Source organism: Mobula hypostoma, chromosome 19, assembly GCF_963921235.1.
Source record: "Mobula hypostoma chromosome 19, sMobHyp1.1, whole genome shotgun sequence".
NCBI lineage: Eukaryota > Metazoa > Chordata > Chondrichthyes > Myliobatiformes > Myliobatidae > Mobula > Mobula hypostoma.
The window spans coordinates 51,030,864-51,308,046 of NC_086115.1; the positions used below are offsets into that span (position 1 = coordinate 51,030,864).

Below are 277,183 nucleotides of genomic sequence, written 5' to 3' on the forward strand. Positions count from 1 at the left end.
GGTGTATGGGGTTGAGTCGGATTTGGGATCAGCCATAATAGAATGGAGGAACAGACTCGATGGGCTGAATGGCCTAATTCTGCTCCTCTGTCTTATGGCCTTCTGGAAGGGCTGCAAAAGCCTGTTCCGAGCTGCATGTCTATAAATAAATATAAAGGGATGATGATAGAGGACTATGAAGCCGGGAAGACAAGAGTTAGAATCCCTCTGATTCACAGTTCTGTTCATGTTCATATTTTGACTATCTAGGTTCCCTGCACACATAGCTGTCATTCCCTGCACACATAATTGTCATTCCCTGGTTAAGCTATTGCTTGATATAAATGATGTTGAGATATCTCAAAGCCATGAAAAATCTTAAATAAATACATTTTCACTTTTATTGCTGAATTATTGCTGCACTGGTTTTTATTGGGATAATGGAGCTCTCCCACACTACATCTGAAAAGTACTATATTGGCATTCGAAGTATCAAAAGACAATGCATTATCTGAAGGACTAATAGCACATGGTTTATTTCGAACATGCAGAAATGACACAGGGTGTATTGTGTGGGAAGGGCCAGAATTCTTAATTATTTTCAGCATAAAGTTGGAGCTTTAGTTCACAAGAAGTGCAGCCTGCCTCGGATAGCAGACTTTGTGGCTTGAAATTGGAAACATAACAAGGTGTCTTTATGCAAGTCACCACACGCCCCACTGCCTGGTGGAGGGCAGGAAGTTATAGCTTGTGGAAGCCGGGACAACCTTTTAGACATAAATCAAAGAAAATTATTGCCCCTCCCAATCTGAGCTCTGCTTCTACTCCAGGATGTACAGAGCTGTGCAGAAGTCTTAGGCACATATACTGTATAGAGCTAAGGTGCCTAAGACTTTTGCACAGCACTGAGTTGGTTCATGTGGAGCAGAGAGCGAGTTTGTAAATCTGGCAGGAGCAATGGGAGTGATGCAGTACAGCACCGCGGAAGTGGGGTGGGACAGGTGGCGGAGAAGGGGCAGGTGTCGCAAGTGCAAACGCACCCAGCTCTGAGAAACCAGGCAAGGTTATTTGATTCCAAACAATTGGTTTATTGATCATTACAGAATGTCTCCCTGGTGCTTCCTGCTCCCTCTGCTCTCCCTTCCCCTTTTCCCAACCACGATTCCCCACTCCCTGCTCCCTTCCCACACTTAGTCCACAATGGAGACCCATATCAGAATCTGGTTTATAATCACTCACATATGCCATGAAACTTGTTTTTTTTTGGTGGCAGCAGCACAGTGCGATACATAAAATTACTTATTTAGGCACACTGGCTTCTGTGTATATATATATGTGCCAATGGCTTTTGCACAGTACTGTAGAATCTGATGTTGGCCATGTTGATAGTTATCTGCAGCAGTTGAGGAAAGACAGCTGAATATTTGGATCAGAATGCTGGATATCATAACATCAACATTGAGCCCATTGACTTCATGCTGTTTGTTATGCATCCTTTTACTATAATCCTGCATCAATCCCAATGAATCTACCCCCCATTTCTATAATCAACTATTCACAATTGATAGCTGCCGATTAAACTACCCACTCATCTTTAGCGCCTTGTAAGGCATGAAAATGCCTGACACTGGCCTCTCAGGCCGGAGCTGACGTCGTCATCATCATCTTTAGGATGTGGGAGGAAACCAGAGCACCCAGAAGAAACAGAACAGGAAGAACATGCAAAATCCACGTATCAGCAACGAGGGTACGATTGAATCCAAATCACTGGAGCTCAACGGCAGAGGTTCTACCAGCTTTACTACCACATAAAACAAAAAGCATCATTAAGGCAGATGACCGATCACTTGGACAAAGATGTAGGCTTTGAGGAACATCTTAACAATGAGAGCATTAACAACATTTATAAGATAGAAAAGGTTTGGTAAGATATGAACCAAATGTGCGCAAATTAGACTAACTTAGGTCAACATCAGCATGGTTTCCTTAAGGGGAGATCTTGCCTGACAAATCTGTTGGAATTCTTTGAGGGAATAACAGGTAGGATATACAATGGAGAGAAGCTGGATGCGTTTACTTGTATTTTCAGAAGGCCTTTAACAGGGAGCACACATGAGACTACTAAACAAGAGCTCATGATATTACAGGAACAAAACTATCATGGGTAGAAGCTTCGCAGACTGGCAGTGGGAATAAAGGGGGCCTTCTCCAGTTGGCTGCTATTGACTTAGTGCTGTTCTGCAGGGGTCAATGTTGGGACTGCTTCTTTTCATGTTATATGTCAATAATTTGGATAATGGAATTGATGGCTTTGTGGTATACAGTAAGTTGCAGATGATATAAAGATAGATGGAGAGGCAGGCAGTGCTGAGGAATCAGGGAGTCCACACAGAAAGACTGAGACAGATTAGGAGAATGAGCAAAGCAGTGGCAGATGAAATACTTCACAGGAAAGCATCTGGTCTTACATTTTGGTAGAAGGAATTAAAGCACAGACTACTTTCTAAATGGGAAGCAAATTCAGAAACCAGAGGTGCAAAGGGACTTGGGAACCCTCATGCAGGATTTCCCAAAGGTCAACTTGTAGGTTGAGTTGGTGTTAAGGAAGGCATGTGCAATGTTAGCATTCATTTTGAGAGGACTAGAATGTGTAAACAAGGATGTAATGCTAAGACTTTATAAGGCATTGGCCAGACAACATTTGGAGTACTATGAGCAGTTTTGGGCTGCATATCTAAGACGAACTGGCATTAAAAAGGATTCAGAGGAGGTAAATGAGAATGATTCCAGGAAAGCAGGAGTTAATATATGAGGACTGTTTGATTGCTCTGGGCCCATACTCTTTGGAGTTTAGAAGAAGAAGTGGGGAATCTCATTGAAACCTACTGAATATTGAAAGGTCTAGGTACAAGGGACATAGAGAGGATATTTCCATTAGTGAGGGAGTCTAGGACTGGAGGCACAGCCTCTGAAAAGCAAGGCATCACTTTGCAGCTGATACAAGAAGTAAATTCTTTGGCCAGAGAGTGGTGCATCTGTGGAATTCATTGTTGCAAACCATTGGGTATATTTAAAGCGGAGGTTGATAGATTTTTGATCAGTAAGGGTATCAAAGGTTACAGGGAGAATGCAGAACAGGGTTATGAGGGATAATAAATCAGCTATGATAGAATGGTGGAGTAAACTCAATGGGCTGAATGGCCAAATTGTGATCCTTTGTTTATGGTCTAGGGTGAGCGTTTTGGTCAGCAAGGGTTGTGTGGAAGGATCTGTTTCTGTGCTGTAGGACTATGACTCTATGAGGCAATATAGGAACTCAGACCCTAGGTAACACGGCCATGAATGGTAGAACAATTAAAGTCAAGAATGCACAAGAGGCCAAGTGCAGCTATCATAGACCATTGTAGGGGAGAAGAGCAACTATCATAGACCACTGTAGGGGAGCCAGATAGTAAACACACGGGGTGGTACAAGAGACTGGAGGGATTGGAAATACAGGATAAGGCTTTTAAGCACGCGTCATTGCTCAACCGAGAACCAAAGAAGGTCAGTATATAAATTCATATCAAGAATTTTTAATACAGTAATCTCTACTCAGGCAACCTGGTAGCCAGCAGAATACCATTCTAAATCTGCTGGTAACATTTTAAGCAGATGAAGATATTCAGTTCCAAGAATTTTCTTGTCATTAAACAGATAAAGATTGAAAGAAAATGCTCAGTACAACACAAAGAATATTTTCTGGTAGCAGACACCCGCAAAATCATAATAGGGTTCTGTTCTATCTTAATGTGTATCTACCATTCGAATCATGTGAGAGAAGCAGCTGAAATAAGAGCTTGTTTTTCTCAAAATTGTTCTGTTAGCCATTTTCCAAATGAATCAACAGATGGAAGGACTGTAAGAGAGGTACAAAGTGATGGTAATAGTTTGCACACATCAGCACAATTCATGATAGACAAACACTCTTGTAAAGTAGAACCATCCAGGACTGAAAAGTATTGATTTGGATCCCACGGGCTCAGTTTTCTGGTAGAACATCTGTATGTGATAATCATGCTGGTGAGGCTAGGATACAGAAGTAAACTGCAATAGCCAATGGTGTCTGCATGTGATTTACTATGAATCATCTCACTGCCTCATCTTGTCTTAAGAAGAGATCTCGCTTGTGGGAACATGGTTTTAAGCAAACATCCAACCACCAATGCAACCAATCTGATGCCAGGCCCAGTTTCCCAAATGAGCTGAAGTGCTTTCTGTACAAAATCATGAACTTCTATTTTGTCCCGCAGTGAATAATTCCAGCCTCCAGAATTATGTTTACTCTTAAAGTATAATGCTTTTCAAAATAAGATATTTGCTTTGCGATTGCTGTTCCGCTGCTGGCCATTGCTGGATAGGGCTTTCAGTCATTCGTTATGAGCTGTGCTATATGACGTCCGTGATCACAGTCTTTCCACGACCATGATTGCTCTAGGCAAATTATTCTGCAGAAGTGGTTTGCCACTGCCTTCTTCGGGACAGTGTCTTTACAAGTCAGGTGATCCCAGTCATTATCAATACTCCTCAGAGATTGTGTGTCTGGTGCCAGTGGTCACATAACCAGGACTTGTGATGTGCACCAGATACTCATACGACCAGCCGCCGCCTGGTCCCGTGGCTTCACGTGACACTGATCTGGGGGCTAAACAGGTGCTACACCTTGTCCTAGGGTCAGTGGAGGGAAGAAGAGCCTTACACCTTGTTTGGTAAAGACATATCTCCACCTAGCCACCTGGATATAGCTTTACTGTGCATTGAATAAAGGCTACCATAAACTTACAGAAATTTTGCTTTGTTCATGTTCATGAAATGTGTCTGCCATTTGTTGCCAATTTCCAACTGATTCTGAACGAGTGGCTTGCCAAGGTTATTTCAGGGAGCGAAGAACCTGGAGGACAAACTGGAAAGAAAAGCCAGAGAACTAAAGCTCAACATCGCATGAGTGAACCGAATGTGGGTTCACTGCAATTTGAAAAAAATGTAGATGCTGTAAGGCCGAACTAAAAAAAGAGAAAAAGCTGGAAATACTTAACTGTTCCGGCTGCATCTGTGGAAAGAAAAATAAAGAGACTTTTCAGGTAGAAAACTTTATCTTTTATGGTAATCTGGAGATACATGTTCACCACTATTAATTTTTGAAATGTATTTCAGATTCATTTAATTAACTGATTTCTCAGTTGTCAGCGAGGAATTTGAATTTTTGCCTCAGGGTAATTAGGACAGGCTTCTGGATAGTAAGCCCAGAGTCTGAACAATTATCTGGCCACATCCCACAATGTGACCGTAATTAATATCACAATTAGATACAGTACACCCTTAGAGCAGGATCCATTTCATGAGCAAAAGCTGTTCCAGAAAAAGATGGTGAGGAAATTAATCTCTGGAGACTGCTGCTTTCCAAATGTTAACTGCAAGATATATAAAATAGTAACTTTGTATACACCGCCGATCTACCATTTCGAAAGCAAAATCGATTTCGTCAACTGGGCACTTTGTGAATATGCGCAGAATAGAAAATCCAATTCAAAAGATAGTTCAGATATGCAGTATTGAGACCACCCTTCCTATTTCAAATAATTGTTTTTGTGTGACAATGTGTGTTTTACAGGGCAGCGCCGCACTCGCTACGTTTAAACCTGCCCTCAGTTTATCTGTCGCAGAGAGAAAGTGCGAGGGTGTTCTAGCTCCCTACAACTCCCACCGATCAGCGAACACTCACCCCCTTCGCTCGCTGTCTCTACATTCGTGCGAGCTGAGTCAATCTGAACAATTCGCGTTCCCTCTCAGGCCACAGTTTCGGAAGCCGCTGGGTGCGGGTGCTGCAGGAATCTCGGTTTGAAACTGCCGCTACCTCTGAAAAAAATCGCGCAAAACTGCCCTGAAAGTGAGATATCTTTTTTTTTCAAATTTTAATTGCGCCCATTCTTTTTTTTCTCGCGCTTGTTTCTGGATTTGATACTTTTAGGAGCCACGTTGGCAAGGATCGCACTAAATTAAAAACAAAAGATGTTTTATCAGCCTTATGAAACGCACACATGGACCAACAAAGCAAATTGTTTTATCGGAGGTTTGAGAAGATGAAGAGGTGGTGCCGGCTGCCAAACCTCTTCTAAGGCAATATGCGTTCTGGTACTGCGTAAACAGATATGGTTCTGATTACTGTGTTTTCACGGAAACTGTGCAGCTCTCCGCAAAGCTCTGAGATCCCACTGTTGAAGTCACCTGCCAATACCCAGCCGAAACTCTCTGCTGGTTGCGTCAAGTCACATGGAGCTACTAAGTCCAAGTTCTGCGTATCGCCCGGCATGGAAAGTTTGTGAAAGTAAATGAGCAGGAGGGGATCGGTAGGCTGCCGGAGGATTGTGCTTGCCCACGTTTGTTTCGGTGGAGTCGGTGGTGAGTGGGTTGCCCCCTGCTACAAACAATGTTCCCTCTGACCAGTGGCTATTGCGTCGCAGTTCTGGGGATTTGCTCCTGGGGGTTAGTAACCTTCTCGGATGTTACCTGTGGGAACCCCGTGGAGGACCATGATTATTACCTGCAAGAGATCCTTTCCCGGGAACGACTGTACCGCCCCGAGGAGCGTGGAATCCCGGAGGTTCCCGTGGGAAGACACCCTAAGCCCAAGGGAAGGGTGAAGAAAGGAAAAGAGAAACCTGCAGTGGCGTTAGGTAAGGGGCGGCTCCTAACACAAATACAACGGGTTCGATTCCTGAACATTATGGTTTAGTGACTACATACATTCAGTACAATATGTGATTAAGAATGCTCAAATTTTAGAACTGCAATGCAGTATTTGAGAATTTTCATGTGAACATTAGAAAGTAAATGTGAGTGATTTAGTCATGATATAAAACCACGTGCAGAACCCGTTCAACGTATGGGGGGAAAAAGTTTTGTAAACAATGCCGATGGCTTTATCGAAGTTTCCAAGTGTTTCTGTTCGGTTCATTTAGTGTACAGGGCAATAAAACCAAAATATAGGATATAAAAACAAGTTTCTCTGTTTACTGCGCTCAAGACAAGTAGATATTTGTATTCATACAGCGGAAAAAACTCTAGTGCATCTTAGCTGAAATATAGTGTAGTTCTTGAAGGCTTTCACACGGTCATTTGGATTAGTAAATTTGGAGGGAGAGGTCGTGTGAATTTTTTATTGGAATGTTCGAACACTATGCAAGGTGTTGAATTCGCGCGGTTAAACTATCCCCTAAAACTATAGTAACTTTGAAAATTGCCATTTAATGTTTTATCATTCATTTACTGTCTTCATTTTCCAGTTAAAAATGGAAATAAAAAAACTGTGAAAGAGAAAAAGTCTAACGGCAAAACACCAAACAGCAGTCAGGAAAACTACAAGGTGTCGGGAAAAAAGATTGAGAGTAAGTACGAAGTCTTGAATATTACACTCTCTTAGCCAGCAACTTTACCAATGGAAGAAATTTCTTAATTTCTATCCACTTCCCAAAGCAGAGTTTTGAATATTTATTAGTTTGTCCGGTCTCATTTCCACTGAGCATGCGCAGCAAATTATCCGTCAACGCTCAGGAAGAATTTGCAAAGAATCTTTCTATTCACTTCCCAAAGCAGTATTTTGAATATTTATTAATTTGTTCTAGTCTCATTTCAATTGAGTATTTGCAGCAACTTATAGTCTACACTGAGGAAGAACTTGGAATTAATAAATGTTTGATTCGTGCCGGTGTAAGATCGCAGATCCTGCACTGGCTACTTGGGCAGAAAGGGAATTATTTAATGAAATGGTGCGTGGAAGAGGCCCTTCCGCCCTTGGAGCCGCGCCGCCCAGCAATCCCCCAGTTTAATGCTACCCTAATCACAGGACTCTTTACAATGACCAATTATCCACCGATGGTATTTGTTTGGACTGTGGGAGGAAACACAGTTTGCTACATGGAGAATGTACAGACTCCTTACAGACAGTGGCAGGATTTGAACTGGGGTCACCTGTGCTCTAAAGCATTGTACTAACTACTGAGGTAGATACCTCAGATCTCATACTGTATGTTATATAGGCATCCGTTAGTCTCAGGAGACCATGGATTTGTGCCTTGGAAGGTTTCCAGGGTGCAGGCCTGGGCAAAGTTGTATGGAAGACCAGCAGTTGCCCATGCTGCAAGTCTCCCCTCTCCACGCCACCGATGTTGTCCAAGGGAAGGGCATTAGTACCCATACAGCATGGCAACGGTGTGGTTGCAGAGCAATATGTGGTTAGATGCCTTGCTTAAGGACCCACACACGCTGACTCAGCCAAGGTTTGAACTAGCGACTCTCAAATCACTAGACGAATGCCTTAACCACTTGGCCACGTGCCAACACTGTGTATATTTTCTGTGAAATAGACTTCCCGACTTTATTACTGTATGTGATACTACTAGGTTACCGGATGATTTAAGTGTTTGCCATCATTAAAGTGGTACGCAGCATATAGATTTTCAATGCACCAAAATAGAGTAGGAAGCACTTTTGTGGCAGTTGATCACTGAATGCCCGCCCCTGGCCTATGCTGTTTATTCGACAGAGTTCCAACATGCCATGTGCGGATGGCTACCAGGCCCACTGCAGTACAATGCCTCTTCCTGTGCAAGTAGCCGGCCACTCTGACAAAATAGTTTTGACAGCCGGGAAGTCCTGTCCCCAGGCTCCTCAGCTGTCAGGGCTGTCATTGTAATTGTATCGTAGTGAATGATTTTGACATTTGCAAATATACAAGATCACTTTAGATTTGTAAAGACAATATTTTAAATATGTTACAGTTCTATAATGACAAAATTAAAAGTAAAATAACTAAACCAGACACACACTAAACAGTAAAATATTTAGATAATTTTTAATTAAAATAAAGAAAATGATCTTCTACTTCTCTGCAACATATTTTTCCCACTTGTGATTATGAGACCACTGTACTTGTGCCAACTTAATCTGGAGCAAGTACAGAGGACAGATTCCCCAGCTGGAGTGCTGAGACATCTCTGTAAGATGATATTGTTCTGGTGGGACTCCCTACACACTGGCATATGTTCAGGAAGAGCTCATCGACAAGCTTAAGCACAAGAAATTATGCAGATGCCCTTCCTCCTTCCCTCTCTCCCATGGTCTGCTCCACTTTCCTATCAGATTCCGTCTTCTTCAGCCCTTTCCAGCTTTCACCTCCCAACTTCTCACTTTATCACCTACCCACCTTCCCCTGGCTTCATCTGACACCTGCCAGCTTTAACTTCTTTCCCCCCCCCCCCCACTTCTTATTCTGGCTTCTTTCCCTGTCCTTTCCAGCCCTGATGAAGGGTGTCAGCCCGAAACATCGACTGTATTCCTCTTCAAAGATGCTGTTTGACCTGCTGGTCTACTCCAGCATTTTGTGTGTGTTGCTCATTGACAATCTGAACTGGTGGTAAATTCAGGTGGATCACTGAAGAAACTGTGCCCAATGGCCTGGTAGCATAGTGAATAGCACAACACATTATAGGTGACCTGGGTTCAATTCCCACTGTTGGTGTAAAGGAGTTTGTATGTTCCTCCTACAGTCCAAAGACATAGGTGCTTTTTTTAAATTAGTCATTGTAAAGTTGTCCCATAATTAGGGTAGTGATAAAAAATTGGGCAATTGCTGGGTGTTGTGGCTTGCGGGGCTGGATGCTACACGATGTATCTCAATCAATCAATAAGTAAATAACAGAACAGAAGTATTCTTTCTACTGCAGATCCTTAATTATTTTGCCATGTTGCATATATAATCATTAATTGTACGGTGCAATTTTTTATGTGATCAGTTTTGGTTTTAAATGAAGGAAAGCAATGCAGTAAATTCATGATTGAAATTTGCTATGATGTGTACCAGCATTGTTGGTTCATCTCACAGAAGCAAATAAATAACTTTGGCTTTACATTATCAGAAGTGTAATTAAACCCAGTTTCAGCAAACTTAGCAAAAATGTCCATGCGGATATTTCACCTCTAGACAACCTCTTAAGTTGTTTATTGTCGAAAAGGAACCAATTGTTCTATCAGCTGTTTACTGAAGTTAGTTTATTTGTAGATGCCAATGTGCAGAATTTCTTGATTATGTGTTTGCTTGGTGAGAGTGGAGCTGGCATATGGCCTTAAACCGCAGCATTGTTTAACTTAATAAAGTTATAATAGTGAATTTAAAACAACTGTCCAAGCCTTGAGCCTGCTGTACACTGAAAAAATTGTCAGCTTCATAATAAAATTCTTTGTCGCTCATTTTACCTGAAATTTGCAAAGGTTGGAAACAATTTTTGTGGCTGACTAGAATTTGACCAAAATGTTCATGAGAAGAATCTCAAAATTATTAATTATTAAGTGCATCAGTGCAAGTTTTACTTTGATTGAGCGTTACCTGGAAACAACCTATTTCTATCATGCATATGAACAGAATATTGTAACACTATATGCAGTGCCAGTATTAGGAACTTGGCTGCTCAAGATGAAGAATACATTCCCTATGGTTTTCACTATTCAAGTTCTCATTGCTCATGGGATTACTTTTTAACAATTATCATCACTGTTTCCTCTAAGTCGAGTGGACGTGTAGCCATGCAGTAACTGAAATGCTCCCACACACATAGCCTTCGTTGCCATGCAGCTGGAGTAAAGACAAATGAGAAAAAATTTACAAAATATGAAAGATTTTCATTGTTGTACTTATTTCATTCATCATCACATCATCATTAAGTGATATGTCATATGATGTGGGCGATCATAATTTTCTATCTGTCTTAACCATGATTGTTTTTGGCAGCTTATTTCATTATACCCTTCAATTAATAAATAAAGTTGAAAAAATGTGATTTTTTTCAATCTTCATTCTAAATTTTCATTGTATGCATATTACAAAAGAAAAATATAAAGTGCCACACAGTTTTCAAGCCCCATAAAAATTTCCTGCTCAGAACAAAGATTGATCCACACAGCTTTAAGTAAAATTAGAGGGAATGCTGGTTACAATTGCCTAATTTGTGATACAGCTAATTTATGTGAAATTAAGTTAGCTTAGTTCCAGTGTTCCACATTGTGGATAGAAGAAGTGATTTTTGCACATTGACCTCAAGTTTTTACCATTTGTGATTCAATGGCATGGAAAATGCAGCAGCTTTCCATATTGGGTAAAGCTATGGCTCAGTGGTTTTTGAACCAGTAAAAGCTTTGAGCCAGGCAGCCTGCTATTGGGAAGAGCCCAAGGTTTTGGTAAGCATTTTGAGTGAAGAAATGCAATCACATTGCAACACCCATCAAAGCTGCTGGTGAACGCAGCAGGCCAGGCAGCATCTCTAGGAAGAGGTACAGTCGACGTTTCGGGCCGAGACCCTTCGTCAGGACTAACTGAAGGAAGAGCTAGTAAGAGATTTGAAAGTGGGAAGGGGAGGGGGAGATCCAGAATGATAGGAGAAGACAGGAGGGGGAGGGATGGAGCCAAGAGCTGGGCAAGTGATTGGCAAAGGGGATATGAGAGGATCACGGGACAGGAGGCCCAGGGCGAAAGACAAGGGGGGGGGACCCAGAGGATGGGCAAGGGGTATAGTCAGAGGGACAGAGGGAGAAAAAAAAGGAGAGTGAGAAAATAAATAACGGATGGGGTATGGGGGGAGGTGGGGTTGTCCAGCTCTTGGCTCCATCCCTCCCCCTCCTGTCTTCTCCTATCATTTTGGACCGCTAATGCCCCACCTCCCCCTCGTATCCCATCCGGTATTTACTTTTATACACACATTCTTTCTCTCACTCTCCTTTTTCTCCCTCTGTCCCTCTGACTATACCCCTTGCCCATCCTCTGGGTCCCCCCTCCTTGTCTTTCGCCCTGGGCCTCCTGTCCCATGATCCTCTCATATCCCCTTTGCCAATCACCTGTCCAGCTCTTGGCTTCATCCCTCCCCCTCCTGTCTTCTCCTATCATTTTGGATCTCCCCCTCCCCCTCCCACTTTCAAACCTCTTACTAACTCTTCCTTCAGTTAGTCCTGACGAAGGGTCTCAGCCTGAAACATCGACTGCACCACTTCCTAGAGATGCTGCCTGGCCTCCTGTGTTCACCAGCAACTTTGATGTGTGTTGCTTGAATTTCCAGCATCTGCAGAATTCCTGTTGTTTGCAATCACGTTGCATTTGTCTGAGTAGTTTATTGGCAAGTTTTGTTTTCACATATGTGATGATAAATTTCTTGGTCTGGTGAGATGATAATGGAAACAAAACAAAGTATGGTACTTTCATGTCTCCATTCTGAACTTCAAAATTCAACTATCCTAATTAATTCTGGTATAAACCTCCTTTGGGTGGCGGGTGGAGATACATCTCTACCAAAGGAAGTGTAAGGTGCTGCTTCTCTCTGCTGGCCTGCAGGTTACCCTTAGGCAAGGTGTAGCACCTGCTTAGCCCCCGATCAGAGTCATGTGAAGCCATGAGATCAGGTGGATGAGCAATTGGTGCATATCACATATCCTGGTTATGTGGCAACTGACACCAGGCAGACAAACTCTGAAGAGTATTGATAATGGCTGGGATCACCCGTCTTGTAAGGATAATGCCTAGAAGAAGGCAATGGCAAACCACTTCTGTAGAAAATTTGACAAGAACAATCATGGTCAAAAAGACCATAACCACCCATGTCATTTGCCACGGCACATAATGATGATGATGATTAAGCTCCGTCCTCACTTTACCACTGTTCCTCGTGATTTAATTCTGGTGTTAGTCGGGGTTATCTATGTAGGTATGTTCTCTTAGGTAAATGACAAGATCTGGAAGCAATGTAGGATTTGGAATGGGCAAATATTGCTGATGTAAATATTAAAATTGGTGACATTTTGTTTAACACCTTACTTTTTAAATATTTGTTGTCCCAGTTAGTGCCAGGTAGATTGAAAAGGTGAGTTGTTTTGAATGACTCGTGCTCTCCAAGTTCATGGTCAGTGGTGAGATGCCCTTGCGCATGATGGCCAATGAGAAATGACAGTAATCAGTTTCCGTGGATCGCTTAAGGGCAGCTACTAAATCTTCTTGGAAATTCCATACTAGTTGGCATCTACAGAGGAAAATATTGGCGGTTAATGCAGAGCTGACTACACTTCTTCTCAAATTGTGGCCCATCTATTTCACCAGGCTCTGATGGCAAGCTGTTAACGTGTTTCTTTGGGACTTTTCCATGATAAATATTAACTGCTGGCACAGAAAGCAGGGCTTAGAGTTGTGCTGTGCAAGTAAGACTTGTGGTCTTGAGCTGAATGAAGATCATAATGAGTACGGCTGTGTGACTACGTGTGGAGATGTGAATGTGCATGCATTAACTGAAACCCTTTGTAACTTTTGTGGTTAAAAAATGTTATTTTTTTAGCAGAGTCCCATTTTACTACTGAGTTGATTTTGGATTTGAATCATTTAAAAAAATGCACTTTCATATTGACATATAAATCATTTGGTATGCATTCAACATCACTGACTAAACGTTAATATTTTTCATTTAATTGCTCATCACAGATCTTCACAATCAATGCAAAACTAAAAATCCAGTCTCGGGATATGGCTGTTACTAGAAAAGCTGTTTCCCAAACCCCAGTTGACAGGAGGTATTGGGTCTTTCCTTTGAACCTTGGTTTGAAAAAATTAAAACTATCAATACTCTCTTCAGAGGGCAGTTAAGAGTTAACATTTAGGAGAAGATGCTGGAGTTAAATTTAAGTCAAATATATCTTCTACTGTTATCAGAACTTCTGTCGGGGTGAACAAAAACGAAAGTGCTTGAAAGTTAATTATATAAAGTTCCCCATCTTATATTTTATTAATTAATTTACTGCATGCAACATAGGCTGATAGGGCCAATACTTAATCTTATTAGAGGGTTGGTTACATTAGCACATCATTAATCCAAAAGGCCTGCTTTAATAATTAGGAGTGTGATTTCACATTTCATGCCAGTTGTGTAATTTAAATTCAGTTAATTAAATAATATAACAATTTAGAAAATCTGGCCTTAGTAACAGTAACCATGAGACTATCAGACTGTTCAGAGAACCCAATTGGTTCACTAATGCCCTTCAGGGTATAAAGTGTGGTACCCTAAAATAATTTGGATCATCTGTGTCTTCAGTGCAACAACAATGTGGTTGAATGGCCAATAAAGCACCAAACCAGCCTGTTACACAATCTTCTTCTTCATGTGCCTTGTGCGTTACACGCTTGGGTGATCATGGCTTTCCACATTGAATGATCCCATGCAGCGTCAATGATGTCTCGCACACTTAGATCTGTTAGTTCTTTCACAGTGTCCATATATTTTCTTCTTTGCCTTCCTCTTCCGTGTTTCCCAGGCATACGGCCGTGTAAGGCATTCTATTTCTCCCTTTCTGATGACATGTCCCAGGAATTTAAGTTTCCTGTAATTTAATGTTCTCATTAAAGATCTTTTTGTATGGGGACGTTGGAGTACTGTCTCATTAAGTTACCCTATCTCTATATGATATTTTCAGCATTCTTCTAAGAAACCACATTTCTGTTGCTTCAAGTTTCTTTGAAATTCTGGTGTTACAGTCTGTGTTTCAGAAGCGTACAGCAAGATTGACCAGATGTAACGTTTTAGTAGCCTAAGCCTTGTTGTCATAGAAATGTATCTGTTGGTAAAAATGGGTTTCATTTTTTGGAAGTTGGTTTTGGCAATGGCAATTTTTCTTTTTATTTCTACTTTAATTCTAGCGTCTTGTGATATAAAGCTACCAAGGTAATTAAAGCTGGTCTTTTGTTCAATCTCTTGGTTACCGATGTACAATTGGCAGTTGGGAGTATCCTGCTGTTTTGATATTACCATACATTTGGTTTTTTTACAGTTGACAGTTAGACTAAAATCTGCACTTGTTTGTACTACTTTGTCTAGGAGGATTTGTAGGTCTTCTGCAGCACTTGCTATTAGGGTGGTATCGTCTGCATATCTTACATTGTTGATGTTAACACCTCCAATTTTTATCCCATCTAGGTCTTCTATTTCTCTGAGAATCATTTCACTATAGATATTAAATAATTCCGGTGAGGCAACGCATCCCTGTCTAACTCCTCTTTGAATTTTAGTCCAACTGCTTATATTATCATCAATTTTTACCCACCGTTGTTTGTTTCCAATATAAATTTTGAAGCAGTTGTTGGTCCCTTCCATCAATGTTTAGTTTAGCGAGAATTTGAAATAATTTTTCATGTTGCACTTTGTCGAATGCTTTAGGGAAATCAATAAAACATAAAAAGACATCATTTTGATATTCAATTGCCCTTTCTGAAAGCATTCGTAGTATGAAAATTGCGTTCCTAGTTCCTCTATCCTAATAAATCCATATTGTAGTTTAGAAGTTTCTGGCCTTAACTTGTTTTTAATTCGACTCAACAATTCTCAACAAAATCTTTATTATGTGACTCATAAGTCTGATTGTTCTTTAATTTTCGCAGTCAATATTTCCAGGGATTTTTGGCAGAGTTATAAATACTGATTTCAAGAGATCGTCAGGCAATACACCAGACTTATATATGCCATTAAACAATTCAAAAAGAATATCTATGCCCAGATCTTCTAGGGCTTGTATCACTTCCACTGAAATTTCATCAGGTCCAATGGCTTTACTACTTTTCATACTTTTCATTGTTTTAGTTATTTCTTCTTTGGTAACAGGAGGGCCAGAATCAGGGTATTTAATATCTGGGGGTTCCCCTCTATTATCCTCAAACAGCTGCTCTATATACTGAATCCACCTCTCACATACTTTATCTGGATCTGTTAGTATGGATCCATCTGCTGATTTTATGCATCCTGTAGAGGAGGTTTTCTTAATTCCAGTAAATTCCTTAATTTTCTTGTGCATTTCTTTGCTATTGTTAATATGGCCTTCTACTTCATTGCATCTTTGATTCAGCCACTCTTCCTTTGCAATATTGCACAATTGTCTGGTCTGTCTGTCCGGCTCTCTGTATTGTACTTCGTTATTCTTCACTAACCTTCTTTGTTCCATCAGATCTAGAATTTCCTGGGTTACCCACCCCTAGCTGGTGTGTTGGATTTCTTGTACTGGGATTATCTCTCTGCTGATTGCTGTATAGCATATTTAAATCTGTCCCAAATAGGTGTTGTTACGTTTACATTGAGGTGTTCTTCTACAGCTGTCTTGAATTGTTGCTTAAGTATGTTATCTTTTTTATGTTCTGCCAACAAATACTTCTTTCTCATTTTTCCATGTTTCAGTTTCTTTAATTTTGGTTTAATGGTAGCTATTACTGGATGGTGATCTGAACCACAGTTTGCTCCTGGGTAGGCTTTAGAATTTGTGATATTAATTCTAAAGCATTTATTGATGGTAATGAAATCTATTTGATTCCTTGTTCTATCTCCAGGGCTAATCTAAGTACGCAATCTACGTGGATGGTTTTTATACCAAGTATTGGTGATCACTTGGTAGTTTCTGACACACTTCGGTGTCCAACTTTGGTGTTAAGATCTCCCATGACTAGTTTTATATCCTGAGATTTACATTGCTCATAAGCACTGTCGAGATCTTCATAGAACTTGTTGATATCCTCTTCATCTGCATCTAAGCCCTACGTGAAGGCAGACTTGTCTTGGGTGGTAGAAGCTATATAATTGCTATTGGTATTTCCAGATATTTAGTCAGGACCTAACCACCCACCCCATACACCTTTGCTACACAATAACGTAACATTTAAACAGAAAAACAATGGAACTGGACAAATCAACTAGCATTGATCTATGCAATGATTTGTACATATTAAAACGACAACAGGCCGTGCTTACAAAGTTCTACTCATTGAAACTCATGTCTAAGTTAGTAGAACTGTTCCACAGATTAGACAGCAGCATGTTTTACGCACAAAATCATAACTTACAGATAACATGCCAAAAGCCTGCAACATCTGCCCGGGGTATGTCCTGTCTGACATGTAGGACAGACTCACCAGAAGCAATTGCACAGAAGGATGTGGGTAGGAGGGAGTAGCCATGTGTCCCTCAACATTATTTCCATAATCAATAAGTCTAATAAAATGCCGGGAAGGAACTCAACTCCAGATTATCCCCTGATATTTTCCTCAGCTGATGAATTAATGCTGCTATAAATTCAGAATCAGAATCAGGTTTAATATCACTGGCATATGTCGTGAAATTTGTGTTGCGGTGGCAGTACAGTACAATACATAAAAAATCTATAACTTAAAATATATATAAATTACATAAGTAGTGCAAAAAGCAAAAATAATCAGATTGTGTTCATAAACATGAGAAATTCTGCAGATACTGGAAATCCAAACAACAAATACAAAGTAATGGAGGAAATTAGCAGGTCAGGCAGCATCAATGGATGACAGATGAGAGGAGAAGATGGTGGCGTGATGCAGCTCGCAGCGGCCACTCCGGTGGTGATGTCTGTTATCTGTCAAGTAGGGTGCCGTGCACAATCCTGTTTTGATGGAGGCAGATGTGAGAGCATGGAGGAACATCTGGTGAAACTTCTGACATGCCTGCTTCGCTGCTGCTGCTACTGTGTGGTTCGAAATCTCCGGAGGGGAAGGCCCCGAGTCCTCGGCTTTGCTTGTTGCTCGGCCGCTGGGGTGGGGTCGAAGCGCTCAGCAGAGGATGGTGCTTGGAGAGGCTGTGTCGAAGGGCTGGTCGGAGGCTTGAAGTTTTCGGACGGACTCAGAGTCCGCTGCAGTCGGGTGCTTCCAATGGTGCTGCGTCGGCAAGTTTGCGGCGCTTGGAGGTTCATAGCAGGGAGAGTTTCTCCCTTCTACCGTCTGCGTGAGATGATGAGGTTATCGGGACTTTGAGACTTTTTCTTACAGTGTCCATGGTCTGCTCTTTATCAAATTACTGTATTGCTTTGCGCTGTTGTAACTATATGTTATAATTATATGGTTTTGTCAATTTTAGTCTTGGTTTGTCCTGTGTTTCTTGTGATATTATTCTGGAGGAACATTGTATCATTTTTTAATGCATGCATTTCTAAATGACAATAAATGAGGACTGAGTGTCCTCATAATCTAATCTAATCTAAAGAAGGGTCTCAGTTTGAAACATTGACTGTTTACTCTTTTCCATTTTGTGTGTGTTGCCAGGTAGTATTCATGTTGTTTTGCGGCAGCAGTGCAATGCAATGCAATATATAATAATAAAAAATTTATAGGTTACAATAAGGAATACGGTGGATTCTGGTTAACTGGGACACAGTACACTTTGGTTTAATTAAGTGGCTGCCTCAATTAGTTGAAATTCCATGGAAATAGTTAAAAGGTATAAAAATGACAGCTATCATTTAATGGAGTAATAATGAAATACAGAACAAATTAGAACACTATCAATACTTCCACAGTATTATAAAGCTGTGTATTAGTTTCTAATAGTTATTGATGGAGGAATTCACTTGCCATGTTCTTTTGATTGGCTTTTAATGAACAAAGTCATCACAGACATCTTGTGCCGATAACGGACTGCCTTCATATACAATGTTGTCGACCATTGCATCCTCCATTTTCATTGTAATGTTCAAGATGAAAATTGATACCTTCATAATTCCTAACTTGTTCAAGGAGTGAAATCATTTGATTTTCACTCCTGGCCGTTTCTGGCATCTCTAAGCCTGAGTGCTTGAAACTGCAGTGAGCAAAACAGCCCTGAATTGTCTTAGTGCTTAATTCTCGTCTGCTATCACTGTGAAAAATCACCGCTTTTTAAACACAAATACACACAAGTGATATTATTTGAAAACTGATCGCTCGAAGCACGGTGCACTGTCTAACGGCCACACAAGTGCATGTGACTGACGCTAGTTAGAAATTGAGTGGCAACAGTCTCCTGCCCCACTGCCCCAATTAAAGGACATACTGGCCCAAATAAACAAAGCGAAGCCAGGCTATTTTTTTGATTTAGTTTTTGTTCTTTAAGAAAACAGCTGCCTCAATTAACTGATGGCCCAATTAACCAGAATATATATATAATTAAATTAAATCTGTAGCGCACGAAGAAAGCAAAAGTGGAAAATAAAATAGTGAGGCATTGTAAATGGGTTCAATATCTTATTAGAAATCTGATGGCAGAAGGGAAGAAGCTGTTCCTAAAATGTAGAGTATGTCTTCAGGCTCATGTACCTCCTTCTTTAATGGTTGTAATAAGAAGAGAGCATGTCTTGGGTGACAACATCTGTGAGTAACAAGGACACAGAATGTACTTGAATGGGGAACATCAAGGTCTATGACAGAGATTTGCAGTAATAGCAAAACAAACCTAATCCTGCGTGATCGAGTTGCCAGTTCAGCTCTGCATCAGATGGTAAGCAAACCAATACAAGAAACCAGCTAGATGTTGATCTCACCTTCTGCAAATACCTATGTTCAAGACAGCATGAATTGCAGTGACCACTGCACACTCCTCATGAAGACACCGTCTATCGTGTAGTGCAGCATTATGATTGTCCTAAATGGGATCGGTAGAACAGTTGTGCTGCTCAGAACTAGGGCTACTTGGGTATCTGTAGAACACACCTTTGTTTCACTTTCCCCAATGATAGTCAGACAGACTTTGCAGAGAAAGGGGAGCTTCTGTCATGTCTGATTCTAAACCTTTGCACAATGCCTGCAGGTTTTCCCCACTTTACACGTGTTACAAATTAACTGTCTTTGAATTTCCTACATGCATTACTGAACTCTGAACTCACATTGCTGTGTGATTAGCCAAGCTGAGAGAAGAATGTTTTTTTCTGCCCTGTTATTCCACTATTTCTGCTGAGTTTTGTAACTCAAATAGAAAAGTGACATTAGTTACTTGATCTTTGGGTCTTGCATTGTACAGTGACCGTGACAGTACACCATGAGTCACTAGATGTCTCCAATTAAGGTACGAATGATTTAATGTTAAGACTGCTTGCCCTTTGCAGATGATTACATATAATAGGTCCTCATGACACAGCACTAAAATGTCCAGAATGATTCCAAATATTCAATTGCTTTTTAACTAAATGCTGCTAATACAAAAGATATACAGTGATGAGAGATTTACAGATGGTAATGGATTACTGCAAGTAAAGATGTATACAAACCAAGGTAAAAATTTCAAGAGTATATAATGGCAAACAAATCTGAAGCCTGTGCCAACAGAAGGGTTGTTTATAACATTTAAATGCTGGACAAATTCCTCCTGTTTTGATGGAAGACAAGTAAAGAGTGGAAACAATTCAGTTTGATGCTTCACAGAGCTGATTCTTTTAGCTGCTAGCATGAATATTACTGTTGGACTGTTTTAATCTAGCCTCGACACTCCAGTTTGGCTTTCTGTGCCTTTCTTGCATTTGGCTGAGCACCTTTGGAGGTCTGAGATACACCTTGGGCAAGGTGTAGCACCTGTTTAGCGCCTCCTCACCAAACAGGGCTACCTAAAGCAATAGGAGGAGGTGGTGAATGATCGATGAGCAAATGGTGCTGTTACGTACCCCGTAACTGGGTTGCCAAACCAGCAGAAATGGACCACTTAGTTGGAGTCTGGATTACTGGAACTAAGGAAGTTTTATTAAAGAAATAAGTAACACAGTACTCTAATAGTAAGGATATAAATGCAACAGGTTAGCAATGATAAAACACGTACACAGAACTAGGATAACAGGATCAATCAAGCTCTATCACAGTCTAGGGGTAAAATGATCAGTCTCAAGTGACGCAGAGTTCAGTTCAGCTGAGTACAGTTCGCAGTAATCGCTGTTGTGCCGTTGGGGGGGGGGGAGAGAGAGAAAGAGAGAGAGACAGAGAGAGAGAGAGAGAGAGAGAGAGAGAGAGAGAGAGCGAATGATGATATTCAAGTTGGATTCAAACAGACCTTTGATATTCCTCGCAGTTAGCTTTCGGGCGAGCCCTTTGTAATGTCTTCTGAGGTCACCGACTGTGACCCCTCTGTTCCGGATACGATCGTTCTTCTGCGGTGAACCCGGCACCCAGGCAAGGGCGGACACACACACCAGGTTCCCGCCGATCGTACCTTTCCACCCTGTGCGTCTATGGTGGGTCCTGCGACCAGACCTCCAAAACTCCCACCAACTTGTGGGGGGGGGGGGGCACAACGCACTTCCAGGGTCTTGTTATCTCGTGGTGTCGTGGTGTGTCGCTTGCCTTAGCGAACCTGTTCCTTTTATCCCCCTGCTGGGGTATCGCCTGTCCATCAAACTTCAAACAGTTCAGGTTCAAAGCAACCGGTCTGACAATACTCGGAACTGTGTCTCTTTTCGTTAATCTCTCTCGTCTCTCATATTAGCATTTTGAATATTTCCCCATTGTCTCTCTTATCGGCATCAATCTTCTGATAACTTGGTCTTTTGTCACACCCCTACCCTTCAAAGGATTTTTACCGGGGTAAAAATTATAGGCATGAATACACTATTAGATACACACAAATATACATGTTCATCAGCTATTTGGCTAATACAGAGAACTTTATGTTGTCAACCCTTGACAGACAGTCAGCAATCACATTTTCCGTTCCTTTATATGTGTTATTTTAATACTCCTCTAAGACCAGGCTCCAACTTAGCAGGCTTCATAGTGGCCAAAAACACTAATGAGTTGTGATCAGTGTAACTTCTCAGTGGTTTTCGTCCCAGACACAGATAACAAGGGTCGTCCCACACCAACTTAGCATTCTTTGGTAAGGGCTTAGTAAGAGGGTGGGTAATATCCGCAAAGTTTTTGTTTTGCAAAACTTCCGATAGTACCCCACCATCTCCAAGAACCTTCTCAGGGCTCTCTTGTCTGTCGGGGTGGGGACTTCAGAGATAGCCCACACCTTAGCTTGCATTGGAGCCAGCTGCCCCTGTCCTACCACAAATCCCAGATAAGTGTCCTTCGCGTGGCCGAATTCACATTTTGCGAGATTCACTGTCAGGCTGGCTTCAAACAGCCGCTTAAACAGTGCCACACTGTGCTCCTCCCACGTGTCACTCCAGACCACTACATCGCCAATATACGCTTCTGGGTTCTTTAGACCTTTTGTCACTGAATTAATCATCTTCTGGAAGGTCTGTGGGGCATTTTTCATGCCAAAAGGTAAAACATTATACTCGTATAAACCGGAGGGAGTGACAAATGCTGAGATTTCTCTAGCTCGGTCGGTTAAAGGAACACACCAGTACCCTTTCAGCAAATCGATCTTTGTGATGTACTTAGCTCTCCCCACTTTATCGATGCAATTGTCTACCCTTGGGATGGGGTAAGCATCAGTTTTTGAGATGGTGTTCACCTTTCTGTAATCTGTACAGAATCGGATGCTCCCATCAGCCTTCGGGACAACCACACAGGGGACGCCCATTCTGACTTGGATGGCCTAATAATATCTGTGGCTAGCATGTGCTCAATCTCTTTCTCCACTAGCTTGCCTTTCTCCAAGTTCATCCTGTAGGGGTGCTGTTTAATAGGCTGATCTGATGTAACAACAACATCATGCACCGTCCCTTTGCATCGCCTCGGGACATCGGGACATACATCTGCGTGCCGGTTAATTAGCTTTATCAATGGCCCGCTTCGTTCGGGGGTTAGGTGAGAGACCTTATCAGCAAAATTAGCCAAAACAATAGAGATCTCCAGTCGGGTCGGCACCATATTCATCTTTTCAAGATGGGTTTTCCCCGTATCATTCGACACCCCAGTCTCATTAATTTTCGTGATAACACCAACCAGATTTGCTTTCTGATCGTGGTAAGCTTTTAACATGTTAATGTGTACCAACTGTGTGGGTTTACGCCTGTCCGGCGTTTTGATAACATAATTCAAAGGGTCTATCTTTTTAATTACCTTGTACGGACTGTGGAATCTTGCCTGGAGGGGGTTGGCTACCATTGGGAACAGAACTAAGACCCGATCGCCCACTTGGAACACTTGTTTGTGGGCACGCCTATCATACCATGGTTTCATTTTAGTTTGGGTGTGTCGCAGATTTTCTTTGGCAAGGTCACAGATCCTTTCAAGCCTCTCACGAAATTTTAAAACATAATCAATCACATTAACTTGGAGTGCCGGACTGGACCATTGCTCTTTCAGTAAGGTCAGGGGTCCTCTGGGCCGATGACCGAAGACGAGCTCGAATGGGCTGAACCCCAATGACTCTTGAACCATGTCCCTCATGGCAAATAACAAGAGGGGCAAAGCATCATCCCAGCCCCGAGCATTCTCTTGACAGTAAATTTTAATCATGGTCTTTAATGTGGCGTGGAATTGTTCCAACGCCCCTTGGGACTCCGGGTGGTACACGGAGGCCAAAATCTGCTTTGCTCCCATCTCATCCAACATCCGTTGGAATGTGTGAGATGTGAAGACACTCCCCTGATCTGACTGGATTTCCCTGGGCAGCCCCACCGTAGTGAAAAATTTCACAAGCGCCTTTACCACTGCGGGAGCCTTCACGCTTTCCAGGGGCACAGCCTCCGGAAACCTGGTGGCGGCGCACATCATAGTCATCACATACTCCTGCCCACTCGCAGTTCTGGGCAGGGGACCGACAAAATCCACAATTATTCGGGAGAAAGGTTCCCCGAAAGCGGGTATCGGTCGAAGAGGCGCTTTAGGCAGGAGCTGACTTGGCTTCCCTACTACCTGACATAAATAACATCGCCTACAATATTCAACAATATCTTTCCTCATGTTCGGCCAGTAAAACTCTTTCATAATTCTGTCGACTGTCTTCCTCACCCCAAAATGTCCACCGAGGGGTACCTTGTGGGCCAGGTTAAAAATCTCGCCCCTATAAATTTTTGGCACTACCACCTGGTGTACAACTCCCCATTCCTCATCTGCGGACACGGTACGTGGTCTCCATTTCCTCATTAGCACTCCCTCCTTCACATAATAGCCTACTGGCTCCCTTTTTAATTCTGCTTCAGAGAGAGCTGTCTCTGCCAAAACCATCAGCTCCTCGTCTCACTCCTGTGCCTGTGTCAAGTCCTTCCTTGCTAATGCTAAGTCTGTCTCAACTCCCTCACTTCCTCCTGTTTCACTATGCTCCTTCTTTTCACTTTCTAACCCCCCCGGTACAAGGCTGGTAGAAACATCTCAGCAAAATCTATATCAGCTTCGGCAGCCTTTCTGGACGTACGCCGAGTCACTGCGCAAATGGGATAAACCTGTGAGTCCATGGGCGGAGCCTCAGTGCTGGCAGGCTGGCTTGTCAATCTTACTGCTGGGTACACCTCTCCGCCGGCAAGGTCATTACCGAGTAAGACCTCCACATCTTTCATCGGTAGTTCGGGCCTCACCCCGATCATGACCGGTCCGGAGACCAAGTCGCTTTGTAGGTGTATCTGGTGCAAAGGTACTGCTTCAGTCCCTTTCCCAATGCTTTTTATCACACTGACCTCCATAGTCTGAGTCTCTGAACTGAAGTCTAAAACACACCTTAAGATCAGTGACTGACAAGCTCCCGTGTCTCTCCAGATCTGTACTGGAACTGGGTTTAACCCCTCCTTCACCGACACCAATCCGGCCGAGATAAACCTCTTGCGCCCTTCCTGAACTTTATCAGACCTCTTCTCCCCTAGCGGTTTGTTACCAGCTCAATACAGCCAGACGGAACCGCCGTTTTTCCTTTCCTCGTCTCCTTCTCTTGGGCAAAGCACCTTGACGCAAAGTGTCGGGCTTTCCCACAATTATAGCATACGACCCCAGGAGACTTCCTACCAAATTGCTCCCGGTCTACCTTATCCTTCTCACTAGTCCCCGGCTTACTTTCTGACTTTTCAGGGCGGACTCTCCCCGCCGTCCTGACTACCCTTCTGGTAGCCTTTACTCGGGGTAAACTTCGTTTTATGTGTCAACGCATACTCATCCGCTAACTTAGCAGTTGCGGCTTAAGTGTTTGCCTCTTTCTCATCTGGGTAGGGTCTCATACCTTCAGGGACACAACCTTTAAACTGCTCAATCAGGATGGGCTGCAGCAGTCTGTCATAATCCCCATTGACCCCTTTCGAGGCGCACCAATGCTCACAATATGTCTGCAGCTCACGGGCAAACACTAAATACGTGCGGCCCCACTGCTTCCTCGCATTCCGGAACCTCTGCCGGTATGCCTCCGGGACCAACTCATAAATCCTGAGTATGGCTTCTTTCACCACCTCATACCTCTGGGCATCTTCCGCGGACAAAGCCGAGTAAGCTTGTTGGGCTTTTCCTTTAAGTACACTCTGAAGCAAAACAGCCCACTTATCCCTCGGCCAGTCCTGACTTGCAGCAACTTTTTCAAAATGGAGAAAGTACCGATCAACATCGGTCTCGTCAAATGGGGAAACCAGCCTAACCTCCTGGGTCGCCCGGAACCCTCCACCTTCGGCATGGGCCCCTGCGCTGCCGTCATCTTTAACCTCTCCAGCTCAAATTCCCTTTCCCTCTGTTTCTCTCTCGCTTCTCGTTCTAACTGCTTGTCACTCTCTTCTCGCTCCAACTGCCTGTTCCTCTCTTCTCGCTACAACTGTTTGTCCCTCTCTTCTCATTCCAACTGATTGTCCCTCTCTTCTCGCTCCAACTGCCTCTCTCTCTCTTGCCGTTCTAACTGCTTCTCTCTCTCTTGCCATTCTAACTGTTTCTCTTCGTGTTCTAGCTGCCATACCTGGAACTCGTGCTTGAGTCTCAATTTTTCAATCCGCACTTGTACTGCGTCTCCACCAGGTTTTCCAATAGATATCACCTCCAGCTCCCCTTGGGGAAACACACCTTTAGACACATAATGCTCTATGATAGCTCTGTGCGTCTCCTCTCTCCTCATTGTCGACTTCCCCTTAAGAAGATTCAACCGTTTGGCCACAGCTGACAGTTCTGCTTTCCTGGCATCCTCTAATGCCTCCAAGGTCGGTGCCTTTAGAAATTCCTCAATCTCCATTTCTGCTGTTTGCCTTTTCTTTCTTTCGGGAATTTTAACCCAATCAATTTACCCCGTCCCAAATTTAGCGTTCAAAATCCCGGATGAGAACCCCACTTATGTTACGTACCCCGTAACTGGGTTGCCAAACCAGCAGAAATGGACACTTAGTTGGAGTCTAGATTACTGGAACTAAGAAAGTTTTATTAAAGAAATAAGTAACACAGTACTCTAATAGTAAGGATATAAATGCAACAGGTTAGCAAGGATAAAACACACATGTACACAGAACTAGGATAATAGGATCAATCAAGCTCTATCGCAGTCTAAGGGTAAAATGATCAGTCTCAAGTGACGCAGAGTTCAGTTCAGTTTAGTTCAGTTTGCAGTAATTGCTGTTGTGCCATTGGGGAGAGAGAGAGCGCGCGAATGATGATATGCAAATCGGATTCAAACAGACCTTTGATATTCCTGGCAGTTAGCTTTCGGGCGAGCCCTTGTAATGTCTTCTGAGGTCACCGACTGTGTCCCCTCTGTTCCGGATACGATCGTTCTTCTGCGGTGAATCCGGCACCCAGGCAAGGGCGGACACACACACCAGGTTCCCGCTGATCGTACCTTTCCACCCTGTGCGTCTATGGTCAGTCCCGCGACCAGACCTCCAAAACTTCCACCAACTTGTTGGGGGGGGCACAACGCACTTCCAGGGTCTTGTTATCTCGTGGTGTCGTGGTGTGTCGTGGTGTGTATCTTGCCTTAGTGAACCTGTTCCTTTTATCCCCCTGCTGGGGTATCGCCTGTCCATCAAACTTCAAACAGTTCAGGTTCAAAGCAACCAGTCTGACAATACTCGGAACTGTGTCTCTTTTCGTTAATCTCTCTCGTCTCTCATATTAGCATTTTGAATGTTTCCCCATTGTCTCTCTTATCGGCATCAATCTTCTGATAACTTGGTCTTTTGTCACAGTGCATATCACAAGTCCTGGTTATGTGACCTCTGACACCAGGTGGATAATCTCTGAAGAGTATTGATAATGGCTGGGCTTACCCATCTTGTAAAGACACTGGCTAGATGAAGATAATGCCAAACCACTTATGTAGAAAAAATTGCTAAGAAAATTAATGGACCAAGACAATGATCACCCATGTCATACAACATGGCACATAATGATGGTGACAATGATCATAGAAGCAATAGAAGCAGAGAAGCAATGATTTGGCTGCAGTTCCATCGGTATAGGAGGCATAAACTTGATGGACTGAATAGCCTAATTGGTCGGGAAATTCAGAACATGTTAATATGACGATTATGTTATTAAAGCAGTTATGACACAAGTATATTGCAAGAAATTTTGGGTCTGACTTGTACTGGTGCTCCACCTCAACCATCCATACTTCTCCAACTCCTCTTCAGCCCCCAGTTTGTTAGGACATTAGAACTGAATATTCATCTTTTAGAAATAAGACCAGAATTTTTTTTTACTGTTCCCTGTGCAGTACACTCAGCAGGCTAAACAGTTCTTTTTCACCACACTGGTAGGCGTAGAATACTTGAAATCTATTCCTTGGGGTAAATTGAAAAAGAAAGCACATTGTTGTGTTTTGAATCAAAGCCAACAAAATAGATGCACTCAGATCCTCACAAAACTCAGTGTTAGCAAGTTTGATATGTTTATTCATGTGGCAACAATGGTCCCTTAACATGATGCAAATAAATATTTGACATACTTAACTGAGAATCTCTGCTCTTTAGTGTGCAACAACTTGAGATGTCTTCTGATTTTCAGTAGAAATCATGGCTGAATATTCCTGGGTTAGTGAATGTGGTTGAACCCTCATGCCCTATTGAACTTTGCAATTAAGGCTCAAACTTAGGTGCAAATCTAGGCATCTATTGCTAACTTCCGTTATGGCCTCGACTGAGTGGATGTGGTGAGGATGTTTCCTATGTTTGGAGAGTCTAAGACCAGAGGACACAGCCTCAGAATAGATGGGCGTCCTCTTAGAAAGGAGATGAGGAGGAATTTATTTAGCCAGAGAGTGGTGAATCTGTGGAATTCGTTACCACAGGCGGCTGTGGAGGCCGAGTATATTTAAGGCAGAGGTTGATAGAATTTTGATTAGTCGGGGCATGAAAGGATACAGGGAGAAGGCAGGAGGTTGGGGCTGAGGGGGAAAATGGATCAAGCATGATGAAATGGTGGAGTAGACTCGATGGGCCAAATTGTCTATTTCTAGTACTATATCTTACAGCCTTCTGGTTGTACTTATGACAACAAATTATTTAGTATAAGTACCTCTTGTATCAGAATGGAAGGACTTCTTTTGGAATCATTTGGTAACAGGCGTGGGATAATTCCCTGTAATTGTGAAGTAAACCATTAATATCGAAGGGAATCTTCAAACTTGTTTCTTGTACTTTCAGCAAGAGTCTCACTGGTTGGGAGTGCATATCTACTGGTACTGCACAAATAATTGGCAGTTATGCACATCAATTTTCTAATAAAAAGCTCTAGAGAGGAAAATTAATTGGCAACAGCATATATCCTCGCTGGCTTTAGGTTGCATCCGGAAATTCCAGTTGGCGGAAAATATCCCTCCACGCCGCTCTGACATATTGGGTAATCATGTACTCAGCAGTGGTTTGCCTTTGCCTACTGCTGGGTGAGCTTAAAGAGATCACCACCTCTTGCGGTGGATGACCAGGATGTTCAAGTGCCTTGCCGTGCTCTTAGCGTTCCACCAACACTTGCTGGCCTGCCTTCTTGACTGTTGGACCATTAATTGGTCTCCTCCGCTCAGTCTGCCAGGGCCAGACTTCACACGCCGGGACAGACAGATCCCCTACCTCACCGAGGGTCGAAGACCCGTCGGCTACCCTCACCTGGTTTGGCCCGTCTGCCGAGACGGTTTACCAGGGGTGTGGCCACTGTGCGTGTTCCAGCTACTTGGAGCCACAGGTGAGAGCTGAGCGCCAGGTGGTGACCAAAGGTGGATGAGCTGCCCTGATAAAGGGCACGGCAGGCCCCCCCACCAGAGGTGCTACCCTTCCCTAGACACCCCAATCACCCCAACAGCATATTGGCAGACAATATTAAGGTTCACACATACAGAATAACCGTTCAGATATGATATTGGAGAGTTTCAAACCCAAACAAGATTCATTGATTCCAGACCTGATTGGGAAACTGGATGTTATGATTTCCTTTAAGTAGAAAAGGTTGAATACAAAACTTTCCTGTTATGTACTGAGTAACACACTCAAAATGCTGGAGGAACTCAACAGGTCAGGCAGCATCAATGGAAATGAATAAACAGTCAACATTTTGAGCTGAGACCCTTCGTTAGGATGGAAAAGTAAGAGGAAAGATAGTAGGTGGGGGAAGGGGAAAAGGAACAAGGTAGAAGGTGATAGGTGAAACCACGTAGATAGGAAAGTTGAAGGGCTGGAGATGAAGTAATCTGATAGAAGAAAAGAGTGGACCATAGGAGAAAGGGAAGGAGGAGGGGCACCAGGGGGCAGTGATAGACAGGTGAGAAGATGTAAGAGGCCATAGTATGGAATGGAAGGGGGGGGGGTGGAAATTGTTTTCTACAGGAAGGAGAAATCGATGTTCATGCCATCAGGTTGGAGGGTGCCCAGATGGAAAGGAAGGTGTTGCTCTTCCACCCTGAGGGTGACGTATGTCAGTGATAACAAATCTGATTCTGATTCTGAGAAGCTTGCTCTTTAGATAGTTGTTGGAAACGAGTGCCCTGATGTGGAGAGAAAAGGAAGAAAGATTTTTACTTACGTAATGCTTTTCTCAACTTCAGTATGTCTCAAAGAACTTTATTATTCAGTATGAATACTGTTATAATGTCAAAATTGTAAACTCCTAGTTGTGTACAACAATATCCAATAAACATCATTGTGAAAATGACCAATTATTCTCTTTTTATTAGCTGATGGATACATGTGGAAAGCATACTGAACTTGGACCAGAAGCATATTGGGGCAGATTTCTTGCAGGGTGTCTTTGAGTTTCTTTCTTCTCCCTGCCCCTTCTCTCTTCTTCCATTCCCAATTCTGGCTCCTCTCACACCTCTTCTCTTCTCCTTACCTACCTATCACCCTCCCCCTAGCGCCCCTCCTCTTGCCCTTTCCCCCATGGTCCACTCTCCCCTCCTATCAGATTCCTTCTTCTTCAGCCCTTTACTTTTTCCACCTATCACCTCTCAGCATCTCAAATCACCCTCCTCCCCCACCCACAAACTCTTTTCTTCACAATGCTTTATCTGTCACCTTCTGGCTTAAACTCCTCACCCCCCCCCCTTCTTATTCTGGCTTCTTCCCCCTTTCCAGTCCTGATGAAGAGTCTCAGTCTGAAAAGCTATCGCTTTTTTCCCTTCCCATAGATGCTACCTGACCTGCTGAGTTCCTTCAGCATTTTGTGTGTGTTACTTTGAGTTGCTTGGTGTTTCTGGGCTCTATGCATGTGTGACAGTAGCCTTGGAACACCGAACACCAATCCTTAACAGGAAGTCACTAAAATCCAAAATTCAAACAGGACAAATGGCAGAAAATGGGTTGTGCTTTCCTCTTTCCACTACTTTTTCATCAGCCCATCACCATAAGTGTGCACATTTTATCCTGCCTCTGGAATGGACAAAGGCCACGACAGTGGCTGGGTGAGTGCCTGGGCTTGTTCCAGCCTCATATGCAGAAGTCTGCAGCAATGGGGCTAGAAAGCCAAGGACAGTTCATTATCCAATGGAGAATTTCCTTTCCGAACAGTGCTTGAGGTTTGTGGAAATTTACTTTTGATCTTTATTTTGATGGTCATAGTCCAAGTTAAACATTTGCTTACTTTGCATGCTTCAATATAATGCATAGTTTCCATTATTTTGAGGGCCATTATTATGGCTTCGACCAGCGGTTTTTTGATTCAATGAAAATAACTTAAGCTGCTTAAAACCTTCCTTCATAACCAACCCTGCCAAAGCCTGGAATCCACCCAGCACTTTTCTCTGAAATATTTCCAAAGCACCTATTTCCTTTCCTGTATTAGGGTGACCAGTATTGTGGAACTAACCCCGTTATTGTTCTCATCTAGCGCTCTGAAGACTGAGCCTGATTTGCCTCAATTATAAAAACAAATCTGACTGTGAACTTTGTCCGTGGTATCTTTAATTTCCTGCATGTTTGTCTGTGTTATCTGTTTTTATATGAAGGATTAACATTCCCTTTTCACCTCCTTTTCCCTCATTCTTCTGTTTTAATATGTTTTAAAAAATATTTTTGCATGTGTTTTTAATTCCTGATTTTGAGAAGTCAACAGCTCAGATCAGGACTGGATATAGTCAACCAATGCCGCACTGTTTGTTCCTGCCACATAATGGCTCTACATCTGGCCACTCCTTTGCTTGCTTGAAACTGCAGGATTCTGCAAGGAATGACTTTGGAGCAAGTTATTCAAGGACACGCCACCATATGGTAAAATGCATCTGACTGTCAACCAGAATGACATTATTTGTGCTGCAAAAATTAGATGATCTTACTCAGGAGATGCTGAACAGCCAGCATACAAATGTTAGTGCAGGTCGCCTTTAACTTTTTCTTAAAACCAAATGCATGGTTATGATCAGTTATTGAGACATCTCAGTGGTCAGCTGTGCTGCTGGAGTAGAAAGATGATGGCTTACTTAAACAGTGGACTGAACTATTAGCAGGCTAATAGTGGTGCTGCTGACCTGTTCACTGGTGCTGTTGCTGCCTTGCCCCCGTTATTGACCTCATCTTCTGCTGAGCCTGATAAACAATTGAACCACTTTGAGATAGAATAGTATATCAGTAAATTATAGGAGAGAAAGAACACTTGGAAAGTTAGCATGATAGAGAAATATTTCCATTATTTTCTATCATCAGCTTCATAAAAGAGGTCCCACACTGTAACAATAAATATTTTAAATGGTTCCAACACCATTCATTAACTTTGGTATGCCACTTGCATTTGAATTAATTTCGCAGAGCTGCATGAAAGAGCAAACCAGCCTGGACTTTACAAGCAATGAGCATCTGATTGGAAGCCATGGATGTGCTTTGTTCTTTTAGCCATGGGGAACTTTGCTGGTAGAAGTCAGGCAGATGAGCTCCTGACATTGTGGCGTTTGTCTATCGTGTCAGATGATGACAGGAAACCTATGTGAGAGAGTTTTTAAAGCGGAAGAGCCATTACACTGGTTGCAGTTCCACTCTCTCAACCTCAGAAGTCCAGGTCTAGTGGTACGAACAAGCATCTCAAACTGGGGTCTTCCTTGGTTGCAGTGGATGACTATGATGTGTTCTGTGCCTTATTCACTCTCCACAGAGTGTTGCAGTACTGTCTTCCTGGCTGTTGGATCTCACTGTAGATCTCATCTGTCCAGTCTGCCAGAGCTGACTTCACATGCTAGGATAGGCATGTCCCTATTTCACTGGTGTATGAGGTTGCCACCTACCCTCATCTGGTTTAGCCCATCTGTCGAAGTGGTGTACCAGAATGTGGCCACTTTTGCATAGTTGGAGCCACAAGTGAGAGCTGAGTGTCCAGTGGGGACCAGTGGTGAGTCAACTGCCCTGGAACGAACACAGCAAGCCCCTTCACCAGAGGGCCTAACACAAAAACAAGTTATACTTTCTCAGACACAATTGCACAAGTAGAAATGGAATGTGAAGGAGGTTTGGAAAAACCATCTGGCTAATCGACTCTATCACATGTAGAAAGTGTCATCACAGCCACTATTAACGCACTCATTGGCCCAGGCAGCCTCATGGGAAAGAAGGAAAGTGAGGGAAAATATATACCTGCAGTAGATTCCAAAAACTTTTTTGGAAATTCCCTTCTGATGACCGTGACAATGAAACTAAGATCCAGGAGACTAAGCCAATTATTAAACCTAACTAAAAATTTACTTTTTATAAAATGTTCAATTGAATCTTTGTAGTGAATGAAAGCCATTAGGCTACTCTATAGGACAAGGATAAATATTTTCTGGCATTCCTATCCCAATCTTCACATTAAGACTTTGTACACGTGCTATTCAAGGGTTCAAAGGTTCAAAGGTTCATTTTATTATCAAAGTATGTCTGCAGGATCTAATTCAATTCAAACAGCCTGCTTTATCCTTGAATTTAATACCCTCTGTTACATCTCTCCTAAAACTTTACTCTGTGTCTCTATTGAAAATAGCCAGCATCTTATTTAATTCCAATCAAAAGCCCAAAGGTTTCATATTTTACTTTTTTTGCACATTTCCTAAGACATTTTGGTATAATCTGTGCTTGTTCCATTCCCAATAGAAGCACAAAGGCAGGCTACATTCTTAATAGAACTCTGCTTCCAATCTATATTGATATTCGTGAGGCCTTACCTTAATGCCGAAAATAAGATTAGATCACCTGATTATGTAAATTAAGGGCACAACACTTGTTGTGAAGGTCCCCGTTAAGAAACTTGTTGCCAAGATACCTGGCAAAAGTAGCACTTAGTACTAGTGAACTGTTTTACTGTGTTCCAGTTACCCACACTGCATTTTGAGAGTCACAGATAAATATAGTACATTCAAAGCAGTGGGGTTCGTACTGCTTTCTGTTGACTCAATGGAGGCACTGAGCATAGCGGGCAATAGGCACATGGTGCTCAGGCACTCTCAGGCAGTGGTAGCTGTGATCATCATTGAAAGGTGATGGCAACTTAAGCAGCTCAAACCGTTTTTCCTAGCAGAGCCCACCAAAGTCTGGGATCAGTGAATTTATGGTGTTTCCGTGTCCTGAGAATGGAAGTTCACGTGTATGTTCCTATCAACGTCAATATATAGTCCTTTTGAATTAAGTTCAATGAAAATTTATTATCAAAGTACATGTATGTTACCATATACAACCCTGAGATTCATTTTCTTGTGAGCATTCTCAATAATTCCATAGAATAATAACTATAACAGAGTCAATGGGTCTTCAATCAGTGTGCAAAAGACAATAAACTGTGCAAACATAAAACAAAGAATTAATAACAATAAATAAATATTAAAAACATGAGATGAAGAGTCCTTGAAAGTGAGCCCATAGTTTGTGGGAACATTTAAATGACGGGGCAAGTGAAACTGAGTGAAGTCATCCCCTTTGGTTCAAGAGCCTGATGGTTGAGGAGTAATAACTATTCATGAACCTGGTGGTGTGAGTCCTGAAGCTCCAGTATCTTCTTCCTGATGGCAGCAGTGAGAAGAGAGCTTGTCCTGGGTGGTGAGGGTGCCTGATGATGGATGCTGATTTCCTGTGACAACGCTCTGTGTAGATGTGCTCAATAGTGGGGCGGGCTTTACCCATGATGGACTGGGCTGTATCCATTAACTTTGTAGGATTTTCCACTCAAAGGCATCGGTGTTTCCATTCCAGGCTCTGATGCAGCCAGTCAGTATATTCTCCATCATACATCTCTCGAAGTTTGTCAAAGTTTTAGATGTCATGTCAAATCTGGCAAACTTTTAAGGAAGCAGAGGTGCAGCTGTCCTTCGTAATTGCACTTCAGTGAGGGCCCAGGACAAGTGCTCTGAAATAATAGCATTAAGGAATTTAAAGCTGATGACCCTCTTAACCAGAAATGTATTGACCGGAAATGTAGTTGAACCAACCTCATAAATACTATGGTTGCAACAGTAGTTCTGAGACTGCTCTTGCACCTTAACTCTCCCCAATATTTTTCCTTTTAACTAGCTATGCCAGGAGAGTTTACTGGACTACTATCCATTTATTCTCATGATTACAACTCAGGCAGATTAACGCAATGCAAGACAAAGCTCCTTTCCTTAACACCCCATTCACCAGTTTAATTGGTTACTCCTTCTAACATCATTGGTGGCTGCAGAAGCATGATGTGTAAGATCCAATTCAGCAAAATGCCAGATCTCCTTCATCAGCACTTACAATCTCGGTCATGCACAAGGATAAGGGTAGCATGATTAGAAAAGTTTTTCTTCGCTGAAATCTTCTGTCAAAACAAAATGAAGTATTTACTATCATCGTAACTCTGCTCAATGTTACATTGATTATGTTTACCTTTCTACACTCAGTGGACATTTCACTAGCTGTCTCCTGTGCCTGATAAAGCAGCACTGAATGTGTGTTCATGGTTTTCTACTGCTGTAACCCATCCACTACAAGGTTCAAAGTGTTGTGCGTTCAGAGATGCTCTTCTGCACATCACTGTTGTTACACATGGTTATTTGAGTTACAAAAGCCTTCCTGTCAGCTTGAACCAGTCTGGCCGTTCTCCTCTGACCTCTTTCATTAACGACGTGTTTTTGCCTACAGAACTGGTGCTCAATGAATGCTTTCGTTTTTTGCACCATTCTCTGTAAACTCTAGAGGCTGTTGTGTGTGAAAATCCCAGGAGATCAGCAGTTTCTGAGATACAGGTGTCTCCCGCTTTTCGAACGTTCGCTTTACGAAACCTCACTGTTACAAAAGACCTACATTAGTTCCCTGTTTTCGCTAACGGAAGGTGTTTTCAGTGCTATGAAGAAAGGCAGCGCGTGAAAAAAGCAGCACGCGAAAAAAGCAGCACCCGATAAAAGGCAGCACGCACCCCGAGCAGCCGCTCTCCCCCCGGATTCGGAACGGCATCCTCTGGCATTGCTTAAACACGTGCCTGTGAGTAGCCCTTTGCAAGATGAGTTCGAAGGTATCGGAAAAGCCTAAAAGAGCTCGTAGGGGTGTTACACTTAGCGTAAAACTAGACATAATTAAGCGTTTCAATTGTGGTGAACGAGGTAAGGACAAAGTGAGTTTGGCTTGTGGAAGCTGATGAACATGATGTTGAAGAGGTTTTGGCATCCCATCACCAAGAACTGATAGATGAAGAGCTGATGCAATTGGAAGAGGAAAGGATAACAATGGAAACCGAATTCAGTAGCGAAAGTGAAGTCGTCCAGGAACTGAACGTGAAGCAACGGCATGAGATTTTCACTGCAATGATAAAGTACGACTTTAATTTTGAAAGGGTATGTCGGTTTAGGGCATACAGTATTTGCAAGATGGTTTGAGTGCTTACAAAGAACTGTATGATAGAAAAATGCGCGAGGCTAAGCAGTCAAGCATACTGTCGTTTTTCAAACCTTCCACATCAGTCACAGCAGACGACGATCCTCGACCTTTGACATCGAGGCGGGCAGTCATAGGAGAAGATGAGCTGCCTGACGACGATGAGATGACACCTTAGTGTCCCACCACCCCAACCCCCAGGCCACGGACAGATACTGATTCGCGGAGAATGCAACGGTAGCCGGGAGGCACACAGCACATCTTTAAGAAAAAAGCCGAAATAAACATGCTAATTAATTAGGTGCTGCCCGGCACGTAATTGTTGGCCTAGATCAGAGACGATTGCTGATTGCTGATTGCAACATTTAGCATTGAGTTGCTTCCATGTAATTGGCTGATTAGATATTTACATTAACGAGCAGGTGTATCAAATAAAGTGGCCACTGAAGGAGCATTTTAATTTGTTAGCAGTTTTTGACTTTCATTTGGCATGGACCATTCCCTAGCTAAAAATGTTGTAAGCTGATTTATTTCACAGTCTTTATAAATAACTGATAAGTCTAAGATGCTCAAGGAAGTTTCATGGACAGAGTTTCTTGGAGGAGCATTTCACTCTAGCCGAACAATATCCTATGGTTATTTGGATAATGTTGGAGGAAGGATAGGAAAATCTTTTAAACATATGGCTGCATATTTTTAACACAGCATTCATAAATCACAGAAATATTTTACTGTTATTCAAGTTTCCAGTGGAGATTATGCTCGCCTCCAACCACAATATTTTTTCTTTTTGCAAAACTGCCCTTTGTTGCTTAAAACACTAAGCCAAGTAAATTTAATAGTAAGGAAAATAAGTAAAATAAAAGTGCAGTTGATGGAAATCGGAAATAAAAGCAGAAAGTACTAAAAATACTCGGTTCATCAAGTGGCATCTGTGTAAAGAAACAGAATTTATGTTGCATAGTACTACTGCTGTAAAACAACAAATTTCAGAACATATATCAATGATAATAAAGCTGATTCTGACTTTCAGTCAAAGGTGTGAGAGAGGGTTTTTGACTGGAAATGTTCGAAAGTACATCATCAAGTTCGCCGATGACACGACCGTGGTGGGTCTCATCAGCAAGAATAATGAGTCAGCATACAGAGAGGAGGTGCAGCAGCTAACGGACTGGTGCAGAGCTAACAACCTGTCTCTGAATGTGAACAAAACAAAAGAGATGGTTGTTGACTTCAGGAGGACACGGAGCGACCACTCTCCGCTGAACATTGACGGCTCCTCTGTCGAGATTGTTAAGAGCACCAAATTTCTTGGTCTTCACCTGGCAGAGAATCTCACCTGGTCCCTCAACGCCAGCTCCATAGCCAAGAAAGCCCATCAGCGTCTCTACTTTCTGCAAAGGCTGAGAAAAGTCCATCTCCCACCCCCCTCCATCCTCACCACATTCTATAGAGGTTGTATTGAGAGCATCCTGAGCAACTGTAACACTGCCTGGTTCGGGAATTGCACTGTCTCGGATTGCGGGACCCTGCAGCAGATAGTGAGGTCAGCTGAGAAGATCATCGGCGTCTCTCTTCCTGCCATTACAGACATTTGCACCACACGCTGCACCTGTAAAGCCAACAGCATTGTGAAGGACCCCACACACCCCTCATACAAACTCTTCTCCCTCCTGCCATCTGGCAAAAGGTACCAAAACATTCGGGCTCTCATGACCAGACTGTGCAATAGTTTCTTCCCCCAAGCCATCAGACTCCTTAATACCCAGAGTCTAGACTGACATCTGCATCATCTACATTTATTTTTGTATTGTAATTTGTCCTCTACTGTGCCTATTGTCTTGTTTATTATTTATTGTACTGCCCTGCACTGTTTTGTGCACTTTATGTAGTCCTGTGTAAGTCTGCTGTCTAGTGTAGTTTTTATGTTGTTTTACGTAGTCTAGTGTAGCCTTCTGTTGTCTCACTTAGTCTAGTGTAGTTTTGTGTTGTTTTATGTATCACCATGGTCCTGGAGGAACGTTGTTTCGTTTTTACTGTGTACTGTACCTGCAGCTTATGGTTGAAATGACAATAAAAAGCGACTTGACTTGACTTGACTTAATTCTATTTCTCTTTCCACAGGTGCTACCTGTAAGTAATTTGACTTTTCAATTATCTTTTTTACAAGAGATGTGATGAGAATACACATAGATGAAGATGTAGCTGTCCTGTGCTGGCACCAGTGGAATCAGCAGTTGGTCCCCTGTCTTCAGGAGAGAGAGAGATAAGGATAACAATGGAGCAGCATTTGGAGATGTGTAATGAAGGGATGGGAGAGAGAGTAACAGAAGGAGAGAACTGTCAAGATTGGCTCCCCCTTTGAACCCTGAACTGTTTGAAGTGATGGACAGGTGATACCCCAGCAGGGGGATAAAAAGGGACAGGTTCACTAAGGCAAGACACACACGACACCCGAGGTAACGAGACCCTGGAAGCGGTGCGTCTCTCACAAGTCGGTGGGAAGTTTTGGAAGGCCGGTTGCGGGACCAGGCCATAGACGCACAGGGTGGAAAGGCACGATCGGTGGGAACCTGGTGTGTGTCCACCCTTGCCTGGGTGCCGGGTTCACCGCAGAGAAACGATCGTATCTGGAAATGGAGGGGGGGTTACGGTCGGTGACCTCAGATGACATCACAAAGGACTCGCCCGAAAGCTGACTGCGAAGGTCTGTGTGGAAGCCTTGAATATTCATTCATTTTGCTCTCTCTCTCCTTCCCCCACACTGTCCATCTCCCACGGCAGCGATTACTGCGAACTGAACTGAACTAAATTGAACTGAACTTTGCGTCACTTTGAAACTGGTCATTTACCCCTAGACAACGATAGAGCTTGATTGATCCTGTTATCTTAATTCTGTGCACGTGTGTTTATCATTGCTGAACTGTTGCATTTATTATCCTTTTGATTAGAGTACTGTGTTGCTTGTTTCTTTAACAAAACTTTCTTAGTTCTAGTAATCCAGACTCCAACTGAGTGATCCATTTCTGCTGGTTTGGCAACCCAGTTACGGGGTACGTAATATAAGTGGGTTTCTCGTCCGCGATTTTGAATGCTAAATTTGGGACGGAGTAAATTGATTGGGTCAAAATTCCCGAAAGAAAGAAAAGACAAACAGCAGAAATGGAGGCTGAGGAAATTATAAAGGCGCCGACCTTGGAGGGATTAGAGGATGCCAGGAAATTGGAACTGGTAGCTGTGGCCAAACGGTTGAATCTTGCTAAGGGGAAGTCGACAATGAGGAGAAAGGAGATACACAGAGCTATCATAGAGCACTATGTATCTAAAGGTGTGTTTCCCCAAGGCGAGCTGGAGGTGGTGTCTATTGAAAAACCTTGAAAAACGCGGTACAGGTGCAGCTTGAAAAACTGAGACTCGAGCACGAGTTCCGGGTACGGCAGTTGGAGCGAGAAGAGAAAGAGAGGGATAGACAGTTGGAGCGAGAAGAGAAGGAGAGAGAGTTAGAAAGACAAGAGAAAGAGAGAGAGTTAGAAAGGCAAGAGAAAGAGAGAGAGTTAGAAAGGCAAGAGAGAGAGTTAGAAAGGCAGGAGAGAGAGAGAGAGAGACAGTTGGAGCGAGAGGAGAAACAGAGGGAAAGGGAATTCGAGCTGGAGAAGTTAAAGATAAGGGCAGAGCAGGGGCCTGTGCCGAACCAAGGTGGAGAGTTCCGGGCGACCCAGGAGGTTAGGCTGGTTCCCCCATTTGACGATACCGACGTGGATCAGTACTTTCTCCATTTCGAAAAAGTTGCTACCAGTCAGGACAGGCCGAGGGATAAGTGGGCTGTTTTGCCTCAGAGTGTACTGAAAGGGAAAGCCCAACAAGCTTACTCAGCTTTGTCCGCAGAAGATGCCCAGAGGTATGAGGTGGTGAAAGAGGCCATCCTCAGGATTTATGAGTTGGTCCCGGAGGCATACCGGCAGAGGTTCCGGAATGCGAGGAAGCAGTGAGACCGCATGTATTTAGAGTTTACCCGTGAGATGCAGACATATTGTGAGCGTTGGTGCGCTTCGAAGGGGGTAGAGGGAGATTATGACAGACTGCTACAGCTGATCCTGATTGAGCAGTTTAAAGGTTGTGTCCCTGAGGGTATGAGGCCCTACCTAGATGAGAAAGAGGTAGCCACGTTAGCCGCAACTGCTAAGTTAGCGGATGAGTATGCATTGATGCATAAAATCAAGTTTGCCTCGAGTAAAGGCTACCAGAAGGGTAGTCAGGACGGCGGGGAGAGTCCGCCAGAAAAGTCAGAAAGTAAGCCGGGGACTAACGAGAAGGATAAAATAGACCGGGAGCAGTCTGGTAGGAAGTCTCCTGGGGTCGTCTGTTATAATTGCGGGAAAGTCGGACACTTTGCGTCCAGGTGCTTTGCCCCAAAGAAGGAGACGGGAAAAGGAAAAACGGCGATTGTGACTGGCTGTATCGAGCTGGTAAACGAACCGCTAGGAGGGGACAGGTCTGCCAAGGTTCAGGAAGGGCACGAGAAGTTTATCTCGGCTGGATTGGTGTCAGTGAAGGAGGGGTTAAAACCATTTCCAGTGCAGATCTGGAGAGACACAGGAGCGTGTCAGTCACTGATACTGAAGAGTGTATTAGAGTTTAGCTCAGAGACCCAGACTGGGGAGGTCAAGGTCAAAGGTGTTGGGGAAGGGACAGAGGCTGTCCCTTTGCACCAGATACACTTACAAAGCAACCTGGTCTCTGGACTAGTCACGATCGGGGTGAGGTCCGAATTACCGATGAAAGGCGTGGAAGTCTTGCTCGGTAATGACCTCGCCGGGGGAATCGTGTTCCCAGCAGTGAGACTGACAGGTCAGCCTGCCAGCATTGAGGCCCCGCCCATGGACTCACAGGTTCATCACGGGACTGCGGTAGTAAATTTAGCTGAGACGTTTCTGCCAGCCTTGTACGAGAAGGGGGTAGAAAGTGAAAAGAAGGAGTGTAGTGAAACAAGAGGTAGTGAGGGAGCTGAGACAGACTTAGCATTAGCCAGGAAAGAATTTGTGCAGATGCAGGAGCGAGACGAGGGGCTGATGGTTTTGGCAGAGACAGCTCTCTCTGACACAGAATTAACAAGGGAACTAGTAGGCTATTGTGTGGAGGAGGAAGTGCTAAAGAAGAAAGGGAGACCAAGTACTGTACCCGCAGATGAGGAATGGGGGGTGGTGCAAAAGAGTTATGGGGATGAGATTTTTAACCTGGCCCACAAGGTACCCCCCGGTGGACATTTTGCGGTGCTGGAGGAAACAGTTGGTGGAATCATGAAAGAGGTTTACCGGCTGCACGGGAGGAAGGATGTTATTGATTATGGCTGACACGAACTGAGACGGTCACAGGCTTTTGATATGCTAACGAACCTAGTCGGTGTTAGCGCGGAAATCAATGAAGCTAGGGGCACCCTGATAAGAGAAAAAAACCATTTTGAAAAGATGAGTATGGTATCGACCAGATGGGAGAAGGCTATTGTTTTGGCCAGCTCTGCTGATAAGGTCTCTCCCTTATTCCCCAAACAAAGTGACTCTTTAGGAGAAGTAATTAAACGACTCGCACACGTGTGTTTGATTGTCCCGAGGTGATGCAAAGAACTGGGACATTGGGTGGTGTCTGTTACACTAGGTTAGCCCAGCGAGCAACATTTATATAGAATGAGTAATTCAGTGACTAAAGGGCTGACGAACACAGAGGTGTGTATTGGCAATGTAATACGGCTGTCTGAAGCCAGCTTGATAGTGAACCTTGAAAAAAATGAATTCGGCCACACGAAGGTCACTTACCTGGGAATTGTGGTGACACAGGGGCAGCTGGCAGTGATGCAAGCTAAAGTGCGGGCTATCTCTGACATCCCAACCCCGACAGACAAGAGGACCCTCAGAAGGCTCTTGGAGATGGTGGAGTACTGTAGGAAGTTTTGCAATAACTCCGCGGTTACTACCCCTCCCCCTCCTACTAAGCCCTTGTGAGAGAAAACTAAGTCGGAATGGGATGACCCTTTTTATTGTGGTCCAGGACAAAACCAAATGAGAGGTTACATTGATCGCAATTCATCAGTGTTTTTGGCCACTATGAAGTTTGCTAAATTGGAGCCTGGTCTAAGGGATTATTAATAACATATAAAAGGAACAGGAAATGTGATGGCTGACTGTCTGTCAGGTGTTGACAACTTCAACTCGCTGTATTAGCTAAATAGCTGATAAAGATGTGTATTTGTGTGTATCAAATAATGTATTCATGTTTGTAATTTTTACCCCCCGTTAAAAATCCTTAAAGGGGGGAAGTGTGACGAGAATACACATAGATGAAGATGTAGCTGTCCTGTGATGGCACCAGTGGGATCAGCAGTTGGTCTGCCACCTGTCCTCAGGAGAGAGAGAGAGATAAGGAAAACAATGGAGCAGCATTTGGAGATGTGTAATGAAGGGATGGGAGAAAGAGTAGCAGAAGGAGAGAGCTGTCAAGATCGGCTCCCCCTTTGAACCCTGAACTGGTTGAAGTGATAGACAGGCGATACCCCAGCAGGGGGATAAAAAGGGACAGGTTCGCTAAGGCAAGACACACACGAAACCCGAAGTAACGAGACCCTGGAAGCGGTGCGTCTCTCACAAGTCGGTGGGAAGTTTTGGAAGGCCGGTTGCGGGACCAGGCCATAGACGCACAGGGTGGAAAGGCACGATCGGCGGGGACCTGCTGTGTGTCCACCCTTGCCTGGGTCCCGGGTTCACCGCAGAGAAACGATCGTATCTAGAAACGGAGGGGTCATGGTCAGTGACCTCAGATGACATCACAAAGGACTCGCCCGAAAGCTGACTGTGAAGGTCTGTGTGGAAGCCGTTTTGAATATTCATTCATTTTGCTCTCTCTCTCCTTCCCCCCACTGTCCATCGCCACGGCAGCGATTCCTGCGAACTGAACTGAACTAAATTGAACTGAACTTTGCGTCACTTTGAAACTGGTCATTTACCCCTAGACAACGATAGAGCTTGATTGATCCTGTTATCTTAATTCTGTGCACATGTGTGTTTATCATTGCTGAACTGTTGCATTTATTATCCTTTTGATTAGAGTACTGTGTTGCTTGTTTCTTTAATAAAACTTTCTTAGTTCTAGTAATCCAGACTCCAACTAAGTGATCCATTTCTGCTGGTTTGGCAACCCAGTTACGGGGTACGTAACAGAGAAAACAAATTCAAGTGGGGTGTGAAATGAGCAATTTATTTACATTGATGAATGTTAATATGATCCAAGGATATACAGTAGATTTTGGTTAATTGGGCCATCAGTTAATCGGGGCAGCCGCTTATTTGGGACAACTCTTAAAGATCAAGAAATAATCGAGAAAATAGCCAGGACTTCCTTCATTTATTTGGGACACTATGCCACTTAATTGGGACAAGAGATTGTTGCCAAACCATTTCTGACTAGTGTCAGATGCATGCATGTGTGGCTGTTAGACACTGTACTGTGCTTCGAGCAAATAGTTTCTAAATAGCATCAGTTGTGTGTGCTTGTGTTAAAAAGCCGTGATTTTTGTCACTGATAGTTGTTGAGCAATGAGAAGCAAGACAATTCGGAATTGTTTTGCTCACTGCAGTTTCAGTCATTCAGGCCTGGCTATGCCAGCAACAGTCAGAATTGTAAATGAAGCAATTTCACTACTTTAACAAGTTAGGAACTACAAAGAATTTGAAGATATCAGCAATCATCTTGAATGTTACAATGCAAATAAAGATTTGGAGGATGCGATCGTCAATAACATTATATAAAGGGAATCCATTACCTGCACTAGGTGTCTGTGCTGATTTTGTCCATTTACAGTTAATCAAAAATCTGTCAATAACTGTTTGTATTTGGTATTAATACATAGTTTTATAGTACTGTAGTAGTACCAACAGTGTTCTAATTTGTTCTGTATTTCACTTAAATGCATAATGTATTGCTCAGTTAAGCAGTAGATAACTTTTTTTATAGCTTTTTAACTATTTCTATGAAACTTTTGGCTAATTGGAGCAGCTGTTTAATTAGGTCAAAATGCCCGAAGTGTCCCGGTTAATCAGGATCCTCTGTATATTAGAAGTACCAATGAAGATGTGATTGCATAGTTAAATGGGAAAGTATAGGAATTGGAAAAGAGTGAATATTCAGTTGATTTCTCAGCAAATGTTTCTCTATTATCAGGAACAAGAGAAAATCTACAGATGCTGGAAATCCAAACAACACACATAAAATGCTGGAGGAACTTAGCGGGCCAGGGAGCAGCTATGGAAAAGCGTACAGTCGAAGTGTTGGACCTTGGCCCGAAATGATGACTGTACTCTTTTCCATAGATGCTGCCTAGCCTGCTGAGTTCCTCCAGCACTTTGTGCCGTTATCAGGCATTGCTTTCTAATTCGTGTATCACAATGCTTGCCCAGATCCATGTAAAGTTGCCATTCGATATTGCAACCTATGAGCTTGTTTCACCTCTCCCATTTTAATGGCAAGAGGTGCTCTTAAATGGTATTGTGGACTTCTTGTTTGATGGCTCCTTTCTGTTAAAGCTGCAAAATTCTACAGGGAGTGACAAGGGATATATTGGAGGACATTTTGTAAGTTTGAAGTCTTCCATGGAAACAAGATGTTGCCGTGCACGAGTGTGTAAGTAAGCAGTCCCCTTTGGAACACAGCATGACTGGGAGATTGAGCAAAGACCATGGACGTTGATACTAGCTGCTGCTAGGAGGAGGGGTAAGGGGCAGACACATCAGCCTGTGACAACATCTCCTGAAGATGTTCAAAGAGCAATGGTGAGCAATGCAGAAATATTTATTAAAGACATTACGGTGGGACAAGTGAAAATAATCAAATTAATCGGGGAAAGTTAACATAGAGTTTTGCAAGGACCTTATTTGCAGAAATAACTGGCACTGTGAATGAAGGGAACCAGTTTATTTTTTACTAATCTTCGATTTCCCGAAAACATATGTTAAAAGATCCCAAGAATATTTATTGCAATATGTAAAAGTTTATGGGGTAAGAAGCAAGAATAAAAAGGCTGGCTAGCTGACAAAAAACAGAGTAGTACAAATAAATCTTTTTTCTATTGGCAAGATGTGATGAGTGGTTTGTCACAGATCAGTGCTGAGTTCTGAACTCCTTACAATTGATATAAATAACAACTTAAAGAACCAAACTAATGGTTTCTAAATTTGCTAATAACACAAAGGTAGATAGAAAGTAAGTTGTGAAGAGGGCAGAATAAGGCAAAAAAAAAGATAGGTTAAGTGACTTGGTGAAGACCTGCAAATGGAGTATAATAAGTTAAAATGTGAAATTGTCCATTTGATCAGATCGGAGTAAAAATAAGCATTTGTAATGGTGAGATACAGTATCATCAAACTCTGAGGTGCAGAGGGGTCTGGGTATCCTTGATTCAAACATTAAAAGAATATTCAGTTACAGTATATAGTGTAAGACTACATTTGAAATACTATATGCAGTATTGATTTCCTTACTTAAGGAAGGATGTCTCTGCATTGGGGGCGGTAGGCAGTAGGCTGCCTCAGCTAATACCTGGACTGGGCAGATTGTCTTTTGAGGAAAGAATGGAATAGCTAGACATATTTCGTGATAATTTGAAAATTGGTAAGTGTGTTGGATTGAAATGTATAAGTGCTTTTGGAGAATGTATATCTTAAGGTTTCTATAATTTCTCTTTGCAAGCTCTCTTCCTGTTCTTCCACCTTGCAAAGAAATGGGTTAATTACCCAGTCCAGAATTTCCAGAATGTTCAAATCTTTGAATTGATTTTGAAAATCCTTCTTCGGTGACTGCAGGTGTAAGCAGTACTCTTGCAAATCACTGTTTGTGAAAGAGTATGCCATACTTTCCATGCAGGGGAACTGTGAGAACATTTTGCCCCCAGTGTTTTGCTTATATATTTCCAATTTTCCGATAAAAGTGGACATTGCGCTTTTTGCCTGGATTAAGTTGAAATTTTCACCCTGCAGTGTCATATTTAGAATGTTCATTTTGTCATACAGATCAGCTAGGTATGCCATACCTCCACAAGTTCAATCTTGTTTCCCAAGCTCTTGTTGACTTTGAGCAAAAATTCAACCACAGTGTCAGAAACATTTTAAGCAACAGCCTTTTGACAACCAACACACTTCAGTATGAAGAAGCTGGTGTTCAAACTCTTCAACCTTATCTTGGCATAACTGGCAAAATATTCTGCTATTTAATGGATGAACTTTAATGTTGTCGATAACAAATATTAGAAGAGTGATGCTTGAAAAAAGTCACTGGCTGAGGTTTGTGGCTATCAGATGTTGACGATGAGTTACACAAAGGATTGCAAACAGACTTGAAATTTCTTTTTTCATAAATCCCACTAAACTAGCATGGTGTTCCATTTGTTGCACAAGCAATCATGTTCCTAACCAGAACACTTTTATTCTCAATGTATATTTTGAGCTCATTGTAGATTCATTCTCTGTTGATATTTGTTTTTAACTTTTTACAGAAGAGAATCTCTTCTTAAACTTTTCCATTTTTGATAAACCATACAAATGCCATTAGCAATCCCTCATGTCTCAGACAGTTGACTCAACCAGTTGTATCCCAAACTACGTTTTTGGCAGCTCTGTTCATAATCAGTTCTCAAGGTCTTCACTCATTTCACCAATACGATGAGCTACAGAGTTATTACTCAGAGGAATTGATTTTAAAATACACATATCCATTTTGGGAACAGTTGTGAGCATTTTTGATACAGCAGGCATTATTAATCTTTCATCAATTGTATGAGATTTTCCACACATGGCTATTATTTTGGAAATGTTATAAGAGGCAATGAGACCACCATCAGGGTCATTTTTGCTTTCTTGGCAAATGACTTGAGCTTGCAATGCTTTTCAAATGCTTCTTTCATCTTCTGGAACTGAGTAATACCATAAGTATTCTTTTACAGAAGTGTTCCTGCAATCCTGATGGTTTCAAGGCTTCATTAGACAGTATAGTATTACAAATAGGACACATGGGGCATCGTTGATCTGACGGGAATGGAATAAAATCGTACCTCAGATATGTAACATCGTATTGAAGCACTTCCTGTAGTTCCTGTTTCTTAACAGGAATAGATTTCAAGGCTTCACTGCCTTCAGACTAAATAGAGATCTCACTGTACATATTTATCCATCATTAATGGGGCTAAATTAAAATGAACAATCAACACAAACTGGGAATGCCTATTGGAAACAACAGGAATTCTGCAGATGCTGGAAATTCAAGCAACACACATCAAAGTTGCTGGTGAACGCAGCAGGCCAAGCAGCATCTGTAGGAAGAGGTGCAGTCGACATTTCAGGCCGAGACCCTTCGTCAGGACTAACTGAAGGAAGAGTGAGTAAGGGATTTGAAAGTTGGAGGGGGAGGGGGAGATCCAAAATGATAGGAGAAGACAGGAGGAGGAGGAGGGATGGAGCCAAGAGCTGGACAGGTGATTGGCAAAAGGGATACGAGAGGATCATGGGACAGGAGGTCCGGGAAGAAAGACGGGGGGGGGCAGGGGGGACCCAGAGGATGAGCAAGAGGTATATTCAGAGGGACAGAGGGAGAAAAAGGAGAGTGAGAGAAAGAATGTGTGTATAAAAATAAGTAACAGATGGGGTACGAGGGGAAGGTGGGGCCTAGCGGAAGTTAGAGAAGTCGATGTTCATGCCTATCGGATGCTGACAACAGCTGCAAGTTGACATAGTCGATCGGCTCTCATGTCTCAAGTTTGGGTGCTGCTTATCGTCCCCTCAAGAATCTTGAATGCCCACCCCCCCATGACTTCTATTTCCCCTAACACCCCCTTAGGACACGTAACCGACCCCTGTTGGGAATCAATGACTGACACCCTCTTTGTTAATAGGAAATAATCACGTAGGTCTTTCACCAGAGGCCATTGTGATCAAGTGAGATACTGAGATTTCAGGGTTTATTTGGTGCAGGGTAGCCGTGCTTTATGTCAGTGTTCTGTTGATCCTGAACCGGAGGGACGGAAGTCGCAGGGTAATGTGGTGCTTAGCACACGGATTCACAGAACCAGCAGTCTGGGTTCAATTCCTGCCACTGCCTGTAAGGAGCTTGTACGTTCTCCTTGTGACAGCGTGGGTTTCCTCCGGGTGAATCAGTTTCCTCCCACGTTCAGAAGGTGTACCACTTGGTAGGTTAGTAGGTTATTGTAAATCGATTAGGCTGGGATTAAATTGGGGGATTGCTGGGCAGCACGGGTTGAAGGGCCAGAAGGGTCTGTTCCATGCTGTATCTCAATCAATCAATCTATTAATAAGTAAATAGATAGATAAATAAATAAATAGAAGTTCAACCAGAACCTTCACTGTCCAGCTGGTGTGTGGTGCTGGTTGTGTAGCGTAGTGTTCAGTGTTTTGGCAGCAGCTGTGATGTCTTGGTGATAATCTGTGATATCAGCAGCTTTTGACATGTCACAGAATCCTCATGATGGCTACTTGGCATCAAGGGCTGTCCTCTGAATTATTGGCTCATCCGCCATTCAGAATCAGAATCAGGTATATTATCACCGGCATGTGTCGTGAAATTTGTTAACTAAGCAGCAGCAGTACAATGCAATACATGATATAGAAGAAGAGGAAAATAATAATAAAATAACAATAATAATAATAATAAATAAATAAATCAATTACGGTATACATATATCGAATAGATTAAAAGTCATGCAAAAACCAGAAATAATATATATTAAAAATGTGAGGTAGTGTCCAAGGGTTCTATGTCCATTTAGGGGGAATCAGTTGGCAGAGGGGAAGAAGCTGTTCTTGAATCATTGAGTGTGAGCCTTCAGGCTTCTGTACCTTCTACCTGATGGTAACAGTGAGGAAACAGCATGCCCTGGGTGCTGGAGGTCTTTAATAATGGATGCTGTCTTTCTGAGACATCGCTCCTTGAAGATAGAAACGTAGAAAACATAGAAAATAGGTGCAGGAGTAGGCCATTTGGCCCTTCGAGCCTGCACCGCCATTTATTATGATCATGGCTGATCATCCAACTCAGAACCCCGCCCCAGCCTTCCCTCCATACCCCCTGATCCCCGTAGCCACAAGGGCCATATCTAACTCCCTCTTAAATATAGCCAATGAACTGGCCTCAACTGTTTCCTGTGGCAGAGAATTCCACAGATTCACCACTCTCTGTGTGAAGAAGTTTTTCCTAATCTCAGTCCTAAAAGGCTTCCCCTTTATCCTCAAACTGTGACCCCTTGTTCTGGACTTCCCCAACATCGAGAACAATCTTCCTGCATCTAGCCTGTCCAATCCCTTTAGGATTTTATACGTTTCAATCAGATCCCCCCTCAATCTTCTAAATTCCAATGAGTACAAGCCCAGTTCATCCAGTCTTTCTTCATATGAAAGTCCTGCCATCCCAGGAATCAATCTGTTGAACCTTCTTTGTACTCCCTCTATGGCAAGGATGTCTTTCCTCAGATTAGGGGACCAAAACTGCACACAATACTCCAGGTGTGGTCTCACCAAGGCCTTGTACAACTGCAGTAGTACCTCCCGGCTCCTGTACTCGAATCCTCTCACTATAAATGCCAGCATACCATTCGCCTTTTTCACCGCCTGCTGTACCTGCATGCCCACTTTCAATGACTGGTGTATAATGACACCCAGGTCTTGTTGCACCTCCCCTTTTCCTAATCGGCCACCATTCAGATAATAATCTGTTTTCCTATTTTTGCCACCAAAGTGGATAACTTCACATTTATCCACATTAAATTGCATCTGCCATGAATTTGCCCACTCACCCAACCTATCCAAGTCACTCTGCATCCTCTTAGCATCCTCCTCACAGCTAACACTGCCACCCAGCTTCGTGTCATCCGCAAACTTGGAGATGCTGCATTTAATTCCCTCATCCAAGTCATTAATATATATTGTAAACAACTGGGGTCCCAGCACTGAGCCTTGCGGTGCCCCACTAGTCACCGCCTGCCATTCTGAAAAGGTCCCGTTTATTCCCACTCTTTGCTTCCTGTCTGCTAACCAATTCTCCATCCACATCAATACCTTACCCCCAATACCGTGTGCTTTAAGTTTGCACACTAATCTCCTGTGTGGGACCTTGTCAAAAGCCTTTTGAAAATCCAAGTATACCACATCCACTGGTTCTCCCCTATCCACTCCACTAGTTACATCCTCAAAAAATTCTATGAGATTCGTCAGACATGATTTTCCTTTCACAAATCCATGCTGACTTTGTCCGATGATTTCACCGCTTTCCAAATGTGCTGTTATCACATCTTTGATAACTGACTCCAGCAGCTTCCCCACCACCGACGTTAGGCTAACCGGTCTATAATTCCCCGGTTTCTCTCTCCCTCCTTTTTTAAAAAGTGGGGTTACATTAGCCACCCTCCAATCCTCAGGAACTAGTCCAGAATCTAACGAGTTTTGAAAAATTATCACTAATGCATCCACTATTTCTTGGGCTACTTCCTTAAGCACTCTAGGATGCAGACCATCTGGCCCTGGGGATTTATCTGCTTTCAATCCCTTCAATTTACCTAACACCACTTCCCTACTAACATGTATTTCGCTCAGTTCCTCCATCTCACTGGACCCTCTGTCCCCTACTATTTCTGGAAGATTATTTATGTCCTCCTTAGTGAAGACAGAACCAAAGTAATTATTCAATTGATCTGCCATGTCCTTGCTCCCCATAATCAATTCACCTGTTTCTGTCTGTAGGGGACCTACATTTGACTTTACCAGTCTTTTCCTTCTTACATATCTATAAAAGCTTTTACAGTCAGTTTTTATGTTCCCTGCCCGTTTTCTCTCATAATCTTTTTTCCCCTTCCTAATTAAGCCCTTTGTCCTCCTCTGCTGAACTCTGAATTTCTCCCAGTCCTCAGGTGAGCCACTTTCTCTGGCTAATTTGTATGCTTCTTCTTTGGAATTGATACTATCCCTAATTTCTCTTGTCAGTCACGGGTGCACTACCTTCCTTGATTCATTCTTTTGCCAAACTGGAATGAACAATTGTTGTAGTTCATCCATGCAACCTTTAAATGCTTGCCATTGCATATCCACCGTCAATCCTTTAAGTGTCATTTGCCAGTCTATCTTAGCTAATTCACGTCTCATACCTTCAAAGTTACCCCTCTTTAAGTTCAGAACCTTTGTTTCTGAATTAACTATGTCACTCTCCATCTTAATGAAGAATTCCACCATATTATGGTCACTCTTACCCAAGGGGCCTCTCACGACAAGATTGCTAATTAACCCTTTCTCATTGCTCAAAACCCAGTCCAGAATAGCCTGCTCTCTAGTTGGTTCCTCGACATGTTGGTTCAAAAAATCATCCCGCATACATTCCAAGAAATCCTCTTCCTCAGCACCTTTACCAATTTGGTTCATCCAATCTACATGTAGATTGAAGTCACCCATTATAACTGCTGTTCCTTTATTGCACACATTTCTACTTTCCTGTTTAATACCATCTCCGACCTCACTACTACTGTTAGGTGGCCTGTACACAACTCCCACCAGCGTCTTCTGCCCCTTAGTGTTACGCAGCTCTACCCATATCGATTCCACATCTTCCCGGCTTGGGTCTTGGATGTCTTGTAGGCTAGTACCCAAGATGGAGCTGACTAAATTTATGACCCTCTGCAGCTTCTTTCGGTCCTGTGCTGTAGCCCCTCCGTACCAGACAGTGATGCAGCCTGTCAGAATGCTCTCCACGGTGCAACTATAGAAGTTTTTGAGTGTATTTGTTGTCATACCAAATCTCTTCAAACTCCTAACGAACTATAGTTGCTGTCTTACCTTCTTTATAACAGCATTGATACGTTGGGACCAGATTAGGTCCTCAGAGATCTTGACACCCAGGAACTTGAAACTGCTCACTCTCTCCACTTCTGATCCCTCTATGAGGATTGGTATGTGTTCCTTCGTTGTACCCTTCCCGACATTCAGCTCTTCCGTCTTACTGATGTTGAGTGCAAGTTTGCTATTGTAACACCACTCCGCTAGTTGGCATATCTCACTCCTGTACGCCCTCTCGTCACCATCTGAGATTCTACCAACAATGGTTGTATCATCAGCAAATTTATAGGTGGCATTTGAGCTATGCCTAGCCACAAATACACTCATGACTATAACAAAGATGATACAAAATGCTTTTGGCATTAAGCTACTCTGGAGGAACCTGGCAGCACTTCTCACATCTGGTTGTCTCTTCTGTCGCCTGTTGTGTGATGCTCAGCTATACCATCAGTCTTGCTGCATGCCTCATGTTGGTAGGAAGATGAGGAGGTGTTGGTTAACAGTGATGACAGCAGAATCAGTGTTGCTTATGCACCATCAGAGTTGCCAAAGAACTAGTCTGAATGTGATACCAGCGTCTGTTTCTCCCTTCCCATACCACTAATCATTTACATGTGGACTTGTTCTCAAAGCAAAAGTTTTAAAAATTTCAGATATTCTAAACCAGATCTATAACTGAATTCATGCTTTTCTTTTAACAACTACTTCAACCTCATCATTCGGATACCCATCTCAACGTCTTGAGGAACAGCTTTTTCCCTTCCAACATCAGATTTGCAAATGGTTCATGAAACCATGAACACTACGTCACTATTCCTCTTTTGTACTGTTCGTTAATCCATCTAACTATTCATTGTAATTTATGATAAGTTTTGATGTCTTGCACTGTACCGCTGCCACAAAGAAATAAGGGCCACGGTACTCTGTACGTCAGTGATAATAAAACTGATACCAATTTGGAAGCCAGTTATTTGTCTGCCTTCCTCTGTGCCTTCTTGTGCCTTTGGTTATGGGTAGACTCATGAGGTACTTCCCCAGTGAGTGGTTGCACCAGGTCCCTGGGCTGCACTCCTGGCATTCACCTATCTGCTCCCCTTCCCAGTCTTACTATCAGCCATCTTAATCAAGGCCACCGATTCACCATCCCGACATTTTGGAGGCCACTCTTTTTCAGGTAACCCAATAGCTTTTGGATCCGATTTCTGACTGATTCCCTGCGGGCTGCTGCTCCAGACAGAAAGCGTCTCTTTAAGATAAGGAGGATGATTATCTTCAGGAATCTGGGTCAGTCATAACTGCTGTTGGCAATTCATGATATTGGCTGTATTGTTGACATATGATGCCAATTATGATGGCTGTTTGTGCTGCCTTTCTGCAGCAATCATTGTAATTCTTATGCAGCACAAACTTAGTAAATTACCCATATTACAATCAATGAACATTATAATTACTGAATCATTTTTATGGCTACCTAATAAGATCTGCAACGTCTGTGCAATTTGGTCTGTATTCCTTAGTTTTGCTTTCCTTATACATATTGTTGAGTTGTCCTTGGTCAGAGGTAATCAGGTGTAAGACAGTCTAATTGTGTGGCAGACCTGAGTTGGTCTACAGTTCCTATGGTCCCTCTTATAGTGTCCTCCTCTATCCCATTTGGTTATCACATCCACTGCCTCCCAGTTGTTCATATTAGTTCAGTAGAAAGCAAACAGAAGTCTGTTTTAAAGTAATTCTTGGAGGCAACAAAGGAGCATTAAAGATGTCCTGGGTACTTTATAGGCCTGTAAGCCGACAAAATTTACGACCCTCTGCAGCTTCTTTCAGTCTTGTGCCATAGTCCCCCCCCACCCACCATACCAGACAGTGATGCAGCCTGTCAGAATGCTCTCCACGGTGCATCTATAGAAGTGTTTGAGTGTTTTTGTTGACATACCAAATCTCTTCAAACTCCTAATGAAGTATAGTCACTGTCTTGCCTTCTTTATAGCTGCATCGACATGTTGGGGCCAGGTTAGGTCCTCAGAGATCTTTGACACCCAGGAACCTGAAACTGCTCACTCTCTCCATTTCTGATCTCTCTTTGAGGACTGGTATGTGTTCCTTCGTCATACCCTTCCTGAAGTCCACAATCAGCTCGTATACAACCAACTATGTATCTTTTTAGCCTGCTTTTTGAAGCTCTTAACTCTCTCTTTCACAGCATCCTTGATACAGATAGAGGTGTGTACTCCACCCCACTCCCTGAAGACAATGACCAGCTCCTTTGTTTAGCTGACACTGAGAGAGGGGTGGTTATCTGGATCGCATTCCACTCCGCTCTCTATCTACCTCCTGTGCTCTGTCTTGTCTTTCTGTCTCGTCGTTGTTTGACATCTGACCAACTATGGTGATGTCATCTGCAAACTTCTAAATGGAGATGGAACACAATTGGCTATATAGTTGTGAGTGCACAGTTTATGGAGGCTGAGAATGCTGCCCTACAGGGCATCGGTATTAGGGACAATAGAGGAGCTGTTGTTGCCTACCCTTAACGATTGCAGCCTATTGGTCAGAAAGTCAAGGATCCAGTTGTGGAGACCCGAGGTCTAGGAATTTGAAAGTGGGTGTATGAAAACCTGCCATATCCTGTCATCTACAAAATTACGAGAGGTGATTGATAAGTTCGTGACCTAAGGTAGAAGGAGTCAATTTTAGAAAACCTAGCATATTTATTTTTTAACATAGTCCCCTCCTACAATTACACACTTAGTTCAGCGGTCGTGGAGCATATGGATCTTGGACCTCCATAAAGTGTCCACAGCAGGGGTGATTGATAATTTCGTGGCCTAAGGTAGAGGGAGATGAGTTATACAGCTCTCTTTACATGCACATGCAGTTCAGCTCTTTGAGTGATTGTGCAGAAAGTTTGAAGTTAATAACATCTCCTTCTACCTTAGGCCACAAACTTATCAATTACCCCTGATGAGTTATTAACCTCAAATTTTCTGTATAATCACTCAGAGATTTGAACTGCATGTTTATGATATTGAAGAAGGTTGTTTTATAGTCTGCTTGATTTTCTAATATGTTGACTAGCTATTATCAGAGAATGTATAAAGTATACAACCTGAAATTCTTACTCTTCATAGACACATTCATGAAACAGGAATGAATGATAGTCACATCAGAACCCCAAAGCCTCCCCCATACACAAGCAACAGCAGGAGCATTAATGCTCCCCTTCCCACCATGCAATCAATACCAAAAACACCGCCCAAAGTGTCCTTGATCTACAGTCCATTACAAACTACCCAGGGACCGACAGTCAGTCAGTCAGTCAGTCTGTCTGTCTGTCTGTCTGTCTGTCTCTCTCTCTCTCTCTCTCTCTTCATCTGCTCTTGTACTTACTTCTCCTAATGTAACAAAACTGCTTAAATATAGGCATGTGTTATACGTCAAACAATTATGTTTACTATTAAATTAAAATTAATAACCTACAATGAAGCTTAATAATTGAAAAATCTGATAATAAATCTTGGCAAATACACTTCCCAAAATTTCTTTTCACGGACTTTGGAAGTTTATCAAATGATAACTAGAGCATTCAGTAACAAAATGATCTATTAAGTACTGAAAGAGATTTCTCACGTAGATCTAATATTTGCAAAACTGAGATAACAAGGACCACATTTAGTGTCAGATCTTTTATCTCGATTAAAGATTAATAATGTTGCATATTTCACATTTTTATTGAACATGGCATTTCTCAGCTTCACATGAAAGCATTATAATACCTAATCCCTTGCTTCAATATCTACTTGTGTAATTTGCTTCTCTGTATGACTGATGTTCTATCACACAGTTCGAAGCTGTGACAATTTTTGAAAGAGTGTAAATCCCTTAGATCAATATTGTTGCCTTTTGAAGTACGCTGTGATCTAGACGTAATCATCACTGGATGTGACCTCTTCTTTGCATGCCTGGCAGTTAGTACTTGCATTATTACATTATAATGACAAAATAGGTTGCACAATATTATAGACACAATTCTCATGCACATTTATTACAGCTATGGTATTTGTCTGGAAGCTAATTAACATTCTGTTTAAAATATTGCAATAGACATCCAATAGGACAAATTTACGTAACTTAAATTAAGTTCAGTTGTTAAATAACATCATACTGTAAGGAGACTTGTTATATCCCAGCAGGTTTTCTTTTACAAATTTCAATTGAAACCATGATTTATGCTGTTGGGATGACTGCAGCGAGCAAGAGCATTATTAAACATTTTGGAAGAGCAACAACTTGTCATTACCTATGAGAAACTAGAGATGAGTTATTGTGTATATTATAATCAAATGTGTGCATATGATATGTGCGTTACCTATGAGAAATTCAGATTCAGAATTAGGTTTAATATCACTGGCCTATGTTGTGAAATTTGTTGTCTTTGCAGCAGCAGTACAATGCAATATGTAATAATTAAAAAAGAGAAATTGAATCACATATACGTATATAAGACTATATAGATACTTAAATAAGTAATGCAAAAGTAAAACAAAATAAGTGAGGTAGTATTCATGGGTTCAATGTCCATTCAGAAATTGATGGCAAGGGGAAGAAGCTGTTCCTGAATTATTTGAGTGTGGTAAACCATATATACATATAAGTTGTAACTGGGTTACCTGTCTGGACATGCCCCTCTGCTGACTGCTCCTATGGCTCCTCCCACAGACCCCTGAATAAAGGCGATTGTGTCATTGCTCCTCCTCTCAGTCCAGGGCAGATACTCAGCATGGACGAGGTCCCATTTTACTGTTAATAAAAGCCTTTCAGTATTTACTCTACTTCCAGTCTTTTGGAGTAATTGATAGTGCATCACTGAGTGTCTGCCTTCAGGCTCCTGTACCTCCTTCCTGATGGTAGCAATGGGCAGAGGACACTTCCTGGGTGATGGGGATCCTTAATGATGGATGCTACCTTCTTGAGTCATTCAAACTAGAGATGCCTCAGGTGGGAAACTGGAATATTCATGAGAGGTGATTAATTATTAATGTACTGGAGAAGAAACAACAGAGGATTAGCTGATGATTTTGATAAGGTTCATGCAGGATTTGCCTGCACTAATTATTGACAATTTACATGCAGAAAGCTGAAAACTGCTAATCTTAGATTAGATGGGGCTTTTTTAATCAGACAGAGCTCTTATGCCCATGTAGAATCTTGGTCCTAATGTAAGGTTTCAATGTAAAACATCAACAATTTCTTTCCCATCACAGGTGCTACTTGATCCACTGAGTTCCTCCAGCAGATTGTTTCCTGCTTCATATTTCAGAATCTGCAAGTGTCTTGGATCTCCCCTGATGTGGTTGACTAAAACCTACATTTTCTGTTCTGATTTGGGTGTGAAAAATCACAGGGTACACTGGTTTAGACCCATAGATTACATGTTAGTTGTATCATTCCTCAATGGGCCAAACCCACATTTTGTAGCAAGAATATATCTCTTTTGCAGAAAGATGGAATCTTAGAATATTTACCAGTCAGAAGGAAATTAGTTGGCCCACTGCACTAATACTGTTTATAAAGGAATGCAGACTAGTGTCCCTGCTAGTTCTAAGTCTGTACCATGCAGGAAACTTTTCCACTAAAATGCATCTTAATATGAGCAGCTGGTGCTCATCACAAGTACTGTTACTGATGCCGCACAGACAAGCTCTGAAGAGCATTGATAATGGCTGGGGATATCTGTCATGTGAAGACACTGCCCAGAAAAGGGCAATAGCAAACCACTTCTGTTGGAAAAAAATTGCCCAAGAACAATTATGGTCGTGGAAAGTCCATGATCGTCAAGTCATACAACACGGCACATAACGAACGGAGGAGCATCATTGTCATTTGTTACATGCTACATGAACACAGTGTCATGAGAATATGACCTTTGCTTAATACCGCAGCAGGAGGAAGAGGAGGAAAATGACAGGGTGCAATAGAGAAACCATCTCTCAGTGTTCCTCCGGTACGTGTCTCACAGCTGAGATTGATTTGATGTCCCCACTCCACCAGCTCAGAGCACAGAGAGACAGTTAATATCCATTGACAGGAAGGACATCGATTTGGTTGTGGAATGATATGCAGCAGACAATAACGTCTGTAATGGGGAAATTTATTATGTTTGGTGCCTCCTATGGATCACAGCTGTAAATGTGGAACATCATGAAGTAATTGCACTGGGACAAACTGGAATTGGCCCACCTGCACAGAACCATTTTAATGTGTGCCTATGCACTTCTAGTTTAACTCTTTCTGATGGTACTACCCCCTCTGCACTGAAGTGTGAGCTTTGATTATATGCTTGTCTTATTTTGGGATCCTCATCCTCTTCGTCAGGTAGGAGTCACCTTCACAAATAGAAATAAACAGTATACTTTTGAATATATTTTACATTTAAAAATGGTTGGAAGAAAGTTTACCCAATTTTTTACATCTTTCCAAAATTTAGTCACATAGTAGCATAGGGAGACCATGGTAAATGATTAGTTTTGATATCCCACAGGTCTGAACTATATCTTTTTGTTCTTCTACAGAATGTCCACCTCTGGGCTTGGAGACATTACGTGTAAATGATGTTCAGCTTCATGCATCCTCCATCAAGCGTTATGGTTTGGGGGCTCACAGAGGACGATTGAATATCCAGGTACGTACGTAAAGAGAACATTATTGCAGAGAGAGGATATTGGGAGGTTCACAATTTGGGGGAGGGGTGTCAGGTTTCTCTTCAGTTTTATCAAATGCTAAATACATAAGAAAGCAGAGAATCAGAATCAAGTTTAATATCACCAGCACGTCGTGAAATTTGTTGTCTTTGCAATGTAGTAGTACAATGCTGTACGTAATAGTGGAAAAAAACATGAATTACAGGAAATTTTTATTAGTTAAATAAGAAGTGCAAAAGTAAAAATTTAAAAAATTAGTGAGGCCGTGTTCATGGATTCAATTTCTATTCAGAAATTGGATGGCAGAGAGGAAGAAACTGTTCCTGAGTTGTTGAGTTTGTGCCTTCAGGCTTTTGTACTTCATTCCTGATGGTAGCAATGAGAGCAAGGCATCACCAGGGTGATGGAGATCCTTAATGCTGCTTTTTTGAAGCATCACTTCTTGACGATGTCCTGGATACTACAGAGCTAGTGCCCATGATGGAGCCAACTAAGTTTACAACCCTCTGCTGCTTACTTCAATCCTGCGCTCCTGCACCCATATAAGATGGTGATGCAGCCAGTTAGAATGCTCTCCATGGTACATCTGTAGAAGCAATGTCATTTGGCTCCGTTGTGTGTAGGGTTGTTGAACAGTGAAAGTGAACGTGAATAATCGTCATATTGAGATAAAAATAATTGTACTTAATAGGCTACATGGATAGTTCATTATTATGTTTATTCTGGATGAGCGGATGCATTAAAATGCTGAAGGCAATGGTTGCATTATGCCTTTATAGCAAAGCAGAGAAGATATGTAGTTAATTGGCCTCTTGCATGTCATTCTTGGGTTTTTCCATCTGCAAACTCACAAGTACAGCAGTAACAGGAGAAATAAGATAGTAAGGAAATTGTGGTCTGTCGCCAATCCATAAGCAATCAGTTTAGGCCCTGTGAAGCAGTCTTCCCTTTCCAATGTCCTGAAGCAATCATTCGTAAGATAGGAGAGCATGTAATTGCAGTTACAGTGTATATTCAGTGCAACAGAATGAGCACAGCAAATCTCTATCCTGTTATTTATTGGAGATATATATATATATATTTATATCGCATATTTCATGCATTGAATTAGATTCAAAGTTCAAAATGAATTTATTATCCAAGGAAATATATGTCACCATATATTACCTAGAGATTCATTTTCTTGCAGGCATTCAGAGTAAAAGCAAAGAAATTTAATTGAATCTATGAAAAACACATAAAGACTGACAAACAATGTGGAAAAGAAGACTGCTGCACAAATAAAATTATTTTAAAAAGAAATAAAGAATACTGAGAACAGGAGTTGTAGAGTCTTTGAAAGTGAGTCTATAGGTTGTGGAATCAGTTCAGACTTCAGGTGAGTGAAGTTATCCATTTTGATCCAGGAGCCTGATTGTTGAAGGGTAATAATTGTTCCTAAACTGGTGGTGTGGCACCTAATGTCACAGCATGCACTCGCAAGAAGAGAGCTAACTAAAGACACCTTTAAATAATCATCGAATGCGGGAAGCACGTGCCAGTCACAATTACCTTGTTAAGGTTAAACCGAAAGCACAAGGCTTAATGGCAGTAGTTAAGATAACAGCTAATAAATACAAGTGATTGAGAAATCTAGAAGATCAATGTTCTTCAGCAAGCTGGAGAGGTCTGCAGGGCTCATGACACCTAAGGCTCCCGTACCTGTTTCCGGTATGCATTAGTGAGAAAAGAACTTGGCCTGGATGGTGGGATTCGTTGATCATGGCTGCAGTATGTCCAACATTTACCCAGAGGAATTTACTTGGATTTTATCAACACTATTTCAGCAAAGGCATTAATCTGTTCAAGTAAATATACAATGCTTAAAGCATTATGGATTTTACATACAGTATGAGGTGAGGACCTCCGTCGGTCAGTGTTGGCCTTGGATATCGTGTCTAGATTCACAAGTTCAGCAGTACAATATGGAAGCTGTTACCCATGGAGCTAGCTTCCCTTCTCCACAAAACTGATGTACCCAAAGGAATGGCAGAGACTGATACAGTCTGGTGTCATCAGCATTGCAGGAGTTGCCAGTCGGCGTTGAACTCAATGTAGAACTGCCTCAGGGACTCCAGCTCTGGATTTTTCCCTCGGGGTTTACTCCTGAAGACTGCCCCATGAGTGGGTATAGCCACAAGACAGCTGAGGTTTGAGATCAGAGTTTTCCTTCTCCTAGAGAAGCTACCAAACTGAAGAACCTTCAATTACTCCAAAAGACTGAGGTTTGGTAAAATACTGAAAGGCTTTTCTTCGCTGTACAATATGACCTCCACAGTGAGTGTCTGCTCCCGGACTGAGGGGGAGGGGCAAGGCGAACACCTTTATATAGGGCTCTGTGGGAGGAGCCACAGGGGCAGTCAGCAGAGGGGTGTGTCCAGACAGGTAACCGAGTTACAACATATATACATGGTTTACCACATTCACCCCTCCTTTTTTAAAAAGAGTCCCGCGGGGTGAAGTGACTGACAATATTTACAAGAAGTATATTTACAGGTTAAGTCTATCAGGCGGTCGAGTCCGTCGCTGTGATCTACGTAGCACCGGCGATGGCGGTTGTGCTGACTCCGGCCTGACTTCAGGCGCCAGCATGTTAGGCATCAGTAATCCCTCGTGCGTGTGCGTCACGCCCGGTATGGGAGCGTCATGTGGTGTCTGTATAGGGTTTGGGGTGCACGGTGTCTCGTAGGTACATACATTGGTGGGTACGGGGTCAATAGTCACCATGGAGTGTTCAGGGTAGGGGCCCGGAGCTCCTGCGGGCGCCAGGTTGCGGGTGGAGACCGTGTCCTCCCGCCCATCAGGTAAAACCACGTAGGCATACTGGGGGTTCGCATGAATTAAGTGAACCCTCTCGACTATCGGGGAGTATTTATTGCTCCTCCCATGTTTCCAAAGCAGCACTGGCCCCGGGGACGTCAGCCAAGTTGGTAGGGTGGTTCCTGTGGTCGATTTTTTGGGAAAAGAAAAGAGCCGCTCATGAGGGGTGGCATTGGTGGCCGTGCATAACAGGGAGCGGATGGAGTGGAGTGCCTCGGGAAGGACCTCCTGCCAGCGGGAGACCGGCAGTCCCTTTGACTTGAGGGCTAAGAGTGTGGCTTTCCACACCATGGCATTCTCCTTCTCTACCTGTCCATTCCCCCGGGGATTATAGCTCGTGGTCCTACTGGTTGCAATTCCCCTAGCCAGTAGATATTAGCGCAGCTCGTCACTCATAAACGAGGACCCTCTGTCACTGTGGATATAGCATGGGTATCCGAACAGAGTGAAGAGCTTGCGCAGGGCTTTTATAACTGACGTGGTAGTGGTGTCAGGGCAGGGGATGGCGAAGGGGAACCGCGAGTACTCGTCAATTACATTAAGAAAGTACACATTGCGGTCGATGGAGGGAAGGGGGCCCTTAAAGTCAACACTCAGTCGCTCAAAGAGGCGGGTGGCCTTGATGAGTGGTGCCTTTTCGGCTCGGTAGAAGTGCGGTTTGCACTCTGTGCAGACTTGGCAGTCCCTGGTCATCATCCTGATCTCCTCAAGGGAGTAAGGCAGGTTCCGGGCTTTCACGAAGTGGAAAAGCCGGGTGACTCCCGGGTGGCAAAGGTCTACATGTAGGGCGTATAGCCGGTCGATCTGCGCGCTGGCGCATGTTCCCGGGGATAGGGCATCGGAGGGCTCATTGAGCTTCCCAGGCCTGTACATGATGTCATAGTTGTAGGTGGAGAGTTCGATTCTCCACCTCAGAATTTTATCATTTTTGATTTTGCTCCGCTGCTGATTAATAAACATGAACGCGACTGAGCGCTGGTCAGTTAGCAGGGTGAAGCTTTTGCTGGCAAGATAGTGCCTCCAGTGCCTTATAGCTTCCACTATGGCCTGGGCCTCTTTCTCTACCGCAGAGTGCTGAATTTCAGGGCCTTGAAGGGTACGGGAGAAGAATGCCACTGGTCTTCCTGCCTGGTTGAGGGTAGCAGCCAGCGCAAAGTCGGAGGCGTCACGCTCTACTTGGAAGGGAATGGCCTCATCCACCGCATGCATTGCTGCTTTGGCAATGTCCCCTTTTATGCGGTTGAAGGCCGCGCGGGCCTCGGCAGAGAGGGGGAATGTGGTGGACTTGACCAGGGGGCGGGCCTTGTCTGCATAGTTAGAGACCCATTGGGCGTAATATGAAAAGAAGCCCAGGCACCTTTTGAAGGCTCTGAGGGTATTGGGAAGAGGGAGTTCCAACAAGGGGCGCATACGGTCGGGGTCAGGGCCAATGACTCCATTCTCCACAACACACCCAAGGATAGCAAGTCAGGTGGTCCCAAATACACACTTGTCCTTGTTATAGGTGAGGTTGAAAGATTTGGCCGCTTGGAGAAATTTTTGGAGGTTGTTGTCGTGATCCTGCTGGTCGTGACCGCAGATGGTGATGTTATCCAGATGTGGGAACATGGCCTTCAGTTAGCCATCTGGTCCATTGCCCTCTGGAAGACAGATACACCATTCGTGACACCAAAGGGGACGACAGAATTGATAAAGCCTGCCGTCCGCCTCGAAGGCAGTGTAAGGGCGGTCCTCCCGGCGGATGGGGAGCTGATGGTAAGCGGATTTTAGGTCTATGGTTGAGTACACCTTGTACTGTGCTATCTGATTGACCATATCCGCGATGCGGGGTAGAGGGTACGCATCGAGCTGCGTGAACCTATTGATGGTCTGGCTATAGTCCACGACCATCCTATTCTTCTCCCCGTTCTGAACAACCACCACCTGCGCCCTCCAAGGACTTGTGCTTGCCTCAGTGACCCCCTCCCTGAGCAGCCGCTGCACCCCCGACTTAATGAAAGCTCTGTCCCCCGCGCTGTGCCTCCTGCTTTTAGTTGCCACAGGTTTACAGTCGGGGGTCAGGTTGGCGAACAGCGGTGGGGGAGGGATCCTGAGGGTGGAGAGGCTGCAAGTGGTGTCGGTAGTGTGGCAGTTGGCATGATGTTGGGTGGGATGCGCGGGTCGGTGTGTGTGTGTGGTCAGTAGCGGGGTACGTGACATATCTCTACAAAACAGGGGATTTATGACAGTAATTGGTGGGAGGGGCCCATCATACTTCATTGTCACGCTTTTCAGGTGGCTCTGGAAGTTCAACCCCAACAGCACAGGGGCACACAGTTGAGGCAAGACCAGTAACGTAAAGTCCCGATATTCTGTGCCCTGTACCACTAGTGTCGCTACACAACCCCCCCGGATGTCTGTTGTATGCAACCTGGAGGCCGTGGTGACCCTCCGACTTACCGGCCGTATCATGAGTCCACAATGCTGCACCGTGGCCGGGTGGATAAAACTCTCCGTGCTGCCTGTGTCAAACAGGCAGCTTGTCCTGTGCCCCTCCACCAGGATGTCCATCATTGACCTTGCGAGCTGGTGGGGAGCGCTTTGGTCAAGGGTCACGGAAGCCAGGGTGGGGTCGCTGTCTTGGTCCGGCGTGGTGGGGTACCCCGTGAGCACCCGTTGGTCGTAGGCGGTGGGAGGTGGCGCCGACCAAGATGGCCGCCCCCATGTCTCGCACGTGGTGGCGGCGTGCAGGGAAGATGGCGGCCCCCATGTCTCGCACATGGTGGCAGTGTGCAGGGAAGATGGCGACCCCCATGTCTCGCACGCGGCGCTGCTCGATCCCGCTCGCGGTTTTGACTTACAGACCTTGGCGAAGTGACCCTTCTTTCCGCAGCTGGAGCAGGTAGCTTGTCGGGCCGGGCAGCGTTTCCAGGGGTGCTTCTCCAGTCTGCAGAAGTAGCACTTCACGGACTCACGACTGGTGGCAGCCGAGGTCGATTCGCTGGTAGGTTGCGGGGTCTGCGGCACCCACGAGGCCATCGGGGGATCGCGTGCCTGGAGAGCCTCGGAGTTATGCAGAGCGGCCTCCAACGTATCAGCCAGCTCCATCGCCGAACTTAGGGGTAAGATCGGCTTTTTCCAGCAGCCGCTGGCGCACGTACACTGACCTGGTCCCCGTGACGAAGGCGTCTCTCACTAGGAGTTCTGCATGCTGCGCCGCCGTCAGCTCCTGGCAATTGCAGGCCCGCATGAGCGTCCGTAGGGCCTGGACGAACTCAGCACTGGATGCCCCGGGGTATTGTTGCCGTATCGCTAAACGGTGCCGAGCATAGACGCTGTTTATCGGCCGCAGGTATTGTCTTTTGAGTGCGTTCATTGCGCCGTCGTAGTTCGACTGTTCTCTGATCAGCGAATAAACCCGCGGACTGACCCTGGAGAGTAGAACTCTGCGCTTCGCTACGGGGTCGGTCGCTTTAATCTCCTCTAGATACGCTTCGAAGCAGGCCAGCCAGAGCTCGAAAGCGTTTCCAGCGTCAGGCATTTGCGGATCGAGGTCTAATTTGTCTGGTCTCAGGGAATGTTCTATGTTTTAAAACGTACAGCGAATAAAATTGAAGCACCTTCAATTACTCCAAAAGACTGAGGTTTGGTAAAATACTGAAAGGCTTTTATTCGCTGTACAATACGACCTCCACAGTGAGTGTCTGCCCCCAGACTGAGGGGGAGGGGCAAGGCGAACACCTTTATACAGGACTCTGTGGGATGAGCCACAGGGGCAGTCAGCAGAGGGGTGTGTCCAGATAGGTAACCGAGTTAGAACATATATACATGGTTTACCACACAACCATGGCTGACAAACCCCATCTGCCCAAAGCGACTGGTTTTAAGGTGCCAGTAACCCACCTTTGCCCCTTCTCTCTGTAGAAACGGTTCCGCCGGGCTTGGTAGCTAAGCCACGTGTGAAGGCCAGGAGTTGGAACTTGTTTGTCAGAGGCTATTTGAGGCACACATCATTGGGAGCATTTAATGGGAGCTTGTTCCCATTACTGCTGTGATGCTGAAGGTGTTAGACCAGAACAGGAATGCACTCTGGATGCTTTGTTACACAAAGGATGTTAGATTCATTGAAAAAATGTTGTTAAAATCAATTAATTTGACATTGAGAAAGAAAGGCAAAGTCACAACAAAAACAAATTGTTTGTTTTAAGCTATGAAAGGTAAATATAGAAATTGTTTTCAGAAGAGGCTGGTGCTTAGATGATAAATAGGAAAGACCCAGATTGGAGGGTCACGAACACCGGAATACTAATTATGTGAGTTACATGCCATAAAGGCAACAAATTTAATGACATTATGTTGGTGATATTAAACCAGATTCTGATACATGTAGGTAGTTCAACGTGGTTTAGCTCTGTCAAGGAACCCAGTTCAGCAATGCTGAATGCGTCTTGATCTGGACCTAACTGTGATGGAGGAGTAGGTACAGGAATAAAATGGTAAGATAATAAGCCATACTCCAACAAACCAAGATTCATAGCATTGCATCTTAGTAACAGAATCATTAGGCATATATGGAAAGAAACAGCTATTGCACCATTTGAAGTGGGCTTAATTTGACCTATAACAGAGTGAAGTTCAATCTCATGACTATATGAAGAACGCAAACACGAGGAATTCTGCAGATGCTGGAAATTCAAGCAACACACATCAAAGTTGCTGGTGAACACAGCAGGCCAGGCAGCATCTCTAGGAAGAGGTACAGTCGAGGTTTCGGGCCGAGACCCTTTGTCAGGACTAACTGAAGGAAGAACTAGTAAGAGATTTGAAAGTGGGAGGGGGAGGGGGAGATCCAAAATGATAGGAGAAGACAGGAGGGGAAGGGATGGAGCCAAGAGCTGGACAGGTGATTGGCAAAAGGGATATGAGAGGATCATGGGACAGGAGGCCCAGGGAGAAGGAAAAGGGGGAGGGGGAGAAAAACCCAGAAGATGGGCAGGGGGTATAATGAGATGGACAGAGGGAGAAAAAGGAGAGAGAGAGAGAGAAAGAATGTGTGTATATAAATAAATAACAGATGGGGTACGGGGGGGGGGGGAGGTGGTGGCATTAGCAGAAGCTAGAGAAGTCAGTGTTCATGCCATCAGGTTGGAGGCTACCCAGACGGAATATAAGGTGTTGTTCCTCCAACCTGACGGCATGAACATTGACTTCTCTAACTTCCGCTAATGCCCCACCTCCCCCTCGTACCCCATCCGTTATTTATTTATATATACACATTCTTTCTCTCACTCTTCTTTTTCTCCCTCTGTCCCTCTGACTATACACCTTGCCCATCCTCTGGGTTTCCCCCCCCCCACCCTTTTCCTTCTCCCTGGGCCTCCTGTCCCATGATCCTCTCATATCCTTTTTGCCAATCAACTGTCCAGCTCTTGGCTCCATCCCTCCCCCTCCTGTCTTCTCCTATCATTTCGGATCTCCCCCTCCCCCTCCCACTTTCAAATCTCTTACTAACTCTTCCTTCAGTTAGTCCTGACGAAGGGTCTTGGCCCGAAACCTCGACTGCACCTCTTCCTAGAGATGCTGCCTGGCCTGCTGCCTTCACCAGCAACTTTGATGTGTGTTACGATATGAAGAAGATAGTCACCAAAATGAAGTACAAAACCTAACCCTGCTCACAAACTAGTTGTGGACTGGGCTGGGGATATCACTGCTGAAGGTATCCTTAAATGCCCTGTGGCTGGTTACAGATTACTGTTCTAGATTAGAAAGTGCGAACACAATTTGATAATTGTCTTAGATCTGAAGAATTTTTTTGTTGAAATATAAACACTTTACTTTCTTCTTAGCAATTTGCATTAGTCATTAAAGTCAGTGTTGTGTTATTCTTCATATATGCTTGGCAACCCTTCTGAAAAATGATGCTTGCAATCTTATTTCTCTATTAAGAAGAAAATAACTCTTCGAATAGAATGTCATTAATTACCAGGTTATTTATGTCCCTGATGTAATTTTGTCTTTTGAGTGTAATTTTTCATTCATGAAGGAGAACATAAAAGACTCAGCAAACAGCTTCTGTTCATCAGTCTCCATTTTAGTTTCCAGCGATTTGTGTATAAAATGAAGCATTGGCTGGAAATCCTGCAGTGACATTAAAGTAAAATATGATGCTAATATTGACTTTGACAGCTCTCACTCATTCTGAAAAGATAACAGAAAAGTCAGTCAGTTTAAAATTTCTGAAACATTGTGCTGAATTAGTGGAAGGAGCAACCAAGGATTTCTTGTTAAATGATGATGAAATATAGCTTTGTTTGGAGTACAAAGTAGGTGATAGAGCATTTCTGCCTCCTAAGACCATGCAGAGACTTCACTAAACTGTAATGTTGTTGCTAATAAGCAATGGATTTACATTATTTCTTTGTGTGAATTACTGAATAGATTTGTTTATCATGGAGTAGCAGCTACATCAGGGATTCCCTCAGGGTCTGTGGCATCAAAAAAGTTGGGAACCCCTGATTTACATAGTATTTGACTCATGCCAGCCAGAGGAGAAAGCTGCAGACCATCTAATGCCCCGTCTACACCAGTAAGGTGTTTGACAATAGACAATAGGTGCAGGAGTAGGCCATTCGGCCCTTCAAGCCAGCACCGCCATTCACTGTGATCATGACTGATCATCCACAATCAGTATCCAGTTCCTGCCTTATCCCCATAACCTTTGATTCCGCTATCTTTAAGAGCTCTATCCATCTCTTTCTTGAAAGCATCCAGAGACTTGTCCTCCGCAGCCTTCTGGTGCAGAGCATTCCATATATCCACCACTCTCTGGGTGAAAAAAGTTTTTCCTCAACTCCGTTCTAAATGGCCTACCCCTTATTCTTAAACTGTGGCCTCTGGTTCTGGACTCACCCATCAGCGGGAACATGCTTCCTGCCTGCAGCATGTCCAATCCCTTAATAATCTTATATGTTTCAATAAGATCCCCTCTCAGCCTTCTAAATTCCAGTGTATACAAGCCCAGTCACTCCAATCTTTCAACATATGACAGTCCCACCATCCCGGGAATTAACCTTGTGAGCCTACGCTGCACTCCCTCAATAGCAAGAATGTCCTTCCTCAAATTTGGAGACCAAAACTGCACTCAGTACTCCAGGTGTGGTCTCTAGTTTGACTCTAGTCTCTGCTGCTTCCTTGCAAAATTTGTTTGTTAGTGAAATTAATGAATGATGTACACTATTCCCATGGCAATGTTCAGGTCCATGGATCAAACTCACCTGATGGCTTTCCAGAACCTAGAAGGCTTAACAGATTTGCGTTCTTGCCCCTACATTTTTTCCTCTGTGCCGGAGAACAAGCACGTTGATGCTTGTCATTCCACCACAGAGAGCATGAGATAACAGGAGTGCTAATTCCTACTCGGTGAAATCCAATAAAGTGCTCCATTTTACACCGATGACTCAGAATTTGTAGGCCTTCCTGAGGACAACCTGTGACATTTATGGAATTCTTTTGCCTGTGCTGTTTTCCTTCTTAGTTCGCTCCATTAAGATAAAGAAATACAAAATCATGTTTTCTCAGCCCAAACTGATCTGTTCCATCGGGACCAGAAAAAAAGAGAATGACAGCCAAGTAAACACATCAGGTTCTTTTGCAATTTTGATAGCACTGTAGGCAATCACACCACACTACCAAAGGACATTTTCCATGTATAAAATCAGCTGTCTCCGTGTTTTGGTCATTGAATGGTCAAAGAGTTCACAATCCTAACTGTTCTCCACAGTTAATAACTTGTTAATTCTTCTTATCGAAAAACTTGGCTGCTACAACACCAAGAGCACAACATACATGGAATCGAGTGGCCTGACAAAATCTTTCTTTCTTTTTCAATCTTTTTATTAATTTCAAAATACAGAAACAAAACATAGCAATAATACAAATAGTAGGAGATATATTGTTACACTTAAAAAAAGTAATTGCAAAACCAAGTAGTGGAAATTAACAAAGCTCCCAAACATGTAGAACTAACCACGGATAATACAAAGCAAAAAAAAAAACTGGAAAAAAAACATGAAAAAGAAAAAAAAACAAAACAAAAAAAAACAAACCCCATCCCCAAAGAAAAACAAAATTAATCAACTAAACTAAAAGACTTGGGCAAAACTAACAACTTAAAAATGGAAAAGAAGAAAACCTTAGTGTCGACGACTCCATTCCCCTCCAACAACAGTACAGAGAGATAAAACAAGTTTGGAAATGATCAAATTACATCAAATGAAAATGCTGATTGAATGGCCTCCAAGTTTTTTCAAAGCTAATGGAAGGGTCATAAACTGCACTTCTAATTTTCTCCAAATTCAAACACACCATAGTCTGTGAAAACCAATACATTAGGAGGGTTGATCTCTTTCCAATTCAACAAAATGGACCTTCTAGCTATTAAAGTAAGAAATGCAATCATCCTTCGTGATGAAGAGGTTAAATTATTTAAATCTATCATTGGTAGTCCAAAGACAGCAGTAATTGGATGAGGTTGTAAGTCTATATTTAGGACCGTTGAAATAATATCAAAAATATCTTTCCAATATTGCTCCAACAAGGGACATGACCAAAACATGTGGGTTAAAGAAGCTATCTCGGAATGGCATCTGTCACATATTGGATTAATATAAGAGTAATAACGAGATAGTTTATCTTTGGACATGTGAGCCCTGTGCACTACTGTAAACTGTATCAACCTGTGCTTAGCACATACAGAGGATGAATTCACCAACTGAAGAATTTTTTCCCATTTTTCAGTCGGTATATTAATCTCAAGTTCTCTTTCCCGGTCAGCTTTAATTTTATTAGAAGCATCAGGACATAGATTCATAATTATATTATATATAATTGCTACTACACTTTTCTGAGAGAGATTTAAATCTAAGATTTTTTCCAAAGTGTCCATTGGATATGGGTGTGGAAAATTAGGAGAGACAGTAATTAAAAAGTTTCTAATCTGTAGATATCGAAAAAAGTGAGATCTGGGTAAGTTATATTTATTAGAGAGTTGATCAAAAGACATAAAACAGTTATCCAAGAATAAATCGCGAAAAGATATTATACCTTTGGTTTTCCAATCAAAGTAAGCTTGATCCATCGTGGACGGTTGAAAAAGAAAATTTGATATAATGGGACTTGCTAGAATAAATGGATTAAACCCAAAAAATCTTCGGAATTGAAACCATATATGTAAAGTATGCTTAACTATTGGGTTGTTCATTTGTTTATATGATTTAAAAGAAGTAAAAGGAAGTAAAGTTCCTAAAACCGAACCCAGGGAAAACCCTTGTAATGAATTAGATTCAACCCAATGAGGGTTTAAAGATGCGTCCAAATCTTGTAACCAAAATTTTAAATACCAAATATTAATTGCCCAACAATAGAATCTAAAATTCGGGAGGGCGAGCCCCCCCTCCTTTTTAGATTTCTGTAGATACCTTTTAGCTAACCTAGGATTTTTATTCTGCCAAATATATGAGGAAATTTTTGAATCTACCTTATCAAAAAAAGATTTTGGGATAAAAATTGGAACTGATTGGAATATATACAAAAATTTGGGCAAAATGATCATCTTAATAGCATTAATCTGACCAATCAAAGACAAAGAGATTGGGGACCATTTGGTAAATAAAAGTTTAATCTGATCAATTAAAGGTAAAAAATTAGCTTTAAATAAATCTTTATATTTTTTCGTAATTGTTATCCCTAAATATATAAATGAATCAGTAACCAATTTAAATGGTAAACGTCCATAAATAGGTACATGCTTATTTAAAGGGAATAATTCACTCTTACTAAGATTCAATTTGTAACCACAGAAGTTACTAAATTGAGCTAACAGATCTAGGATAGCAGGAATTGACTTCTCCGGGTTAGAGATGTATAACAACAAATCATCTGCATATAATGATAATTTATGTATTTCGTTTCCACGGGTAATACCAACAATATTTGGCGAGTCACGAATAGCAATTGCTAAAGGTTCAAGAGCAATATTAAATAGTAAAGAACTAAGAGGGCAACCTTGCCTAGTACCACGAAAAAGACGAAAAAAGGAGATCTATAATTATTTGTACAAACCGAGGCTACCGGGGAATAATATAACAATTTAATCCAAGATATAAATGTCAAATTAAAATTAAATTTCTCAAAAACATTAAATAAGTAAGGCCATTCAACTCTGTCAAAGGCTTTCTCAGCATCTAATGAGATAATACATTCCGGGGTAGTAAATGAGGGGGTGTAAACAATATTCATTAACCTCCTAATATTAAAGGATGAATAGCGATTTTTAATAAATCCGGTTTGATCCATGGAAATAATTTGAGGTAACACCTTCTCCAGTCTAGTTGCTAGAATTTTTGAAAAAATTTTAGAGTCTACATTCAGAAGAGATATCGGTCTGTATGATGCACAATCAGTAGGATCTTTATTCTTTTTAAGAATTAAGGAAATAGAGGCTTCATAAAATGATTGTGGTAATGTACCTAAACTGATTGCTTCCTTGAATATTCTAGACAACTTAGAAGAAAGAATGGAGGAAAAAAAATTTAAAAATTCCACTGTAAACCCATCCGGACCGGGTGCTTTACCGGAATTCAATGATGAGATTGCAGTTATTATTTCTTTCTCTGAAATGGAAGTTTCTAATGATAGGCAATCTTCGTGTGATAGTTTCGGAAAACTCAATTTACTTAAAAAATCATGCATGAAATTAGAATCATGAGTAAAATCAGAGTGATATAAAGAGGTATAAAATTCTTGAAAGGTTTGGTTTATCCCAACATGATCAACTGTGAAAGTATCATCCTGTTTGCGAATCTTAGTAATTTGACGTTTAACCGAATCAAATTTCAATTGGTTAGCCAGTAATTTACCCAATTTATCGCTATGAATATAAAAATCACTTCTAGTTCTCATTAATTGATTTTGGATCGAGGATGTTAATAATAAGCTATGTTCCAATTGGAGTTCAACTCTGTGTTTGTACAGCTCCTTACTGGGAGAAATAGCATATTTTTTATCGACTTCTTTAACTTTATCAACCAACAGAAGTATTTCATTGTTAATACGTCTTTTCAAACCAGCCGAATAGGAAATAATCTGACCACGGATATAAGCTTTAAAGGCGTCCCAAACAGTTCCGTTGGAAACTTCTTCCGTAGTATTAGTTGAAAAGAAGAAATCAATCTGCTCCTTTATAAATTTGACAAAGTCCTGATCTTGAAGCAAAATAGGGTTAAATCGCCATTGTCTGCTAGTACAAAAGGTATCCATTAACTTGATGGAAAGTTTCATTGGAGCATGATCTGAAATAGCAATAATGTCATAATTACAATCAACTACATATGGAATCAAACAAGAGTCAATCAGGAAATAATCAATTCGGGAAAAAGAATGATGTACATGTGAAAAAAAGGAGAATTCCTTATCATTTGGATGTAGAAATCTCCAAATTTCTGAAATCCCAGAATCCAACATAAAAGAGTTAATAATAGTAGCCAACTTATTTGGTAAAGCCGGACTACCTATGGATCTGTCCAACATGGGATTCAAACATAAATTAAAATCACTGCCCATTATCAACATATACTCGTTTAAATTAGGAAAGGAAGTGAGTAAGTGTTTAAAGAATTCAGGATAATCCACACTCGGAGCATAAACATTAACCATAGCGACCTTTTTATTAAAAAGTACCCCAGTAATTAACAGAAATCTGCCATTAGCATCTGAAATAATGTCTTGATGAATAAATGTAATTGAAGGATCAATAAAAATTGAAACACCTTTAATTTTGGCTTGAGCATTTGAATGGTATTGTTCTTTTTTCCAAAACTTAAAGAAGCGTTGATTGTCCTCTTTCCTTACATGAGTCTCTTGTGCAAAAATAATATGAGCATTCAGTCTTTGGAACACTTTGAAAATCTTTTTCCGTTTTATTGGATGGTTTAAACCATTTGTATTCCAAGAGACAAAATTAATAGTATGAGCCATAACTGAAAATTAACCCTTTGGTAAGTAAGGGGTTAACCATAATGTGAGCTCATGAAATCGGAAGAGGAATACATGATTAGAGAGGAACCGGAAATCTCGACACTGCGGACATCTTTGTAGTTCTGAATCAGCCCAATAGAAAAAATTAGAAAAGAAAAAGACAACCCCCTCCCCCAAACCCAAGTAGAACCCCGAACTAAGCCAGAGAAGGCTGAAGAAAGCACTAATACTAACTTTAACCCCATTTCTGCAGGGGGCAACTCCAAAAATATATGTTAAATAAGTGACCTTCCGAAGACTAATATATGTGAAAAATAAACAGTATAGTAAATTAGTCTACATAGTAAAAATTACTAAAATATATGAAATTAAAAAAAAGTATTAGTACATATAATTGGTTAATTATAAGCGAGTAAATAAAAAATCGCTTCCAAAAGAAGAAAAATGGATTATGGGAAGAAGAAGCATAAGAGCATGGCGTCCCGAAAAAAAAACAAAGGAGATTATACAAAAAGAAAGACCAGTCGCCATTTTAACTATGCGAAAACCAAAAATAGGAAACATATAACTACAAATGACCGTCGGATCCGATCATTAGTAATAACGAAAAAGGAAAAGTTAAAACAAAAGGTTAACTAAGGGAAAATGATGTTATTCACAGGAGATAAATGTTCTATATAAGTTATAGAATAATCACTATAGTAATAAACAAAGAACAAAATTCTTAGACTTATAAAAAAACCTTCATCGCACAGTAGTAGAAGGTTTATTTTGAAGAAAAACACCAGAGAGAGAAAAAAAATTGGTGCTGGAAACACCAGACACAAATTAAGAGAGGGTGTCTGTATCAGATGGGAAATTATCATCCAAAAAGCTTCAAGCGGCAGTTGTAGAATGGAAGACACGACGATTTCCATCAGGAAGAGAGATTCTGAGTCGTGCAGGGTACAATAGTGCCGGTTTGAGATTTTTTTGATAGCATTCCGACATTAAAGGTTTAAAAGTCAGTCGTTCCTTCATCACTTCAGAACTGTAGTCTTGAACTATCCTGAAGGAATGCTGACGATACTTGATCATCCCTTGTCGACGAGCAGTCTGGAGAAGTTGTTCTTTAACATTAACATAATGGAAATGAAGAATAACTGGTCTGGGTTTGGAAACAGCAGCTGCCGACTTTATCCACGGTATACGATGGGCGCGGTCGAGTAATGGAGGATCGTTGGGAAAAACTGAACCGAACGAATCCTTTAAAAGTTGAGCAAAGAATATTGCAGGATCTCCAACCTCAACGTCCTCGGGTAAGCCAATTAAACGTAAATTTTGTCTTCTCGATCGATTCTCAAGATCAATACCTTTGGATTTAAGTTGTTGGAGCTGTTTAGTAGTGGAAGCTAGATTCTTCTCTAAGATCTCAACTTTTGTATCCGTCTTCTGAGATTTAGTATCCAGCTCAGAAATTTTTGCATCGTGTTTTTGAACATCAGAATTCAGGGATTTCAAAGAATCCGTGATTGATTTTAAATCTTCATTGAGGCTTTGACGATGTTGTTCAAATTGAGCAGTTAAACTTTCAGATAGTTTTATCCGATGCTGCTCAAACATTTCCTCTAAACACTTCATCATAACTTCGTAAGTTAATTCCGTTTGTTTAGAGTCACCTTTCTTCTTTCCTCCGTTCCCATCAGTGTCTTTCCCATCTTTGGTTTTAGATCTCGTACTCATTTCTTTAAGCTCAAAAGTTGCAGTTGACAAAAGGAAATCAATTAATCAGTAAGTCAGAGAGATAAAGTAAGTCTTCTGGTGTACTTAAAGTTGATTAAATCAAGGAGGTCATAGGTTAGAAAGGATAACGGGAATGGAGCGAAGCCAGAGAGACGACCTCACTCCATGAGCGCTCCCTGCAGAATCTCTGACAAAATCATTAATGTATTGTCTAGCTGATAGGGAAGCCATGCTAGCATGGGTACAAATGAACAGAGAGACCAACAGTGACATTGGGGAGCCCTGGTATAACTGGGATCAGTGGGTGGGATCATAATTTGCGCAAAAGTAAAAGTATCAGAATCAGACTGAGAATCTGGTTTCATATCACCCGTGTATATTGTGAAATTTGTTGTTTTGTGGCAGCAGTACAGTGCAATACATAATAATAAAAATTGTAAATTAGTGTCAGGAATATATATATATATATATATATATATATATATATATATATATATATATGTGTGTGTGTGTGTGTTAAATTTAAAAAGTAGTGAGGTAGTTTTCATGAATTCAACGTCAGAGAGACATAGAGAGGTACACCACAGAAATAGGCCCTTTGGCCCATCTACTCCATGCCAAAACCATTTAAACTGCCAACTCCCCTCGACCTGCACCGGGCATAGCCCTCCATACCACTACCATCCATATACCTACCCAAACTTCGCTCAAACATTGAAATCAAGCTCGCATGTATCACTTGTGCTGAACACTCATTCCACGCTCTCATGACCCTCTGAGTGAAGAAGTTTCTCTTCACGTTTCCCCTTGAACTTTTCACCTTTCACTCTTATCTCACGACCTCTGGTTGTAGTGCCACCCCAGCCACAGTGGAACAAGCCTGCTTGTATTTACCCTTCCCATATCCCTCATAATTTTATATACCTCTATCAATTCTCCTCTGGATCTTCTACCTTCCAAGGAATAAAGTCCCAACCTATTCAATCTTTCCTTATAACTCAACATCCTTGCAAATTTACTCTGTACTCTTTCAACCTTATTTACATCTTTTCTGTAGGTAGGTAACAAAACTGCACACAATATTCCAAATTAGGCCTCACCAACATCTTATACAACTTCAAGGTAACATCCCACCTCCTGTGCTCAATATATTGATTTATGAAGGCCAGTGTGCCGAGCGGTTTCTTTAAGACCCTTCTATTCTTTATGTCCATTCAGAAATCAGATGGCAAGGGGAAGAAGCTGTTCCTGAATTGTTGAATGTGTACCTTCAGGCTCCTGTACCTCCTCCCTGATGGGATGCAATGAGAAGAGGGCATGTCTTAGGTGATGGGGGTCCTTAATGATGGATGCCACCTTTTTGAAAAGGTCCTGGATTCTGGGGAGGCTAGTGCTCGTGATGAAGCTGACTGCGTTTACACCTTTCTGCAGCTTATTTTGATCCTGTGCAGGGTCCCCCAACTCAAAATGATTGAGGCTAATGAAGGTTAATCGCCTCAGCCCCATGATATCACTACAGGCGCTTAATCAACATCGTAAGCTCTGCTGTCTTCTGCAGCTTCAACAGTAATATTTCTTCCATCATAAGGTCTGAAGTGGGATGTTCTACAATATTTAAAATCCATTTGTAGCTCCTTAGTAAATGAAGCAATTGATGCCTAAATGTGGAAAGGCCCAGGAAATGTTGTGGCATGGGTCAATAAGCAGCAAGGAACCACTGTATCGCACTGTATCCTAGTAATGACTATCTCTTACAGGAAAGAAGCTGATCATCTACCCTTGACACTCAAAGGTATCCTAGAGGGTTACTACTGACCAATAACTCAGCCAGATAACATTTATACTAAAGAACAAGTCAGACCCTGGATACGTACCAATGAGTAACTCACCAGCTGAAATGCAAGAGCAGGGGTTCCCAACCTCTTTTATACCATGGAGCCTTACCATTAACCAAGAGGTCCATGGACCCCAGTTTGAGAACTGCCGACCTAGAACGATTTCATAACCTACAAAATAGAGGCCAAGAATGTGATAGAACATTCTCCAAATGTCTGGACGAATGTAGTTCCAGCAGCGTTGGAAGCCTGACATCATCCGGGACAAAGCAGTTGCTGCATGTGCATCCAATCCAATATGTAAACTTCCATTTCCCCCCACCTCTGCACAGTGTATCGTTTACAAAGTACATTCAGTAGCCACTTTATTAGGTACACCTAATCAGCCGATCATGTGGCAGCAACTCAATGGATAAAAATGTGCATATATGGTCAGGAGGTACAGTTGTTGTTCAGACAAAACAACACGATGGGGAAGAAATGTGATCTAAGTACATATACAGTATACAACCTGAGATTCACCTTCCCTCAGCCAGCCACGAACCAGAGGAAACTATGGAGCCCATTCAAAGAAAAATATCAAATTCCCAATGCACAAAAAAAGAACAAATCAAACAGACAGCAATAAAAAACCCGAGCAAAAAAACACAGAATATAAAACTCCAACCCCAAAGTTGTCGAAAGAGTACAGGCACATTCAGTCCAGCTCAGCTCAGCCCAACCAGCGCAGTGTCCTCGATGCTTTAATCAGCGAGACTGGCGAGAAATGGAGTAAGTCATGGGTTCACGCACCGTCTCCAGGCTTCTTTGCATCCAGGCCACACACTTTGCTCAAAACCTCACCGAACTTCCTTGGAGACAGAAAAGAACCAGATTGCTCAATCAGCCCAAAAACACACCACCAAAATGTAGATCACAGTCTCCAACAGTAACAGAACCACATTTGAAAGAAAAGAAGAAGTAAAAAAAGTGAGAGAAGTAGTTTTGTGAACCATCAGGCGCATTTCTCCTTTGGTCGCATTGTTTTCTGCCATCATCTTCTTCCAGAAGCATAACCTTCCTAACCTTTTTTATGCCACGGACCAATACCATTAAGCAACTACAGACTCCAGGTTGGAACCCCTTCTCTAGCGTTTATAAGGAAAGTTGTGAAAAACAAAAAATGTCCAATGAACAGCAGTTCTGAGGCCAAAAACGCCTCGTTGATGAGAGAGGTCAGAGGAAAATGGCCAGACTGGTTCAAGCTGACAGGAAGGCAACTGACTCAAATAACCATACATTACAACAGTGTTGTGCAGAAGAACATCTCTGAAAGCACAACGCATCAAACCTTGAAGTGAATGGGCTACAGCAGCAGAAGACCATGGACGTGCACTCAGAGGCCACTTTCTGAGTTACAGGAGGTAGATGGCGTAGATTGCAATAACTTGCCTGATACATTCCAAACTCTTGACCTCTGCCAGAGACAAGGGCAGCAGGTAGATGGGAATACCACAACATGCAGAATCTCCCTTAGCCTGGAAACATATCTGGTTTCGTTCATCAATGACAGGTCTACTCCTGGAACTGAGTACAGACAACACTGTGTGAGTACCTTCAGCAGAAGGCCTGTAATGGCTCATCACCACCTTCTCAGGACTAATTATGACTGGTCAAGAATTATTGTCCTTATTGGCATCCTGTCAATGAATTTAAGACTTGTGATATCTGAGCTCCAAGCTAACATTAGCACTTGGAAGTTAAAATGGGGATGAAATTTGTCTTGCGCTGTAATGAGATAAGCAATAACAAATTGGTTCTTCATTTCATCATGTTTAAAGATAATGGAAAAGGAAAATGGGTAAAGCATAAAGCAGGTGACCTATTGCTTTCAACTGTTAGGTACTGCTTTCCAAGACTGTTTTCATTCCACTTATCTCCAGGGATAACTTCCCTTTCTCTTTGAATTAAACTTGTCAGTGAAGAAAGATCTGTTTGATACTGCGGGAAAGCAATCAATTCCTGCTGGACAACTTGGCATGTTCAAATCCTGAAACCGTACTAAATCACTGCACATGATTTTACAGCCTCGGTCTGGGGAATTTCGATATGTACTTGACAAAGCATTGCATCCAACGGAAGCGGCTCCCATGAATTGGACATTGAAACCTGCAATTTTATCTGGTTACATAAGATGATTAGAAAATCATGACTGGCATTGTACAGTTGAAGAATATGTAATCCCAGCAGGCACAGAATAGCTCTGGCAACACTGAAATGGAAACTCTCCTTGGATTTCTATTAGGGAACTTTAGGAATAGCCTTTCTTATATAACCAGATGCTGAAGCAGATGTGACCAATTCTATGAAATAAACCATCCCTGGTAATACAGAACTCAATTGGCTGTCTCTATTTTGCTTCTCTTTTCCTCTTGTCATCAGTTTTCCATTTTTATACAATGATATAAACAAATAAAAAGACCACACCTCAGCCACTCCATTCCCCTTCTTATGATGACAAGAGGCCTTGTTATGGACCGCCACTGAACTGTGGATGTCAGGTAAATCCCTCATCACTCCCTGTCTGGAAGCAAAATAAATCAGTTAACTTCTGTGAGCCTGAGTGGAGTTATGACTCAGTAAGGCTGTTGTGTACAATAAAGAGACTGTTTTTGTGGGAGCCTTGAAAGGTCTTTCTTTCTCCTCCTGTAATGCTGACCGTGCAATTTTTGAGCGAATCCGAAGGATGTGCCATGCTTCAACACACTTGGATTTGGAGCCATGCTGTTTGGAGTGAATGATCTGGAGAGGAGAAGATCAGGCAGAGCAGTTCCAATGCCCTTCCAACTAGCCCAGGTGCAAGGGTGGATCGCTGTAAGTGCCAAGCCAATTTGGAGAGGTTGAGAAATTTGGCAGCGAAATCTAGCCCAAAGTGAATCGCTGGGTGGCATGTTCTAGGCCTGGAGCAATTCACCGTGGCGGAGTCCAGGTCCTAATGCAAAGTATGATCCACTGTTTGGACAACTCAAACGCTTGCCCAGATAGACTGGGAGCTCCTCTCTCTATGACGCTAAGGCTGTGAGACTGCCCTCAGCTGCTGAACTGAATACTGAGGCTTTGGGCCTACTTTGGGGTGCTCAGGGATTTGGATCTGAGGACTCAGTTTGGTTCGGAACACTGTTGTTGTTGCTTGCTCCTATTTTTTTCATGATTTGAGTTTTTTTTCTCTTTCTCTGCACATCGAGGTGTGGTCTTTTTCTTTTTTTAAATTGGGTTCTTTCGGGTTTCTTGATTTACACCTGCCTGTAAGCAGACAAATTTCAAGGCTCTTTGATAATAAATGTTCTTTTAATCTTGAAACTTTGAATCTTTAACTATTGGTGAGGTGCCTCACCACCTGACACAAGAGAAATAATTTTGTGCAGCAGAAGTCCTTACACAGCCAGCAGTTACACATATGGCTTAATCAGGCTACTTTAGGTGAGCAGAGAGCTTGCCTGTACATAGGTATAGCTGGAAACTGGACTTTGGATATTTAAGAATTGGAAAGATGATCCACCAGACAAAACTGTGATCAATAAGAAATAATTGAAAATCCCCCTGCATCCACTTCCCAGTTACAGAGTGATAATAGCTTCTTTGGCTCCTTGAGTTCGAACTGACCATCCACCACATATTTACATCAATTCTGCGTTAATCCCAATATATTCTTCTTATATTCCCATGATTCTTCCACTCTTTAACACACATGGGACATAATTGGATTAGGGTTCCATGCTTGACACCTATTGATATGGTCATTGTTGCTTTCTTGAACCGAGGAGTAAGGTATAATGCTTGACAAAAGTGATATCGAAGTATATTCTGAAGCTGTAGTGTCCCGAGGAGACAAGGAGCAGCAGTCAATACTGATAACCCTAGTCTTTCTGCCGGATCACAGAGAACAAACATCCCAACTGGGGTAACCCAGCTCCTTTGAGCTTGTAGTATCAGCTATCCAGTGTCATAATCAGCTGAAGTCCAGCAAAATCAGAATCAGGCTTAATATCACTGGCATTTGACATGAAATTTGTTGTTTTGCGACAGCAGTACATTACAATACATAATAATAAAAACTATAAATTATAATAAGAACAATATGTAAAAAAGAAACATACATCAAAGTTGCTGGTGAACGCAGCAGGCCAGGCAGCATCTATAGGAAGAGGCGCAGTCGACGTTTCAGGCCGAGACCCTTCGTCAGGACTAAGGTCTCGGCCTGAAACGTCGACTGCGCCTCTTCCTATAGATGCTGCCTGGCCTGCTGCGTTCACCAGCAACTTTGATGTATGTTGCTTGAATTTCCAGCATCTGCAGAATTCCTGTTGTTTATGTAAAAAAGAAAATTAGATTCTATAATTAGCACAAAATGAGAGGAAAAAAGTCCTGAGGTAGTGTTCATGGGTTCATTGTCCATTCGAAGTATGATGGTGGATGGGGAGAAGCTGTTGCTGAAATGTTGAGTGTGTGTCTTCAGGATCCTGTACCACCTCCTTGATGATAGCAATGAGAAGAGGGCATTAACGAAGAGGGGGTCCTTAATGAGGGATGCCAACTTTTTGAGGCATGGCCTTTTGAAGGTGTCCTGGATGCTGGGGAGACTGGTGCCCATGATCGAGCTGGCAGAGTTTACAGCTTTCTGCAGCTGTTTCCAATCCTTTGCAGTGGCTCCTCCGCTCCAGATGGCAATGCAACCAGTCAGAATGCTCTCCATGGTACATCTGTAGAAACCTGTGAGTGTCATTGGTGACATACCGAGTCTCCTCAAACTTCTAATAACAAAATATAGCTGCTTTCATGCCTTCCTTGTAATTGCATCAACATGTTGGGCCCAGGATAGATCCTGAGAGATGTTGACACCCAGGAATTTGAAACTGCTCACCCTTTCCACTGTGTATCCCTTGATGAGGCCTAGTGCATGTTCTCTCGACTTGTCCTTGCTGAAATCCACAATCATTTCTTTGGTCTTTTTGATGTTGAGTTCAAGGCTGTTGCTGTGACTGCACTCAACCAACTGATCTATCTCACTCCTGTACACCTCCTCATTATCATCTGAAATTCTGCCAGCAACAGATATGTCACAAGTGACAAATTTACAGAATGTGTTTGAGCTGTGATGGGCCACGCAATCATGGGTGTAGAGAGAGTAGAGCAGTGAGCTAAGCACACATCCCTGAGGTGTGGCGGTGTTGTTTGTCAGTGAGGAGGAGTTGTTGTTTCTGAACCCCAGGGACTGTGGTCTCCCAGTGAGGAAGTCAGGGATCCAGTTGCAGAGGGAGGTACAGAGACCCAGGTTTTGGAGCTTGTTGATTAGAACTGAGGGTATGATTGCGTTGAATGCTGAGGTGTAGTCATTAAGCAGCAGCTTGGCATTGGTATTGCTATTGTCCGGGTGATCCAAGGCCAAGTGGAGAGCTAGTGAGACTACATCCAGTAAACCTATTGTGGTGATAGATGAATTGCAGTGGGTCCAGATCCTTGACTAGGCAGGAGTTGATTCTGCCATGACCAACCTCTCAGAGCACTTCATCACAGTGGGTGTGAGTGCCACTAGACGATAGTCGTTAAGGCATCTCACCCTGCTCTTCTTGGGCATTGGTGTGATTGTCACCCTTTTGAAGCAGATGGGAACTTCTGACTGCATCAATGAGAGATTGAAGATGTCCTTGAACACGCCCAACAGTTGGTAGGCACAGGTTTACAGAACCCCACCAGGTACACCATCAGGGCCTAACACCTTGTGAGGGTTCACCATCTTGATAGATGTTCTGGCATCTGCTTCTAAGACAGAGGGTCACCAGATGCTGCAGGGATTCGCACAGGTGTAGTTTTTTTCTCCCTTTCAAGGTGTGCTTAAAAGGCATTGAGCTCATCTGGGGGTAAGGCATCACTGCCATTCATGATGTTAGGTTTTGCTTTGTAGGAAGTAATGGCCTGCAAACCCTGCCAGAGCTGACATGCATCTAATTCCGTCTCTAACCTCAATCAGAATTGTTTTCTTGCCCTTATAGTAGTCTTCTGTAGGCCATACCTGAACTTCTTGTATATTTCTGGATCATCAGTCTTGGATGCCACAGATCTAGTACTCACAGACCATGAAACTCCTGGTTCATCCACAGCATTTTGTTTGGGTATGTCTAGAATATTCTCGAAGGCACACACTCATCCACACAGGCCTTGTTGACGTTGATGACAACTGTAGCATACTCTTTTAGATTCAAAGATGAATCCCTGAATTGTGTCTATCTAGTCCAACAAGTCAACGCAATCCTGAAGCATTCCTCCACCTCCCTTGACGATAGCTTCTTTGTCCTCACCACTGATGCTGCAATCTTTAGTCTCTGCCTATACGCTGGGAGTAGAAATACAACCAAATGATCGAACTTTCCAAGATATGGAGGTTAGATAGCATGGTAAGCATTCTTGATGATGGCATAACAGTGGTCAAGTGTATTGACTGCTCTGGTTCCACAGGTGATACTGTATGTTGGTGGTAGTTGTTCAGACACTTCTTCAAGTTGGCCTGGTTGAAATTGCTCACAAAGATAGGGAAGGCATCAGGGTGAACAGTTTCATGCCTGCTCAACTCCTCCAGTGCCTGCCTGACGTTGGCCCGAGGTGGAATGTACACTGCTATGAGGATGATGGCAGGAAACACTCTCGCCAGATAAAATAGACAACATTTGACTGCTAGATTTTCGAGGTTGGGTGAGCAGGTCTGAGATAGAACTGGCATGTTTGTGCCCCATGATGAGTTAATCATAAAGCATACTCCACCTCCCCTGCCTTTTAATCTCTGCTGTCGTGTCTTGGCGGAGAATCATGAAGTCATTGGGCTACAGCACTGCATCCGAAATGGAAGAGAATAGTCATGGTTATGTGAAGCAAAGTATGCAGCAGACCCTGATGTCTTATCATTGTTCCACATCCACTTTGACTGCTGAAGAAGATGGCGCCAGCGAACAACACAACCAAGGGCGACGTCCTGCAGACAGTTCACGAAGCTACATCTTTAACTTCTTTTTTCAAGTATGATTCTGCTACTTTTGGAACCTGAGATTTACATTTTACTAGTGTGCTTTTGGGCCAATTGTGCAGTCTGGCACTTCACTGTCTCCAAGGCAGTTCAGTGAGGTTTTGAGTGGAGTGTGTGGCCTGGAGAAAGAGCGCAAGTTCATGATCGACTCCATTTCTCACCAATCTCACCAATTAAAGCGTTGAGCATGATTGAAATCAACGGGGGTGAGTGTAGTAGTCGAGCGCTCTTCAGTGCCATCTGACTGCGTTTAACCGGTCTCCCTGTCTATCTTGCTCTTGCTCGATGATGCCAGAGCCTTAGGCCTTGAAAGAGGTTTAATTGATGTGGTTTGTGGATTGGACTCTGCAGTTCATGTTATGATGTGCTTCTGGTTTCTAGTTACTCCTTATTTTATTATTCTTGTGCAATATTGATCAGGGTGGATTGGCTCTGTCGCCTGCAATCAACGACTGGCACATCACTAAATTGAACTGAACTGAGAAAAACTGAATATACCTGGACTGCTGTGTGGCTCTGTGGTTTGGTGCTTTATATTCTGTGTTTTTCATTAATTTCTTAACATTTGCTTGATTTCTTTTTGCGTGTAGTGTGTTTGATGTTTTCTCTGAATGGGTTCCATGGTGTTTCTTTCTTTCGTGGCTGTCTGTGTGAAGATGAATTTCAGTAGTATATATTGCATACATATTTTGATAATAAATTAACTTTGAATCTTCGAATTGTACTCTTTTAATTATAATACAATATTAAATAATATCAACATCATTTCTATTTATTTATTTTTGCACAGGCATCATAAAAACATTAACTGCTGGAAAACTTACAAGGATGTTGCCAGTACTTGAGAACCTGATTTATAGGCAAGGTTGAATAAGTTAGGACTTTATTCACTGGAGTGCTGGAGAATGAGGAGACATCTTCTAGAGGTATACAAAATGAAGGGTATAGATAGGGTGAGTACTTGGAATCTTTTTCCCCTTTGCTTCCATGAGGCTAGAACAAGAGGGTGTACAGAAGGCTTAGGGTGAAAGGTGAAATGTTTAAGGAGAATCTGAGGTGAACTTCTTCATGCAGAGGGTGGTGTGAGTGTAGAATGAGCTGCCAGCAGAAGTGATAGACGTGAGTTCAGTTGCAACATTTAAAAGAAGTTTGGAGAGGTACATATATGAGAGAGGTATGGAGGGATATGGCTATGGTTCCAGTGTAGGTCGATGGGACTAGATAGTAGACAAGCTTGGCATGGACTAGATAGGCCTGTTTTCATGGGGGTACTGAGAAGGTCAGGCAGTACCATGGAGAGAGAAACAGAGTTAATATTTCAGATTGATGGCTGCCTTTTTTATGACAATAATATTTAATTTCTTACATCGTAATGAAATTTTTGTTTGGCAGATGGATAGAAGTAATAAGTGCAAATCAATTTCATATTCAATTAAGATTCTTTGCAGTTGCAGAAACATTAGCAGAGACATTTTAGTTTCAAATTGAATACCATTTCCAGAGAGTGGTATTGCAGCTTGAAAACTATGTATGGAATTAGTGCAGAAAGAAATAAAACACATAGTCTTTTGTTCATTTTAAGTAACCATGTACTAAATATTTGTATGTATAAAGGTTTAAATAACATCACGTTAGTAAAATTATATATTTGGATTTACATCCTCAAATCTTTGCTGTTGCATAAACATTGTGGTGTAGCAATCTTGCATTCTTTACACATCATACATTTTCAAGTCAGATTGAATAAATCCACACTCAGTTTCTGTGCGCTGAAGTCATTTTTAACACTCCATAGCAAATGAAGTTGTGTCGGAAAGGTTGCCTTGGGGTGGAATGCAAAATTCTACTTAGGTAATCGCCTGTCCTGCCAGTAGGCGTAATCAGATTGATCACAGTAATGTGAAGACAAATAGTCATTTCTCCTTAGCTATTCCAGACAAGGGATGTTGTGCTTTCAGATTGGACTCTGAAGTCCTAGTGCTGACCCAGTAAAGGCATACTGGATGGCTAGGTGAACACGAGTTAAACTTATAAACAAGTAGAACTTCTATTTGGCAGGAGTTTTCCTTACTTCAGCCTTCCCAAAAGTGACTTAAGGGAAATTATGATGCCTTGTCATTACTGGAATAAAAGAAACTTGTGTATTGATGGGATACCATAAAATTGGGCATTCAAGTGATCATCCATTTTCATCAACACACATCAAAGTTGCTGGTGAACGCAGCAGGCCAGGCAGCATCTGTAGGAAGAGGTGCAGTCGACGTTTCAGGCCGAGACCCTTCGTCAGGACCAACTGAAGGAAGAGTGAGTAAGGGATTTGAAAGTTGGAGGGGGAGGGGGAGATCCAAAATGATAGGAGAAGACAGGAGGGGGAGGGATGGAGCCAAGAGCTGGACAGGTGATTGGCAAAAGGGGATACGAGAGGATCATGGGACAGGAGGTCCGGGAAGAAAGACAAGGGGGGGGGGACCCAGAGGATGGGCAAGAGGTATATTCAGAGGGACAGAGGGAGAAAAAGGAGAGTGAGAGAAAGAAAGTGTGCATAAAAATAAGTAACAGATGGGGTACGAGGGGCCTAGCGGAAGTTAGAGAAGTTGATGTTCATGCCATCAGGTTGGAGGCTACCCAGACGGAATATAAGGTGACCCAGAGGGAATATAAGGTGTTGTTCCTCCAACCTGAGTGTGGCTTCATCTTTACAGTAGAGGAGGCCGTGGATAGACATGTCAGAATGGGAATGGGATGTGGAATTAAAATGTGTGGCTACTGGGAGATCCTGCTTTCTCTGGCGGACAGAGCGTAGATGTTAAGCAAAGCGGTCTCCCAGTCTGCGTCGGGTCTCGCCAATATATAAAAGGCCACATCGGGAGCACCGGATGCAGTATATCACCCCAGTCGACTCACAGGTGAAGTGTTGCCTCACCTGGAAGGACTGTTTGGGGCCCTGAATGGTGGTAAGGGAGGAAGTGTAAGGGCATGTGTAGCACTTGTTCCGCTTACACGGATAAGTAGACCCTACCTCCCCCTCGTACCCCATCTGTTACTTATTTTTATGCACACATTCTTTCTCTCACTCTCCTTTTTCTCCCTCTGTCCCTCTGAATATACCTCTTGCCCATCCTCTGGGTCCCCCCCCCCCCGTCTTTCTTCCCGGACCTCCTGTCCCATGATCCTCTCGTATCCCCTTTTGCCTATCACCTGTCCAGCTCTTGGCTCCATCCCTCCCCCTCCTGTCTTCTCCTATCATTTTGGATCTCCCCCTCCCCCTCCAACTTTGAAATCCCTTACTCACTCTTCCTTCAGTTAGTCCTGACGAAGGGTCTCGGCCTGAAACGTCGACTGTACCTCTTCCTACAGATGCTGCTTGGCCTGCTGCGTTCACCAGCAACTTTGATGTGTGTTGCTTGAATTTCCAGCATCTGCAGAATTCCTGTTGTATCCATTTTTATCAGTTGTTTGAGAGTTAAAAATAAGATGGGATCCCAGAAAGTGCATTGTTACTGTTTATTATTATTGAAGCTCCTTCAATAATTCCAAAAGACTGAAGTACGGTAAATACTGAAAGGCTTTTACTTGCAGTAAGACGTGACCTCCATGCTAAGTGTCTGCCCCTGGTCTGAGGGGGAGGAGCAGGGCGAAAACGCCTTTATTCAGGGGTCTGTGGGAGGAGCCACAGGGGCAGTCAGCAGAGGGGCGTGTCCAGACAGTTAACCCAGTTATATGGTCTACCACAATTATGTCTTGTAGTTTAGGGCTCAGTCTAAACTAAAGCATTGCAACACTGTCTGAGTACTGTACAGCCTAGATTTTACATAGAAGTTTTTAGAGTGACACTTAACTTTAGTATCTTAGATATGGGTGCCATCATTGTTGTGTATTTAATATTTCAGGAATGTTGTAAGTATATGATTTGTTTAGATGTTCTTTGTTGTGCCCCCTGGCCACCCTCATGGTCGCTCGGCTCGTCTAGGGAAACAGCCTCGGCCCCGCCAAACTGGGTAATTAGTTTGTGTGGATGCTGTGTGAGATACCCCACCCCGCCCAAATAACAGACAATACACCAGATGCAATTAAATGATATACAGTTTATAGATATTACTGGAACTATATAATTAAAAGAGAATAAAATATAAAAGGAAAATAAAAGACGCCACACTTATCAAAGTTCAATCTCTTCGTGCACAAACAGTTGGAGCTCAAGGACCTTCTTCTTCACCCTGCGACCCCCTCGGACCACCTCGACCGGCTGCCTGGGACCAACAATGATGGTCGACCAGACGCTCCACACGAGTCCGTCTCCGTCTCCTCGCCGAACGTCCCGCTCGGGGTCCGACCCCGTTAGCGGACTCACAGCACCTCGTCCATCCTCTGTCTCGCTCTCCCGCCTTCTGCCCCAAAACCCCGCGCATACAGTATCTTCAAATACACCAAAACCATAACAACCATCCCAATTGGTTCGTAACATATACTTATCACACTCTAAAGCAAAAACAAGCGGCTAGCGCAAACTTTCTCAGCGTTTAACATAACAAAGCCACATTCCCCAGATTAACATAACAAAGATGCCATTTTAATTAGCCTCCGCAGTAACATAAAAGTCGAAACCTCCTTACATTTACATAATGCATTGTGGGTTATCTGTAAAAGTACTTAAATGGCATACGTCACCATGCCACCACGTGATATATGCGTGCCTCGATTAAAGTAAAAAATGAATGTACACGAGTTATCTCCTGTGCTCTTGTCTTTTTCTTGTAATTAGTTTTTATGCTTTAGAGTAACAAAACATGACAATTGTAGCTTGTGATGGGTCGTGAATCAGTGATAAAACAGGATACATTTCAGTTGGCAGAGAGCTGGATGTGTGCACTATCCCATTGAAGTTAGGAGCAAGAGGGACAGCATGATGGGCCTAGAATTCAAAGATTAAACAGGAGTGTGGTACTAAAATGTTGATAATGATGGCGAATCTCATCTTCTTCAATCCCAGGATTCCATTATACCTTGGGAAGAAATTTAATGACCTCCAGAGAAGCTAAATTGAAATAACTATTTTCTTCTGCTCCTTCCTGTCACTTTATTTGTGTGATACTTTTCATTGATTACATTCACATGGCAAGATGAGTTAACATAGAATTGGCAAATGTGTATTGAAATAGTTTCGACAGATATGGATCAGACAAGCCAAATAGAATTAGCTAGGAAAGACATCTTGATCATCATGGACAAATTGGGCTGACAGGCTGGTTTCTACGCTATGTAACTCTTTTGTTCTATGACTCCATGGAAGTCAGCCATGTGTCAGAATTATATCTATTTGTCAGTCTTCAAATACAAATATTGGAGCATCTGACTTAAATGTACCCATGTTCTTGGAAAGTCTGAGAGGTTTGTCCAATATCAGATAACAGAATGGTGTAACTATGAAAATCTACAGCCATCCCCCTAAAAATAGCATTGGCATCAAAGATTAACCATGACCTTATTGAACTGTTGAATATGGAAGCTTATGTTCTTGTCTTCGATTTTCCATCAGGAAACAATGATGATTGAACTCCATCTCTGGAGTTTCCTCTTGGTCTTCATCTCATACTGATCAGAGGGCATTCAGATCTAGGATCCAGAACTATTGGTGTACTTAGGATTTGCTATGAGAATTCTTTTTCACTCTCTTCTGATCATCACAGCCTTTTCACTATAGGCGACATTCTTTATGATCGTGATTTCCATTCAGCTGTCATGCTGGTTCAGACTATGAAAGAGACCTCTTGGACCATGAAAACATAAAAATGATAATCCATTTTCTACCATAAGTCTCATGATAACTGTTGGCATAACTGGGATCCTTTATCTCTGATATCACTTTGATTCACCTGAATAGGAACAGCACGAAGAACCATGGGTTCAAAGTTCAAAGTAAATTTATTATCAAAGTACATATATGTTGCCATGTACAAACCTGAGATTCATTCTCTTGTGGGCATACTCAATAAATCCAGAACAGAATAATAACCATAATAGAATCAGTGGAAGACTGCACCAACATGGGCTTCCAAAAGGCATAAGCTGTGCAAATATAAAAGGAAGAAATAATAGCAAAAAATAAATAAACAATAAATATCAAGAATATGAAATGAGAGTTCTTGAAAGTAAGTCAATATGATTGCAGGAATATTTCAACAATGGGGCTAGTGAAGTTGAGTGAAGTTATCCCACTTGGTTCAAGAACTTGATTGTTGAGAGGTAATATCTATTCCTAATCCTGGTGGTGTGAGTCCTGAGGCTCCTGTACCTTCTTCCTGATGGCAGCAGCAAGAAGAGAGCATGTCCTGGGTGGTTGGGGGGGGGGGGTCCCTGATGATGGATGCTGCTTTCCTGTGACAATGATTCATGTAGATGTGCTCAATGGTGGGGAAGACTTTACCTGTGATGGACTGGGCTGCATCCACTATATTTAAAGGATTTTCCATTCAAGAGCATTGTTGTTTTCATACCAGGCCTTGGTGCAGCTAGTCAGTAGACTCTCCACTACACATCTATAGAAGTCTATCAGAGTTTTAGATGTCATGCTGAATCTTCGCAAACTCCTAAGGAAGTAGAGGCACTGACATGCTTTCACTGCACTTGCGTGCTGGGCCCAGGACAGGTTCTCAGAAATAATTACACTGAGGAATTTGAAGCTGCTGACCCTCTCCACGTCAGATCCTCTGATGAAGTCTGGCTCATGGACCTCTGGTTTCCACCTCCTGAAATCAATAATCACCATGTTGGCCATACAGTCATTGAGTGAGAGGTTGTTGTTATTGCACCATTCAGCCAGATTTTCATTCTCTCTTCTATATGCTGATTTGTCACCATCTTTGATTCGGCCTACAGCACTGGTGTCATCAGCAATCTTGAATATGGCACTGGAGCCGCGTTAACCATATATGAGTGTAAAGTGAGTAGAGCAGGGAGCTAAGCACACAGCCTTGTGGTGCACCTGTGCTGATGGAGACCTTGGAGGAGATGTTGAACTGACTGGGATCTACAGTGATGAAATCTGAGATCCAATTGCACAGAAATGTATTGAGGTCAAAGTCTTGAAGCTTATTGATCAGTTTTGAAGGGATGATTGTATTGAATGCTAAGCTGTAGGCATCCTAATGTATGCATCCTTTGCTGTCCAAATATTCCAGGGTTCAGTGAAGACCCAGTGATATAGCATCTGCTGTGCACCTGTAGCTACCAGTAGGCAAATTGGAGCAGATGTCATGCAGGAGTTGGTATATTTCATCATCAACTTCTCAAAACATTTCTTCACTTTGGATGTAAGTGCGACTGGATGATAGTCTTTGAGGTAGGTTACCATGTTCTTCTTAGGCACCAGTATAACTGAAGCCTGATTGAAGCAGGTGAGTACCTCAGACTGCCGAAGCGAGAGGTTAAAGATCTTTGTGAACTCTCCAGCCAGTTGATTAGTACTGGTCTTTAGTACTTGGGTATTCATCCCACCTTGGCTGGAAGTTTTCATGGGGTCACCCTTATGAAGACTGCTTGCATATCGGCCTCAGAGATTGAAATCACAGGATCAACAGGGGCTCTGAGTGCGTGTAATGGTTCCTCCATGTTTTGATAGTTAAAAGTATAGAAGGCATTGAGGCAATCTGGAAATGAAGCCCCGTTATCGGCTATGTCACTTGATTTAACTTTCTAAGAGGTGATAGCATTCATGCCTTGCCAAAACTGTTGAGCATCCTTTGTTGATTCAGGTTTAGTCTGGAATTGCCACTTCACCTGTGAGATGGCTTTCTGGAGATCGTACCTGGACCTCTTGTAACTTCATTGGTCAGCAGACTTGAACGCTACTGATCTGGCCTTCAGCAGATTGCGGATCTCAATGTTCATCTAGGGTTTCTGGTTGGGGAAGATTCTGAATGATTTAGTGGGGACATACTCATCTACAATTGTTTCAATAAAATCTCTGACAACCATGGTATATTCAGTCAGATCCACAGACGAGTCCTTGAACACGGTCCAGTCCACCTACCCGAAGCAATCTCGTAGGCATTCCTCTGCCTCCCACGGCCACCATTTGCATTGTAGTAAAAGTAAATCAATTGTTGGAAATATATTTGTGAATAGTTATGCAATAGATGGAACATTCCAGCCATTATATTAAATAGGTAGTGTTTTTTTACATGCCTCTAGAAAATAGTAAGCCACACCAAAGTTCCTTCAAATGTGGGCCTTATTCTTTCCCTCTTCAGTCGAAGTGAGATGGAAGCATAGATTTTGGATACCTAAAAATATTTGACATTTAATTGGAACAAATATCAAATTTTTAAAAATGCTAGAGAAACACAGCAGGTCAGGCAGCATCTGTGGAATGATTCCTCAGAATGGGGCTGCCCTAATGGTGGACCTGCTTCATTCTGGATAATCAGCCCTTTGGGTTATCATAATGTCTCAACACTACATTTGAAAGGAATTTACAATGAAGAATTTAGATATTGTGAAAACATTTGCAGATAAGATAGATCCAGGAGAAACGGCACTGTTCCTCCTGGTTTGGTGATATGCCAACATGTTACCAAACCCTGCAAATCTTCCTTTCAGAAATTTCTCCTTCTTCCCTGACTTAGACCAACATTTTCCTTTTCCCATCAAAGTTTCAGCAGGAACTTTATTTAGTAAAATGATACATAGGATTAGTAATTAATTTTTTTAGCTGAATAGGAGTTAATAACTGGTGAATAATTCAATTATTATTAATCCTCTTAGTTATTATATAATTTCTAACCAGCGTAAGTTTCAAGATTCAAAAGTCAAGTACATTTATTATTGAAGAATGTATAAATTATACAATTTTGAGATTTGCTTCTCACGGTTAGCCCCAAAGCAAGAAACCTGAAAGAACCCAATTACCGTTTGTAAAAGAAAAAAGGAGAATCTAAAAAATAAAATAAAAGACTAACACTCAATTTGCAAGAGAAAAGTATACAAATCATGGAAACAATTGAGATGAACAGCAGTATGCCAAACCATTATTTCCTTCTTTTTGTTCGTGTAGCATTTGAGTATTATTTTAAGTCTACCTTCATTATTTACACTCCGAACTCATAGACTGGAAGTAAGTTAACATTATGATGACCATTATATAGGCTGTGTCTTTATTTTACCCACAGGCTGGCATCTTTGAAGATGACTACTATGACGGGGCTTGGTGTGCTGGCAGGAACGATTATTCACAGTGGTTTGAACTGGATGCCAGAAGACTAACTAAGTTCACTGGTGTTATAACACAGGGAAGAAATTCACTTTGGTCGTAAGTAAGACTCTCTGCTTTTGAGCAAAAATGATTTCAAAGCGTCATGTCATTTCCTTCTGTAACAGTGAGACTGATGCACAGATTTTGAGTTAAACATTACAAGACTCAATACAATAAGTATTAATGCATTAAAAAAAAGTGCGAGAAAGTTCTTGCAGTCAAGTAGCATCTGTGGAAAGAGAGTATTTTAATCCTTCATCAGAACTGAGGAAAAGGGAAGTAAGTTAGTCTAGGCAGTAGAAATGTGGGTGTGGTGTGCAATGGAAAGAACAAGGGGAGCTGTTCTGATAGGATGAAATAGTACAATAAGAAATAATTTTATTGTCAAATCTAATTTTAATGATTAGTTGCATTTTTGTTTTGGTTAAAAGTACTCCACCTTTTTATTCTTTATAAAATAGCAAGATTACTTTGGTATGTTACAGCTTACCCAAACAATAGCTCCTGCCTTTTTCTTTAATATCCCCACACTTGGCCTGAATCTATTGTTTGGATTTCAGTCTCACTATCTCCTCTGATCTCTGAACATCCACATCTCACCTCTTGCTCAAACTCTCAACAAGCTCCAGTTTGCAGCGTCTACTGCTTTTCATGATTTTTTTTAATTGTCCAAGCCTATCAAAAAATCTGAACACTGCTCTAAAATAAAAATAGAAATTTATGGAAATATTCAGCAGGTCTGAAGGGCTCTTGTCCTGAAAAACATATTCTCTTTCATTCTACACAGAATACTGCCCAACCTGCTACATAAATGTAGAACTTCCCATTTTAAATTCAGAGATTCTTTCTGGAGTGCTTTGATTTTCGTTCTCAGAATACTGCTCTTTCAGCATTTCTTTCATGCTCTAGCACAATATTCAGTGAGGTTTCTTATTTGAACGATAATCTCTCTTCCGCATCCAGCCGTCAGGTGCTCTTTTCACCAGCAGCTCTCTTGTCTTTCTGCATTACATTGGTGCGACTGCTCTGATGAATTTTCCTACTTTGGTCCTCTTTAGCTGGAGGCAGAGAGTACTACAATGTCCATCTGGACCACAGTCTGCTTCGGGCTTGTAATAATTTTGCTTTGAGGTCATCTTTTAATCACATATAATTTTTTTTCTTATGATCTTCGCTATTTTTCAACCTTTTCTTTACCCTTGCCATTTTCTAAGTTATAAGCTAAATTATGTTTAATATGTTCCCTCATGCAAATAAAAACAACATTGTTGATACCTCTCCAATTGAATTGTAGCCTACAATTATTCCTGATCCTCTGAGCAGACAGTCCCTCCTGGGGGCAAATGTTACCATTGATGATAGTCTGAAGCAAATTGTATACCAGATCAGCCCCTCATTATACAGCTCATCCTTTCCCATAAAATCAAGAAATATAACAATGACCATTCATACCAAACATGCAGAATGGTTGAGAAGTAAAAGTTCCCCCAACACATCGACTGTTTTAATGTAGTTCTTTTAGAGAAGCTAGCAATTCCTTAAAGCAGGCGTTCCTGAACTGGGGTCCACTGGACCCCTCACTTAATGATGTTGGTCCATGGCATAAATGGTTGGGAACCCCTGCTTTAAAGTAACAAACAGAAAATTATGGGTCTTCGTAGATTGGAGAAGAACATCTACCCATAACATTAGAAACTATTTATTTTTTATTTTACTGAAACACAGTGTGGAGAAGGCCCTTACTGCCCCTTGAGCCACACTGCTAAACAATCCGATTTAATTTCATGATGGAGAAGGAATCTGATGGGGCAGAGACAGTCAGCCTGGCCATATGGAAGCTTGCAGTCCATGGGGAATGCAACCAGTATTCCGCAATCCCTAAGACAGAGGTGGAACCAACAGCATGACATCAAGAACTAAAAGTTTAATTTAGAGGAAAACCATTCGAGGGAGATGCTTAAACACAAGAGATTCTGTAGATGATGGAAACCCAGAATACTGGAGGAATGAAGTAGGTCGGGCATCATCTACAGTGCTGTGCAAAAGGGCTTAGGCACACATATATTTTGCTAGGGTGCCTATGACTTTTGCACAGTCCTGTAGTAATTTCATGTATTGCATTGTAATGCTGCTGCTACAAAAAAAAACAAAATTTATGACATATGTGAGAGGTGATAAAGCTGATTCTGATCTGGGTCACTATTGTGGACTGAGAGAAGGAAGGGGACAGGGAGAGGGGAGGGAGCTGGGAGTACCAGAGAGTCATTCTGTGATGATTAATAAACCAATTATTCAGAATCAAATGACCTTGCCTGGTGTCTCAAAGCAGGGTGCATCTGCACCCACACCAACCCCCACCCCGGCACTCCTCTGCTACCTGTTCCACAACCCCCCGCCCCATGGCGCTCCACCCTCACCTTTCCCAACCTCTTTTGTTTCTGCCAGCTTTACAACCTCATCCTCTGCTAATGTTGACAAAAGTCTATCGCAACCTAGCTATATATATGTGCCTAAGACTTTTGCAGAGTAATGTATATTTATTTCTCCCTCTCTCCCGCTCATTCTCTCTCTCCTTTCTCCCTTTCTTGCTCCACTCTCTCCCTCCCCTCTCTTCCCCTACCCCTCTCTCTTTCTCTTCCCTCCTCCCTCTCTCTCCCTCCCCTCTCTTCCCCTACCCCTCTCTCTTTCTCTTCCTTCCTCCCTCTCTCTCCCTTCCACTTTCTCTCTCTCCCTTTCTCTCTCTTTTCCCTCTCACTGTCAGTCTCATTCACACACACAGGCATATTTAAAGTATAATAAAAATAGCATCTTTTGAACTTTTTAAATAATGGATGAATGACGAAATCTTCATGCTGTGTTTTCAAGAGCCTAGACATGCAAATCAGTAATACGTCCTGATGATTCTTGTTTTGCTGATTGATCTCGACCACAGCACTAACAGAAATATTTCTCACAGTCCACCAGGACAAAATGCAGTCGCTGCAGACTCTCCCACTCTTGATCACTGTCCTGATGACAACAAGGCTACTTTGATCTGAATGTGACTATGGTTAAATAATTGTGAATCACTCACCAGCAAAGCTCATGGATGAAGAATATTCACTTGAGTCTGGTGCTAACTTTGGTTTGGTGTCATCTGTCAGATTCTTAAAAATGGAAAGAAAACAAGAACAAAAATTATAAAAAGTAATATTGCATTCCCTCATATAAAAGCAGAATAACTCAAAGTTATTTAAATAAAAATTCTCCTAATTATTAAATGGACAATCAAGTCCATGGACTGTACTGAGGAGTACGATGCTGTAGTGGTTAGAGTGATGCTATTACAGCTTAGGGTGTTGCAGAGTTCGGTGTTCAATTCTGGTGCTGTTCGGTAAGTAGTCTCTGTACGTCCTCCCCGTAGAACACATGGGTTTTCCACAGGTACTCTGGTTTCCTCCCACAGTCCAAAGATGTACCAAATAGGTACATTGGGAATTGGAAGTTGTCCTGTGATTAGGTGACGTTAACTGGGGCAGTGTGGCTCGAAGAGCCAGAAGGACCTACTCTGGGCTGTGTGAATAAATAAGCAACTCGCCGATAGGCATGTATTGCTGATCTTTTGAGAATGTGGTCTATAAATGTCTATAAATCAACACCTTATATTCCGTCTGGGTAGCCTCCAACCTGATGGCATGAACATCGACTTCTCTAACTTCCGCTAGGCCCCACCTTCCCCTCGTACCCCATCTGTTACTTATTTTTATGCACACATTCTTTCTCTCACTCTCCTTTTTCTCCCTCTGTCCCTCTGAATATACCTCTTGCCCATCCTCTGGGTCCCCCCCCCACTTGTCTTTCTTCCCGGACCTCCTGTCCCATGATCCTCTTGTATCCCCTTTTGCCTATCACCTGTCCAGCTCTTGGCTCTATCCCTCCCCCTCCTGTCTTCTCCTATCATTTTGGATCTCCCCCTCCCCCTCCAACTTTCAAATCCCTTACTCACTCTTCCTTCAGTTAGTCCTGACGAAGGGTCTCGGCCTGAAACGTCGACTGCACCTCTTCCTACAGATGCTGCCTGGCCTGCTGCGATCACCAGCAACTTTGATGTGTGTCGGTCTATAAATGTGCCTGCTTTTATGTTGTGTGATAGATGTTGGGTTCTTTCAGGTTGTTATAGCCGGGGATAGTAATGGGGACAAGCTCCCTCTAACTATTAAATGCTCCCAAAGGCTGGCACCTCAAATAGCCTCTGACTACCAAGTCCAGCTCCTGGCCTTCACGTGTGGCTTAGCTACTAAGCCTGTCAGAACCATTTCTACTGACAGGAGAAGGGGTAAAGGTGGGCTACTGGCACCTTAAAACCAGTCACTTTGGCAGATGGGGCTCATCAGCTGTGGTTGGCAGCTCATCTTGGAGAATGAAAGCTCTGATTTCAAACCTCCGCTGCCTTGCAGCTGTACCAACTCACGGGAAGGCTTCAGGAGTAAACCCTAAGGGAAAAATCTAGAGCTGGAATCCCTAAGGCAGCCCTACGTTCAATTCAACGCCGACTGGCAACTCCTGCAATGCTGCTGGTGCCAAACTGTATTTGCCTCTGCCATTTGTTTGGGTTAATCAAATACTTGAAGAGAGGGAGTTTGCTACATGGCCAACAGCTTTCTCTCCATATCGTACTGCCCAGGCTTGCGTATCTAGACGACTAGGATACCACATCCATGGTCGACCCTGACCGACGGAGGCCTCGTTCAATGACATTGAAGCCACGAACATGGTGGGCAGGAATCAACTCGGCATTTCGAAGAAAGGACATGTCTCCCACAATTTTAACTTGCGTTTTCCTAGAGCATTTGCTGGAATTTGTGGTTAATAAAGAATAAGAGAGTTAATATTTATATGTTTGTGATTTTGATTAGATTATTGAGATTTCTGCAACCTCACAGCCAAGTACTAGGGAATTAATTTCCTCAGGTGCTCTCTTCCCACAAGGGGCATGTTGAAAGCTGGTGACTTTCTACCTCCTATTATACATTGTGTGGCCAAGGATCTGAAGAATGAATTGTGTAAACTGACGGCCTGATCAGTTTGCAATAGGGGTTCCCAACCTGGGGTCAACGGACCCTTTGGTGAATGATAAAGCTCCATGGCATAAAAAAAGGTTGGGAACCCTTGGTTAACAAGATATTTTGTTGTATGTAGTCAACGAGAAACATTCCTTCTTGTCTCTCCTTAAGACAAATCTTAAGATTTGCGTTCTGTGAGGTCTGATGCTACTTGGGATAAAACTAATTTGTGTGTAACAATATATTGTTGCCTTCAATCCCTCTGTTTGATCCAATGTTCAAAATGATTTGCAGTCTTTCATTGTGTCGAGGTTGTGGTTTTCATGAAGGTGAAGCTAATAGTTTCATCAAAATGTTGCTGATGTATTCTGGCTCTCTCCAAGCAAAAGTTGGAATTATTTTGTGTGACATCTTCCATTATTTCACATATCCCATAGTAGTTCACAACCAATGGAGTACTTTTGAACTGTAATCATGGTTGGGACGTAGGAAATGTAGATGCCAATTTAAACACATATTGGTTCCACAAACAGCAATGCTATTCAGTGTGATTAATGTTAAGCTGGGCACCAGGCAAAGCTCCCTAGCTCTTCTTTAAATGCTATCTTATATTCAGTTGTGAAATATACTTAAGGCTCAGTTTTTGGGTACATCTAAATATAGCAGCTCTGAATATATAGAACTCCCTTAGTATATTATGAGCTTCAGCTCCTGGGATGGATACAGTAGCGTAGCAGTATCATAACTCTTTACAGCACCATCTTTGATCAGTAAGGTCGGGTTCAATTCCCACTGCTGTCTGTAAGGAGTTTGTATGTTCGCCCCGTGACCACAGGTGTTTCCTCTGGGTGCTCTGGTTTCCTCCCACAGTCCAAAAACATACAAGTTAGGGGTAGGAAGTTGTGGGCATGTGCTGTTTGCACTGGAAGCATGGCAACGCTTGTGGACTCCTCTCAGCACATTGTTGGCCATTGATACAAACAATGCACTTCACTGTACGTTTGATTTTCCATGTCTTTGTAATGAATAAGGTGAATTGTTTAATCTTCCGTCTTTGGCAATCCGATTGCTGTGAGAGCACTAACACTAGGCTAAGACTTGGTTAGTTACCTACTCATAGAACAAATTTGAGAAACTGGCTGCACACAACTTGGATTGTGGTACCTCTTGATTGAAATAGAGCAGAAGATAGTTTCCAAGGAGATTTAGGTTGAAGTTCAAATTCATGTCGGGCTGGAGGAGGAATGAGTAAAGATTTGCTGTGCTCAGGTAACATGCTGAGTGTCAGAGGAGGCTGAGGGAGGATTGAATCAGTTAAGGTGATGGGAGACCCTATTCGAAGTTTATACCTAGTGGATTATGATGAAAAAAGTAATTGGTGAGATGGTAGGAGGATAGTTGTGGAATTACAAAATCACTCAAATCACTAGAAGCTGGAGGAACTCAGCAGGTGAGGCAGCATCTATGAAGAGGAATAAAGAGTCGATGTTTTGGGCATCTGCGAAATCTCTTGTGCTTGTCACTCAAGCATGTTGTAGTCTGGAACTAAGTGACTAAATCCTCATTGCTTTGAAAGAGTTCACAACTGAGCAATTGATTCTGACAAAGTTACTGACTGAGAACAGGGGAATTAGTATTATAGATCTTCCATGGGCAACATGTAGAAGAATAGCCGAATAACCTTTCTCGATGCTGTAAAAACACGATAATTCCATGACATGGATTGTGTGAGAGGTTGAAAGTGATGAGTTCAATCATCAACTTTGTCAATAGTACATCCAAGCTCAAACCTTGGACACTTGCTGTATATGCATTCTGCAGTTTTGTTTTCAAGCTTTGAGTAACCATTTCAGGATAGCATTCAACAATGTCCAATTCTTGCAGATTTGCATGAAAAATATCCCTTTTCTGATTTAAGGTGAAAATTAAGAATAAAATTCCTTAGCATGCTTTCCTTCCAGATTAATGTTGCTATTTTTATTTTACTTCTGAAGCTGTGTGTTGAGATGCTAATTTTACTGCTTGGTCTTGGTTCCTAGCCTTTGCCTCTGCTGCTCCCTGCATTCAGTAGAGGACGGCAGGTGAGCGAAGGGAACCAGGCAAAGGGAAGAAATAGCATGGTTACATGTTGCAGCTTCAAGAAAATAGAAGACATGATGTGTAGAGCTTTTTCTAGTAACAGAACATTCTGTTAAACAAATTAATCCCATGGCTGTTTTTTTGATTGCATCGATAATCAATTCAAGATTGAAAAGAAATATGTTTGAAGATATTATATGTCTATAACATTCTACCTTCAAAATACTTTGCAAGACCTTAAGTGTTAAAGGTGGAGCCAGCAACCAAAGTGACTAATGGTGGCGTTCTGCAGAAAGTTCACAAAACTACTTCTTCTTTTAAATATACTTCCACTACCAGTATATGTGCGATTGGGGCTTTACATTTTAATCTCTTTTCTTTGGCCGACTGAGCAACCTGGCACTTTTGCTCCCTCTGAGGGAATTCGGCATGGCTGAGAGCGAGGTCCGATCTGAGTGTACAGCGAGTGCGGCCTGATGACGGAGTACGAAACCAGGATTGGCCCCACTTCTCGGCCACCTTGCCGATTAAAGCGTCAAGCATGATTGAAATCAGCGAAGTTGAGAACAGGAACAGGAACTCAGCACGGTCTGTCAGTCTCCCTCTCCCTCTCGTTCCCTGCTGCAAAGGAAGGTGCAGGAGTCTTGGGTCTTGGGCAAGGTTTGATTGGCATGGTTTGTGGATTGGAATATGAGTTTCTGTTTTCTGGTTACCCTTATTTTTATTGATGTTGTGCGCGATATTGATTGGGGTGGTCTGATTGTATAGCCTGCAGTGAATGAGTGGCACAGCGTTAAATTGAAATAAACTGAATGAAACTGAACATTTCTAGTCTGTTTCAAGGACTGTACTGATTGATGTCTAATATTCTGTGTGTTATTCGTTCATTTTTTGCCATTTGCACAATTAGTTCTTTTTTTTTGCGCGCTGGGTGCTTGATGTTTTCTTTCAATGGGTTCCATTGTGTTTCTTTGTTTCGTGGCTGTCTGGGAGAAGATGAATCTTAGGGTTCTATACTGCATACATACATTGTAAATAAATGGGCTTTTCATCTTTGAGTCTTTGAAATGAAATCTATCGCAAGTGAAAGTACCATTGCTAACTTAAAGGAAAACATCTAGAAACAATCTGTGTATTGTAAGGCCAGTGATGTTGTGGGGATGGAACTGGACTTTCTGACGGTGGTGTCTGAAAAGAGGATGCTGTCTAAGTTGCATGCCATCTTGGACAATGTCTCCCATCCACTACGTAATGTACTGGTTGGGCACAGGAGTACATTCAGTCAGAGACTCATTCCACCGAGATGCAACACAGAGCGTCATAGGAAGTCATTCCTGCCTGTGGCCATCAAACTTTACAACTCCTCCCTTGGAAAGTCAGACATCCTGAGCAAATAGGCTGGTCCTGGACTTATTTCCTGGCATAATTTACATATTACTAATTAATTATTTATGGTTTTATAACTATTCAATTATTTATGATGCAACTGTAACGAAAACCAATTTCCCTCAGGATCAATAAAGTATGACTATGACTATAACTATGACTATGATATCAGTCAGCATCTATAGAAAGAGAAACAGTTAACATCTATGTAGCGCATTGAGGTAGAACAAAGTATAACAAAAACAGAATTGCAGAATAAAGTGTAACAGCTACAAAGAAACTGCAGTGCTGATAGACTCTAAGGTGCAAGATCATAATAAGACCTTAAGATATAGGAACAGAAGTAGGCCGTTCAGCCCATCGAATTTTCTCCTCTCTTCAATTATGGGCTGATCCAATTCTTCCTGTCATCTCCACTCCCCTGCCTTCACCCCACACCCTTTGATGCCCTGGCTAATCAAGAACCTATCTATCTCTGCCTTAAATACACCCAATGAGTTGGCCTCCACAGCTGCTCGTGGCAACAAGTTCCACAGATTTACCACCCTCTGACTGAAGTAATTTCTCCCCATTTCAGTTTTAAATGGATGTCCTTCAATCCTGAAGTCGTGCCCTCTCATCCCAGAATCCCCTACCATGGGAAATAATTTTGCCGTATCTAATTTGTTCAGGCCTTTTAACATTCTGAGATCCCCCCTCATTCTCCTGAATGACAGGGAATACAGCCCAAGAGCTGCCAGATGTTCCTCATACCATAACCCTTTCATTCCTGGAATCATTCTTGTGAATCTTCTCTGAACCCTCTCCAAAGTCAATATATCCTTTCTAAAATAAGGAGCCCAAAACTGCACACAATACTCCAAATGTGGTCTCACAAGTGCCTTATAGAGCCTCAACATCACATCCCTGCTCTTATATTCTATACCTCTAGAAATGAATGCCAACATTGCATTCACCTTCTTCTCAACCGACTCAACCTGGAGGGTAACCGTTAGGGTATCTTGCAAAAGGACTCCCAAGCCCCTTTGCATCTCTGTATTTTGAATTCTCTCCCTATCTAAATAATAGTCTGCCCATTTGTTTCTTCCACCAAAGTGCATGACCATACACTTTCCAACATTGTATTGCATTTGCCACTTTTTTGCCCATTCCCCTAAACTATCTAAGTCTCTCTGCAGGTTCTCTGTTTCCTCAGCACTATCTGCTCCTCCACGTATCTTTGTATCATCGGCAAATTTAGCAACAAATCTATTATGATTATGAGGACACGTAGTCCTCTTTTATTGTCATTTAGTAATGCATGCATTAAGAACTGAGACGATGTTCCTCCAGTGTGATATCACAGAAACACAAGACAGACCAAGACTGAGAAACTGACAAAAACTACATAATTATAACATATAGTTACAATAGTACAAGCAATACCGTAATTTGATAAAGAACAGACCATGGGCACAGTAAAAAAAATCTCAAAGTCTCTCGAAAGTCCCAACATCTCACGCAGGCAGTAGAAGGAAGAAAGCTCTCCTTGCCATGAGCTTCCAGCTCTGCAAACTTGCCGATGCAGCATTCTGGAAGCACCCGATCACAGTCCGACTCTCAGTCCATCGAAAACTTCGAGCCTCCGACCAGCCCACGGACACTGAGCACCGAGCACCATCTCTGCCGAGCACTTCGACCCCAGCTCCGGCCGCCAGCAACAGGCAAAGACGAGGATTTGGGGCCTTACCCTCCGGAGATTCTCAATCGTACAGTAGCAGCGGCAGCGAACCGGGCATTTCAGAAGTCTCTCCAGATGTTCCTCCGTGCTTCTCACGTCCGTCTCCATCAAATCAGGATTGTGCACGGCCCCTATTTAACAAATACGATATCATTTCACCGGAGAGGCCGCGCGCACTGTGTTGCGCCACCGTCTTCTCCTTCCGCCTCCATTACTACCATAGTCTAAATCGTTGACATACATTGTAAAAAGTAGCGGTCCCAACACTGACCCCTTTGGAACTCCACTGGTTACCGACAGCCAGCCAAAATGCGATCCCTTTATTCCCACTCTCTGTTTTCTGCCAACCAGCCAATGCTCCACCCATGCTAGTAACTTCCCTGTAATTCCATGGGCTGTTATCTTGCTAAGCACCCTCATGTGCGGCACCTTGTCAAAGGCCTTCTGAAAATCCAAGTACACCATCTCTACTGCATCTCCTTTGTCTACCCTGCTTGTAATTTCCTCAAAGACACAAAATAATCTGCAGATGTTGGGGTCAAAGCAACACTCATAACACGCTGGAGGAACTCAGCAGGTCGGGCAGCATCAGTGGAAAAGATCGGTCGACGTTTTGGGCCGGAACCCTTCATCAGGACTGTAGAGAGAAGGGGCAGAGGCCCTATAAAGAAGGTGGGGGGAGGGTGAGAAGGAGAAGGCTGGTAGATTCCAGGTGAAAAACCAGTAAGGGGAAATATAAATGGGTGGGGGAGGGGAAGCAGGGAGGGGATAGGCAGGAAAGGTGAAGAAGGAATAGGTGAAAACACAATGGGTAATAGAAGGAGGCAGAACCAAGAGGGAGGTGATGGGCAGCTGGAGGAGGGGGCAGAGTGACACAGAGACAGAGGAAGGGAGGGGGAGGGAATTACCGGAAGTTGGAGAATTCTATGTTCCCCTCCCCCACCCCTTTATCTTTCCCCTTACTGGTTTTTCACCTGGAACCTACCACCCTTCTGCTTCCCACCCTCCCCCCACCTTCTTTATAGGGCCTTTGCCCCTTCCCTCTACAGTCCTGACGAAGGGTTCCGGCCCGAAATATCGACCGATCTTTTCCATGGATGCTGCCTGACCTGCTGAATTTCCTCAAAGAATTGCAGCAGGTTTGTCAAGCAGGATTTTCCTTTCAGGAAACCATGTTGACTTTGGCCTACCTTGTCATGTGCCTCCAGGTACTCCCTAACAATCAATTCCAACAACTTCCCAACCATTGATGTCAGGCTAACAGGTCTATGGTTTCCTTTCTGCTGCCTCCCACCTTTCTTAAATAGTGGAGTAACATTTGCACTTTACCAGCCATCTAGTATAATGCCAGAATCTATTGATTCTTGAAAGATCATTGTTAATCCCTCTCAATCTCTCCAGCTACTTCCTTCAGAATCTGAAGGTGCATTCCATCAGGTCCAGGAAATTTATCCACCCTCAGACCATTAAGCTTCCTGAGCATCTCCTCAGTTGTAATTTTCCCTGCACAAACTTCACTTCCCTGACACTCTTGAACGTCTGGTATACCTCAGATGTCTTCCACTACGAAGACTGATGCAAAATACACATTCAGTTCCTCTGCCATCTCTGCATCTCTGATTACAATATCTCCAGGGTCATTTTGTATTGCTCCTATGTTTACCCTCATTTTTCACAGAAACTCCAGCCATTGCTGCTCTGCTGTCCTTCCTGCAAATGTCCCTTTCCAGACAACTTTGGCCAGTTCCCCTTACATGCCATTGTAATTTCCTTTATGCCACTGAAATACGACACATTGGATTTTATTTTTCCCTCTCAGATTTCATTGTGAACTCGATCATATTGTGATCACTGTTCCCTAAAGTTTCCTTAACCTTAACCTCTCTTATCACCTCCAGATCATTGCACATCACCCAATCCAGCACAGCCAATCCCCTAGTGGGCTCAACAACAAGCTGTTCTCAAAAGCCATCCCTTAGACATTCTATAAATTCTCTCTCTTGAGGTCCAATACCGACCTGGTTTTCCCAATCCACTTTCATGTTAAAATCCCCAACGATTATCATGACATTGCCTTTCTGACATGCTTTTTCTATCTCCTGCTGTAATTTGTAATCCACATCCTGACTGCTGGTTGGAGCTGGTATACAACTGCCATTAGGGTCATTTTACCCTTGTCATTTAACTAAACCCATAAAGACTCTACACCTTCCAATCCTATGTCATCTCTTTCTAATGATTTAATATTATTTCTTATACACAAAGCCTCATCACCCTCTCTGCCTACTAACCTATCTTTCTGATATACCGTATATCCTTGGATGTTCATCTCCCAATGGCAGCCATCCTTTACCCAAGCTTCAGAGATGGCCACAACGTCATTATTTGCCAATCTGTAGCGATATAATAAGGTATATGGTGAAGTCAAGTGTCCACCTTTCTAGGGGACCACTGTCTTAGAACAGTGGGATAGAAGGTGTTCGTGAGCTTTGTGGTACATGCTTTCAGGCTTTTGTATTTTCTGTCTGATAGAAGAGGGGAAAGAGAGAACGTCCAGTGAGAAATGAAGAAAATGAGGTAACAGTAGGTCCATGGGCCATGCCCAGAAGGTCAGGTTGCCCCTGCTGACATTCACAGCACACAACACACACACAAGCACAATCACCCTCAAAATACCATGTTAACACATTTGACTGGTTGCATCCTCTCAGATGTTCCCTTCATCCCAGCCATCTTTTCTGCTACCTTCTCCGTAACACAAAATTACCTTTTTAATCTCTACCACTTCTGAAGAAGGGTCTGTCAGAACTGTTACTCAGTTTCTCTTTCTACTGATGATGATAGAGCCACTGAGACTTCACAACCTTCTTTGTTTTTTTTTCAAAATTTCATAAATCCAGCATTTTTTTTCATATGTTATTGTTTGTATTCCCTGAATTGAAACCACTGTCTTTGTCTCTGATATAGACTCTGCTCAATAATTACTAACTCTGCCTTCTCCCTGGTCACAGTCTCAGTATGACCCAGAATATTGGTAACACTTTTAAGCCAAACTTGTGTTCTCCATCACAAGAATTTCCACCTTTGTAATATCACCCATTTATAACCTTCTGAGAGCTCAAATGTAGCTGAATCACCTGGAGAGATCTCCAGTTAGAACCATTTGCATGCTACTTTAGGCAGCAACACTTCATACAGCATCCTTTAACCAAGTAATCCCTACTCTACTGGCTGTAAAATTGGCCCAATTGTCAATCACTTTTATTCTTTCAAACCTACATTTATCTCTTGACCAGTAACACATATCTTAAATTCCTTCACTGCCCCTTGCAGCTTTCAGCCCTAAACCACCCTCGAAATATCAATTTTCCTCTAAATATTATGCTTGTATTTCTCATTTTGTCTTTTCATCATCATCTTCATCCTTGTAATGAAGTTATATGGCCTGAAAACAGGCCCCTTAGCCCAGCAAATCTGCAGTGACCACCAAGTAGCCACCAATATTAACTCTACGCTAATCCCAGTTTTGTTTTTGATTCTCCCCTTGCTGACTTACTTACTGCTCATTATGCCGCTGGCGATTAGGGAAGAAGTGAAGGTTCTCCATCTCTGGTAGCGTTCAGGGCTTCGTTCATCATGCCAGTAGCTTCCTCTTGGCTTTCACTACTGTCAGTCATGCAAGTCCTGGGTGGAGACTCAGGAATAAAATTGGACTCGGATGTAGAAGGATTTTCCATTGCTGTTTCCATAACAATTTTGTTTTACCAGTCAAGGTTGTTAGCCCTGAACTGAACCCCTGAACCCAGGGGACTGGTGGACCACCGATCAGACTGGCTTCTATCCCTTAACCTGTTTGGCATGGGTGACCCTACCAAGAGACAAAGCATAAAGCCTTGACTCCAACCAACAGAGTTCTCTAGGTCATTGAGGCACACGTGTCTCCAAAACCTTACGACAAGGTTGTGGTCCCCTTGGAGGTCCCTACACTCCCATTAATTCTTTCCAGGTCCTACCACCCAACTGTAGATTGAGAGTTATTAAGATATAATGGCCATTTAACAGAACAACCTACACAGGAGGATGAGGAGAACTCAGGGGAACTTTATACAGTCTTAGGGAGAACATGCAGACACAACATAGACAGCCCTTGAGGTCAGGACTGAACCTGGGTCCCTGGAGCTGTGGGATATCAGCTTGACAAAAGTGCACCACTGTTTTACCCTTGAGTCATATATGTCTTATTCCCTACATTCAGTAGGCACTTTAATAGGTTCAACTGTACACATGCTTGTTAATGCCCATACTTAATCAGCCAATCATGTGGCAGTAACTCAATGCATAAAAGCATGCAGACATGGTCAAGAGGTTCAGTTGTTGATCAGACCAAACATCAAAATAGGGGAGAAATGTGTTGTAAGTGACTTTGACCTTGGATATGTAGCATCCAGGACATCTTCAAAGAACGATTCCTCAGAAAGGTGGCATCCATCATTAAGGACCCCCGTCACCCAGGTTATGCCCTTTTCTCATTGCTACCATCAGGAAGGAGATACAGAAGCCTGAAGGCTCACACTCAACAATTCAGGAAAAGCTTCTTCCCTTCTGCCATCTGATTTCTGAATGGACATTGAACCCAGCAACAACACTTCACTACTTTTTAGTTTTTATTTTTGCACTACTTATTTAATTTAACTAATTAATAAATACTAGTTAATTACTGTAATTCCCATTTTTCCCTCTATTATTATGTATGGATTTGTACTACTGCCACAAAGGCAACAAATTTCACAACCTATGTCAGTGATATTTAACCTGATTGCTGGTGCCAGATGGGGTGGTTTGAGCATCTAAAAAACTGCGGATCTCCTGGGATTTTCATGCACAACTGTCTCTATATCTTACAAAGAATGTTGCGAAAAAAAACAAAATAAAAACATCCAGTGAATGGCAGTTCTGTGGACCAAAATGCCTTGTTAATGAGATAGGTCAGAGGAGAATGACTAGATTGGTTCAAGCTGACAGGAAGGAGACAGAAACTCAAATAACTATGCCTTACAACAGTGTGCAGAAGAGCACCTCTGAACCACAATATGTCAACCCTTGAAGTGGATGAGTTACAGGAGCAAAAGACCACAAACATATACTCAGTGGTCACTTTATTAGGTACAGGAGGAACTTCTGAATTACTTTTAGGAGATCTGACATTTTAGAAACAAATGTTATGGTGATGGTGCCTTAAGTAACAATGTTGGATTGTTTTTATGATAAAAGTACATTAAAATATTCAGTTGACTTCACAGAAGCGAGAAGGTTCACAGTATGAAGAAAGAATCTGATTGTGACGTTATGGGATGACGTTAGATGTGAAGGGAAGCTCGCTTCATCACGAGTTTATGTAGTAAGAATTCTGAAGTATGACCCAGTAGTATTTGCCAGAAATCATCATGGGAGCCAGGTGTGATTATGTGACCCCAATGATATTCAGATAAATCCTATTGAGAGCCTCCATAGATGCTGCCTGACTTGCTGAGTTCCTCCTGCATTTTGTATATATAATGCCCTGGTTCACATGGTTCATAGTTTTTCTCTGTTATGCTTTTCTGTTACCTGTGTAAGAAGCTTGTTTGGGTTACTGTTGATGATCAGCGATAGGAGAAGTGTGTGCCATCCAATCGTGATGAACAGATTCCAGGGTGGTTTCTCTGGTGAGGGACACTACGGTAGGGCTTTTGAGAGGTTGGGAGGGGAGAAGAGAGATGTTGCTGGAGAGAAGAGGTCGGAGGAGTCAACCCGGAGTCGGGGGGGCGGGGGGGGGGGTCAGGATTTCCGGGGAGATCGAAGGGGAAACTGTGAGCTCCAACTTGTGCACATCAGGCTGCTTCAATTTAAATGGGCCTTTTCCTTTTTTTGCTTTTTCTTTACTAACCCTTGAGTCAAATTAAGAATTATAAAGCCAAATTTTTTAATTGTATGTGGTGTACTGCCTGTTATTCCGTGGTACTGATTTGTAACAGGGTAACAAATCACACAACATCCACAAAATGGGGGGCTTGCACTTCAATCTCCCACGTTTGACAGGGCTGGCGAGTGACATCCTTAGACTTAAACAGCCAACAGAAATATATATATTACACATCATCCTGTTTAAAGCTGGAACGGAGTCAATACACAAGACTGTTTATTTCTAAGTGACTGATTCTTTATCCTATAATCTTGGGAGTCCATTGTCACTGCCTCTCTAAAATAACTTGAATGGGTTATCATCCTGAGAAACAGCCCTGCATGAAAATTAAGCATGCATGACTTGTCTGTTGAGGTGAGATTCAAAGGGTGGGATGTTTCAAGACTACTGTAATAGTACTGACTGCCCGGAGACAGCTGCAATATGTTTTGGAGTGGATAGCATAGAGTCAGACCGTATGCGTGAGTGTGCCATTCAAGCAAGTTCAGAGGGCAGATTCCTCGCCAGATGTGCTGTGGAGCAGAAGCTCGTTTGCATCAGAGTCCTGTTATTCATGACAAGTGTTTGGCGATTTTATGGAAATCCTGAATTTGTTGCTACTTATCGTGACAAATGCAGCACTTCATTGTGCAATGAATGGCGTTCCCTAGCAAGTTCTGGCCCAGCCAGCTTCTCATGCATCAATCCCTAAGGAGCTGAACTCTTAAGTGCCATACAAATATCTAATGGATTAAGGGAGAAGATGTGTGTGAAATAAAATAGGGCAGTTGGTTGCTGTGTTTCTCCAATTATTCCACATTGCACCACTGAGTCTCACTGCAGCATATCCGAGACCAGCATCGAACTGACAGATTAAACTCAGCAAATCACGACCCCACAAAGGGCGTTCTGCTGAACCAGGACCAACACATTCATTAGTAGCAGGGGGTTGACTATGCCAACAATTTTACCATTTTGAAGAGTATCGAGCTTGAACTATTTACCATCTCTTTGTGAAGCTGGGATTTTCACCATGCCAAACTACTTAAATATTACATTCCACTTTTTCCATTTATACTTAAACGGTATATTGATTAAAACATTCCCTGCAGCCCCACACACACAGGTTTCTAAATGTGTACCAATTAAAATTGTGCAGCATCTTCCTGATCATGAATTGACAATACTATCAATTTATTTATGCCTAACAATCACCACAGAAGTGGAAATTGCAAGCAGGCCACTGGGACTATTAAAGGATCACTCAGCTCTCATTAAAATCACAGTAGAACTTCAAGGCCAGTACCCATTAATGTCAGATTCGGTTTGTGCTCAGCTATGGAATGCTGTCAGTATGCAGCAAGTAGGAAAGCCTCTCTAGTTTTGCTCGCTTAGCGTTAACTATTTATTTTGAGGAGTTTCTCTGATGTATGAAATGCTCACGCTAATTACTACCTTAAATCAAAGTTGGTTCTGACTGAAAGAGCATTAATTAATATCAGAATCCCATTGGGACTGAATTGAGGGTGGGGGGCCTTCCCTTTCAAATTTTGATCCCTTTCAGTCTTTCCTCTGCCTCGTTGTATTGCAAATCTTCAGAATGTGTGATGTGTGGGTGGAAATGTTTCATGTAATCTTCCAGAGCTAAACAGTCGGCAGTGTGGGTGCTAATTAAAAATAAAATGCAATGATGGAAGGCAGCAATGGTTTACAGGCAATGAGTACATTTTAAAAATGTTATCAATTTTGCCAGTTATCTCTGGGATAATTATATTCATTACAGATTATTCAATGAGGCTGACTCTTCTGGATAATGAATTGCTGAATTGTTAATAATGTTAATAAATAGGCTGCACATTTAACTAGCTATTCTATTTTATTTTACTCATACAGGTGGAAGTTGAGGACGAGAATATTATCAGGGCATAATTGTTGTCTGTCACAAATGGTTGCATTATATTATACTGACCAGCAGTATTATGGTATAAGAGAGTAGGATACAGGAGGTAAATAGTTTAAAATTTCCTGCAGCTATTCTGCATGATTTACCTGAGAATCTAAGATTGCCTGACTGATGAGAGCTCACAATGTTAACCCAGATAGTTAACAAATGCGAATGGGTGGCGCCTGAGTTCTGGGTTTAATTGACACAGTTTCTGGATCGGACTCTAGTTCACGTTCTGATGTGTTTCTGGTTTCTGGTTGCACCTTTTCTTTTGTTGCTATTTTGGGCGATTTTGATTGGGGCAGCCTGCAGATGACAAACAGCACAGCGCTAGATTGAACTGAACTGAGAATGCCTGGACTCTTTCGATGTTGTGTTATATATTCTGTATTTTGCACTTTTTTTTTACTGTTTGCATGATTTTTTTGGCACCTGGGGCGGTTTGATTTTCTTTGAATGGATTTCATGGTTTCTTCATTCGTGGCTATCTATGAGAAGATGAATCTCAGGGTTCTATACTATATACATACTTTGATAATTTATTCCAATTCCAAAACCTCTCTGTAATACAATGGGGCAAAGAAACTGTATGTGAATTTGTGATTTCACATGTAATGTCTGACACTTGCTTTTAGGGTTTATTTCTGGATGATTTTTTTCTCAAGATGGTAGATTAAATCATCTTAATATCGGTTTACAGATGTAAAGCAAACTGTGATATAATGGTCATCTTAAAGTGCCCATTGTGCACCTTCCAACCTTGACTCCAGCCTGGACATTGACTGACATCTCCAGGCCAGGACATTACATGCTGCCTCTGGAACCCCAGTCTCCCTTTCCCCCACCACCACTCTGCAATTCTGTGTCTCTCAGGTCCACGGAGTCCTCGGAGACTCTGTCTTCCTCTCACCCTACCTCACGGAACACCCCAACTCTCCCCTCTCCTCAGACATGACCATCCCCCATTCCCCCTCTAATCCCAGCTCTCATTCATGCCTGGTCTTCACCATCCCCTCTGACCTTTCCTTCCCTGAGGCAGAACGTTCTGTCCTCAGTAAAGGCCTCACCCCCTGCACCCACACTTCAGTGAGTTCCCTGCCCACCACGACACTAAGCTCTTCTTCCACTGCCTCCATCTGTGTGTCTACTTCCTTGGCAAGAACTCTCCACTCCGCACCAATGATCCTTCTACCGTCTTCAACCCTCCTCCTCTTCCAGAACACCCCGCTCTGGTCTTCTACCTGCTCTGGATCTTTTCATTGCAAACTGCCGATAAGACATCAACCATCTCGACTTCACCACTCCCCTCTCCAATTCCAACCTCACTCCTTCCAAACACGCTGCTCTCCACTCTCTCTGCACTAATCCTAACCTCACCATCAAAGCCACAGATGGGGTGGGGGGGCGGGGTGCTGTAGTAGTCTGGTGGACTGACCTGTACCTTGCTGAGGCCAGTCAACAACTATCAGACACCTCCGTATCTGCAGATGTTTTCTCGTCTATAATGGTTACACCAGATTAGGTGTTTTAGCATAACAACTGGAATTGAAAAGGAATTGAAAGCAATTTAGAGAAATGATGTTAAGGTGAAAGGATTTTTAGATGCCAGGCACTTGTATCTGGTCAGCAGATTTCTCTAACTACACGGCCATCAGAAAAAATTACAGGATCTTCTAACTTTTTTGACAGGAATCATCTAGCCAGAGACAGTGTGACCAATGGATCTCCCTATCAGTAATTTTCTGAACTGCCCCCTGTTGGTAACACAAGGAATAGTTTCCAAATAGGATTGGTTTTGCAGTCTCCATTTTGAAACAAAAAACAGGTGGTTGGCTCAAACTGAGGACACCGCTGAGAACTGGTGCTATGATGGCAGGGTTTCAAGGGAACTGCTAAATATCTGCAATCACAGTGAAGAAAGTGAACCTTCCCAATAACACCCTCGTTCGGATACTTCTGCCAATTGCCATCAGTTTCTCTTCTTGCCCATGCTCAAGCTATGCATCCAGTTCCCAGCTACTCTAGATAGTGGAATGGCCTAGATCTATATCTTCACACTCCTTCCTGGACTTTGCTTTAGAAATAGACTTACCAAAGATAACGAAATAAGCTTTCCACCTGCAGTATTTCCTACATAACCAAGTAGCATGCGAGGGACAGAGACCCTGCTCTCTGGGAAACAGTTTAACGGTCCCATTCACCTGCGACTAGTTATCACTGACTCTCCACTCCACTTTCAACTCTCTGTCTTTAGGCCTCTGACACTGTTTCCTTGAAGCCCAACATAAGCTCAAGGAACAGCACCTTGTATGGAAGAATTACTTGAAATCCATCGAGTGCCCTGATATGGTAGAATGATTTTCTTGAAATATATCTTCAATTGAATCTGCTACCACAATTATTGCAGGCAGATCCCTCTAGTTTTATACAGAAAAAGAACTTTATCTTGTAAAGTTCTGCTGTCAAATAGTGTGAAGCAGTGCCCTCTGGATATTTACCTTTCTCCTCTGACTTTCTTCTTTTTTCACTCATCAGGATCATTCACGATGTTAAACAGTCTGTCATATCTCTTAATGTTTATGGCTTCAATCTAAGTGGCCCATTCTTAGACTATCATAAGAGCATAAGACATAGGAGCAGAATTAAGCCGCTCTTCCCATCAAGTCTGTCAAAATGGCGGGGACCTTGGGAGCAAGGGTGGACCCAAATGCAAGACACATCTTGTGAGGTTACTTAGGTTTAGTTTATTGTACGATACCAGGAGAGCAAGACAGAAGCAGGAATAGCGAACAGGATAAGGACTCAGGACTACAACTAGGCTGGGACCAAGGGTCTGTGCTTGGACTCGGAATCGGCTCCCAGAACTAGAGGAGACATGAAGAGGCTAGGGTATGGACTCCGAGCCTGAGACTGGGCAAGGACCCAGTACCTGGGTCTTGCCTCGGGCTCGGACCCCAGAACCAGGCATGGACATGACATGGGCTGGGGAGAGGAGGAACTTGGAAAACAGAGCCTCGGTCTCTGGGAGCAGGTACATGGAACCATGGACACATACACAGAACAGAGAGCCGGGATCCCTCCTTGGGTACAGGACATAGGGCCGGGACTCACACACAGAACAGAGAGCCGGGTCCCCTCTTGGGTACAGAAGGACTTGCACATAGAACAGAGAGCTGGGACCCCTCCTTGGGTACAGGACATAGGGCCGGGACTCATGACCCTCTGTGGGGCAACAGCAAGACGGCCTGACTTACCCCACGAAGGTGAGGACAGGACAAGACAAGACATGACTCCCTGCGGGGCAACGACAAGACGGCCAGACTTACCCATGGAGGCGAGGACAGGACAAGACAAGACATGACTCCCTGCGGGGCAACGACAAGACGGCCAGACTTACCCATGGAGGCGAGGACAAGACAAGACCAACATGAATCAACACCAGTGACAGTACCTATCTAGCTCCGGTGATGGAACTAGACCGAAATGCAGGCGGGGGCTGCAGACGAGGGCTAGAGGCAAGAGGGGCAGAGAAGGGATTCAGACAAGGGGGTAGGACAGGAATCACAGACCGCCAGGGCCAGGACTAGACTCAGAACTGGGAAGCCGCCAGGGCCAGGACTTGACATGGTACTTGGATGCCGCCGGAGCCAGGACGTGGTGCTTGGAACCTCCAGGTAGTGCCGAGCTCTCGACTCGGCCCGGGAACAGTAGACAGCGGCTCTTGATTCTCTCTGGCGGGTTAACTGACAGACCCACCCTGATGAGGAAACTTTGCAGGCTCGCTTCGGCGAGGTAACTGGACAGGGTTGCTCCGGTGAGGAAGGGCGAATTACCGACACTCGCTTCAGGCGGAGACAAGGCTTGTTCCGGTCAGATGACATTGGAATGCCGTGACTTTGCAGACTTTGCAGATGATCCCGCCCCCAACGGCTGAAAGCCGGAGACTATAAACTACCGGTTCAGCCGAGTGTTAATTGCCTCTAATCACCAAAGTCGAGGGACACGGGAAAACAGGGAATCAATGGTCCGGATCGTAACATAAACAAGCTAAATGTAAAGGGACCCCGATCCGGACCATGACAAAGTCCACCACTCTGTTATGGTTGATTTATTAGCTCTCTCAACCCCTTTCTCCTGCCCTCTACCCGCAACCTTTGAATCCCTTATTAATCAAGAACGTATCAACCTCTGCTTTAAATATACCCAATGACTTGGCCTCCACAGCTGTTTGTGGCGATAAGTTTCACAGATTCACCACGCTCTGGCTGAAGAAATTCCTCCTCCTCTTTGTTGTAAAGGTGTATCTTTATATTTTGAGGCTGTGCCCTCTGGTCCCTGACTTCCCCATTATTAGAAACGTGATCTCCATATCCACTCTAGGTATTTAATAACTTGATAGGTTTCAATGAGATCCACCCTTGTTTTTCTAAACTCCAGCTAGTACAGGGCCAAAGCCATCAAATACTCCAGACACATTAACCCTTTTAATTCCCGGGACCATTCTTGTGAACCTCCTCTAGACTCTTTCCAATGCCAGCAGATCTTTTCTTAGAATAGGGACACAATACTCCAAGGGCGGTCTAACCAATGCCTTATAAAGCTTCACTTCTATTTCCCCTGCACAGCTGTCTTGATTCAGGTCCTATTGTGTCTTCTCTACGTTTCCAAGGACATTGATAGCCTGTAAAATGTGATGTCCTGAGTTTGTCATACTCTGTTGGTGTTTTATCAAGGTGTAGTATAACAGCTTTGTTATTACATTCAATGATTCAGTAAACTTGATCCACGAAGGGAAAAGTTAATAGTGAAGTACAGCAAGGCCACAGTAACATTCAGTTGCTGAATAAGTGTATAGGTGAATGGGTGGTTCGCTGGGAAAAAGGGGGTGAGGCAGTGAGGATGTAAGTGGTGTTTCAGGAATACTTGTTTACATGCTTACATATTTTTCTCAGAGAATTCATGGAGGTGCATTTCTGTGGAGGCAGCAAATAAACGTTGCAGAGCACTTACAATATAACTTTGATCTAATCAAAATGTAGAAAAACAATTCAAAAAAAAGGAAAACTGATGACATTCAGTCTTCAGCCCAGAATGTTAACTCTTCCCACAGACGCAGCTTAACCTGCTGTGTATTTCCAGCCTCCTCTGTTCCTGTTTTTAGATTTGCCATTTTTGGTTTTCACTTCCTGTCACATGATGGGTCTCTATGGTAACCAACTTGAATTAATTAGGATGTTAACCATTGCCACACCAATGTATTTTATGAATTTATGTGCACATATAACAAAGTTATACTAAACCAAGTAAAATGTGTACTATCACAATTCTAAACTGATTACTAAACTCTTGCTGTTTTCCAAATCACACTATGCAAGGCAAAGGGTATAATATTGAGTTTTATGTAGTTATTTTGTTTTACTTTGATTTCTCTATTTACAATTCCTTCCCCTGCACAGTTTCACTTATAGCCACTTCAGTAGAGACGCGTACACTTTCAGTAGTCCTGCAGTTTTGTAGAGAGGGCCCTCTGGCACAGGAGAAGTTCAACGGGCGCTCAGTACTGAGCCACTAAAGATCGAGACAAGACAAAGGCCATACTTTGGGTTTAAAATGCTCCTGGGCATTTTAATTGGTTGTGATTTAACATCATAACTAACCTAACCCAGCAACAGTCATCATCATTATGTGACATGTCATATGACATAGGGTCTCATGATCATGATTATACTTAGCAAATATTTCTATACTGTGAACTGCCCCTAATTTGTAGGTGAGTGGTGGAATCTAGGGGGGCTGTGAATATGAGGAGAATAAAAAATGGGGCTACTTTCGGACCGATATCAAAGAGTGGTTGAATGTTGGAGTAGAATTAATTGGCCAAAGGTTTTTTTCCCCTGTCCTGCAGCTTCCTATAATTTCAATGTACGAACAGATGTCAGATACTGTGCATTTTCTAAAGACTAATGAAAACTTGTGCTTGAATTCTGGTTTGAATAGGTTGAGGCTTTTGCCCCGAGTGTGAGAGGATACTTAACTCTGTTTAAGAAGGTTGCCACAATGTACAGACTTTGAATAGACTGAGCAGAGAGCATTGAACACTGCCTGATTCTCTCACCTGACGCTTCTTAATCTCTGGGGAACAGGTGGGAAAGCAATTGAGGCCAGAATCAGATTAGCTTTTATCTTATTGAATGGTGAAACAGACTAGGAGGTAGGGATGGGGTTTATAGTCACTTCTTCCAATTTCTTATGTCTTTAGGTTTGATTTCTAGACTGGAATACAATCTGATTTCCTGAATTGTAATCAGGCTTTTGCATATTTCCTGCTCTTGGGAACAACTGGAGATTTGGATGATTTAAGCATTGGGCCAGATTGAAAAGGTCAGGGTGTCAGGGTTGGACATAAAGGACACGCTGTTTCAGCTCACTGTTCCGGTGGGTTTACTCTGTGCTGGACTGAGTCCTTCTGGGTCACCTGGCATTGTGACATTCAGTTCTGAATGCTGTTTGCCTGCTTTTATGTTTGCATGATTTGTTTTGTTTTTTCTCCCTCTGCACATGGGGTGTTCGACAGTCTTCTTTTGTTTTTTATGGGTTCTATTGGGTTTCTTTTGTTTTTAGTGGGTTCTATTGGGAAATGAATCCCAAGGTTGCATAAAGTATACATATTTTGATAATAAGTGTACTTTGAGCCTTGGGACGGTTTCTGACTGCTAGCTGTCAATTTCTCTCATGTAAAAGTGCTGTTAGCAAACCAGGACAATGACATGCTTAGACTCAGTCATCCTGCCCTGATACCATATCTAGGAGACTGTTTAAATGCGTACGCTGGACTCCATTGTCATGAAGAGCAGGAGTGATGGGGAACTACCTCATTCAGAGGGCAGTGCAAGTGTGAAGCGAGCTCCCAGCATAAGTGGGAGATGCGGGTATATTTGTAACACTTAGGAGAAGGTATGTAGATGAAAGAGGCTGTGGTCTAGCTAGATAGTTGGAACTAGACAGAACATGAGGCTAGCATGGAGTAAGTGGGCCAAACAGCCTGTTTCTGTGACTCTCAAGTGCCTGTTTGCTCGTTTTTTTGATTGATTGACTGAGATATAGTGGGAAATAGGCCCTTTGGCCCTTCAAGCCACGCCGCCCAGCAATTCCCACAAAGTAATCCTAGCCTAATCATGGGACAATCTAAAATGACCAATTAACCTACCAACTAGTATATCTTTAGACTGCGGGAGGAAACCAGAGCACCCAGAGGAAATCCTTGTGGTCACATGGAGAGCATACAAGCTCCTTACAGGCAGTGGTGGGAATTGAACCCAGATCACTGGTACTGTAGAACATTGTGCTAACCATTACGCTACTGTGCCTCCCTATCTCCTTGTTTCGAGGGTATTCTCAACTCACACTTGCCTCAACAGTGCCAGGCCATGAGAGCACCAGCTATCCTGATATGGGTCAGATAGGCAGAATGCTCATATCATTGGTTGTGCTTACTTAAGGAATTATTTCAAAGTCGCTGGAAATTTACAGTGTCCCTTGGAGTATGAGAGGAAACCAGATCACCTAGAGGAAAGCTGCATGGTCAGAGGGAAAATGTACAAACTCTTTACAGATAGCAGTGGAAAGTGGAAGCCATGTGACTGTTTTGACCACCGCTGCCAAAAATAGAGTAATTTTAATTGATTCCATTTGTCAATAGTCCTGTAGTGCCTTTCTTTATGTACTACGTTTTTAAAAAACTGGAATTGACATGGAAGCAATTGTCTGAAGTGATTTTGAGCAGAGGAGTGCGATGCTCCAGTGATCACATGCAGTTGTGAACAGAGTAACAAGTACTCCTTCTGTCGCTGAGGCAACCGCATGGTGTATCTGGAAAGGTGAGTTGGTTCATTAGATTGAAATGAACCACATACGGAGTTCAGTCAGAGACTGATGGATGATGCTCAGAAAGGCATCTGCAAATTTGCTGATAACACCACAGTTGTTGGCAGAATCTCAGATGACAAAGGGGCATGTGTGAGTGAGGTAAATCAGCTGGATGAGTGGTGTCACAACAAGATTCTTCAACTTAACATCATCAAGACTTATGAGTTGATTGTGGACTTCAGGAGAGAGAAGACAGGAGAACAGACTAGTCAAATTAAGGTGGCAGTGGTGGAAAGAGTGAACAGCATCAAATCCCTGGGCAACAACATCTAGGAGGACCTATCCTGGGCCCAACACATCGATGCAAACATAAAGAAGGACCAAAAGTGGCTCTATTATATTAGGAGGAGGAAAGGACTCTTGCAAATTTATATAACGGTATGGAGAAGAGCACTCTGACTCATTGCATCACAGCCTGGCATGGACCCTCCAATGCACAGGATTACGCGAGGGTGCAGAGGGATTTGATAAAAAAACATTGTGTTTTTTAGCTGCTCTGGTTGTAGAGGTCAATTTTCACCAGTGCTGAGCTGGTAAAAACATTTGAGGGCAGTTCACATCTGGAAGAAGGTCCTCCCTGAGGAAACTCTACTTTGTGTGGTCAGAGTGCTTTAAAAATGTGCCAAAAATGCTGAGATTTCACACCAGGCCAAGGCAGTTAATTGCAAGTAGGAAACTCACTGATGTGTTACAAGCAACTGTAAAGCATTTGATGGAATATTATGTGTGACCTAAAGTCTCTCAGCTACTTGTTGGTGTAGTGTGGAGGTGATAATGGATTGGGTTGCTTGGTTTACTTGGAGATTAAATGACATAAGTGTGCAGTTATGGACCAAGTGCGGAGGGACAGACACTGAACTGGATGAACAGTTTACTGACATTTAATAAGAACTGCATTAGAATTAAAGGAAAAACAGTCAATGTTAGGCTAACAGGGTCATTAACTGAACTCTCAAACGGAAAGCCCGCACTGACACTGCAGATCGGAAGCAGTAACTGAATACTGCTCCTTTACCGTGTCAACCTAAACTGTAGTCTTTTTCCCAGGACGGGGATGAAGGTAATCGGGGAGCGTGGACCTTACTGTGCTTTTGGCCAAGTCTCAATGAGACTGAAACGAGAGGAAGAGAGTTAAAAATGCAATGCAACGCTAATTAGCTCGAACATGCATACTCACGCGCGCTATTGCAGAACCTGCTCTGCAGCCCACCTGCAAGGGTGCACAGTCCCAATGGTAGGATCCGTGGTTGTGGCATTATGACTGTGAAGAGCATTCGGGACAATTGTTCCTCTGAAAGAGAATTCCCCATTACTCAAATCAGGCATATCTCCCTGGGACATCCTCTAATACTCAGGGCAGAGATGTCTCCCTGGGAGCATTCACCATCCTCATACTACTCTTGCTACTTCTGGGCCATGGCATCTGCTTCCTGGTCTTCTGCCTCCAGGTCCTTTCTGTTCGTCCAGCACCAGGTGTTCTCTTCTGCAGCATGCCTCAGGCTACTCTACAATGTCCCCTGTGCTCCCAAAGGCAGAGGGATCTCATCTCCTAGAGACAGACAGCATGCTTCACCATTATCCTCATGCTCATGCATTGTGCCCTAAGTCTGGCTGCTACTCTCATCGTGAAGTCCCTTCTGTGTGGCCAGACAGTACCCCAGCAGTTACACTGAGAACTTGCCGCACGTTGGGCTGTTTCGATTCAGTGTCATCTGCCCAAATATGTGGGAAATATGTCCTGCCTGAAAAAGACAAGGCAGTCTGGCTGTTTTATCACCCGGTCAGTCAACTCCCAGGCATTTACAATGTATTGGGAAGTATCATTGATAGTGCTCTCCAGCTGCACTCACTCACTCTGCTCACAAATACCCAGAGCATTTAGAAACTGGAAACGTGGCTACACTCAGTGGTTGTCTGTGCTCGTGGGAAGTTAGTGACACTGGCCAATCCTAGTGCATGAGATGTCAACAATTCTTCACTGAGATAGCAAAAATAATGTCATTCCTCAATGAGGACAGTCTTGCTGGCCCCTCTGAGATGAATAGCAAGCTGAGAGTGTCAACAGTGATAGACTGGAACGCTCAACATGATCCAGAGGCCAGAGAGTTGAGAATAATTGTGACCTTAACCTCCACAGGGAGAACAGTCCAGGATGAGAATGTAACTGAGGATTGTCCCCTCAACTTCACATCTCAGTTACCGCTATCCTTAGAAAACCCAAGTCTGTGAAGGCACTGTTCACCAAATGGATCTATGCAGAATCTAGCGCCTCTGAAGTCTGTTTATACATATGGTCTCCACAGATGGAAGCTTTCTGTGCTGTCTGCCCCTCCTGTCCTGACCCTTCCATAGCTGCTTACAGCTTTCATCCCAAAGCCTTCAGCAGGGTGTGTTATTGCAACTGCAGATGCCTGGCCTTATTTCAAGATCGACACAGTTTCACTTGGAAACAAGTTAGTTTGGGTAAAATCAGTCCAGTATCACACATAACTGAAGGAGGCAGTGCTACGTGATCCAAATTTCTAGGTACTCGTTATTTATCTGAGTCCATTTAACAATAATCTGTCTCCACCTCTCCCAAACAACACTGTGGGTGTACTCTCCGTTTTGCAAGGGGAGAATTCTAAAGATCACCAGCCACCCTCAGAATGTGGAGAGTCAATTGATAACATGTGATGGCGGTGGGAATTTTGGATAAAAAAGCTAATTATCTTAAGTGCTTAGAGCCCTTGAGCATTTGTTTAATGAAATTATAAACATTGCTTTAGCCTGCGAGTTTAGAGAGGCAGGCAAGATTCTGGCAAAAGAAGTTGAGGGAGGCTGGCCACCTGTGCACTTTAATAAGTGCTGTGGCTTCTACAAAGTCTGTTCAATGGCAGAGAGACTGCAGCCATGAGGCATCCATCACTTCACATGAGTTATATTCTTTACCGCGGTCAATATGTATCCCTGGCCTATTGGTCTCACCTTAGTAACACCAGTAAATTCTAGGTGGTACTTCTTAGCCTTATTAATTACTTGATTGATTTAGACAGAGCAGGCGAAGGATTGTGTTCCCGTAAGGTTAGGAGGGGCTGTTAGAGTGAGAACGATTGATAACATCACTGGCTTCTTGGTTACTCATTACAGTCTGCCATCTCTGGACATTTAGTTGTGTTGCATCGTATGTTCACTTGCTACAGTAAAAAGGAGTTCTCATTTAGAATTCTGAGTGATCTGTGTGGTGCCTCTCCCCTGTCCCAGAGCTTTCTTTCCATGTCTATCAGTGCAGTGATACCTGCTGTATGTTGGAACTGTTATAGAGGGACCAAAACGTTGAAGTTTATATGTACACCGACACATTTTTCTTTAGGTCTCATTGACAAACTTCTGCAGATATGCAGTGGAGAGTGTGTTGACTTGCATGACAGCCTGGTATGGAAACACCAATGCCTTTGAACGGAATATCCTACAAAGGGTAATGGATTCAGTGCAGTCCATCACAGGTAAAGCCATCCCAACCATTGAGCACATCTACATGAAACTCTGTCATAGGAAAACATCATTAGAGACTTTCACCACCCAGGCCATGCTCTTTTCTCACAGTTGCCATCATGTAGAAGGTACAAGAGACTCAGGACTCACATCACCAGGTTCAAAAACAGTTACTACCCCTCAACCATCAGGCTCTTGAACAAAGGGGTTAATTACACTTATTTGCCCATCCATTAAGATATTCCCACAACCAAAGATGTAACTTAAAGGACTCTTTATCTTGTTATTTCATGTTCTCATTATTTATTGCTATGTATTTATATTTGCATTTGCACAGTTTGTTGTCTTCTGCACTCTAGTTGATCTTTCATTGATCTTGTTATAGTTACTATTCTATAGATTTGCTGAGTATGCCCACAGCAAAATGACATATATGTATTTTGATAATAAAATTTACTTTGAACTTTGCTGTATCCCTGGCTGAGACCAACTAAAATTGTTAAGTTTAATAGCACAAGTCCTGGTTTGCTGTTGTTTATAGCATGTTAAGCAGGAAAGCAAATAGACCGATGCCCAGTCCATAATCTGTGCTTAAGCGACCCATGTCTTTGAAACTTGAGTCGTGCAGTGAGACCAAGCTAATCACAACTTGTATAGCAATTATTTTTGCTTCATTCAAGGGATGTGGGCTTGACTGGCTGACCCAGAATGTATTTCCTCATCCCAAGTTGTCCTTGAGAAGGTACTGACAAGCTACCTTCTTGAAGTACTGCAGTGCTGAGGTGCAAGTTTGCCTACAATAGTGTTTGGGAGAGAGCTTAGGGATATCGACCAGTGACATTGAGGAAGCAGCAGAATCAAAAGTAGGTTTACTATCACTGGCATTCGTCGTGAAATTTGTGGTTTTGCACCAGCAGTCCATTGCAATACTGAATTATAAAAATCTATAAATTACAATAAGTATGTATTGTATATAAAAATACATTAAAGAAGTAGTGGAAAAAGAGGAGAGAAGTATTGAGGTAATGTTCATGGGTTCACTGTCCATTCAGAAATCTGATGGCAGAGGGGAAGAAACTGCTCCTCAAACATTGAGTGTGTGCCTTACGACTGACTCTTGTACATCTTGTACATCTTGATTGTAGCAATGAGAAGAGGGCATGTCCCGGATGATTGGGGGGAGGGGGGTGGGGGGTTGGTACTTAATGATTGATGCCATCTTTTTGAAGGTATCCTCAATACTAGGGAGAATAGTACCATAATGAAGTTTGCAACTTACGAGGGGTGATTGATAAGTTTGTGGCCTAAGGTAGAAGGAGTCAATTTTTGAAAACCGAGCACATTTATTTTTCAACATAGTCCCCTCCTACATTTACACACTTAGTCCAGTGATCGTGGAGCATACGCATCTTGGACCTCCAGAAAGTGCCCACAGCAGGGGTGATTGATAAGATCGTGGCCTGAGGTGGAATGAGTTATACAGTTCTTGCTATGTGCACATGCAGTTCAACTTCTTGAGTGATTATGCAGAAAGTTTGAACTTAATAACATCTCCTTCTACCTTAGGCCACGAACTTATCAATTGCCCCTCGTACATCAGCTCTTTCCAAGTCTTTGCAGTGTCTGCTCCATACCAGATGGTGATGCAACTGGTTAGAATGCTGTCCATGGTACATCTGTGGAAATTTGTGCATGTCTTCGGTGACCTGCAGCAGTTAGAAAAAGCAATATACAGTATTTCCTGGTCAGAATGGTGTGTGCCTTGGAAGGCAACTTCTAGGCAGTGTTGTGTGTTCCTTAATTTGGCCTGATAATTGTAGCATATTCTGAATAGGCAGTTTTGCAGAAGGAGGAGTCCAGTAGGAATAGTAAAGTCAGCAGAAAGTACACACTTTCCAAATTGTGCCTTAATTGGATGTGCATCTTCCTGCCTTGGGATATCGTAAGATCTTTGAAATTTATGGTAGAAGTGGTGCGCTATGTTTTGTTTTACCTATGAAAGTTCTAAATTTTAATTTAGAGAAGAGGAAAATTTGCATATATTTATACTCGGTCAGGCCATCCCCTCTTCTAACTATTTCTCTCTTTATAACAGTGTAATGGTTTTCCTCCTTGCTTAAAAGAAGCATGAGTCTGCTTTCACATTTCCCAAAGGCACAATGTCCATTCACGTTCTCCTGTTTATGGAAAATTCTTCACCTCCTCGCAAGTCTAGAAGACATATGATCCCTTTGAACTCTGTGAAATAGAGGGCCAGCTATATCAGTTTTGCAAGAAATGGGTGTGCCCAGCCCTAAAGACTTTAAATTCAATAAGAGTTGGACCATGCATCTTATTCAATCATCAGGTCATTCTGCAGGACCTAGGTAAAAAATGTTAACGTGTGGGGTGTGTGTAAGATACCTGCTTTAAGCTATGATGTGAAAATTGTAAAGGCCGTGATTTATCTTTTGATGGACAACATCCCATGCACCATCAATCTACAGGCCATGACACTCAGGGACTTAGGTTATATTATTAACAATTTTTGTGTCTGTATGTTTTACTGCTATCGTACTTTTATGTGGCTTACGCTGTTTTTGACTGCTGGTATTGTCATTATATCTTGGCCCCATAGGAATGCTGTTTCATTTGGCAGTATTCACGTGTATGGTTGAATGACAACTAACCTTGAACGTGAACTTAAACTTGAACTCATTGGCCTGTTAATGTCTTTTTTGTGTAGAAAGTTTTGTGTTGAAAACTCTAATTCAAGCAGGAGGTACATTTCTGTCCATAATTTAAAATAATGATTGACAGTGCAAGGATACCACTAAATGAAAAGTGCCACAACTGATTAAACTTTCTCAATGTTATGACTTTCTAAGTTGACAATGATCAAGAGTGTGGCCATGATTTATGCTCTGGAAACCATAAGCAAATTAGTTGTGTTCCATTCAAATATAGTTGCTTTAGATTACACGTTTGTTCCTTTATCCCAATAGTGATGTTCAGCAGTACGTCCCTGTGATTAATGTTGCTATGGCCTCATTAGGATGGTTCTTGGGGAACAATGACAGTTTGTAGGAAAGAAACACCATTATTCCTGGTCTATCCACAGACATGTCAGGAAATGTAGAGGAGGCTTGACCCATACACAGAGCAGCGGAGATAATTTAGCATTGAGCAATCACTTTAATGATAAATTGCAAAATAATAAGCCGCGAGGGGCCACAAAATGAGAGAGAATGAATACTTAACATAACAAGGCAACAAGGTAACCTCTACTTCCTTAGGAGTTTCTGGAGATTTGGCACGACATCTAAAAGTTTGAAAACTTCTATAGATGTGTAGCAGAGAGCAATGTTCCCTCTAATTTGCAGTGACCAGTATGCGCAAAAGTCTTGTGCTGTGTAATTTTTTTGCCCAGTGACACAGTGTGTGTGCTCTGAATTTTGAAGTGGAAGTAAACCTGAAGCTAACCTAAGGATAATAAACTAACAAGTCCAGTTTGTTGTTCATTGTGTGACGAGAATACACATAAAATTAAGATGTTTGCTGGCCTGGGTTAGCCTCAGTGACATCAGCAAGTGGTCTGCCACCTGCCCTCAGGGGAAGGAGAGATAAGGAACAATGGAGCAGCGTCTGGAGATGTGTAATGAAGGGGCGGGGGAGAGAGAACTGTCTGGAGCGGCTCCCCCCTTTGAACTTTGAACTGTTTGAAGTGATGGACAAGCGATGCCCCAGCAGGGGGATAAAAAGGGACAGGTTCGCTAAGGCGACACACACGCCACCCGAGGTAACGAGACCCTGGAAGCGGTACACTTCTCACGAGTCGGTGGGAAGTACCAGACAACGGCCAGGGTGGAAAGATACGATCAGCAGGAACCCGGTGTGTGTCCACCCTTGCCTGGGTGCCGGCTTCACTGCAGAGGATCGACCGCATCTGGAGGAGGGGACACAGTCGGTGACCTCAGGTGACATCACCAAGGACCCGCCCAAAATCGCCGGTCTGTGAGTGAAGCCGTGTCTGAATGATCAGTTGTTCCTGTTCTCTCTCTCTCTTCCCCAACGTTGTCCATCGCCATGGCAACGATTACTGCGAACTGAACTACTAAACTGGACTGAACTTTGAGTCACTTTGAAATTTGGTCATTTACCCCTAGACAACGATAGAGCTTGATTGATGCTGTTATCTTAATTCTGTGCACATGTGTGTTTAGCATCGCTGAACTGTTGCATTTATTATCCTTTCGATTACTGTGTTGCTTGTTCCTTTAATAAAACTTTCTTAGTTCTAGTACTCCAGACTCCAACTGAGTGATCCATTTCTGCTGGTTTGGCAACCCAGTTACGGGGTACGTAACAATTGTTTAAAAGAAATATAATAATACACATCAATAAGTCTTGTGTCTTACAGACTATACAAGAGCATGTAATAATCTCAATTTTTTTATGTTATTAAAGTTGTTTGAAATGGTCAAACAAAACTTATAAAATGACAAAGCTTGCTGACAAAATACCTTGATAGGTATTTTATTTGGAAATTATAGCATACAGCACAGATTTTGTAGCTTAGTTACATAAGAGACATAAAGTTGAACAAGATAATGAACATATGTAAGTTGCTTAGTCATTTTTTCTCTCTCCTGTCTTTGGCATTTGTCTGTTCTTTGTAAACTCTGTCAAGACTAATAAATAGTTGACTATTTATTGCACAAGCAAACTGAATGACTTCAAACTTGCAGATGAAAACACACATCTCCGTGATCAGAAGGTTTGTTTTTCAGGGGATGTATTCAGTGGTTTCACTCTGCCTTCTCGACTTTCATGTAGTCGAAGACAGTGTTTTAATTTGATAAATATTAATCAAAAGTGTTTCATTAATCTGAGATGACTGAAAAATGGCATATCCCGGCGTCAAAAAAGGATAGCATGGGGTTTTGGGCTGTAGAATTTCCACACGCCTGCACGGTGACAGCTGCAAACATGCAAGGTCTGCTATCAGCTGCAGAGTGATATATTACAAGAACTAAAAGCAGGTTAGGTGATGAAATCTGGTTACTATGTCACAACTTGAAATAATCACTTTAATATGTTGAAATATAGTTAACAAGCCAATGAGGTAGAGGGTGACAACTTTTTGTGTGCAGATTAAGTTCCTTTGTGCATTAATAGCAAAAGATGTGTGCACGCGCACATCCTAGAGAGAACATTGGTGGAGAGTATATTGATTGGCTGCATCACAGACTGCTATGGAAACACCAGTGCCCTTGAATGGAAAATCCTGGAGAAAAGTAGTGGATATGGCCCAGTCCATCACAGGTAAAGCCCTCCCAACTATTGAGCACATCTACATGAAATACTGTCGTAGAAAAGCAGCATCCATTTACAGGGACTTCGGCCAAACAGCACATGCTCTCTTCTTGCTGCTGCCATCGAGAAGAAAATCTAGGAGCCTCGGGACTCTCAGCACAAGTTCAGGAACAAGTTATTATTCCTCAGCCATCAGGCTCTTGAATCAAAGAGCATAACTTCACTCAACTTTACTTTACCCATCATGACATGTTCCCACAATGAATGGACTCACTTTCAAAGACTCTTCATTTCATGTTCACAATATTTATTGCTTTTTTCATTATTATTTCTCTCGCTTTGTATTTGCACAGTTTTTGTCTTCTGTTCTCTGGTTGAATTCTAAAGTTGAGTGGTCTTTCATTGGCTCTGTTATGGTTATTATTCTATAGATTTAATGAGTATGCCCACAAGAAAATGAATCTAGGGTTGTATATGGTGACATATATAGTATGTACTTTTATAATAGATTTACTTTGAACTTTTTAACTGAAGGCTAGGAATGACTGGTTGAAACTGACTGGTTTTTATGGGTGAACAAGAACTGTGGATCAAAGTTGGGTTGGGTTTAAATAGGCTGCAGGTGATGTGTTTGAAATGAGTGACATGTCTCCTGTTAGCTGGATTGAGACTGGTAGGTGCCTGCCTCTGCAGGCCTGACAATGCAGCTTTCCTGTTGTTGCTAAAATTACTCCCCGGTGTGCTACATGCCAATCCTGACTGCAGTATGCATCATTCTTAAATTAATATTTTTACAGGAAATATTAGACTCCAAATTATTCTTCCACAGTTTGACAGTGATTTGCATTTGTTGTTGCAGAGAGCATGTTTAAACATCCATTATGAGTGGATGAGTTGAAGTGAGTTTAAAGATAGCATTCACTCTGGTTGTAACTTGTCTCACATATTAGATAGGTTTTCTTGTACCACAGATGCAACTTCAGATGTGAAAAACAAATGATCTTCTTTCTGCATCTATTCTGCGTTTCTTGCAGAAGGTGACAGCACTGAACCAGGAAGAGGGTGAGGAATGACAAATTGACAAGAAAAGCAGTTGAAGCAACATCTAAGAGGATGTTAAGCTATTTTCAATTATCAAAGGTTTAGATAATTACACTTTATAATGATATGATGAGTAATTCAGTTATATCACATATTAATCATGTTCAAAGTACATTAAGTAGTATTACATACAATCTATGCCGGCAATGCTTAGTTATTAAGTTTTGACAGAAGTGTATCAAATTCAACAGAGAGCAACAGGGAAGCAAAACAATTAGATTTGATTAGATTAGATTCAACTTTATTGTCATTGTGCCAAGTACAGATACAAAGCCAATGAAATGCAGTTAACATCTGACCAGAAATGCAAAAAATAGTGTTATTTACAAAATAGCTGCGAATAAAAAGTGCTACAGCACACAAATATAAAAGTACTGAGACAGTACAATATGGATGCAATACTATTTAGCGCTGTGATGTGAGGTTCAGCAGGGTCACAGCCTCAGGGAAGAAGCTCTTCCTGTGCCTGCTGGGGCGGGAGCGGAGGCTCCTGTAGCGCCTACCGGATGGGAGGAGAGTAAAAAGTCCATGGTTAGGGTGAGATGCATCCTTGATAATGCTTTTCACCCTGCCCAGGCAGCGTTTATGGTAGATGTTCTCAATGGTGGGCAACTGGGTGCCAATAATCCACTCGGCAGTTTTCACCGCACGCTGGAGTGCTTTGCGGTCCGATATGGGACAATTGCCATACCACACTGAGATGCAGTTGGTGAGTATGCTCTCAATGGTACAGCAGTAAAAGTCCGTCAGTATCCTGGGACAGAGGTGAGCTTTCTTGATGCTCCGCAGGAAATAAAGATGCTGTTGCGCCTCTTTTATCAGGATGGTGGAGTTCAGGGACTGGATGAAATCCTCAGAAATGTGGACACCAAGAAATTTGAAGTTTGATACATGCTTCACTACAGCTCAATTGATGTAGATGGGGACGTGAGTGTGACTTCTAGCATGCTTGAAGTCCACAATGATCTCCTTGGTCTTCTGGGTGTTAAAGGCCATGTTGTTGTCGGCACACCATGCTGCCAGGTGCTGGACCTCGTCCCTGTACGCTGTCTCGTCATCCCCTCTGATCAGGCCAACCACCGTGGTGTCGTCTGCGAACTTGATTATGGAGTTAGAACCATGTACAGGAATGCAGTCATAGGTGAAAAGGGAGTACAGAAGAGGGCTGAGCACACAGCCTTGAGTCACGCTGGTGTTCAGGGTGAGAGTGGACGAGGAGAGGTTGTCTAACTTAACTGATTGGAGTCTGTTAGTCAGAGGGATGAGCTGATACCAAGCTGGCAAAGTTTAGCAATCAGCTTGGAGGGGATCATAGTATTGAATGCCGAACTAAAGTCAATGAACAGCATTCTGACGTAAGAATTGGGGCTGTCCATGTGGGTCAGGGCAGAGTGAAGTGCTGTGGAGATGGCGTCGTCTGTTGACCTGTTGGTGCGATAGGTGAATTGATGGGGGTCAAGGGTAGTGGGCAGACAGGATATCAGATGTGATAGAACCAGTCTCTCAAAAAAGGACTTTGCAATGATGGGGGTGAGTGCAACTGGGTGGAAGCCATTCAGGCCCGTGGCAGTGGAATGCTTCAGCACTGGCACGATGGTGGCGATCTTGAAGCTTGTGGGGACAACTGCCTGGGCCAGGGACAGATTAAAAATGTCTGTGAAGACCCCGGCCAACTGCCCTGCACAGACTCTGAGCATGTGGCCAGGTATTCCATCCGGACCAGCTGCCTTCCGTACATTCACCCTGCTCAGGGTGGCACAAACATCGGAGGTGGAAAGTGAGAGAGGCAGTTCACCAGGTGGGAGATCCGCTTTGAGGGTGACCTCCTTGTCCTCTCAGCCAAAGCGGGCGTAGAAGTAATTGAGCTCATCAGGGAGGGAAGCAGAGCTGGAACGGGGCACAGTACTAGGTGGTTTGAAGTCTGTAATGACCTGTATGCCATGCCACATGCACTGGGGTCCGAGGAGTTGAAATGCTCCTCGATTCTTTGTTTGTGTATGTGTTTAGCCTGAGAGATTCCCCTCCTCAGGTTGGCCCTGGCTGAGCTGTAAGCCTCCCGGTCCCCAGACCTGAAGGTTGAACGTCTGGCTTTGACTTTTATTTGTTTTTGTGATGTCACTTGATCTACACACTTGTTGATGTGCTCAAGGACAGAGTTGGTATATAAATCAATGTTAATCTGAGAGTCTGTGGTAGCATGGGAATAATGTGAGTATGACAATAGGAAATGTCTAAAATGCTTAGCTATTCAAGCAGTATTTGTGGAACAGGAAATTGGGTGAATGTTTAAAGTCGACAACTTTACATCAGAATGATTAAGCGATATCTGCAATAAAATAACCAAACGCCTCTGTTCAAATGAATTAAATGTTCATATCCTGTTTCCTAACAAAAACAGTCTGCGTCATGTCTGCATCATATCTGCATGTTTTATCAAAATGCTGTTTCGAATGCAGTTGATATGTCTTTACTGAGAGATTTTCTGGGAGAACAGATATCACCTTGGATGTACAATCTGTACTACAAATTAAAATCGTCTGTCAGGCTCATATGTCTAAAACCAAATTGGCAAAGTTTTATCCTGATATTAGTCCCTGGTGTGACAAATGCAAAGGAGGTGAGGCCTCCCTTATTCATATGTATTGGGCCTGTTCTATTTTGGAAAGATGTCTTTTTGACTTTTATCTTCTATATTAAATTGTCATTTGGAACCTGATCTTTTGATTGTTCTTTTCGGTATTTCTCAAGACTTTGACAAGCATTTGATCCCAGCTAAACGGTGAACATTGTCTTTTGCCTCTCTTTTAGCTTGATGTGCAGTACTCCTTAAGTGGAGAGATGTAGTTCCAACTACCCATGTTCAATGGCTTAGGGATATTATGTCTTGTTTAGATCTTGAAAAGATTTACTGTTCACTTTTTAATTCAGACATAAAGTTCCATAAGGTGTGGGGACCTTACCTTGAATATTTTCATAATTCTCACCTAGATTGACAGGTGTTTTTATTTTTCTTCCCTTGATAGTCAGATCCTGCATTTCCAGCTTTCTTTGATTCTTTGAGTAGGTAGCAGGCTGCTTTATTATTATTATTATTATTATTATTCATTTCTCTTTTTACTAAAATACATGGTTCTGGGGTGATAAAAGTTTATCTCCAATGTCCTTTCAAATATTTATACTTGTAATATAATGGTTGGCTTGGAGTTGGATAGTGAGTGGGTTGGGTGCTTTCCTTGCTAATTTTTTTAATATGGGTGACTTGCTCATTTGTTAAGATATGTATTATTGCTATTTTTATCTGTATTGCAATGATCCTTCTATTTATGCTATTGATTTTTTTCTTCTACACTGTAGTTTGTAGAAAATCATAAAGAAAATATTTTTTTAATCGTCTGCCTACCCTTGTGTTGGTATGGACAAAGTTATTGGGTGTTTTCTTATAAACAACTCTCTTTCCTTTACATTAAATTTCATTATATTTAAATTAAAGAAGGACAAAGCTGGAAACATCAGGAAGTCCAAGAAAATACCTTATTGATCGGATTTTTCCCCTTGCAGGAGTGACTGGGTGACATCATACTGTGTTTTGTTGAGCAATGACAGCTATAGTTGGGTCACTGTTAAGAATGGATCAGATGATATGGTGAGTGACAATATTCTGAATTAATTTATATGTGTAAAGATAGAAAAACTACATAAAGTTGTGTCGAACTAATGTAAATTAAAGGTAATTAGCATATACAAAACATGAATGTGAAAGAAAGGAATGACTCATTTTGTGTAATATTCATTGGGGAAACACTGAAATTCTTTGCATTGTAGTGAATTGTGGAGGAATCTTCCTATCAGCTCCTCATCCAGGTGTTGTGCATTTAATATATCAGCAATAGTTGAATAAGATTGCAAATATATCGGTTGATTAAGCATCCTTTGTTGTTTAAGTATTTTATTATGGTTATATTGCACTAAATATGTGAGTGGAAAATGTTATCACGCTACTGCATCATTTATGTGCACCTCATTTAAAGTAAAAACGAACTAAGACCCGTTTTCCTAGGCTCCCATCTTTTTCTTGCAATTAGTTTTAAGTTTTTGAGTTACAAAACTTAACAGTGACGACGAGGAAGTTTTAAACTAACCCGACATGACTACCCACCTATTGAAGCACAGTGAGACATTCAGGATAAACAAAAAAAGCACAGCGAGAAACAGTTAAGTTTTTTAAAAATGCCTAGCGAGAAACGGTTAAGTTTTTTTAAAAAAGCATAGCATATCGGGTAGACAAAAATAAATGGAAGAGAAAAAGCTAAAAAGTCAAGTTGCAGTTTCAAAACGAGCTCTAATCTGCATGTTGTTGACGAAACATCTGATAATGATGAGAGAGACACAGGACTAGGTAATTTTGAGATTTATAATGTGTAAACTAATAAGGGACAAGCAATGTAGCTTACACCAGAACTGAATTGTAAGTCAAATAAAATGGAATTGGACACTGGCTCAGATGTTACAGTCATTCCACAAAATGAGTTTGAACAGCGTTTGAAAGATACTGAACAGAAGCCTGCGGATATACAGTCAGTCAGTCAGTCAGTGGGTGCCGTCCCGAATCTGGGGTTGGCGGCTGTGCACCTCCATCTTCTTCGATCTTGCGCTCTTTTTCTGGCCTCAGCATAACTCAACCCAGTCCATTGCCTCACATATGTGGATATGTGAGGCATTGTGGATATACAACTAAGAACATATAATGGAGAAAAGATAAATCTTGTGGGAATGACATTTGTAACAGTGAAAGATAACAACCAACATGCTTGTAAATGTAAAAACAGGAGGGCTAGCATTATGGAGCGTGATTGGTTGAGACAACTACAACTTCATCGGAGATCTATCCACCATTTGCATGGCACATGTCCTGTAATAGTCAACTGAAAGTGAATTAAGAAAGGTACTGGATGATGTCACGGCTGTCTCTGTGCTGTACACCATGAACCAATGCCCAACAGAAGGTAAGCAGGTGTTGATGCTACCTCGAGACCAAGAAAGGACAATAATATGCGGAGGACTCATGAAAATGACGAAAGCAGTGGTTAGACTACAACAGCTTTTGTAGGCAACATATCTCAGAAAGCTTGTGATATGTTAATCAAGTAGCTACTTGCGAAATGTGGCTTGGTTTTAAACTGGAAGAGCGTTCAAGGAGCTTCAGGAAAATTGCAAGCATTTGGTTTTTGAGTATAAAGAACCAGAATCTAGTCTGTGACCAATATCCAGTAACATTATTGCATGAACTTTATGTGGGAGATAAAAAGCTGCTTGTAAAAGTAGATGTAAAGGCCAAGGGCCAGTTGGATGAATGGAAGGCTAATGGAGTCAGTGGAGACATGAAAACAGAGAATTCATCAGATGATGTGAATGAGAAAACCAAAAGCACAGAGCAGTTCACTAAGGGGAGCAATAGAAGGATTAAAGAGAATATTCTAGTAAACTATATGCACCTTCCCAAGACCAAGAGGCACATCCTAGAATAGAAAAAAAAGGAAAAGAAAGAGGAGGATGAAGAGGATAAATGAGACCTAATTTCTCAAGAAATTAGCAAAGTCAGATATACTCACAAGGAAACGAGAAGGAAAAGGAAAGCAAGAATAAGAATGGCAAGAAGTTGAAAAAGAGAGAAGAGATGGAGAGAAAGTATGTGTGAGAAAGAGAGAGATGTGAAAGAGAGAAGGAACGTGAGAAAGAAAAAGAGCGGGTGCAAGAGTATGAGTGGGATTGGGACTATGAGCAAATCTGTGATATGGATCATGAGGCAACCAAAGATAAGGAAAGGGAGCATGGCCAAGAAAGGGATTGAGAACAGTATAAAGAGGAAGAAAGAAGACAGAACCACGAGAGAAGCAAGGATCAAAGTAGATCTAGAGAGGAAAGCTGAGAAAAGCAGAAGAAAATCCGCCAGAGCTGTCAGAACCATTCCTTGTAGTCTCAGATACAAGAGAGAATCTGCAGATGCTGGAAGTTCAAACAACACACACAAAATGCTGGAGGAACTCAGCAAGCCGGGCAGCATCTATGGAACTAAGTACAGTCGACATTTCGGGCCAAGACCCTTCAGCAGGACTGGAGAAAGAAAGATGAGGGGTAGAGTCAAAAGGTGGGGGAAGGGAAAGAGAAACACGGGGTGATAGGTGAAACCAGGAGGGGAAGCGATGTCACAGTCCTGATCGGTTATTCCCTAGTTTCCTCTAATTTCCTTTGATTGTGCCACGGTTCCAACCGTTAATTTCCCAATTGCTTCTAATTTTTTTTGATAACGGCACACCTGGTTTCCATCAGGACCTGCAGTATAAGAACCCCGGCGTTACAAACCTTAGTTGCCAGATTGTTCGTCTTTTTCTGTGCGATAACTAATGTTTCCAGACCGCTTAGAACCGTAAGTTCTAAGCTCCAGTTTCAAGCTTTACCTATGAGACTCTGTCTCTCTGAGTCAAGGCTCCGTGTCAAGGCCCCATATCAGGGCTCCGTATCAAGATCCCTCCTGTTTGCTGTTCAGCATTTACGCCCGCGTAAGCATCCTAACTCAATCTCCGTGCCTGTGTCCTGCACTTGGGTTCGCCTCATTTGTTCCATTGCAACAAGGGATGAAGTAAATAGGTTCGAAGTTGTCTGGTGAAAGAGAAATAGGCTGGAGAAGGGGGTGTCTGACAGGTGGCCATAGAAGATCATGGAAGAAAGAAAAAGGGGGAGGAACATCAGAGGGAGGCAATGGGCAGGCAAGGAGACAGGGTGAGAGAAGGAAAAGGGGATGGGGAATGGTGAAGGAGAGGGCGGGGGGGGGCATGACTGGAATTTTGAGAAATCGATGTTTATACCATTAGGTTACAGGCTACCCAGATGGAATATAAGGTATGATTCCTCCACCTGAGTGTGGCCTCATTGCGACAGTAGAGGAGGCCATGGATTGACATATCGGAATGGGAATGGGAAGTGGAATTAAAATGTGTGGCCACTGGGAGATCCCACTTCTTCTGACAGACAGAGAGTAGGTGATCAGCGAAGTGGTATCCCAATCTATGTCAGGTCTCACCGACATACAGGAGGCCACACGGGGAGCACTGTACACAGTATATGACCCCAACAGATTCCTTCCAGGTGAGGTGACACTTCACCTGTGACTGTTTAGGGCCCTGAATGGTAGTGAGGGAGGAGGTGTAGGGGCAGGTATAGCACTTGTTCCGCTTGCAAGGATAAGTGCAGGGAGGGAGATCAGTGTGGAGGAATGAAAGGACAAAGGAATCACATAGGGAGCAATCCTTGTGGAAAACAGGAAGTGGGGGGAAAGATGTGCTTGGTGATGGGATCCCGTTGGAGATGACAGAAGTTTCAGGGAATTATGTGCTGGGTGCAGAGGCTGGTGGGGTGGTAGGTGAGGACAAGAGGAAGTATATTTTGATCTTTATACACAGTAGTGTAAAAGCATGGTATTGTGGAAACTTGCAATTGGGCAATACTTGCTTCTTTCAATGGGTTCACTCTTGTGAAACAAAGTAGTGTACAGGGCCCATAGAATAGAGTACATTGCTGCCAAGTGCAAAACAAAAAAATAAGGTGGTTTTAATTTACAGAGGACCTTTTGAGAGAAACAGGAGGAGACCATTGAGCACAGCCATCAAAGGATTGTGGTTTCATGTGGTGGAGATTGGGAATTGTGGGCTCCAGCTACAGGGATGCAAGTTACAATTAGCTAGATGAGCTGGGAAAATCGAAGATTGGTAGTTAGCTGGGAGGGGTGAAAGGGAAGTGTGTAATATAGTGATACAAAGCGTGTCAGTCGGTTGGAGGAGGGATGCTCAGCAAATTGATGATGGGTCAGTAGACAGATGGTAAATTAATGGACTTGGCTGGAGGGCCGATTATCGTGTATATGTGAGAGAGAGAGAGAGAGAGAGAATGTGTGTACCTGTGTAGGGGAGGAACCTGAGGAAGATCTATATAATTTTACTTGAAGAAGACCAGCAGTACTGTGTATTGCACTGTACTACTGCTACAAAAAAAAACAAATTTCATGACGTATGTGAGTGATGATAAATCTGATTCTGATATGGGTCTCGATTGTGGACTAAGAGTGGGAGGGGGCAGGGAGAAAGGAGAGGGGAGGGAGCGGGAAGCATCAGAGAGACGTTCTATAATGCTCAATAAATCAATTGCTTGAAATCAAATGTCCTTAACCTGTGTCTCAGGGCTGGCTGTGTCTGCACCCACGCTATCCCCCACCTTAGCACACCTTCTCTGCCACCTGTCCCACACTCCTCCCACAGTGCTTCACCTTTGCCATTCCCAACATCCTTTGTTCCTGCTAGATTTGCAGACTTGCTCTCTGCTCCACATTGACAAATACAGTACTGTGCAAATGTCTTAGGTACCCTAGATATATATATGTGCTTAAGAATGTTGCACAGTACTGTAACAATATAATTTGTGATAGGATTCATAATTAGCAGAAACAGCCCTATAAATAATTTACTAAATGCAAAGTCTTATTTTATTCTTCTTTTACCCACATCAGAAAAGAGAAGTTAAACTGAGGGATTGGTTTTACTTGCGAAGTCTCAGTCCTTAAAAATAATTGAAGTCCATTTTTCCAAATTAGCTACAAAAGTAGATTTTAAGCATGTTGTGATTTTATGATTTCAGCCTTAATACAAACATTGCAGTGTACTGCCAAAAGAAGTTAGTTAAGTGTTACAGCTTATTTATTTTCTTGTCTGCTGTCCAAGTAATTTATTTCAGTGCATTGGGCTGCTGAACTTCTAGTTGACATCTTATTTGCTGGATGCCAGAGATCCCTTGGAGTTAGTGCCAGCATAAAGCTGGCCTCCACACCACAGAGATTACTGGAGTTTTGTAGCAGCTTTCTCCAAAGTCAGAAGCAAGCCACATCACTACAGCAGTTGATGCAAATTATTTGGATCATTACGTCATTCTTTGGGAGAATACCTTCACGATTACAAATTATCCATGAAGTGGTAACTTCTAAAATTAAAATTGGTTCAGCAAGGTCTTGTGATGGGAGCTTTCCCTGGAAATTAAGATATCTTTAACAGTGATGAACAGTTCAGTATCTGCTAGTGATACCAGTACATCAGTCATTTGCTGAACTGGAGAAATCATGAGAGGTTTGACCAGCCCACAGCAGGCGAAAAGGAATTTCACTCTAGGAAACTGGATCATAATCATAACACACATCTGTTACAGTTGCTTTTGTCTACATACTGTTGCAGTTTATTACAGATTTTAAAATATTATGCTGCATTTTTATTCTGCTCTTTTTGGTCACTCATTTTATCTTCTCAGATATTTCCAGCGAATCAAGAGAAAGAGATTCCTGTGCTGAACAAGTTCCCTGCTCCAATAGTTGCTCGTTTTATTAGAATAAACCCTCGTAGTTGGCATGAGGATGGTGACATCTGCATGAGAGTGGAGATCCTGGGCTGTCCCATGCCAGGTAAAATTTGGTTCTGGCACTATACAGTAAGTCGTAGAATTGTACTTCCTTACATGCTTTCAATTAGTAATTTAAATAATAATTTCATGGAAGAGTATAACCAAACCATCATGCTTTGATTGACAAGGTTTTAGACCCTATATCCTGTGCATGGCTATTGAAGCTGAGAGGAATATGAATCACCATCTTGCAGCAGACTTGAAAGGAGGAGACCTTTGGACCTCTTCCCCAGAAAACATTCAGTGAAAGTATTCAGTGTTGGCACTGGTGTTATTTGGAGTTCAGGATCTATGGGTCAGAAAGCAAACTTGATGAGCAGGATTACCGATGAACACTTAGAATAATGGCACAGGTCTGAGGGTCACACGACCTACTCTTGCACCTTACATTCATAGATTGTATGATCAGCTGATCCAAATTCTGTAGCCCCTTTTACTATGATTCCTTAATCACAATAATTTTCTTGAACAAAAACGTTGTGCATTGTCAGGCTGCAGCTGTAAGGATCACTAGCGAACTCAAGTGCAGGAATTAGAGACTAACCAGCAAAACTAACAAAAGCTCAGGCAGACTCTTCAGCATCCTGACACACTGAAATCACTCATGAAACACAGAAGAACTCAGTCTAAGTTTCACCATTCAAGGAACTGAGTGAAGAAGATTTCGCTTTCCCCCCCCCCCCCCCGCCCCCTCCGAAATACACCCTGGAGCATATAGCAATGCAGTGTATTGAAAATACTGTGCTAACTAAATGATCTCAAACTGAATAAAAGTGAGAGGGAGTTTAACAATCCCCATGATCGCAAATGAGACACTTGCAAAGCAAAGTGAAAAATCTGAGCTGGTCCAAACACAAACGATTAGACATAAAAGGTAAACAATCCAAAGAACACTGCATATCCGTGAGGAGAAACTGAGAAAGTACAGTCCACATCCTAACTGAAAATAAACAGCAGCATTGTAATGCCAGTAAACATTAAAGATAATGAAAATTATGCCAGAATTCTTATTTATGCTTCACATTCAATTGTTTGATTAGACAGACATCCATAATGACACAGACAAAAGTCGTTAATTACTTAACAAATATGCTTTCAGGGATTTTGTCTGTAGAAGGTACAAGATCCATGAGACTCAAATACCAGCACTCAAGAACCAAGGGCCAAACAAGATGATGCTGTAGGCCATTGTGTGTTTTTCTTTACACACCCCAATGCTTCCCACTCACATGGTCAGTGCATCATTCAGTGTAAGTGCTTGCCATTAGCTGAACTTGATGGAGTGCAGGATTTTTCATTTATAAGAGTGATGGGCTGCAGTGGTGCTCCAGAAACAGTCAGATTTAGAGTGCTGAATGTCAAATACATGAACTCTGTGACTAACGACTCTGTCATATTTCTCCACTATTCCCCTGCAGCGTTTCTGCTCAGCCCTGTGTTAGAGGCATTTTGTGCGGAACTCAGCTGCTTGTACCTGGTCATCACCTCTGTTTCTCTACACCAGGGGTCCCCAACCTTTTTGCACCGTGGACCAGTTTAATATTGACAATATTCTTGCGAACCAGCCAATGGGGGGGGGGGGTGTTCAAGTAGGGTTGCCAACTTTCTCACTCCCAAATAAGGAACAAAAGTAGCAGTCAAATACGGGACACCTGTGTTTACCCTGAGAAAGACTACCATGACCATGAAGCCTTGCGCGGGCACCTGTGTGCACATGTGTGACGTGCGCATACACGACGTGCGCCTGCGTGTACGTGCCGGTTTTTTTTCTACAAATCGGTTTTGACTTAATCTTCCCGGTTCTGTTAGGTGAAACTACACTGTACATACATTATTTCTACTTTATATAGGCTGTGTATTTATCATATCATTCCTGCTTTTACTATATGTTAGTGTTATTTTAGGTTTTGTGTGTTATTTGATATGATTTGGTAGTTTATTTCAAGTTCAATGGTGTGTGACAGGGAATGAGGAAAGGTGCAGCTGACTCATATCGTTTCATATTGCCAAATCATATCATTTCCTCGCGGCATGGTAGCACATGCTTTTCGGCCCGGTGGCTGGGGACCACAGCTCTACATTGACCAACACTAACTTCCTATATCTCAGCCTAATAAATGGAAAAAATCATTCTTAAGTTGAAATAATCATTGTATTTCAAAGTTCAAAGAAAATTCACTATCAAAGGACATACTGTTTATGTCACCATACACAACCCTCAGATTCATTTTCTTGCAGGCATACTGGATAAATGCAACAAGCATAATAGAATGAATGAAAGACAACACCAACCGGGCAGGCAGCCACTGAGCAAAAGACAATAAACTGTGCAAATACAAAAAGAAAGAAAGAAATAATAATGATAATAATAATAGTACTAGTAATACAGGATAAACAAGCAGGAACATCTTACTTAATATGGTTATATGGTTTAAGATGGCACTACTGAAAATGTATGACAGCCACTGGTAGTTCGAAAGCCAAGGAATTCGAGTAGAACCATTATTAATAACACTTTTTTTAAAGTAAATGTTGGTAAACTATCTCCACAAACAATGAAGAAGTGAGTGAAGACAAAGCTAATTTGTGGGATGTGTCCTGATGTTGCGCTGCAAAATCACCTCACTTGGAGTTGGAACCGTGCTGGTTGGAGTGAACAATTCGGAGAGAAGAAGACAGATCAGGGGAGTTCCAGTGCCCGTCCAACTAACCTGGGTTCGAGGGTGGATCGCTCGATACACCAAGCTGATTTGAAGAGATCCATAACGGCTTCTTCAGCAGTGAAGTCCAGGTCTGAAACAAATCGCTGGGCAGTGTGTCCAAGGCCTGGAGCGATTTGCCGTGGCAAGGCCCAGGTCCTAATGCGAGATACAATCCGCTGTTTGGACAATCTAAATGCCAGTCTATATGGATTGGAAAGGCAGGGGGTCGAGAGTCAGGCAAGGTTGGATCGCTCTGGGTGCCAAGCCGATTTAAAGAGGTCAAAAACGGTTCCTTTGGCAGAGGATTCTGAACCCAGAGGGATTTGCCAGCAACAGGGCCAGATCCTAATGCAGTTTGGACAATTTAACCAGTGGCCAAGATAGTCTGGGGGCTTCTCTCTCTGCCGCATTAAAGCTGTATGACTGCCCTGGCTGCTGTGCCTTGTGTCTACGAACTTTACGGCCATTTGCCCTGCTATTATGATGAACTGGATACCGCCACTTTGGGCCTACTCTGGGCTACTCCAGGGTTTTGGATCTGAAGGACTTAATTTTGTTCAGAATGCACTTTCTCTTTCTCAGTGGACATTGGGGGGGTTGGTCTTTTATCTTTAATTGGGTTGTTTCGGGTTCCTTGCTTTGCGACTGCCTGTTTAGCAAACAAATCTCAAGGCTGTATAATGTATACATTCTTTGATAATAAATGCACTTTGAAACTTTGAAACATAATAAATATAGCTATTCCAAACACACTTACAGAAACCAATAAGTGAAAAGAGGAAATTGAAAGATTTTAGAACATGAACAGGATATACATTGTCCTGTTAGTAATATCTGGAACTGGTATCATCCCATTAAACAATTAGGGCAACACAGCAATATCTGTGTAAATTTCCAGAAAGCCACAATGCTAAACACCACTAGAATAGTCCAAAAGTTCCTAGCAATTGAGAAATGAATGTGCTTGGCTATGCCTGAACCTCAAGTTTTATCAGCTTGAGCTAAGAGGGAAAAAAAAGCAATAAATATCAATAATTTGAGATGAAGAGTCCTTGACAATGAGTCCATAGGTTGTGGAAACATTTCAATGATGAGGCAAGTGAAGTTGAGTGAAGTTATCCTCTCTGGTCCAAGAGCCTGATGGCCGAGGGGTAATAACTGTTCCTGAACCCGGTGGTGCGGGTCCTGAGGCTCCTGTACTTTCCTCCTGATGGCAACAGCAAGAAGACAGCATGGTCTGGGTGGTGGGGGATCCTGATGGTGGATGCTGCTTTCTTGTGACAACAGTCTGTTTGGATGTTTAGAGCTGGGGTGAGCTTTACCTGTGATGGACTGGGCTGTATTGCTATTTTTTTGTAGGATTTTTCATTCATGATATTAGTTTCCCCTTGTTTCTGTTCTTCTCTAATCCTTCAGTACTTCACTTATAAACCTTTTGCCTCTGGCCTATGTCTCTCGAGACATCACCCACTTGCTCTGTAAGACCATTTGTCACCTCTCTTAGTTCTTACAAAATGCCTTTAACAACTATTCCTTTGAAACTCATTGTGAAATAACTGGAGAATTTGACTTCATTATATAACTTGGTTTTCTTTTTATCGTTTGATATGACTCAGAGAAAAAATATTCTGAGTGCTTCATAGAAGTCATAGGCAATGTTCCCTCTAGTTTTCTATAGCTGCACGGATCAACCATTATTCTGAGCCAAAGGGTCTGCTTCGATGCTGTAGTGTTCTACAACTATAGAAGTCATAGGCAATGTTCCCTCTAGTTTTCTATAGCTGCACGGACCAACCATTGTTCTGAGCCGGAATTCTTGTACATGGCCTGAAAACTGCATGGTAATTTAAATGTAAAAAACAATTCCAGCTGTCAGTGTGCACTGCACAGAAGGAACAGTGGTTGTAGAGCACTAAGCATAGAAGGAGACCCTGTGGCCCATCTAGTCTGTGCCATTAACTTGTCTAGTCCAATTGACCTGCCCCTGAACCATAACCCACCATACCTCTCCCATCTATACACCTATCCAAATTTCTCTTAAATATTGAAATTGACCCTGAATGCACCACGTGTGCTGGCAACTCATTCCACACTCTCACCATCCTCTGAGTGAAGAAGTCCCCTCTCATGTTCCCCTGAAGCATTTTTCCTTTCACAATTAACCCATGACCTCTAGCTGTAGACTCACCCAGCCTCAGTAGAAAAGTCTGCTTGCATTTCCCAATCTTTACCCCTCATAACTGTTTTACATCTCCATCAAATCTCCCCTCAATCTAGGGAATAAAGTCTTAACCTATTTAACCTTTCTCTGGTCACACTCTTGTGTAGGGGCCTGAGCAGGTCGAGTCACATAGCTTTCTTAGTTGTGACTTTATTCTGTTCTGTGATTCTCCGATTAACTAAAGCAAACTGACATATTCCTTATAACATGTAACAATATTGTTGGAAGAGGATCTAATTTTATAAACAGTGAACTTTAACATACAAGCAATAAAAGCAGATCGTATACTGACAGCTTGTTGCTGCATAACATGATTCATTTTTACATGTTTTGAATAAGGTTTTGATGTCAATTATTACACATTTAATTTATTTATCTCATCATATGCTCTAGACATGTATGTAACTAGAATCACACAGCACACAAGAACATATTTTTGCTTCATTTTGCCATGGCGCTATTTTGAAAAGACCTTTCAATTAATCTGTTCTTTTGATCTTTCCCCCATAGTTCTGTCAGAGTTCTTGTTTTCATTATTTGTCCATTGTTCTTTTAAAAGTTACTATGATTTTTTTTCTTGCTTTGCTTCAGCCGAGATACCCCAACGCATAGCAATTTTCTCTTTGTGTCTGGCCAAGTGTGCATGCCAATTAATTTTAATTTGTTTCTATAGGTTACTGCCCTGTCTACCAGTGAAAGCAATCATTCCATTTATATCCTATCAAAACCCATTGGAAATCTAATAAATCTCTCCTTGACCATCTTTGCTAAAAATGAAAGGAATCATAGCTTCTTTGGTAAATGCAAAGCAAAAAATAATACTCTAGATGTCAGAAATCTGAACGAAAGAAAAATTTGAAAAATATTCATCAGGATAGGCAGCGGCCACCAAGAGTGAAAAAAGCCAATATCGCCGTTCAATACTCCCCTCCATGCAAGTTACAAAACACAGTTCTTATCTCTCAACAGATCCTGCCTTACTTACTAATCAGTTTTAGCATTATTCTTTTTTTCCAGATTTTGAGAAACTGACAGTTTCTTTATCTTAAACACTAGAGAGTCTGTAGATGCAGGAAATCCATAGCACACACAAACACACACAAAATGCTGAAGGAACTCAGCAGGACAGGCAGCATCTGTACAAATGAATAGATAGTTGATATTTCATGCGAGACCCTTCCGGACATTTCTATATTAGCACATTTTGTTCTGTTAGAAACATAGAAAACTTACAGCACAATACAAACCCCTTGGCCCACAAAGCTCTGCCAAATATGTCCTTACCTTAGAAATTACCTAGGGTTACCCATAGCCCTCTTTTTCTGAGCTCCATGTACTTGTCCAGGAGTCTCTTAAAGGACACTACCATATCCACCTCCATCACCGTTGCCGGCAGCCCATTCCACGCACTCGTCACTCCCTGCGTAAAAAGCTTACCCCTGACATCTCCTCTGTACCTATTTTTAAGCACCTTAAAACTGTGCCCTCTCGTGCTAGCCATCCCAGCCCTGGGAAAAAGCCTCTGGCTATTCACACGATCAATGCCTCTCATCATCTTATATACCTCTACCAGGTCGCCTCTCATCCTTTCTCATTCCAAGGAAGAAAGGCTGATTTCACCCAACCTATTCTCATAAGGCATGATCCCCGATCCAGGCAACATCCTTGTAAATCTTCGCTGCACTCTTTCTATGGTTTCCACATCCTTCCTGTAGTGAAGTGACCAGAACTGAGCACAGTACTCCAAGTGGGGTCTGACCAGGGTTCTACAATAACTGCAACATTACCTCTCGGCTCTTAAATTGATTGATGAAGGCCAAAGCACCGTATGCTTTCTTGACCACACAGTAACCTACGCAGCAGCTTTGAGTGTCCTATGGACTCAGACCCCAAGATCCCTCTGATCCTCCACACTGCCAAGAGTCTTACTATTAATACTATATTCTGCCATCATATTTGACCTACCAAAATGAACTACAATAAACTTATCTGGGTTGAACTCCATCTGCCACTTCTCAGCCCAGTTTTGCATCCTATCAATGTCCCGTTGTAAACTCTGACAGCCCTCCACACTATCCACAACACCCCCAACCTTTGTGTCATCAGCAAATGTACTAACCCATCCCTCCACTTGCTCATCTAGGTCATTTATAAAAATCACGAAGAGAAGGGGTTCCAGAACAGATCCCTGAGGAACACCACTGATCACTGACCTCCATGCAGAATATGACCCCCCTACAACCACTCTGTGGGCAAGCCAATTCTGGATCCACAAAGCAAGGTCCCCTTGGATCCCATGCCTCCTTACTTCCTCAATAAGCCTTGCATGGGGTACCTTATCAAATGCCTTGCTGAAATCCATATACACTACATCTAATGCTCTACCTTCATCAATGTGTTTAGTCACATCCTCAAAAAATTCAATCAGGGTCGTAAGGCACGACCTGCCTTTCACAAAGCCTTGCTGACTATTATACCTCTCCAAATGTTCATAAATCCGGCCTCTTGGGATCTTCTCCATCAACTTACCAACCACTGAAGTAAGACTCACTGGTCTATAATTTCCTGGGCTATCTCTACTCCCTTTCTTGAATAATGGAACAACATCTGCAACCCTCCAGTCCTCCGGAACCTCTCCTGTCCCCATTGATGATGCAAAGAGCATCGCCAGAGGCTCAGCGATCTCCTCCCCCGCCTCCAACAGTAGCCTGGGGTACATCTCATCCGGACTCGGTGACCTTTCCAACTTGGTGCTTTCCAAAAGCTCCAGCACATCCTCTTTCATAATATCTATATGCTCAAGCTTTTCAGTCTGCTGTAAGTCATCCCTACAATCGCCAAGGTCCTTTTCTGCAGTGAATACTGAAGCAAGGTACCCATTAAGCACCTCTGCTATCTCCTCTGGTTCCATACACACTTTTCCACTGTCACACTTGATTGGTCCTATTCTCTCATGTTCTATCCTCTTGCTCTTCACATACTTGTAGAATGCCTTGCAGTTTTCCTTAATTCTGTCCGTCAAGGCCTTCTCATGGCCCCTTCTGGCTCTCCTAATTTCTTTCTTGAGCTCCTTCCTGCTAGCCTTATAATTTTCTAGATCTCTATCGTTACCTAGTTTTTTAACCTTTCATAAGCTCTTTTTTCCTTCCTGACTAGATTTACAACAAGCCTTTGTACGCCACAGTTCCTGAACTCTACCATCCTTTCCCTGTCTCATTGGAACGTACCTATGCAGAACTCCACGCAAATATCCCCGAACATTTGCCAGATTTCTTCTGTATATTTCCCTGAGAACATCTGTTCCCAATTTATGCTTCCAAGTTCCTGCGTGATAGCCTCATATTTCCCCTTACTCCAATTAAATGCTTTCCTAACTTATCTGCTCCTATCCCTCTCCAATGCTATGGTAAAGAAGACAGAATTGTGATTACTATCTCCAAAATGCTCTCCCACTGACGCCTGACCAGGTTCATTTCCCAATACCAGATCAAGTACAGCCTCTCCTCTTGTAGGCTTATCTACATATTGTGTCAAGAAACCTTCTTGAACACACCTAACAAATTCCACCCCATCTAAGCAACACTCATCACGCTGGAGGAACTCAGCAGGTCGGGCAGCATCTGTGGAAACAATCAGTCAATGTTTCGGGCCGGAACCCTTTGTCAGGACTGAAGGGGGAAGGGGCAGAGGCCCTATAAAGAAGGTGGGGGGAGGGTGGGAAGGAGAAGGCTGGAAGGTTCCAGGTAAAAAACCATTAAGGGGAAAAATAAAGGGGTGGTGGAGGGGATAAGCAGGAAAGGTGAAGAAGGAATAGGGGAAAGCACAATGGGTAGTAGAAGGAGGCGGAACCATAAGGGAGGTAGTAGGCAGCTGGGGGAGGGGGCAGAGTGACATAGGGATAAGGAAAGGAGGGGGAGGGAATTACCGGAAGTTACAGAATTCAATGTTCATACCATGGGGCTGGAGACTACCCAGATGGTATATGAGGTGTTGCTCCTCCAACCTGAGTTTAGCCTCATCATGGCAGTAGAGGAGGCCATGTATGGACATATCTGAATGGGAATGTGAAGCAGAGCTGAAGTGGGTGCCTACTGGGAGATCCTGTCTGTTGTGGCGGACGGAGTGGAGGTTCTCAACGAAGCAGTCCCCCAATCTGCGTTGGGTTTCACCGATGTGGAGGAGGCCGCACCGGGAGCACCGGATGCAATAGATGACCCCAACAGACTCACAAGCGATGTGTTGCCTCACCTGGAAGGACTGTTTGGGGCCCTGAACTGTGGCAAGAGAGGAGGTGTAGGGACAGGTGTAGCACTTACGCTTACAGGGATAAGTGCTGGGTGGGAGGTCCGTGGGGAGGGATGTGTGGACCAGGGAGTCGCGGAGGGAACGATCCCTGCGGAAAGCGGAGACGGGTGGAGAGGGAAAGATGTGCTTAGCGGTGGGGTCCTGTTGAAGGTGGCGGAACCTTCTGGGTAGTCTCCCAGTTGCCACCCCACCTAAATCCCTCACTCTAAAGACATGCCAATCGATGTTTGGGAAATTAAAATCTCCCACCACGACAACCCTTTTATTATTACAGCTTTCCAGAATCTGTCTCCCTATCTGCTCCTTGATGTCCCTGTTACTACTGGGTGGTCTATAAAAAACACCCAGTAGAGTTATTGATCCCTTCCTGTTCCTAACTTCCACCCACAGAGACTCCGTAGACGATCCCTCCATTTCTTCCTCCTTTTCTGCAACCGTGACACTATCTCTGATCAACAGTGCCACGCCCCCACCTCTTTTTCCTCCCTCCCTGTCCTTTCTGAAGCATCTAAATCCTGGCTCTCAAAGTAACCATTCCTGCCCCTGAGCCGTCCAAGACTCTGTAATGGCTACAACATCGTAGCTCCAAGTACTGTTGTTTTGGTTTTTCTCTTCCATTTTCTATTTATCATTTCAGATCCATTGGCTGCCATTAACTAGGCTTTTCCCCATCTTGCAATCAACATCAATCTGTAAATTATTTTAATCTCTACCCTCTCACAGACTTTCCCTTTCTTATCCCACCCGTGCCCGTTCTCTGCAGAATAAACTACATCTGTTATATAAACTTCCCCAGACATTGACCAGAAACACCAACTCTTTTTTTTCTGTCTCCATAGATACTTCCTGAACTGCTGAGCATTTATACTGTGTTTTGTTTTTGTTTCATAGTTGCTATGAAACACATTAGTGTTTATATTACTGAGCAGAGGCTGAAACCTGGCAGAAAATGACAGTCGACAAATTTGATTTGGTATAAACTAGTTGTATCTTCACTTAACCTTCTCAATATAAGGATCACAGATATGTGAAAAGACCACTTGGAACAGAGTCCTGAAGTATTGTGTGAATTTTTGCTACTGACAGGCATAGCAGGTTCTTCTGGATCCTCTATTACAGTTACCAAAGCTTTTTTTTCGTGTTGAACCTTAGACTATCAATGATTCTGTTTCATTGTCCCTGTCAATCTTTGAGCAAACTTGTTGCATATGCTGAGACTGACTGAGAAAACACAGGAAGAAATTTCTCATGCCTGCATGGAGTTACAGACACAGCTTGCAATGCTTCCATGGTTACACCACTGGAATATAGGTGTTAGATTTAGTCACCATCATGCCAGGAGTGAGCTCATTGATTCCAATATCTCAGACTCCAACCTAGGCAAGATGGCAAAACAAATTGCCTCATGAATCATAGAGTCATAGAACACCATAGTGCAGAGTCAGGGCCTTCGGACAATCTTCTAGATCAGGGGTTCCCAACCTGGGATCCCTGGGCCCCTTGCTTAATGGTATTGTTTATTGTTCCATGGCATCAAAACGGTTGGGATCTTCTGTTCTACATCACGCCAAGCTATTACTTTGACTAGTCCCATCGATCTGTACCTGGACCATAACCCTCCCCATCTCTCCCATACATGTACCTGTCCAAATTTCTCGGAAATGTCGAAATACTGTGCGAAGAAATGCTTCTCAGCAAGTTGCACATTCTCCACTCTCAACGCTGAAAGTAGGTCATATTGGCTACAAAAAGCCCACATAAATTGTATTTAGATCCACTTTCTATTACTATTCCAGTACGTGTTGGCTTTTGGGAGCTCAGAGTGTTTTGCAATATGAATGTCTAAAATTAGCATAAAACAAATATAAGAAGTGAGTGAATATGATTGTAGCTCATGGTTCAATGCCCTCACTGCTGCAAATGACATTACATTACTGATCCACTTCAAAGTACCTCACAAAGTCAAATATAAAATGATGTATTTCTTCTTTAGATATTTATCTCCAAATGAGGAGAAAAACCTTGTATTCCATCTGGGTAGCCTCTAACCTGATGGCATGAATATCCATTTCACCTTGCAGTTTAAAAAAAATTCCCCTCCCTCCCCCCTTCTACTGTTCCCCACTCTGGCCTCTTACCTCCTCCTACCTGCCTATCACCTGCCTTGGGTGCCCTCCTCCTTCCCTTTCTCCTATAGTCCACACCCCCACCCCATCCTCTTTAGCACTTTACCTTTCCTACCCACCTGGCTTCACCTATCACCTTCTAGCCATCCTCCTTTCTCTCTCACCTCCTTTATATTCTGGCATTTCCCCATATACTCCTCAGTTCTGAAGAAGAGTCTCATTCATTTTCATAGATGCTGCCTGACCTGCTGAGTTCCTCCAACAGTTTGTGTGTGTATCGCTTTGGACTTCCAGCAACCGCAGAGTTTCTCATGCTTGAGTGTTCAACTGTCATTAAAATTGTTTTACAAAATAGAATGTTAAATCTACAGGAGAAAAGGATTGAAAGTATGATATAATCTTTAAGTGGAAAAATCATTTTTACCAAATTTATTAAATTTGGTATTTATTTGAGGAGCAAAAACACATGATATAAAATTAGTTTTTTTGTGTCAAGGTAATTCCAGGAAGTAACCATCGTTTAGTAAGCTATTAGAATCTTGCAAACATCTCATGCAACGAAACAGAATATTTCAAGGATAATTTTGAAAAATTGAGAACAGTTCATAATTACCTAATTCTTGCCAGTAGGCTGATCGCAAAGTATTACATTGAAAGTCCTTTTCAGCAACTGCTGGATTTCCATGTTGAACATTGCTTGTGACTTCTCCAAAGATTTCTAGCAGTAAATTGGTGAAAACTGACTATTATGCTGTCTTTACAATTGTGAGGTCTGAGCTTTTGTCTTCCCTTCGTTTACTCTCTCCATTTCAACGCCGAGACTGCTAAAGCTATAGATTTCACTTCTAACCACAAGCATCCCTGCCATTTCTTACACTGTTCTGTTTGAATCTGCACTATGATTCAGATGCTCATGTCCCTTCTATCTCACAGATTATGAGTTTCCATCCCTACCCCTGCCTCAGCTGCTTTGCAGCTTGAAACGATTATCCGTAATTATCTCAGTTTGAAGCCCGTTCCATGATTTTCTTTGAAATCCTAATCCCTCTGTTCAAATGCCTTCATGAGTACATCCCTCCCCAATACTATAACATCTTTATCCCTTCAATCCATTGAGAATTCCAACCCTGCCCTCTCCCATTTCCTTTGTCCAACTAACGGTGGCCTTGCTTTCAATCCTGGCCTCTGAAATTTCATACCCAAACTTAAAGCCTCAGAATCTTATTTGTATTAACCCTTAGTTCTATTTTGCCAAAAGTATTTCTCATCAGCCAGTTAGTAAAGAGGTTAGACAAGGGGCAAAGATAGTGGTTTCAGGTTTCTCAATGTTTAATAAGAAGACATCAGCTCTTCCTTAAGATTTCACGACAGACAAAGAATCTGATGGAGCGGAGATAGTCAGCTTGGTCATATGGAAGCTCAGACCATGAGGAATGCAACCAATAGGCAGTAATTCCTTAAAACAAAGGCGAAATCACCAGCATGACATCAAGAGGTAGAAGTTTAATTTAGAGGAAAACTATTTGAGAGGAATGCTCAAACACAAGAGATTTTACAGATGCTAGAAATCCAGAGTAACACACAAGATGCTGGAGAAACTCAGCAGATCAGGCAACATCTACAGTACTGTGTAAAAATCTTAGCCGCATACAGTATATATAGAGCTAGAATGCCTAAGGCCTTTGCACAGTACTGTAGTAATTTTATGTATTGCACTATAATGCTGCAAAAAAAACAAATTTCATGACATATATGAATGATGATAAATCTGATTCTGATATGGGTCTCCATTGTGGACTGAGAGTGGGAAGGGGGCACCGAAAGGGGAAGCATGGTTGGGAAAAGGGGAAGGGAGAGAGGAGGGAGCGGGAAGCACCAGAGAGACATTCAATAAACCAATTGTTTGGAAACAATTGACCTTGTCTAGTGTCTCAGGGCTGGGTGTGTCTGTACCTGCACCACGCCCTGCCACCCAGCACTTCTTCTCTGCCACCTGTCCCACACCCCTCATGCAACTCGCTACCCTTGCCATTCCCAACACCTTTTGCTCCTGCCAGATTACAACCTCGCTCATCGCTCTGCGTTGACAAATACAGTACTGTGCCAAAGTCTTAGGTACTCTAGCTATACACTGTATATATGCCTAAGACTTCTGCACATTACTGTATGTTGAGGAATAAAGAGTCGATGTTTCAGGCCGAGACCCTCTGAGTGCCTCCAGCAGTTGTTGTGTGTTATTGCAGGGGGATGCTTTGATAACAATCTGATGAATTAGAGAGGAGCTTAGCAAGAATACCCCACTTCACTAGATAGTGAAGGAGAAGCTTAGTTAGAAACTATGTGGTTGATTATATCAGCTGCTGCAATGAAACGGAAGAAGAAAACTATAAAAACTTTGTGTTAAGCTATAAAAGCTATATTGTGTACCGTTCTGGTCACCCAATTATAGGAAAGATGTCAATAAAATTGAGAGAGTATGGAGAAGATTTACTAAAAAGTTGCCTGGGTTTCATCTCCTAAGTTACAGAGAAAGGTTGAACAAGTTGGGTCTTTGTTCTTTGGAGCGTAGAAGGTTGAGGGGGGACTTGATAGAGGTATTTAAAATTATGAGGGGGATAGGTAGAGTTGACGTGGATAGGCTTTTTCCATTGAGAGTGGGGGAAATTCAAACAAGAGCACATGAGTTGAGAGTTAGAGGGCAAAAGTTTGGGGTAACATGAGGGGGAACTTCTTTACTCAGAGAGTGGTAGCTGTGTGGAACGAGCTTCCAGTAGAAGTGGTTGAGGCAGGTTCGATGTTGTCATTTAAAGTTAAATTGGATAGATATATGGACAGGAAAGGAATGGAGGGTTATGGGCTGAGTACAGGTCAGTGGGGCTAGGTGAGAGTAAGAGTTTGGCATGGACTAGAAGGGCCGAGATAGCCTGTTTCCGTGCTGTAATTGTTATATGGTTATACGGTTAAAAACATTATTCACAGTAACAAAGAATCTCATATAGACCTTTTTCAGTGTTCCAGCAGGGAGGAAAAAATGATTGGAAAGATTCAAGGAAGGGTTTGTAGGGAAGAATGGTAGGATTTAGGTTTGTAATATTAGAAATGAAGAAGACGTTTTAAATAGAAAGAAAATTAATTGGAAAAGTACCAAGGACAGAATACAAAAAGTGGGAATTTAAACTACAGCCAGAAACAGCTGACAGCATACAAGCCATATGGTAGTTTAGCAGTTAGCATTACGCCAGTACAGTGCTAGTGACCAAGTTCCACCAAGTCTGTACAGAGATTGTACATTCTCCCGTGACTGTATGTTTCCTCCGGGTGCTCCAGTGTCCTTCCACTTTCGAAAGACGTAATGGTTAGTAGGTTAATTGTTGCATGGGTGGACTGGGGTGGTGGCATGAAAGAAACTCTGGATGGTTGTTGCATGGTGCATCATTGTGATCACTTGTGGTCATGGCTGATATAATGAACCAGTGTTGTCTTTGCAATCAAGGACAGATTTGGTGCATGGGGCAGGAAGCAGTGGGCTGGTGATCAGAAGTCGAATTGAATTCTGGGGATCTGAAATGGGCTGATAAAAGCATCAGTCCTGGGGAGCCCTGGAGCTGATAGCTATGAGTAATGGTTGGGACCCAATTTTTTTTTAACTACCCATTACACCACTGGCATTTAGAGCAGCAATGAAGGTCTTCCATCTCTGACAGTGTTCATGGATTCCCTCATCATGTTAGTGGCTTCCTCTCAGATTTCACGACTGTCAGTGATTCAAGTCTTGGGTAGAGACACAGGAATACCATCTCACTCAGATGCAGAAGGGTACTTCTTTGCTGTTTCCATAACAATTCTGTTTGATCAGACAGGGTTCTTAGCCCTGAGCTCAATACCCAAACCTGACGGACTGGTAGACCACTCTTTATCTGTCCTCTACCCTTTGATCTGTTTGGCATGGGTGATCCTACCAAGACCCAAAGCCCTGCTTCCAGTCAACATTGCTCTCTGGATCATTGAGGCACACACGCCTCCAAATCAGGACAAGGCTGTGGTCCTCTTGGAGGCGGGGCCCAAATAATGGAAGATAATTATGGAACTTTTCCCAGTGTCTGGTCTTGCAAACAATGCCAGGGACTCTCAGGACGAAGTGAACTGATTTCTCTCTAGGAGTGATGCAATGGGTATGATCACAGTACCAGTCTGATATCAACTTGGGTTAGGCATGCCAACCCTGATGACACTGGGATGAGCCTAGTTAAATTATCAGTGTAAAATGGACCTAAAATCATCATGGTCACATTTTTCGCCATTCAATGTGCATTTTTCAGCCGTGTAGTTGAAGTAATAGCTACAATATCAAGTTTCAAGGTGCATTATTGGGGCAGATCTTCAGCAGCCCTGAGTTCTTGGCCCTCTACATGAGGCCACATGCCTTCTGGCATGGCCCCAGGTATGGTCCCATTCAGGGAGCCTTGTCCTACGTCAATGATATGGGCCAAGACATCACTGAACAGAGCAGACCCTGCTGAGTACAATTACTTGGGACTTAAGATAAAATTTTTAGAAAAAATGCTAGGTAAAAATAAACACACATTCACATGACAACATATTCAAACTAACTTAATGGAATCAAAAAAGTAGCTCCAGATCTTTCTATTGGCAACCGATTCTCCCCATTCATTTTGACGGGCCACTGTAATTGCAGCAAGTTAGCACTGTGAAGATTCAAAAAGGGTTTAAAAAATCCGGTCTAGTACAATGTGCTTAACTATTTTAAAAATCCTAATTCTGTTAATTAAAAAAAAATTAAAGCATGCACGATTCATTAGAAAATAAAAAGTTTACATTTTATTTGCATAAAATTCTTATTGGTCTTCTTTGAAACAGTCTCAGATGTTTAATGTGCACAAAGTCCAGTGCCATTTCTGGAGAATTCTTGCGAGGCTTAACGTAGCATCCATCTTTGGAGTGCAGCTGGGCAATTGCCAGTGGATCCCTGCCAATCCCTGCCCTCATTCAGTTGTTGAGTTTCATGACAGTTATGGCTGTTCACTGATGTTTCCCAGCAAGTCCTAACTCTATGTAATGTGTTTACATTTTGGCAGTTCTAACACCATTACTCACAGTACACCCTCCTTGAGACTTACTGATTCCTTTTCTATCTCCTCACCCTTTTCTCAGCTCCTCTGAACTGACTTGAAATGTATTTGGATTAACTCGAGGTGGTATATGCCCAGTCATTAGGCCTTTGCAGCCAGAAATGGGACCTTTTTTGTTTGCGTTTCTGACCAGTATTTCACGGGTAAAACCCTCCCAACCATTGAGCACAACTACATCAAATGCTGTTGTAGGAAAGCAGCATCAGAGATTTTCACTATCCAGGCCATGTTCTTTTCTCACTGTTGCCATCAGGTAGAAGGTACAGGTGCCCCAGGACTTGCACTACCAGGTTCAAGAATGGTTACTACCCCTCAACCGTCAGGCTCTTATCTATTGAGATGTTGCAACCAGATCATTTTAAGGACTCTTTATCTTGTTATTTCATGCTCTCGTTATTTATTCCTATTTATTTATATTTACATTTACACAATTTGTCTTCTACGCTCTACTTCATCTTTCATTGATCCTGTTTATATTTACTGTTCTATATGTAAGGGGGTTTCATCTTTTATGTTACTGCGTAGACTAATTAAAATGGCTTCTTTGTTATGTTATACTTGGGAATGCTTCTTTGTTATGTTAAACGTTGAGAAAATTCTTGTGCTAGCAGTTTGTTTTGGGTTAGACTGTGATAAGAAGATGTTATGAACCAATTGGGATAGTTGTTATGTTTTTGGTGTATCTGAAGGTATTGTATGCATGGGGTTTTGGGGGAGAAGGTGGGAGAGAGAGACAGAGGATGGACCAGGTGCTGTGAGCCCGCTAACTGGGTCGGACCCCAAGCGGGGCGTTCAGTGAGGAAAGGAGCTGGAGACAGACTCGTGTGGAGCGTCTGGTCAACCACCGTTGTTGGTCCCAGGCGGCCAGTCGAGGTGGTCCGAGGGGTTGCAGGGTGAAGAAGAAGGGTCCTGAGCTCCAACTGTTCGTGCACGAAGAGAACTTCGATAAGTGTGGCGTCTTTTATTTTCCTTTTATATTTTATCCTCTGTTAATTATATAGTTCCAGTAATATCTATAAACTGTAAATCATTTAATCGTATCTGGTGTATTGTCTGTTATTTGGGCGGGGTGGAGTACATCACACAGCATCGACATGAACTAATTACCCAGTTTGGCGGGGCCGAGGGCTGTTTCCCTAGACGGCAGCGAGCCGAGCGACCCTGAGGCTGGCCAGGGGGGCTACATATAGATTCACTGAGTATGCCCTCAGGTAAATGAATTTCAGGGTGTCATGTGTGTTCTCTGATAACAGAATTTACCTTGAACTTTTGAACTTTAACTATTGTGTATCTATGAGTTTGTATCTCAATTTAAAGTAGTATTGAGCACATAGATGGGGTTGTAAAAGTGTAAAGCAGACATCCCACCTCTCCCGGAAGTTCCGGGAGTCTCCCGTATATTAATAGTGGCTCCCTGATGCCTGCAAATTATATACAATGTCCCGGAAATCAATTTTTTTGAGAGAGCGACCACGAGAGAGAAAGAGAGAGAGAGAGAGTGCCATGTCAGTGTTCCAAAAAAAGAAAATATAAAACGTACGTCACCCCAGACTATGCTAAAGTGTACCCCTGTCTAATAGGGGTCAAAAATAATGACAGTGTTGCTCGCTGCGCTGTTTGCAACAGTGACTTTTCTATTGCCCATGGTGGGTTAAGACTGTAAAAGACATGTTGAGGTGATTTAATCAGGTGTCATTCGTTCAGTAGCGTAGCTAATATTATTTAAACTAGCTGGCCAGCTGCAAAGGAGCTACTCTATTGCAGACATCCCACCTCTCCCGGAAGTCTCCCGCAAATTGATGGTGCTACCTCCCTGAAATGAGTTTTTGCGGGGTGGGATGTATGATAAAGTGATACCCAGAGCTGGCATTGGGTCAAAGAGGAGCAGGGGTAATTGTAGGGAATTTTGAGCTGGATGAAGTCTGGAGCAGATATTTTTAAATATAAAGGACCTAAGCTTTTGTTTTCAATCCAGTTACAGAATTTGAATAAACTGTTACATCATAAACACAAGAGATTCTGCAGATGCTGGAAATGCAGGGTAACCCACACAAAATGCTAGAGGAACTCAGCAAGTCAGGCAGCGTCTTTGAATAAACAGTTGCCATTTCAGGCCAAGACCCTTCCGCAGAACTGAAAAGGAAGGGGGCAGATGCCAGAATAAAAATGTGGGAGATGGGGAAGGTCGTCAGGTAGAAGGTGATAGGTATAGCCAAGTGGGTGGGAAAAGAAAAGGGCTGGAGAGGAAGGAATCTGATAGGAGGGGAGAGTGGACCATAGGAAAATGGGAAGGAGGAGGAGACCCAGGGGGAAGTGATAGGCAGGTGACAAGAGGTAAAATACCAGAGTGGGGAATAGAAGAAGAGAGGAAGGGAATAGAAAAAAATACTCAGAAGGAGTAATCGGTATCCATGCTCTCAGATTGGAGGCTACCCAGTGTTGCTTCTCCACCCTGAGTGTGGCCTCTTCGTGACACAAGAGGAGGCCATGGACCAACATGTCAGATGGAAATGGGAATTGGAATTACAAGACTTTACCACCAGAAAGTGCATCACCAATGCTGTTCTTAAAAAAAAACATAGAAACATAGAAAATAGGTACAGGAGTAGGCCATTCGGCCCTTCAAGCCTGCACCGCCATTCAGTACGATCATGGCTGATCATCCAACTCAGAACCCTGTACCAGCTTTCCCTCCATACCCCCGATCCCTTTAGCCACAAGGGCCATATCTAACTCCCTCTTAAATATAGCCAATGAACTGGCCTCAACTGTTTCCTGTGGCAGAGAATTCCACAGATTCACCACTCTCTGTGTGAAGAAGTTTTTCCTCATCTCGGTCCTAAAAGGCTTCCTCTTTATCCTCAAACTGTGACCCCTCGTTCTGGACTTCCCCAACATCGGGAACAATCTTCCTGCATCTAGCCTGTCCAATCCCTTTAGAATTTTATACGTTTCAATCAGATCCCCCCTCAATATTCTAAATTCCAACGGGTTAAGCCTAGTTGATCCAGTCTTTCATCCCAGGAATCAATCTGGTGAACCTTCTTTGTACTCCCTCTATGGCAAGGATGTCTTTCCTCAGATTAGGGGACCAAAACTGCACACAATACTCCAGGTGTGGTCTCACCAAGGCCTTGTACAACTGCAGTAGTACCTCCCTGCTCCTGTACTCGAATCCTCTTGCTATGAATGCCAGAATACCATTCACCTTTTTCACCGCCTGCTGTACCTGCATGCCCACTTTCAATGACTGGTGTATAATGACACCCAGGTCTCGTTGCACCTCCCCTTTTCCTAATCGGCCATCATTCAGATAATAATCTGTTTTCCTGTTCTTGCCACCAAAGTGGATAACCTCACATTTACCCACAGTAAATTGCATCTGCCATGAGTTTGCCCACTCACCCAACCTATCCAAGTCACCCTGCATCCTCTTAGCATCCTCCTCACAGCTAACACTGCTGCCCAGCTTCGTGTCATCCACGTTAAACAGTTATAAAGTCTAGCATTTGCGTATATTAGGATCTGACACTGACTTTAAGCAACCATCCGAAGCCCTATGAATGGCTACAATCAATTTCCTGGAAATCGGTCTAATTGCACCCATTTTGCACCTGTAGTTCTTGAGAGTGTGTATAAGGTTAACTAAACAGAACTATGAACTTGTATTTCATTTACTTTCAGATCCTAATAATTACTACCACAGGCGGAATGAAGTCACTACAACAGATGAGCTTGATTTCAAACATCACAATTACAAGGAAATGAGACAGGTAGGGATGTGATTCCTGCAAAGCTACCAGAAGGGAAAGTGAATCAGAGGTTCGGTAGGTTGATTTAACTGGGGTAATGTGAGAGTGGTACAGTGGTGTGTGGGTCGTCGTGCTGCTGCTTCACAGCTCCCGAGACCCAGCTTCAGTCCTGACCTCCAGTCCACGTGGAGTTTGCACATGCTTTCTAGAAACACACTGTCTTCTCCTAGGGGCTTTGATTTTCTTTACATCTGTCCTTGATTCCAGGCAATGCAACTACAACACTGGTTCATTGTATCAGCCCATGACTGCTAGTGACCAAAATGATGCACCATGGGACAACCATCCAGAGTTCCTTTTATGCCACTGTACAATTCTGTGACCTGTGCCTTTGTTTTACTTGCAGCTGATCATCTGTGGTAACTTTTTATTTATAGAAGCAGCATGGTAACAGGTCCTTCTGGCTCAATGAACCTCCACCACCCAATTGCACCCAGGTCACCAATTAACCCACTAACCTCTACTTCTTTGGAATGCTCAAAATCATGGGCACTAGCCTCACCAGTGTCCAGGACATCTTCAAGGAGTAACGCCCCAAAATGGGAGCATCTATTATTAGGGACCCCTTTTCATTCAGGACAAGCCCTTATCTCATTGTTACCATCAGGCAGGAAGTACAGGAGCCTAAAGTTGCATGCTCAATGATACCGAAATAACTTCTTAGCCTCTGCCATCAGATTTCTGGATGGACATTGAATCCATGAACACTTCCTTGCCACTTTCGTATTTCTCTTTTTTTTGCACTACTTCTTTAATTTAACTTTTTAATACATGTATACCTCTTACTGTAATTTACTGTTTTTTTATTATTATGTATTGCAATGTACTACGGCCACATAACGACAAATTCATGACACGCCAGTGATATTAAACATGATTCTGCTTCTGATGTGGGCAAAAACGGGAGCCCCAGGAGGAAACCCACATGGTCATGGGGAGAATGTACAAACTCCTTACAGGCGGAGGCAGAATTGAACCCAGGCTGCTGATGCTGTATTAGCTTTACTGGCTACTGTGGATCATCCCTACCACAGATAGTGTGTAGGGAAACCATGGTGCAGTTGATGAGCATCTGAGACTGGATTGCTGGAAAATTGGTGGTAGCTTGGGAGCCGTCATGGCCTTGATAGGATTAATGGCCTTTTACATCATGATTTTTCAAAAATTAGTACTTGTTGAAGGCCAAAATGAGCAGTCTTTTTATCTGAAAGAAGTTATCTAAATAATGTATGAATCTAATGTCTAAAACATGAGATTACTTGTACCAAGTTTGCAACATCTGGTATTTTACGTTCTGGTTTTGAAATACGTAAGTGCGGAAATGACAGTGGCTATTTCTACACTTATGTATTTCTATCAGAGATGTTTAAAATGGCTTGAGCAACAGGTGAAATACTGAAGAATTGGAGGATAACGTATGTTGTTCTGTTGTTTAAGAAAGGCTCTAAGAATAAGCCAGGAAATTATAGGCTGTTGAGCTTGACATAAGTAATGGGAAAGTTAATGGAAGGTATTCTAAGGGACTGGATATATAAGTATTTTGATAGACTGAGACTCTTTAGATATAGCCAGCATGGCTTTGTGCATGGTAGATCATGTCTAACCAGTCTTATAGAGTTTTTTTAAGGACACTACCAGGAAAGTTGGTGAAGGCAAGGCAGTGGATTTTGTCTACATGGCTTCACAAGACCTTTGATAAGGTCCTGCATGGGAAACTGGTCAAGAAGGTTCAGTCACTTGGCTTTCAAGATGACATCATAAACTAAATTAGACATTGGCTTCTCAGAAGAAGACAGGGCATGGTTTTAGATGGTTGCCTTTCTGACTGGAGGCATGTGATTAGTGGAGTGATGGGTCTGTTGTTTGTTATCTACAGCAATGATCTGGATGACAATGTAGTAAACCAGATCAGCAAATTTGTGGATGAACCCAAGACTGGGGACAAAGTGGACAGTGAAGAAGACTATCAAAGCTGGCAGTGGGATCTGGACCAGCTGGAAAAATGGGCTGATAAATGGCAGATGGAAATTAATGCGAACAAGTGAGTTGTTGCACCTTGGGAAGACAAACCAAGGTAGGACTTAAACAGTGAGCAACAGGGCACCGAGGAGTGCGATGGAATAAAAGGATCTTCAGCCCACACTGTTGTGCTGACCCTTAAAACCTGCCTCCCATGTAACCCCTCACCTTAAAGGTCCATTATTCTTTGAAAGTGGCATCACAAGTAGATGGGGTCATAAGTTAGAGCTATTGGCACATTGGTCTTCATAAATTAAAATTTTGAGTACAGGAGATGGGATGTTATGTTGAAGTTGTATAAGGTACTGGTGAGGCCTCATTTGGAGTATTGTGTGCTGTTCTGGTCACTACCTACTGGAAAGATCTCAATAAGATTGAAGGAATCCAGAGAAAATTCATGAGGTGTTGCCAGAATTTACCAGAGTTATAGAGAGAAGTTGAATTGGTTCAGACTTTATTCCCTAGAACATAGAAGAATGAAGGAAGATCTGATAGCGGTGTAGAAAATTAGGAGGAGTATAGATAGGGTAAATGTTAGCAGGCTTTTTCCATTGAGGTTGGGTGAGACTAGAACTAAAGGTCATGGATTAAGGGTGAAAGGTGAAATGTTTAAGGGGAATATGAGGGAGGACTTATTCAGAGAGTGTGGAACAAGCTGCCAACAATTGAAACTGAATGTGGGTTCATTTTCAACATTTAAGAGAAGTTTGGATAGGTACATGGATGGAAGAGTATGGGGTTTATTGTCCAGATGCAGGTCGATGGGACTAGAAACGTTAATAGTTCAGCATGGACTAGATGGGCCAAAAGGCCTGTTTCTGAGCTGTAGTATTCTATGACTCAATGATTGCAACTTGCTATCCGAAGTACTTTCTATTGGAGAGGCCTGAATTCTGAGGCCAGATTTATTAGTACTGACATATATCATGAAGTTTGTCATTTTGGAGCAGCGGTTCAGCGGTATAGAGTGTTCCAGATTATTCCAGGGTTTTCTGTGCTTACCCATGGAAGAAACAAACCCTGCCCAGTGGAGTCCAGATCTTAAACTCAACACAAAATAAAAAGCTGCTGGAGAAATTGAGGCATCATCTGTAGGGGGAAATGGACAGTTGAAATCTCAGTTCAAGATACTTCTTCTGAGTTGAAGTGTAAAAATTATCACCCCATGCTTCCCTTATCTAGTTCCGCTTCACCTTACTTTGTTAACAAATTTCATATCTCCAGTGTTTTTTTTGCATTCACCTTTCACCTCTTGCCATTGTTACCCTCTCCATCCTTCCAACATCTGTCTCCATTTTCCAGTCAATTACACCTCACCCAGTTCCACATATTGCTCACAGCCTTTGTCTCACCTCTCTACTTCACCTCTCTATACTGTCTATCTCCTTTCTACTCTTTCAGCCTAGTTGACTGAAATGTTCCTTTAGTGCATTTTTGTCCAAGATCTGTTCAACTATGTATGAGTCATTTTATAGTTGGCTGTACTATCCGGCTTTCCTTGCCCATTACAGAAGTATTTCAGTGTCTCAACAGGCCATATTTCTGCTATGCCTAACAAAAGGTCTTGAATAGTTGCTCCCTGATTCCTGAAGTTTGCTGAGCAGAGATTCAGACCGATGATTACAACCTTTCAAATTAGGCCAGGTCTTGTCCCACAGACAGTGCCCTCTCGGTACCCAATATCCAGCAACCTCCAGGCAATCCCGAAACCAGTGCACACAATGCATCATGAGGTGTTGCCAGAACTTACCTGAGTTATAGAGAGAAGTTGAATTGGTTCATACAATTGATTATCTGAATCTCAATGTTTCTTTAATCTCCAATTCCTGTTCGTAGCTGGACATTTACCAAGTTTCTTTTTGAGGAAGTTAATGGTTCAGTCTTATCTGTTTTCGATAAAATTCTGTTCTGCATATCCACTGGACTGAGGAAAATATTTCCTTTTAATCTTCAGTCTAGACTTCACTTGGTACTAATGACCATGTTGATAGATAACAGCAGAACAGGAAATTGCGAATAGGTGGCTCAGAATCAAAACTACTTCTGCGCTACTGTGCAGCTGTTGCGGGAGGAGAACTAAAGCCTCCCACTCCCCACTTTCCATTAGCTTTGTAACATATCTGTCTGATGGCAGTGTTCATCCATCACCAGTCAGCAGTGCAGGTCAGTCTTAGTAGGTGTTCACGAAACTGACAAGACCCGTTTCCTCTGGCAGCCAGTTGAAGCTTTCGTGTGCCATTGACAGAAAGACAGGTGTGTGTATGCAGTCAGCAGCTGGACCTACTGCAGGATTCTACCCACACGCTGAATCACCAGGCGCTAATTCTTTGTTTTACTATGCAGCGTAGTAGTTAAGAATGTCAGTGAAAATTAAGTTAAGTAGAATTTATTAGCTTTACCATTGATAAATGGCATCATGTGCTTTATAAGCCACACAAAGACAATGTAGATAAGCTGAATTTAAATCAAGCAAGTTCCACACATATTAATCATGATCTAATATAGCCATGATCTAATGGTCTAGCTACTCTATACTCGCCCGAGCTTTGGAATATAATTACTGTTTCGATATATTTTAAAAAAGATTGCTATTTTATTGTTCTAATAGTAGTTTATTATTTTATAAAAGTAAAAAATGATTTGTTTATGCATTGAATCGTATAAATAGTCCTAATCATGAGGGCATACTGAGAATTTTATATTTTTATGGAAATTATGACTTCTATTGGCTTTATGGTTGCAATGTTTTAAACCTTAACCAGCCTTATTAGTTTAAGTACTATGAGTTCACAAACCATAAGAACGTATGTATTATACATATAAACAAAATATAATTTCCTTCGAGATTCCTGAGGCAGATGAAGAACATGTGCTGCGTGATGCTCTGAATACGGGTATTAGTTTACAGTCCAGTTCAAAACAGATGCGTTTAATGTTGTGCATAACACAGGAATCACTTCATAATTTCCCATAATTACTCGTGCTGTGTGCACGTGAAGAAGTCAGAATAGAACAGCACGGTAACATAGTGGTTAGCACAGTGCTTTACAGTACAGGCGACCCGAGTTCAATTCCCGAAACTGCCTGAAAGGAGTTTGTACATTCTACCCGTGACCGAGTGGGTTTGCTCTGGGTGCTCTGGTTTCCTCCCACATTGCAAAGATGTACCAGTTGATATGTAAATTGCCCTGTGATTAGTCTGGGTTTAAATTGGGTGGCATGGCTTGAGGGGCTGGAAGGTATATGTCAACAAAATAAATAAATATAATACTCTAACACAGGGGTTCCCAACCTGGGGTCGACAGACCCCTCAGCTAATGATAAGGCTCCATGGTATAAAAAAAGTTGGGAGCCCCTGATCTAAGACATGCCTCTGATTTTCCCAGGAGTTCCTCCCTCAGAGTGACAATTTTTTGATCTTAGCTATTTAGTTCAAACTTCTTGTTTTATTTGAACATTTCCATCCTACTACTCATTTATGATGCTGGTTTACATCCAATGCTTGTAGTTCAGTGCAGCAGTACCCAAAACGATGGGTGAAAGTTTGATGTTGTGATAGTCACTGAGCTTGGCAGTTAGCGTACAGATGCTTCATCACCACTTAAGGTGACACCCTCAATGCACAGTTGTTGGTGTTTCTTTCTGGGAGTGCTTGTGTTTATAAGACCATAAGATATAGGAGCAGAAGTAGGCCATTCAGCCCATCGAGTCTACTCCACCATTCGAGCATGGGCTGATCCATTTCTATAGGTCTTTGTTCGCTTGCCTCGTCCTACATTTTTGCCTTATGGTAAACTGATGACCAAAACGCAAATATAATAACCATATTTTGTTCTTTTATATTGTCTGAAGTTAATTGGTCTGCAAGCTGGATCATGACCAAAAGAGCAAGATGCAAACTGTCTCTGTTATTCAAAGTCAGTGTAGATAACAGGCTTTACTTTGACTGTCAATTGTGCAGTCCGTGCTGGCTACACCTGTTACAGCCATACTTATTCGGCTTATGGTGCTGGGCGAGAGAAGGAAGGAGTGGAAAGTGTAATATTATCTATCCATAAAAATATGTAAAGACAGTTATTATCTATTAAGGAAAATTGGATTCTAGCTGCCAAAAGCTGGGAATTGTTAATGGTGAACACATGTTGCCGTCTCTTGAATGCTTTTGTACACAAACATATTTCAAGCTCAGATTTGATTATATCCACAAACTCCAAGGGTAGAAAACTTCGTATATCTATAAGCTGAGAAAGTCTGCAGATGATGGAAATCCAAAACAACACTCACAGAATGCTGGAGGAACTCAGCAGGTCAGCCAGCATCTATGGAAATGAGTAAACCATCGACGTTTTGGGCTGGGATACTTTTTGAGTCATGAAGAAAGTTCTCGGCTGACTGTTTACTTATTTCTATATTTATGACCTTATGAGTGACTACGTATCTCATTTGATAATGATTGACAGTTTATTCTGACTCTGTGTCCTCCAGTCTAACCTCCCCAGCCAGATGAATCATCCTCCTAGTATATAACCTGGCAAGCCATTGAAGGATTTTATGATGTTGCTTCTTGTTCTTAAGGTAATCAGGGAATACGAGGATTAACTAGGTTAATCCTGAACTAGAATCAATAGAAGATTGTTTTATTGAATAATGGGGAAGACATGAGGGACCAACTGGCCTCAGGATAAAGCTCTAATAGTCTGCTACCAGATAGTGCCAAACCAGCTGATTTTCAAGACTAGTGGATGTCAGAACCATAGAAACATAGAAAACCTACAGCACAATACAGGCCCTTCAGCCCACAATGCTGTGCTGAACATGTACTTACTTTAGAAATTGCCTAGGGTTACCCATAGCCCTCTATTTTTCTAAGCTCCATGTACCTGTCCAAAAGTCTCTTAAAAGACCCTATCGTATCCACCACCACCACTGTTGCTGGCAGTCCATTCCACACACTCACCACTCTCTATGTAAAAAAACTTACCCCTGACATCTCCTCTGTTCCTACTTCCAAGCACCTTAAAACTGTCCCTCAGACCTTCCAGGTCGGAGGAGGCGCGGCAGGTGAAGCTAATTACTCAAATTATCAGCTAATATAAGCAAGGTTTGCTCGAAGGGAGTGGCCTTGTCGAGGGAAGTGCCTTGTGAGAAAAGTGCGAGTCTTTGGCTCGAGAGTCTTCAGCGAGGAGGCTGAGAGAGGAGACTACGCCACAGTTGGAGAGGGTGAGAAGTGGTGAGGAGATGACCGCTAGGCTGATTCAATGTGCTGCGTGCATGATGTGGGAAGTCAGGGACACCGATAGTGCTTCTGGATCCTACACCTGCGGAAAATGTATCCAGATTCAGCTTCTGAAGGACCGTGTTGCAGCACTGGAGAGGCAACTGGATGAACTTAGGTTCATCTGGGAAAACGAGAGTTTTCTGGACAGGACCTACAGTGAGGTTGTTACACCGAGGATGCCAGAAGAGGGGTGGGGGGGCGACGATGAGCAAGGAAAGGATGCTTGAAGTACAGGAGACCCCGGGGGATGTGCCTCTCGTAAACAGGTTCACCCTCTTGGAAGCTGTCGGGACAGAAGGTGATACCAACCTGAGAGGTGGTCAGGTCTGCGAGTCAACAATTGGTGCTGAAGCAAAGCCGAGGAGACAGACGTCAGGCAGAGCCGTGGTAGTAGGGGACTCCATAGTGAGAGGTACAGAAAGGGGTTTCTGTGGCAAGAGGCGAGATTTAAGGATGGTGTGTTGCCTCCCTGGTGCCGGGATCCAGGATGTCAAGGACCGATTGCAGGGAATCCTCAAGAGTGAAGGTGAACATCCGGAAGTGGTGGTGCATGTCGGCACAAATGACGTGGGGAAGAAGAGGAAAGACATTCTACAGCGTGACTTCAGAGAACTCGGAAGAAGGTTGAAGAGCAGGACTTTCAGCGTGGTTATCTCCGGTTTGCTTCCAGTTCCTCGTGCTGGAGTGGTCAAGAACAGGGAGATAATGGATCTGAATGTGTGGCTGAGGAACTGGGGCAGGAAGCAAGGATTTACATTCTTAGACCACTGGGGTATGTTTCGGGGTAAGGATGAATTGTACAAAAGGGACGGGTTGCACCTTAATAAGCGGGGCACCAGCATTCTGGCAGGCAGGTTTGCCTCTGCAACACGGGTGTGTTTAAACTAAGTAGTGGGGGGGAGGGGACGAACTGGAAACATAAGGATGGAGATGAAGGGAAAGTGAGAATAAGAAAAGTTAAGAAAGACAGCAGAATCAACAGAGCAGAAAGCTCAAGAAGGGATCGTACAGTATGGCCAAATGAAATAGGAATTGATATGGGAGGTGAGGGGAGTAATGAATTAAAAGTATTATATATGAATGCACAGAGTATAAGAAATAAAGTGGATGGGCTTGAGGCACAGTTGGAAATTGGTAAGTATGATGTTGTGGGAATAACAGAGACATGGCTTCAAGTGGTCAGGCCTGGGAAATGAATATTCAAGGGTATACACCCTATCGAAAGGACAGACTGATGGGCAGAGGGGGTGGGGTGGCTCTGTTGGAGAATATAGAACATAGAATCAGGAGACGTAGAGTTAGTATGGATAGAACTGAGAAATTCTAAGGGTAGAAAGACCCTAATGGGAGTTATCTACAGGCCCCCAACAGTAGTCTGGATGTAGGGTGTAAGTTGAATCAAGAGTTAAAATTGGCATGTCGCAAAGGTAATGCTACAGTTGTTATGGGGGACTTCAACATGCACGTAGACTGGGAAAACCAGGTTGGTACTGGACCCCAAGAAAGGGAGTTTGTGGACTGCCTCCGAGATGGATTCTTAGAACAGCTTGTACTGGAACCTACCAGAGAGAACGCAATTCTAGATTTAGTGTTGTGCAATGAACCGAATTTGATCAGGGACCTCGAGCTAAAGGAGCCATTAGGAGGTAGTGACCATAATATGGTAGGTTTTAAACTACAATTTGAGAGGGAGAAGGGAAACTCGGAAGTGTCAGTATTACAGTTGAACAAAGGGAACTATGGTGCTATGAGGGAGGAGCTGGCCAAAGTTCAATGGAACAATACCCTAGCAGGTATGACAGTGGAACAGCAATGGCAAGTGTTTCTGGGAATAATGCGGAAGGTGCAGGATCAGTTCATTCCAAAGAGGAAGAAAGATCCTAAGTGGAGTAAGGGGAGGCTGTAGCTGACAAGGGAAGTAATGGACAGTATAAAAATAAAAGAGAAGAAGTATAACATAGCAAAGACGAGTGGGAAGCCTGAGGATTGGGAAACTTTTAAAGAGCAACAGAAGGTAAATAAAAAGGCAATACGCAGAGAAAAAATGAGGTACGAAGGTAAACTAGCCAAGAATATAAAGGAGGATAGTAAAAGCTTCTTTAGGTATGTGAAAAGGAAAAAAATAGTTAAAGACCAAAATTGGGCCCTTGAAGACAGAAACGGGTGAATTTATTATGGGGAACAAGGAAATGGCAGATGAGTTGAACAGGTACTTTGGATCTGTCTTCACTAGGGAAGACACGAACAATCTCCTAGATATAATAGTGGCCGAAGGACCTAGGGTAATGGATGAACTGAAGGAAATTTATATTAGGCAGGAAATGGTGTTAGATAGACTGTTGGGTCTGAAGACTGATAAATCCCCAGGACCTGACGGTCTGCATCCCAGGGTACTTAAGGAGGTGGCTTTAGAAATCATGGATGCATTGGTAATCATTTTCCAATGTTATATAGATTCAGGATCAGTTCCTGTGGATTGGAGGGTGGCTAATGTTGTCCCTCTCTTCAAGAAGGGAGGAAGAGAGAAAACAGGGAATTATAACCGGTTAGCCTGACGTCTGTGGTGGGAAAGATGCTGGAGTCAATTATAAAAGATGGAATTTTTTTTCCTCCAAAAATACTTCATTCAGAAGTATTACAAAATAAAGTTATATACATATTTAAAAAAAACATTCGTTGACCCTGAGTCCTTATCCAATAAATAAAGTTATTTACAATAAAATTATGTGTTGACTCTCTGTTCATTTACAACTGAAAGATGTTTACAATAAATCGTTCATTTACTCTTGTCCCTTGGTCAAGAGGTAAGACTTATTTACAATAAAATTATCAGCAATAAAGGTAGGCGTTGGCTCTATAATTCCTTTTCCAAATTAACAATTCCACCCACTCCTGGGGCACCATGTTGATTCATCTGTCCACACCGCTGATGAGGGTTATTCTCCTCCCCACCCGACCCCTCCCACTCCCACGGGTGATGAACCTTAAACTGTGGTCCTTCCCCACCGGGCCTTCGCGGTGGCCGCACCAAGTTTGAGTGCGTCCCTCAGCACGTCCTCCTGCAGGCGAGAGTGAGCCAGTCAGTAGCATTCAGTCACCGACATCTCCATGTGCTGGCAGACCACCAAGTTTCGGGCAGACCAAAGCGCGTCTTTCACCGAATTGATGATCTGCTAGCAGCACCGTATGTTTGTCTCCGTGTGCGTCCCCAGGAACAGCCCGTAGATCACGGAGTCCTCGGTAACGCAGCTGCTGGGCATGAATCTTAGCACTGTCCCCTCCATTCTCCTCCACACCTTCTTCGCGAACCCACAGTGTGCAAAGAGGTGAGCCCCCGACTCCACCCCATTACAGTCCTCCCGTGGGCAGTGGGGTGCGGAGACAACATTCCGGGTGTACAGGATGGATCTGACTGGGAGGGCCCCTCTCACCGCCAGCCAGGCAAGGTCTTGGTACCTGTTGGTGAGATCTGGCGATGAGGCATTTTGCCAGATGAACTGGACAGTCTGCTCAGAGAACCACGCCACTGTGTCCATCACATCCTTCTCCTGCAGTGCCTGCAGGACACTACGTGCCGACCACTGTCTAATTGCCTTGGTCAAATGCGTTGGCCTTGAAGAATTTTTCTACGAAGGGCAGGTATGGAGGCAATGACCAGCTGACAGAGTGTTGCGCGGGAAAGGAGCCAGACCCATCCTTCGCAGCCAGGGCGACAGGTAGAACCTGGGCACATGGTGGTACTTTGTGCCCACGTATCTGGGATCCACGCACAGCCTGATGCAGCCACACACGAAGCTGGCCATCAGAGTGAGGGCGACATTGGGGACGTTTTTGCCCCCATTGTCCAGGGACTTGTGCATGACGGTCCATCTCACCCGCTCCATCTTGGATCCCCAGTCAAATCTGAAGACAGCTTGGGTGATTTCTGAGCTGTAGGAGCGGGGAACGGGCCACACCTGAGCCAAGTACAGCAGCCCTGAGAGCACCTCACACCTGATGACCAGGTTCTTGCCCGTTATCGACAGGGTGCGCCCTCCCCACAGTCCCAGTTTCTGTTTCACCTTGGCAGTCCGCTCCTGCCAGTTCTTGTTGCACGCCTCAGCCCCTCTGAACCAGATCCCCAACACCTTCACGTGGTCAGACCTGATGGTGAAGGGGACACTGGATCGGTCGGACCAGTTGCCGAAGAGCATGGCTTCGCTCTTCGTGCGGTTGACCCTGGCCCCCGACGCTAGCTCGAACTGTTCGCAGATGCCAATCAACCTGCAAACTGACCTTGGATCAGAGCAGAAGATGGTGCCGTCGTCCATGTACAGGGAGGTTTTCACTTGGGTCCCTCCACTGCCTAGCAGCATCACCCCTCTTATGCCCTCATCCCTCCTGATGGCTTCGGCAAAGGACTCTATGCAGCACACAAACAAGACAGGGGAGAGGGGACAGCCCTGCCTGACTCCAGACCTGATGGGGAAGCTGTCTGTTTCCCACCTGTTGACCTGAACTGCACTACGGATGTCTGTATAGACCAGTCTGATCCAGTTCCAGATTCCCTCCCCAAATCCCATTTTGGAGAGCACGTCCGCCATGTACTTGTGCGATATCTGGTCGAAGGCTTTCTCCTGGTCCAAGCTGACCAGGCAGGCGTTCACCCCACTGTCCTGCACATAGGCGATGGTGTCCCTCAGCAGTGCGAGGCTGTCTGAGATCTTCTTGCCCGGTACAGCACAGGTTTGGTCCGGGTGAATCACCTGTCCCAGAGCAGACTTGACTCTGTTGGCGATAGCCTTGGACAGGATCTTGTAATCCACGTTCAGGAGAGAGATGGGTCTCCAATTTCTAATGTCCTCCCTTTCCCCCTTCTGCTTGTAGATGAGGGTGATGATGCCCTTCCTCATGGACTCTGACATACTGCCGGCCAGAAGCATAGAGTTGTACACTTCCAGCAGGTCTGGGCCCATCCAGTTCCACAAAGCCGAGTACAACTCAGCCAGTAAGCCGTCGCTTCCGGGAGTCTTACTCAACTTAAAGGAACGGATGGAGTCTGTCAACTCGTCCAGGGTCAGTGGCTGATCCAGACTCTCCCGCTTGCCGTCGTCTAAGACCTGCGTGATAGACGACAGGAAGTTACGGGAGGCTGTGGATTCTGTGGCCTTTTCATCGTACAGACCTGCATAGAAGGACTTGCAGATCCTCAGTACGTCGGTCTGCGAGGACACGACTGAGCTGTCCTCTTCCTTAAGGTTGTGGATCATAGAGCTCCTCCTGTGCACCTTTTGGAAGAAGAAGCGTGAGCACGTCTCGTCCTGCTCCACGGTTTGGACCCTTCATCGGAAGATGATCTTGGAGGATTTGGTGGCGATGAAATTACGACACATCTGGATAGCAGTAACAGGATCGGTCCGAGTCAGCATGGATATAGAAAGGGGAGATCGTGCTTGACTAATCTTCTGGAATTTTTTGAGGATGTAACTATGAAAATAGACAAGGGAGAGCCAGTGGATGTAGTGTACCTGGACTTTCAGAAAGCCTTTGATAAAGTCTCACATTAGTGGGCAAAATTAGGGCATTATGGTATTGGGGGCAGAGTACTGACATAGATTGAAAATTGGCTGGCTGACAGAAAACAAAGAGTAGTGATTAATGAGTCCCTTTCGGAATGGCAGACGGTGACGAGTAGGGTACCGCAGAGTTCAGTGCTGGGACTGCAGCTGTTTACAATATATATTAATGATTTAGATGAGGGAATTAAAAGTAACATTAGCAAATTTGCCGATGACACAAAGCTCGGTGGTAGTGTGAAATGTGAGGAGGATGTTATGAGAATGCAGGGTGACTTGGACAGGCTGGGTGAGTAGGCAGATGCATGGCAGATGCAGTTTAATGTGGATAAATTTGAGGTTATCCACTTTGATGGTAAGAACAGGAAGGCAGATTGTTATCTAAATGGAGTCAAGTTAAGAAAATGGGAAGGACAACGAGATCTAGGTGTTCTTGTACATCAGTCACTGAAAGCAAGCATGCAAGTACAGCAGGCAGTGAAGAAATCTAATGGCATGCTGGCCTTCATAACATGGGGAATTGAATATAAATGCAAAAAGGTCCTTCTGCAGCTGTACAGGGCCCTGGTGAGACCACACCTGGAGTACTGTGTGCAGTTTGGTCTCCAAATTTGAGGAAGGACATTCTTGATATTGAGGGAGTGCAACGTAGGTTCACAAGGTTAATTCGCAGGATGGTGGGACTGTCATATGTCAAAAGCTTGAAGCGACTGGGCTTGTATACTCTGGAATTTAGAAGGCTGAGAGGGGATCTTATTGAAATATATAAGATTATTAAGGGATTGGACACGCTGGAGGCAAGAAGCATGTTCCCGCTGATGGGTGAGTCCAGAACCAGAGGCCACAGTTTAAGAATAAGGGGTAGGCCATTTAGAACGGAGTTGAGGAAAAACTTTTTCACCCAGAGAGTGGTGGATATATGGAATGCTCTGCACCAGAAGGCTGTGGAGACCAAGTCTCTGGATGCTTTCAAGAAAGAGATAGATAGAGCTCTTAAAGATGGCGGAATCAAAGGTTATGGGGATAAGGCAGGAACTGGATACTGATTGTGGATGATCAGCCATGATCACAGAGAATGGCGGTGCTGGCTCGAAGGGCCGAATGGCCTACTCCTGCATCTATTGTCTATTGTCTATGTTGTGTTAGCCATTTCAGCCCTGGGAAAAAGCCTCTGGCTATCAACACGATCAATGCCTGTCATCATCTTATACACCTCTATCAGGTCACCTCTCATCCTCTGTCACTGCACGAAGAAAAGGCCAAGTTCACTCAATCATTATCTAATAATACCCTCACCCACTTTTAATTAGCCTGTTTTAGGTGTTATAGAGCAGTGTTTCCCAATGTTTTTTAGCCCAACACCCCCCTAAAGTACTTTCATACTTGCCTACGCCCCTCTTAAGCACAATACACTTTCCGGTGCCCCCATAGTGTAAAAATAAGTCTACCAAATGCGAACAATGAGAAAAATGATTCTGCTTTAAATTTTTATTTGTCTTTAAACATAGCTTACACAGTAGCTGTATAAGCTGTATAGCAGCTTCGAAATCAATGTGATTCTTGAGCTTGATGGTTTTTAGCAAGAATTGAAATATCTGGTTCAAATTGTGACAGAAAAAGCCTTAAGTCCCCATTTGTAACACTGTCCAAGGGGCTTCTGTTTTTGCGTGTTTGTGGTTCACAGCACTGAAGCCTCTTTCAACAAGGTAGGAGGATGCAAATGCAATGAAGAGTAGTTTGGCTTTTCTCCAAAGACCAGGAAACTTGTATGACAGTGTAGCCACATACCAGAAAAGCCAACATTTTTGAAAAGTATTTTTGCTTCTTCATCATTATAAATTTCAATAATTTCTTCATGCAAGCTCTCTTCCTGTTCTTCTGCCTTGCAAAAAATTGGGTTATTTACCCAGTCTGGAGTTTTCAGATTGTTGAAATCCTTGATTTGATTCTGAAAATCCTTCTTCAGTGACTGCAGGTGTAAGTGGTACTCTTGCAAATCACCATCTGTGAAAGAAAATGCCATACTTCCCATGCAGGGAAATCGTGAGAACATTCTTCTCCCAATGTTTTGCTTATACATTTCCAATTTTCTAAGAAAAGTCGATTCTACACTTTTTGCATGAATTATATTGACTTTAGAATGTTCTTTTTGTCATACAGATCGGCTAGGTAGCCCACATCTCCATGTAGAAGTTCAATCTTGTTTCCCAAGCTCTTGTTGACTTTGAGCAAACCTTCAACTACAGTGTCAAAAAGATCAAAGAAACGTTTTAAGCAACAGCCCTTTGACAGCCAATGCACTTCAGTATGAAGAAACGACCATTCAAACTCTTCTTTGTTATCTTGGCGTAACTGGCAAAATATTCTGCTATTTAATGGATAAGTTTTAATTTTGTTGATAGCAGATATTACACGAATGTGCTTGAGAAAGGTCACTGGCTGAGGTTTTTGTCTGTGCTATATTGACAATGAATTACACAAAGGATTGCAAACAGACTTGGAATTTCTCTTTTTATAAATTCCACCAAACTAGTATAGCAACCCGTCATATATGGTGCTGCATCTGTTGCACAAGAAATCATGTTCCTAATCAGGATACTTTTATTCTCAATGTACATTTTGAGCTCGTTGTAGATTGATTCTCTTTTGATATTTGTTTTTAACATTTTACAAAAGAGAATCTCTTCGTAAACTTTTCCAGTTTTGATAAACCATATGTATGCCATTAGCAATGCCTTGTTGTCTTGCACAGTTGACTCATCCAGCTGTATCCCAAATTCGGTTTTTTGTAACTCTGAGCATAGTTGATTCTCAATGTCCACTAATTTCATCAATATGGTGAGCTACAGAGTTATTACTCAGAGGAACTGATTTTAAAATACTGGTATCCATTTTGAGAACAGTGGTGAGCACTTCTGATACACATAGGCATTATTAGTCTTTCCTCAATTGTATGAGAGTTTCCACACTTTGCCATCATTTTGGAAATATTATAAGAAGCAATGAGACTACTATCAAGGTCATTTTCACCTTTCTTGGCAAATTACTTGAGTGTGCAACGTTTTTCAAATGCTTCTTTCATCTTCTGGAACTGAGTAAAACCATAAGTAGACTTTTCAGGGTGTCTTTTACGGAAGTGCTCCTGCAATCTTGATGGTTTCATGGCTTTATGAGACAGTACAGTATTGCAAATAAGACACATGGGGCATGGCTGATCTGATGAGAACAGAATAAAACCATACTCCAGATATATAACACTGTATTGACACACGTTCAGTAGTTTAAATTTCTTAGCAGGATTGGAATTCAAGGCTTCACTGCCTTCAGACTCATAGAGATCATACCATATGTATTTTTCCATTGTTAACGGGGCTAAATTAAAATGAAAAATTGACGTAAACAGGGAATGCTTTTTGGATGTTGATGATGGTAGCGAGTTGACACAGTACGTCAGCTTTTGTCCCTCAAGTTAGCATGCTGCTTACCACCCCCACCCCCCGAAGACTTTTATTTCCCCTAATGCCCCTTTACAAAACATAACCTCCCCTGTTGGGAATCACTGTTATAGGGTAATGCATTTTCTGGTGAACCTATTGACATTCAAGAAAAATGGCCTCCATGATTTTCAATGGAGTATTGTAATCGAGTCCTGAGTGAGTTTCGGGGGAGTGTGGAAATTGGGGCTTTGGTGATTTTCAGGAGAATGTGAGAACCAGCGCCCAGGTGATTTTCACTGGAGTGTGGGAACTGGGATCCCAGTGGGTTTAAGACCATAAAATGATAAGACCTAGGAGCAGAATTAGGCTATTTGGCTCATCGAGCTTGCTCTGCTATTCAATCATGGCTGATCCTTTATTCCCCTCCTCAGCTCCACTTCCCGGTCTTCTCCCCGTAACCTTTGATGCCATGTCCAATCAAGAACCTATCAAGCTCTGCCTGAAGTACACCCAATGACCTGGCCTCCACAGCTGCCTGTGGTAATAAATTCCACAAATTCAGCACCCTCTGGCTAATGAAATTTCTCCGCATTTCTGTTCTAAATTCTGTCCTGAGGCTGTGCCCTCTTGTCCTAGACCACCCCCCCGCCACCCAGCATGGGTGACATCCTTTCTACATATACTGTGTCTAGGCCTTTCAACATTCAAAAGGTTTCAGTGAGATCCCCCTCATCCTTCTAAATTCCAGCGAGTACAAACCCACAGCTATCAAATGTTCCTTATAAGATAACCCTTTCATTCCCAGAATCATACTTGTGAACCTCCTCTGAATCCCTTCCAATGACAGCACATCTTTCCTCAGATGAGAAGCCCAAAACAGTTCACAATACTCAAGGTGAGGCCTCACCAGTGCCTTATGAAGCTTCAGCATCACATCCATGCTCTTGTATTTTAGACCACTTGAAATGAATGTTAACATTGCATTTGCCTTCCTCACCACCAAATCAACCTGCAGGTTATCCTTATAGAGACTTCTGCACAAGGACTCCCAAATCCATTTGCATCTCAGATTTTTGGATTTTCTCCACATTTAGAAAATAGCCTGCACATTTATTTCTTCTACCAAAATGCGTGACCATGCATTTTCCGACATTGTATTTCGTCTGCCACTCTCTTGCCCATTCGCCTAATCTGTCTAAGTCCTTCTGCAGCCTACCTGTTTCCTCAACACTACCTGCCCCTCCACCAATCTTTGCATCATCTGCAAACTTGGCAACAAAGCCATCTATTCCATCATCGAAATCATTGATATACAGTATAAAAGAAGCAGTCCCAACACCAACCCACGTGAAACACCACTAGTCACCGGCAGCCAGCCAGAAAAGGATTCTTTTATTCCCACTCGCTGCCTGCTACCTATCATCCAATGCTCTAACTATACCAGTAATTTTCCTGTAATGCCATGGGCTGCTAATCTGGTAAGCAACCTGATGTGTGGTACCTTGTCAAAGGCCTTCTGGAAGTCCAAATATACGACAACCACTGCATCCCCTTTATCTATCCTACATGTAATCTCTTCAAAGAATTCCAACAGGTTCATCAGGCAAGATTTTCCCTTAAGGAAATCATGCTGACTTTGTCCTGTGTCTCCAAGTACTCCATGACCTCATCCTTAACAATTGACTCCAACGTCTTCCCAACCACTGGGGTCAGGTTAACTGGTCCATAATTTCCTCTCTGCTGCCTTCCTCCTTTCTTAAAGAGTGGAGTGACATTTGCAATTTTCCAGTCCCCTGGCACTTTGCCAGAGTCCAATGGTTTAAGAAAGATCATTACTAATGCCTCCCCAGTCTCTACCACTACCTTTTTATGAACCCTAGCGTGTAGTTCATCTGACCTGGGTGACTTAGGTACCCTGAAGGCTGTTGGATTTTTCAGCACCTTCTCCTATGTAATAGTAACTACACTCAATTCTTTTCTCTCACACCCTTCAATAGCTGGCACACTGCTAGTGTCTTCCACAGTGAAGACTGATACAAAATACTCATTTTGTTCATCTCCCATCTCCTTATCCCTCTGGCCTCATTTTCTAGCAGTCCTATATCCACTTTCATCTCTCTTTTATTTGTTACTGTTACGTACCCCGTAACTGGGTTGCCAAACCAGCAGAAATGGATCACTCAGTTGGAGTCTGGAGTACTAGAACTAAGAAAGTTTTATTAAAGAAACAAGCAAAACAGTAATCGAAAGGATAATAAATGCAACAGTTCAACAATGATAACCACACATGTGCACAGAATTAAGATAACAGCATCAATCAAGCTCTATCGTTGTCTAGGGGTAAATGACCAAATTTCAAAGTGACTCAAAGTTCAGTTCGCAGTAATCGTTGCCATGGCGATGGACAACGTGGGGGAAGAGAGAGATAGAACAGGAACAACTGATCATTCAGAACACTGCTTCACTCACAGACCGGCGAGATTGCTCACAAGCAACTTTTGGGCGGGTCCTTGGTGATGTCACCTGAGGTCACCGACTGTGACCCCTCCTCCAGATGTGGTCGATCCTCTGCAGTGAACCCGGCACCCAGGCAAGGGCGGACACACACCGGGTTCCCGCTGATCGTACCTTTCCACCCTGGTCGTTGTCTGATACTTCTCACCCACTCGTGAGAGGCGCACCGCTTCCAGGGTCTCGTTACCTCGGGTGGCATGTGTGTCTGTCTTAGCGAACCTGTCCCTTTTTATCCCCCTGCTGGGGTATCGCCTGTCCATCACTTCAAACAGTTCAGGGTTCAAAGGGGGAGCCGCTCCAGACAGCTCTCTTTCTCCCACGTCCCTTCATTACACATCTCCAGACGCTGCTCCATTGTTCCTTATCTCTCCTTCCCCTGAGGGCAGGTGGCAGACCACTTGCTGATGTCACTGATGCTAACCCAGGCCAGCAAACATCTTAATTTTATGTGTATTCTCGTCACATTACATACTTGAAAAAGTATTTACTATCCACTTTGATTATATTTATTAGCTTGCTTTCATATTTCATATTCTCCCTCCTAATGATTCCTTTAGTTGCTCTCTGTAGGGTTTAAAAACTTCTCAATCCTCTTTCTTACCACTAATTTTTGTTTTGATTAATGCCGACTCTTTTGCTGTTAAATTAGCTTTGACTTCCCTTGTCAACCATAGTTGTACTATTTTGCCATTTGAATATTTCTCTGTTTTTGGAACATATCTATCTTACACCTTCCTCATTTTTTCCTAGAAACTCACACCATTGTTGATCTGCTGATTTCCCTGCCAGCATCTCCATCCAATTTACTTTGGCCAACTCCTCTCTCATACAACTGTAATTTGCTTTACTCCACTGAAATACTGCTACAGCAGACTTTACCCCAATCAAATCTCAAGTTGAACTCAACCATATTGCGATCACTGCCTCCTATGGGTTGTTTTACCTTAAGCTTCCTAATCACCTCCAGTTCACTACATAACACCCATTCCAGTATAGGTGATCCCCTAGAAGGCTCAACGACAAACTGCTCTCTAAAGCCGTCTCGTAGGCATTCAACAAACTCACTCTCTTGAGATCCATTTCCAACCTGATTTCCCCACGCATCAGGGTCGATTTTCCCAATCGACCTGCATGTTGAAATCTACCATGGCTATTCAGGGGAGTGTGGAAATCAGCGCCCAGGTGATTGTCAGGGCAGTGTGGGAACTGGGATCCCAGTGATTTTCAGAGGAGTGTGAGAATCAGCACCCTGGTGAGTTTTAGGGGAATGTGAGTTTCAGGGGAACGTGGGAACTGCGGTCCCAGAAAGTTTCAGGAGATTGTGGGAACTGGGGTTCCTGTGAGTTTCAGGGGAGTGTGGGATCTGGGGCCCCAGTGAGTTTCAGGGGAGTATGGGATCTGAAGCCCACTGATTTTTAGGGGAATGTGGGAACTGGGACCCCAGTAAGTTTTAGAAGAATGCAGAAATCATCATCTTGTGAATCAGAAGCTGAATCTCTGGGATTTCATTATAGTCGGATGACATATTATCAGTGCAAAATCCTAAAATTTAATGAACAAAGGGCAATTCTACTCAATAATTCACTCTCGGAAAGACTTTTGTCACAGGAATTAATCTTGAATATAAGCTATTGAGGAAATGAGAATCAGCACATTGTTTTAAACGAAGCGCCTGAGATTTATTCTCTGCATTGTGAAGTGTGAGAATTGTTGCATTTTACTGAACACATCTCCTGTCCTGCGGTGTATTAGATAAATGGACTTATTCCACTGCATCCTCTAAGCATTTTAGCAACCTGCAAAGGTTCACTGCCAAGCTGCTGAACTTCTGGCTGCCTGGCACGTTCCATGTAATTGTAGTTTCCAACTGATTTAGAGGCTAACCGAACACCGTTCCCTTTATATTGGCTCACCTATCTGTAAAATAAATGGCACACAAATTAATTTGTAGTCAGTAAACAAAGTTTTGCACATTACTGCACCTCTCCTCTCCTGCATGCACATAAGTGCATTGTGCATACTCTCACAAAAACAGTATTAATTTAGTTAATCCATAACAAGGATAATATCCAGACTTGTTTTTTGATGTTTTGAACTACCTCATGTTGACAGCATGAGTATGCCTCCAGGTGAAATTAAAGCAATAATCCTGGCATTCTAACATTGATCACCATAACAGTATCCGCACTGTAATCTCAGGGTATTTAATCATGCACATAACCATTGCAAGTATCAAAAAGAATCCTATGGTGGCTTTGATTACAATGTATAATGACATCTGAAATTTGTTCAGATCCAGTTAGCAAGAGCAAAATATAACCTTTTTATCTGTTCATTAAGTTGATCTGTTAAGCATTAAGAGATGCCGTTTAGCAGAATGGATGCAGGTGAGCCCCAGATTTTCACTGTGAAGAGGAATTGAATGCCTTTATCTCTCTGAAAAATTTCATATATATAAGTGTGATATGAAGACTTCTAATTGGAAGCAATTAAATTTAATTTTCTCTGCAATGTGACAAAACATAATTTCATAGACGTTGAATAATAAAAACAAATTTCTTTATGTAAGCATGGTTTGCTGAGTGACCTCACCACAGTGCAAAAAGATATTAAAAAATTGAAACATTTGCTCGTAGCTGATCACAATATATACCAACACTAAAAGGGCAATGTTATAACAACCATGACAAAATTAACTTAATAATCATCTGCTTTAGGCATCAGTTTAAATTGACATCAAAATCTAGTCACAGTATGATCCCATTAAACAACATTAAGTAAACTGTTAACTGCAACCAGAACTGGTTAACTTCTTTATACAAATGCATAAAGGATTAAATATAATGGACATGTCAAATATTTGCTCTGTTTTAGTGAGTTCTACCTTTAACTTTTGTAAGGGAAGGCCTGCAGATGACAGGCATCCATTGGATTAGTTCATGAGGAATAGAACTTTAATTTGAGTGACAAAAAACAAGACATTCAAGTCAAAACCTTCAAGACAATTTTTAAAAATCCAAAAAGCCATTGAATTAAGATGTAGTGTATCACAAAAGATGCTATGTTGATATTTGATTCAGATCCACCTAGTCTCACACCCTCACTTGTGCTACACAATCCTGTAAGTTTTTTTCCCCAATAGTTATCTAATTCCCTTATGAATTGCCGTATAACTCCAAATACTCATTATTTTCAGGATACAATGTTCTCGTTTCACGTTTTTTTTGGTCAATAGAGTAATCTGAGTCTTGTTATCGACTCTTCAGCTGTAAAACATTGTTTATCTTTATTATGTTTTTAAACAATTCTGTCAATATTGATCTTATTCTACCTCTTTCTAAGAAGATAAAACCTGTGCTACTCGAATTTATTCACATGATTGGTATCACTCATCCCTGGAATAGTTCCCTAAACCTCTTTCTACATATCTCCTAAACTACAATGCTCCTAAATCAGGGGTTCCCAACCCGGGGATCCACAGACGCCTCCATTAATGGTATTGGTCCACGGCTTAAAAAAGGTTGGGAACCCCTGTTCTAGAACAGCATTGTGAGGGCAGCCAAAACTTTTCCAGTAGTGTAATTAATCCCTGCCCGAAATGGACATAGTTAGAATCATTCATATATTGATGAAGAGGTAATGCATTTGATTAGAAGAAAAAATTTGAAAAGCTATAGATGCTGGAAATCTGAAATAAAAATAGAAATTTTCAGCAGATCAGGCAGCATCCATGAAAGAGAAACGAGGTTAATATTTCTAGCATTTTCTTTTTTTTAAAATTTTAAATATTGAATATTAGTAGATTTCTTTTAGTTATCAAATCCTATTAAATTCACTCCCACTTCTCTCAGGGAATATCAACTTTGTGATGCTACTCCTCTCTTCCAAGGAATTCCCGTCTGTCTCTTTCACCCTGTTTGCCCTCAAAAGTTTCCATTTTGCTTTTTTACCTTTGAGTGCAAGCAGTGCTGTGCACAGAGAGGAGTGTTGCGTTTCTTGAAATCGGTCACATCTTCTGTGCAAAACACGCAAGTTAAAAGAATATTTGCATTTATTTACTTTCTTTTCATATAAATCCCTGAAAGAGAATTTTACACCATATCACAATTTTTTTCAATAGTGTGACAAAACTGACCATCAAGCACTTTTTCTTACACTTATCCTCCCCTGACCTATTTTATTCTCCCTTCTTTCTCATCAACCATGAAAGTTCTGTCAGTCGTCTACATACTAGGGACAATTTACTGTATTTGTTTAACCTACCGCTCTGCATGGTTTGTGCCGTGGGAGGAAATTGAAGCATTAGGCGGAAAGCTACACGGAGAGTGTGCAATCTCCACATGAGGAGGACGCGCAACACGACACAGATGACACTGGAGGTCAGGGTTGAACCCAGATCTCTGGGGCTGGGATGCGGCAGCCACTGGATTAGCAGCCCTACTAGCTGTGCCACTGTCCCATCCTGCCTAGTAGCATTTTAGTAGCCATCCTAATTGTTTGAAGGCAATGTTAGTCTGCAGAAGCAGTTTCAGAGTAAACACAATTTCAAAGTTCAAAGTAAATTTATTATCAAAATACATATATGTATACAACCCTGAGATTTATTTTCTTGTGGTTATACTCAATAAATCTATAGAATAATAGCCATAACAGAATCAATGAAAGACCATACCATATTGGGCATTCAACCAGTGTGCAAAAGAAAACAAACTGTGCAAATGCAAAAAGGAAAGAAATAGTAACAATAAATAGATAACTTTATACTCTATACTTTATTGTCACTAAACAATTGATACTAGAATGTATAATCATCACAGCGATATTTGATTCTGTGCTTCCTGCTCCCTGGATTACAAATCGATAGTGAATATTAAAAATTTAAATTATAAATCATAAATAGAAAATAGAAAAATGGAAAGTAAAGTAGTGCAAAAAAACCAAGAGGCAGGTCCGGATATTTGGAGGGTTCGGCCCAGAGCCGGGTCAATAAATAAACAGTAAATATCAAGAACATGTGATGAAAAGTCCTTGAAAATGAGTTCATAGGTTGTGGGAACATTTCAATGATGGGGCAATTGAAGTGAGTGAAGTTATCCCCTTTGGTTCAGAGCCTGATGGTTGTGGAGTAATAACTGTTCCTGATCCTGGTGACGTGGGTCCTGAGGCTCCTGAACCTTTTTCTTGATGGCAGCATCAAGAAGAGAGCATTTGGATGAGTTGTAGGAGAAAATCTGAAAGAATAATATTCTGTCTTCACTCTATGGAATTTGCAACCTGTGATGTTGTCAGAGCCAACCACTTATTCTCAGTGATTGTACATTTTGTTGAATAGATGATGAAGATAGTTAATGAGCAGTGTCCAAACATCACCAGGATCTACAACATTGGCAAGAGCTTTCAAGGAATGAAACTGTATGCCATCGAAATCTCTGATAATCCAGGAGTGCATGAAGTTGGTAAGATTTATAGCTTCATTCCTTTTCTAAGATAAATGCTTTCTTTACCACAGATATTGCTTGGCTGTACACTGACAGAATTATTGCTTGCCTTCGAAATACCCTAAATATAAAATATATGTGAAAAATGTTTCTGCAATAAATTCCTCAAAACATCTGAACACGTGCAGGCAATGGCCTCTTGATTCAGACAAACATTTTATCACTTTTTTACATTTTGGCACCAAAATAGAATTATTCTGTCTTTCAGCAAGTGGGCTAGATCTCAGACTTGGTAATCAGCTCAAGCCTCATCTCTCAGTACAATCCAAGAAGGTATTAAGAGATGAGGCCAATACCCAAGTGTTTCTTAGAGTCATAGAGGCATGGTGCACTCCAGCACAGAAACAGGCCCTTTAGCCCATCTTGTCTATGCTGAATTGACATTCTGCCAAGTTCCATTGACCTGCGCCTGGACCATAGCCCTCTATGCTCCATCCATCCACGTACTTATTCAAACATTTCTTAAATGTTGAAATCAAACCTTCATCCACCACTTCTACCTGCAGCTCATTCCATATTCATATCACTCTCTGAGTGAAGAAGATCCCCCTCAGGCTCACTTTAAATTGGTGAGAGCCATCTTAAATTCGGGAACCACTTCATCGAGCAGTTCCATTCCATCTGCCAAAAGCGGAACTTCCTGATGGCCTAACATTTTAGTTCCAATTTCCATTCCCATTCCTACATGTCGGTCCATGGTCTCCTCTTGTGCCAAGATGAGAGCACCCTCAGGTTGGAGGAACAACACCTTATATTCCATCTGGGTAACCTCCAACCAGACGGCATGAATATCAATTTCTCCTTCCAGTATACTTTATACTTTATACTTTATTGTCGCCAAACAATTGGTACTAGAACGTACAATCATCATAGCGATATTTGATTCTGCGCTTCCCGCTCCCTGGATTACAAATCGATAGTAAATATTAAAAATTTAAATTATAAATCATAAATAGAAAATAGAAAAAATGGGAAGTAAGGTAGTGCAAAAAAACCGAGAAGCAGGTCCGGATATTTGGAGGGTACGGCCCAGATCCAGGTCAGGATCTGTTCAGCAGTCTTATCACAGTTGGAAAAAAGCTGTTCCCAAATCTGGCTGGTAAAAATAATTCCCTCCTCCTCCCCTTTTCTTCTATTCCCCACTCTGGCCTCTTACCTCTTTTCACTTACATATCACATCCCCCGGGTCCTCTCTTCCTTCCCATTCTCCTATGGTCCACTATCCTCTCCTATCAGATTCCTTCTTCTCCAGTCCTTTATCTTTTCAACCCAAATGGCTTCACCTATCACCTTCTAGCTATCCTCCTTCCTCTCCCCCCAACCTTTTTATTCTGGCATCTTCCCCCTTCCTTTTCAGTCCTGAAGAAGGGTCTCAGCCTGAAACGTTACCTGTTTATTCGTTTCCAAAGATGCTGCCGGACTTGCTAAGTTCCACCAGTATTTTGTGTGCCTTACTTTGGATTTCCAGTGACTGCAGACTTCCTCGTGTTTTTGGTTCCCTTTAAATATTTCACCTTTCACACTTAACTTACGACCTCAAGTTCCAGTCTCACCTAACCTCAGGGGAAGACAATTGCTTGCATTTACCCTATCTATACCCCTCATAAACATCCCTTCATTCTCCTCCACTCTGGGGAATAGGGCCCTCACCTGCTCAACCTTTCCCTGTAACCCAGGTCCTCAAGTCCCGGCAACATCCTTAGCAGCCGCTGATCTAGTCTGCTCACAAGCAAGAACCCAGCTCTGGCAGCTGGTCCGTGGCAGCTGAGGATGTGATTAAAATGTGAAGGGAGTAGAATTCAGAATATAGAGATGAAAGAGGCTGTTTGATCAAGCTACCCAAATGACGTGGAGCTTACTTGCAATTAATCATGGAGCTATAGGTCTCCAATTAGGCACTGACTGAAAATCAAACTGACCTGCTGGTTGCTCCTGGGAGACAGGTGGCAGGCACAGGCCTCATGGCTGCAGTTAGCAGTGCTTTATTTGTATGAGGAAGAGCATCTCTGCACCTCTGAAACTATTAACCAATTTCCTTTCTGTATTGGTGTGACCTCTTTCGAGGAAATTAGGCCACTGAAGACCCATAAATTCAGCTGAGCAGTAACTGTCTGCACAATAAAAGAAAACTGGAAATGTCCCCCTTCTGTCTCATTATCTTGAGATTGTCTAACTCACACCGAGTACAGCTGCAAGCCCATTTCTTCCTTCCCAGACCACAATAACAAATCTTATTTCCACATGACAGAGGAACATTCATCAAGCGCGTTTGCACAGGATCGCCCAAGGAGCAAATGTCAGGAAATGTAATGCAGCAAGGAACATTAATTGACCTCACTCTGAGTTGAGCAGCACTGTAGCATTGTGGTTAGTACAATGCTTGACAGCTCCAGCGATCCAGGTTCATTTCCTGCCACTGCCTGTAAGGAGTCTGTCCGCATGACCTCCCACTGGGACATGTGGGTTTCCTCCCACAGTCCAAAGACATACTGGTAGGGAGGTTAATTGGTCATTATTAATTGTCCTGTGATTAGGCTAGCATTACAGTGGGGAATTGCTGGGAGGCGTGACTTGAAGGCCAATTCCATGCTGTAGCTCATTAAATAAATAAATAAATGTTGCTGAAATCAGATTGAACTGAGGCTTCACTTACTTAAAAATAAATCTAAGTTCAAAGTTCAGAGTACATATATATCACCATATATAACCCTGAGATACATTTTCTAGCGGGCATAATCAATCATCTGTAGAATAATAACCATAAGTCAGGGGAGCAGACAGTAGATTTTGTGGACGTGAGAAGGAAACCCGCATGATTTGTTGCCTCCCGGGTGCCAGGGTCCGAGATGTCTCTGATCGGGTGCACGACATGCTGGTACGAGAGGGAAAGCAACCAGAAGTCGTGATACATGTTGGCACCAATGACATAGGCAGGAAGAGGGATGAGGTCCTGAAGTATGAGTCTCGGGAACTAGGCAGAAGGCTGAAGAACAGGACCTCAAGGGTGACGTTCTCAGGATTGCTGCCAGTGCTACGTGACGGTGATGGTAAGAATTGGAGGAGATGGCAGTTGAATGCGTGGCTGAGGAGTTGGTGCAGGGAGCAGGGTTTTAGATTTTTGGATCATTGGGATCTCTTCTGGGGAAGGTGGGTCCTGTACAGATTGGATGGATTGCACCTGAACTCGAGGGGGAGCAATATCCTTGCAGGTAGGTTTGCTAGCATGGTTCGGGAGGGTTTAAACTAATTTGCGAGGGGGATGGGACCCAGAGCGATAGAGCAGTGAAAGAAGTGCATGGAGTAAAGCCAGATCTAACATACAGAGAGGCTTTGAGGAAAGAGAAGCAGAATAAACGGTGTAAAGACAGTAAGGTAGAAGGGCTGAAATGTGTGTACCTCAATGCAAGAAACATCAGGAATAAAGGTGATGAACTGAGAGCTTGGATACACACATGGAATTATGATGTAGTGGCCATTACAGAGACTTGGCTGGCACCAGGGCAGGAATGGATTCTCAATATTCCTGAATTTCAGTGCCTTAAAAGGGATTGAGAGGGTGGAAAAAGGGGAGGAGGGGTGGCATTACTGGTCAGGGATACTATTACAGCTACAGAAAGGGTGGGTAATGTAGCAGGATCCTCTTTTGAGTCAATATGGGTGGAAGTCAGGAACAGGAAGGGAGCAGTTACTCTATTGGGGGTATTCTATAGGCCCCCTGGTAGCAGCAGAGATACAGAGGAGCAGATTGGGAGGCAGATTTTGGAAAGGTGCAAAAATAACAGAGTTGTTATCATGGGTGACTTTAACTTCCCTAATGTTGATTGGCACCTGATTAGTTCCAATGGTTTAGATGGGGCAGAGTTTGTTAAGTGTGTCCAGGACGGATTCCTGTCACAGTATGTGGACAGGCCGACTAGGGGGAATGCCATACTAGATCTAGTACTAGGTAATGAACCGGGTCAGGTCACAGATCTCTCAGTGGGTGAGCATCTGGGGGACAGTGACCACCACTCGCTGCCCTTTAGCATTATCATGGAAAATATAATTTTATTGTGACAAGCATCTGGGGTGATTAACAGCTTTTTAATGAAAGAATCAAAAATTACAAATAACAAAGTCAATTTAATGTAGTAATAAGCAGATGGAGGTGCAGTTAATAAAAACATGTTAAGTTACCCACCATGCTCGCAATCAGACTGCCGATGCTTTCAAAAGGCATAAGTTCAGTATTGTCTTCCTGTAATTATGCTGTAAGTTTCCAGTGAAGTCATCTCAGCCCAACTGCTATTTGTACCTCAAGGAAGACTCAAAAAAAAATATCTCAGAGGTAGAAAGGAACAAGCCTTGAAGAAAAGGGGTTCAAAACAAACTGGAGGAATCAGTGAGTCTAAGATCCAATTACCCTCATAATTAGGCATTTGATGTTCAAATTCAATTTATTATCAAAGTACATACTGTATATGTCACCATATACAACCCTGAGATTCATTTTCTTGAGGGCATATTCAGTAAATCAAAGAAACAATAGAATCAATGAAAGACCACACCCAACAGGGCAAAGAAACAGTGTACAGAAGTCAACAAACTGTGCAAGTAGAGAAGAAAAAATAAGTAATAAATATCAAAGACATGAGATGAAGAGTCCTTGAACATGACAATGTGCATAACAAGGTTTTGAAATAGATGACAATGGAGAAAGCGGATGAAGAATCACTCAGTCAGAACACAAAATAAAAAGGAAGACTCAGTTATCTTTTCCGAAACTTAATCCAGTGTATTTTCTTTTTACTTATAAGAGTTTATTGGATGAAGTAGCCTTTTGATTGTATTGCTGAGGAAGGAAGATTGAATCAATCTGGGGTAAGTTGTGGGTCTGTATGTTTCTGTTGTGTATGAGGTAATTTTTGATGTGTTTGAACTAGGGGAGCCTGAATTCCATTACTCCGCAGGAGCTCGTGGTAATGAAGTACTTGGGCGTGAGCTGCTGCTCTTACTGATGCAGTTCATGTGCCAGGCCTACCTGGCAGGAAATCCACGAATCAAGCATCTGGTAGAGGAGACGAGGATTCATCTGTTACCTTCTATTAATCCTGATGGTTATGAGAAATCTTTTGAGATGGTGAGTTTACATTTACCTTCTTGTTACTGTTACTCTCTCCAGCCATTCATACCAAGTAAAACCACTGCAGTTTTCCTGTCGCTTGTGTTTGAATATTTCATCCTTTCTGTGTTGCGTTTCAGGGTTCAGAATTGGCAGGCTGGTCTTTGGGACGTTGGACTCACGATGGTATCGACATCAATCACAACTTTCCTGATCTCAATTCTGTCTTTTGGCAAGCTGAAGAACGCAGATGGGGGTATAAGAAAGTGAACAATCACCATCTACCAATCCCTGAGTGGTATTTATCCAAAAACACCACTGTGAGTCACCCATATACACACAAGTCATATATAAAGTAATTTTTCAATGCTGATAAATTGTAAGTAAATAAAGATTATTTCATGACCTTTAGTCACAAAATACATCAAGAGCTATGGAGAGAGAGCAGAAAGCTTGGCATTGAGATTGAGGATCAGTTACAATCATATGGCATGATAGAGCAAGCATGAAGGGCCAAATGGCCTTCTGTTCCAATTTAAATAGGTTTGTTCATTCGTTTTATGTCATGTCATATTATGTGGGCATTCATGGTCTTTCCATGACCACGATTGTTCTTGGCAAATTTTTTCTGCAGAAGTTGTTTGCCATTGCCTTCTTCTGGGCAGTGTCGTCACAGGATGGGTGACCCCAGCCATCGTCGATACTCCTCAGAGGTTGTCTGTCTGGTATCAGTGGTCATATAACTAGGACTTGTGATATGCACCAACAGCTCATACGACCATCCACCGCCTGCTCCTAAGGCTTCATGTGACCCTGATCAGGGGGATAAGCAGGTGCTACACCTTGTCCAAGGGTGACCTGCTGGCTAGCGGAGGAAAGGAGCACCTTACACCACCTTTGGTAGAGCCGTATCTCCACCCCACCACCTGACCTAAGCAGGTAAACCTGTCTAGTATTGTCAATATCTGATGAACATTGAAAAGCTTTGTTTGGCACACCATCCAAACAGATAATTCCAGTAAAACAGTGCATTGAAGTTATACAAGGGAAAGCAATAACAGAATGCAGTATAAAGTGTCACAGTTACAAAGAAAGTGCAGTGCAGGCAGACAATAAAGTACAAGACTACAACCATGTAGATTATGGAGTCAAGAGTCCATGCTTGAGATTGCTCAGTAGTCTTATAACATTGAATAGAAGCTGTTCTTGAGCCTGGTAGTCTGTGCTTTCAGGTATTGGTATCTTCTGCCTGATGGGAGGGGGCAGGAGAGGAGAGAATTCCAGGGTCTTTGATTATGTTGGCTCCCTTACTGAGGCACTGAGAAATGTAGACCGAGGGAGGAGAGGCTGGTTTCTGTGATGTGCTGAGCTGCATCCAAAATTCTCTGCAGTTTCTGGCAGTGTCAGGGGGAGCAGTTACCACACCAAGCCAAGATGCATCTGGATAGGAAGCTTTCTGTGGTGCTTAGATAAAAGTTGGTGAGGGTCAAAGCGGATTTCTTTAGCCTCCTGAGGAAGCAGAGCCAGTAATGGGCTTCCTTGGCCATGGCATCAATGTGGTTGGACTAGGACAGGATCTTAGTGTTTTCAACCCCTCAGCCTCTGCACCATTGATGTAAACAGTAACATATATTCCACCTTCACACCTCTCCCCCCCCCCCAACATCCTCTCCCCCCTGCCCCACAAACACTTTATTTTTCTATGCTCCCATGATATCATTTCCAGCAAGGGGACAGAACAGAACCAAACTGAGTACAGGAAACCTCCACATTATCGTGGGGGAGTGGTGGGTGGGAGCGCATTAACTGAAAATGGTCTATATCTTGATTTTCTGTAATGTGGAACTAGGTCATCTATGTAATTGAAATGCAATTGAAAATCTTTTGGTTTTTTTTTACTATTTTTTTCATAAATTTCTTAAGAGTGCATTTTTATTCCCTATTCCAGGTTTTATGCAAATTCCATAAGGGTGAATTTCCAATTATTCAAACTAGTCTTTTGTTGGGGGGGAGGGGTCACCCATAGAAATAAAATATCCACCTCATTAAAGTTGAAGCCTTTAGTGACATTTTTACATTACATTTTCTTAATTCCATCCAGATTACAGAGATTACAGTTAAAATAACTCATCCCAAGAAGAAAGCTTTTAAAAAGAGACATAAAATACTGTAGATGCTGGCATATGGAGCTAAAATCAAGCTGCAGGAGGAACTCAGTGGATCGAGCTGTATCTGTGCATTAGTGATTAAGGGTGATCTGCAGGGGTCAGTAATGAGACTGCTCCTTTTCATGTTTTATGTCAGTGATCTGGATGATGGAATTGATAGCTTTGTGGCCAAGTTTGAAGATGATACAAAGATACGTGGAGGGGCAGGTTGTGCTGAGGAAGCAGGGAGACTGCAGAAGGATGTAGATAGATTTGGAGAATGGGTAAAGAAGTGGCAGATGGATTACAGTGTTGGGAAGTGTATGGTCATGCACTTTGGGAGAAGGAATAAAGGCATAGACTATTTTATAAATAGGGAACAAATTCAGAAACCAGAGGTGCAAAGGGACTTAGGAGTCCTCATGCAGGATTCCCTAAATATCAATTTGCAGGTTGAGTAGGTAGTAGGAAAGGCATATGTAAAGTTAGCATTCATTTCCAGAGGACTAGAATATATAAGGCATTGGTCAGATTGCATTTGGAGTATTGTGAGCAAATGTGGGTCCTTTATCTAAGAAAGGATGTACTGGCATTGGTGAAGCTCTAGAGGTTTGCAAGAATGATCCTGGCAATGAAAGGGTTAATGGATGAGGAGCAGTTGATGGCTCTGGGTCTCTACTCACTAGAATTTAGAAGAATGATGAGGGATCTCATCAACACCTATTGATCGCTTAGGTAGAGTGGAACTGGAGATGATGCTTCCAGTACTGGGGGAGCCTTGGACCAGAGGGCACAGCCTCATAACAGAAGGACTTCCCTTTAGAATATAAATGAGGAGAAATTTCTTTTAGCAGAGGGAGGTTAATCTGTGGAATTTATTGCCACAGACTGCTGTGGAGGCTATATCATTGGTATATTTAAAGCAAAAGGTTGATAGATTCTTCTTAGGTCAGGGTATCAAAGGTTCTGTGGAGAGGGCAAGAGAATGGGGTTGAGAGGGATGATAAATCAGCCGTGGATGAGTGGCAGAGCAGACTCAATGGGACGAATGGCCTATTTCTGCTAGTATGCCTTATGGTCTTTCTGTAGTACCAAAGAGGTGGCTGACATTTCAGGTTGTGACCCTGTATCAGGATCACTGTGCCTCCACAGATGCTGCTTGACCTGATGAGTTAGTGGTTAAGTGTTCCTTTCATATAGCAGCACCACTTTCAGTCACTCTGAATAGATGACTGCCTAAAGGAATAACGTTTAGCTGCTGCTCTGAAGGGGAGCTGGGACTCCAGCAATGGTTGAGAAAGTGGAAGTGAAAAACACTGAAGCATCTTTTTGAGAACAGCTTGCATGCAGTTTGTAAGTCCAGAGCTGGGTTTATGCTCCCACTGGTTTTGAGGAATCTACCCTGTGGTGATTTCAATGCCTGCACTTGAGACTGTTTCCACTTAATAAACAGATGGCATTAAATAGCTTGGGATAGACACGTTGTCAAAAATATGGTCCTGTGAACAGATAAAGATGTACTCTCTACATCTGTCACCCGTAAGTTTGGTTAAGCATAAATTGCCTCATGACTGGATTTTATCTAACTAGACATAACATTGTTCTACAATATGTAGTTCTGTACAGACACCTAAGGTGGTTCAAAACAAAAATGAATTAATATAATTATAGGAACTAGCGTCATGGTAGTGTAGTGGTTAGCCCAACACTTTACAATACCAGTGACCCCAGTTCAATTCCTGTTGCTGTCTGTAAGGAGTTTAAAGACGTACCAGTTGATAGGTTGATACCGTTGTAGGTTGTCCCTTGATTAGGCTAGGGTTATATTGGGGGTTTCTGGGCAGAGTGCCTCGAAGGGCCTATTCCATGTTGTATCGCAATAAATAAGTAAGTAGTTTATCACTTCAGAGACCAATGATAATACCATTGCTAGGAACTGCCATTTTAAGTAAGGACCATAACTTAGCTATACTTCACTTCAACAACAATTTGTTGCTTATCTATATAAAATTATACTTCCTGTTGATTATGGTTTTATTATGGATATTTTTAAGCCACATCAATCCTTGCCTGGACCAAGGGTATCATTTTAATTTATCCTCCAGCAGTCTTGATTACATCTTGACTTGAATAGCTGATCTTCACATCAAGCACTACCAACTTTTTAACCAATTCCTTGTCTATTTTCATCCCACCTAATTAAATCACTACCTCCTATTTCTCTGCGATATTGGGTGCCTTCTCAACCTTGGTGAAGGTAGATGCTATTTCATCTCCAAAGTAAGAGAATTTTGTAGTCAGAGGGAAAAGGTGAAACCAGTCTGCATATGCTCAGAAACAGAGGATACCTGGAAGTATGTTTTCAGTCCATTGAAAGAGTAGTAAACTTTAGTGACGTGCTTGATTATTACAAGCTACCAGATACTTCTACCCCAGAATCTGAGTCGACCATATTAAAATATTTCATTATTTGGAGGTCCTTTATAGGGTCACATTTAAGCCTTCTATTTTTTGAAATAATAGAGATCATCCTTTCAACCTTTCCAAAATAGTTAGACCTCATTGTTCAGGAGGCATCTGCTGTATATTTATTGCATCTTCTCCTGTGTTTCAATATTATTCTTGATAATGACCTAGCCTCAATACCAAACTCCAAGTAAAGTCTAACCAAGATTCAATGCAACTTGTTATATCTCTTGAAGTAAACATGTATGCTTGTTTTGCTTTTGTTTACTCCATATTGACCTGTGTTACATTTTTAAATGATTTGTACAATATAGTCAAATAAAATGCTCATAGTTTCCTTTAAAAGTTTTACCTGCAATTATGCCTGAATTTATTTTCCAATGTTATGAATAATCTACAAGCATCCTTCTGTCCCCTTCCTTTCCAGTCCTGATAATGAGCCTCAGCTTAAAACTTCGGTTGTTCATTCCCCTCCATAGATGCCACTTGACTTGCTGAGTTCCTCTAGCATTTGTGTGTGTTGCCATAGATTATGGGTTCCCAACCTGGAGTCCACGGACCCCTTGCCTAATTCAATTGGTCCAAGGCATAAAAAAATGCTGGGAGCTCCTGCTCTAAATTTCCAGCATCTGCAGAATGTTGTATTTATAATATCTCCTCATGCTGTCCTCCTCATCATTTGCTGCCTTCTCTTTGAAAATTTAGAACTTGGTTCCATAGTCCAAACTGTTAATTACGAATAACTATAGCACCAGCTGTGAAATTTTGCAATTCATTTCCCATCTTCTGCTTAGTGCCCGGATAGTGGAGAGCACCCCTGTGGCTGTCCCCCTCAGCAACAAATATCTTGTTCTGGATGCTGTTGAGGGGGATGACCTGACAGGGGACGCTCACGGTGACCGGGTCTCTGGCACTGAGCCTGGCGCTGTTGTGCAGGAGAGAAGGAGGGTAAAGAGAAATGCGGTAGTCGTGGGGGATTCCATAGTCAGGGGAACAGACAGGAGATTCTGTGAGCCTGACAGAGATACCCGCATGGTGTGTTGCCTCCCAGGTGCCAGGGTACGGGATGTCTCGGATCGGGTCCTGAATATTCTAAAGGGGGAGGGTGAGCAGCCAGTTGTCTTGGTACATGTTGGTACCAATGACATAGATAGGACAAAGGAGGAGGTCCTGAAGAGAGATTTCCAGGAGTTAGGAAGGAAGCTGAGAAGCAGGACCTCCAGGGTAGTAATCTTGGGATTGCTACCTATGCCACGTGCTAGCGAGGGCAAGAGTAGTCGGATCAGGCAGATGAATACGTGGCTGAGAGACTGGTGTAGGGGGCAGGACTTCAGATTCTTGGATAATTGGGATCTCTTCTGGGGGAAGTATGACCTGTTCAAAAAGGACAGGTTACACCTGAACCCGAAGGGGACCAATATCCTGGCGGGAAAGTTTAATAGAGCTGTTAGGGAGGGTTTAAACTAATTTGGCAGGGGGATGGGAACCGGAAAGATAGAGCGGAGGAAGGGGAAAACAGAAATAAATCTAAGTGAGCAGTAAAGATGTCAGGAAAGACAGGCAGGTGATGGGGAAAATGTGTAGCCATTGGGATGAGTTGCAGTGAAATCAAAGGAAAAAGTATCAAATACTGGTCTTAAGGTGTTGTACTTAAATGCACGCAGCATAAGAAATAAGGTTGATGATCTCGTTGTACAGCTACAGATTGGCAGGTATGATATTGTGGCCATCACTGAGACCTGGCTAAAGGATGCATGTCTCTGGGAGCTGAACATCCAAGGATGCACGGTGTATCGGAAGGATAGGAAGGTAGGCAGAGGGGGAGGCGTGGCTTTATTGGTAAGAAATGATATTAAATCATTAGAAAGAGGTGATATAGGATCGGAAGGTGCAGAATCTTTATGGGTTGAGCTAAGGAATAGCAGGGGTAGAAGGACCCTGATGGAAGTTATTTATAGACCTCCAAACAGCTGCAGGGATGTGGACTACAAATTACAACTGGAAATAGAAAAGGCTTGTCAGAAGGGCAGTGTTATGATAATTGTGGGGGATTTTAACATGCGAGTAGATTGGAAAAATCAGGTCGGCACTGGATCTCAAGAGAGAGAATTTGTAGAATGTCTGCAAGATGGCTTTTTAGAACAGCTTGTTGTTGAGCCCACTAGGGGATGGCCGTACTGGATTGGGTATTGTGTAATAAACCGGAGGTGATTGGAGAGATTGAGGTGAAGGAACCCTTAGGAGGCAGTGATCATAACATGATTGAGTTCACTGTGAAATTAGAAAAAGAGAAGCCGAAATCTGATGTGTTGGTGTTTCAGTGGAGTAAAGGAAACTACAGTGGCATGAGAGAGGAACTGGCCAAAGTTGACTGGAAAGAGACACTGGCGGGAAAGACGGCAGAGCAGCAGTGGCTGGAGTTTATGCGAGAAATGAGGAATGTGCAAGACAGGTATATTCCAAAAAAGAAGAAATTTTCGAGTGGAAAAAGGATGCAACCGTGGTTGACAAGAGAAGTCAAAGCCAAAGTTAAAGCTAAGGAGAGGGCATACAAGGAAGCAAAAATTAGTGGGAAGACAGAGGACTAGGAAGTCTTTAAAACCTTACAAAAGGAAACCAAGAAGGTCATTAAGAGGGAAAAAATTAACTATGAAAGGAAACTAGCAAATAATATCAAAGAGGATACTAAAAGCTTTTTCAAGTATATAAAGAGTAAAAGACAGGTGAGAGTAGATATAGGACCGACAGAAAATGATACTGGAGAAATTGTAATGGGAGATGAGGAGATGGCAGAGGAACTGAACAAGTATTTTGCATCAGTCTTCACTGAGGAAGACAGCAGGATACCGGACACTCAAGGGTGGCAGGGAAGAGAAGTGTGCGCAGTCACAATTACGACAGAGAAAGTACTCAGGAAGCTGAATAGGCTAAAGGTCGATAAATCTCCTGGACCAGATGGAATGCACCCTAGTGTTCTGAAGGAAGTAGCTGTGGAGATTGCGGAGGTATTAGCGATGATCTTTCAGAAGTCGATAGATTCTGGCATGGTTCCGGAAGACTGGAAGATTGCAAATGTCACTCCGCTATTTAAGAAGGGGACTAGGAAGCAAAAAGGAAATTATAGACCTGTTAGCTTGACGTCGGTGGTTGGGAAGTTGTTGGAGTCGATTGTCAAGGACGAGGTTACAGAGTACCTGGAGGCATATGACAAGATAGGCAGAACTCAGCATGGATTCCTTAAAGGAAAATCCTGCATGACAAACCTATTACAATTTTTTGAGGAAATTATCAGTAGGCTAGACAAGGGAGATGCAGTGGATGTTGTATATTTGGATTTTCAGAAGGCCTTTGACAAGGTGCCACACATGAGGCTGCTTAACAAGCTAAGAGCCCATGGAATTACAGGAAAGTTACATACGTGGATAGAGCATTGGCTGATTGGCAGGAAACAGAGAGTGGGAATAAAGGGATCCTATTCTGGTTGGCTGCCGGTTACCAGTGGTGTTCCACAGGGATCAGTGTTGGGGCCGCTTCTTTTTACATTGTACATCAATGATTTGGATTATGGAATAGATGGCTTTGTGGCTAAGTTTGCTGACGATACGAAGATAGGTGGAGGGGCCGGTAGTGCTGAGGAAACAGAGAGTCTGCAGAGAGACTTGGATAGATTGGAAGAATGGGCAGAGAAGTGGCAAATGAAGTACAATGTTGGAAAGTGTATGGTTATGCACTTATGCACAGGCAGAAAAAATAAACGGGCAGACTATTATTTAAATGGGGAAAGAATTCAAAGTTCTGAGATGCAACGGGACTTGGGAGTCCTCGTACAGGATTCCCTTAAAGTTAACCTCCAGGTTGAGTCGGTAGTGCAGAAGGCGAATGCAATGCTGGTATTCATTTCTAGAGCAATAGAGTATAGGAGCAGGGATGTGATGTTGAGGCTCTATAAGGCACTGGTGAGACCTCACTTGGAGTACTGTGGGCAGTTTTGGTCTCCTTATTTAAGAAAGGATGTGCTGTCGTTGGAGAGGGAACAGAGAAGATTCACTAGAATGATTCCGGGAATGAGAGGGTTAACATATGAGGAACGTTTATCCGCTCTTGGACTGTATTCCTTGGAGTTTAGAAGACTGAGGGGACACCTCATAGGAACATTTCGAATGTTAAAAGGCATGGACAGAGTGGATGTGGCAAAGTTGTTTCCCATGATGGGGGAGTCTAGTACGAGAGGGCATGACTTCAGGATTGGAGGGCGCCCTTTCAGAACAGAAATGCGAAAAAATTTTTTTAGTCAGAGGGTGGTGAATTTATGGAATTTGTTGCCACGGGCAGCAGTGGAGGCCAGGTCATTGGGTGTCTTTAAGGCAGAGATTGATAGGTATCTGAGTAGCCAAGGCATCAAAGGTTATGGTGAGAAGGCCATATTCAGTGGGACTAAATAGGATAAAATGGATCAGCTCACGATAAAATGGCGGAGCAGACTCGATCGGCCGAATGGCCTACTTCTGCTCCTTTGTCTTATGGTCTTATGGTCTTATCTCAATATCATCCTTCATTCCCACGCTCTGAATTCTACCTTTTAGACAGCCAGATGACCGCTATGTTACCTATGCTCAAATTTGTTACGGTCATACTGTATTCATTAGTTTGTTATGGTACAGTATATCTGCTGCATTACCCTTGTCAACTATCTTCACAAATGAGGCGTCATGATTAAAGGTATCAAAATAGCAATTAGGATAAGGGCCATTATTGACTAAGGGGAACTTTCCCTGTTGGTGTAAATGTTGACATTACCATATTACAGCTTTCTGTTTGTTGTTTCTTCTTTCATTTTCGCCCAGCTGTGCTACTTCTAGCTTCTGATGTTAAGCTGCTTGTTAAGCCTGTTTTTTTAAACTAAGGATGATGTGAACCATCCACCAGTCCTCCCTGACTGCATCATTATCCAACAAATTATTAAATTTTTGTAATAATATCTCTTTCCTAAATTCTTTCAGAATGCATGGATGCAAGCTGCTTTAACCAGCTGTTTTATAGGTTGAATTAGATTATTATTCAATATTTTCCTGTTATTTTAAATGCTGTTCTATAATCATTAGTCTCATCTTCCAGTGTCATCTCCATGATTGGTGTCTATGGTAAGTATTCAAGCAAAGTAATTATGTTACGTTTCTTAAATACAAGAGGTTTTGCAGATGCTGGAAATCTGACCTGAGTTGCTGTGTTGCTCCAGCATTTTGTTTGTGTTGCTATGTTACATCCCTGACAATTTGCTGTCTGTGACTGCAGTTTTCTCCTGTCTATTACTTAATGGCATTACTTTTGTTTGTAGTTTTACTTTTAATCATGTGATTAGAGAACATCTTGCTATATTTATTCAGGTTCCTTGAATCTTTTTCTATCATCGGTGTTTGTTGGCCTTACATCCTTGTCCCCTGTGATGCTTTTTCTGATGGGTACACAGAACATTATCCTGCCCTTATTCTCAATTATCTCCTTTTCTGTTGGAACATTTATTTTTCTTCATTATATTACCTGGAATATTGACCTGAAACTTTGGCCTGGACTTTGCTTGCTTTTGCCTGAAATTTTACATGATGCTATAATAGATCGATTACAGTGTATCCTTTGACAATGTCCTGTCAGAGATCATTCACTGTCCTACTTTAGTTATATTTAAGTTTGTTTCATTTTATGTGGATTCTGCTCCCCTCTGTCTTACTCATTGAAATCTTGGGCCATTTTCTTTTTTGGCCACTTTACTATGGCACTGATTCCATTTTGCTTTCCGTTATACAGTTCCTTCCTTTCCTGATGAAGTTTAATTACATATCTGACTATGTAAAGAACTGAAGATTGAAGGGTGAAGAACTGAAGACAACTTTACTAACCATTAAAACCTCAAAATAGTTGCTGTTCCTCTCTTGAAATGCTCAAATACAAAAGTGGAACCTAGAGAAATGGCACTTCATTGCTTTTCCAAGATGTCTTCTCCTGGAAATGACAACAAAATAATAATACAAGTAACTTGGGATTTAGTATCAAAGTGAAGAATGCAGCCAGTTAATATCTTTCATCCAGTCAGAATATGATGGTAACAAATAGCTTTTGGCTAACCCATGTGGGGATTGTAAAAATTTGGATTTAATGCACTGTCTGGAGTATCATCAGTGACATTATCCAAATATTTAACTTGTTTTTATTGTGTTCAGAATGTGGCCATTGCTGACTAGAACAGTTTTAACTGCCAAGGTATTGTTGTCTTCAAATGTGTTGCATCTCCTTTGCAAGGAGTCTTCTGTAATTATGTTTCATTAATTTTCTTTCAAGTTCACAAAATGAAACTCTTCAGGTCGACTTGCAAATTGTTCACCAATCCAATGTAAATTATATGAGCTCAGTGGCCTCGCATGGTCCACCTGCAAGTTGTTAGCATGCAAAAGCTTGAGTTACCAAGTAAATGTGAAACAGATGGGTAAGCAGTGAAAATTCTCATAAGTGCACACCAGTGTCAGCAGTAAAATAGTTTCTGTAAAGTCTAATTCGTTTTGCATACTCCTGTGGCAAGTGAAACAGCATTCAGTTTAGAAAATGCAAAGACGTAATTTTACAGTCCCCTTTTCGTGAGAGCAAACACAGAAATGGCACCAAGGTAAATCAATGCTGAATGATGGGGGCCTTCAGCTGTGAAGTAAATATCTGTCACTCCACATCAGAAAATATTCCCTTTATTGAAACATTACTATTAGTGTCTTCTTGGCATTTCTTGTGGCTCCTAGCCAAGCTTCAGAAGAATTCCTCAACAGTAGCAGTACGATTTTTTTTTCATCTCCCCTATTTTATATGGATTTGACTTTATTAACTCTCACGCCCATTTGTTCTTCTTTAATGCCACCATCGCTGGAATAACAGTTGGCGGGTTTTAGGCAGGTGCAAAATGGAGTTAACTTCCAAGTCAGCCCGCCAACAAGAGTGATGTGGATGGATTAGCAGTTGGGTTGGCAGAGCGAATCTTCACCCAAGTCAACAAAGGATGGGAACATTTACATGCACAGTATGTGTTGGAATCTGGAGTGCAGTGTCCACGAATGTGGTGGAGGCCATTCCATTGTGGCATTCGAGCAGGAACTTGGTAAAAGTATATGATGGGAAAACAATTTGCAAGGCTATGGAGAAAGAGCTTGTCAGTGAAATTAAACAGTTCCTGTGGTAGAGACATGATGGGCTGAATGGCCTCATGTCGTTTTGTAAACCTTTTGTGATTCTATGGTGTCACAAAAGAGGACAGAAGTTCAGAGAGTGCTAACTTTCCAAACTCCCCAAAGTTACAGCATATGAATATAATATATAAAAAAGTATGGGTAATCTGAGTATGAGGCTTAACACACCAATAGATCCAGATGGATATTTCAGATCTCCCAGGAGTGTGTTTACTTGCTGAGTCCTTAACCATACAGAAAAACAAACATATTGATATGGAAGAGGAAAATCACCTTGGCTGTGAGGATCCCAGACTTGAGCAACAGGCGGATCAGCGTTTGCAGACTCTTCTGTGCCAGTGCTGTTCGCAGAGAGTGTTCACGTAGTATAACGTCCATTTTTAGATGCATTCTACATATAACCTCGCTATAATCCATCCAACTAGTTTGTAAAACTTAGACTCAATGTTTTAGGAACAGCTTCTTCCCCTATGCCATCAGATTTCTGAATGGTCCTTGAACACCACTTCATTATTTCTCTTTTGCACCATCTATCTGTCTATCTGTTTATTTATTGTAACAGAATGTTCTTATACAGTATGTTTGTACTGTACTGCTGCCACAAAAGAACAAATTCTACAACATATGTCAGTGATAATACACCTGATTCTGATTGGGATGAAATTGATTTTACAGGTTGCACTTGAAACACGAGCAGTGATTGCCTGGATGGAGAAGTTTCCTTTTGTGCTGGGTGGAAATGTACAAGGAGGAGAACTGGTGGTGACATATCCATTTGACATGACGAGGTACAGCACAAAAGTTCACGAGTATACCGCCACGCCAGATGACCATGTCTTCCGCTGGCTAGCATTCTCTTATGCTTCCACTCACCGTCTCATGACAGACGCAAATAGGAGGGTGTGTCACACAGATGATTTTGCCAAGGAAGATGGAACCATAAATGGGGCATCATGGCATACAGTAGCAGGAAGTAAGTTTGACCTTTCTACATGAATATGTTGAACAAATTGACGGGTCAGTGCTGCTTTTCTCATTCAGGTGGATCTTGTCTCCTGCTTAGTCGTTCCTTGATTTTTGGAGACGCAGGTTATGATTGAAATGCCGTGTAAAGGTAAAACCACTACTAAACTGTTCTCACCATTGATTTAACCAAAGGGGTTATCAGCTTCTCAGATGATCGACAGCACCATTGACAGTGTCCTGGCCAGATGCATCACTGTCTCTAGAGGAATTGCAAGGCGTCTGATTGAAAGTCCCTACAAAGGATTGCTAAGACTGCTGGGAGGATCATCGTGGTCTCTATTTCACCCATGAGAGATATTTATCAGGAGTGCTGTGTACGCGGGACCCTTGGTATTGTCAATGATCCCTCCCATCCATCCAGCAATCTCTTTTGCCACCCCCCCCAACATCAGGCAGGAGGCATCTAACATTAGGACAAGCACTGTTAGCTTCTTTCCCAGAGCCATAAGACTACTGAACTCTCTGCCACCACTCAGGTCTCACCACACATGAAGTACCAGGAATATTATGCTGTTTACTTTTTAACTTGTATCTATATGCACCTTATTATTTGTTAATTTATTTGTGGTAATATTACTTATGTCTTATGTGTGTGAGTTATATGTACTGTGTAGAACACCTTGGTCCAGAGGAACATTGTCTCATGTACATATGAACAGTTGAATGACAATAAATTTGAACTTGAACTTACTTTAAATGAGTTTCTGACCACAGTTAGAGGGGAAACTGGACTGAGCACATTGAGAACTATGATAATGATGATATAGAGATTAAATTCCATTGTTTATCTCTTCAGGAGACATAGCTGGCCAGAATAACATATTGTGAATTGTAGGGATTACTTAGTTAGCAGTATTAATATGCTTTAATTTGAACCATGTTTTGTTGTGCCTGTATTTGATAGTACCTATCAGAGCTGCTGCAGAGACGCCTATGTCAATGTCGCCCTGGAAGTCCGACTTCTGAATGGATATTGAACCCATGACCTCCACCTCATTACTTTTTATTTACTTCCTATTTTTTTCTTGCATTACCTATTTAATTTAGCTATTTTATATATAAAATATATACCGACATATGCCGATGATATTAAACCAGATTCTGTTTCTGATTATGTAAAGAACCCAGGTTAGAATGATTGTCAGACGTGTGTGTGTGTGTGTTGATGAGCAATTTTGCTCCTAAAGTTCATTTCCTGAACTATTTTGTTTTATGTTCTTTTCCCTTGTCTTCAAAGAGTCATTCAGTCCATCCTATTTCTCCAGTGCTTGGCTCTCCCAGCAGCTCACCTTTCTCTGTCAATGACTTTAAAATCCTGGACTTTAAAATCCTGCACCATTTTCCTTATATAATCACAAAGAGTAACTATATTGTAGAAGGTTTTGTTGTACCATACCTTTAAAATAGACATTGAATTTTATGGGAAAAGCTTCACTTGAGATCGGACTTAAAATTGATTGCCCTTGTGTTGACCTCTCTTTGACTGATCTGTTGCTGTAATTAATTATCAGCTCTTGCAATTCCAATCCATGTCGGAGCTGAAAGAATTCATTAACCCTGCCCCACTGCTAGGATGTTTATGTCCACACAAGTCTTATAGGCTGTAATATATAGGGAAACTTCAACAAGCAAAGGATATCAGACTAAGTCTAGCCACTGTAATACATACAAAATGCTGCAGGAACTCAGCAGAACAGGCAGCATCTATGGAAAAGAGTAAACAGTCGACATTTCGGGCTGAGACTCCTTCATCAGGACTGGGGAAAAAGAGGTGAAGTCAGGTGAAGAAGCTGGGGGACGGGTAGGAAGGTGAAAACGGGAGGGGGGCAGGGGTGACGTAGAGAGCTGGGAAGTCGATAGGTGAGAAACTGCTGGAGAAGGGGGAATCTGATAGGAGAGGACAGAAGGCCATGAAATATAGGGAAGGGGAGGAGCACCAGAAGGAGATGATGGGCAGGTAAGGAGATAAGGTGAGAGAGGGAAATGGGAATGGGGAATAGTGAAGGGGGGCCAATAATCGGAAGTTCAAGAAATCAATGTTCATGCCATCAGGTTGGAGATCAGGTTGGAGGCTACCCAGGTGGAATATAAGGTGTTGCTCCTCCAACCTGAGTGTGGCCTCATCGGGGAAACTTTGGTTTCCAGCATCTGCAGATCTTTTCTTGTTTGTAACTCTAGCCACTTATTGTAGCTGAATTGAAAATAAAATCTAATCAGCATTGTATGTAGTAGAAATAAGTAAATTAGGGAAGGAAATCCTCCAGACTAAAATAGTTAAAGTAGATATCTGCGATAATTAAATTTTAGATGTACAACTGGAAATTACCTTTCAGTAGTCAGCTAAATGAATATTCTATAGATGGCTAAAACTTCCCAAAAGTGGTTAATCTAATTCGAATAGAAAGTTTAAAAATGCAGCACAGAGAGAAAAGTCTAACTGAACTTCATTGTATACTAATTTATGACAAATTATTATTAATACTTCTTTCTAATACTTCCATTTTGATAAAAATGTTAATAAAATACTTTTAAAGTTCAAGAGTTGGGATGTACAACATCAAATTGGATAGAAGCCAATGGAAATTGTCTATGCTAGATTCACATCTACTTTTGAACACAACCACTATCTTTAGGACACAGTAAGTATGCCCATCTAATGGTAGGCTTGTATTGTTTAGGAAAAGCTTTGTAACAAACATAGCAACCTGTTCTCTTTGCCATCGTTGTTGGACTTTACAAATGTATAATGACTTAAATCATGAAATAATCTATTAGCATGAATGACTGCTCCTTTCGGATTTCAGTAGTGGTTGTTCAAAATATTACTTCTGTCTTGTTACGCATACATGGTCCCTTTACTTCAAATATTTAAAGATTAGTTTCTTTTTGTACTACGAGTTGGCACTTTGAGGGGACAGTTTCAAGCAGGAGAATGGTTACCATGGTAAAGGGACAAAGTTGAGGTGATCTTGCTGAGGATTTGTATGCTTGGATGTCAATGTGAAACAGGCAGACCTTCCTGTTTTAACTGGAAGCATTCCTTGCAGCTGGTTTTTATAAGGATATGAGCAAATCCCATAAGAGTACTTATCCTATCAATAAATAAATTGAAATATCCTAAGGGAGACATCACCATGATTTACACACAGTTAGATTAAAACACTTTACCTTGCGTTGAGATAATTTTGAGATGCATCTGTATACCTGATTACTCTTGCTAATGGTAACATGTTTGTGATCTGAACTGACTAGAATGTTTCAAGTCATCAACTCCCAGATTATGTCTCAGCACGAGCAATTGCTGCTTAGTGTTCCAAATGCTCCAGCTGACATACAGTACTGTGCCAAAGTCTTACTTACGTATACATATTAGGGTGCGTAAGACTTGTGCACAGTACCGGTGGGAGGAAAGGATATTGAGAATGGCAATAGTGGAATGCCATGGGAGGGGTGTGGGACAGGTGGCAGAGAAGTACTGTCAGGGGGAGGGGGCGGATGTGGCATGGGTACAGACACACCCAGCCCTGGAACACCAGGCAAGGCCATTTGATTCCAAACAATTGGTTTATTAATCATAAGAAAATGTCACTGTGGTGCTTTCCGCTCCCTCCCCTCTCCCTTTCTGTTTTCCCAATTATGATTCCCTCTCCCTACCTTCTTCCCACTCTCAGTCCGCAACAGAGACCCATATCAGAATCAGGTTTATCATCACTAACATATGTCATGAAATGTGTTTTTTTAATACATATACATATTTGTGTGTGTAAGACGTTTGCACAATACTATATATCAAATTAAATTTTATTTTCCAATCCTGAAATGTGTAAATAATTCACATATCTTTTAGTGATTTCAATTTCACTTTAGTTCATTAGCTAGATATAATTATTAGTCAATATTATGAGTATGTTATATTCTCCTCCTGATTCGTTTCACATAGTGTACACAAAACCTGCAGTCTTTTTCAGTATATTCTCACCATCTGCTTCCACAGCTACTATGAATATGGTGGAAAAGCAAAGATGGTGATGGTTTGGGGAGATGCAGAGTTAACAGAAGACTTAGAAAATAATAATCAGATTTAGCAAAGTGAAAATGGGTTTTGGAAAGGGAACTGATGTGTGACAGACCTATTAAACCTACTGAGGCTATAAATAAGAGAAGAGTTTAGGGTGAACCAGTTGATCTACTATATTCATATTTACACAAGAACTTTGGTAAAGTGCCACACAAACAATTATTAAACAAAGTTAGAAGATACTGTTTCCTTTTCCTTAAAGGAAAATCCTGCCTGACAAACCTATTACAATTTTTTGAGGAAATTACCAGTAGGCTAGACAAGGGAGATGCAGTGGATGTTGTATATTTGGATTTTCAGAAGGCCTTTGACAAGGTGCCACACATGAGGCTGCTTAACAAGCTAAGAGCCCATGGAATTACAGGAAAGTTACATACGTGGATAGAGCGTTGGCTGATTGGCAGGAAACAGAGTGGGAATAAAGGGATCCTATTCCAGTTGGCTGCCGGTTACCAGTGGTGTTCCACAGGGGTCCGTGTTGGGGCCGCTTCTTTTTACATTGTACATCAACGATTTGGATTATGGAATAGATGGCTTTGTGGCTAAGTTTGCTGATGATACGAAGATAGGTGGAGGGGTCGGTAGTGCTGAGGAAACAGAGAGTCTGTAGAGAGACTTGGATAGATTGGAAGAATGGGCAGAGAAGTGGCAAATGAAGTACAATGTTGGAAAGTGTATGGTTATGCACTTTGGCAGAAGTAATAAATGGGCAGACTATTATTTAAATGGGGAAAGAATTCAAAGTTCTGAGATGCAACGGGACTTGGGAGTCCTTGTACAGGATACCCTTAAGGTTAACCTCCAGGTTGAGTCGGTAGTAAAGAAGGCGAATGCAATGTTGGCATTCATTTCAAGAGGAATAGAGTATAGGAGCAGGGATGTGTTGTTGAGGCTCTATAAGGCACTGGTGAGACCTCACTTGGAGTACTGTGGGCAGTTTTGATCTCCTTATTTAAGAAAGGATGTGCTGATGTTGGAGACGGTACAGAGAAGATTCACTAGAATGATTCTGGGAATGAGAGGGTTAACATATGAGGAACGTTTGTCCGCTCTTGGACTGTATTCCTTGGAGTTTTGAAGAATGAGGGGAGACCTTATGGAAACATTTCGAATGTTGAAAGGCATGGACAGTGGATGTGGCAAAGTTGTTTCCCATGATGGGGGAGTCTAGTACAAGAGGGCATGACTTAAGGATTGAAGGGCGCCCATTCAGAACAGAAATGTGAAGAAATTTTTTTAGCCAGAGGGTGGTGAATCTATGGAACTTGTTGCCACGGGCAGCAGTGGAGGCCAAGTCATTGGGTGTATTTAAGGCAGAGATTGATAGGTATCTGAGGCCAGGGCATCAAAGGTTATGGTGAAAAGGCGGGGGAGTGGGACTAACTGGGAGAATGGATCAGCTTACGATAAAATGGCAGAGCAGACTCGATGGGCCAAATAGCCGACTTCTGCTCCCTTGTCTTATGGTCTTATGGTTTTGAGGTAAGAAGATTGAGAGGCAATCTCATTGAAACATACTTCTTAAGAATCTTGAATAGAAATACCACTCACGCATATGATGAAATTCCGATGTGCTGATCCATGGCCTTCTCTTGTGCCAAGATGAGGACACCCTCAGAGTGGAAGAGCAACACCTTATATTCCGTCTGGTTAGCCTCTAACTTGACGGCATGAATATCGATTTCTCCTTCTGCTGAAAAATTTCACCCCTCCCCACTCTATTCCACATTTTGACCTATCACTTCTTCTCACCTGCCTTTTACTTCCCCTTGGGTCCCCTCTTCCTTCCCTTTCTCCAGTTGTCCACTCTCCTCTCCTATCAGATTATTTCTTCTTCAGCCCTTGACCTTTCCCACCCACCTGGCTTCATCTATCACCTTCCAGCTAGCCTCCTTGCCCTCCCCCCACGTTTTTATTCTGGCATCTTGCCCCTTCCTTCTTGGTCCTGAAGAAGGGTCTCAGCACAAAACATCAACTGTTAACTCGTTTTCATGGATGCTGCCTGACCTGCTGAGTTTCTCCAGCATTCTGTGTGTGTTGTGAAATGTGTTGTTTAGCAGCAGCAGTACAGTGTAGTATGCTTAAAATATGATATATTACAATAAATAAATAGTGCAGACAGAGAGCAAGATGGTCAATTGGTGTTCATGGCTTCATGGACCACTCAGAAACCTAATATATGAGGGGAAGAAGCTGTTCCAAAAATGTTGAGTGTGTCTCTTCAGGCTCCTGTATCTCGTTCTTGATGAGAAGAGGGCATGTCTTGGATGGTGACAGAGTGATAGATTGCCTAATTGAAGTGTCTAGAACCAGAGGTTACAATCACAAAGTGTGAGGTCAGATGTTCAACGCTTTTATGAGAAGAAATTACTTCACTGATAGGTCAGTGATTTTTGGGATTTTCTATGCTGGATGGCTGTGGATCGTTACTCACTGAGTATATCCAAGTTAATAAGTTTACAGATATTAAGAGAGAGATAGAATATGAGCTGAGTGCAGTAAATAACATTAAGATATTAAAGTAAGCCATTGAATGGTTGAGTGGTGCTCTCCCACTTTAGTGTCATAAATTTTAGTGTTCTTAGTATTTGGGGAGGAACAGTAGTGTCGTGGTTAGCACAGCGCTTTACAGTATCAGTGACCTGGGTTCAACTCCCGCCACTGCCTATAAGGAGTTTGTATGTTCTCCCCATGACTGTGTGGGTTTCCAGCCTCAGCCCAAAGACGTACCGGTTGGTAGGTTAATTGGGCATTGTAAGTTGTCCCGTGATTAGGCTAGGATTAAATTGGGGGATTGCTGGGCGACATGTCTTGAAGGGCCAGAAGGGCCTATTCCGTGCTGTGCTGTACATCAATAAATTAAAACAAAGCAAGTTCAGCTGTAGCTGTATAAAACAGTGGTTAGGACTCATTTGGAGTATTGCGTGCTGGTCAGGTCACCTTACTGTATTGCAGGAGGTGCAGAAAAGGTCACCAGGATGTTGTTGGATCAGAGAGTATAAATTTTAAGGAGAAGGTGGAAAACTTGGATTATTTCTCTAGAGCAGGGGTTCCCAACTATTTTTATGCCATGGACCCAAACTGATAGAGGTATAAAAGGTTATGAGAGGCAGAGAGAGGGTAATAGTCTTTCTTCCAGGGTGAAGATGTTAAATACCAGAGGTCATAGCTTAAAGGCGAGAGAGGGTAAGTTTAAAGGTAAGACTTCTTACGCAGAGAATGGTAGGTGGTTGAAACATACTGCTAGGAGAAGCGATGGAAGCAAAAGCAATACCAATATTTAACAGGCATTTAACTGGGCAGAGAATGGAGCGATCATCCCACGTGCAGGCAGATTGGATCAGTTCCTCTTGGCATCATGGTCTACAAGGCACAATCGATCAAAGGGCCTGATCATGGACTGTACTGTTCTATGTTCTTACTGTGGCTTCTCAACAGTTGTATTTATCTTGGTCATAGTTAAATAATTCATATTTGGAATACAATTAACTGCTTTTTAATGTTTGAAACGAGCTATGCTTACAGGATAATTCTCATTTGATAGCTTAATTGCCTTTTTAGTAGATTTCATAAGGCATGAGACTAGAAGTTCATCTAGTGCAATGTTTTTATGTGATTGAAACTGTGGTTAGGGCATTGGACTAGCGACCTGAAGGTCATGAGTTCGAGCCCCAGCCGAGGGAACGTGTTGTGTCCTTGAGCAAGGCACTTAATCACACATTGCTCTGCGATGGCACTGGTGCCAAGCTGTATGGGTCCTAATGCCCTTCCCTTGGACAACATTGATGTCGTGGAGAGGGGAGACTTGCAGCATGGGCAACTGCTGGTCTTCCATACAACCTTGCCCAGGCCTGCGCCCTGGAGAGTGAAGACTTTCCAGGCGCAGATCCATGGTCTCGCAAGACTAATGGATGCCTATATTTTTATGTCAAAAGCATGCATTGTAAAATTGCCTTGCCATTGCCCATGAAAATATACACCAAGATCTCCAGAGATACATGGCAACACTATTGATAAAGGACTGATCAGAGTTCTACCTTTCATGCATATTAAGTGAATGGTCGAGCCTTGAACACAGGAGGAAAGAGTTACCAAGTTTGACTTATAAGGCCTAATTTTATCTAGCCTAGAACTGGTCAGAGTGGACATGTTTTTAGTCAAATTCTACCTTCCCATGTCATTCACTTTGAAGGTAAGTGCATTGATCTTTAGCTTGGGCTCAAACCACCTGGCTCCAGGTGACTGCCTCCAATGGCACACTATTCAATCATTTTGCAGTCAGCCAAAATGCTGAGAAGCTGCTTCAGGCCAAGACTGCCCTAAAGTGACAGGGCCAGTTAGAAGCTGCAGCTGCCAAGCTAGAGCGCCTTCCAGGTCATTCCTCTCATGCCCGTTTTGTGCAGTTTTCCCTCCAAATTCCCAGAACTATCCTGTGCATATTGAGTGTGGTAGGATATCATTCCTTTTAGGCCTCAAACCAATGTGTCACAGGCTCCCCTGCAGCACAGCTTTTAACACACATTTCATGCATGAAAGATTTTCTAATCCATGATTGATTGGCTGTACGTGCTGTCTGCTCTTTGAACAAGCAATAAACATAACTAGAATTCTGATTAATATTACCTGTTTCTCCTATTTTTGAGGGCTGTACACTGTGCTGCATGTAATTAGGTTGTTTTGGAGGTATACGGATTAATATTTTACAACAACCCCACTGTTGCTTTATCTGAGTAAAATCATACAAAGGGACTTCTGGAAATGTTAATTCCAAGGGTCTGTGAAAAATGGAGGTATCCACTCTTTCCTCTAAACTGCATGGGTAAGCAGCCACACGGTAACGGAAATGCTCCCGTGCACATAGCCTTTGTTGCCATGCCGCTGGAATTAGATGCAGATAGAGAAAGTTTACAAAAGGTGAAAGATTTTCTTTGTTGTCCTGTATTTCATTGTACCCTTTAATTAATAAATAAAATCAACACAATGTGATTTTTCAATTTTCATTCTAAATATTCATTGTAAGCATGTTACAGAAGAAAACATTTAAAGTGCCATAACCTTTTCTGACATGTAAAAATTTCCTGCTCAGAACATCGGTTTGACAACACAGCTGTAAAAAAAATAGAAGGAACATTGGAGATGTCAGAGTGTAACTAACAAAACATGTTTGCTGTTTGTTTCTGGAAGAAAGTTATCTTCAAAACTAGCTCGTATCCAGCCTGGTGGGATGTTTTAAATTTAATTAAAGAAAAAGGCAAATACTACTAATTTTCTATTGTCACGTTAACATTATTAATTTAGAATAATTTCATAATTGCAATAAATCCAACCACTATGCATATAGAGTGGACAGCTGAGGCCTTGTGATGGTTTACTTCTATTTAGAATAAACACAAATTAATCTGAGCTGCTGTATTATGTGACATCTTCCAACTAACTTTGAAATAAGGGTCTCATTTACCTTGAGAAAGTTCCCTTGCAAAATATTTCTCTGTGTCTAGACATCAAAAAATAAGAACATTGAGAATCAGCCTTAGTGTTAACTCAAAAATTACCAGCAGCTAATTTCAGCTAATCATCTATCCCACCTAATTTTATTGTCCATTAACTTTGCTATCACCCAGTAAAGCTGCTGTCCAAACTGTTTGTCACTGAAAATAAACTACTCTGAAAATCAAGAAGATCCTGTCCACATGTACAATTTTAGTGGATTTGCACCTCATTATCTTGGCTCCATTCTGGAATTCCATACCAACATCCTGGCATGACTTATGGCCCATAGCTGCCCTGGTGCATCAGCAATGTCTGTCCCCAACTTCCTGTTAGATGTCAGAGGAAAACTATGTCTTTGCATTGGTGAATTGGGGAGCAGACAGGCCCGAAAGAAATGCATACTCTCAGTTTCTTCCGCTGCTAATGCAGCAAGTGAGGTTCTGGGAGTGATAATGCCTCCTAGTAACACTCTGGCAAAATTTTTTATGGGTGAAAATTGATGAAAATTCCACCTCTTTTCAGTGCTTCAGCCTATTTCCTCTAAATGAATGGTTGAAATACTATGCGAGGGACCCTCTGATGAGGCTCTGCTTGTATAAATTATCCTTAACTGTTCTCAAACATTCCATGTTTGATCACACTTAATTCTTATTACCTGCTCTCCAATTCCCAGCTTTCATTTCTACTCTGCAGGTTGATATTATCACCTTTTTATATATTGATCTCGCCTATCATATCCTATGTGTAAACCCTTTCAGTCTGATTTCTTGTCTGTACCCTCATCCATTGAACTCTTCATTTTTCCACTGATGCTACGTTATGGTAACATCACTGATAGTCATTGCTTACCATCTTAGGCTAGTCCCAGCACCATATTCTCGATCACAACTTGTGCTCCACTGTTAAGCCATTGTCTTGCTTGTACTATGTTCAGTGTTGATAAGCAAGAGCTTTCTTCCCTATCTTACTCAAATTGATACTGCAGTTTCTGGCACTCTCCCAATCTTCTGCATTTAAATTATTAATTTCTTAGCGCTGTCTAATTACTTAATCAAGCTGCATCTGCTGATGTATAACCTACTTTTAATCCTGAGCTGGCATTCCTGTTCAATTCACCCCGTTAGCTTTCCCTATTCTCACCTTTGCATTTTGGCAATTGAAACCCTAGTGCATTTGCTTGATACTCCCCCAGGCTCAACTTTATAAAAGCTCTGCTCACCCAAAGTGTAATCCAAACAAACTGCTATTGGTATTGGTATTGGTATTGGTTTATTATCGTTATGTGTACTAGGATACAGAGAGAAACTTGTCTTGCATACAGTTCATACAGATCAAAATTATTACCCAAAATGTTGATCTGTTCATATAGATTGAAATTATTACTCAAGATCAAAAGCTTGACTTGCATACTGTTCATACAGATCAAAACTATTGCACAGTGTATTGAATTGGAACAAGGTAAAATAAAACAATGCAAATAAAATTCCAACAATCTGATGCCCATGTCAATTTCACAAGAAAATCTGTACAGCATTCCTGCCCATTCTCATCTGAACTTCCCGGTTCAGTGAATTCAGAATGCTTGATGTTTTATAGCCTTGAGTTCTTGCATTTCTGAAACCTTATGTGCTGCATTTCATTGTACAGATCACATTCTGTTCTGCCTGCCCTCTCCCATTTTCTGTTATGCTTTCACTGGAAGAATATTCAGGTGTTCTGGTTGCTGCGTTCACAGTTCTACTCTACACTCAGCAGCTACCTCCTGTATCTAATAACGTAGCCACTGAGTGTATGTTCGTAGTCTTCTGCTGCTGTAGCCCATCCACACCACACAAAGTTCAATGTGTTATGCGTTCAGTCTGACCATCTTCCTCTGACCTCTCATTAATGAGGCATTTTTGCCCACAGAACAATCACTGAAGGGATGTTTTTTTTTTGTTTGTCACACCATTCTCTAGAGAACTCTCGAGAATGTTGTGTGTGAAAATCCCAGATCCACAGTTTCTGAGATGCTTTAATCACCCCATCTTGCAAACAACAATCATTCCACCAAAGTCATATTTCTTCCCCATTCTGATGTTTGGTCTCAACAGCAACTGAATCTCTTGACTGTGTCTGCATGCCTTTATGTATTGATTTGCTGCTACATGATTGGCTGATTAGAATCAAGTGTACAGGTGTACCTATTAAAGTGGTCACAGACAGTATATTCTCCATTCCTCAAAACTTTCCTTTAATAATGTGTGCACATCTTCCTATCTCTTTCTGATTTTGTATTTGTGAAGTTTTGGGACCTTTAAATTTGATAGCAATCCCATACGCAAGTATCACGTTTTAGATACTATTAATGCACAGAACTATTTAGTGTTTGTAAAATAGCATTTATACCTTACTCAATGGCCTCTAGTTATAGTCCCACCCAACCTCACTTAGTAAATGTCTGCTTGCATTTATCCTATCTAAACCCCTCATAATTTTGTATTAACTTTCCTCTCAATCTTCTATGTACTGGGGAATAAAGTCTTAACATATTCAATCTTTTCTTATTAACTCAGGTCCTCCATTCCTTGCAACCTCTTTCAACCTTATTTATATCTTTACTGTAGGTAGGTGACCAAAACTGCACAAAATCTAAATTTCAGACCAGATGAAGGGTCTAACCTATAACTTTGACTGTTCACTTCCCTCCATACATGTTGCCAGAGCTTCTCCAGATTCTTGTTTGTTAGACCTGTAATTCTTGAGAATTGTTAGCACTGAACAGGTCCAGGCAAGTGATTTGTATCTTCTAGAAGGTGGAAAGACCTTGGGGTGTCAGTTATGATAGGATTCCCAGCCTCTGAGTTGCTCCTGTAGCCATGGTATTTGCAAGTCTGGTCCAGCTGAGTTTCTGCTGTAGGCTTTGTGGGACAGAGACCCTTCATTAGGACTCTAGGCCTGAAATAAAAATCGCTTATTTGACTCCATTGCTGCTGCCTGGCCTGCTAAGTTCCTCCAATATTTTGTGTGTGTTACTCCGGATCTCCAGCAGCCGCAGAATCTCATATGTTTATACAGTACTGTGCAAAAGTCTTAGGCACATCTATACAGTTAGACTTTTGCACAGTACTGTATTTGTCATCGTGGAGTGGAGAGTGAGCTTATAAATCTGGCGAGAGCAGAGGACGTTAGGAATGGGAAGGGTGGAGTGCCGCAGGAGGAGCGTGGGATGGATGGCAGAAACGGAGTGCCAGGGATGGGGACTGACACACCAGACATTGCCATTTAATTCCCAACAATTGGTTTATTGATCATTACAGAATGTCTCTCTGGTGCTTCCCGCACCCTCCCCTCTCCTTTACCCGTCTGCCCAAGCATGATTCCCTCTCCGTGCATCCTTCCCACTCTCAGACCCCAATCGAGAATCAGGTTTATCATCACTCATATATGTCATGAAATTTGTTTGTTTTTTTGCAGCAGGAGTATGGTGAATACGTAAAGTTACTGCAGTACTGTGCAAAAATCTTAGGCACCCTAGCTATGTATATATCTGCAGAAGACTTTTGCACGGTACTGTAGCTTCCCATTATTTTTGAAGATTAACTCCTCTTCCATGTGAAGAACCAAAATACCAATTTATTTCCATCAGTTCCTGGAACTGAAAAAGGTTGGCACCCAAGGGGTTGGGTAGCTGATCAGGACTAATGCTTCCACTTTGCTATTTTGTGACAGCTTTTCAGTGTAGACATAAGGTGAAGATTGTATCATCCACAGTTGTGTGAGCTGCCTGCATAAACTTGCATCTGAAGAAACACTTGCACGTAGTGCCAATTGGTTGCTGCTACCCTTGTTAGCTACTGTGCATTAGCACATGTCAGAAGGCAGAAAGTGGGATACGTGGTGATAGAGTTGGAGAAGGAGGAGAAATGGGAATTTTATTGTTTAATATTCTTCAGAATGGGTAATAATTTCACTTTCCAACAAAAGAATGACTTACAGCAATGTTAAGAATTGCACAATGATTGGATATGAATTGCAGAAATATAAATACTTACAAACTGATTGTGTGTCAGACTTGGTTCACATTAGGAATAAAGAGCAATGAAGTTTATCATTTGCGTAAGTTATCTCATAACCTGTCATTTTGCACTATAGGTAGAAAATAGTTTGCTGCATGAAGTTTTTAAAAACTCGTGATAGCAGTTTAATATTAATAAGCAGCCTGGGATTTGTGTTCTATACACTACTGTGGAAAAATCTCCCGTTGTTGCCAGTAAGGAATTTGTAAGTTCTCCCCATGACCCCGTGGGTTTCCCCCAGGTGCTCTAGTTTCCTCCCACAGTCCATAGACACACCGGTTCGTAGGTTCATTGATCATTGCAAATTGTCCCATGATTTGGCTAGGGTTAAATCAGAGGATTGCTGGGCAGTGCGGCTCAAAGGGCCAGAAGGGCCTAATCGAAACTGTATCTCAATAGGGAGATAGATAGATAAATTAGTGAAAGTGTGGATGCCTAAGCCTTTGGCACAGTACTGTATTTGTCAACATGGAGCAGAGAGCGAGTTTGCAAATCCGGCGGGAGCAAAGAATGTTGGGAAAGGTGAGGGTGGAGCGCTGCAGGAGGGGTGTGGGGCAGTTGGCAGAGAAGGCGTGCCAAGGACAGGGGGTGGTGCGGGTGCAGACACACCCAGTCCTGAAACACCAGGCAAGGTCATTTGATTCCAGACAGCTGGTTTATTGATCATTGAATGTTTATTGAATGTCCCTCTGGTGCTTCCCACTACCCGCCCCTCCCACTCCCTTCCTGTTTTCTCAACTACGATTCCTTCTTCCTGCCCCTTCCCACTCTCAGTCCACAATAGAGACCCATATCAGAATCAGATTTATCATCACTCACATATGTCATGAAATTTGTTTTATTTTGCGGCAGCAGTACAACGCTATACATAAAATTGCTACAGTACTGAGCAAACGTCTTAGGCACCCTAATTACATATATGTGCCTAAGACGTTTGCACAGTGCTGTATACTATATGTTATCAGCAATAAAGGATGACATATTAGCACTAACACATGAAAGTTTTGAATTTACAGTTTCTGTAGTTCAGAATAAAATATTGTGAAGCTATATGAATTAGATATAGGTAGTTTTTTGATGATTGTTTCAGATTCTGGAATAAATTGGCCATTGTCAATAATTGTAATGTTTGGCTTCTATTCATGGAGGCAACAGAATGCCTGGAGTTCCCACTTCATTAAATTAATTCTATGCGGTGGTGTGCTGGGGCAATGCCAACAGACTCAATAAACTGATTAGACAGGCTGGCTCTGTTGTAGGAGTCAAACTGGACACACTGGAGGCTGTGGTAGAACAAGGATCCTACGGAAAATACTTGCAATTCTGTTCAATATTTCTCTCCCTCTGCATGCCACCTTGGCTGAACAGAGGAGCACTTTTAGTAATAGACTAAGACAACTGCGATGCTTCAAAGAGCGCTATATGAGGTCATTCTTACCCTTGGCCATTAGGCTGTACATTGAGTCAACCTATAGTCGGGGAAGTGATAATCCCCTTCTGTTAGACTGTTTGAGGTAACTTATTTTTTATTCTTTCTTAATTTTTTTCCAATATTTGTATATCTGTGCACTTGTAATGCTACTGTGACTCTGTAATTTCCTTCAGGATCAATAAAGCATCTATCTCTCCATCAATCTATCTATCTAATTCAGTGTAATCACTGCATAATTTTACCACCCACCATTCAACAGGACACATGCTAGCAGTGCCTGAGTTGTCAGTGGGGCAAAAGCATCTTCCAATGATTCTAAGAGATTCTCAGAGCCAGGCATCGCAGTGGAAGTCCCTGTTGCAGGGAAGGAGGCTGATTAAAAAGTAGACAAACAAGTGACCTCACTGTCTGTACTTCATTAGGTATTTGAAGAGGTTGGTATGTTATCAAAGACTTAGCATTGTCTCTGTACAGTGGAGAGCATTCTGACTGGTTGTATTACTGATTGGTATGGAGGCCTCAATGCACAGGATTACAAGAGGCTTCAGAGTGATGTTTTCTGAGCCAGTTCCAACATGGGCATAACCATCACCACTACTGAGGACTTTTTCAAGGGGCAAGGACTCAAGAAGATGGCATCTATCACTAATGACCATCACCATCTGGGCCAGGTGCACTTCCCATTACCATTTGTTTGTTGGATGGGGAGGATGGATGACAAGAGTGACTTGTGCAAAGATTTCATTGAATGTGAGAAAGGGATGTGCAGCATTGACCTTACTCACTCATCTGAAATCACCTGTATCCAGTGGCAAGACAGAGTCAAGATGACTGACTCTAACTGAGTCAGATGCAGTGGATGACGATGACATCCTAGTGCCTCGTCATGCTCCAGGTGCTCCACAGCACCTTGCTGGGTCCAGCCTGTTGAGCCAAATTAGTGATTACCTCCAAGCAGTCCGCCGGGCCCAGTTTTAAGTAGCTTGTGTAGGCAAGCCCAAACTCAACGAAAGTTTAGGAGCCATCAGTTACCCTCATCTGGTTTAGCCTACGCATTGAAGCAGTTTGTCAGAGTGTGGCCACTGTCGCAAGCAAACAGCAGCTTGGAGCCACAGGTGAGAGCTGAGTGTCAAGTATAGATGATTGGTGGACGAGCTGCTTCCAAGGGAGTATGATGTAACCACCCAATCAGAGGTGCTACCCATTCCTGACACACCTTACTCCCCAAGCATCTCATTACCGCCATCGTGAAGGAGGTACAGAAGCCTGAAGGCCTGTACTTAGTGATTTACGAACAGTTTCTTCTCCCCTGCCCTCAGATTTCTGAATATTCCACAAACCCATGAACACTCGCTTGTTATTCCTTTCTATTGTGCTATTTATTTTGTGATTTATACTAGTTTTATGTCTTTGTACTGCGCTATTGCTGCAAAACAACAAATTCCATGTCACATAAGTTAGTAATAATGAACCTGATTCCTGTTCTGATTCTTATTCCACTGAGGATGTTCCAGGCCACTGTGACTTTCTGAGACAGATTATTAGCATTTTTATTGACTGATGAAATTTAGAGAGAAACCAAAAATGTAAGACGTACTCAGGAGTTTCAGAAGAAAGTGAATAGCCCAGGGCAATGACATGAAGTTAAAGATAAATAGTTTGAAGATGCAGACGGAATGGGAATGGGCAGGTGTGTAGGCGGGAAGGCAGGGGAGATTAAATTACAAAGGGACATCTCTGTGCAAGGGTGACACGGTGGTAATGGGATCAGTGATAAGGGAAAGCGTATGGCTGGAAGAGGTGTAAGTGGGAGAAACCAAATCACTGCCTGAAACTAACAAATCTAATACATTTGGAGATTTTATTATTAAAATTATCTCTAGATATAACCAATGGTTAATATCCAATGGATTAGAATGCACCTAACTGATGAAGCTGCTGGCCAATGGTGTACTGGCATCCGCACCAGACTTGGAGACAAGTGGTCCCAGGTTCGAACCTGGCCGGCTGCTTGCACACTTTCCATCCGTGCTGGGCTGAGCATCGAGCTTAGCAACTCGGCCTTATAAAAAACAAACAAAATGTTACAGAAGTGGCGAGGTTGCTGCCCAATGTACCAAACAAGGTGTGGAGAGGAATAACAACAACCTATGAGGTAGAATTGTGTTCCTGCTCACCTAAAAATCGTATCAGACAGCAACTGTAACACTTCTTTCTTTTATAAACACTGTTCCATGAAGAAGAAGAAGAAGAAGAAAGCCCTTAACTCTGAGTGGAGTCATCGGGACGCTGTCATGACAGTGTTTTTTAGCAGGCTTTCTTATTTTTACAAGGCTGAGTTGCTAGCTCGATGCTCAACCCAGCGCAGATGGGAAGCTTGTAAGGGAGCCGGCTGGATTTGAACTCGGGAGCCTTCGCTCCAAAGTCTGGCGCTGATGCCATTACGCCACCAGCCGTCACTGTTCAATTGTATTGTATAAACATCAGTTTCATTTAATTGTGAGATAACAAAATATAGGTAAATAATTTGACAGAGCATAAATGTGAGCAAACCATTAACTTTTAAGATATTTGGCTGGAGACTCACTGGAAACTAAGTTTTAAACTAAAACTAAAACTTCCCTTTTTATTAAAGGTATGAATGACTTCAGCTATCTGCACACAAATTGCTTTGAAGTATCTATGTACGTGGGCTGTGACAAATTCCCTCATGAGAGCGAACTACCAGAGCAGTGGGAAAACAACCGAGAATCCCTTCTTGTTTTCATGGAACAGGTATAGTCTCAGAAAGATTTGTTCTCTATAATATCATTTATAAATGAATGTCTTGGAGGCAACAACTACTTCAGGATGGAAAATATTTAGCATTCTAGTGCAAGACAAATAGGACTGTAGTTTGGGAGATAATTGTGGGCAGAAAAGTATAGGTTTCGTTACTACTTTAGGAGTAGCAGATGAATGCTAAAAAGAGTACAGCGGAGGAGTTCCCAACCTGTTCCACAGACCCCTTGGTTAATAGTTGGGGTCCATGCTTAAAAATATTGGGAACCCCTGCTATATAGTCTATGAACTTCTACACAACACCAGCAAGTCCAATTCCCTTGATTTGCCACTGCTTGATAGAGGTTTTGAAGCCCTCACTTCATTTTATTGCGGTTCAAGATACCAAAACATTCTTTTTGATGTAGACACAAGAGATACTGCATATGCTGGAAATCTTGAGAAACACACATAAAATGCTGGAGCTACTCAGCAAGCCAGGCAGCATCCATGCTGATAAATAAATAGCCGGCATTTCAAGCGGACACCCTGATGAAGAGTGTTCATGAACTATCTCAGCCCAAAATGTTCAACTCTTTATTTCCCTCCATAGATGCTTGACTTGCTGAGCTCCTCCAGATTCTTGTGTGGGTTTCTCTTGATGTAATGCTTGAGATTTAGTCTGCCTTTTTCACAAGTTGCTCTGCTTGATTGCAAGGTTAAGTATTTATGTTAAGTTGTTATGGTACCAGAGAGGAATGTAGTAGAAAAATTACAGATAAAAAATGCCTATCCTTGCACCATCAGGTCCTACAGATAGACTTTTAATCTTTTACTATCCTTTCTGGGCCTGTTCAGTTCAATCATCTGTTCAACCAATCAGTGCGGGCCTGGCATTTGGTTCTCAACAGCTGGGAATTAAAATATCAAACAGGACCATGGTTATCTTCTTAAAAACCTAAGAGCATGAAATTGGCAGTAACCTTGGCATTCAACATCAGATCCCATTCAGAATGGCGGTAGCTGTAATGTATGGATCCATTTCTCTTAGGGCAATGACTGTTCCTCCCCCCCCCCAGCACTTCATATTGGTCTGTTGTCTGCACATGCATATTTTTCTTTCTCTCTCTCTCTCTCCCTCTCCCCTCACTTCAAGCCATCTCCCACGTGTGTGCTTTTATTTAATTGATATGTAGTTGTGCACAGACACGCAGACATAATTTGGCAATGGCTACGAACCTCATTGTCAGAAAATATCATGAACTGCACCGACGTAACAGTGAGAGTTAAATAGCACAGGGAGGCCGTCATAGATACTAACAAATGTGTGAGTGCAGTTCATAGTAAAAGTGAAAGACGCACTGAACTTGAAGTGAAAATAATGTGCCAATGGCTTCAGTCGGAAACGTTGATGAATTTGATAGCACTAATGAAGACTGGGAGTTCTATTTCAAGAGGGTTGAACTGTATTGTAACGTGAACAACGTAGGCGAATAAAAGAAAGCTCCTGTTCTTCTTAGCTTAATGGGTTCAAGGATGTACAGTCTCTTATACAGCCTAATAATCCCTGCAAAGCCAGCAAGCAAGACATTTGATGGAATTGTCAGAATTTTACAAAATCTCTTGAGCCCCAAACTGCTGGCAATAACTGAGAGATTTAGATGTTACAAAAGGAACCAGTCAAAGGATGAAAGCCTTTCTGAATACATTGCAGAACTGTGCAAACTTTCCCAGTACTGTGACTTTAGAGATGGATTTTCTGATGCATTAAAGGGCAGGCTCGTATGTGGCATGCATAGTCAAAACACTCAAAAGAGGTGGAGAGAATGTGCAAGTCAGACAAAAAGCACAACCGAGTGAAAAGCCTCAAACACAATACCGAATGTAAAACAGAATCAGACAACATGGAGTCTGACAAAGGTAAACTGCCTTGCCCAGAACTGCATAGTATAACTGAAACTGATCTCAAAGTCATCTGGATCACAATAGGTGTGTCCGGTGTAAAACTGAAAATGAAGCTGGATACAGGGTCAGCTTTGTCCATAATTACAGAGGCTGTCGACGTAGTAGATGCTAAAGACCTACACAGGCAAAAAAGTGTCTCCCAAAGGCAAACTGAAGGTAAATTTGACTTATGGAGGCCAAACACAGTAGTTTACAGCTTTATGTATTGAAAAGTGGAAGGACAGGACTTTTTGGACGTGAATGTTTGAGAAAAATCCAACTAGACTGGCACTCAATCCAAGTTCTCAGTGTGACATCAACAGACAATGGCAGCCCAAGTGGTAGCACTAACTAGAGACGGGCACAGCTGCTTAATGCTAATGAGAAGGTGTTTGAGAAGGGGATTGGTAAACTCAAAGAGATGAAGGCCAGAATTGAATTGAATGAAGCAGCAACACCAAGATTCCACAAAGCATGTCCAGTGCATGTTACTATGTCCTAAAGTGGATGCTGAACTGCAGAGCTTGGAGACACCTAGAATTCTGTCCAAGCTTAAGTGGAGCAATTGGGCCATGCCCATTGACCCGGTGATCAGGAAAGGGAAGGCTGCAGCCATCGCATATGTGGGGATTTGAAGGTGAGTTTAACCTGGTTCTGTGTACTGTGCAGTATCCCCTGGCACAAATAGAAGACATTTCTGCATCTTTGGCCAGCGGGGAGAGGTTTTCAAAGATTGATTTGTCACAAGCCTATCTGCAAATGGAGTTTGAGGAGTCAAGCAGGAAATTCATCACAATCAACTTTCACAAGGGACTATTCCAGTATAACTTTCTCATCTTTAATATCATAAGAACATAAGAAATAGGAGCAGGAGTAGGCCATCCGGCCCATCGAGCCTGCCCCGCCATACAATAAGATCATGGCTGATCTGTCCGTAAACTCAGCTCCAACTACCTGCCTTTTTCCCATAACCCTTAATTCCCCTACTATGTAAAAATCTATCTAACTGTACCTTAAATATACCTAGTGAAGAAGCCGCAACTGCTTCCCTGGGCAGAGAATTCCACAGATTCACCGCTCTCTGGGAAAAACAGTTTCTCCTCATCTCCGACCTAAATCTTCTTCCCCTGAATCTTGAGGCAATCAACTCCAGCAATTTGGCAAAGAACAATGGACCAAGTGCTCCAAGATATCGCAGGAGCAAAATGTTACCTTGATGACATCATCCTGATTGGCAACAATGATGAAGAACACCTCCAGAGCCTTGGTAAAGTGCTTACCAGGCTGAGTGAATATGGTCTGCACGCAAGGAGAGAGAAATGTGAGTTGTTTAAGATTGAAATCTCATATTGTGGACATGTCAGTGACAAGCATTGCTTACACAAGCCACAAGAGAAGATTAAAGCAGTGCTACAGGCACCTAAACCAGAAAATGTGTCGCAACTCAGGTCATACTTGGGGCTTATAAACTACTACCACCGGTTTCTTCCAAACATTGCTACAGTGCTGCATCCATTGAACGCACTGTTACAGACAGAAGCAGGGTGGGAATGGTCAGAAAGATGTGAAAAAGCATTCAAGGAAACAAAGAGACTAATAACATCCAATGAACTGCTCACCTGTTATGACCCATCTCTGCCCATCAGACTGGTGCATGACGCATCCCCTTATGGCATTGGAGACGTTTTGTCACACACTATGAAAAATGGATCTGAACACCCAATTGCATTTACTTCAAGATCACTGACGAGCACAAAACGCTGGAAACAAGAGAACAATCTTCACAAATGATTACTACTATCCTAAAATGCTAGAGAATCGGGAGTAACTCTCAGCGATTGTAGATGCTCTCTTCGTTGGGGAGGGAATAGCCTGTGATGGACTGGGCTGTGTACACTGCCCTCTGCAGCTTCTTGTGTGTCCTGCTGAAATTCTTGACATTTTCTGTTGAAAATCTCATCAGTTTTCTCTTTCTTCTGTAGCTTTCATAGACTGGTCTAATTGGAGTTTGGTGATGATCACTGGGTATTACAAATAGGAGGAGACTGAGAGGCCCTTAGTCTAGTATGGGGAATAAACACCCATGGGAGTGGCCATCATCATGGCAAAGAGTACATATTGACTTTACTGGACCATTCATGGACTCCATGTTTCTGATTGCTGTGGATGCTCATTCAAAGTGGCCAGACGTTGTACCAATAAAACCCATCACCTCATCAAAGACTGTTTCTGCTCTGAGGACTATCTTCGCCAGAAATGGCTTACCAGGACAAATTGTGAGTGACAACAGACCACAATACACGTCAGAAAATTTTGACTGTTCATGAAGAAAAATGGCATCAGACTTTTCATATCAGCTCCTCATTAGCCAGCAATGAATGAGTGAGCTAAAATGTTTATCCAGACATTCAAGAAGTCCATTAAAGCTATGGACAAGGAGGACATTTCTCTACAGCACAAGGTGGACAACTTCCTTTTTGTGTATCGGAACTCTGTTCATGCAATGACAAATCAAACACCGGCAATGCTGTTCATGAGCAGGAATCTGAGCTCTCACACAGACCTCCTGAAACCAGATCTGTGGGGGTAAGTGCAGAATAAACAGTTCAGCCAGTTGCCAAGTGAAGCAGCAAGGAGCTTCGAGATTGGAGATGAAGTCCTAGTGCATGATTACCAAGAAGACAAGTGGACACCCAGTCGAATAGCTACAAGAACAAGACCACTGACGTACACAGTTGATGTTCAAGGTCGTACATGGAAATGTCATGTGAACCAGATACCGGATGCTGAACTGAAGAACGCACCTGAGTTGATTGCATCCCACAAGTCAGACAGGTTACAGTCACCGGACTTACTGCTCAGTGATGATCATGTGACACTGGAAACTGAGAACATTGCCTTAGACAAGGCACATACCAAACCTGATGCTACTCCACAGGCCCAGTGGCACTACCCTGAAAGAAACAGAATGCTGTCCAAAAGACTGAACGTTTAGAACTGTGAAGATAGTTATGGACTGTTATTATGAAAGCATGTTTATTTGGAATATGTGTTTATGAAAGGGAAACTGAATGTTTTGTACATATATATATTTATGTTGTGTTAATCTAAAGGGGGAGGAAGTGTAATATATGGATCTATTTCTTTTTGAGCAATGACTCCCCCCCTTAGCATTATGTATTGATCTGTTGTCTGCACAAGCACTGTTCTCTATGCATGCACATTGTTCTCACTCTCACTGCAATGTGACTAAACCAGTTAAAGCCATCTCCCGCGTGCGTGCTTTTACTTAATTGAGATGTAGCTGTGCACAGACACAAGAGTCACCACATCACGGGAAAAATAGGAAGGTTAAGCAAAAATTTTCCACTTTCAATATCATTACCTGCCCCATTAAATTAAAAATAAATAAATTAGAAGCACCTACCTCCAATGTAAATTCATAGAGGTTGCATAAATTTTGTTTGCTGTGGCAAAAAATATCCATTGAAGTAAAAGGTTAAGAGTCTACAACAAAATTTAAAGATTTCATACTGGGATTTCTTAAAAATCTAAGATTGTATTTTCATTTTGTTTCACTTGGTTTGCTACAATTTATTCACATAAGAGGTTAGTTGGTCATGGTCCTGTTAGAGGTACAATTGACAGAAAATGACACAAAGCTGTAAGCTATTTTTAGTCTTCAACAAATGGCAGCTATTGTTTAGGGATGTGACAAGGTTGTAACTGCATTGCCATGTTGAGTGGAGACCATCGCACACTGTGACTGTGGCCCATACGCTCATCCTAGTCCAAAGATAGATACAGCCTTTGGGATGAGTCAACAATTCATCTGCTGCATTTGACACACCTTCTAACACTTCTTTCCTGTACAGAATGCTCAGAGCATAATTAACTTTATCCTTCATTCTTCCGTTCAGTAAATCAGATGATGATGTATGTTGTGTTTCAGTTGTGCAGGCTTGCCGCAATAAGTCCACGTAGGCTTCAGCTAGTTCCAGGCACTCAGGCAATGCAGGGTGTCAATTCAAATTGTCACCTGCAGTTTCTCGTTGTCTTCGCAGGTGCTGCTTGCCCCGCCGAGTTTCTCCAGCAAACTTTGCTCTGTATGGCAGCATTGTTTCTTTTCTGTATCTATGATGTATTCTGCACTAGCTGTGTGCTGCAATTGGAATTAGTAGCTCCTGAAGGGCAGACCCTGTAAATCAATGGCCATCCACAATATAGAGGCCATAAGAGCATAAGGTATATGAGAAGAATTAGGCCATTTGACCCATCGAGTCTGCTCCACCATTTCATCATAGCTGATTCATTTTCCCTCTCAGCTCTAATCTCATCTCTTCTCCTCATATCCCTTCATACCCTGATTAATCAAGGATATATCATCCTCGGCCTTAAATATACCCAATGACTTGGCCTCCACAGCCACCTGAGGCAACGAATTCCACAGATTCACCACTCTCTCCTCTGCTCCATTCTAAAAGGACACGGTTCTATTCGGAGGCTGTGTCTTTTGGTCTTAGACTCCCCCGATACAGGAAACATCCTCTCCACATCCACTCTATTGAGGCCTTTCAACATTCGATGGGCCTCATTGAGGTCACCCCTTAATTTAGTCTTCCATTCTTAACAAACTTTGTAACTAATTGCAATTGTCCAACATTTACTCACTACAAGCTATTTCTTTTGAACTGCTCTTGATATCAGGCATCAAGTAACTGCTTTCTGTATAGCATCTTCCCATCAGTATATCATTAACTTAAATGCCAAACATAATAATGGGTTAAAAACCTTCTAACTAATTTGTGAATAAAGAATGCTTTCCTCATTAATTCTGACACCCATTTATAGTTAACTCTTTACGGCATGACAATTCCTTTCAAAGTGCGCACACTTTAAACGACACAGTTTTAAAAAATTGCCAATATCTTGTGCTTTAAAGTAGAGAAATAGACCTGCCATAGAACATTTCTCCATTTTCTCAGGAGTAAATAGGAAAATAGGAAACTTGCTTATGTTGTTATTTTGATGTGGTTCTAAGTAATTTGAAAGTAATTTTCAAAGAAAGGTGGATTTGTGATAATGACATATCCAAAGGGAATGACCATAAAAAAAGCACAAGGCTTTCAAAGATGCAAGATTACATTGATGAGTAACCCCTTGCAATTCCTGCAGGACATTTTTTTCATCAAGGTAAAATTATAGCTATTACTTTATCTTTCATACTTTGCCCTGCTTATAAATCAGTATGTTTATATGCAGTGAAGGTGCAGACCAATATCTCATAATATTATGGTGCTGAAGAAAAATATTAGTTAGGAATAATTTATTACTGTACAATTATTTTTGATTTACCAAGGTGCTAATGTGAATGCTTTTGATTTATGTTAATAGGATGCGTAACATCTTGGGGGTTTGAAGCCTAGATATCTACCAGAGCTCAATCTACATTTTAGGATGAACATGTTGATGTAGTATCTGCGGAAATAATTTACAATTTGAACCTAAAAATACACAACGTTGTATATATTGCTCCTAAGGCTTTTGATTTTATTTTGGGCGAAATCCAATAGAAATTCCAAATCCTTACCCTTTTGTTTGGTCTTGGAAAGTACAGTGTATCTGAATTGGATGAAAAGGACCATTTCATAGCCTTACATGTTGACTGAGGGTATTCCCTCACTAGACTGCATTTCTATGAATCAGGCAAAAGATCTGCATACATTCTGTTTGTTCGGAGTGTAGAGGCATGGAATTAGTTCCGAAGTGTCCGCATCAATGTGAAAGATGAACTTACTATGATCAGTTCAAGGTCTCACTTGCAGCAACACTTCCACTTCATCAGGCAGTGAACCGCAGATTGATGAGACCTGTACCATTCATTTAGAGGGTCACAAGTTCAAATCCCACCACAGCAGCCGAGGAATTTAATTAAAGGAATCAAATAAATCTGTACATTGGCTTTACTTTCACTTCATTTGTGCCTGTTACATCTTGGATATTTCTAAAGGAGTTCTTTCATTTTGCCTTGTATCAAGTCAGGATGTTTGTCATCTGTTCTAATATTGCCCTGCACCTTCCTGTGCCTTGTTACATTTCATTTTCATACATTTCTCTCCACCCACTGCAAACATGTGTTCGAAACCAAACTAATCTCAACCCATGTATATTCATGACTCTGTTGTCTCTAGATGTCCCTATTGCAAGCAGTATTTTGTACATGATTAACACCAAATGTAACTGCAGAATATTTGAAGGGATCAATCTTAAAAATGGACATTCACATCATTTCATATATATGTGCACAAATGATAATAATTTGATGTATATAACAGTGGTAAAGATCCTTTCCCCCATATCTCGGTATGCAGAATATTCCATTCCCCGATAAAGTATATTTAAGACTTGCCTGAGGTGTGTGATTAGATGAATGGCACTTAGTAGTTAATAGCAGTCAGAAGATATATAAATGCAGAAGTGTAACATTTCTATTTTTGTCGATTTCAGTATTAATATTTTATCCTAATCAGGTTCATCGGGGTATCAAAGGTTTAGTGCAAGATAAACATGGAAGAGGAATTCCAAATGCTGTGATATCAGTTGAAGGCATAAATCATGATGTTACAACAGGTAAAAAAAAATTAACCTTTTCTTCAAAGAAATCGGACCTAAATATATAAGTAAGCATTAAATTACATTAATTTATGCAAGAAATACTGGCTTGGATTTCACAGACATGAGAAAATTTGCAGAAGCTGGAAATCCAACGCAACACACACAAAATGCTGGAGACCTCAGCGGGCCAGGAGCATCTATGGAAAGGAGTAAACAGTAGACGTTTTGGGCTGTGACACTTCACTGGGACCAGTGAAGGGTCTCGGCCCGAAACGTTGACTGTTCACTCTTTTCCACAGATGCTGCCTGACTTGCTGAGTTCCTCCAGCATTTTGTGTGTGGGCTGCTTTGTTTTAGAGTTTCCCCTTTGTAATGGGGAGTCAGCAGAAATTTCATATAATCAACAAAAACTCTCTGAGTGATAACTATCTGAGTTGTTGGTAAAAATAGCCAATCAATTTAGATAAATATATTTCCCAAAGTATCACTCAAATGAGCAGAATACGTCGGAAGTGTAATGGCTCAATATCAAGCAATTTGGTAGGAAATGACTTTCCATCAATGGCTCTCAATGTGGATCTCCACAGCTTCATGAATATCAGAGCGGAATGAGAAGTCGAGTTTCTGTATCGTATGGTGTGCTGGCCTTCATTTATCAGGGGATTGAGTTCAAGAGCTGTAAGGTAATATTGCAGCTTTATAAGATTCTGATTAAACTACACTGAGAATATTGTGTTCAGTTCCGGTTGCCCCATTATGGGAAGAATGTGGAATTTTAGGGAGTTTGCAGGGGAGATTTACCAGGATGCTGCCTGGATTAGAGGGCCTTTTGAGGTAAAGTTGAGTGAGACAGAGCTTTTCTCTTTGGAGCAAAGAAGGATGAAAGGCAACTTCACAGAGTTGTTTAAGATAAAGGGAGACATTGATAGAGTGGACAGCCAGCAACTTTTTTTTCTAGGCCGGCAATGGCCAGTACCAGTGGACATCTACCTACAGGAAAGATGTAAATAAGGTTGAAAGAGTAGAGAGAAAATTTACAAAGGTGTTGCACCTGAGTTATATGGAAAGATTGCACAGGTTAGGACTCGTTTCCTTGGAAAATAGAACACTGGGAGGGGATTTAATAGAGGTATACAAAATTATGAGAGGTATAGATAGAGTAAATGCAAGCAGGCTTTTTCCATGAGGTTGGGTGGGACTACAACTAGAGGTCATGGGTTAAAGGTGAAAGACTGAAAGTTTAAGGGGAACATGAAGGGACACTTCTTCACTCAGGAAGTCCTGAGACTGTGGAACGAGCTGCCAGTGCAAGTGGTGCATGTGAGCTCGATTTCAACGTTTAAGAGAAGTTTGGATAGGTACATGGATGGTAAGGGTATGGAGGGCTATGGTCCGGGTGCAAGTCAATGGAACTAGGCACTTTAAATGGTCTGCCATGGATTAGATGGGCCAAAGAGCCTGTTTCTGTGCAATACTTTTCTATGACTCTATGACATATGTTTAAGGTAAATGGAGAAAAAGATTAGGGGACATGTCAGAGGTACGTGACTGAAACGGTCTGCTGGAGGTGCTGGTAGAGGCTAATACATAAGAGACATTCCGAAGACTCTTAGATAGGCACATGAGTGTAAGAAAAATGGGGGGTTATGCGCTGTGTAGGAGGGAAGGGTTAGATTGATCATATATTGGTTGGCTGAATATTGAGAGCTGAGGGGGCCGTACTGTGCTGTACAGTTTGAAGTATTGCTTCATATTCCATTTATACATATGTTTGAAATCTTGTCAATTAACATTCATTGTTTTGTGCTAAGATTAAATTGCATAGAAAATAACCTGTGTAATCTACACCTTTAAAGGGAAAACTAAGTTTGCCAGAGGCACAGTACAGTCAGACCCATTCACCAGTAAGGCGGAGCTGTAGTGGAGCGTGTATCAAGCTTCAAATTCCTTGGTGTCCACATTTCCGAGGATCTCACCTGGTCCCTGAACTCCTACATCCTGATCAAAAAGGCACAACAGCGCCTTTATTTCCTGTGGCGCATCAAGAAAGCTCACCTCTGTCCCAGGATACTGACGGACTTTTACCGCTGTGCCATTGAGAGCATACTCACCAACTGCATCTCAGTGTGGTATGGCAATTGTCCCGTATCGGACCACAAAGCACTCCAGCGTGTGGTGAAAACTGCCCAGCGGATTATTGGCACCCAATTGCCCACCATTGAGAACATCTACCATAAACACTGCCTGGGCAGGGCGAAAGGCATTATCAAGGATGCATCTCACCCTAACCATGGACTTTTTACTCTCCTCCCATCCGGTAGGTGCTACAGGAGCCTCCGCTCCCGCCCCAGCAGGCACAGGAAGAGCTTCTTCCCTGAGGCTGTGACCCTGCAGAACCTCACATCACAGCGCTAAGCAGTATTGCACCCATATTATACTGTCTCAGTACTTTCATATTTGTGTGCTGTAGCACTTACTTTTTATTTGCAGTTATTTTGTAAATAACACTATTCTTTGCATTTCTGGTTAGATACTAACTGCATTTCGTTGGCTTTGTTTCTGTACTCGGCACAATGACAATAAAGCTGAATCTAATCTAATCTAATCTAATCTAGCATTCAGTTGACAATATATAAATGGGCAAGCCTAAAATCAAACCGTGTGCGCCCAGCCACTTCAACCATTATTAAAATGCTGCAGTTTCGAAAGAAATTAAACTTGTGGCACTGCAGCTGATTTTGAAGAGCAATCAAATAGATGTTGGGTTGGCAGCCAAGTGTCAGCAGCTGCCTTCCTGTTGAAGACTCATCATAATCTGAAGTGCGGTGTCACAGCTGAAGGTTGTAGTGCGTTAAATCAGCGTAACCTTCTAATACTGTGGATGCATCTCTGTTGTAGCTGCTGATGGGGACTATTGGCGACTCTTAAATCCAGGCGAATACAAGGTCACGGCGAAGGCGGAAGGCTACTCAAGTGCAACCCGAAGCTGTGAGGTGGGGTACGACATGGGAGCGACGCCGTGCCACTTTGTTTTGGCCCGGACAAACCTGGCAAGAATTAAAGAGATAATGGAGAAATTCGGGAAGCAGCCGATTAATCTGTCACTTAAACGGTTCAGGCGGGTTCGGCATAGACGTCGCCAGTTGTAGGAACTCCTCCCATGCAAAACCTGACCAAAACAGACTTCTCTATATTGTTACATTGCGAGATGTTTTATACAAAATAGTGCATTCTTTTAAAGTACAAGATGCAATTGGTATTTGTATTACCTGTGACTACAGCATTCATTGTCTTATTTTAATAGAACATATGCAACTTTTACATTATTCAGCACTTTTTCTGCATGATGTACCACACACTAGTCCACACTTACATAGGACATTTTAACTATTATTGTTTGGAAACACTGGCCCCCTCTAACAGAGACTATATTGGTTTTATTCATATATCACATAAATTTATCCCTTTAGCTTTTCTCCATATAAAGTCATCATAAAGTTGTAGAAAAGTACAGCACAGAAACAGGCTCTTTGGCTCATCTAGTCCATGCTAAGCCATTTAAACTCCTTACTCCCATTGACCTGCACTGGGACCATAGCCCTGTATACCCTTCCCATCCGTGTACCTATCCAAACTTCTCTTAAATGTTGAAATCAAGCTTGTGTGCACCACTTACTCTGGCACTTGTTCCATGCTCTCATCACCCTCTGAGTGAAAAAGTTTCCCCTCATATTTCCCTTGAGCATTTCACCTTTCATCCTTAACCCATGACCTCTAGTAGTAGTCCCACCAAACTTCATTGAAAAAAGCCTGCTTACATTTACCTTATCTATACCCCTCTAATCTTCTACGCACCAAGGAATAAAATTATAATCTATCCAGCTTTTCCTTTTAAGTCAGGAACTCCAGACCCTGCAAAAAGCTTGTAAATTTTCTCTGTATTCTTTCAACCTTATTGACATCTTTCCTGTAGGTAGGTGACCAAAACTGTACACAATACTCCAAATTAGGCCTCACCAATGTATCAATATATTGAAAGAGTTTAGTTTATTACAGAGTTATGAGTTGTACTATAAATAAATAGGAACAAACATAATGGACATGTGAGGAAAGACCAGCTGACTCAGCAAGCCTATTACATTCGATGGCATAGTCATCGTGGCTGAATATGTTCTCTCTGCCCTAACTCTGCCAAAGTCATGCCAGAACCCACAAATCATAATCAAAACAAAAGTAGACACAGTAAGATAAAATTACTCTACAGCTCACTCATTTGATGAAACTAATCTGGGATTTAGCATATACTAAATATTATCTGCATGGATACTTCCTTGGTATATAGTTTCAATTGTTCCATTAAATACCTGAGAATATATTCAATATACAACCTGAAATTCTTGTTCTTCACAGACATCCACGATAACAACCCCAAAAATGGGTGACAGTTAAAAATGTTAGAACCCCAAAGCCCCCCCACTCATCCCCCCAGTTACTTCAGCAAAAGCATTAACACTGTCCATCCACCAAGCAAGCAATAGCAAAGCCCCCAAGAAAGGCTCAAGAAAGATATGAGAGGATCATGGCACGGCAGGCCTAGGGAGAAAGAAAGGGGGAGGGGGGAAGCCCAGAGGATGGGCAAGGAGTATAGTGAGAGAGACAGAGGGAGAAAAAGGAGAGAGAAAAAAATTAATAATAATTAAAAATAATAAATAAATAAATAAATTTAACTGTTGTCTTTCTACTTTAGTCAATAACCTTCTATAATCTGTGCATAATTACATCAAGACAGAGCCTCCTTCAGTGTTGTCTTCTGCAAATGATGCATGGATTTTAAGTTCAAAGTTAAAAGTCCATTTATTATCAAACTATGTATACTGTATATAACCTTGAGATCCGTCTCCTTACAAGCAGCCACAAAACAAAGAAACCCCAAAGAACCTATTAAAAAGAAGAAGATCATCAAACACCCAATGTGCTGGAAATAAACAAATTGTGCAAACAATAAAAGTAAGCAAATAACTAAACTTCACAAAAGTGAGATTACAGACGTGAAGCCAATCATCACTGCAGCCATTTCAGGAGCCCGTCACTTGCAGTCTACATCTTTAGTTCTGTTTGTTTTATTTGATTTTGCATTTATCTAAATTAAATGCCATTTGGCAACCTGTGATCCAGTCCTTGAGCACATTGCAATCTTTGAGATTTCATTGCTCTTCACTGCATTATTCACTCTTGCTCAGGTTTTGGAGTTATCCATAAATATACTTTCCATACTGTGCCCAGATCAATAATCAAAAGAAAATCGTGTAACAGGTTTAATACCAACCCTGGCCCTGCCACTAACAACATATCTCTAAACTGAACTGAATTTGTTCAGTAGAAACCTTCGGCTGCAGCACTGGAGCCAATTCCTAATTTGGTGCAAATTTTTTTACTAATGTAGTCATGTGAAGTAGCTTAGGGAAGGCCAAGTATATTTAAGATAGGAAATGATAGATTCTTGATTAGTCAGGGCATGAAGGATTATGGTGAAAAGGCGGGAGACTGGGACTGAGAAGGAAACGGATCAGCCATCATGAAAACCATGAGACGTAGGAGCCGAATTAGGTCATTTGGCCCATTGAGTCTGCTCTGCCATTTTATCATGACTGATCCATTTTCCTCTCAGCCCCAATCTTCTGACTTCTCCCTGTATCCCTTCATACCCTGACTAATCAAGCATCTATCAACCTCTACCTTAAATATGCCCTAGGACCTGGTCTCCACAGCCGCCTGTGGCAACAAATTCCATAGACTCACCACTCTCTCTTTTCCATTCTAAGTGATCATCCTCTGTTCTGTGGCTGTGTCCTCTGGTTTTAGACTCCCCCACCACAGGAAACATTCTGTCCACATCTACTCTGTCAAGGCCTTTCAGTGTAATTACCCCCCCCCCCCCTCCATTCTTATGACTTCCAGCGAGTAAAGGCCAAGAGCCATCAAACGCTCCTCATATGATAAGCCTTCCAATCCTGGATATCATCTGGTTCTTGACAATTTTATGCAAAGATTCTTCCATGCAAGCTTAAGCACAAGTACAGGGAATGGCTAAGCATTCAAACATTTAAACAAAGTGAAGCAAAATATCATGTATTAAACATTTAGGTCTGCCCAACAATCTTACATACAGACAGACTACCTGATTTTTATTTTGGTGTGATGCTTTTCTGTAGAAACTGGTCTAAACTGAAATCACCTATGGAGCTGCAACATTATAGGATTATTCACTGAAATTGTTAAATCCTGTGAATACTTCAGCTATACATTTTAGTAATATTATCATAGTAATCTTATGCAAATATATTTTGTTTAGTTCTGGCTGCAGATATCCAGCGATCTAGACCTGTTTCATTGCCATACATTCTCAGGTCACATAGCAGAACTCCATTTTACTGGAGAAATTTCACACATTCTTCAAATTGCTGCCAACAATGCAATTAGAAATCTGTTTTCGATCCATCTTTCTCATAATAAATTCTGAAAGAGTACAGAGAATTGCACTGAATGCCCAAATAAAGGAAGCATTCGTTTTCTTTAAACATGATTCTTCAGAACCTAATTAACCAGCCGACCTACAGCTGCTCACGAATTCTAATATAAACACTGTCTCAGACACCCTAACACTAAATTGTGATGATCTGTGTAACATGTGAAAAGCCAGCAGCAAATACATAAACAATATGTGGTTTGCAAAATACGAAGTATGCAGTATGTTTAAGAGTTATGTATGGCATTATTTTAATCTATCTTAAACGTTGTCTTCATTGGTTCTGACACCATGCCAAATTCCAAGTTCTAATTGCTTTCAGCCAAAAGCAAATGGGCAGACAAATATGTCTCTAGTCAGCAGTGCTAGTTGTACCCAACTCCGTGCATGAAGTCAGTCGAAGCATTGGATGGGGCAGAGGCGAGGGGGATGTGAAGAATCAAGTGGTGCCCTTACACACTTTAACCATTGAAACCAAATGGAAAAAATTCATACTCTTCAAAGTACAGACTATTATCACTGAATGAATCTGTGCTGCAATAAATGTCAGAAAATTGAAACAATGGAGTATGTCATGAAATAATCACAGAGGTTAAGGTTAGCTTTTAGTTTGAACCATTGAAAAGCTTTTAGCCATAAGTCGATAAGATATAGGAGTAAAATTGGGCCATTTGGTCCATCAAGTCTTCTCCACCCTTTCATCATGGCAGATCCATTTTCTCTCTCAAACCCTTCTCCTTATAATCCTTCATGCCCTGACTAATCAAGAATCTATCAACTTCTGCCTTAATTATACCCAGTGACATGGCCTCAACAGCTGCCCATGGCAACGAATTCCCAGATTCACCACTCTCGGGCTAAAGACATCCCTCTATTTCAAGGCTGTGTCCTCTGGTCTAAGACTTCCTTTCCACAGGGAACATCCTCTCCACATCTGCTCTGTCGAGGCCTATCAACATTTTATAGGTTTTGATGAGGTCATCCCTCATTCTTCTGAATTCCAGTGAATAGAGGCCCAGAGCCGTCAACTGCTCTTCATTAAAAAGCTTTTGATTTATTGATGTGCCCACTGTGCTCACGCTGAAAATGATCTCCATGGAGAATAATTGTGCATTTATTTTCTTATTCGGTTTCATCAATGTACTGACAGTGTTTTGGGACTGGAATCCCCTTTTAACTGACTTAACACAGACAGCCAGCTCTGTTAATGCTAAGACTCACCGGATGCAAGGCTATTAATTATTGAGTAGTATACCCACTTCCTGTGCCTCACCATTGCTGGATTCAACACAGACGTCACACACTTTTCTATCAGACACTGAGTGATCCAGCAGGATGTCCTTATAACCCGAGTGCTTAAAAGTGATTGAGTATTATTTAATTTAATTAGTGTTCTTCAAAAGAGCAGGGTATGTTTTTCCAGGGCCCACAGGCAGTACCTCCACCCTGATACCAATTGCCATATGATTCAAATTTCCTTCAGGCCCAGTCTCTCATTGACTTCGGATGTGAACCAACAATTCTTCAGTGCACTGATCTGATAACTCTCAGTGTGTGGGCAACATTACCTTTGCTACACTTAAAGTATTCAAATTGTTTTGTGCACCAAAAGTCACCCATGTTGAGGAGGAATGAAATTAAATTTAAGCTAAGAAATTCTGGGTCAGAGTTCCCTGAGGTAAATTGGTGAACTGGTTGAGTTTCAATGGTAATTCAGCAAGCCCAAATGAAAATTATTTTCTCCATCAATCATGCTCTCAGTTTGGTTTGAAATTGGAAAACACTTCCTGATTACTAAATGAAATATTCGGAACATTTTATTTCCTTGCTGATCTAGTTTTATTTTACATGTGCTATTTTGAGAAGAGTGGCTGTTTTTAAAATGTAATTCTTCCACCAATGTTATTTCTCCTATTTAATACTTCCAAATCTACTTGTCCCATTTCCACTCTCCTTCCTTCCCACCCTCGCTTCAATCTTTAATTACATGTTCTTCAACAGGATGTCACTCTGAAAACATGGATTCACATCTCTCTTTGCCCTTTACCAGCCTGCATTCAAGTGCATCTGCCCTCGTATTCTAAAGGATTACTTCTTTGGTTTTCATCCTTTGCAATTCGCTATCAGTTATAAAGTTATTTTTCTCTTCCTCTCTCTTTTCATAATGATATCTGCCACCCACTGGCTCGAGGGGACCTGTCTATTTGTTTATTTTTTGCATACGCCCTGAGGCTAAAGGTACACTGCCTTTGGTGGGATGGAGAAGGAAAAACAGTTCTTGTGCACAAGTTGGAGCCAAAGCCTTGCATTTTAAGAAGAAGGGTGGTGAGGAAATGGAACTGTAGCAGCAGCTGGAAGAAATTCTTTTGAGAAAATATGAAAAGGTAGCATTGTTTTTGTTCAAATTTACTTAAGGCAAAAATATAAAAATAACCATAATAATTAATTGGAAGCAGAAAAATGTCAGGCACTGGTTAACACAAATAAAAAGTTTTGCAATGATTCTCAGGGTAAATTTTCAATGGATAACAGGATAATATTTGAGTCATGATTTTATCGGTAAGTTCGATTTTAAATACTCGACCTAAAATGCAAACCAAATTTGCTTTAGATCTCACAAGTGGAAGTATGGACTGTAAGTGGAGGTTATGATCCACAGAAGGACATTTTCATGCTAGTTGTAATCTTCAGAAGCTGTTACTTCCCTTTAATGAAGTGCTACATTAAAGTCATTTTTATTGAAGCCTTTGTCATAACTCTGATAAAAAGTTTGGCGTAGATGCAAACTTAAAGCTGATAGCAAAACTTGGAGTTTATGTGTATATGAAATGTTAGCAGCATTTTCCAAATCACTTTGATTATTTTAGTTGCTGTTTACAAACAATTATTCTGGCTTGGCAAGTAAGCAGAATGTAATTTAAACATTTTTATTGATGTGGCTGAGGTTCTAAATGGTGCCTTTCATATTCCTGCATAATTATTATATAATTATATAATTTTATATGTTCAGTGTGCACTTGGATTTATGGTTGAAATTATAACCTGGATGCCAATAACATTTTTATTCTAAGCCTACTAGAATGATTATTCAACATTAAATTGTCACTTTGTGCTAATTTGTTAAACTGAAGCCATCTGAACTCAAAGTGTTCCTGCACCTTAATAAAGCTTTATAACATTTACGTTGGACAGTTCTTGCTGCATTGATTCAACGATGTTGTCATCGAGCTGACTGAAAGCAGTCTTGACATTTTCTTCCATTCTCCCATCACTTGATTGATCCTAGTGGATGTCAGCAAAAGGTGCTTGCAACATTTAATGTATAACCTTTCTGTCCGTGGTAGAAAAATTTCAAGCTTACAGTGAAGATAGTAATCCATCTTAAGAGGGTGTCCTTGAAGAGTATATTAGGCATACAGGGTCTCAGCCCGAAGCGTCACCTGTTTATTTCCCTCTGTCGATGCTACCTGACTTGCTGAACTCCTCAAGCATTCTGTGTGTTGCTCAAGATTTCCAGCATCTGCAGAATCTCTTGAGTTTATATCAGTTTGTTCTTTTTTTAAAAAGAGATTGCCACCAAACAGTATCAGTCCATGCACAGTACCTGTTCAATCTGGAGCCATTTGTTCCACCTCAGATATAAATATTGTTACGTACCCCGTAACTGGGTTGCCAAACCAGCAGAAATGGATCACTCAGTTGGAGTCTGGAGTACTAGAACTAAGAAAGTTTTATTAAAGAAACAAGCAACACATTAATCGAAAGGATAATAAATGCAACAGTTCAGCGATGATAAACGCACATGTGCACAGAATTAAGATAACCGCATCAATCAAGCTCTATCGTTGTCTAGGGGTAAATGACCAATTTCAAAATGACTCAAAGTTCAGTCCAGTTTGTAGTTCAGTTCGCAGTAATCGTTGTCATGGCGATGGACAAGGTGGGGAAGAGAGACATAGAATAGGAACAACTCATCATTCAGCACAGCTTCACTCACAGACCAGCGGGATGGCTCACAGACAGCATTTGGGCGGGTCCTTGGTGATGTCACCTGAGGTCACCGACTGTGACCCCTCCTCCAGATGCAGTCGATCCTCTGCAGTGAACCCGGCACCCAGGCAAGGGCGGACACACACCGGGTTCCCGCTGATCGTACCTTTTCACCCTGTGCGTTGTCCGGTACTTCTCACCACTCGTGAGAGGCGCACCGCTTCCAGGGTCTCGTTACCTCGGGTGGCGTGTGTGTCTGTCTTAGCGAACCGGTCCCTTTTTATCCCCCTGCTGGGGTATCGCCTGCCCATCACTTCAAACAGTTCAAGGTTCAAAGAGGGGAGCCGCTCCAGACAGCTCTCTCTCCCACATTCCTTCATTACACATCTCCAGACGCTGCTCCATTGTTCCTTATCTCTCCTTCCCCTGAGGGCAGGTGGCAGACCAACTGCTGATGCCACTGATGCTAGCCCAGGCCAGCAAACATCTTAATTTTATGTGTATTCTCGTAACAATATAAATAGCATAACAGGTTAGTAAAGCAAAATGTAAATAAAATTGGTTATATTATGAATTCTATTTTCTACAACTTCTTTCTAATAAAAACTATATGGAAATGTTTATATTCATTTCAAATATAATAAGCCTACTCTGTCGATTGAATTACTTAATGGAGATGCACAAAATATAAATTATTTTTAGAAGTTAAAGTCTTTATTAACTAATTCATTTTCAGAATAAGTTTTAAAGTGCGTACCAAATGTGTATAATCTTTATGCTTTTTTTTCAATGTAAGTATTGTCCAATGAATTATGGTATAATGGAGTGGTAATTTAGTATACTGGATTATTAATTTACAGGACATTAGATTAAGACCCATCATCGCAATTTAACTGTCAGACTGACTTATTAAAAACAATCGGTTCTCTCGTGTTCTCTACAGAAAATCATCTGTCATTTTCAGAGACTTGCCGAGTATGTGCACGTTTTCACTGTTTAAGATCTTAGTAGATGGAATTTAATGCAGGCAAGTGTAGGGTGTTGTGGCAAGAAGGCAGGTGTATGGGATTGAGTGAGATCCGGAATCCAGGATCTGCCATGGTTGAATGGCGGAGCAGACTCAATGGGCTGAATGGCCTAATTCTGCTCCTATGTCTTATGGTCTTATGGTGTTGCATTTTGGAAGAACAAACCAGGGTAGGATTCATACGATGAGCATTAGAGAACTGAGGAGTGTGGTAGAACAGAGGAATCTGGGAATACAGATTCATAATTCCTTCAAAGTAGCATCTCGGGTTGATTGGGGTATGAAAAAAAGCTTCTGGCACTTTGGCCTTTATAAATCAAAGTATTGAATTCAGAAGTTGGGATGTTATGCTGAAGTTGTGTAAGATGTTGGTGAGGCCTAATTTGGAATATTGTGTGCAGTTTTGGCCACACACCTACAGGAAAGATATCAGTAAGATTGAAAGAGTGCAGAGAAAAAAAATTAACAAGAATGCTGCCAGGACTTTAAGGCCTGAGTTATAGGGAAAGGTTGAAGAGCTTAGGACTTTCTTCCTTACAGCATAGAAGAACAAGGGGAAATTTGATAGAGATATACAACATTATGAGTGGTATAGACAGGGTAAATGCAAGCAGGCTTTTTCCACTGAGGTTGGGTCAGACTAGAACTGGTGATCATGGGTTAGGGGTGAAAGGTGAAATGTTTAAGTGGAAAATGAGGGGGAGTTTCTTCACATGGAAAATGTTGAGAGTATGGAATGAGCTGCTAGCGGAAGTGGTGGATGTGGGATGATCTTAATATTTCAGGGAAATATGGATAGGGACGTCGATGGACGGGGGATGAAGGATGCGGTTTGCTTGGACTAGGCAGATTAATAGTGTAGCAAAGTCAAAATCCAGTAATCTCAACTATTTCTTGATATAATGTGGAGAGAATCAAACTAGCGAAAAAAATGTCATGATGATAGTGAGACTCTCAAAAGGAAGTCGATCTAGATAGCCCACTCCATATTTCTGGCTGAAGATGATTATGAAATGTGTTGTCCTTATCAGTGAAATGCAAGGCACACTATTGTTTGGGAAGAGGAGTTTCTTGGAGGCTCTTCCCCATGTGTCAACCACCATTCACAACTTGACAGAACTGCACAGCTTTGATCTGATCCAATGCTCATGAGATCACTTAGCTCTATTGCTGCTGTCTTTCCTGTTAATCATACCTGTAGTCTCTGAAGATCTCTGATGTTCAATCCTGGACCCAAAGTATCAATGCAGCTACCAAGTAGGGAGGAGAAGATGACGACACGACGCAGCTCGCAACCGCCACTCCGGTGGGGATGTCTGTTATTTGTCAAGTAGGGAGCTGTGCACAATCCTGATTTGATGGAGACGGATGTGAGAGCACGGAGGATCATCTGGTGAAACTTCTGACATGCCTGCTTCGCTGCTGCTACTACTGTGTGATCCAGAATCTCCGGAGGGGAAGGCCCCAAGTCCTCGGCTTTGCTTGTTGCTCGGCGGCTGGGGCGGGGTCGAAGCGCTCGGCAGAGGATGGTGCTCGGAGAGGCAGTGTTGGAGGGCTGGTCAGAGGCTCGAAGTTTTTGGACGGACTCAGAGTCCGCTGCGGTCGGGTGCTTCCATCGGCAAGTTTGCAGCACTTGGAGGTTCATAGCAGGGAGAGTTTCTCCCTTTTACCGTCAGCGTGAGATGATGAGGCTATCGGGACTTTCAGACTTTTTTTTTACCATGCCCATGGTCTGCTCTTTATCAAATTACAGTATTGCTTTGCACTGTTGTAACTATATGTTATAATTACGCGGTTTGGTCAGTTTTAGTCTTGGTTTGTCTTGTGTTTCTTGTGATATCATTCTAGAGGAACATTGTATCATTTTTAATGCATGCATTTCTAAATGACAATAAACGAGGACTGAGTGTCCTCATAATCTAAAAAAAAAAGAAGGAATGACAGTGGCTATATCTCATAGGAGTTTGAAGAGATTTGGTATGTCACTTAAAAATCTACAGATGTACCGCGGAGAGCATTTTAACTGGCTGGATCACCTTCTGGAATGGGGGATGGGGGTAAACTGCAGTGACATGTAAACATAGTCAGCTCCATCACGGGCACTAGCCTCCGTTGTAATCAGGACATCTTCAAGGAGTGTTGCCTCAAAAAGGCGGCATCCATCATTAAGGACCCCCATCACCCAGGACATGCCTTGTTCTCATTGCTACCATCAGGAAGGAGGTACAGAAGCATGATGGCACACACTCAATGATTCAGAAACAGCTTCTTCCCCCTTGTCATATGATTTCTGAATGGACATTCAAACCATGAATACTACCTCATTACTTTTTTATTTCTATTTTTGCACTATTTATTTAATTTGTCTATTTAATATATATACTTACTGTAATTCATGTTTTTTTCTATTATTATGTATTGCAATGTACTGCTGCTACAAAGACAACAAATTTCACGACATATGCCGGTGATATTAAACCTGATTCTGATTGTACTGTTTGTAGCCCGGATATTGAACTTTTTGCTGTTGGACTCCGACCATATTATTTGTCAAGGGAAATCTCGCATGCAATTGTGGTTGTTGTGTACATCCCTCCCTCTGCCAACCCGATGTCAGCATGTAACATCATTTACACCATCATAGCCAGATTACAAACCCAGCACTAGAGTGCCCTCATTACCATCTTGGGTGACTTCAACCATGTTGCCATGGCTAGAACACTGCCCAACTTCACGCAGTATGTGAGCTGTACAACCAGAGGGGAGAGGACTCTGGATTTGATGTACGCTAACGTTAAGGATGCATACTCTCCCCTCCTCCCACTGGGAAGGTCAGATCACAACCTGGTGCATCTAAAACCCTGCTACGTGCCTCTGGTGAAGAGTAAACCTGCAACCTCGAGGACAGTGAGAAAATGGTCGGAGGAGGCTTATGAGGCGCTCCAGGGTTGTTTTGAGGTGACAGACTGGCAGGCACTCTGTGAGCCACATGGAGAGGATATTGATGGGCTCAAAGAGTGCATCACTGATTACATCAACTTCTGTGTGGACTGCAATGTTCCGACAAAATTGTCCTTTGTTATTCAAATAACAAGCCATGAGTGACGAAGAACATTAAGGACATCTTGAACGCTAAAAAGAGGGCGTTTAGAGATGGAAATAGGGAGGAGCTGAGGGCAATACAGAGGGACCTGAAAGCCAGGATCAAGGAGGGTAAAGACAGGTACAGGAGGAAGCTTGAGTGGAAACTCCAGCAGAACAACATGAGAGAGATCTGGAGGGGGATGAGGACCATCACTGGGTTCCAGCAAATTAGCAACAGAGCAGCGGAAGGCAGTGTGGATAGGGACAATGAACTTAACCTGTTCTTTAAGTGATTTGACATTGTGGCCCTTGCCCATCCCCCACATGAGCCATCTGTTGTCGGCCCCCAACCAACACATATTGCACTCTCCCCTCCTACCCCTCCTCACAGTCTCCCACCCTGCTCTCATGACTATACCCCTTCACGAAACCACCACAGTGGGCTTCACAGCTGAACAGGTGAAAAGACAGCTGAAACGTCTCAACCCAAGCAAGGCTGCAGGCCCGGATGGTGTCAGTACCAGGGTGCTCAAAGCCAGTGCCCCTCAGCTATGTGGAGTACTTCGCTATGTATTCAACCTGAGCCTGAGGCTCCGGAGGGTTCCTGTACTGTGGAAGATGTCCTGCCTCGTCCCTGTGCCGAAGACACCGCGCCCCAGCGGCCTCAATGACTACAGACCGGTGGCATTCACCTCCCAAATCGCGAAGACCCTGGAGAGACTTGTTCTGGAGCTGCTCCGGCCTATGGTCAGGCCACACTTAGATCCCCTCCAGTTCGCCTACCAGCCCTGACTAGGAGTTGAGGATGCCATCGTCTACCTGCTGAACCGTGTCTACGCCCACCTGCACAAGCCAGCGAGCACTGTGAGGGTCATGTTTTTTGACTTCTCCAGTGCGTTCAACACCATCCACCCTGCTCTGCTGGGGGAGAAGCTGACAGCGATGCAGGTGGATGCTTCCCTGGTATCATGGATTCTTGATTACCTGACTGGCAGACCACAGTACGTGTGCTTGCAACACTGTGTGTCCGACAGAGTGATCAGCAGCACTGGGGCTCCACAGGGGACTGTCTTGTCTCCCTTTCTCTTCACCATTTACACCTCGGACTTCAACTACTGCACAGAGTCTTGTCATCTTCAGAGGTTTTTGGATGACTCTGCCATAGTTGGATGCATCAGCAAGGGAGATGAGGCTGAGTACAGGGCTACGGTAGGAAACTTTGTCACATGGTGTGAGCAGAATTATCTGCAGCTTAATGTGAAAAAGACCAAGGAGCTGGTGGTAGACCTGAGGAGAGCTAAGGTACCGGTGACCCCTGTTTCCATCCCGGGGGTCAGAGTGGACATGGTGGAGGATTACAAATACCTGGGGATACGAATTGATAATAAACTGGACTGGTCAAAGAACACTGAGGCTGTCTACAAGAAGGGTCAGAGCCGTCTCTATTTCCTGAGGAGACTGAGGTCCTTTAACATCTGCCGGACGATGCTGAGGATGTTCTACGAGTCTGTGGTGGCCAGTGCTATCATGTTTTCTGTTGTGTGCTGGGGCAGCAGGCTGAGGGTAGCAGACACCAACAGAATCAACAAACTCATTTGTAAGGCCAGTGATGTTGTGGGATGGAACTGGACTCTCTGACGGTGGTGTCTGAAAAGAGGATGCTGTCTAAGTTGCATGCCATCTTGGTCAATGTCTCCCATCCACTACATAATGTACTGGTTGGGCACAGGATTACTTTCAGCCAGAGACTCATTCCCCCGAGATGCAACACAGAGCGTCATAGGAAGTCATTCCTGCCTGTGGCCATCAAACTTTACAACTCCTCCCTTGGAGGGTCAGACACCCTGAGCCAATAGGCTGGTCCTGGACTTATTTCATAATTTACCAGCATAATTTACATATTACTATTTAACTATTTATGGTTCTATTACTATTTATTATTTACGGTGCAACGGTAATGAAAAATAATTTCCCCTGGGATCAATGAAGTATGACTATGACTATGACTTTGACTATGACTACTGCTCTTTGAGCACTGCATTCAAAGGTAAATCGGGTGTCCTTCTGCACTCTTCATGTATTGCCCTCGGGTTGTTTAGCCCGCTAGCAAGACGGCACATTTCCAGGGATGGTACTGGTGAAGGGTTCCTTACAATTGTTATAGCTGGGAGACCTAGTGGGGATAAACTCCCACAACCTATTAAATGCTACCAACGATGTGTGTCTCAAATAGCCTCTGACAACCAAGTCCAGCTCCTGGCTTTTACATGTGGCTTAGCTGTTAAGTCCAGTGGAACCATTTCTACTGATAGGAGAAGGGGGAAAGGACAGTTACTAGCACCTTAAAAACAGTCGCTTCAGGAGGATGGGGCTCATTGGCCGTGGTTGCCAGCTCATTGAGGAGAAGGAAAACCGATCTCAAACCTCTGCTGCCATTTGGCTATATCCACTCATGGGGAAGACTTCGGGAGAAAATCCAGAGCTGGGGTCCCTAAAGCAGTTCTGCAATGAGATGAATGCCAACTGGCAACTCCTGAGACAGCACTGGTGCTAAACTGTATCAGTCTCTGCCTTTCCTTTGGATTCTTCAGTGGCATAGACAGAGGGAGCCTGCCACATGGACGACAGCTTGCTCTCCATATCGTACTGCTCTGGCTTGGGTATACGGTTGCATAGTACAATGCGAGGCTGAAAGGGTAATAGGTAGGACATAGGGAGAGGTAGTTACACCCAGAGTGCAGGACACAGGAAACTGGGTGACAGTCAGGAAAGATAAAGGGGTTAAGGAGCCAGTGCAGGGTACCCCTGTGGCAAACCCCTCAACAACAGGTGTATCACTTTGGATACTGTCATGGGGGGGATGACCTAACAGAAGAAAGTCACAGTGGTCGGGTCTTTGGCTTTGAGTCTGTTTCTGTGACTCAGATGGGAAGAGAGGAGAAGGGGAACGCTGTGGTGGTAGGGGTTTTATTAGGGGAGTGGACAGGAGGTTCTGTGGGCAAGAACGAGATTACCAGATGGTATGTTGTCAGGTTCCAGGATATCTCGGATTGAGTCCTCAACATTCTTAAGTGGGAGGGTGAACAGCCAGAAGTCACGGTCCATGTAGGTACCAATAACGTGGGTAGGACGAGTGACGAGGTTCTGCATAGGGAGTTCAGAGAGGCAGGTGCTAAGTTAAAGGGCAGGACCTCCAGGGCTGTGATCTCAGGATTGCTACCCATGCCACATGATGGTGAAGTCAGCACTGGGAAGATTATACAGTTTAATATGTGACTAAGGAATTGGTGTCGGGTTGGGGGGGGGGGAATAAGATATTTGGATCACTGGAGTCTCTTCCAGGGAAGATGGGACCTGTACAGATGGGACAGTTTGCACCTGAACTGGGAGAAGAGGGACTAATATCCCAGTGGAAAGGTTTGTTAATGCTGCACGATGGGGTTTAAACTAGAGTTGCAGGGGCTGGGAACCAGAGTGCCAGAGCAGTTAGTGGAGAGGTCGTGGAGGCAGATATTGGTAAGACCGCAGGAAAAGTTAGGAATCAAAAGGTTGATCATGGTGCGACTTATGTCCTGAGTTGCGTATATTTCAATGCAAGAAATATCGTCAGACAGGCCGATGATACTGCTGAAGATGAGGTAGCTGGTTTACAAACAGAGGCAATGTGTAGTGAGGAGAGGCTGTTGATAGGGCAAAATTGCAGTCAGCAGAATGTTGCAACATAAAAGGCAGCCAAAATTGAAAAAGATGAATACAGGACTGAAGGTGTTATATTTGAATGTGCGCAGTATACGGAATAAGGTAGATGAACTTGTAGTCCAGTTGCAGGTTGGCAGGATGCTGGAGGCATCGCTGAATCATGGCTGATTATAGCTGGAAGCTTAATTCCAAGGCTACACATTGTAGCAAAAGGACAGGCAGGAAGGCAGAGGGGTGGCATTGTTCCGGTTGTAAAAAATTAAATCAACAATTAGAAAGAGCTGACACAGGGTCAGAAGGTGTTGAATCATTGTGGATAGAGGTAAGGAACAGCAAGGGTAAAAATACCATGATGGGAGTTGTATACAAACTCGAAACAGTAGTAAGGATGTAGTCCGCAAATTACAATGGGAGATAGAAAATGCATGCCAAAAAGACAATGTTACAATAGTCATGGAGGATTTCAATATTCAGGTAGATTGGGAAAATTAGGTTGGTGCTGGATTCCAGGAGGAGGAATTTCTAGAGTGCACACAAGATGGCTTTTTAGAGCAGCTCCTGGTTGAGCCCACTGGGGATCAGCTACTCTGGATTGGGTGTTATGCGATGAACCAGAATTGATTTGAGAGCTTAAGGCAAAATAACCCTTAAGAGAACGTGATCATAGTATGATTAAATCCACCCTGAAATTTGAGAAGGAGAACCTAAAGTCAGATGTATCAGTATTATGCCCAGTTTGGCAAAAGAATAAATCAAGGAAGGTAGTGCACCCGTGGCTGACAAGAGAAATTAGGGATAGTATCAATTCCAAAGAAGTAGCATACAAATTAGCCAGAGAAAGTGGCTCACCTGAGGACTGGGAGAAATTCAGAGTTCAGCAGAGGAGGACAAAGGGCTTAATTAGGAAGGGGAAAAAAGATTATGAGAGAAAACTGGCAGAGAACATAAAAACAGACTGTAAAAGCTTTTATAGATATGTAAAAAGGAAAAGACTGATAAAGACAAATGTAGGTCCCCTGCAAACAGAAACAGGTGAATTGATTATGGGGAGCAAGGACATGGCAGACCAATTGAATAATTACTTTGGTTCTGTCTTCACTAAGGAGGACATAAATAATCTTCCAGAAATAGTAAGGGACAGAGGGTCCAGTGAGATGGAGGAACTGAGCGAAATACATGTTAGTAGGGAAGTGGTGTTAGGTAAATTGAAGGGATTGAAGGCAGATAAATCCCCAGGGCCAGATGGTCTGCATCCCAGAGTGCTTAAGGAAGTGGCCCAAGAAATAGTGGATGCATTAGTGATAATTTTTCAAAACTCGTTAGATTCTGGACTAGTTCCTGAGGATTGGAGGGTGGCTAATGTAACCCCACTTTTTAAAAAAGGAGGGAGAGAGAAACCGGGGAATTATAGGCCGGTTAGCCTAACGTCGGTGGTGGGGAAACTGCTGGAGTCAGTTATCAAGGATGTGATAACAGCACATTTGGAAAGCGGTGAAATGATCGGACAAAGTCAGCATGGATTTGTGAAAGGAAAATCATGTCTGACGAATCTCATAGAATTTTTTGAGGATGTAACTAGTAGAGTGGATAGGGGAGAACCAGTGGATGTGGTATATTTGGATTTTCAAAAGGCTTTTGACAAGGTCCCACACAGGAGATTAGTGTGCAAACTTAAAGCACACGGTATTGGGGGTAAGGTATTGGTGTGGGTGGAGAATTGGTTAGCAGACAGGAAGCAAAGAGTGGGAATAAACGGGACCTTTTCAGAATGGCAGGCGGTGACTAGTGGGGTACCGCAAGGCTCAGTGCTGGGACCCCAGTTGTTTACAATATATATTAATGACTTGGATGAGGGAATTAAATGCAGCATCTCCAAGTTTGCAGATGACACAAAGCTGGGTGGCAGTGTTAGCAGTGAGGAGGATGCTAAGAGGATGCAGGGTGACTTGGATAGGTTGGGTGAGTGGGCAAACTCATGGCAGATGCAATTTAATGTGGATAAATGTGAAGTTATCCACTTTGGTGGCAAAAATAGGAAAACAGATTATTATCTGAATGGTGGCCGATTAGGAAAAGGGGAGGTGCAACGAGACCTGGGTGTCATTATACACCAGTCATTGAAAGTGGGCATGCAGGTACAGCAGGCGGTGAAAAAGGCGAACGGTATGCTGGCATTTATAGCGAGAGGATTCGAGTACAGGAGCAGGGAGGTACTACTGCAGTTGTACAAGGCCTTGGTGAGACCACACCTGGAGTATTGTGTGCAGTTTTGGTCCCCTAATCTGAGGAAAGACATCTTTGCCATAGAGGGAGTACAAAGAAGGTTCACCAGATTGATTCCTGGGATGGCAGGTCTTTCATATGAAGAAAGACTGGATGAACTGGGCTTGTACTCGTTGGAATTTAGAAGATTGAGGGGGGATCTGATTGAAACGTATAAGATCCTAAAGGGATTGGACAGGCTAGATGCGGGAAGATTGTTCCCGATGTTGGGGAGGTCTAGAACGAGGGGTCACAGTTTGAGGATAGAGGGGAAGCCTTTTAGGACCGAGGTTAGGAAAAACTTCTTCACACAGAGAGTGGTGAATCTGTGGAATTCTCTGCCACAGCAAACTGTTGAGGCCAGTTCATTAGCTATGTTTAAAAGGAAGTTAGATATGGCCCTTGTGGCTACAGGGGTCAGGTGGTATGGAGGGAAGGCTGGGTTCTGAGTTGGATGATCAGCCATGATCATAATGAATGGCGGTGCAGGCTCGAAGGGCCGAATGGCCTACTCCTGCACCTATTTTCTATGTTTCTATGTTTCTATGTTTCTATTACCGTGGAGTAAAGGGGATTACAGAGGCATGAGAGAAGAGCTGGCCAGAATTTATTGGAAAAGACCACAGGCAGGGATGATGACAGAACAGTAATGGTTGGAATTTCTGGGAGCAATTCGAGAGGCACAGCATATATACATCCCAAAGAGGAAGAAGTATTCTCAAGGAAAGATGATACAACCGTGGCTAACGAGAAGTCAAAGCCAACATAAAAGCCAAAAAGAGGAGAAATATAATAGATCAAAAATTAGTGGGGAATTAGAGGATTGGGAAGCTTTTAAAAACCAACAGAAGGCAACTAAAGAAGTCATTAAGAAGGTAAACTTAGAACATAGAAATTTACAGCACATCACAAGCCCTTCAGCCCGTAATGTTGTGCCAACCAACCCACTCTAGAAACTGACTAGAATTACCCTATCGCATAGCCCTCTGTTTTTCTAAGCTCCATGTACCTATCTAAGAGTCTCTTAAAAGACCCTATTGTATTCGCCACCACCGTCGTCGCTGGCAGTACATTCCACACACTCACCACTCTGTGTGTTGAAAACTTACCCCTGACATCCCCCTTGTACCTACTTCCAAGCACCTTAAAACTATGCCCCCTCATGTTCGCCATTTCAGCCCTGGGAAAAAGCCTCTGGCTATCCACATGATCAATGCCTCTCATCATCTTATACACCTCTATCAGGTCACCTCTCATCCTCCGTCACTCCAAGGAGAAAAGGCCAAGTTTACTCAACCTATCCTCATAAAGTACACCCTACAAACCAGGCAACATCCTTGTAAATCTCCTCTTCACTCTCACTACAGCATCCACATTCTTCCTGTAATGAGGTGACAAAGACTGAACACAGTACTCCATGGGGTTTGACCAAGGTCTTATATAGCTGTAACATTAACTCTCAGCTCTTGAACTCAATCTCACGGTTGATGAAGGCCAACACACCATACACCTTCTTAACAACACTAAACCTGCGCAGCAGCTTTGAGAGTGGATATTGGACTGCTAGAAAACAAAACTGGAGAGGTAGTAATGGGGGACAATGAAATATCTGGCAAACTGAATAAGTATTTTGCGTCAGTCTTCACTGTGGAAGACACTAACAGTATGGTGGAAGTTCCAGCTGTCAGGGGGCTTGAAGTGTGTGAAGTTACCATAGCTAAGGAGAAGGTTCTTGGGAAACTGGAAGATAGGTCACCTGGACAAGATAGTGTACACCCCAGGATTCTGAAAGCAGTGGCGGAAAAGATTGTGGAGACATTAGTAATGGTTGTTCAAGAATAACTAGATTCTGCAATGGTTCCAGAAGACTGGAAAATTGCAAATGTCACTCCACTCTTCAAGAAGGGAGAGAGGTAGAAGAAAGGAAACAACAGGCCAGTTAGTCTGGCCTCAATGGTTATAAAGATGTTGGAGTCAGTTTTGCACATTGATTTACAACCTTACCCTGTTACTGCAATTTTCGGATTACCAGTGATGGATCATAGTTCTTTATCCTCTTCAGCCTGTCAGATGATTGCATTTGTTACATTAATGGCTAGAAGATCCATCTTATTGAATTGCAAAGAGACCAATCCCACTACTACATTTCAATAGTTTTCCCAAACTATATCATGTTTAAATTTATAAAAAATCAGAAGTGTCACCTTTGATCCTTCAGTTAAATTCGAAGAGACTTGGAGGCCATTTATTCAACACTTTCATATGATGTAGCTTGCCTTTTCTGAATCCTTTTTATTAACCTAGAATATACGGATAGAGGAGTGGAGTTAACAATATTATGATTGTATTCGATGTAATATATTAGCCCAGCCTTGTTTTGTTTTGTTTAGATTCAGTTTTTGGTTTAGTTTAGTTCAGTTTTTTTTCCTTAGTTTTTTTTTTACTTTGGGGTTTTTTTTCTCATGATATTTCTTTTATTTTTCTTTTTATCATGGTTAACTATATCAAAAACTTTGGAGGTCTATTATACTGTATAATCTGTAGTTTATAAACTTGAAAATTAATAAAAAGATTATAACAAAGAAAGAAAGAAAGATGTTGGAGTCAATTATTAAGGATGAGTGTCAGGATACATGGAGGCATATGATAAAATAGGCCATAGTCAGTATAGTTTCCTCAAAGGAAAATCTTGCCTGACAAATCTGTTGGAATTCTTAGAAGAAATAACAAGCAGGATAAGCAAAGGAGGATCGGTTGATGTGGTGTACTTGGATCTTCAGAAGCCCTTTGACAAGGTGCCACACATGAGACTGCTTAACAAGCTATGAGACCATGGTATTACAGGGAAGATTCTAGCATGGATAAAGCAGAGGCTGCCTGGCAGGAGGCAAAGGGTTGGAATAAAGGAAGCCTTTATTAAAATGAATGATGGCGCCTAACGGCAACTTCTTTGCTTGCATCTTCGGAAACAGCTCTGTTTATATCTTTAATATCTCTTTTTCCCCTTTTCAGGGTTCTTTTGAAGACTCTGACCTGGAGTTACACACTGACTTTGGATCTTTGTGGAAATGGGATCAGCTCTCAGGGCCTTACAACCGGCCACTTTTCGATATGCCAAGGACGCGGCCTGGAAGACCATTGCACCTTCAGGGTGCTGGATTTTGGTGGCTCTGGAGGCAGCTGGATTTGAGGTCTGTGCTACTACCTGGTGTGTCGTAGGAGTACATGGAAGATGAAAACAGCGAGCTGGCTTCTGGCTGTGTGCCTGGGGATCTGAGATCTTCGGGCACAGAGCTCGGAAAAAGCGAAGCAACAGACTTTCAACACCATAAATCAGTGAGTTGTGTTGTTATGTCTCCGCTGTCGCTGTGAAACGGGGACACCTCTTTTTCCCTTATTAGGGAGAGAGAACCTGTGGTATGTTGAATACTGGATGAATGAGTAGGTTTTGGGGTACTGCAAGCCTGTGTCTTTATTGATGCTTTGCTGCACGCTTGAGTGCTCGATGGAGGGTGCAGATGATTTTGCTGGTGGGGGAGGGAGTGTTGTTGCTTTGCTGCTGCTTATGCACAGGAGGGGGGAGCTGTGGGGGACTTTGGGGGTTCTAACATTTAACTGTCATTCATTCTTTGGAGCACTCCTCTGTTTTCATGGATGTTTGCAAAGAAAAAGAATTTCAGGATGTATATTGTATACATTTCTCTGACATTAAATGTTCCTATTGAAACCTATTTTCTTGTTGGCTGATGGTGAACAGTGGTGTTCTACAGGGGTCTGTATTGGGACTAATTCTTTTTATGTTATATGTCAATGATTTGAATGATGGAATTAATGAGGTTTTTGCAAAGTTTGCAAATGATATGAAGATAGGTGAAGAGACAGGTTGTTTCAAAAGTAGAGAAGCTACAGAAGGACTCAGACAGGTTAAGAGGATGGGCAAAGAAATGCCAGATGGAATATAGTGTTGAGAAGTGTATAGTCCAGCACTTCCATAGAAGAAATGAGAGGATTAACTATTTTCTAAATGGAGAGAAAATACAAAAAACTAAGGCGCAAAAAGACTTGGGAGCCCTTGTGCAGGATTCCCTAAAGATTAATTTGCAGGTTGAGTCTGTGGTGAGGAAGGCAAATGCAGTGTTAGCATTTATTTTAACAGAACTAGTATATAGAAGCAAGGATGTAATGCTGAGACTTTATAAAGCACTGGTGAGGCCTCACTTGAAATATCGTGAGCAGTTTTGGGCCCCTTATCTTAGAAAGGATGTGCTGAAACTGGAGAGGATTCAAAGGAGGTTCATGAAAATGAATCCAGGATTGAATGGCTTGTCTTATGAAGAGCGTTTGATGGCTCTGGGCCTATATTCACTAGAATTCAGAAGAACGAGGGGTGACCTCATTGAAACCTATTGAGTGGTAAAAGGCCTTGGTAGAGTGGATGTGGAGAGGATGTTTGCTATGGTGGGAGAGTCTAAGACCAGAGGACATTGCCTCCAAATAGAGGACTGTCCTTTTAGAGCAGAGATAAGGAGGAATTTTTTTTTTAGCTAGAGAGTTGTGAATCTGTAGAATTCTTTGCCACAGGCAGCTGTGGAGGCCAATTTTTCATGTATATATAAGGCAGAAGTTGATGGATTCTTGATTGGTCAGGGCGTGAAGGATACGGGGAGAAGGCAGGAGATTGGAGCTGAGAGGAAATTTGGATCAGCCATGATGAAATGGTAGTGCAAATTTGATGGGCTAAATGGCCTAATTCCACTCTTATATCTTATGATGTTATAGTCATATATTATGTAAGTAGGTGGGACGCAACATCCATGGATGACTCCAACCAACCAGGCCTCATACTGGTGAAGTCTGTCTCTTTGCCTGTAAAATTGGAGTCTGTGAGAATCTGCTAACATCAGCCTTCTTGACTTACTCACTTGTCTGACAGTCTTGACAGTCTCAGACCTGATCTGCCAAGAGAGTCAATTGGATGGGTCCACTGCAGAAACCACCACTGATTCTATAGGGGCAACAACAAGCTGGATTTCCCAAGACTATTTTTTAAATTTACAGATACAGCACATAACATGCCTTTTTGCACCCCATGAGCCTGGACTGTCCAATTACACCCCTGTGACCAATTAACCTACTAATCTGTACATCTTTTTTAGAATATTAACTGGAACAGCTGGAGGAAACCAAAGCCATAAGACATGGGAGCAGAATTAGGCCATTTGGCCCATTGAGTTTGCTCCATCCTTTCCCTCTTACCACCATTCCCTTACTTGTCCCCAAACCTTTCATGCCCTGACTAATCAAGAACCTGTCAATTTCCACCTTAAATGCTCCCTATGACCTGACCTTCATGGCCACCTGTGGCAATGAATTCCAGATTTAGTACCTTCTGGCTAAAGAAATTCCTCCTCATCTTTGTTCTAAATGGATATCCCTCTATTCTGAGGCTGTGCCGTCTGGTCCTAGACTCCCCCACCAAAGGAAACATCCTTTCCAGTCTATCTAGGGCTTTCAAAATTTGATAGGTTTCAGTTAGATCCACCCCCCCCCCCCACCACCATCACAATTCTTCTAACTTCCAGCGAGGACAGGCTCAAAACCTTCAATTGCTGCTCGTATGAAAACCCTTTCATTCCTGGAATCATTCCTTGTGAACCCCCTCTGAACCCTCTCCAACGTCAGCACATCATTTCTCAAATTTTGTTTGTTGTTCCCCTCCGCGCCTTGAGGCGCATCAGGCAACAACCTTGCCATTTCTTTATCATTTGCGTCTTTTGTGAGGCCAAGTTCCTAGCTCAACGCTCAACCCAGCACGGATGGAAAGCGTGCAAGGAGCCGGCCTGATTCGAACCCGGGACTTCTCACCTTGAAGTCCAGTGCACCACTGCCAGCAGTCTTTCTTAAGTAAGGGTCCCAAAACAGTTACAAGGAGAACAGAGAGTGACAGAAGTGAACCCAGGTCACCTGTGTTGTAATAATGATGTGCTAACCACTACACTACCATAGCACCCTAAACTTCCTATAACTAAAAAGGTCTTTGTCAGATCAAAATGACCTCAGAAAAAAAAACAAAGAAGTAAAATGAGGAAGCTGAAAAGGCCACTGTAGGACAACTGGGCAATGAGGCCAATGTTGCAGTTCATGCTGCTGATGCCCTCTCTGTGCACAAGCAGGCTAACCTGATTACATTAATCAGTTTGCATAATTTATAGTCACTTTCACAGGAGAATTCATTAAGTGCTACAGAATAACTGAGCTCTCTTGGGTTCCCTCTTTTAGTGAGAAGTGAGAAGTGTCCTTGAAGTGAGAAGGATCAAAAGTCCTAGTAGGACAGGGAACTGGTACTAAAAGTGGACTTGTAGTGAAGAGTTGTTGTTCAAATTTGCTTTGTATAATTATCAGTGATAGCCTTATTTGTGGCAAACATTTTGAGCAACTGTTGTGTGGCTGTATATCTTAGAATGTTTCAGTGTACAGGTACCCATGGTGGGATGAAAAATTGCCACCTGTGACCACAATTCTGATTATTGGCTGCATCACCGCTTGATATAGAAACTGCACTGTGGCAGACAGGAAGGCTCTACAAAGGGTAGTCAAAACTGCCCGATGCATCACCGGCACCAGCATACATGACATTAAGACCTATATACAGAAAGTTGCCAGAAAAAGGCCAGAAATATGAAGGATCCCACTCGTCGTGTACCTGGACTGTTTGACCAACTCCCATCAGGGAAGAGGTTACGTAGCATCCATGCCAGAGCAATCAGACTCAAAAACAGTTACTTTCCCCATGCAGTCAGATTGATCAACACCTCTACCACTACTTTATTATTTCCCGTCATTTATAACATACAATCTACTGTCACTTTATGGATGTACAATCAATCTATGTATATAAGCTATCTTATGTATTTGTATTTCTTATGGGTCTTTAGTATCATTGTTGTGTTCTTTATCTTTATCTTCTGTAATAATAATCTTATTCTGCACCAGATCTAGAGTAACAATTATTTCATTCTCCTTGCACTTATGGACAGGAAATGACATGAAACAATCTTGAATCTCTTGATCTCTTGAAGATGTAACTACTATCCTCAACAGAGTAGGAAAGAAATGAATTTTGCTTCTATCTTGTCACAAATGAGCTTCTTGACTTTTATAGAGTCAGAACCTTGGAGCTGTACAAAACAGAAACAATCCCTTCATTCACCATGTTCATCTCAAACTTCTCTACTCATCTGCATTAATCCGTTTGCCCACATCGAGACTACATCCTTCATGCCATGCCTATTTAAGTGCCTGCCTAAAGTATAATAATTGCATCCAATTTCACGATCTTTTAGATTATCAACCACTCTTGGGGTAAAAAAAATCCTACACTTCAATTCCTCTTTAAACCTCACCGTAAACATAAGCCCTCCTGTTTCTGATACCCCATACTATGACTACCCCACCCGCATTCTTTCCGCACCCCTTGTTTTTAGGATCTGTCCCACTCCTAATCGTATTGGAGATCTGCAGGAACACTACTGAAGCACCATATTTAAAATGAAAAGTGACAGGACCAAGACAGTACAAGGTCAGGTGTAAATCAATCCACAACAAGTTGGGCTATTGAATGGCCCTTTAAAGATAAAGACAAAGAAAAAAAAGATTAGCTTTAGTTATGACGTACGTCAAAATGATCGAAACATAGAGTGAAATGCATCCACCTTTACATCAAGACCAACAGTTTGAGGATTGTGCTGGTAGCAGCCCTTAGCTTCTTGGACAAACTTCAGGCATGTACACAACTCAGTAATCCTAACTGTTCGTCTTTGGGATGTGAGAGGAAACCGGAGCAGCCAGAGGAAGACCCACACACACAGGGAGAAGATCCAAACTCCTTAAAGAAAGCGGTGGGATTCAAGATTAAAGATCATTCAAGGTCATTGTGAGTACACAAGTATAAAGGAGAATGAAAAGAACATGTTACACTGGGTCTAATGCTGTAGAAAAATATCACAATAAGATAAAAACACATTAATAATAAAAAATACACAATAAGTATAGACTAATATGTAAAAAACACTATTAAGATAGATCAAACCCCGATGGGTGATCACTGGCACTGTAAAGATATTTCACCAACGACATTACCGTCTCTTTCAATTACAGAGGTGTGCATCTTCTTTGTACTGTTCAGACTCAATTTCCTGTATATGCTCCACAGTGTATGATCTTTGATAATGAACTATGACATGTATCAACTGCACAAAGATTGACATCACTCCTGCAGACTCTGCATTTCAGGCCTGGCTGTGCCTGTAATGTGCATTGAAAATGTGTCCATTCATCCCACCAGTTGTACTGCTCAAGAGTTGCAGATTAAATTGCTCACCAATGAGAATCAGCAAGACATAGAAAACATGTGGAATGCTATCGTTGATCTCCAGATATTTACGATCTTATAAATAACCCCTGCAATCTTATAAAACCCATAGAATATAGATCATGGTAAATCTAACATTTAGACTTTTTATCCAAAATTTTAAAAATTTAGTCCTGAATTCAGCTACCTGTTGAAATATCTATATCTGGGCTTTAGGTTAATTTTAAGTTTCTGCTATACATACCATCTGAGACAGTGATGTATGAATGTGCATTGGAAAATTTATTTGTGAATGTTGAGAACTATAAAATAAATGCTGATTATAATAACATGGTTGACTGCACAACACATGTTCCAATGACTGTCCTCCATCGTCCAATCTTGGCTTATCAATTTAATAGAAGCCACTGCAGCTCCAGCAATATTTTCTTTGTTCCATACAACTCCTCCAAAATTCTCAGTGTTCACAATTTCAGAATGCACACAGACTACCTTCACACAGTCACTGGGCATCATTAATTTAAGTTTTGGATTTAAAATTACTGACGAGTGCAAAAGAAATGCAAAATGTAAAAAGTAAACGTGGCTTTTTTTCTTGGTTCCCTGCGCTGGCCAACATAGTATCTAACTGACATATGATTTCCAACCCACACACAAAAGCAATCTGCAATCTGTAAACATTCATGCAAATCCTACTTTTCTAGACCATCTTGTGTGAGATGGAGGAGATATTAATACATATGCTTGAAAACTGGCAAGTCTGCAACATTGGTTCTTATCCAACGAAGACCTGATGTTGAGGTTGTGCTAAATAATTTATGATGAAATTTTCTACAGATGCAAAAGGGATGAGGTGAGGAGCAGCATGTTAATTATCTGTATGAACATGATTTATCAAGTAATGATTTATGATTAGACTGTAGGGTGTTTATCATATTGAATAACAGCTCCAGAAGAGTTCTTAGTTAAAAATGATGTTAGTGATAGGTTCTGTTGCTTTCTTGGCAGAAAGAGATCATGCAATGTAATCTTTGGTTACTTTGAAACTGCGGAGGCTTGGTTTCCAGTTTCTCCAGAAACACATTTACTGTTCTCCATTCCTGCATTTCACTCTTATCATTCTTACTAAGTCTTACTGCTTTAGTCTGTAAACTCAGTTGATTGAAGTATAAAACCTGTATTTCTGGGGATGAAGCAGACGATGAGCATCATATATATTTTTAATGCTGATGGATTTTTCTTCATCTTTGAAATTATTCTGAAATCTGATCTATTGGCATGGTGAATCCTTAATCAAAATCCTGCCTCATAAAATGATTTTGTAAGGCAACCCATTTAAACTCTGCCAATATATCTTATTGGATTAATCTGTGGAAGTATCAGAGATGCTCTCATGTATTTTATGTTCTTGTTAACCACTTATGAAGTGAACTGCAGTTGCAAATGCAGATAATTCAGACTAGAATTACCTCACATAGTGCTGAAAACTCTGCTTTGCTACTTCAGATATTGTTGTTCTTTTCCCTAAGTACCTTGCCATCATTCTAGGTGGAATCATACCAATCCTGCAATTGGTTTAGGCTTTTCCAACTGTGATCGTGTTTGCTCATCTGATTTTTCTTTTCTCTCAGCATCAGAACATGCAACTGCTGACATTAGAGTTGCGCAAAGTACATTTCCATCCACATACAAGTTCCTGGGCGTCAATCTCTCTGAAGATCCATCTGGGGATCAACATATTGATGCAATTATGAAGGCGACACATCATATTTCTTTGGGTGTTTTAGGAGATTTGGTACGTCACTCAAGACTCTATCAACTTTCTACAGACGTACCGTAGACAGCATTCTAACTGCATCACTGTCTGGTATGGAGGGGCCATTGCACAGGCCTAGAAAAGCTGCAGAAAGTTCCAACTCAGCCAGCTCCATCATGGGCACAATCCTCTCCAGCAACAAGGGCATCTTCAAAAGGCGATGCTTGAGAAAGGTGGCATCCATCTTTGAGAACTGCCACCACCCAGTATATTCCCCTTATTTCATTGCTACCATCAGGGAGGAGTCTAAAGATACACTTTCAATATTTTAGGAATCGCTTCTTCCCCTCCGCCATCAGATTTCTGAATGCAACAAAATCTCCGTGTCTCCTAATGATTAGCATCCCATTCTGAACTCTGCACAAAATATCACAGCTTCCTGTGATCTGCAAGGTTAAACAGTCATCAAGAGCTTAAATGTTCTGGGCGGGGGAGGATAGTCCGTTATCAATGATGGCTTTTTACCCTTGTAGACAACACAGTTGAGAGTAATGCACATTACAATGTATTGGTCAGCTTGACAGATAATGGGATACATTGAGGGAATAATATTCAAAGCCAGGGATGTGCACACTTATGGAATTCCAAGTTGAAATTATGGAGATTGGAAAAATACGGGCAAATTCCCATGGGAGCCATGTAGGTAAATCCCCATTGTAGCAATTAAACATTTCGAGTTGAGCAATGAGGAAGAAATCATGAAGCTTCTACAATAGAATCATCATTTTATTCACCATGATTGGTATGTTGACTGCAATGTTACACTTTCCTGTATTTGTAATCACTTTGCCTAATGCACTTTCAACTCTTCAATTGGCTCTCAATCCCATGCTTAAATGAAAGCTCCCTCGAGAACAGGCAACATGAAGCAGAGGTTTGATCTAATATGCAACATGGCTCTTGTTCCTCATCTTCTCATAGAAGTCCCTCCTCACAATTTGCCATTAGAAGCATTGTAAGGGATTCCGAGCAGGAAAACAAGAGTCACACAATGGCAATGAACAACACATCGAAAGGGGTAATCAATACCAAATTAACATGGCTTGCTACATCAGTCACCACTTATACTTGTGCTCACAATTGACGAGCCTCAGACAGCAGACTCGGGTCACAAGTGCAGTTCCCCTTTTAAAAAAAAGGAAGCAGGCACCGCACATACAATTGAAATGCAGAACCTTTAGAGCCCCACTCCCAATTATTCTGCTGGCAAATGCACCGTCTCTGGAAAATGAAATTGAAGACTTCAGAGCAAGTTTGCTGTAGCAGAGGGACATCAGGGACTACTGTGTACTTTGCTTCACAGAATCATGGCTATCCCCTACCATTTCGGATACATCACTGCAGCTTGATGGCTTCAAGATTCTCCATAAGGACAGGAGGTAGAATATGTTTTATGATTAACTCATCATAGTACACAAACGTGATGGTTCTGACTCAATACTGCTCACCTGACCTGGAACATCCAGCGGTCAAATGTCATTCATTTTATCACTTGAGAGAGTTTTTGCACCATCATCCTGATAGGAGTGTATATACCACTGAAGGCCAACATCAGGTAGGCACCAAACGAACTGAGCAACGTAATCAATCAACAGACACAAAGCTGTGTGCCCTAATGCCTTCCCTACCATTGTGGGAAATTTCAAACAGGCCTGCTTGAAGAAGTCCCTGAAGAACTACCACCAACATATCACCTGTGGAACCAAAGGAGCCAAAGCACTTGACCACTGTTATACCGCCATTAAGAATGCTTATTGTGCCCCCATGCCTACACTTCGGAAAGTCTGATCATCTAGCTGTACTTCTACAGGCAGAGACTAAAGATCAAAGCATCAGTTATGAAGACCATTAAGGCATGGTCAAGGGAGGTGGAAGAGTACCTACAGGACTGCTTTGAGCCAGTGGACTGGACAATATTCAAGGATTCATCCTTGAGTCTGAAGGAATACGCCACAGCTGTCTCCAGTTTCTAAAGGACCTGTGTGGATGAGTATATGCCTTTCAGAACATACCAGACAATACCCAAACCAAAAGCCACTGATGAACCAGGAGACCCAGAGTCTGCTGAGGGCTAAATCAGCGGCATTCAAGACCAGTGATCCAGAAATATACAAGAAGTCCAGATACAAGATATGGAAGGCTATTTTAAGGATGAAAAAACAATCCTGATTGAGGTTAGAGACAAAAATGGATGCACATCAACTCTGACAGGCTTTGCAGGCCATTACCTCCTATGAAGTGGAACCTACATCATGAGTGGCTGAGACGTTTCACTCCCAGATGAGCTCATTGCCTTTTACGTACTCTTTGAAAGAGAGAAGAAAACTACACCTCTGTAAATCCTTGCAGCCTCTGGTAACCCTGTGATCTCTGTCTTGGAGACCAACGTCAGAACATCTATCAAGAGGGTGAACCTTCACAAGGCATCAGGCTCTGATACTGTACCTGATGGGGCTCTGAAAATCTGTGCCAACCCCAACTGGTGGGAGTGTTCAAGGACAACTTTAATCTCCCACTGCTGCAGTTAGAGTTTCCTACCTGCTTCAAAAGGGCAACAATCATACTAGTGCCCAGGAAAAGCAGGGTGAGTTGCTCAACAGCTATCACCCAGAGACATGTCTACTGTGATGAAGTGCTTTGAGAGGTTGGTCATGGCTAGAATCAATTCTTGCATAAAAAAGGACCTAGACCTGCTGAATTTGCCTTTCACCACAATAGGTCTACAGCAGATGTAATCTGACTGGCTCTTCTCTTGGCTTGGGTCATCTGGACAATGGCAATCCTGTCAGGATGCTGTTTATTGGCTACAGTTCAATGTTCAACACAATCATACCCTCAGTTCTAATCAACAAGCTCCAAAACTAGGGCCTCTGTACCTCCCTCTGCAACTGGATCCTTGACTTCCTGACCGGGAGACCACGGTCTGTGCGGATTGGAAATAACACTTCCACCTTGTTGACAATTAACACCCGCACACCTCAAAGCTGCATGCTTAGCCCACAGCTCTACTCTCTCTACACCCTTGATCGTGTGGCTATGCACAACTCAAACTCCATCTACAAATTTGCCAATGACACAACTATAGTTGGCAGAATTTGAGATGGTGATAAAGGAGCATACAGGAGCAAGATAGATCAGCTGGTTGAGTGGTGTTGCTGCAACAACCTTGCACTAAAAGTCAGTAAGACCAAAGGAATTGATTGTGGACGTCAGGAAGGGGAAGTTGAAGGAACACACCCCAGTCTTTATCGGGAGATCAAGACTGAGCAAGACTGAGAAAGGGTGAGCAGTTTCAAGTCTGAACATCTCTGAGGAGCTATCCTAGGTCCAAAATATTGATGCAATTACAAAGAAGACACAACAACAGCTATATTTCATTAGGAGTTTAGGTCTCTCTCTCTCTCTCTCTCTCTCTCTCTCTCTCTCTCTCTCTCTCTCTCTCTCTCTCTCTGGCTATCCATCCCATAGGATGATGATGGTTCCTTTCAGTCAGTTAGTGGGGTTTATACCCCACTCCTCAGAAAGGAACAGCGTGTGCGTGAGTGGATTTTAGGTGAGTAGGGGGTTGCACAGGTCTAGACCCACCCTCTCGACATCCCCTCCCGGATCTAGTGTCATGGTGGGGTCCAAGACGGCTGGGGGAAGTTCCGCTGCAGTGAATGGCCAGACCAAGCTTCGATGCAAGGGATGCCCTTTCCGCGCTTCACGGCACGTGTTTGCTAGATGGCCGTTGACCCTACGAGAGGGTTCATCCGCCCTTTGACAGGCCGTGTTTTTCATCCTGCAGGGTGTCTAGCCACCCTCCTCACCCAGGCAAGCCTGGTGGGGGAGCCGGTTTAGTCACCGACCACCCGACCATGCGACAGGTAGTACTGGGTTACATGGTACCAGTAGCACTCAATTGAATTGGTATGTCACTAAAGACACTTGCAAATTTCTATAGATGTACCAGGGAGAGCATTCTAAATGGTTGCATCACCATCTAGTATGGAGGAGCCACTGCACAGGACTGGAAGAAGCTCCAGAAAGTTTTAAACTCTGCCAGTTCCATCATGGGCACTAGCCGCACCAGCATCCAGGACACCTTCAAAAGGCGATGCCTCAGAAAGGTGGCATCCATCATAAAGGACTCCCATCACCCAGGACATGCCCTCTTCTCATTGTTGCCATTAAAGATCGAGGTACAGGAGCCTGAAGACACGCATTCAAAGTCTCAGGAACAGCGTCTTCCCCTCCACCATCAGATTTATGAATGGATAATGAACCCATGAACACTACCTTAGTATCTTTTATTCCTTTTTTTTGCACTCCTTATTTAATTTTACATATATACATACACTTCTTATTATAATTTATAATTATGTATTGCAATGTACTACTGCTGCAAAACAACAAATTTCACGACATATGGCAGAGATATTAAACTCGATTCTGATTCTCATGCAGTTCATCTACCGTAGCCTTCCAGTGATGGCCCAGGAGCCCAATGAACCACACATCAAAGTTGCTGGTGAACGCAGCAGGCCAGGCAGCATCTCTAGGAAGAGGTGCTAGAGATGCTGCCTGGCCTGCTGCATTCACCAGCAACTTTGATGTCTGTTGCTTGAATTTCCAGCATCCGCAGAATTCCTGTTGTTAGCCCAATGAATCAGGTAGGACCTTTGTCCAACCTGAAATTCAGGATCCTACATGTATATAGGATGCCAATGTAGCCCTGAAGGATAGCAAGATATTGAGTTTACTTTGCACACTCTGCCAGCTGAGAAGAAAACGAGTAAGTGAAAACGTACAATGCGGCCAGCAGCTATAGAAGAGATGACTCCTCTTGCCTCATTGTTAGCCAACTGTAGAAGTTAAAAGCTACCTTCACATCCTTTATATCACATCAATTTTTTTTTGCTCATACTTTTATTTGAGAGGGTATTCCTATTACAGCAGACAATTTGACAAAGGCAAAGGTATTTCTGGACTTAACAATTTTGAAATTTACTATAGCTATGAAACAATGTCAGCAACAAAAAGACTGGTAGAAACAAAGAATGAAAACAACTTCAGAGGCATCACACTAATTTGGTAATATCTCTTAAAAATGTACCTTAAAATTTATTACCAGATATACAGATGTGGCTTTGCTAAGACTCTCACACTGCACTGACACCCACGAAAATAGTGATAATTGAACGCACTGCCATCACAGTGATGACAGTAATGAATCTTTCCTTCTAACACAGGCAGGTGCTTGTGAATAAATACGAGCAATCCTTTTTCCCATCATGATTAGTTGAAACTACTACATATTGCATATTTCATATACTTCAGGATAATAATATAGATTTTTAAAAATTTCAATATGCGTCCCATATAATTATTGGGTAAAATAAATATATTGGATCTGCAATGGGTCAGATTATTTTTAGGTAAGATAGTACTTAGTTTATGATGTGTGCCAGGAATCTCTTTAATGGATAAATATAAATTAAAACATTATTTCTACAAACTGAAGAAATGCAAAGCTTTAAATATATATATTTTTTCAAACTCATTGTCTAAAGCATTAAATCGTTCATTCCCATGCCATGCTCTTGCCTCTAGTAATTCATTTCATTTTAAATTTAATATAATTGCAAATATAAAGCCTCACTTTGCAATGCCTTCAAATTCATTTTGTCTGTATGGCTGTCATTTAGAAGTTAAAAGTCAAGAAATTAACAACCTTAAACAACTGCGACAATCTCAGAGTAAAGACGGACAAGAATGGAGCGCGTGGGAGGATATTGATTACATCAGACAGACGCAGCAGGGAGAATACTGCTCACAGCAGATGGCTTTGTACAGAGAAAAATCCAAAATATTTTATACTGTGAGAAAATACGTGTGCATGCACAAGATGTCATTAAAAGATTAATTTCATTGTTATCACAAAAGCTGACGCTTTTTCTCCTTTTCTGTATCTTCCTGTTCCGTTCTTATATTTAGCTGCAGATTTGCTTCTTAAAACGGCATTTTTTTTTGTATTTGCCATGGATTGTGGTCGTTATTGGCAAAGCTGGTTTTTATTGTCCATTCTAACCTGGAAGCAGTGAAGGGTGGACCGTACTGGTGATTTTGGAGTCATATATATCCCAGACTGGGGGCTTGCTTGGCAGATTTCCTCCTCTGAAGTTTGCAGGTTAACCAGATTATTGTTGACTATTTATCATCTGCTGCTCTCATGGCCATTGAGGTTCTATTAAGCACTGGTGAGGCCTCACTTGGAGTATTGTGAGCAGTTTTATGACCCTTATCTAAGAAAGGATGTGCTGACATGAGATAGCCTTCAACGGAAGTTCACAAAAATTATGAAGGAATTGAAAGGCTTGTCAGATGACAAGCGTTTGATGGCTCTGGGCCTCTATACACTGGAATTCAGAAGAATGAGGGGTGAGCTCATTGAAACCCATCAAATGTTGAAAGGCCTCAACAGAGTCGATGTGGAGATGATGTTTCCTATATTGGGGGAATCTAAGACCAGAAGACACGGCCTCAGAATAGAGGGTCATTCTTTACAACAGAGGTGAAGAGGAATTTTGTTAGCCAGAGAGTGGTGAATCTGTGGAATTTGTTGCCACAGGCAACTGTGGAGGCCAAGTCACTGAATATACTTAAGGCAGAGGCTGATAAATTCTTGATTAGTCAGGGTATGAAGAGATATGAGGGGAAGACAGGAGTTTGGGACTGCGATGAAAAATGGACCAGCCATGATGAAATCACGGAGCTGACTCGATGGGCCAGATGACTTAATTCTGCTCCTGTATCCTATGGTCTTATGGTTATTGATTCTAGCAACTTGATCCCAGATATATTTAAGTACTTGAATTTAAGTTCCCTGGACTTGACATATTTGGAAAGTTACCTTAGCTCTGAAACAATGCAGCCATTAAAATATAGGCAGAGGCAAGAAGTGAGAATGGCTTCTGTGGCATCCTTTTGGTAACAACTATCGTACCCTCAATTTCATTATCAAATATACAACTATGGCCTTCCTGAGGCACCCACACGTTAGACTGGTGAGATTCAAGCTAGTTTTCTGAGCTCAAAAATGCAGCAACTTAACCACTAAATCCCATCAAAACCAGTAGCCACATGACAGCGGGCCGGGCCGGTTCTGCTCGCTGCTCTGTGATGCTCACTTGGTTCTGCACTGCACTGCGGCTGCAGCTGCGGCCTCCGGCTGCTCGGGGCTCCATGTTAATTAGTCCACTCTGCAATGAACTGAGGCCGACGCTGTTGCCTTTGACTGCTCTGGGCTTCGTGTCTGTGGACTCCCTTTCATTCTAAGTGCTGTTTGCTTACTCTTTTTGGGGGGATGGGTAAGTCCTCGGCTGGACGTCCTACTCACTCAAGGAAGGTGAAGCGTCTCCCACAGCCTGTCCTTTCCAGGTGTAGTGACCGCCGCGGGACCACTGTTTGGCTTGCCATGCAGGAGGTCACTCTCATATGGCCCTTCCTACACTGTTGTTGTTCGTCCTTCGTCGACATCGATACCATTATGATGGTGTCGAGACTAGCGCTTGATTTGGATTTAAGTGAGGGAGAGTTGCACAGCGTCAGCCTCACTTTCTCTTCCCAATTCCCATCTGGATCCAGTGGCAAGACAGAGTCGAGACGGCTGAAGATGGGACTGGGCACAGTGGATGACCAGGACATCTTCTGTGTCTTGTCGTGCTCTACACGTTCCACGACACTTGCAGAGACCGCCTTCCTGACCGTTGGACCTTCCATTGGTCTCATCCGCTCAATCCGCTGGAGTCTGTCTTCACATGCTGGGATAGGCAACTCCCTATCTCACCGAGGGTTTGAAACCCGTCGGCTACCTTCACCTGGTTTAGCCGGCTTGTCGAAGCCGTTGCCTGCGGTGCGGCCGCTGTCACATGCAAACAGCTACGGGGAGCCACAGGTGAGAGCTGAGTCCCAGGTGGGGACCAAAGGTGGACTAACTGCCTTGAAAAGGACGCGATATGTTCCCCCACCAGAGGTGCTATCCCTCCCTGACACCCCATACACCTTCCTACACTACTGTGCCCATAGCAACGCCTTCACGGAGCATCCATACTCTTATTATGTCATGGCGCGACCAAGTGTCCAGCGGTATAACTGGGCAGGCAGGCTGGCCTCATCAGCCTTGATTGGCGGTCAGCTCAGGAGAAGGACAATGCCAGTTCTAATCCAGGTAGGTGGGACTTGCTAGCCTTGCCAGGCAGTCTGTCTAGGAGAAGGAAAACTCCGATAACCAACCTACAGCCTTGAGGTTGCTGCAGCTCACTGTGGCATTGCGGAATGTCCTCCAGCCTAAAGAGTGGAATTAGTCTGCATGCACCAGTCCTCATTATAAACCTACGCAGCGCAAGCAAGAAGAAAATTCCTACGGCGATGGAAAGGGGGCAAAAAGATGGGTGTTAGATGACACTGGAAATCGCAGTCTCAACTCTGCATGTAGGCAGCTCAGATCCATTCGTCGTCTGTCTATTGATCTGAGGCAACAACAGCATTCACCAGCCCTCTGACTGACCAAGGATAGCACTGCTTGCTCTGGATGAAGACAGACCTAGAAAATGTGGTCCAAAAAAAAAACTTGCCCCACCACCACCTGGTTGATTTGCTGCGACCAATGGGCATCTCATTCAAGGGGTAAGAAAAAGGAAAATAATTCAAAGAAGTGAACATAGAAACATAGAAACATAGAAAATAGGTGCAGGAGTAGGCCATTCGGCCCTTCGAGCCTGCACCGCCATTTATTATGATCATGGCTGATCATCCAACTCAGAACCCAGCCTTCCCTCCATACCCCCTGACCCCTGTAGCCACAAGGTCCATATCTAACTCCCTCTTAAACATAGCCAATGAACTGGCCTCAACAGTTTGCTGTGGCAGAGAATTCCACAGATTCACCACCCTCTGTGTGAAGAAGTTTTTCCTAATCTCGGTCCTAAAAGGCTTCCCCTCTATCCTCAAACTGTGACCCCTCGTTCTGGACCTCCCCAACATCGGGAACAATCTTCCCGCATCTAGCCTGTCCAATCCCTTTAGAATCTTATATGTTTCAATCAGATCCCCCCTCAATCTTCTAAATTCCAACGAGTACAAGCCCAGTTCATCCAGTCTTTCTTCATATGAAAGACCTGCCATCCCAGGAATCAATCTGGTGAACACATCTCAAAATCGCATGCTAGAATGTATGCACAATGCAGGACTCTACAGAAGGTGACCAACCCCAGAGACACTGAGCACACGTGGCACGAGAACTAGCTTGGCTGGACATTGACATCGCTGCTATAAGCAAGGTATGTTTTGCAGATCAAGGATCTTTGATAGAGTATGCTGCAGGCTACACTCTCTTCTGATCGGGCATAGAAGCAACGAGAACAGATGCTCAGGGGTGGGCTTTGTGATCAAAAACACCAGTGTCAATAAGCTTCAGAGCCTACTGGTCAGACACTCAGATCGACTTATCTCTTTGCAACTCTCACTGCAAGACAACCAATTTGTCACCCTTGTAAGCGTCCACACCCCCACACTACAAGTAGACCTTGCTGTCTAAGAGATGTTCTATGGGGAGCTGAAGTCCCTCCTATTAGAAACATATAAGGCAGACAAGATCATCATCCTAGGAGACTTCAGTGCCAGAGTGGGTAGAGATGTCGAGGTATGGCTGGACATCTTAGGCAATCATGGTGTTGGAATCTGCAGTGGCAATGGGAGGATGCTCCTGGAGCTTTGCACAGAATTAGGCCTGGTTATAACAAATACACTGTTTCAATAGAAAGCCAGGTTCAAGATGACCTGGAGACATCCACGATCCAAACACTGACTGATCCTGGACTACCACCTATTGCACCAGAAGGATACGTCTACACACCAGGGACATGCTGAGTGCAGACTGTTATGGGGATTACAGACTGATCAGGGCAAAAGTCAGACTGGCTATCAACCCAGCAATAGGGAAAAGGGAACCACAGTCAAAGAGACTCCAGGTGGACCCTTTGGTCTCCAAGATGTATTCCAGATCAAGCTAAAGGAGAAACTGGACAGCAAAGGCACCCCAAGCACACACTCCATCACAGGAAAGAAATGGGAACACCCGCATATTGCCATCCAAGATGCGGCTGTCGAGGTAGTTGGGTACTCCTCAAGAAGAAACAAGGACTTGTTTGATGAAAACAATGTTGAAATCCAGAACCTGCTCCAGAAGAAACACTCTTCCCATCAAGTGGTGCTGTCTAGACCCGACGACCAATCGTCTAAGGCAGAATACAGTGCTGCACGCAGCACCCTCCAAGTCAAACTGAGGCAGATTGGTGGACTGCCCTTTCAGAACCAACATGGTACTATGCAGACACTGGCAACGTTCGATCCTTCTACGAATCACTGCACATAGTGTATGGTCCGGCTCCTCAGACTCAAGCCTCTCTATGCTCATCCAACAGCTCCAGCCTGCTGGCAGACAAGGAAGCCATCATGAGGCGATGGACAGAACACTACAGGAGTCTTTTCAGGATAATCGTCAAGTACAAGAAGCATCCATTGAAATGATCCCCCAGCTTGATGGCCCGCTTGGTTGAGCTCAAAGCTGTTATTTCAAAGCTGAAATACCATAAAGCCCCAGGCATTGATGGGATTCCAGCGAAAGTGTACAAAATGGGTGGAGACATTCTCCTGAGCAAACTCACAAACCTGTTCACACTCTGTTAGGAGAAGGTTCAGTCCTAAATAGCCTACGGAACACTGTAATTGTCCCCCTGTACAAGAACAAAAGGGAGAAATTGGATTGCTCAGACTACAGAGGCATTACCCTGCTGTCCACCACTGGGAAGATCCTTGCCAGAATTCTCTTGGGGCAGAATCATTCCTACCATTGCCAAAGGCAACCTCACGGAGAGTCAGTGCAGATTCGGAGTGAACAGGGGCACGTCTTTGTCCTGTGCCAGATACAGGAGAAGTGTCGTGAACAGAACATGGGATTGTATGCAGTGTTCATTGACCTGACCAAAGCCTTTGATGGTCAGCCACGATAGTCTCTGGAAGATTCTGTCTAAGCTCGGCTGTCCCCCGAAATCCTTCATCATCCTTCAGCAGCTCCATAAAAGCCAAAGTGGTCAGGTTAAACACAACGGTGACCTGTCAGACCCATTCCTCATCAGGACCGGCATGAAACAAGACTGTGCTTTGGTACCAATGCTCTTTGCCACCTTTTTCAGCATGATGCTACAGGAAGCGAAAGATACCACCTCGGGGAGCATCTACGTTTGGTTCCGCACTGATGGAAATATCTTCAACCTCTGCCACTTTCTCGCCCAAACAAAAACCATGCAAGAGCTTCTATATGCAGATGACTGTGCTCTTCTCACGCACACAGAGGACACGCTACAGGCTGCAGTTACTCAGTTCGCCAAGGCTGCAAGGCCTTTCAGGTTAATGGTCAGTCTGAAGAAAACAGTGATCCTCCATCAGAAGCCCCCTCAAGGTGTTTACAGCCCACCTCGGATCACCATTGACGACCAATCTCTCACCACGGTTGAGCAGTTCACCTACATGGGCAGTGTCATCTCCAATGACACTATGGTAGTGAGGGACGTTGACAATTGACTCGCCTTTCAGCACCTCCAGAAATGTGTGTGAAAGGACCATCAGCTGCGTCTGTCCACAAAAATCCAGCAGCACAGGGCTGCTATCATCACAACACTGCTATTTGGCTCCAAAGCCTGGGCCTTGTATTGTAATCATATCCGTTTGCTCGAGAGCATCCATCAGCACTGTCTCTGCGCCATCATGGGTATCAGCCGGCAGGATCGTGTCTCCAACAGCGAGGTCCTGGAGAAGGCTCAACTTCCAAGTATTGAAGACACTTTGCTGCTCAAGCAGCTCCGCTGGTCACACCATGTGTCTCGCATGGACAACTCCAGGTTACTGAAAGCAGTACTTTACAGAGTTCTTTCTCAGGGCAAGAGATACAAAGGCTGACTTAAGCAGCACCTTTCTCAGGGAAATATCGAGGGCAACAAGTGGCAGCAGCTGGCTTGTGATGAAGACCACTGGAGATCGCTGACCCACAGAGCTGCCGAGAATTTTGAGGAATCCAGAAGAGTGATTGCTGAAGAGAAGAAGAGAAGCAGGAAGGATCCTACTACCCATGCACCCACATCCCAGATGTTCTCCTGCCCCACTGCTCCAGAGTCTGCAGATCCTAAATTGGCCAACAATTGTGCCATCGCTCCTGGGAACTCTTCTTTCCTCCTGATCTTCGCATGTGAAGAGCTAGCCATCATTGTTTGCACAACACGAGGAAATCTGCAGATGCTGGAATTTCAAGCAACACACACAAAAGTTGCTGGTGAATGCAGCAGGCCAGGCAGCATCTCTAGGAAGAGGTACAGTCGACGTTTCAGGCCGAGACCCTTCATCAGGACTAATTGAAAGAAGAGATAGTAAGAGATTTGAAAGTGGGAGGGGGAGGGGGAGATCTGAAATGATAGGAGAAGACAGGAGGGGGAGCAATGGAGCCAAGAGCTGGACAGTTGATTGGCAAAAGAGATATGAGAGGATCATGGGACAGGAGGCCTAGGGAGAAAGAAAAGTGGGAGGAGGGGAAGCCCAGAGGATGGGAAAGGGGTATAGTGAGAAGGACAGAGGGAGAAAAAGGAGAAAAAGAATGTGTGTATTTAAATAAATAAATAATGGATAGGGTACAAGGGGGAGGTGGGGCATTAGCAGAAGTTTGAGAAGTCAATGATGGCATAAAAAGAGAGAAAGAGAGTTATTTAACACAGACACCTTGTTATTAAGAGAGAGAGAGGCAAAGATTGCTTTGAGATGGTGTTATGGTTTTTCTGCAGCTTGTTTACACTTTGCAAGGACACTGGCAGCTTCTGTGTTCTTACAGAGAGAGAGGGGAGGAGCTGCTTGATGGACAGCTGGTGTTCAGTACGGTGAGATAAACAGAAGGTCAGCTGATAGCCTGGCAGACACATGGTTTTGGACACTGAATGGGCTTTGTTGTGCCCACAGAAAAGGTGGGTTTTGGAGGATCAAACAGGCAGATTAATCAGTGGCTCTCGCAGTGTGAAAAGGGAGTGACCGGTGGGGTGATATTCATGTGCCCGACCCTCGCCTGGGTTGATAATTCCACCACAGAAGAACGGTCCCCTTTGTTGGGGTCACAGTCAGTGACTTCTAAAGGATTTCGGAGGACAACAGGAAGATCGACAGCGTCAGCTCACCTGAAGACTCAAATCTCTCAATCTCTCTCTCCATCACTACTCAACTCAATACCACGAACTGAACTGAATTTTACTCATCATCGTAAGACTATCTATTTACCCCTAGACTTGAAGAAGTTTGGTTTTCATATATTTCCACACTTACTTATATGTAATCATTGCTAACCTGTTTGATATATCTGCATTTATATTTCTGTATTGGGTACTTACAAATAAATACCATTAGTTAATAGCAATACCGGACTCCAAAGTGTTTTCCATTTCTGCTAGATCTTTAACCTGTCACAAGGGTATGTGACAAGCCTGTATCTCAATAAATAAATAGGTGGGTTGCTAGAAGGGCCTTTTCCATGGTGTACAGTATCTCTAAATAAAAATGTATCAATGATAATAAACCTGATGTTGATTGTGAATAATTTCAGAATTGTATATCGTGACACACCGATGTACAGGAGACCACACCAGGAGCACTGGGTACAGTATATGACCGCAACAGACTCGGTGAAACCCGATGTAGATTGAGTGTGTCCTCCTGTATTTTGGTGAGACTGGACGTAGATTGGAGTGAGTCTTTGTATCAGTGAGACCCAGTGTAGATTGGGAGACCATTTCACCAAGCACCAGCGTTACATCCACCAGAATATCCAAGTGGAATTTTAATTCCACTTCTCCTTCCCATTCTGATATGTCAATTCATGGTCACTTCTACTGTCGCAATGAGGCCACACTCAGGTTGGAGGAACAACACCTTATATTCCGTCTGGGTAGCCTCCAACCTGTTTCCAACCAGACTATTTCTCAAACTTCCAATAATGCCCCCCCCCGCTCTCCTCCCCAGTCCCCATCCCCTTTTCGTTCTCTCACCTTATCTCCTTACCTGCCCATTGCCTCTGTCTGGTGCTCCTCCCCCCTTTTCTTTCTTCCGTGGCCTTCTGTCCCCGCCTATCAGACTCCCCCTTCTCCAGCCCTGTATCTCTTTCACCAATCAACTTCCCAGCTATTTACTTCATCGCTCCCCCTCCCGGTTTCACCTATCACCTTGTGTTACCCGCTCCCCTCCCCCTCCACCTTTTAAACCTACTCCTCATCTATTTTTGCCTAGTCCTGCCAAAAGGTCTTGGCCCGAAATGTCGACTGCCTGACTTGCTGAGTTCCTCCAGCATTTTGTGTGTGTTGCTTCTATATATATTGTTTCATTATATATTGTTTGTTCATTACACGTTATATGCATAAATACCTGAATTGCGTATGTCATTATGCTACCACATGATACATGTTCGCCTTGCTTAAAGTAAAACTTGAAGCTAGACCTGCATTCCCAGTTCTCCCATGTCTTCCTTTGAATTAGTTTAATGTTCTGAAGTTACACACATCATCTTCCAAACTGAACACCCAGCACCTACTCCATCAGCTGCGTCCAGCTTGACATTGCAAAATGTTTGCTTCCCACATTTGGCACATCAGCCACCTCAGAAACAACAAAACCAGAGTGAATGGAAATCACCTTTAATCCCTAAAAGGCTCCCGATAAGAAAAGGAAGCTATCAACTATGAAGTCTTCACCTCTAATATCAGGAGAGAATAATAAGCACATCATCTCTGCTCTAAAGTGCAATTATTAGGTCAAGTGTAATATGGCTTTTGTTGGGTGTATGCAGAATTGCTTTAGAAACCTTGGTCTGACTATGTGCTGTGTCTAGCTGATGGAATCGAGGCTCTTTGAGGTTTGGGGAACAGCTGGTAGTTAGAAAAGGCCAGGAAGCAGCATGGCAGAACCTGACCACGTCCAGAAATGATAGCCTGGCTTAGGGAAAGATGGCTAATGGCTGCTCTAAGATCTCATAGTTTTGTTCAGTACCTGGTGGAATTCCCCAACTACTAAAGAATGAGAATGGCACAGGAGATCCTTTGAATCCCTTCTGCAGAAATAATGTAGCTAGTCCCAGTTCCCTGCACTTTGCTTATAATCATGCAATTCTTTTTGTTTTTAAGGATTGATAAAATTCCCTTATGAAAGTACCCATCTAAAAGTACCCATCTTCACCACCTTCAAGCAACGCATTTCAGATGCGAAACACTCACTGTGTGAATGTCACCTGTCCAATACTTGGAGATGTCTCTGTTCTGCATCCTAAAGATTTATTCTAATGTAATAAATATGTGAAGAGCTGATGACAAGCTACATTTCAGTTCCATGAAATCTGATGTCCATAAAACAAACTGACAACAACTTTGCAATGCAATTGTCTTCCTTTAGTCTTCTAATAAAGGGATTTACAATACTATTAAGCTATGTAAATTGACATTTAAACTACAGTCTCTGTCAAAAAAAAATTCTAGTTAATAGTGTGTATTTATTTTAATACATTCTACTTGAAATACTTGAAAGCAAAAAAAATTGCAAGGTTACAGAGACAGTGCAGAGACATGGGACTACCTAAATACCAGCTCGGGGGTGTCGGAGTTTGGAGTTCAAGTCCAATGTCATCTGTAAGGAGTCTGTCCGTCCACCTCATGGAATGCTTGGATTTTCTCCTGACGGTCTGGTTTCCTCCCACAGTCCAAAGATGTACCAGTTAGTAGGTTAATTGGTCACTGTAAATTGTCCTGTGATTAGGCTAGGATTAAATCGGTTACTATGGGGTGTGGCTCATAAGGCCAGACGGGCCTATTCCGCACTGTAGCTCAATAACTAAATAAATTGGTCCGATTATTAGACTTAATAAATAAGTTAGGCCATGAGATTCTTATGCAGCCCTGAAGTGCCTCAGTTTCATGAAGGTAGCATGTATTTAATACAAAGTAAGTTTATTTTAGAGGAGCCTTAATCTGCAAGTTTGAACATAATGGACATTCCACCATGTTGTAAAAAGCTGAAAGTAAACCAGAGTAGTGTGAATAGTTATTCATACCTAAATAAGAGCAAATGCATTTCAGATGAATGGAACACACTTTGAAATGATGGGTGATTTGTCACTCATGTAGCATTCAAATTGGGGTTTGGTATTTTAGATTCTGCTATCATTCATGTAAACTGGTATGTATTGCACAAATAGTTGCAAGCAATGCAATGCATACAAAATGCTGGAGGGACTCAGCAGGTCAGGCAGCACCTGTGGCAAATAGTAAGCAGTCAACATCTCAGCCTGAAATGTTGACTGTTTCCTCTTTTCCATAGATGCTGCCTGGCCTGCTGAGTTCCTGCAGCAGTTGTGTATGTTGCTTTGGATTTCCAGCACATGCAGATTTTCTCATGTTTGTAGTTGCAAGTAATATCCATCTGGATAATCAGGAAGCTGATAGTCACACACAACAGATTACGGTCTTCATTTATTAGAGACTATAATTTCCAAGAATGACTAATTATGAGAATTCTATTTTATTTTTCCTTTGCAAAATTCTATTTATTAACCTAATCTGTGCATGCTTGTATTTTGCATCTCAATTAGGAAGGCTTTGTGAAATAATCTAATTCTTATACTGTGACACAAATTACTTTTAATAGTGGGTTATTTTAAATTTGACTGAACTTGCTCAATTATCCCTTCTCTGTGTTCTAGTCTTCAAATACAGTTTATTTTTTCCTCTGCCTTTTAGATTTGGAATTGAGCTATCAGTTATCTTCTGATGTAAGCTTCAAAAAGCTATACTGTATAAAAATATAAGGAGAGATACATACCTGTAATTGCTAATAAAAACATTATCTGAGGTGACTTCTAGCTCACATGCCATTGTCTGAACATTCGGCTCCACGTAATCTAGTACTGTGTTTCTATGCAGGAAAGAAAGATTAAAGACAAATATCAGAGAAATACAGTGGATTCCGGTTAATTGGATCATATTTGGACCAGTACATTTTGGCCTAATTAGCTGAAGTATCATGGAAATGGTTAAAGAAGGTATTAAAAAATGGCAAACTATCCTCACCATTCCCAGAATCCTTTGCTGCCAGAAGATTCACTCTCCACTCCACATTGACAAATGCAGTACCGTGGAAAAGTCTAATGCACTCTAGCTGTGTGTGTGTGTGTGTGTGTGTGTGTGTCTGTCTGTCTGTCTGTCTGTCTGTCTGTCTGTCTAAGATGTTTGCAAAGTTCTATAGAAAGATGCATTGAGCTTATCCTGTCATTTGCTTCTATACAATATATACTCTCCCCCCACATATTTCTTCTTCATTCCATGCAGTTTAGAAGACAGTAATTCTTGCAGAAAAAATGGTGCTGGCAATTTTCCAGCATTTTTCCAAGGGGACTTGCTGTTCTCTGAATCCAGACAGGCTGATACCTGTAGGATATTTGACAGCTGAATATGCTTCTGTTCTGGTTTGATTATCACAAACTAGCGCTCTTTGGTATAGTCATAAGCCTGCCAACAACAATAGTAAATCTGGATAATTGGGACACACTACTGCCAGTCAATTGGGATTGGTGTTCTGATCTTGGTTACTGATTAGAAGCTCCAGATCTATAGGGCAGAGTGCTGCCCTCTATTGCTGTGCAACTGGCCTGTCCACTTAATTGTTATTAATGTTAGTCATGGTGAAAAAATTTAAATATCTCTTTTCAATTAAGGTTTCTTTACCAATAAAATGGTAAGTATTGAAGAACCCTGTCAATCTTCCCAATTCCAATTTTTTTTGTGAAAGCTGTGAACTTTCTGGAGGGAGCCTGCACTACTGTCATTTCTCAGACAGTTTATTATGTTGTCCTCAAATTTCAACTGCTGATATCCTTAAACATCAAGGACAACTGCTCAGAATCAATCTTTATTTGCATGGTTTGGTATCTCCCTTCTAAGGTGCTCAAACCCTTTTAGGTTTTCACGTCAGCCGTCTTGTGTTCTACTTTTGACATTGTCTGGAAATATTTATCGGTTGATCATATAAACAACCCAGATAAAAGTTATCATAGTCTATTCTATTACAAAATTATTATGATGAAATACAGGATAGCAGACACATAGAAAGGCAAAATATTGGTGTTAGTTTATAATTGTCACATATACTAAGGACAGTGAAAAGCATACCTTTCATTGTACAAAGTTTAAATTTCAAAGTAAATTTATTATCAAAGTACATATACTATGCCACTATATACAACCTTGAGATTTATTTTCATGCAGTTCTACTCCATCATAAAATAATAACCATAACAGAATCAATGAAAGACCGCACCAACCTGGGCATTCAACTGATGTGCAAAAGGCAACAAACTGTGCAAAATAAATAAATAAATAAACAAACAAACAAACAAACAATAAATATTGAGATCATTAAGTGATAAGTCCTTGAAATTAAGTCCATAGTTTGTGGGAACATTTCAATGATGGGGCAAGTGAAGTTGAATGAAGTTATCTCCTTTGGTTGAAGAACCAAAGAGGTTCAAGAGGTCGAGGGGTAATAGTTGTTCCTGAATCTAGTGGTGAGAGTCCCGAAGATCTTGTACCTTCTTTCTGATGGCAGCAGTGAGAAGAAAGCATGTCCTGGGTGGTGGAGGTCCCTGATGATGGATGCTATTTTCCTGCGACAGTGTTTC

At 42.4% G+C, this 277,183-nt stretch overlaps 1 protein-coding gene across 2 annotated transcripts; it reads left to right on the forward strand.

The window, feature by feature from the left end:
- The first annotated feature begins 5,981 nt into the window (after positions 1-5,981).
- Positions 5,982-237,314, forward strand: LOC134359034 (inactive carboxypeptidase-like protein X2). Of its 2 annotated transcripts, XM_063071868.1 has the most exons (14): positions 5,982-6,692; positions 7,302-7,403; positions 58,400-58,509; positions 93,178-93,317; positions 132,728-132,812; positions 138,515-138,665; positions 158,853-158,941; positions 183,116-183,239; positions 188,204-188,400; positions 188,523-188,702; positions 200,894-201,191; positions 218,938-219,077; positions 227,537-227,636; positions 230,520-237,314. In XM_063071868.1, exons 1-14 carry the CDS (start codon positions 6,446-6,448, stop codon positions 230,768-230,770), a joined length of 2,214 nt encoding a protein of 737 aa, XP_062927938.1. In that variant the 5' UTR covers positions 5,982-6,445; the 3' UTR covers positions 230,771-237,314. The 2 variants fall into 2 exon arrangements, with proteins under 2 accessions (XP_062927938.1, XP_062927939.1); XM_063071869.1 differs by lacking the exons at positions 5,982-6,692; positions 7,302-7,403; positions 58,400-58,509 and adding an exon at positions 72,755-74,697.
- Positions 237,315-277,183: the final 39,869 nt, after the last annotated feature.

Coding starts and splice junctions, on each gene's coding strand:
- LOC134359034 (XM_063071868.1), top strand. CDS start 6,446: ATGTTCCCTCTGACCAGTGGCTATTGCGTCGCAGTTCTGGGGATTTGC. Junction 6,693..7,301: donor GAAACCTGCAGTGGCGTTAG/GTAAGGGGCGGC, acceptor TTCATTTTCCAG/TTAAAAATGGAAATAAAAAA. Junction 7,404..58,399: donor GTCGGGAAAAAAGATTGAGA/GTAAGTACGAAG, acceptor GTTCTTCTACAG/AATGTCCACCTCTGGGCTTG.